Source organism: Hippopotamus amphibius, chromosome 7, assembly GCF_030028045.1.
Source record: "Hippopotamus amphibius kiboko isolate mHipAmp2 chromosome 7, mHipAmp2.hap2, whole genome shotgun sequence".
Classification (NCBI taxonomy): Eukaryota; Metazoa; Chordata; class Mammalia; order Artiodactyla; family Hippopotamidae; genus Hippopotamus; species Hippopotamus amphibius.
Genome location: NC_080192.1, coordinates 127,903,635 through 128,179,771, shown reverse-complemented (window position 1 = coordinate 128,179,771; position 276,137 = coordinate 127,903,635). Strand labels below are relative to the sequence as shown.

General features: G+C 48.3%; 13 protein-coding genes and 3 non-coding genes across 36 annotated transcripts; 10 read left to right on the top strand and 6 right to left on the bottom strand.

Annotated features, from left to right (window-relative positions):
* Positions 1-2,115: 2,115 nt before the first annotated feature.
* On the top strand, positions 2,116-9,345 carry CENPA (centromere protein A). 4 transcript variants are annotated; one of them, XM_057742167.1, is made up of 5 exons: positions 2,116-2,334; positions 6,588-6,697; positions 7,221-7,298; positions 7,584-7,734; positions 8,108-9,345. In XM_057742167.1, the coding sequence occupies exons 1-4, from the start codon at positions 2,241-2,243 to the stop codon at positions 7,716-7,718; spliced, it is 417 nt and encodes a 138-aa protein (XP_057598150.1). In that variant the 5' UTR covers positions 2,116-2,240; the 3' UTR covers positions 7,719-7,734; positions 8,108-9,345. The 4 variants fall into 4 exon arrangements, with proteins under 4 accessions (XP_057598150.1, XP_057598151.1, XP_057598148.1 ...); XM_057742168.1 differs by lacking the exon at positions 7,221-7,298; XM_057742165.1 differs by having other exon boundaries at positions 7,221-7,734.
* Positions 9,346-19,656: 10,311 nt separating this feature from the next.
* Positions 19,657-20,693, bottom strand: LOC130857149 (proline-rich protein 13-like). Its single transcript, XM_057742529.1, has one exon. The coding sequence runs from the start codon at positions 20,540-20,542 to the stop codon at positions 20,114-20,116; it is 429 nt and encodes a 142-aa protein (XP_057598512.1). The 5' UTR covers positions 20,543-20,693; the 3' UTR covers positions 19,657-20,113.
* A 7,347-nt stretch (positions 20,694-28,040) lies between these two features.
* DPYSL5 (dihydropyrimidinase like 5) lies at positions 28,041-116,538 on the top strand. Its single transcript, XM_057742628.1, has 13 exons — positions 28,041-28,187; positions 67,040-67,304; positions 90,836-90,994; positions 92,994-93,173; positions 93,976-94,044; positions 95,769-95,813; positions 97,649-97,724; positions 98,801-98,957; positions 103,828-103,969; positions 105,150-105,292; positions 107,031-107,238; positions 111,377-111,545; positions 113,580-116,538. Exons 2-13 carry the CDS (start codon positions 67,044-67,046, stop codon positions 113,663-113,665), a joined length of 1,695 nt encoding a protein of 564 aa, XP_057598611.1. The 5' UTR covers positions 28,041-28,187; positions 67,040-67,043; the 3' UTR covers positions 113,666-116,538.
* Positions 77,717-77,820, bottom strand: LOC130857887 (U6 spliceosomal RNA). The gene has a single exon (XR_009054889.1). It is a non-coding gene; the product is annotated as a U6 spliceosomal RNA (small nuclear RNA).
* A 14,841-nt stretch (positions 116,539-131,379) lies between the features above and the next one.
* Positions 131,380-178,718, top strand: MAPRE3 (microtubule associated protein RP/EB family member 3). 2 transcript variants are annotated; one of them, XM_057742630.1, is made up of 7 exons: positions 131,380-131,544; positions 174,052-174,179; positions 174,839-174,984; positions 175,592-175,748; positions 177,110-177,264; positions 177,391-177,543; positions 177,786-178,718. In XM_057742630.1, exons 2-7 carry the CDS (start codon positions 174,059-174,061, stop codon positions 177,852-177,854), a joined length of 801 nt encoding a protein of 266 aa, XP_057598613.1. In that variant the 5' UTR covers positions 131,380-131,544; positions 174,052-174,058; the 3' UTR covers positions 177,855-178,718. The 2 variants fall into 2 exon arrangements, with proteins under 2 accessions (XP_057598613.1, XP_057598612.1); XM_057742629.1 differs by having other exon boundaries at positions 175,592-175,793.
* A 3,835-nt stretch (positions 178,719-182,553) lies between these two features.
* TMEM214 (transmembrane protein 214) lies at positions 182,554-190,981 on the top strand. 3 transcript variants are annotated; one of them, XM_057742832.1, is made up of 17 exons: positions 182,555-182,760; positions 183,762-183,961; positions 184,527-184,677; positions 184,962-185,096; positions 185,332-185,414; positions 185,866-185,971; positions 186,082-186,163; positions 186,441-186,542; positions 186,908-187,049; positions 187,482-187,573; positions 187,870-187,918; positions 188,084-188,197; positions 188,432-188,549; positions 189,072-189,168; positions 189,357-189,525; positions 189,657-189,802; positions 190,022-190,981. In XM_057742832.1, exons 1-17 carry the CDS (start codon positions 182,616-182,618, stop codon positions 190,146-190,148), a joined length of 2,058 nt encoding a protein of 685 aa, XP_057598815.1. In that variant the 5' UTR covers positions 182,555-182,615; the 3' UTR covers positions 190,149-190,981. The 3 variants fall into 3 exon arrangements, with proteins under 3 accessions (XP_057598816.1, XP_057598815.1, XP_057598817.1); XM_057742833.1 differs by lacking the exon at positions 184,962-185,096 and having other exon boundaries at positions 182,554-182,760; XM_057742834.1 differs by lacking the exon at positions 182,555-182,760 and having other exon boundaries at positions 183,826-183,961; positions 184,453-184,677.
* Positions 190,982-195,625: 4,644 nt separating this feature from the next.
* AGBL5 (AGBL carboxypeptidase 5) lies at positions 195,626-214,878 on the top strand. Of its 7 annotated transcripts, none has more exons than XR_009054690.1 (17): positions 195,908-196,088; positions 196,838-196,920; positions 198,309-198,570; positions 198,832-199,003; positions 199,324-199,487; positions 200,051-200,228; positions 200,493-200,671; positions 201,087-201,543; positions 202,031-202,200; positions 202,516-202,651; positions 203,333-203,535; positions 204,128-204,369; positions 211,630-211,782; positions 212,901-213,013; positions 213,320-213,366; positions 213,865-213,995; positions 214,370-214,502. XR_009054690.1 is itself a non-coding variant. In XM_057741734.1 (16 exons), exons 3-16 carry the CDS (start codon positions 198,356-198,358, stop codon positions 214,539-214,541), a joined length of 2,685 nt encoding a protein of 894 aa, XP_057597717.1. In that variant the 5' UTR covers positions 195,626-195,750; positions 196,838-196,920; positions 198,309-198,355; the 3' UTR covers positions 214,542-214,878. The 7 variants fall into 7 exon arrangements, 5 of the variants coding, with proteins under 5 accessions (XP_057597717.1, XP_057597714.1, XP_057597718.1 ...); XR_009054691.1 differs by having other exon boundaries at positions 195,909-196,088; positions 204,155-204,369; XM_057741734.1 differs by lacking the exons at positions 195,908-196,088; positions 213,320-213,366 and adding an exon at positions 195,626-195,750 and having other exon boundaries at positions 214,370-214,878.
* TRNAY-GUA (transfer RNA tyrosine (anticodon GUA)) lies at positions 196,132-196,220 on the top strand. The gene is given in 2 exon segments: positions 196,132-196,168; positions 196,185-196,220. It is a non-coding gene; the product is annotated as a tRNA-Tyr (tRNA).
* On the top strand, positions 196,580-196,652 carry TRNAA-AGC (transfer RNA alanine (anticodon AGC)). Its single transcript has one exon. It is a non-coding gene; the product is annotated as a tRNA-Ala (tRNA).
* OST4 (oligosaccharyltransferase complex subunit 4, non-catalytic) lies at positions 214,753-216,071 on the bottom strand. The gene is made up of 3 exons (XM_057741737.1): positions 215,932-216,071; positions 215,670-215,807; positions 214,753-215,007 (listed from the first exon to the last, which is right to left on the bottom strand). Exon 2 carries the CDS (start codon positions 215,804-215,806, stop codon positions 215,693-215,695), a length of 114 nt encoding a protein of 37 aa, XP_057597720.1. The 5' UTR covers position 215,807; positions 215,932-216,071; the 3' UTR covers positions 214,753-215,007; positions 215,670-215,692.
* Positions 216,072-221,455: 5,384 nt separating this feature from the next.
* Positions 221,456-229,289, top strand: EMILIN1 (elastin microfibril interfacer 1). Its single transcript, XM_057743306.1, has 8 exons — positions 221,456-222,094; positions 223,038-223,163; positions 223,637-223,857; positions 225,035-226,963; positions 227,333-227,449; positions 227,842-227,859; positions 228,020-228,157; positions 228,574-229,289. Exons 1-8 carry the CDS (start codon positions 221,925-221,927, stop codon positions 228,909-228,911), a joined length of 3,057 nt encoding a protein of 1,018 aa, XP_057599289.1. The 5' UTR covers positions 221,456-221,924; the 3' UTR covers positions 228,912-229,289.
* A 177-nt stretch (positions 229,290-229,466) lies between these two features.
* KHK (ketohexokinase) lies at positions 229,467-240,856 on the top strand. 5 transcript variants are annotated; one of them, XM_057743240.1, is made up of 9 exons: positions 229,467-230,282; positions 233,601-233,717; positions 235,747-235,881; positions 236,055-236,189; positions 238,038-238,110; positions 238,787-238,933; positions 239,991-240,079; positions 240,216-240,373; positions 240,459-240,773. In XM_057743240.1, the coding sequence occupies exons 1-9, from the start codon at positions 230,191-230,193 to the stop codon at positions 240,542-240,544; spliced, it is 1,032 nt and encodes a 343-aa protein (XP_057599223.1). In that variant the 5' UTR covers positions 229,467-230,190; the 3' UTR covers positions 240,545-240,773. The 5 variants fall into 5 exon arrangements, with proteins under 5 accessions (XP_057599223.1, XP_057599226.1, XP_057599227.1 ...); XM_057743243.1 differs by lacking the exon at positions 236,055-236,189 and having other exon boundaries at positions 240,459-240,856; XM_057743242.1 differs by lacking the exon at positions 235,747-235,881 and having other exon boundaries at positions 229,469-230,282.
* A 120-nt stretch (positions 240,857-240,976) lies between these two features.
* Positions 240,977-256,327, bottom strand: CGREF1 (cell growth regulator with EF-hand domain 1). 4 transcript variants are annotated; one of them, XM_057740411.1, is made up of 6 exons: positions 256,226-256,324; positions 244,227-244,314; positions 243,185-243,250; positions 243,027-243,097; positions 242,763-242,887; positions 240,977-242,565 (listed from the first exon to the last, which is right to left on the bottom strand). In XM_057740411.1, exons 1-6 carry the CDS (start codon positions 256,302-256,304, stop codon positions 242,119-242,121), a joined length of 876 nt encoding a protein of 291 aa, XP_057596394.1. In that variant the 5' UTR covers positions 256,305-256,324; the 3' UTR covers positions 240,977-242,118. The 4 variants fall into 4 exon arrangements, with proteins under 4 accessions (XP_057596394.1, XP_057596396.1, XP_057596397.1 ...); XM_057740413.1 differs by lacking the exon at positions 256,226-256,324 and adding an exon at positions 255,598-255,671; XM_057740414.1 differs by lacking the exon at positions 256,226-256,324 and adding an exon at positions 255,598-255,622 and having other exon boundaries at positions 244,227-244,308.
* Positions 256,328-259,132: 2,805 nt separating this feature from the next.
* On the top strand, positions 259,133-268,766 carry ABHD1 (abhydrolase domain containing 1). Its single transcript, XM_057743398.1, is given in 10 exon segments — positions 259,133-259,430; positions 259,477-259,643; positions 263,847-264,007; positions 266,911-267,093; positions 267,318-267,363; positions 267,524-267,636; positions 267,770-267,943; positions 268,120-268,168; positions 268,268-268,433; positions 268,555-268,766. Coding segments are annotated over 10 exon segments (1,569 nt in total).
* A 24-nt stretch (positions 268,767-268,790) lies between these two features.
* Positions 268,791-272,673, bottom strand: PREB (prolactin regulatory element binding). 2 transcript variants are annotated; one of them, XM_057742134.1, is made up of 9 exons: positions 272,313-272,673; positions 271,547-271,739; positions 271,136-271,356; positions 270,866-270,946; positions 270,642-270,766; positions 270,268-270,441; positions 270,061-270,133; positions 269,708-269,867; positions 268,791-269,533 (listed from the first exon to the last, which is right to left on the bottom strand). In XM_057742134.1, exons 1-9 carry the CDS (start codon positions 272,445-272,447, stop codon positions 269,439-269,441), a joined length of 1,257 nt encoding a protein of 418 aa, XP_057598117.1. In that variant the 5' UTR covers positions 272,448-272,673; the 3' UTR covers positions 268,791-269,438. The 2 variants fall into 2 exon arrangements, with proteins under 2 accessions (XP_057598117.1, XP_057598118.1); XM_057742135.1 differs by lacking the exon at positions 269,708-269,867 and having other exon boundaries at positions 272,313-272,640.
* A 1,299-nt stretch (positions 272,674-273,972) lies between these two features.
* PRR30 (proline rich 30) lies at positions 273,973-275,157 on the bottom strand. The gene has a single exon (XM_057740699.1). It carries the CDS (start codon positions 275,155-275,157, stop codon positions 273,973-273,975), a length of 1,185 nt encoding a protein of 394 aa, XP_057596682.1.
* Between the last annotated feature and the right edge of the window lie 980 nt (positions 275,158-276,137).

Sequence of the window (276,137 nt, the reverse complement as noted above, 5' to 3'; positions counted from 1 at the left end):
TTCTACCTTTGTTTTCTATTTAACTTCTTTTCTTTCTTTCTTTAGTTATTTCTTTATTGGCTGCATTGGGTCTTCTTTGCTGCACGCGGGCTCTCTCCAGTTGCAGCGAGCGGCGCTATTCCTCGTGGTGCGCAGGCTTCTCAGTGCCATGGCTTCTCTTGTTGAGGAGCACACGTTCCAGGCACACAGACTTCAGCAGCCTAGGCACGTGGGCTCAGCAGCTGTGGCTCCAGGGCCCAGTTGCTCCGTGGGATGTGGGATCCTCCTGGACCAGGGCTCGAACCTGCTTCCCCTGCATTGGCAGGCAGATTCCCAACCACTGCACCACCAGGGAAGTCCCTACTTACTTCTAATAGAACAAAGAAGACACCCTAGGTCTAAAGCAGAATTAATGAGTGAAGATTTGTTTTGTCTGATTAACGGGTCTTGAGTACTGGTGTAGTAGGACTTCTTGCCTGTCACTGAAAAGCTACCATCCTTCTGTGATTTGACTGCATCTCACTGGGTTCAACCAAACATTCCTTTGCTTTCCTTCCCATCCCCCACTCCCCAACCCTTTCTTTCTCTCTTTCTTTTCTTTCTTTCTTTCTTTCTTTCTTTCTTTCTTTCTTTCTTTCTTTCTTTCTTTCTCTCTCTCTCTCTCTCTCTCTCTCTCTCTCTCTCTCTTTCTTTCTTTCTTTCTTATTGTGGTAGAATATACACAACATAAAACTTACCATATTGACCATTATTAAGTGCACAATTCAGTGGCATTAAGTACATTCACATTTGATGTGCAATCATCACCAATCTCCACCTCCAGAACTTTTTCATCTTCCCAAACTGAAACTCTATATCCATTAAACAATGATTGCCCTTTCTTCCTTTCCCCCAGCCCCTAGCAACCACCATCCTACTTTTCTGTCTCTATGACTCTGACTACTCTAGGCACCTCCTATAAGTGGAATCATACAATATTGGTCCTTTTGTGTCTGGTTTATTTTGCTTAACCTAATGTCTTCAAGATTCATCCATGTTGTAATATGTATCAAAATTCACTTTCTATGTAAGGCTGAATAATATTCCATTGTATGTATATACCACATTTTTTTAATCTATTCATTCACTTGGACATTTTTGGCTATTGTGAAGAACACTATGAGCCTTAGTGTACAAATACCTGTTCAAGCCCCTGCTTTTAATTCTTTTGAATATATATCCAGAAGTGGAATGGCTGGATCATATGGTATTCTATGTTTAATTTTTTGACCAACCATCATACTGTTTTCCACTCTGGCTGCACCATTGTGCATTCCCACCAGCCGTGAACAAGGATTCCATAAAATCACAGCTTTTGTAACATTTTTCCTGATTACAGTACATGTTATGTAAAAAAGCAAATTGTAGAATATAAAATCCCCTTTATTCTAACTACCGAGTTCTCCTTTTGACCTCAATGCATATTATCCCCAACAGGAAGGGAAGGGGTCATTTCCCCGGGATGATTCTATTGAAATGCTGGAGAGGGTGATTCAAGAATAGAGCTGAGGTCTGCCCTGCTTTACCTCCTGGTCAGAGCCCTCATCCTGGCTGTCCCACGACCCTGATCATCAGTAACGTTCATGCAGTTAGGCTGACTTCTGAGCCATATTCACCGGGTGTTCCTGGTCTCAGGCGAGACATTCTCCATAGGCATGTCTTCTCATCTTTAAAAGCCACCTCAGGATTGATAGAGCAAAATATAAAACGCTTGCGCAAATTCATTGGTCTAGCGAAACTCGTTCTACACGCACCAGATACATCTTCAGAATCGAGCTTTCCTTTTTCGACTAGAAGGCACCAGAGGACCAGGGTCTGAGGCATCAAAGATGGGGAGCTCCCAAGTGAGCAGAGGGCTCGAACAGTTCCCGCCTCCTTTCACTTCTCCAAGTCCCCATTGGTTGATTCCCCTACCGTCGATCCGCCTTGTCCGCCCTGTCTCCTCCTATCACCGCCGCCGTTGGCTTCCTGGCCTGTGCTCTCATTGGCCCTCCCCGCAGTCGCTCTGCGTCCGGAGCGTTCCTGAGTCAGCCACTGGGAGTCGCTGGATTCGGTTTTTAAAAAACGCAGGCAGTAAATCCGTGGTGATGCGGGAAATTTGAACGCCACCCAGCCGGGGCACGCGGCTGGAGCACTCCCGGCCCTTGCCTGCACGCCAGCCTCTGCCCCCGGACCCGGAAGGCCGAGAAGGAGCCTCGGGGCTGCAACCCTGCGCGCCCGCCATGGGCCCGCGCCGCCGGAGCCGCAAGCCCGAAGCCCCAAGGAGGCGCGCCGCGAGCCCGGCTCCCGCCGCCCCCCGGCCGCGCCCCTCCTTAGGTAACCCGCCGCGACCCCTTCCCCTCCGAGCCGGCCTCCCTGCGTCCTGTCTGTGAGATGGGTACGGCCGGATTCGCTTGCCCATTTCACAGACGGAAAAAACCGAGGCTCCCTTGCCGAGCCTGGGATCCAGCCCAGTCTCCTGACTCCCGGTTTGGTGGCCTTCCTTTGCAGGGGGGCAAAGCGGTTCTGCCGTCCAGCATCTGCTCCGGGACGGCCCAAGGTCCAAGACGGGGGTGGGACTGGGGAAGGCAGTTACCAGGCGGAGAAAGGACTGGCCCAGACATTCTTCTTGATACTACTAGCATGCATCGAGTGCTTACCACTAACTAGGCATTCATTAAACTATACGAAGTAACTCAACTTTCTATCATGCCCATTTTACAGATGAGACAACTGAGGCGCAGACAGCCCTTATAACTTGAACAAGGTCACCCAGTTTGTTCCCGCAGACACAGGATTTTTTTTAATCGGTGTTTGTGCTTTTTTTCCATTGCAAAATTATTGGCTGCTTTTTGTGACAATTTCAAACGGCAGTTCTACTGTTAGAAGGTGCCTTGCCAAGTTTTTTGTTTTGGTTCAGTTTTTTTCCTTCATTGAGTGAGTGTCTGTGTTGATCCCTAACCAAAGTGCTCTAACAAAACCGGTGCTCTCACCTTTTCCCTTCCAGAGGTAACATTCCTGGAAAGAAGGCTGGTCTGTGTCCTTAGTTTCTGTGCTGTGGTCTGGTGGATGGGACACCCACAAGCAAGAACTGTACATTGTGGCAGCAACTGCTTTACTTGTCTTCTGCTCCATGGCTACAAGCAGGGAGAAGAAAGTATTTCGGTTATTTGTAGATGTTGCTATTGTGAATGGGTTTTTTTTCTTTCTTTCTTTCTTTCCTAAACATAGATAACTTTTGCATCTAGCTAACTTGCTGAATTCTCTTGTTAATCCTAATAGTCTTTCAGTTGTTTTAATTGAAATTTTTAAGTGGGCTATTATACTGTCTGCAAATGACTTTTGAATCTTCTTTCCATGTTTACGCATTTTATTTCTTATTTTATTGTTAGTGAGGCCCTGAGACTAGTGTTGAAATAAGAGCAAGTTTCGGTCATTTGTAATTTTAACATTTGTAATTTTAACAGAAGTATTGTTACGTATGATGTTCTCTGTTGCTTCCGGATGTAGAAGCATCCTTACACCTCCAGTCCCCTGATTCACTCTCAGCTGATGATGACCTTGCCTCATGCGTCACTGAGGAAATAGAAGCCTCCAGGCTGGATTCCCCTTCCTCGTCTCACCACAGAGAACCCAGGTGTCCCCACTCCCTTCAAAAGCCACTCCTCCTCCTGTGTGAGCTCTTGCTCATATTCCTCTGTCACCTTCCGAGGGGCTTTCTCTTCTCCTCACCACCTGCACTTGGAATTGAATTCATATTCCTTACACTGGCATTCCGCAAGTGTGCCCTGCGATTTCTGATCTAAAGAAAAGGGCAAGGATATTTCCTTGTCCCCACATCCCTGTCTCCCTCACACTCCCCGTTTCTCTCTATTGCCCTTCATAGCTACCATTTTGAAAACAGCCAGACTTAAGTCTGCACATGTGCCTGTTTTCCCCTCTTCCCGGTCACCCTTCAACCCATTCCAGTCGGACTCCCCCCAACCACTACAACTACTGCTAGTGCACTTGAACAACTCTGGTCAAGGTCACCGGCTACTTTCGTGTTGCCAGCTTTATTAGACATGCCTGTGCCCTTCTCTCACCCTGTCTCTCAGAAGCATTCGACCCAGTGGGCCATTTCTTTCTCGAAACACTCCATCCGCTGGCTCCCTGATACACACTCTGCAGTTTCTGCTCAGCGGTTTTTACTGCCTGTGCCACCTCTCTTCAGCATGTTGATGTTGGACTTCCCTGGTCTCCTTTTCCTTTCTTTCTCTTCCCCAGGTGGGCTCATCCCTCGCCATGGCTCCAGTACCATTCATTCACTGACAGCTCTCACATTTACAGCTCCAGCCCAGATCTCTCCTCTGACCCCACATACCTACGTCCAGCTGCCTTTCTACCCAAGGACTCTTGGGTATGTCACACTAAACACATCTAAAAGCAAACCTTTGGTTACACCCCTCCTGCATCTTCATCACCAGTTTCCCCCATTTCAGTAAACGGCACAACCACCCACTGAGTTGTTTAAGCCAGAAACCTGGGAGAGATTTTTCATCTTACCCCTACGTCCATCCCATCCAAAGGTAAGCTCAGGCACTTCTACCTCCACATCGCATCCTATTCATCAAGCTTGTTGCCTTCCTCACTCCCACCAGCCTAGTCCAAGCCCCCAGCACTCTAACCCGGCTACGACCTCACTTCCGCTCTTGTCCCTTTTCTGTTCTTTTCCTTACACAGCAGCTGGAATGATCTTTAAATGTAAGTGGATCATCTCTCTGTCCTGCTTAACCCCTTCTGTGGCCTCCGACTACCTTAGGATTAAATCCCAACTCCGTATGTTGGCATTTTAAGACCCAACTATTGAAAGTTTAATCCCAGTTCTTTATTTTGTTTGTCGGGTTTGGCCCTTCCTTTCATGGTGTTGGCCTTCTTACATCGTTTGGTGATCTTTAGGTGTGTTCATCTTTACAGTCTGTGACCGCTGTGTCTGAGTATTAAAGGCTGCTTCCAGCGAATGGATTGGGAACTGGTGGTGAAGCAGGTGCCAGTAGCTCATCTCCTGTGTATAGGGCCTCCCTCTTTCTCCCAAAAAGACCCGTGTTTCTTTGGCCCCTGGGATAAAGTCTCTACTGCCAGTACATCTCCACATTGCCTCTCTGTCCCCATTTGCTCTTGCAGCTCTTCTAACACTTGGCAATTAGTTCACCTTGTTAAATCCCTTCTCTGCAGCTGCTTGGCGTGGATTCTCTTTTCTTGGCTGGACCATGAATCACATTTCTGAAGCAAATTTTATGGTTCAAAGTGTTAGTTTTTGTGTTTTTGTTGTTGTTGTTCAGCTTACCAGAGGTTCATTCGTTTTTATCATCCTTGGTTTAATTTATGGAGCATCTGTACTGTTTTTGTTTTACACTCTTTTTCATTAACTTAGTTTATTATCTTTAATATTTCTTTTGCTCCATCTTCTTTCGATTTATATTAATAATTCTTTTTCTAGTATGTGAGTTGAACATTTAGCGGAGTTATCTTTTAATGTTCCTGTTTTCTAGTAGATATTTCTTGAGGCTGTACGTTTTCCTCTAGTACTTTTTGGCTATATTGCTTAAGTTTTGAGGCACAGACTTAATTATTATTCATTTCTAAATAGTCTAATTTCACTGAATTTATTTTATTATTTATTTGGTTGCACTGGGTCTTAGTTGCAGCAGGTGGGCTTCTTAGTTGCAGCTCGCCTGCTCCTTGGTTGCAGCTTGCCTACTCCTTAGTTGTGCCTTGAGGTCTCCTCAGTTGTGGCATGAGGACTCTTAATTGTGGCATATATGTGGGATCTAGTTCCCTGACCGAGGATCATTGAACCCAGGCCCCCTACCTTGGGAGCATGGCGTCTTAACCACTGTGCCACTAGGGAAGCCCCTGAATTTACCTCTTTAGCGCAAGAGTTAGAAGAATTTTCACTTTTTATATTCTTGTGTTTTTAATTTCTAATCAGAGTTTGGTTTTTTGGATTTCTACTCTTAGGAATGCTTTTAAGGTTTTTTGTCTTTTTCTGTTGTTGAAACTAGGCTTTGAGCCAAAGGCTCTGACTTCTTAGCCCAAAGACCCGACCCTGGCACTGAGTTTTGCCACTTCTGAGCTCCCACCTTGGCTGCTAGTGACCTCTGGCCAACTGTCTTAACCTCTCTGGGCCTTAGGATAACAGACAAGGGACTTGTACTAGATAATCTCTCAGATTCCTTTTAGCTCTTAAAAAAATACCTTAAACAAAATAACTGGGTTTCCAGTCTAGGTGAGAAAGATAGAGGAGATGCACAAAGTACTTTGGGGCCCAGTGGAGGGAGGTTACCCATCGGTTTGCAAGGGATTGGGAGTCAGGAAAGGCTGCATGGAAGAGTTGGCATTTAACATAAGACCCTCAAAGGATCATTTATTCATTCATTTAACAAATATTTATTTAGCACCTATCCGCTGTTGTCCAGTTGCTAAAGATAACCTCAGTGACTGCAATAGACAAAAATCCCTGCTTTGGGGATCCTATTATTGATTTGGCAGTTTGAAAGCCAGGTTGCAATGCACCGCATGTTACTCTATGACCCGACTCTTTCGCTCAGGCACTTCCGCCCGTCCGCCTACTCGCCGGAGATACCGGGTTCTGAAGGAGATCCGAACTCTTCAGAAGAGCACACACCTGTTGTTAAGGAAGAGCCCCTTCTGCCGCCTGGTGAGCTCCAGGGAGCTTCCCACCAAACCCCGTGCCGCCTCCTTTCTTTAAATTTTCCAGCTCTTGGGGCCCTATCGTCTCTTGCCCAAATGGCAAGGAACCTCTTCTCTAACCTGGTTGGGGACTCTTCATCTTCTGAAAACATGAGCCCACCAAGGGCAGCTTCTTATGCTTTATGGAATTAGTTTCTAACCCCCACCACCTTTGAAATTGTGTTCTTTGATTATGTGAAAGGAACTCTCTCATCTGCCAGCCTTTCATCCCTCGTCTTGCCCTGAGAGGTTGTCTCCTTCTCTCCCCACCACCAGTAAGAGAAGAGACATGCCAATCTCTAAGCTCCCTGAAGTCAACACCAGCTACTAGTTAGGTCCCAAGAGTAAGGGCCTGGAAGGAATAATGGAAGTGAAGATTCACGGAGACTCTGGAGAGAGAGTCTGTCTTCCCTCGAAACTCCTTTCACTCTCTACTCCTCCCCTCTCCCCTTCTCCCTTGCTCCCCATCCCCACTCCATCCTCCTTCACAGGCAAGAGAAATATGTGTTACATTCACTCGTGGTGTGGACTTCAATTGGCAAGCTCAGGCCCTATTGGCCCTACAAGAGGTAAGAAGGGGGCCAAAGTGCAGTTGGGTGAGGGGTGAGTATGGGGGAAAGGTGAGGCTGAATGTCACCTCCTTGAAAAGAGCAACAAGGAACGCCCAGGGTTTGGAGGCTAGATTCTTGTTTGGTAGCAGTGGAATTCCCAGGCGAAGTTCAGACTTGTTCGGTGAACAGTCTTTCCCACAGTCCTTTGAGCCCTTAGAGACTGAGTTTAGCAGGTCTCACAGCAAAAAGCAGCCCATGCCCCCTCGTCTGTATCTGTCTTTCTGCTTCTCTTTCTGTCCACAGGCGGCAGAAGCATTTCTGGTTCATCTCTTTGAGGATGCCTATCTCCTCTCCTTACATGCCGGCCGCGTCACTCTCTTCCCAAAGGACGTGCAGCTGGCCAGGAGGATCCGGGGCATTCAGGAAGGGCTCGGCTGAGCTGCCGCCTGACTCTGTAAGCCTTTCCTGCTCACCAGAGAGTGAGTGCACTGTGGGGGGAAAACACCCAGCTTCTCATCACTGGGGAGGGAGTTTCTCTGAAGGAATCTGCCTTCTCCATCCTTAGTCTTTTGCTGCCTTGCCTTCCCTTTGTTCTCTAGGAAAGGTTTGACCTAGTTTTAACTTGAATGCTTGGGATTCTGTGGCTCATGCCCTTTTGTACAATGTTAAATAAAGATATTTTTCAATTAAGTGATGACCAGACAACCTGAATCTCTGACAGAGTTAATCCCTTCCATTTTATAAGGATCAGATGACCTCATTTTGATGAAAACAAAGTTCTTGTTTTTGAAAATGCTTTGTTAGTAAATGTGATTCCTAAATTTCAGGGATGATACCAGGGACTCTGCCTGTAGCAAGGACCAGATCTACGGAGTACAAGGTGCGGCCTGGACTTGCTGTCTCTGAGCAGAGTGTGCGTGTTGCTTTTGTAATTAGTTTTTTTAAGGAGAAGACTGCATGGCTTTCCTCTGTAACAGAGGTAATACATGAGAGAATCAACACATTCCAAAAGTCCTGAGAATAATTTTCAGATGAAGAGACTCCAATGTTGACTTCACTTTGCATATTATTCATATGACTATTTGATGATTTGGAAGACATCAGATTTTCTAAGTTATGGGAGAAGAGGATATTTACTGATTATTTTAGATCTTTCTGTACCATTTAAATTTTTTACCATATGTATACTTACTTTTATTTAAAACATAAGGGAAAATATAAGAGAGCACTTCAGTTAGTGGCATGGAAGAGCCTGGCATGTCCAACATACAAATCTCTGTCCTTCAGATTGACTTCATCATTAGTGGCAACAGCAAGCTCCTGTGTGGACTGTGCTTGTCAACAGATTATGTAGCTTTTCAAAAACTCAGTTGGGATGAAAGTAGAAAATTGTTAAGGTTTGATGTTCTGGCTCCTTCTGGTAAATTCCTATCAAAATCACTCAGAAATTCTAGCTTGTAGAATTTATTTCATTCTTACATGAAAATCTTAGAAGATGTATCATAATTTATACTTCAGAATTTTTCATTCCAGGATTTTAAAGAGCCTTTTCAATGTTTTTAGAGGTATATTTTATAACTTCCTTGTGGAGAGATAATAAAAATAAAAATAATTCTTTAATGAGAAAAATTTAAAGCGAAATGACTGTTATACAGAGATTATACTTTGTTCTTTGTGTGTTAGTGTCAAGTTCTTCATCTGGACACTGTTTGCCAACAGCCGCAATGTAAACAAGAGAACTGAAGGATGTGTTTTTGCCTCCAGTGGAGTAGAGTATGAGCAGATAAAAACCTTGGCTTTCTCTTGTAACTGAAAGCAGTTTAAGAGATTTCCAGAGAAATGGGAAGTGCCACCAAAGACTTGTAGATATTGTGTGTGGTGAGAATGATTAGTGAGGGTGGATACTAATAATGATGTGTCAGCCGACTGAATTCAGAGACAAAGTAAAGGGAGGGACCAAGTTCTGTTGTTTGATAAATTTTAACCCTTTGGAAAAACCTTTTCCTGCTCGACATCAGCTTATTTTTTTGTAGACATTGGAATAAAGCTTATCTATCTATGAATATATTTAAAGTTCTTGTCAGTGTGTTATTAATCAGAAGATTATACTCTTCCTCTAGGTTTCTTTAAATTGACACCTCTGCTCTCTTAAAATTGTACTAACCAGGACCCCATTGCAACACAGTCACTTGCCACATTCAAATGCCAAGCAGTATGTGTACTCAGCACCACAGTATTTATACAGTAACATGAGAATAAGTAATTTACACCATGATAATGTTGTGTGATATTGTTACAATTTACTGTAAACTTTGAGCACTTACATTGCTGATGTTGTTGCTGGAGTTGTGTTTTTGTTTTTCTCTACTTTCTGGGTGATTTCATCTACGTTATCTTCTTTCCGTTGAGTTTTTTATGTCTGCTTTCACATTTTTTAGTATTCAAGAACTCTCTTATTTTTTGAATGTTTCTTTTTTATAGCATCCCAATCAGTCAGTATTTGCTGAAAGAAAACAAAAACCAATCTAGATATTTCAAGCCAAGCAGACTTTAATGGAAGGGATTGGTTAAATTATGTCAGGAGGGCTGGAAGAGCTCAAGGGAAGAGAGGACACTACCCTGGGATCAGGAAGCTTCCAATGCCTGAAGCCCATACTCACTGCTGCTCGGCTGGAAGCATGGCCCCCACCACCACTGGCTTAGAACCACACCAATGTTACTGAGCAGGAATCAGGAGCCCCCACTCCAGCCGATGCTGCTGTGACCACCACTGACACCCAGGAAGCTCCAGTCATCCACTGCTGCTTCTGCTGCCAGAGGCGCTACCAAATCAACAGAGAAATGTCTCCTTTAACTCCCACCTTCTGGGCCCCACTAGCATTTTCCATTGGCAGAACCTAGCTAGAGTAGCTGCAAGGGAGTCTGGGAACCCAACTGTTGCCTTCTAACCCCCTCGTGTTATGGACAAGACCTTGAAAGGGTGAGAATGGAGCTTTGTGGGCCAGTAGACACAGCCTGCAGGACATGTGCTCTCAGTACCCAATCCCAATCTTGTTTCAGGATGCAATATCATTTTAAGGATATTTATTATAATTTTACTACTGGTTTTCATTTTCTTTTTGCTGCATTATCCTGTTTCCTCTAAGTTTTTGTTTTTCTTGTTTGTTCTAGTTTTCCTTTCACTTATAAGGTTTTCCTTTAGTGTTGAACAATCCTTACATTTAAGAGTGGGAGACAGAAGAGCTAATGGGTAGTTCTGAGCATGTTGATGGGACTTGTTGACTTGGAGCTTTACTGTAGAATGGTTAGGTGGGTCTTTTGTTCGGGACCTCTTGCTCTCTTAGGCCAGCCAGATCCCCAGGGGAGAATCATCCAGCCCTTACAGCTTGGATGGTTAAGGCCCAGCTGCGTCTAGGAGCTGAGTGGAGGAGCACTGAGGATAGCCATTATGCAAAGTTCACTGTGCATAAGCTTCCTTAACCTCTCTGGCTTTGGCCTCCTGAAGTCCAGAAACTTGATTTTTCTCTTCTATTGAGAATTAGCCTCTGAGTTTCAGCAGGAATGGGGGAAAGAGAGTCACCCAGGGACTGAGTGGTAGGAGAGGAGCATTTAGGGACTTGTTTCCTAAGTAGCATCTAAGCAATCCTCTTTTCGCCAACCCTCACTCGCACCCAGTTATGAAGTACTTGATGCTCTTTTGTTCCTGAGCCTTATAAAGATTTTGCCATGATGTGATATGTTGTCAGCTTTCCCTACTGCTAGTTTAGGATTCCACTCTCTTGGGTCCGTGAAGTCAGTTTCTACTTATCCATCTGCTTTCTAACTTTCAGGATTTTTGTTACTGTTTTTTCCTGTCTTCCCCATCCTTAAGAGTTTATGTTGAGTTTCCTACTGTCTATAGGATTGTAGGTTGGCAGTTATTTGCTCTCTTCACGTGAGAAAACTGTTCCACTATTTTTTGGGTTCTGTTCTTGCTGTTGAGAAATCAGCTGTCAGTCCAACAGATGTTCCTTTGAAGCTGTTATCTCTGACTTTCTCTTAAGAGATTTTTCTTTGTTTTGATGTTCTGCAGTGTCATTTTGATGTGTCTAAGTGTACATTTCATTTTACTTATCTTCATTGGCATTCATTGGGCTTCTTGGATATGGATTGATGTCTTTTTATCAATTTTGGAAAACTCCCTCTTCAAATGCTGCCTCTTTGCATTCTCTCTCCCCTCATTCTGGGATGCCAGTTATCTGTTTGCTGGGCCTTCTTACTGTATCCTTAATGTTTCTTCCCCTCTTCTATTTTCCATCTTTTTTCTATTGGTGCTACATACCTCCTTTCTTCTGTTCTACCCTGTAATTAATTGATTTTCTTTCAGTTATGTCTAATCTAGTTTTAAACCAGATCATTTTCTGAATTTCAATTATTATATTTTTCGTTCTAGAATTTTTGATTCTTTTCAAAATTGTCTTGTCACTTTTTATAGTTTCTACTTCCCTGCTTAAAATGTCAAGCTTGGATTTATATCCTTTAACACAGTAAGCATAGATGCTTTAGAGACTGTGTCTGATAACGCTCATATTTAGACTCTCTGGATCTGTTTGTATTTGTGGCTTCTGTTAATTCTCGCTCATGTTTTTTTCTCTTTGGTGTTGATTACATTTGATAGTATACCTGACACATCTATATGAGGAAATAATTTGAGGCCTAGAATGGTACCTTCCTCTAGAGAGGATTGGGGCTTTTTCTGCCAGGTGCCTGAAGACACTAAGCTTTCAGAACCACCTTAATATTTGTCCAGTTTTTTTAGTTGTCTTCAGTAGGCAAGTGGTCTGAATGACTACTGGCATAAAGACAGACAGACCAATGGAATGGAATGGAATGGAATAGAATAGAAGAGAATAGAATAGAATAATAGAATAGAGAATAGAAGAGAAGAGAAGAGAATAGAATAAAATAGAACAGAACAGAATAGGGAGCTTAGAAATAAACTCTTGCATATACGGTCAAATGATTTTTAACAAGGCTGCCAAGTCCATTCAATGGGGAAAAGACAGTCTTTCCATCAAATGTTTCTGGCAAAACCAGATATCCCCATGCAAAAGAATGAAGTTGGAACCTTACCTAACACCAAATAGAAAAAGCAACTCAAAATGGACCAAAAACCTAAACGTAGGTAAGAATGACAATTATAAAACTCTTAGAAGAAAACATAGGGTAAGTACTTCACAACATTGGATTTGGCAATGATTTCTTGGATACCAAATGACACCAAAAGCACAGGCAGTAAAAAAAAAAAAAAAAGACAAATTTGACTTCAAGAAAATTAAGACTTTTTGTGCATCAAAGAACACTACCCACAGAGTGAAAAGGCAGAATGAGACAAATATTTGTGATATATATACACAATGAGATATATAATGATGTATACATAACAATGATATATAATGAGATAATGAGACAAATACCACAGAATGGGGAAAATATTTGCATATCATATCTGATAAGGGATTAATATCAATATATAGAGAACTAAAAACAACAAGAACTTGATTCAAAAATGAGCAAAGGACTTGAATAGAGGAATATTTTGCAACAAGAATGTTAGTTTTGTAATTCTAAACATTCAATAACATTTTTTCAAATTTCATAATATTATATCTTCCCAATGGAAAATAAAATGAGACTCAGTCCTCAATGTTTATGTTTAAATCCCAGCTGATAATAGCTATTTTCATTATTGGCTAATGTTTGATGAGAATGTACAGTTGGTTCCAAATCCCCAGCCTGTAGAGGATTCCAAGAAATGGCACGCAGAGAGTATCAAATGCAGCTCCATCCAGGAGAGAAACAAGAGACTTGCATTTCAAAGTCTCTGTGCTGAAGAGAACTGGAAAAGTACCTCTCCCCAGGGAGAGTTCTAGATGGTCCCCACTCCTCCCCAGCCAACTGAGTCAGTGTGGGCACCCTTTCTGGTCTGTCATGGAAGCAGGGTCCTCAGAGTAGAAGGCAGAAGGCCAGATGCTGGATGCCAGCGAAGGTTGTGGAGAGAAAGGATTGGCATTCAGTTCAAATAATAGTAACCTGTCCCTTTACCTAACAAGTGTCCCCCTAAGCCTCTTCAGTCTTTAACATTTCCTTGGTTTACCAGCACGCACTCAGGGTCAGAGCTCACTCTACACCCTTTTATCAGATCACACTCAGACATCCAGAAATTGAAACCCCAACTCTGCTGTTGATAATAACATGACTCACCTGCAACTTTTCCACAGAAACAGCAGCAAAGAACAGGAGGCAACATCAGATTGGACCCAGATTCCACCACAAGGCACAAGAGACAGTGTAGTTCATACATTTGAGATAAAATTAGTTTTTTTCAAGCCCTTTCATGGAATCATACTCGTAGGTTTGGGAATAACGATAGCAACCAGCCAGTTTATACACACACCTGTGCCTAAATCTCCTCTCCAACAGCCTCCTCCCCACACCTCCCTCAAAGAGGCTGGCTGTTCTCTCCTTGGACTCCTCTAACTGATGGGGAGCTCATTACTTCCCCAGGCAGCCTCTTCCATACCCTGATACCTCTGACTCCAGAAAAATAAGTAATTTCCTCCTATTGTTTCCAATTCCCCCTCTTGGAGCTCATATAGGTCATACCTCACTCCTTCCCAACATGACGGGCTTTCCTGCAAGAAGACAGTCCAGTGACAGCTCCAAAGTCACCACTGGACTGACTGTCATGACTATTAGATCAGAGACTCCAGCTCCTTGGCTTGGAGGTTATTGAAACTTGGTTTTGCTATTCAAATCAAAGAGGAAAGAGAAGTTCCCAGGCCCAGATGAAGCCCCTCTCAGAGCACCTCCCCCTCCCCCAGGGAAGCCTCTTGTCCCCAGGCCTTTGTCGGTCACTCTCAGGGCTCCTGGGGGAGAAGGTAGGATGGAGGCATCACGGGGGTGGGGAGGGCTGGCTTTCCAGGACCATCCTGGGCTTTCTGATTCTCTAAGGGGCATTACATGCACCCATCTGTTCACAATCTGTGTCTAAAGCCAGGCTGCTTTCAGTCTTGAGGAAGAGGCATGGCCCCACCGAGACGCGGTACCTTCATTTCCTGCACTGTTGTGTCTTCAGCGCGTCTCTGACCCTCCCAATCTGGGCACCACAATGCTCGGGCCACCATCACAACTCTCCCCCTGCCCGATGTCCTCTTTTCTCCCCGAGACTGAACCAGTTTTCTTACAAAATTTTAAAAGTTGAGTAGATAAATTTATTCTGTAAACTACAGACTTGGTGGACTGAGCACAGAAAAACCATTCAACTGAAATGTACCAGGCACGTTAACATCGGAATGACAGTGAGGAGATGGGCTGCTAATTCAGTGTGGTGATCAGCAGGCCATACAAGCTAACTGATGGCCACTAGGACCAAGATCATGGCACACCAAATCCAAGGTCACCAACCCCCGAGGCTATGTTGGGGGAAAGAGGAGAAGCTCTGATGACAGGTTTGCACACTCAGCCCAAGGGGTTAGCGGTAACCAGGTGCCTCTCATTCCCTCCTGGAATCTAGAGATATCAGGACGGAACAGTCCTGCAATAAAGCCCCTGCAGGACTTTTAGGGGCTCACATAGGCCTGGGACTCCACGGGGCGCTCTCCCTGGAGTCCCTCCCAGCCTTCTTGTTCCACAGCCCAGGAAACAGAAGCCCAGAGAGAATGAGTGAATTCTTGAGCAAAGAAGCTCCCCTGACTGAGTCTGAGGGGACTTTGCAGGCGTGAGGTGGGGGGTGGTTCTTAGTCCTGCTGCAGAGATGGGGACAGACGACTCGCCAGGGAGACCATGGTGGGGAGAGAAGGGACAGAGAAGAGAGACACAGCGTTAGACTGTGACAAGAGTCAGCCCAGTCACCCTCAGGACCCCAGGCGGCCCCAGGATCTTTGTTCTCTCCAAAGCCATTCCTACAAAAAGCAGAGTCCAGCTCCTCTGGGACCCCTGGGAGCGCTCCAGTCCCCACCTTTCTGTGAGGAGAGAAAGGGCTGAATCCCTAATGACCCCCAGAGCCAGGTGTATGACAGACATGACAGGACGTCAAGGACCCTTCCTATCCCCCTCCCTCCCTGCTGCCACTGCCCTCACTGGTACAAGATGCCGACTTTGGAGACCCCTCTAATATAACCCCTTGGCCCTTGTTATGTTGTGTTCCCCACAAATTCCTTTGTTGAAGTCCTAACCCCCAGTACCTCAGAATGTGCCTGTACTTGGAGACACAATTGGAGAGGTAATTAGGGTAGAACAAGGTCATTACCATGGGCCCTAATCCAGTGTGACTGGTCTCCTTATAAGAAGAGGAAATTTGGACACAGATGTGTGTAAAGGGATGATCATGTGGAGAAACAGGGAGAAGATAGCCTTCTACGGATAGCCAAGCCACGGAGAGAGACCTCAGAAGAAACACCTTGAACTTGGACTTCCAGCTTCCAGAACTGTGAGAAAATAAGTGTGTGTTGTTTAAGCCCCCATGCCCCCACCTGTGGTGCTTTGTATGTCAGCAAATGAACATAGCCCTCATCTACCACGGGATCTCACTGTCGCAGTGGCATCCACAAGACAACGGGCTGTGTGACAATGGAAGTGGGCACTGGGCCCATCACAGAGAGCGGGTGTAGGGGGTGTGGGGAGAGGAGGTGAAACACCAGCATGGCAGACCCGGGGCATGGGCTGTTCAGGGCAGCAAGGCTGGGGTCCTTGCAAGTGCCTATGCCCAGTAGAAGGAATGGGTCCCTATGCACTTGGGAGGGAGTCCCAGCCTCCTGGTCTTTTTCACCGGCACCACTGGGGTAGAGGATGTGGAGTTGGAAGGAGAATTGCAGAACTCACGGTAGGAAGAGAGGCTCTGCAGGCCCCAGGCTCACCTCCCACCTCCAGGGGACAAGAACCATAGGCCACAGGCCCAGAGAGAAACCCAATTAGATAATAACATCTATGCAGGCATTTAAATTAGAAAATAACTGTAAAAAAAAAAGAGACGGAACACACTGGTAAAGAACCTTCCTATTCCAAGGGCTTTCACGTGGCTGAGACTCACCTGTCCTTCCTGACAGCTCTGAGGAGAGTGTTGGGATCCCCACCTTCCACGTGAGGTAGTGAAATAACCAGAGTAGGAAGGAACCCGGCCTGGCACGGGCAGCCCCAGCGGTGAAGCCTGACTCTGACTGCGGCACGCTGCTCACCCCCCCCGTCAGCCCCGTTGCGGGGTCTGGCGGCGCCGGCCTCCCCCATGAATGGCAGCCCTATTGTTATCACGATTCCAGAGCATCGCATTCAGGGAGGCTGAGCGGCCGCGGGACAGGAGCTCGAACACCGTCTGCGGACCCAAGTCACAGGCTTGCACACCCTGCTACCAAGCAAGCTGCACGGCCACATAAACCGGGTGTTGGCCCTCACATAGGCTTCTCGGGAGCCCTATTTCAGGATATTATGTGAGGAGGGCTCAGAGGGCAGCAGTCTCAGGGGCTAGGACGTGGGGCTTAGGTGGTTTAAGCAATTCTGAAAGGTTGTCACTAGCTATTGAATAAAATTGGTCACCCTCCGTTCCCAAGCAGAGGGACGAATGAACCATAACATCTCGAATTTATTTGCTGTCTTTCTGCCAAGGAGATCAAAGCACTTGAAAATAATTTCCTCTAAACTTTTCTGAGAAAGAGGCCAGTGCGGGAAAAACACATTTTACCTATGAGCTCCACTTGACATCAGTCAATCTCTGAGATTTATAATTCTGTATGTTCTAGCAAAAGGCTTTTGCACATATCCTTAGTGGCACTCTGGGAAGTCAACAGACAGGTGGGGTTGACCGCATTTTACAGATGGGTAAGTGGGACCCCAGGGAGCCCCATTGCCTTTCCCAAGTGAGGACTTTCCCATCATGCACTGCTGCATATCGGTACCTCCGTGCATGGTCATGTTTGCTATTTTCTCCTTCCCAGGGCTCCCCAAAATTCCTCCTAGGTTCTCAATCCCTCCCCGCCTCTCTTTGTCCCAGGACTCACCTTCTTCAATCCTTCTACACCTCTGTCTCCCCTTTGCCTTCCACTTCTTGCTCTTCGCGTGGCCATGTACTTGCAGCTGGAAAAACCTTCCCTGGTACCCTGCTGCCCCCTTCTTAGCCATCCCAACTCTGGCCCTTCCTCTCCCTGGCAAGTTTCCCCTGACTATCGACAGTGGTTGCTTCTATCTTTTCACCACATACTCCTGGGCCCACAGGCAGACTTTCACCTTCACCCTTTACATTGCAACTGCTCGCCAGGCACCATTCTCCATCTCCTGAATATTTCGAGGGTCTGGCTGCAGGTGCTGTGCCATCCCTCCTTAAATGACCTTGAGAGATGGGTACTGTTAGCCCAGGTTACAGACGCAGTAACTGAGGCTCACAGCATCTGGTTCGAGTTTACAACAGTCAGATTCTAAAGCCAGTGCCTCTCCTGCTTTGCCACAATCCCTCTCTCTGGTGCTGTCCTATGTGCCTGGTGCAGGGTAGGCCCTCACTGCCCACCCCCCTTCCCACAGCAGCTCCCCGTGTCCTGCCCTCCTGGCCACGAGTTTCCCAAGGTTCTTCCTCTGTCCCTCTGCACAGCACTGCTGCACTCTCCCCAGGCTTCATCTGGGACCTCTCTGCAGATGGCCCCCAAATCCACCCTCTGGCTCCAGCCCCCTCCCAGATTTGGGTTCTCTATTTCCAAATCCCCTTAGCTGCTCAACATTCTGGGGCCTTGCAACGTAAGTTTCTAAACCCAGACTCCACAGAGCAGCCTGCATCTTGCAGGGGCTGGGCTTCTGCGCAGGATGCTCCAATTGTCGGTCACCTTGGGCTTTTCTGTAAGCCTGGCCTTTCCACATTCCACGCCAATGCACAATTCTTTCTCCCTGGTTCTCTAAGACCATTGCTTCCTTCCTCACCTCATCCTTTACAACTGATTTACTGTCACCTTCCCATTGGCCTTTCCTGTCTCTGTAAGACCCCAACCCTGGGCCCCTCAAGTCTCCTGCAGGTGCCCTGGGATTGGCCTTCCTTGAGGTGGAGGGTCGTAAGGACTCCATTCTTGGTCCTGGCCTCCTGAAATAACTCCACTTCCCCAACCTGGACACCACACCCAGCCATTCCCCACTGAATCCCTCTGCGGTGGAGGCACAAGGTTCAAAGTCAGACAGACCTCAGCCTGAAACCTAGGTCTCCCACTCACTTGCTGTGTGACTTTAGGTTGGTAACTTAACCCCTCTGAGCTTCAGTTCCCTCATGTAAAATTTAATCAAGCTTTTGAAAAGATTAAAGGGGGTTATGTTTGTAAAGCACTTAGCATACCCCTGGCATCTTACTCAAGCCGTGGTGACTGAGGTGGGGGGTGTGGGCTGAACTGGGTAATTGGTATTGACACATTACACTAATATGCATAAAATAGATAACTAATGAGAACCTGCTGTATAGCACAAGGAACTCTACTTCACTTTGCTGTACAGTAGAAGCTAACACAACATTGTAAAACAACTATACCCCAATAAGAAATAGTTTAAAAATTAAAAAAAAAAAAAAAAAAAAAAACACAGCCCAGCTCTTACCTAGATTAACACAAAGCCTTACACTAAAAGTTTAATTACCTCAGTTTCTTTTACCCAGTGCATCATGTCTGGCTTTCAACAAATCTGCTAGATATGAATCCAACTATATCAATAATCACTTTAAGTGTGAATGTTCTAAGCACACCAGTTAAAAGACAGAAATTGTCAAAGTGAATTAAAAAAAAAGAGCCAACTATATGCTGTCTACATGTATTATATTTAAAGAAACCCCCTTTAAATATAAAGACACAGGTAGATTAAAAGTAGAAAGATGGAAAAACATATACCGTGGTAACATTAATCAAAATAAAGTGGCCGTGTTAATCTTAGACAGAGACTTCTGAACAAGGAAAATCATCAGAGATAAAGAGGTCCATTGCATACTGATCAAGGGGTAAATTAAAAAAAAAGGCATCATAAGACATGACAAACAATTGTAACAAATATGTAAAATGTTAATAATAAAGGAAACACTGTGGTATGTGTTTTTTGGTGTGTGTGTTGGGGGTATATGGAAACCACTGCCTGCTTAATTTTTCTGTACAACTAAAACTGTTCTGAAAATAAAGTCTATTGATTTTTTAAAAGGTAATACATGCTGATTTTTTTTTTTTTTTCCAGGAGAAACAGCTTTATTTTGAGAGTTGGAGAGTGAGAGGAAGACCTGAGATAGCATACTAAGCTAAGGAGCAGAGATTAGTTTCCAAAATGGCAGTCAGAGCTCATCAACCAAACGGACTCCATTTCCCAGCAGCCTTGCAGGGAGTGCAATCAATAAAAGGCCTGCTGGGAAATGTTTATTTGCCACTAAATCACCCAAGCGTGCCACAATTACAAGAAAGGTACAGGTCACTTTTTTCTTTCCATAACTAAATTTCCACAGCATCTCCCCAATCATAAGTATTAAAAAACAAAGTAAAAAATCACATGTTACAGATCTTAGACTTGTCTTCAGCATTTAGTTCAAATCTCCATCTTCAAAAAATAGTTCTCCTGCAAAACCCATCAGCTAAAAGTTCTATCCAAGCAGTGAAAAGACGGCCTTTGTTAGCTGATGGCAATTCTTTTCTCATTTTCCCTAGCCAGTTAGGGTTTATCAGCAGAGTGAGGCTTAGATTGCAGGGGTGGCGGCGGGAGAGGGACACGGGGGCTATATTTCCCCCAGTACAAGATGGCATCTGAAGCTTGATGGGAGAGCAGAACTGGAGAGACTTGAGGGAAGGGTCCAGGCCCTGTATTCAATCAGAGTCACTGCTGGAAGAGAAGGAGGAGGAGGAGGAATGCTTGCCATGCTTGTGGTGTTTCTGCTTCTTTTTATGAGCTTTCTTCATTTTCTTCTGCATCTTCTTGTCAATCACTATTCCTGGTCCTACCATGCCAGGAGTCAATGGATTTACAGGACGCATGCCAGGGGCAGGTGGTGGGTATGGAGGGGGGTAGGGACCTGAGGGTTGGCATCCTGGATACCCTGGTTGTGGCACAGGATAACAGGGCCCACAAGGGGGAAAGGCTGGATTCCCCTGGGATGCTCCTGGGGGAGTCGGAAAGGGGCCTGGAGGACAGACAGGGTTGGCCGGTGGTGGATGGGCAGGATTGCAACCTCCAGGGTACCCGACATTAGGTGGGTGTGGACATGGCCCTTGATGCCCGGCATTGGGATTCCACATGTTCGGGTGTTTCCTCCAGCCTGAGGAGAAAAAAAATGAAGGCAAAAAGCTGACGGCCCAGAAGTGAGTAGGGGATTTAGAGACCAAGTTCAATTCCAGCCTTCCCACTTCCGCAATGGTCTCTCAGAGAAATGCCACGACCTCCCAGAAGAAATGTTTCTTTCCATCCGGTTCTTCGCCCCCAGTACCTAATCTATTCCTAGTTCCCTAACCACAGGGGACCTAGCTAGGGCCCCTCCACCTTCCACTAGCTCTGGACGAGGCTGGAGGTTTCTAACTCCTCCGGAGAGGGCAGAATCCGTGAACCTCGCTACCCCCATCACTCATCTGTCTTTCCGTGACCAAGTCCAGAAGACTTTAGCCCTGATTTTTTTTAAACTTGGAAGAATCAGAAAAATAGAAAATAAAAATCCTGAAGACTTATCATCTGAAGACAACTGAAATTGATAATTTGTTATAGTTTTACCATACTTCTTCATGCAGCCTCTTACTAATAGAAAGTTCTTTACATCTATATGTATCCTGTAGCTGTCTGTCTCTCCTTATAGTTGCCTATGTTTTACACAAGGTCTTAAGTTTTCCGAGGGCAGGAACCACAACTTAATTTTTATATTTCATATGATTCTTGGCATAATACTTAGAACACAGTCGGACTTAAATTTTTATTTAATGGAATTGAATAGAGAAGAATCTTCCCCATATCAAATCTATACTTGCTGAAGAAAAAATTTACAGAATGATTAAGAAACTATATATATAGTTTATATATATATAAAATGAGAAACTCTTATTTTAGAGTTTACACCTTTAGATAGATGAAGATGGGCTAGAGACTCTAACACAATAGGACCAAGAAAAAAGAAGCATAAAATTTACCTTTGAAGACCTCAACACTGATACCTCTTGGTGGTCACACTGCTCAGAGGGCTAAATCTTTGGCCATGCTGGTCCAGGCTGGGAGACTTATACAGAGTATGTGGTTCTCTCATGTTGGATCTGCAGAGCCTACTGTGAATGCATTTCCTCATAAGAACAAGCAACTGATGGCATTTATACTGTGAATGCCACCTGTCCCTGCTGGCTGCTGGTCAGGGACTCTATTCTTCTTGGGGAACCTACCTAGATTTGAATAAGTGCACAAAAGTTGTTGGGTGGATAAAGCATTCCACACACAAGATCAAGTCTAGTCCTTAGGGCTTTTCCTCTTCATAGCATGACAAATTCTAATTTGATTTTCTCCCTTACATACTCAAGATAAAGGATTCTCAAACAAGTAAATGAACCTCCTTCTCCATCTTAAATCAGTTTGAAATTTTAATTTCCATTTCCAGATAAAGTGGTGCATTTGTCTGGAAGAATTTTCAATAAATTTCTTAATTCTTTAACTCATCTTGTCTGCACTTGGAGTCTAGTGAAATGACAGATTTTACAAATTACATACATCATATTTCTATCAATTCAGGTGATGTATAAGGGCTGCTGACCAATTCTCACACACACACCAAAAAGAGAACAAAACCAGGGGATTCTTTGGACCTCAGATCAAATCATAATGACAATAATAATTGGCATTGATATAGTGCTTTATATTCAATTCAACAAAATGTTGGGTAATTTCTTAAATGTTATCTCACTTGATCAGTGTCCTAAAGGTATTGTCTGAGCCTCAGGCACTTTGCCTGGATTCAAATGAGCCCCATTCTCAGCACAAACAAAGGTTTGCTGACATGTCTCAAAGAATACCTAAAGTATAGCCAGCCTGAGCACAGGCTCCTCCCTAAGAGAAAAGCTCTGGAGTGAGTTAAAGGGTATCATGTGTTTGTCCACCTCCTGGTTCTAGTACCTAAGCTGTGAAGCACCCACTGGTGGGTTGATGGGTACCATTCTAATCCTCCTATTTGGGGAGTGCCGGACTGAGGACAGTGGGGCACTGAATGTCAGGCCCAGCAGTCTTGGTACATGGTGTCTTTGCCAGAAAAGGATGGGAGAGGGAGGCGGGTAGGGGCCTGTTTGGACAATTCACAGAACAAAACCCTCAAATCTCACTTGAGGGACTTTGATCCAAATACAACTCCTAGGCAGGTACTTGGATCCTGTTAGAAATTAGGCTAAACAGCTGGCTGGAGGGTTTGAACAGTTTGGTGAGGCAAGATTCCCAGGAAGGGAGTGGCAAGGACCTTAAAGACCATTTCTATCCCGTGTAAGAGAAAACTGAGTAGTGCTTTTCTTTCTGCCAGGACTATGATCTGTCTACTGTAGTTTCACGCTTATGGCATTTGTTTCACTGAACATATGGTAATAAGGATGATAACTGCTAATAATTTGTGAGCACTTACTAGAGCACATTTGACTTATTAAATCCTCATAACTCCTACAAAAGTAGGTTATCTGCTATAATAGTACATTTCAATTGTATGGTGCTTTACACTGCTAAGTTTTAACCTGTTAACTACAAGCCACCGAATGAACACTGAACACGTGCGTAGCCCACAGCACCTCGTACATCACCTCACTCTCTCCCCACCAGCACACTGCGGCTAGGCCCTGAACTGTCCTCCTTGTGCAGCAGAGGATACTGAAATTTGGAGATGCAGCATCACTTGATCCCATGGCTAAATGAACGATTCAAACAAGCATCCAAAATTTGCCCCACCCTTCCAAAGGCTGGGCCTTTATGCAGCCTCTTTTGATCCTCACAGTAGCAGGGCAGATGATCTACAGTTGGGAAGCAGAGTCTCCACAGAGGGAAGGGACTCATCTTGGGTCACCCAGGCACTTGACCTACTGGCCACACAGGCCAAATCCTTCTTCTTCGTGTTCCAGGACACTGTAAGGTTGAACAGCAGGACACATGGCTCCCTGGTACCTTACAGAGTCCCCATCAGGGGCTTCTCCCAAAAGTGGGAGGCAAACGAATCAAATTCAATAAAACCTCCAAGCTGGATTGGATGGCCGCCACCCTGAAAATTACAATATGAATTCCAAATAACCATTACAGGTTTGAGTAAAGGGCAAATGTGAACAGAATAATGTTCAATTACAGGCGGTGTGGTCTAAAGGAACAAACAGGGATTCTGGAGTCAGACTTGGGTCTTGATCTTGGCTCTGCCCTTTTGAGTTGTTTGACCTTTTGAGTTACTTGCCTTTGAGATCCTGTTTTCCTCTTCCATGAAGTGGATGTCATGATATCTTTCTCACATGTCTGCTGTGGAGATGAAGGGAATAACATACATAAAATATGCAGGAAATGCTCAGTAAATATTTGCTTTAATTCCTGTTGAAATAGGTGCTGATTAATGCAACTACAGAGGAAATAACAGCTCAACAGTAGGGCTGGTTTCATAAAAAAGTAGCAGAAAAAAATCAGGTAAAGGCAGTAATGGGTATTTTTTTACTGCTGTATTTCTTTGGGTTCATTTTATAAATGAAAACCCAACTTGGCGGCCGGAGTGAGGGGATTCTTTCCAATATTCTCAGCTCCTCTGCCCTGATCAAGGGTTCAATAAAGCCATTGTGTTGTGGAGGGTGACAAGTGGGGAACAAAAAGATGATTAAAGATCTGGCTCTTAGAGTAACTCTTTTGTCCTCTGAAGGTGATTGTGTATATTTGAGCTGTGTTTCTTGTCGTATTATTCTTGCTAATACCCAGATGAATTTTATTTGTTAAGGGAGAAAATGGCTTAAAACGAAGCCTCCTTATCCTTATCTGTATAATGTTGGCATTGCGAGACTATGCAATTTCTAGGTTCCTTTAGGCTGGAGGAATCTCTATATGTGTGTGAAATAAATGCAAATTTAAAATTGTAGATTTCCACAATGGGGCAGCTGGAATCATCCAATGATTCTTTCTTAATGTTGGTTTACAACCATCCTGGTTCCAAGAAGAGACAAACTTTTATTTCTAAACTAAACTTTGAGATTTAAAAATAAGAGCAGGGGAAAAAAAAGTTTCCAAGGCCAGAGGAAAGGTTTAAATTTTTGAAGAGCTCATCGGCATTTCAAGGGTAGTGATAAGCCACTGGAATTTACTTTCCTGTTTTCAGCTCAAGCACCCCCACCCCCCAGCCTTCCCAGGTCTCCTCTCCTGTGTCTCTGTGTCAGGCTTGGTGGCCATAGCTCTGGGGTCTGAAACTCCCAGTCTTATTCCTCTCTGTCCCTGTTTGCGTATCTGATAGTCTTCATGCTTCTTCTGTCATGTCCCCCATCCCCCACCGCCAATGTCCATTTGTCCATCTTCCTATCTTCCTGACTCCTTTTTGGCCTCTGCCCCATAGCACTGACCGGAATATAGAGGTTTGACTGCTGGCTCACAATTTTTTTTAGTGGCTAAGTAGACTTCACAACATGTTCTCCAGAGTACGCTAGTTATGGAGAAGTATGAAGGGGAAAAGGAGTGAAAAGAGAAGGCCGAGGAAGAAATTTAACACAAAGGTCCTAAGGAATACTGGAGAACTCCCCTCCTCAGAGGGCACCTTGAGGAGGAATAGGTTGAAACTGCAGGAGGAACACCTGGGTGCCAATGACTTGGCTTGGCTCCCCTTGAGAGTCACTCATTCATGGTCACCACAGTCTGTCACCTTCTGGTGACTTGTAGGGGAGGGTGCACTGGAGCAGGAAGAGCTCAGCGTTGCATCAGGCGAATGGGATTGGGAACTGTGGTTCCGCTACTTAGAGCAGCATGAATCTCTGGACTCGGATCTCCTCATCTGCAAGGAATGGGCAGTGCCACCTGCCATGTGCAGGGGGAAAGGGTCCAATGCGTTCTAAAAGCACCGACTTCTCTTTCCTCCTTCCGCTTTTATGGTAGCCCTTCACTTGCCCATTATTCAGAAGCTTGCTGTTAAGGCAATTTGTAACCCCAAACACATTTTCTCATAAAAATCAGTAGCCCTGAGCTTTGTGAAACCTGGCCCCAACTCCAGCCTACCTTGCTATCCCCCTTCTCAACCCACCACCCCCATTCATGGACTTGACTTTCAAGCCATGGTGGGATCTTCAGCTGCCTTCCAAACACCCCTCAGCTTCCCTATCCACAAACTTTTACTCCTTCATCCTGAAATCTCCGACCACTGCTTAGAACCCTCCAGCAAATCAATATCCAGCTGAAATCCAAGTCCAGTGCATCTGTTCTCTGACGATCGGTTCAGAGCTGATTTTTCTCTTGTCCGAATTGACATTCCCCTTCACTTAAGCTGGTCATAGGAACTTTACGATAAAAGTCACAACATATTGCCTTTGGTGGCTGCTATAATGGGACTGTCATATTCTTATATCCCTCACATTCTTTAATAACCATTTATTGCTGAATAAATAAATAATAATAGCTACATTTGTTGAGTGCATGCTATATGTCAGGTAGTGTGCTGTGCCTTTTATATGCATTTCCTCATGTAATTATCACAGCAAAGTTAAAAGAATGTATTATGGTCCCCACGCTCTGTGGGGAGCTAAGGCTCAGATGGACTAACTTTCCCAATGTCAAGGATCCAGAAAGAAGAGCCAGGATTCCAACCTAGGGATGGATGTGTGATCCCCAAGCCCTGTGTTCCTTCTACTTCCTGAGAGAGAGCCTAAATTAAACATAAATAAATACAGCTAAAATCAACTACTGGGGCCATTTATAACCTCAGGTTTGGGTGCGACTTTCAGCAATGTCCCAGGCTGACGAAAAATCTCTAGGCAGCTCTTTTCTGACCAGGGGAGGTAGGCCCAAAATAGCAAAGAAGAGAGAGTCCAAACATGAGGTCCACTAAATGCTGCAGAAAAAGCTTACTACCACAAGAGGGCTCCCTCCCCCTTTAGGCAAAAAGTACAGCCTGGAACTTGCCAGCGGACAAGCTCTGGGCTCCACTCCACCTCCCTCAAGCTCAGCCCATTTTACCTAAATCCCTGGGACAGCGAAGAAGTTGGCCAGCCTGGGGGAATCCCTAGGGCAGTGCCCCAAGCTGGAGAAGTGGGGGAAGGAGGAGCCACTCCCCTGTAGTTTTCACAGCCACTGGCTGTGCTCCTCTGGGTTGGGGATGCTTTGAGGTAATTCCTAGGCTCATTTGGGGGCTCCCTGCATAAACTCACATTGTGAGAAGGGGCAAAGAAGTAAACCTTCCTCCCAGGGGAAGTGGAGACTCTGTGGTGGTAATCCAGAAGCGAGGCCCAAATGCCAGCCTGGCCTGCTCCAGGCTCTGAGCCCACGGCAAAGGACTACAGAGCAAGTGGCTGAAGGCGATCTCACTTCGACAGGCTCTGCAGGGCCCTAGCGCCCTAGTAGATTTTGCTGAGACAGGGAGGGGGGACCCTCCAGAGTAGTGAAGCACCATTTTGTTTGAAAATACCCTTCAGTGAGAAACATCTCTTGGGGCCATGGTTGTGCGGCTAGAGCCAGGGAACTCCCTCATCTTCGCCCCTTCCCTGGAGTCCAGCAGGGGAGGGGCTTCTGCAGCAGCCCCTTGGGGTTCCCCCAGGGACCCCGGTATGGGGTTGAATAAGGACTTAATGCTTCATTTTAACACCATATCAATAGCAACGCTTTTGGAGTGACATGAAGTGAAAAGAGGCAAATTACTAAACCGTATCTAAGCTATGATTACAGCTGCATGAAATAACAGATAAACGGTAAAGGCTTGAGAGGGGATCACGGAGGTGGTAAAGGCGTGGTGATCCTCTCTCTCCTTTTTTAGACTTGTTGATTTTGTTAAATTCTGTATGTATTCAAAATGTGAAGAAAAAAGGTGAAGCGAATGTAAATTGAGTTATAAAACATATCCAGAGGCTTCACCACGTCCTGAAAGGAAGTGTCAGAAATAGGACAGGCAGCTGGACCTGAGAGCTCTGGATGGAGAAGCTCTAGCCGAGAGAATGAACTCCGGGTTCGAGGTCCCGGAGGGGACTGATGCGAACTTAGATGGCCCCGAGTGGCCGTCCACGTTGTACGTGAGAACATTTTCCTATAACTACACCCCCGCCCTATCCATCCTGCAATTCAGCCGGGCGCCCATTTCCAAGGCGCCCGACTGGGTCTTAGCGGGAACCAGGCGGCCTTGGCCCGGCCTGCAGGGAACGGCAGGCCCGGCAGCAGCCCGGGGAAGCGACCGGGGCATTGTTTCAGCCCCTCGGGTGGGGTCCTGCAGGGGGAGGGGACGCGGTAGCCCTCCCAGGGGACCCGTGCATCAGCGCGTCCAAGCGCCCGGGCTTTGTGAAGTGTCTTGAGTCTCCATGGAAATCCAAAGGAACGCGGAGAAGGGGGCCAAGGGGTCGGCGGGTTCTCGGGCCGCGCCCTCCGTCCCCTCTCGGACCCTGGCCCTGCGGCAGCGCCTCTCGGGAATTGTAGTCCCAAGGCGGCGGCCGCGCGCGGCACCGAGGATGCAGGGCGCCGGCGGTCCCCGCCTCCCCCTAACCTGCTAGCGCGAGGTGGGGCGCGCTGGGGAGGAGCCGACGCTTCCGTGATTGGCGGAGGCCGCCTCCAGCCCCCACCCAAGACCCCTCCCCTGCTCGGGGCTTCAGACTTCAGCTCCTGGCGCGCCAAGGCGGCGATCGAGCGAGCGCGCGTGCAGCCGCCGCCGCCCCGAGCACCCGCAGCTCCGGCGCAGCGGCGAGACCGGAGGAGAACCCAGCCACCGACGGACCCTCGCAGCCGCGGCATCCCGGAGGAGTGGGTGATGGCGGGGCGGGCGGTGGGCTTATTCTCCCCGGGCTGGGACATCCGTCTCACACAGTCTCTGTTTCTCTGGGAGGCGCACAATAGGGCAGGGGTCGGGCTGCGCCTAGGGGCCCGGCTGCCGGGGACGCGGCGGGAGGTGTGGTTTGGGATTGGGAGCAGCCTTCCCGGGCTAAACTGGGGCCCGAATCGGTTCCTCTTTGTAAGCCCACAGAGCTCCCAGAGCGCCGAGCGGTGCCTTGCTCGTAGTAGGCGTTTAATAGGTGCTCGTGGGGTTGCAAAGAACTGGGGTGAGGAGGCGGCTTGGTGGAAGGGGTAGACGCCCCTAGCACAGAGTAGACGCCCAGCCTCACTCGTCGAGGTGCAGTGAATGGCTGGAAGGCTGGGTGGGGGCTTCTCTGGCTGTGGGCCCGTCCTGCCCGAGTCCTAGATCGGCGCCGTCCTCTGCCCCCACCCACCACCCACACACACTCTCTATCCCTCTCGCCTCCGGGTTTGGGTTTGCCCAGCCTGGACCGGACCGGGCGGCCAGTTCACCCGTCCGGCTAACGGAGCCGACGCAGGAGGACGGTACGCCTGCCGCCTGCGAGGCACCTGTCTGAACCACAAAGGCCGCCTTTCGCTGCCCGGCCCAGAGCGGGCGCCAAGCCGGGTCCATTTGCTTGAGCCCAGCGCGGGAGCCCTCCCGGCTGCACCGGTCTTGGCGGGCGAGAGACGTCGACGCCCCAGGCCCAGGGAGGAGGCAGAAGTCAAGGGCTGGAGGGAAGCTGGGATGGAGAGAGGCGGAGGCGGAGGCGAGGCCTCCGTTTGAGCAAAGATGGGGAAAGATGGGAGATGGGAAAGGTGGGTGGATCTGGGAAGAGGGGGAACTGAGGACTAGGGTTTGAGGAGGAAAGAGAAGGGTCTGAGGAGGGAGGGACTGAGCTTGGAGCAGGTGGCGCGAGGCGAGGCTGGGCTGACGAAGAATGTGGAGGGGAGGAGGGATGCAGGAGGGAGGAGACTGCCTGGGTTTGAGTGAAGACGCTGGGGAGGAGGAGATCCGCGCGGTGAGGGGGAGGGGTCTCCCCAGGGAGGGCGGTCTCCCGGGAAGGAAGGGGCAGGCTGTTGGGGTGGGGGGCGCGGGTCTCCGGCCTGAAGACCCTCAGCTCTGGAGAGGGGCCTGGCGGTCCTGTGGCTGGCTGGGTGTGGCTCTTGGACCGGGCGACAGACCCAGGATGGCGGAGCCGGGTCCGAGCTGGCTGTCCCCGCGAGGAGCTTTGTCTCCCGGCTTGACATCAGCCCTTAGGGACTCGTTTAGGGTTTCGGGATAATCCGCTGCGCCACAGGCACACCCTTTTCTTCGCAGAGCTCAAAGGCTTGGTCCAGAGGCAGATGCTGCCAGGGAGGCGGAATGGGGGACGCCTCCCGCCCGGGAGACACGGAGAACAATAGCCGGCTCTGGTATCCGCCCGACAGCGAGCTAGGGCCCCAGAACTCAAGTGTGCAGTTTTCTGATGCAGAAAATGCTCCCGCAGAAATCACAGGGCACGTGTTGGTCTCTTGGGGTTTGCGTTCGGGCACCAAACCCCGCCGTTAATTCCCTGGTGTGAGTCGTACGTCCCCCCAGACTGTGGCACCGGCAGACAGACGTCGCCCCTGGCTTTGGTACCTTCTGGCTGCGGCGCCGCCCCCTGCCCTTTGCTGTTGATCAACAACCGAGACGGTCGGCGGCGACCTGTGGAGGTCGCCTCGGTGCTGAGCGGACTCCCTGAGTAGCCGGCTTTGTCTGGCGCGGCGGCCCGCATGGAAGGTCTGCTGTGTGTTCTTAGAGGGAGCAGTCAGGGCTGGTGCAGACTGTGGTAAATGGGGAGAAGCGGTCGTGGAGATTACCTGCCACGGGTGCCGCTCCTGGCCTTAGAGCCGGCAGCCAGGGGGCCAGTGCTGCCCTTTCTCAGTGACCACACCCAAGCCAGTGTATCCATTCTTTGCAGATTTCGCTCGAATTGTCTGCTGACCTAAGACAAGGACGGCTCTGTGATAGGGGGCGTCTCTTTGCCCATGGGAAAGCAGATGGACAGAAATGGAAACACAAAAAGGGGTTCAACAGAGGTTTCCATGCACGCATGCACTTGTTTGCTGTCTAAGCATCTTTCATGCCACGCCGCAGCATCTTTACATGCGGAATGACAGCTAGAAACCAGCATTCTGCTTTACTGGTTTTCTTTGGTAATTGTTAGCTGATATTAAAGGTGACTCTTTAGCATAGATTTATACTTTTAAATGTCATTCACTGAAAAACAAACAAATGGAAGCAAGGCAGAAACATTTGTATTCCAAGAGTGGAGGAAGCTTGGCTAAATGACAGAGCATCGTGGGACTAATCGGTGTGACATGTTTGGCATGAAGTTGACTAATGAGCCCTTTGGATCTCTTAACTTAGCCTTAAAACCTCAGGGTTTTACCTGGTTGATGCATAAGGTGAGGGGCTGTAATGTGACTGTTGGCTCTTGCCCAGAACGTATGGTAGCTGCCAACGTGAAGTCCTTCTATCTGGGTTGTACCCAGTGGCAGCAGCAGTAGGCTATATCCTGCTGCTTTTAAAGGATGGTGCTTTGAGGAGGTGCCTCTCAGAATTTACAAAAGACTAGCTGGAATGCTGTTCACTGGATGTGTTTAGCTAAATTAATAGACCTGCCTATCTCCAGAGTAAGTGAAAACCAGAAATCTCAGTATTAGAACACCCAAAATCTGATGCTGAAGGTTTCTTCTTAAGAAAAAACTCCAATGGGAAATGTGTTTGCGTGTCATTTCTCAAGGGAAAAGTTTCAGGAGGGAATGTTTTGTTGGTTTACTCTTCCTGAAAGAATTTTATGGATTTGTTTAAGGGTGTAATCCTATTAAAGTACTGTGTGAATATCCAACTCAATTTTTTCCTCATGGGGAGTCAGTTCATAGGTGAGGGATGCCAGGATGACCAGCCCATTTCTATCAGGAAGATAGAAAACAGCACCCCCCCCCCCACCTCCTGTGAAACTGCCTGGGAGACAGAGGGGAAAGGCAAGTGACTCCAGAGAAGGACTTTATGTCCCCAGAATTCCAGGATGCCCTTGGGGACCTCAGCTAGGTATACAAAATGTGTTCACGGGACATGAACACCTGGCTGTTTTCAGCATAGCCTCTCCAAGATGCAGATATAAACCAGAGTAGTTTCAGTATTCTCAGTGCACTGCATGTTTCCACCTCTGGAAACAGTTACCCAGCAAGGCAAGTCTACGCAGTTGGCCAAAATTTGGTTTGAGGGCTTGTTTTGTCTTCATCTTTAGTACTTTCACCTCTCCTTGTCCTGCCGTGGATATCTGAGAATTCTCCCTACTTAATAATAATAGCTCCTCTGACACAGAATTCAGCTCCAGGGAACTATAGGCCAAAGACCATCACAAGTGTGGACAAATCTCTGGGGTAAATTAGGATTTAGATAAATATTGAGAGCCAGAGAAGTTGATATTATTAGAAAAGAGTATGTAATCTGTCTTTCTGGTGTCAAGACTAACCAAATTGTGATAGAATCTGATCCTGTTCATACTTTTTTGTTTTCTGAGCTATAAGAAAATTTTTTTCAGAAAAGTCTTCTAAGACTTCGATGACAGGAGCTTGTAGAATATAGGAAATCTTTATCAATGTGAGAACCTGTAGGGAGAAATTGGTGTAAAATAAGATCAAATGAGAATAACAAAGTGTTTGATTTTCTTGCACTGCTAGCGAATAAATAAATAATTTCAAGATCATTTTTTTCTTAAACTTTTTATATGAAGAAAGGTTCAAATACTGTGGTATGAATCTTTAATGAACTTTGATATTTAGGTATAAAAGCAGACACATCATATACTTTAACAAAAGAAATTCATGAAAGAATATTGTATATGATTTGTTCTATTTCAGTCTTTGAAATTTCTTCCATTTAAAATAAACGTATTTAACCATAGCATCCCCCAACCCTCTCACACTCTTCCATCAATCACAGCCCAGGTTTGTGCTCGTTTTCTTGCCTCCTGCCACCTCGGCGCCCTCCTCACAATCCAGACTCAGGGACAATGTACCCAGGAGGCAGATCCTAGGTCTGAGCCAGAAAACCTGGGGTCAGATCCCTGCCCTGCCTGCCACTTTCTGTTCGTCTGTCCCTAGATGAGTGATTTTTCTCTCAGGGACTCAGTTTCTTTGTACAATGAGGTTTATATGAGTTAATATGTGTATAGCACTGAGAGCAGAGTGTGGCACCTAGTAAGTGCTCAATAAATGTTATCACCATCAGCACCATCATCATCATACCCTCATCCCAGAATGTGTGCCCATAAAAACATTCTGATTCTCCATCTAATCTTTCATTCCCAGGGGCCGGGGCAAGCTGCTGTAGGGTATCGACAGTGGGAACAGAAAGGATGATTAGGACCCTGTAAATAGTAGGAATAGCTCTGGGCTGAGTCTGACCCTCTTTAAGCACAGCTGTTTTGAGCAGCTGAGAACTTGCAGAATTAAGAATGTTCCAGAAGTGCTCCAACCCCAGCTTTGCCAAATTGTCCCCATGTATAGAGTTGGCCTGGCAACGCACCCTGCTCCTACACCATCTAAAGAACAATCAGGCATCCATAACGGGTGAGATGCTGTTGTTCCGAGGCTGTCCTGCTCTGGGTGTGGGAAAGTACAATCATGTTTGGTCGATGGCAATTTTCCAGCTGAGAAATAAACTTGGCAACACAGAATTACTTATTTAATTTAAAAAACACTGTGAAACACTTAATCTGTGCTAGGGGTTGTTCTAGTTCCTATGAGTTAAGTACAGTACTGTTATAATCCCCATTTTACAGATGAAGCAACAGAGGTACAGAAACCAGGCAGGTAGGGAAGTGGCAGAGCTAAGCTTCGAACCCAAGGAGTCTGCTTAGAATTAGAACCAATAAGGATTGGCTTATGTAATTGTGGGGGCTGGCGAATCTGATGTGTGTAGAGCTGGAAGCTTTCATGTGGGAGCTGATGTTGCACGGACCCCGTGATGGTGATGTGATGGTGACGGGGACTTCCCTGCGCTACCAGGGAAGTCCCCCAACTGAATGATTGAGATGGTATTTTCCAGGATTTTCCAGTCAACAAGACCTCTGGCTCCCCATTTAAATTTAAAATCATTTGGCCCACGTGAGGTTGAGGTTTTATGAGTGACTAGGTCCTCTTGAATCAACACAGGAGCGAGCGGTACTTCCCTGGCAGTCCAGTGGATAAGACTCTGATCTTCCACAGCAGGGGGCACAGGTTCGATCCTTGGTCTGGAGCTAAGATCCTGCATGCAGTGGGGCCAGCCAAAAGAAAGAAAGAAAAACAGGAGAACATCTGCATTCTGAATTGGGCATTGTGTTACCCCCCACTTCCCAACATCTCTCCATTTTCACTGGCTCAGCAAAGGTTTTTGGGCCCGTCACTGCCTCAACTTCTTGTGAATATGTCCTGTACACAGTAGCAGTGCCCAGAACTCAGTCACGCCACTTTGTGTCCCTTCATTGTCCATTGACAGGCATTCCCTTTGTTGATTTCAAATCCGCCATGGTCTTCCTCTAATTTCTCAGGCCTTCGGTCTTTATTCCCCCTGCTTTTGTCCGGTCCTGTCCTTCCCTTCGTCCTTCCCCAGAGCATGAGCCCCTATTGATGGAGAAGTCACCTCCTTTCTCATTTTTAGCACTTCAACCAGATTTATGTCTTTGTGGATCGATCAGTTCATTCTGTTATAAAATTCAAATGTAACCCCCAATTTTTCATTTAATGCCTTTTTGCTCCTGTTTCTAACAGATGTGAAACTCAACTTTAAGGAAGTTACTCAGAATGTTTTAAGTTTGGCATTTTGCCAAATATTTGGGGCACACACATATATAAAACAGCAACATTGGGGTTGAGGGTGTATTTTTTAAAAAATATTTATTTATTTATGGCTGCATTGGGTCTTCATTGCTGCGTGCAGGCTTTCTCTAGTTGTGGTGAGTGGGGGCTACTCTTGGTTGCAGTGCACGGGCTTCTCATTGTGGTGGCTTCTGTTGCGGAGCACAGGCTCTAGGCGTGCGGGCTTCAGTAGTTGTGGCATATGGGCTCAATAGTTGTGGCTCACGGGCTCTAGAGTGCAAGCTCAGTAGTTGTGACACACAGGCTTAGTTGCTTCACAGTGTGTGGGATCTTCCTGGCCCAGGGCTTGAACTCGTGTCCCCTGCATTGGCAGGCGGATGCCTAACCACTGCACCATCAAGGAAGTCCTGAGGGTGTATTTTTAAAATACTTTTATTTTTTAAACTTCTAAGTAAAGTATAACAGATACAGAAAAGTATACAAATCGTGAGTGTATAGCTTACTGAATTTTCACAAACTAAACATGTCCATGTAATCAGCACCTGATCAAGAAACAGATTACCAGTACCCAAAACCCCTGTTTAAATCCCCTCCCAGTCACTACTCTTCCTCTAGGGTCTCTAACCACTATCAGCATAGATCAGCTTTGCCTATTTTTGAACTTTTTACAGATGGAATTATATAGTGGGCACGCTTTCAAAAAGTGGCTTTTTTTGCTCAGTGTTATGTTTGTTGCATTTTACATGCTCATTTTCATTGCTATATAGCATTCCATTGTATAACTGTACCACAATTTATTTATCCATCATGTTGTTAACAGGTATTTAGCTAGTTTCTATTTAGTGCTATCATGAATACTGCTATTTTGGCCATTCTAGTATGTGTCTTTTGGTGAACAAATGTGTGTTTCTCATGGGTGTATGTTGAGGGGTAGAATTCGGGTCAAGGATATACATATGTTGTGTTTCAGTAGATCATGCCAAACAGTAGGATTTTTTTTTTAACTCTTTATTGGGATATATTTGCTTTACACTCTTGTACCCATCTCTGAGGTGCACCAAAGTGAATCAGCTGCATCTACACACATATCCCCATATCTCCTCCCTCCCGCGACTCCCCCCCACCCTCCCCGTCCTGGCCCTCCAAGGCATCTCCCATGAAGTTGATCTCCTTTTGTTATACAGCAACTTCCCACTAGCTATCTATTTTCAGCTGGGGAACAGTAAAATTAATGGGGAAATTTTTTTAAAAAAGTCAATCCCAAGGCATGCAATGCTGTGATTAAACTGTTTTTAGAAGCCCTAAATGCTGGCATAATTTTGTGGCTTGATCAAAGGTTGGTTTTAAACTCTTATTCTTCATCAAAAAATAGAACCTTAGCTGTGTCTGACTCCACAGTAGCTAAAATGAACATTTTAAACCTAAAGACCAAAGATGTGCTTCAGCCTTGGTCTTTTTTCTTTTTTTTTTTAAGATATATTTTTTGGTTTATTTATTTTTGGCTGTGTTGGGTCTTCGTTGCTCTGCAGGGCTTTCTTTAGTTGTGGCGGGCTGGGGCTACTCTTTGTTGCTGTGTGCAGGCTTCTCATTGCAGTGGATTCTCTTGTTGCCTAGAGCACTGGCTCTAGGCTCAGTGGTTAAGAATCTGCCTGCCAATGCAGGGGACACAGGTTTGAGCCCTGGTCCAGGAAGATCCCATATGCCGCAGAGCAACTAAGCCCATGTGCCGCAACTACTGAAGCCCTCACCCTTCAGGGAAATCCCATAGGGGGTGAGGGGGGTTAATCTTATTTATTTTTTCTTTTTTTCTCTCTTTTTCTAATTGAAATATAGTTGATTTACAATGTTGTGTTAGTTTCAAGTGTACAGCAAAGTGATTCAGATATATATATACATCTAAATATATATATATATATCTGTATATATACATTTTTTCAGATTCTTTCCCCTGGGACTTCCCTGACAGTCCAGTGGTTAAGACTCCACACTGCCACTGCAGGAGGCACGGGTTGGATCCCTGGTCAGGGAACTAAGAGCCCACGTGCCTCTCAGTGCAGCCAAAAAACAAAACAAAACAAAAAACAGATTCTTTCCCCTTATAGGTTATTACAAAATATTGAGTATAGTTCCCATTACAATGGGATTATAATGGAAAGAGCCCTGCAACTACTGAAAAACAATAGAGATGAGGCACAAAGATATGAACAGTACCCTCCAGACTGTGAACACAGGCAAAGCCATCTCCTCTCCATAGCTGGTCTTCATTGTTGGCCCAGGAGAGATGGCAGTGATGAACATGGCCAGTGTAGATCAAGGGCAGCAATTTAGGTACAATTATAGGATGATGGTAATGAAACCTTTGCCACCAAAGGAGCGTGACAAGGCAGTCATGAATTCCTAACTTGGCTGGTATTTCCTTATGAGAACCAGTCACAGCCCAAGTTGTTCCCAAGAAGGAATTTCTTCCTGTCATGTGGCCTGTCATGTTTGGTATTGGTCCTCATATAAGCAAGTGAATGAGATCGGATTTATCATTGCTTTAAAACCTAGATTTACTGCTTGAATTCTGAGTCCCTTAAGCATTTAGATATTTCATATCTCTTTTAATATAGGATTTAATTTTGTACTTTAAAATGTATATTCCAATATTTAATCAATTATGAAACCACTTATAGACCATTTTGCTAATGCAGCTAATGTAATGTTTGCTTATTTCATCAAACCCTTGTCCATGTACTCAATGTAATTTTTACAGAGTTGTAACCACAACATGGATACTATTTTGTATTTTGTTCTCTCATCTGGCATTAGAAAAAACTTTTCTGTGTTTCTACCTAATTTAAAAATGTCAACTTTTAAATTGCTACCTATCATTTCATTGGAATGTACTATATGTGAACATTTACTTACTGGTGAACATTTAGATTATGTTCAATTTTTAAAATTTTAGATAGTGTTGACATCTTTGTGCACATCACTTGCATGATTTTATTACCCAGCTGATAATATGTTTTTGAGAATTGAGATTCCCTTAAAAAAAGATTTTGGTGTGGGGGATGCAGTTTTACTCATACTACCTGATAGTTTTCACATAAGGAGAAATGCATAAATACGTGTTAACTCCTTGAAATGTATAATACATATCACAAAGTTCCCTGATCAGAGAATGCCTTCTAATCAGTCTTAGCTGGCAGGTTGTTTATCAAAGGACGTGTGTAAATTTAGGAATAAAATTATCTGGAATAATCAATTATTTTACCAACAGGACCTGTAATAATCATTTGGAGTGCAAAGACTCCAAGTCAAGCCAATTTTACCAATAAATTCTATAAAACTGTGTTGTCTCTTAAGAGCAGATAGCACCAAAAGTTCCCTTTGTGAAAGAAATTAAATGGTCTCCAAGTTGCGAAGAGATGAAACAGCTATGAGTTAAGTTCTAAATACCTGCCAGTATGCAAATAGCCAGGACTCAGAAATGACTGTTGAAGTAGCCTGGCAAGTGAGAAAGGTGTACTAACCATGCAGTAACTGGACTTGAGTTGCACTGCGCTGTTATTTGAGATGGGCTGAAACCTCCTCTCACATGTTTCCCTAGTGCCTGCAAGGTACAGTGCAATTTCCAGGAAGAGAGATGGGGTTTGAATCCTGACTCTGCTACTTTCTAGACGTGAGAGACCTTGGACAAAGTCACCTAATCTTCCCAAGCCTCGGCTTCCTTGTGATTTAAAGGGATGCTCGTATCTTTCTCATAGGTTCATAAGGAGGACACAAGGGAAAACATGCAGGGAGCCTGGTGGGTATGTCGTAAGCACTCAGTAAGTGGAGCTAATGGTATTCTCTTGGTGTTAAAGTTAGGTGCTTTGATGTACATAAATGTATATAACAGTATGGTCAAAGTACATGATTGTCAAAGGAGCAGGCTGGACGATACGATAGCTGGTGCAGAGGGAATAGAGAGCACCTGAGATCACTCACAATGGCTCAGTTCTCTCCTCTGCACAGTGAGGAGGAGATGGAGACTAGATTGTATCGGCAGCTCTGATGTTCTGTGACAGCAATGCTGTGTTGCTGCTGAGACTGTCATGATTCCTTCCCAGCTCAAACCAGCAGACTTGCAGTTTGGCACTATCTATCAAAACGAAACTGCACACACCTTTTAAGCCAGCAATACCACTTCTGGGAATTTATCCTGAAGATGTACAAGGATACATGCACAATGAAAGATAGGAAGGGGTATTATTGCAGCATTATTTGTACTAGCAAAAAAACTAGACCCAGCCTAAATCCTCAGCATTAGAGAGCTAGTTAAATACATTATCCATCCTTACAAAGAAATATTATGCAGCCATTAAAAAAAATAAAGTAGATAATTTCTGATCTGATAAAGAACCTCCAATATATATCACTGAACAGGAAGAAAGCACTCAGACCAATATTTAATGCATGTTTGCTATTTATGTGATTTAAAATATATACATATATGCTTAAATATGCACAGACTGTCTTTGGAAAGAAACATGAGAAAAATCCATGATGGTGCTTGTCTCTGGAGGAGGACCTGGGGAATATTTCACTATGTCTGTGGTTTTAAATGTTTATCAGGTGTATATTTTACCTGTTTAAACAATAATAATAACTTGGCAGCCTTGGTTGGTTCTGGCGCATCTCTTAGAGACTCAAGAGAATGGAGAAGGGTGCAGTTCTGGGCCCCATGCTCATGGCTTATGTTCTCAAATGGACCACCAGATGGAGGACCCCTAAATAAGCCTGCAGAGTAGGGCTTTCAAGCCGACTGAAGGGACAGAATGTGTAGCCCATTCAAAACAGAAAGGCTTTGGGGCCAGGAAGTGAGGATGACCCACTACTGCTGATTCAAATAGCATTTCTAATATTTTCCCTCTTATTTTTAAAAAATTTATTTATTTATTTATTTATTTATTTATTGGCTGCGTTGGGGCTTCGTTGCTGCACATGGGCTTTCTCTAGTTGCAGCGAGCGGGGCTACTTTTCATTGTGGTGAGCAGGCTCCTCGTTGCTGTGGCTTCTCTTGTTGCAGAGCACGGGCTCTGGGCACATGGGCTTCAGTAGTTGCAGCACATGGGCTCAATAGTTGTGGCTCACAGGCTCTAAAGTGCAGGCTCAATAGTTGTGGCACGTGGGCTTAGTTGCTCCTTGGCATGTGGTACCCTCCTGAGGCAGGGATTGAACCCGTGTGCCCTGCATTGGCGGGTATACTCAACCACTACGCCACCTAGGAAGCACCCCACTTATTTATTTTTATTCAGGGAAATTTGATTTAAATCTTAGGATGCAGAAGATGAGAAGCACTGATGAGGCATCTTGAACCTCCCACAGTGCTGTGTGCATGTGCTCACTCCTTCATCCTTTCCTTCATGGAACAGGTGCTTACTGAACACCTACAGTGGGCCAGGTGTCAGCACAGGACAGGGGCTAAAAAGAACCTTAGACAACATTTAATCATTTCACAGAGGAGGAATCTCCAGGCAATTTAACTTCCAGTGAGCTGTATCAGTGCAGACAGTTTTTGATACACTTTTTCTCCAGTGACGGGTTAAGAGACCTCTGGATCCTCCTGCAGAATTAGTTCCCTCCTGTAGCCTGTTCTTTCCGTTCTGCTTTGCATTCTGGTTACTTGTGGGCATGTTTTCTCTGTAAGGACTGTGAAGACAGACTCCTGGGTTCACACCTGTGTGTGATCTCCTCCTGTGACTTGCTTTTAACCAATAGAAGAAGGCAAAGATGGTGGGGATGTCAGTCCCATGACTGTATTGTGATATAAGACCCCCTCTTGCTGGCAACCTTGCTTTAGAGATGCGGCTTGATGAGTAAGTGGCTGTGCTGGGAAAGCCCATGTGGCAAGAAATGGGGTGGCCTCCAGGAGCTGGGTGGCCTCTCACTGGAAGCCTAAGACCGTGAGGAAATGGATTCTGTCAACAACCTGAGTGAGTTTGGAAGTGGGTTCCTCCCAGATGAGAACACAGGCTGTCCAACACCTTGACTGCAGCTGTGAGGCTCTGAAGCAGAGCACTTAGGACTCCTGGTCCACAGAAAGTGAGGTAACAAATAGGCGCTGTTTTAAGCCACTAAGTTTGTGGTAATTTGTTAAACAGCATAGAAAACTAATTCACAGCTCTCCTGCGTCACTGTTTCTAGTCCATGTTTGCTTCACCCATTTCACCCCATGAACCCAGTGCTTCGTTTGTTTATGGTCCTCTTTGAGTCTTTGCTCACCCTACCCCCCCCCCCACCTACTCCTGGCTTCCAGGGGGTAGAGGTGGAGAGCAGCTGTGCTCAACCCTGACAAGGCTGATGGAAGTCAGCAGGACAGTGGGCACCTCTGGCCCCTGTGGTGGAGGTCCAGCAGAGTGGGGGAGGGGGACAGCCTGAGGGTGGTTCCAGGCAACTGAGCATGTCCCCGCCCCCTCGCTTCCATCCCTTCCTGGCTCTTCTCCCACCCGGGTCTGTGTGCTCAGGCGAGTAACAAGGAGGGGGCCAGGAAGGTGGAAAATGAGGGGACCTTTCTTTATCTGCATGAATTGACAGGCTCACGCGTTCCTCTGGTCCTCCAGACCACGCTCAGCAATTTTCTTTCCTAATGAAAATCAATGACAATAGAATAGTGTTTCAAAATATATTTAGTTTACTGTGTGTATGTTTAAGAAAATCGTGTACGTAAATGCAATGTGCTTTTTATCCTTCTAAGCTTGAATTAAAATAATGTCTCTTGTTTCTTTCTTCGAGAACCTTTGTTCACGTCCTTCGTGTTCTGATAGCCAATACATAGCACAGAAAATGCAGTCTTTCCTCCTAGGATTATAGAATCCTCTGTTCTCAGTTAGGATGTGTGGATAGGTTTTGCTTTTTAGTTTTTAGGTTTATCATGAGCGTGGAGTAATCAGAGCATTTTCTTTCTGTTTTTTTTTGGTATAAGACTTTATCGTAACGGGTATGGCGCATGAGAAAGACCCCACAGGTGAAGAAATAGTCAAGAGCCTCAGAAGCATAGCTCAGGGCTTCTCTCTTTGTGTTTTTCCACTTCTAAGTAGTAGCCAACAAATTGAACATTTACAGGGCCCTGTGCCAAGTATGACACAGAGGTGAACGCAAAGATATTTATCATGCACAGTCCTCGCCCCTCTGGCGATCACACGCAGACTGCAATGCTAGCAGAGCAGGAGAGGCTTGAGAATGTTAAAGGCAGGGATTCTGTGGTGCTCATTTTGAAGCCCACCATCCGGGACAGTGAGGGGCACCTGGTGGGTGCCTGTCTGCCTGGTGGGTGAAGGACACGTAGGCTGGCCAGACAGAAGGTAAATGCTGTGACCAGCATAGTCCACAAAGTGAGTGCCGTGCAGCGGCGGGAAAGAGAATGTCTAGGAGTTAAACCTGGGTTTGCATCTTATTTTTCCACACTCACTAATAATCTATGTGATGCCAAGCAAGTCACATAAGCTTTCTGAACCTCACTGCCCTCGTTCACTGCAGTGTTGCTGTAAGGATTTGGACTAAAGCACATCTGGTACCATGCATGGCACATATAGGGGCTCAGTAAATTTGACTGGCCTTAAAAGGATAGAGAGTTTTTATGATTTTTAAAATGCTAATGATTTTACTACTTCTCCGACCTCTGGTTTTATCAATAATACATGTTCACTGTGAAAAATTTAAATTACTTAAATGTACAAGAAAGAAAGTAAAAGTCACCTGAAATCCCACAACCCTAATGTAAGCCACCATTCTCATTTCGGTGACCTTCTTTGATGTACCTCATTGCGTAGGCACACATCTATTCCATTTTAATTGTTGACATTTTTTCTTTCTTTATTAAAAATTAGACTCTCCCCTTCCCCATTTCCTCTCTTTTCCACTCCTCTTCTCCAACTAAATACCACCTCCTCACCCTCAGGTAACCAGTGTAAACCAACAGGAGTGTTTTCACTCATATTTTACTCCTTATACATTATTGTGTATAAATATATATACATAGCTATTTTTTGCCTTTGTTCATTTTACCAGAATATGATCCTATTTATGTCTGTGTCTATGTGTAGATATCATGTATTAGATTCCCACTGGTAAAATATATCATCTATACAACTTGTCTTTCTTATTACATCTTAGAAGAAGCTTTAAGCCAATTGGTATAGATCTAACTTTTTAAAAATCGCATGATATTCTATGGCATGGATAATGTGATATCGTGATATAATAAGAAATATATATTTGGTCATCATTCCCAGTTCCTGGCACAGAGCTCCTAATACTCTTAATTTTTTAAGTAATTGGGGTGAGAGGAGTGTCTTGTTATTCACAATAAGCCCCTTTCAACCTTACCTGAGTTTATGCTAATAAGGTTTCTCTGAGGATGGGAGCTGGTTGTCAAGGGAACCAAGTAGGTGATTGAAGTTTGGGACTTTCAGCCCCACCCCCTCACCCCTCACCCCACTGCTAGGGAGAGAAAAGGAGCTGGAGATTGAGTTAATCACCAATGCCCAATGATTTAATCACGTATGCCTATATAATGGAACCGTCATAAAAACCCGGAGTTTAGAGAGCCTCCACATTGATGAACACATCAAGGTGCGGGGAGGGTGGTGCACCAGAGAGCGTAGGGGAAGCTTCAGGTCCCCTCCCCATACCTTGCCTTGTGCATGTCTTCCATTTGGCCCTTCCTGAGTTGTATCCAGTGATAGCAAAGTGTTTCTCTGAGGTTTGTGAGCTGTTCCAGCAAATTGGCAAACATGAGGAGGGCATTGTAGGAACCCCGATTAATGATTGGATGGTCAGAAGTACAGGTGACAACCGTGGACAGGTGACTGACATCTGCAGTTGGGGGCAGTCTTGTGGGACTCCGCCCTTAGCCTGGGGAGTTTGCACTAACTTCCAGTGGTTAGTGTCAGACGTATTGTGAATAGAGAAACAGTTTTCCTTTGGATAGTACCACAGGTTTTTCAACAGTTCCCCACTGATGGGCATTCAATTTGTTTCCAGTTTTATGTTTTTTTGCCCTACCAGCAGTGCTGCAGCGGACACGAGTACATGTCTCCTTATGTTCTCCTGCTTTTATTTCTATGGATGGAGCCCTACGAGTGGAGTTGCTGAGTCAGAGATCTTTTTAAATATTTAATAGAAGCTTTCAGACCGTTTGCCAAAAGTGTGTAATAATTTACATTTCCATCAGCCATGCCTGCGCAACCTTTCCCAACCTGCACCCCTCCTCCCCCAAGTCCTACCATCAGGTATCACTGGAATTTTTGCCAATTCTGATGAATATGAAGTGACACCTCATTGTGGCTTTTATTTGCATATCCTTGATTATCGGTGAGGTTGGACATTTTTTAATATGTTGTTGGTCATTTAGATTTACTCTTTTCCATATCACTTATCCATATCCTGTGCCTGTCTTTCTCTTGTATTTTCTTATCAATTTGTAAGAGTTCATAGCTGTCATATGCACTGCACATATTTTCTCAGGCTATTTATTGCTTATTGACTTTATCTCCATGATATCATTTTTTATATCAAATGATATTATTTTCTGTAATATCACATGTAAAACTTCTTATAAAGTCAGTAGCATGACTTTTCTTTTATGGCTGCTGGGTTTCTAGACTCTTCGTAAAAACTCTCCCCTGCCTCGAGGTTGTACATGTATTTTCCTTGGCTTTCTTCTAATATTTTTAATTGTTTTATGTTTTACATTTAAATAAATTCCAGAAGGATTACAGATTTGGGCATATGCTGTAACGTAGGGGGCCAGCTTAATTTTCTTCCAGACAAATAGCCAGTGATGCCAACTCCATCTATTATTAAGTAAATCATTTTTCCCCCTGCTGAACTGAAATATCTCTTTTGTTGGATTTAATTGAAATCTGCTACCAAGCACCTTACTCTGTTCCACTTATCTGTCTAATCAAATGCTGATACCATACAGCTTTAATTACAGTAATTTCATATAGTATCTTTTGTTATCTCTAAGGAAGTCCTTTACCTACTCCACAGTATTCCTTTTCATAATTTTCTTGACTCTTCTCAATTCCATTATTATCCATTTCAAAATAAACCCTGAGGAATTCTAATAGGAATTTCATTACATTTATCTATTAATTTTGAGAGGACTGACATTTTGATATTAGCTTTTCCTGTCTGCATATATATTTGTTTAATTTTGTTTAGATCCTATTTTATGTACTTCTATAGCAGTCTGTGACTGTCTTAGTGTTTTGGTTTTGGTCTCTTTTTGTGTGAAGTTGTATTGAGATATAACTTATATACAATAAAATCCACCCATTTTAAGTACACAATTCACTGATTATTAGTATATTTAAAGAGTTGTGCCACCATCATGCAATTTAATTTTAGAATATTTCTATCATCTCCCAAAAGAAAACTCAAGCCCATTTGTATTTACTTCCATTTCCACCCCCAATCCTGGGCAGCCTCTAAACAAAACAGAGCCAAATAGAGAAAATACTTTAGATTTGCCTTTTTTGGACTATTCTTAGTGGTTTGTTTTTTTTTTAATGCTTGTGTTTTCCAGTGTTTTTCATAATATTTTTCACCGTGAACACAATATTTTTTCCTGTTTCTATTTCTAGCTGGCTGGCTGCTAGTACAGAAAAAAAAATTTTGATTTTATTTATCTTATAATCTGCTGTCTTACCAATATTCTTAGGTTTTCTAGGTATTCAATCATAACACAGTTTATCTCTTTTTTTCCCATGTTTATCTTGAGGATTTAATTTTCTTATTGCATTTTTAATCAAATTGCAAACATCATTTAATAATCGTGGTCAGAGAAGGCATCCCTGCTTTATTCCTGATTGTAATTACTATGACTTGCCATCAAAATGTAATTTATTGACAACTCGATGAACTGTGGGGAAAGTCAAAAGAAGGTTCAGAGGGAGTTACCTTTTCATTGCCATTTCTTTTAAGGCTGGTATGAAATAGTTATATGTTTCCTTAATCATTAGCTGCACTGCATAGTGCTTTAGCCACTTAAAAATAAATACGATTAGAATTTCAGCTCCTCCGTTTCAAGTGCCTCCGTTTCAAGTTCCACCATTTCAAGTGCTCAGTAACCACACATGCCTAGTGGCTACCTCATTGGATAGCACATCTCCTGGCCCCTGGGTGGGCAAACCACCACCAGGAGAGATTCTGTCCAGCCTGGTGAGCTTAGAGTGGTGTTTACCATTTTAAGGGATTACTTAAAAGAAAATAGAATATGTGACAGAACCCAAATGTGATCCAAAGCACCTGAAATATTTACTCTCTGGCCTTTTACAGAAAAAGTTTGGAGACCCCTGGTCAAGAGTATTGTCTCTCCAACTGAGTTATTTTCATATACCTTCTATTTTTCTTACTATAATATCTATAAGGTAGATGCTTAATGTTTTTCTTTACATAAGTTTGTCTTTTTAAAAAGAAACATTATATCAATACCATAAATGGAAATATTTGCCATAAATAACTAGAAAAATAAGTAGAATGAAAGCCAACAAGTGTTATTAAATTCCAATAACAAACTGGACTTTGCTCTTTCTTTTGTTAAAAAAGAGAAATTAGGTATTAGAAGAGACACACCCACCACCTGAGAGGTGTTCCGTGATATAATCAGAAGCAGAAAAAGAGAACTGAAAAAGAAACCACCTCCTCACTCGTGATTCAAGGTCATTTATGTGTGGGGACGTGTACAGGCGTTTCCCGCTTTGAATGCTGATTTTACAGCTGCCTCAGTTTTACCTGCATGAGTACCTGTTTTCGCTAACCGACAGAAAGAGGATTTCTGCTTTTATTTTTCGCAAAAAGCAAAAAGAGTGTTCAGCTTTTATTTTGCTGAAACCCTTTATAGAGGCAACACGCACCTCAGGATGGGGCGTGGCGCCGTCAGGCTCCTTCCCCGGTAACTACGCTCAGCATCTCAGCATCAGGCCGCCGTAGCTTTGAACTGTGTGTCTGTGAGCACCTATGCTTTATCTTGGTTTATTTTGTGCATCCATTAGCAAGGTGTGTCCTGAGGAAATGGCTTCTTTGCTTTAGGCCATTTTGCTTAGAAAGGTTTCATAGGAATGCTCTACTTTCCAGTGGGAGAGGGAGGAACATGTACCTTCACCTGTAGTGTTCCTCAATTTTGGGACACTAGACTGAGGGGAGAGGAGGTGGGGAGCATGAAGTTGGCTTAGGTGATGGCTGGGGTTGGGGTGGCCTAACTAGGCAAGCAATATTTAGACCCCTTCCTTACCATTACCAGTTGAACGGTGTACAAGATATATTTGTATTCTCTTTTTAGTGTAGGTTAGTGCAGCAGATGTAAATTTATAATTGGAGCATATCACTTTAACTTCCACAGAAATGTCATTGCTGAGTTAAAATTTAATGATATTTCCTCAGCCTTTTATTGATGTTTGCTCTATATTAAAAATGACCACTGGGAAACTATTTCTGCACCTTCTGCAAAACTGCAATAAAATGTATCTATTTCTTATTTTCCTTAAAGAGTAATCCAATAAATTCCTTCTAGAATTACCTACATAGAGAGCAGAGCTGCTTTTTCTAAAACATTCTGACTGAAACATTTTGAATGTTTGGTTAGATAGAGGGGAGCAAGGAATTATTTGGGATTCAAAATGCCTTTCCTGGTGGGTGAATCAGAGCCTCCCTTTTATCCAATAATAAGAAGAGTTTTCCCCTACCCTCCCAAACCATTTCCTCCTTTGCTTGAAGTGCCAGGAAGCTTGGCATTAAATATAATTCCTCCTAAATCATATCTCTTCTGATTTCCCTTTAGTGTTCCTCTTTTTAATGTGTTTTTGTTGCTTTTAGGAGAACTTTGCTGAGTTGTAATTTGCATGTAATAGACGTAACCATGGTCAATGTTCATTTAGGAGTTTTGACATATTTATATACCCGAGTAATCACCACCACAATTGAAATATGGAATATTTCTATCACCACCCAAAGTTCCCTTGTGCCTCTGTCTGTTCAATCCCCTTCCCCGTCCCCTCCCAGCCAGCGATCTGCTATCACTGTAGATCAGTGTTTCTCTGCCAGGGGACAGTTTGCCCCTTAGGGGCCATATGTCTGGAGACATTTTTGTTGTCACAACTGTGCAGGTGCTCCTGGCATTAGTGGGTCAAGGCCAAGTATACTGCTCAATATCCTACAATGCACAGGATAGTCCCCACAACAAAGAATTAACTGGCCCCAAATTTCAGTTGTGCCAAGACTAAGAAACCCTACTATTGCTATAGACTGGGCAAGCAAATGATGGACCACAGCTCAAATCCAGCCTCACTGCCTGTGTTTATATAGCCCATAAGTTAGAAATGGTTTCAATACGTACTCCAGCATGACTGGCTTCTTTCACTTAGCATGGTGTTTTCAAGGTTCACCCATATTTTCCAGGCTGTAGCATGAATCAATACCTCTTCTCTTTTTATTGCTGAATAATAGTCCATTGCATGGATTTGCCACATTTGTTTATCTGTTCACCAGTTGATGGGCGTTTGTATTGTTTCCACTTTTTGGCTATTACAAATAATGCTGCTGTGAACATTCTTTTGTAAGTTTTTGTGTGGACATATGTTTTCATTTCTTTGGGGTATACAGTATACTTAAGAGTGGAATTTCTGGGTCATACAGTGATTCTGTAATTTTTGAGGAATTGCCAGACTGTTTTCTTTCTTTCTTTTTCTTTTTTTTTTTTAAGAACTTTTATTGAGATACAATAAACATACAATAAACTGCATATATTTAGAGCGTACTATTTGGTATCCCAGTCTCCCAATTCATTCCCCCCCAACCCTCCCCGCTTTCCCCACTTGGTGTCCATATGTTTGTTCTCTACATCTGTGTCTCTATTTCCACCTTGCAAACTGGTTGATTTGTACCATTTTTCTATATCCCACATATATGTGTTAATATACGGTATTTGTTTTTCTCTTTCAGACTCACTTCACTCTGTAAGTCAGTCTCCAGGTCCATCCATGTCTCTACAAATGTCCCAGTTTCACTGCTTTTTACAGCTGAGTAATATTCCATTGTATATATGCACCACATCTTTTTTAGCCATTCATCTGTTGATGGACATTTAGGTTGCTTCCATGTCCTGGCTATTGTAAATAGTGCTGCAATGAACATTGGAGTGCATGTGTCTTTTTGAATTATGGTGTTCTCTGGGTATTTGTCCAGCAGTGAGATTGCTGGGTCATATGGTAGTTCTATTTTTAGTTTTGCAAGGAACCTCCATACTGTTCTCCATAGTGGCTGTGTCAATTTACATTCCCACCAGCAGTGCAAGAGCGTTCCCTTTTCTCCACATCCTCTTCAGCATTTACTGTTTGCAGATTTTCTGATGATGTCCATTCTAATCGGTGTGAGGTGATACCTCATTGTAGTTTTGATTTGCATTTCTCTAATAATGAGTGATGTTCAGCAGTTTTTCATGTGCCTCTTGGCCATCCGTATGTTGCCTTTGGAGAAATGCCTATTTAGGTCTTCTGCCCATTTTTTGATTGGGTTGCTTATTTTTTTGATATTGAGCTGGATGAACTGTTTATATATTTTGGAGATTAGTCCTTTGTTAATTCGTTTGCAAATATTTTCTCCCATTCTGAGGATTGTCTTTTCGTCTTGCTTATAGTTTCCTTTGCTGTGCAGAAGCTTTGAAGTTTCATTTGGTCCCACTTATTTATTTTTGTTTTTATTTCCATTACTCTAGAGGGTGGATCAAAAAAGATCTTGCTGTTATTTATGTGCCAGACTTTTCTAAAGCAGCTGCATCATTTTACATTTCTACTGCAGTATATGAGGGTTCCAGTTTCTCTCCACATCCTCGCCAACACTTGTTATTGTCTGTCTTTTTTATTATAACCAACCTAGTGAGTGTGAAGTGGTGTCTCATTGTGGTTTTGATTTCCATCCCTCTGATTATTAAATGAGCATCTTTTCATGTGTTTATTGGTCATTCATATGTCTTCTTCGGAGAGATGTCAATCCTTTGCCCATTTTTAAATTGGGTTATGTCTTTTTATTACAGAGTTGTAGTAGAAATTCTTTATATATTCTAGATATAAGTCCCTTGTCAGATATATGATTTGCAAATCTTTCTCCCATTCTCTGGGAGTTAGTTCCTTTTTATTAATGAGTATTATTCCCTCATTTATCTGGAATTAGTACTGTGCTCACAATTTGTTTATTCATTCACTTGCTGGTAGATGCTAGCGTTGTTTCCAGTTTGGGGTTATTATGAAAAAAGTTATCGCAAGGATAAGTCTTTGTGTGCACATATCTTTGCATTACTCTGGCAAATATCTATAGAGTGGGACTCCTGAGTAGTATGGTAAGCATACGTCCAACTGTATGAGAAATTGCCAAAATACTTTCAAAAATGTTTGCACCATTTTACATTCCTACCAGTGATGCACAAGAGTTCCAGCTGTTCCACATCCATTCTCACCTTGATATTAGTGATTTTTAAGTTTTGCCATTCTAATGGGCAATGATATTTCGTTATGGCTTTAATTTGCATTTCCCTGATAATCAATGATGGTGACATCTTTTCATGTGCTTATTTGCCATTTATATCTTTTTTGTGAAGTGTCTTTTCAAATCTTTTGCTCATTTTTTATTGCATTGTTTGTCTTCTTATTGAGTAAAGAAATTCTCTGCATATTCTGGATATAAGTCCTTTGTCAGATATATATTTTGCAAATAGTTTGTCCCAGTCTATGAATTTTCATTCTCTTAACAGTATCTTTTGAAGAGCGAAAGTTTTAAATTTTGATCAAATTCCATTTATCAGTTTCATCTTTTGCGGTTCATGCTTTTTTTGTCCTAACCCAAGATCCTAAAGACTTCCTCCTGTGTTTTCTTTTAGAGGTTTGTAGTTTAGCATTTATGATTAGGTCTATTATCCATTTTGAATTCATTTTTTCCCCACATGGAAGGACACGCGCTTAGCATCATTTATTGAAAGGACTACCTTTTCCTCCCTTGAATTACTTTGGTAACTTTGTCAAAAATCAATTGACCATACACATATGTAGACCTATTTTTGGACTCCTCATTCTGCACTATCCATATATTTGTCTATTCTTAAACCAGTACCACACTGTCTTGATTACTATAGCTTTATAGTAAGTCTTGAAATTAGGTAATGTAAGCCTTCCAGTTTTGTTCTTTTTCAAAATTAGTTTGCCTATTCTAGGTTGTACACATTTTTATATAACTTTAGCATCAGCTTATCAATATCTACAAAAAGGTTTATTAGGATTTTGACTGTGGTTGTTTGAATCTCTAAATCAAATTGGGGACAATTGTCATCCTAACAACGCTGAGTCTTCCAATCCACAAACAAAAAAGTAAATATTTCATTTACTTAATTCTTCTCTAGTTTCTGTTAACAATGTGTAGTTTTTGTTGTATAAGTTTTGCACACCTTTTGTCAAATTCATCATGTTTTTGGTGCTATTTTAAATGAGACAAATGTTTTAATCATGTGAGCTGCCTCATTCTGCCAGTTCTCAGAAAAGCCATGGATTACTCGATGACCTTCAACAGAAGCAGGCAGATTGGAAATGACTAGAACTGGAATGGGTGGGGGTGGGGGCACAACTAGCCACAGACACTGGAGCACCTTCATTCCACTGGGCAACATACCCGTGATGGTGGAGGCCACAGCTGGTAGGAACCCCGGCATGTGGCAGAAAATAGCAGGTAGAGCACAGTGACAGGAATGTGGGCACAGGTGGTGAGAGGAGTCAGTGGTCAGGAGAGTGTGCCAACAGGTGGAAGGGCTGCAGACACAGATGGGCAGGCCTGGACTCCCAGAGAAGGCAATAGGCAACAAGAAGGAAGAGCATGCCAGCCAATCAGGAATGAGATGGGGGCCCTTTACCAAGCAAGGCTTGGGCGCAGGGCATCGGTTACCTGATGTGGAATCTGGGGTCTGACGCTCAGCAGCAGAAGAGGTGGAGCACACAGGGCTTGTCCAGAGCCAGGTGTCCTAACTGGGTGTCTTAGCATGTCGGACTCTAGTCTTTAGGCTTGCCTTCAGGGATTGGTCCTTGGCCTGGGTTGGGGCTGGAGAGGAGGCTACCAGGGACTAGGAACCTAGGGAATCCAGCCAGCCCTTCTGGGAAGGAGAGGGGAATAAATTGTGTTAGTAGAGGTAATTGGGTGTCTGTCATCAGTTCCAACCCCTCCTCTTTTCTAGTAGGAGCAGGTGAACAAAAAAAAGAGGAAATGCTGGCATTCAGGATGAATTAGATGGGCAGACAACCAGACTTCCCATTACTCCCATTTACTTGCTTTCAAGAGATGTAGACTTATTCATCCCTTTCATTGGCAGTTACTCAGCAGGTGCTCCACAGCCCAGCAAGGGCTGAAGGAAAGGCTCATTACCTCTTTTTGTTTAAGTGAATGAAGGTATCTCTATTTTTTCAGACTCAACCACCAGGAAAATCTTTTGAACCCCAAACAATCCATTGCCCCCTCTCTCCAACTGTACATTCAAGGAAGGCAGCAGCCAGATGGGCCGGGTTAGAGAGGGTGTTCAGCTCCTATTTTGCAGCCATTTGAAAAGACACTCTCTTGTCTGGGGCCCCAGTGAGCGGAGTGGAGGAAGGGGGCCATTCACTAGTGCCTGTGGGTGTGGCCCACGTGTGCTCTCTTCACTGAAGCTGATGCCCCTGGTGCTGGCTCTGTCCCAAGGTGGAAGGTGGGGTGTCTTTCACTGAGATAGGGGACATTGGAAGGGGAGCCAGATGGAGACAGAGTGTGATGAGCTTAGATTTAGATACAATGAGTTTGAAGGGCCAGTGAGACATCAGAGCAGAACGATCCCAATGGCCATGAGATGTACAAATGAATGGTAGTTGAATAAATGTACAAGAGATGTTAACTTGCTAGTGGATTGCCTGACCTGGCACAGACTTCCTCAGCGTGTACTCTGGTGCTACTGCCCCCTTGACCAGAGCTATTGTCGATTCCCCAGCTAGTTTCTTACAAAAATATTTTTATAATCAAATAGTACAGAGAGATTGAGTCCTGCTGCAATTCCCTTTCTCTGGGACAACGGCAGATAGTCGTGTTTTATGCAAAAAGCTCATTATTACATATATATGAATATTTATAAGATACATATAAATGAGATTTCATATTCATATATATATATATATGAAACTCACTTATATGTAAATACACAAGTAGATACACATAGCATGGGTCCTGTTCTGTAACCTACTTTTCTTCACTTAGCACTGGATCATAGATAACCTCCCACGTCAGTACTTAGAGACCTACACAATCCTTTTCAATGGTTGTATAGCCTTCTATTGTGTGACTATGCCATTATTTATTTAAACAGTCCTCATACTGACAGACCACCTGCTTGTTCTCAAAATATTTGCTATTATAAACAACAATGCAACAAAATACTCACATAAGTACATTTTTGTGCAATGATCCAATTATTTTCTTAGAAGGAGTTTTTAGATGTAGAATGCACATTTTAAGTTTTCATATAGATGTTCAGATTTCATTCTGGTAAGACTGTACCAGTTTGAACTAATAACAGTGTCTGAGAATAAGTACATGCTTTTCTCACTTGCTCTGGGCATTGTTCTCTTCTATCTGTGCCTTTATGATAAGTGAAAAATGTACTTTCATTGTTTTCATTCACATTTCTTTGATTATTAATAAAGATGAATATCATTTCATTTGCTTCTTAGCTGTCTGTGTTCCCCCCATCCCTGTGGGTTACCTGTTTGAAATCCTTTGCCTATTTTTTTGTCCTGGAGTATTTGTCTTTCTCTTTAAGATTCATAAGTGCTCTTACATATTGCAGGTATCCTTGGTTATATGTTGCAAGCATGTCATAACCAGTTTTTATTTGTCTTTATTAAAAGTAGTTTGTGGTATCTTTGGCTGCATCACAGTTTTTCGTTGTTATTTTAGTCATATCTACATCAATCTTCTGTTTTATACTTGCTGGCTTTGGATTATGCTAGGAAAATCTTAAACCATCCAAAATTTATAGAAGTATCTTTGTTTTCTTCTAGTACTTTATGCTTTTATTTTTTATGTAAAAAAAAAATACAAATCTAAGGGTATCATTTCTTAGCTTGCCATACCAGCAAGGCTTCCTGCTGCACTTGGATGGTCTGGGCTCTGCCTCTTCTCCATCGTCATACATCAAATGTATCAACCGTCCCAAATGCACTGCTCTGCTTCTGTTTGGAACGCCCATGCTTGTCTTCTCCCCCAAGGTCTGGTGAACTCCTAAGCAACTATTAAGACTCACCTCAAGGGCACTTCCTCTGAGAAGCAGTCCTTTATCCCAGTCAATGTTAAGTGCTTCCTGCCCCTCCTGGGACTGACACAGCTATCCTCTTAATTCATATGGAAATTTCTGTTTATGCATTTCTTTCCACTACAAACTTGTGAGCTCCTGGGCGGGGCGGGGCGGGGGACAGCATCTGGCACTTAGTACAGTACCGTTTAGCAGGTGCTTAGCCTGCCCCTGTGATGTGATTTGCATCTTAGCAAGCTCAATGCGCTAGCAGTGTGGAGGTGGGGAGACCAATTAGAAGTATCAGGTAGTAGTGACATCCTCGTCCAGGTAGCTGACAAGGGCCTGGACTGAGGCAGTGTGTTTGGAGAAAAGAGGATAAGAAACAGATTTAGTGGGTAGAATGGACAGTGCTTGAGTGGAGTGTTTTTTTTAGAAGTGTCTCCTAAATGTTCAACACCCAAGTAAATCAAAGTATTAGCCCATTAGCACAGTCCAGACCTTTTGATTCTGCTATCATTTGGTGCTTAGAATTACCCCACCCCCATTCCTTTCCATGAAGCTGTGTGACCTTGGCTAGTCATTACCTCCAGTCATCATCTGTCGCGTGGAAATAGCCCATCACCTCCAAGGGCAATTCTGAGGTTGTTTCAATTAAATGCGGTGTTAAGAGTCTTCACAACCCCTGACATAGCATTCAGTAGATGTTAACTAACTCTCTGGCCTCCTCCACCTCCTTACCTTGGGTGACTGGGTCAGTTACCATCTTCTGACCGATCTAAGGGATTCCTAGAGAGAGAAGCTGAAATCAGCGTTTATTAGTGCGTTTCCACAAAGCACAGGCGTGCCCTGACAGCTGGTCTCCATCTGTCCACAGCTCTCTGCTTGCTCTGTTTGCCCATGCTGCCATTCTTCCTATCGTCCCCAGTCTGTTTTCCTTTTCCTCCAGAGACCTGCCCAGCAATTCAGTCCTTTCTGAGCTCTTCCTTTTCTATTCGGTGAGCACCGTGTAATTAACCTACTGCATCCTCATGCCGAGATCACCGCAGTCACTGCTCTCTCTACCTCCTTTCAAACTGTGCCAGGTAAAGAAGCGGGAAGACCAGCCCCCAAATCATGGTTCTGTCCCCTGACCATACTCAGCAGCCTGCTCTGAATGCTCCAGGGCTTCCCGGGCCCCGTGGATCTCATTCAGAAGCCTGAGCCTCCTGCTCTGCGCACCTTGGCTCTCCAGGACCCTTCCTCATCCCAGCCTAAGCTCTCTGCCCCAAGGCAGTTAGTCGGCTTGCCATTCCCAGCCCATCCTTGCTTACTTCTGCCTCTTGCCTTTTTTTCATCCCAAAGAATGCCTGCTTTGTTCCCTTGCCACAGGCCTGCACCAAACACCCTCCCAACTAGCACAGAACTCTTTTGAGACCCTTCCTTGCCATCGCTAACAGCCCATTACTGTGGCTACCAGTTTGTAGACGTAAAATGCTTTCCCATCGCTATCTCAAATGATCAATCCTCCTGCTTTCCTTCAACTGGCATTTAATGAGTCCGCTCTGCATGCCAAGCCCTGGGAAGGATAAAATAAGGCATAACCTTTGCTCTCTAGGAGCTCCAGTCTAGTAAGTATGAATTCCAACCCCCAGTTTCCATGGCCATAAAATAGGGATGATAATGTTTAATGACCTCATAGGGTTGTTGTAAGATTTATATGAAATTGTGTGTGAGCCTGACACAAAAAGAGCTCAATAGCAGTGGTGTAGTGTGGGTGGTGCCGTTGGCCACTTTACAGCTGTGAGGACGGGCTTGGAGCAGTTAAGGATGTGCCCGCATTCACATGGCTAGAGGGACGAAGCCAAATTTGGTGCTTGTGGCACTGCCCTACCTGGTCGCCCACTCCATCTCCTCCTCATACCCCTCCCTTTCCTCCTCTGTGTCCCGCCCACTCCCAGTCGCTGCTCCCTTAAACAGGTCTCTGAAAAGCGAACACAATCAGGCTAATGGCATCACTGCCCCAGTCAAGGGGAAGTTGGTCATTTTCACCGCTAGTCCTTTCTTTACGCCTCCTAAGCATGCCCACCTGGCCTGCCACTCCAGGTGCTTCCCGCACGTGCCCGGCTGTCTCACCCTTGTGAGTTTGTCTCCAGCAGGGAGTTGATAAGCTCACAGTGACTCATCCGCCTTGCTGCCCATCTCCGCAAAGTTGGGTTCCATTAGTCACGTATGTCCACAAGCACTGATGAGATTTGCTTCTCGGGCTCCAGGAGTTCTGGATTGGGGTAAAAATATCTGTCTGCTTCAGTGATGGAGGTGAGTCAGGGCCATGAGAAGGCAGCTGGCAGAAGCAGGCACTGGAGGGGTCATCGATTGAGCGGAAGCGCTAGTGGTATAAAGTCAATGGCAGGTAAAAGCATTGTGTTTGGGAGAGAGGGCTGAAAGCACATTTTAAGCACAGGATGAAATATCTGGTACCTTTTTAAAGGAGTCTTATATCACAGAGAAAAAAAGTTTGTGTCCTTCTGAAATCTACTTAAGAGTCAAAATAAGGAAGCAGATTGGTTTGTCCTAAAGCCCAGTCCTTTTAGGACATCTTCCAGAAGGTGGCAGGGTGATGGCAAGACTTCCTGAAAAGTAGAGAGAACTTTTTTCACCTTATGTCAATTTTTTTCAAATAATATAAAAGTATTTATGCCGTTTTAAATGACCATATTTACTTTTCATTACAAAATTAATATGTAGAAAATTTGAAAAATTAGAAGGGGAAATCATCTACAATCCCATAAAAAACCTTCTTTATTTTCATCTGGTCTATTTTTAAAAAATATTTATTTGTTTATTTATTTGGCTGTGTCAGGTTTTAGTTGCAGCTCGCGGGATCTTTGTTGAGGTATGCGGGATCTTTCGTTGTGGCACACGGGCTTCTCTCTAGTTGTGGCACCCAGGCTCCAAAGCTAGTGGTCCCTGTAGTTTGTGGCACATGGGCTTAGTTGCCCTGCACCATGTAGGATTTTATTTCCCCGAGCAGGGATCGAACCCACCTCCCCTGCATTGGAAGGCGGATTCTTTACCACTGGACCACCAGGGAAGTCCCTGGTCTATTTTTTGTATGCATATTTTCACATGGTTGTAATAGTACTTGACATACCATTTTTGTATACTGGCATGCAGTTCTGGTTTTGTTTTGTTTTGTTTTTAATTTTTTAATGTTTTATGAAATACATCCAGAAGAGCACAGAAAATATATGGACAGTTTAATAAATTATTTTAATTCCCACCCAGGTAAAAGACTAGAATATTTGCAGCTCTCAAGAAGCTGTGGCCCTCCCCAAACACAGCCCCTCTCCCCCAGAGATTAACCTCCAACCTGACTTTTCTGAAAGTCTTTTCCTTTGGCCTTTTCTTCATAGTTCTACCACTATATGCTTATAACTCACTTTTGCCTGTTTTTGAATGTTATAGAGATGGAATCATACCTTGCTTACGTTTTGTGTCTTGCTTCTTTCCTGCAATTATTGTTTTCAAGACATTATATACGGCTGTGGTTAGTTCATACTCATTTTCAGTTTAAAAGAGAAGAAAACAGTTTTATTTTCCTGCTCTGTTTCTATCCCAAATCTAGACTATCAGGTAGTCCAGGTTTGCGGTGCTTTTGTAGCTGGGAAAACTCATTCCTTTCTCCTGCTTGTGACTTTCCCCCACCCCCTGCCTGAGAATGTCGGTCTCGGTGAGAAGAGAACGTCTCCCTTTTCTGGCCATAGCTCTGGCCCTCTCTGCCATTTGGCTGACGTTCTCGGAAGCAGCTACTCTGTGGGCCACTGGAGACCCTTGAGCTGCAGCTGCTGTCCTTCCAAGGGAGTTGATGGAATTATTTCTGGGGCCTGGAGACAGCTGGCAAGAGCATGGAAAGCACAGCAGGGCTGAGGAATCTGCCAGAGGGTTGGCCAGAATCAGGAGGGTTGCAGAGGTGGTGGTGACACTACTGGTCACAAAAAGCCAGGTGTTTTCTGGCTAAAGCCTCAGTCAGGAGTCATGAAGCCGTACCTCCGATGTGTGCACACTGTCCTCTGCCCTTCTTCCAAGGCCCTGGAGCAGCTGGGCTCTTGGAGGGGGATTTAACTCATACTTACTGGTGTTTGCCGGGGCTCAGCCTCCCCGGGTCTCAAATGAACCTCCTGACCTCAGTGAATAAGCGGGTGCCTAAAAGGAGCCTGGTTGTTACCCAAATGCCAGACACTGGGCACGCCAGGCCAGGATGCCCACACAGGTGCATGCGTGTGTCAGCACACGGAGAGGCCTGTGCCAGGTCAGCAACACACACGCTCACACGCACGCTCAGCTTTGCCTTGTAACAACTGCCCGATTTCTCTCACAGCTAATCTTGTGGAGCAAGTGACCTGCGGCTCCATTTCTTACCACCCTCTCACGGCTAATCCTTTGGAATTTCGTTTTTGCCCTCTTGTGCACTGATGGTGCTTGCTCGGTCAGCCCAACCCCGCTGGGCCAGGCCAGGCCAGATGAGCCCGTGGGATTAAAACCACTTACTTGATCTTAGCCTGTTAAGGACTCACCCTCGTTGGATTTATATACACCTTCCCAGAAGCCAGGCCCACCCCTTGGGCTTCACTTGTAGCAGCTCCCTGGTCCTAAGCTAGTATTATACACTTTCTCAGGAGCAAGCCCTTCCTTGGTCACCACATTCATATCCATCACATTGATAGACTGCGGTTGTCCCCTTTCCTCTTACTGCCTGAAGAGGCTGTCCTGGTGCTGGGCTCTTACCTGCAGTCTTGCCCTTTCCTGTCCTACCTGGTCCTGTTCCACCTTCTCTACCATGTGATGACAAAGGTGGTGGCAGTATTTCAGATGCAGATGCTTCATGGTCTTGTACAGATGGTCCCCAATTACAAACACCCTGGGCCAGCCCTTACCTGCCATCCATAGCCTGGATCCTGCCCAGCCCCTGGGTTAATGGAAACAGGGCGCCTGGGACGTTAGAGGCTTCCTGGCTGGCCAGTTAGATGCAGAAATAGTGTGTTGCTACCAGATGAAGGATCCAGTGTGCCTCAGTGTGGGTGTAACATCAGCCACAGCCTCTCTAGCTTCTGCCCTCCCTGTGCTACCCCTTGGCCTGACCAGCCTTTCTTCCTGTGTAGGTCCCTGGCCTCCAGGTCCCCGCCAGTCCTTGGAGAGCCCCAGATGAGAGATGGAGGATCTGCCCTTTTACCTCCCCCAGTCCCTCTTCCCGTGGTTGGCTTTTACTTTCAGAATCCTCAAAACATTTTGCACAAAACTCCCAGGTGCATGCCAGCCCTCCTGGACACTGATACTGGCCTGAGTTGGAGAGGAATCGAGGAATAGTCCCGGATATCTGGGTGGAGGATGGGGACAGCACAGTTGGTTTTGGACCAGTTGAGTTGTGCTGCCTGTGGGACATCTCAGTGGAATGATCCAGCAGGCATTTGGATGATGTTAAAATGCCCCCATTCCTTCATTTTTAGCATCATGGAGGTTCCCAGATTCCTTCTTACCTTGGCAAGCAGAGAACTATGTGGTGAAGAAATCAGTCATATAGCAGGTGAAGTGTGACTGTGGGATGTGGGGAGAGGTGGTCGTGGGGCAGGAACAGCTGTGATCTTGTCCTTTTTTATTTTCTTACTGGTCACCTAATTGTTATTAGTTGTTAGTTCATACAAATTGACTAGGGGAGAGGTTACCTCTGAGTGGGGGGATGTGGGTTGGGATGAAAGAGGTGCCGGCCCTTGAACAGTAATCACGATGCTGAGTTCACAGGTGTTTGTGTCATTATTCTTTACACCTTCCACAGGATAAAGGTTATAAACGTTATTTAAAATCTATTCAAGAGTTGATAAGGCCAATTAAGAATTAGTTATAAAATTATACTGTGTTTTAATATTAGTTAGGAATTGTTTAGTGCTTTACTGTTTAGAAAGTAACTTACTTTTTTAAAAAATTAAATTTATTAAACTTAAATGCTGTTTCCCAATCACCTCAAACTTCCCTTTTTGGTTTTTTGTGTTCTATTGAACCTTTAATTTGTTTTCATTTCTCAGCTCCAAGAGAATCCCTTTCCGGAATCATCCCAGGGTGCTCTAAGCACAAACACTTCTCCAGGGATGGCTCTCTCATCGTTCTGTTTCTTTTCCATAAGTGCTGATCAGAAGAAGAAAAACAGCTACATGGTTTTGTTTTGTTTTCCAAACCGGTGATATATATTGCCCTTTGACCCTTTAGCAAATGGGAGCAAGGGAGAACCCATGTCATTCATTCAGCATGTCCCCTGTGACCTGAGCAGCTTCACCTCCCCTCCAGCTTCTACCCCAGGTTGACATTAGGGTCGGCTTAAATGCCCCAGGCCCTTCATGTTACGGGGCAGTTGTGTAGCTCTTACATATTCCTGGCTATCACAGGAACCAACTGTGTGTAAAATCACACATTTTCCTGTGGATTCTACTGAAAGAGGAAATGTGAGTCTTAAACTGATGCCTGTTAAGAGGAAATATACATCTTAAGCCAATGCCTGTCAAGTTAGTTTTAAGGTCTTTCTATAAGAAGTGTCCCTTTGCAGTATTCTGGCTCGTGTGTCTGTGCCAAGCGCTGAGGCCTCCCGGCGTCCACCAGCTGAGCTGCTGGCAGGAGGCAGCTGTGCCGGACAGACTGTGCCAGTTCCAGTCTCACACCTCCCAGCAGACTTGGGGAACTGTGGAAGGTGATGACAGAAGCAGGCAATTCCAGACACAGTGTTGGGGTTGGCATTTCCTTGGCAGAATGAACGCTGTGCACCTTCTAGGAGAGCGGGGTGTGTGCATTTCATGAATGAGAAGCAGAGCTGCTGTAGCCTGGACGGTCCACTCGGCAAGATGCACCCTCCTGCCCATGCGATTCTGTACTGGAACTGCTCAACAGCAGTAAAAAGGGCAGGAGTGTGGGTGGTGCAGGAAACTTACGATCATCCAGCAAGACAGTTGTTGGAGAGCAGATAGCAATCATTGTTTCTATTTTAAATACGAAGAGGCCTTCTCATGAAAGATTGCGCACCCAGCTTACAGTGTTGTCCCTCCCCCCTGGAAGTCCCTCTTTCCCCAGCCTGCACATCACCTTAGCTCTGACCCACCACTGGTTTAGGAACACAAGGACCAGGAAATTGGGGGATCCAAGCTGTGTACAGTTGGATAAATCTTTGCATATCAGAGATATCCATCATCCTACTGTGGAAAGCATCATGGCTTCCCTTAATAAACTGTAATGTTCTTAAGATCCCTAATATTTGTAACATAACACCACTCCATTAGTCCTGGACTTGTTCAAGGTCACTTTTGGTAAAGTCCAGGACTGGAGGAAAAGTCAGGGTGGACTTGATGAATCTATGCAGCTCTAGAATTCCGTACCTCTGCTTTAGTTTTTCTAATCGCATTTAACTATCTGGCGTTTTTTTCCCATTTCTTCCTGGGAGGATAGATATATGGTTTGAATTCTTTAGTTCAAATAGACAAAAGAGCTGGATAATCAGAGTTTTTGGGTAAATGAATGGGAGTGTGGAATATAGCCAGCAGTCTTTAAAGGAGGTGTCTTTATTTTAAGGCCAAGTTTTTACTTAATGACGATTTGATTATAATGTTTATTTCTGTCTAATGTGGTATCTTAGCTTGAGCTGCTACAATAAAAATACCATAGACTGGGTGGCTTAAACAACAGAAGCTCATTCCACACAGCTCTGAAGGCTGGGAGGTCCAAGATCAAGGTGCCAGCCAATTCCACTCCTGATGCGAACTTGCTTGCTTGCAGACAGTTGACATATCTCTGTGTCTTCATATGGCAGAGAGAGAGAGAGGTCTCTTGTGTCACTTTTTATAAGGGCATTATGTGACCCACGTGACCTAAATATCTCCCAAAGATCCCATCTCCAAATATCATCACGTTGGGATTAAGGCTTCAACAAATGAATCTGGGGGACGGGGAGCCCAAACATTCAATCCATAGCATGGAGTAAGCCAGTGGGCCGGATATCGTGCTGTCTATACAGTTATGATGTTTTGGAATAAACTCAGTGACTCGAAGCATCATAAATTGGTAAAACTGATCCTGACCTTCTTGACCATGACCATTGACAAGGATGTTCTCTGAATATGCTGCCCCAACCAGAGCAGAGGGAAAGACTGTCATAGCACATGACATCTGCACTGCTTAAGCACATCTGTTTCAACAGCTGTGCTCAACTCCTTTCCCTTTTGGGGGACTTTCCTAAGAGGCCCAAGGTATCTCCCCACTCACCCACCCCCTCACTCTGTTATGCTCAAAAAAGTACATGCACAGACAGCAGGCACACTGTGAGGAAAGTTGCCAGTGTGTCTTTCCTTTCTTTCCTTTAGCAAAGACTAGCAGGGAAAGCTGTAGGAATGAGGTGCTAATGAGGTTACTGAGGGAGGTGAGAAGCATAATGAATGTCAACTGTCACACAAGTCAACAGCGAGGGGGGACCAGGAAGGATTAGACATCTTGGTGATGTAGACAATTTGGAAATGTAGAAATGTGTGGGAGGATACTGGTTTAGCAAAACATCCCTCCCTTTACCAACCTGCTGGTCTCACCCAGTCACAGCTCTATCTGGTAGCTGGTGAGAGACACCTAGTTTAAATCAAGTTAGATTTAAGGTACACTTCTTAGGAAAGAAGTGTCCCCTTGACACTTTAGTCCCTTAGTAATTCTATTATGTGTGTCTCTTTCACCCACTAGACTGAGTTTCTTGAAAGCATGGAGTGTGTCTCTTCAGAGTTGTCTCCAGTGCTTGACACTGGGAAGAAGTGATGTTATAGAATATTTTCATGCATGCACATATTCATTTTAAAAAGATATTCTCCAAAAGCACCTTCCATGGAGGGTTAAGCAATCGTGCTATGATGTTATCTAAACACACCAGTCCAGGCCTGGAGTGTTCCAAGGCCTTGGTAACACCAAAAGACTGAAGACCTGCAGGTAGTTGTGATGACGACACCCCCCAACCTGAAGCTAGAAGTCTGCCAGAGGGTTGGAGGGAGCTGATAGTATTGGGCTGAATCAGACCTATTGGCTGGGCCACTGTTTACATTGAAGCCATTATTTACAGGGTTGGCATCCAGTGAGGACTCTTTTCCTGGCTGGTAGCTGGCTACCTTCTCACTGTGTCCTCACATGGCCTTTCTTCTGCGCATAAGCATGGTGCACAGGGGTGGGAGGGGGTAGGGGAGAGAGGGAGTGCTCTCTGATATCTCATCTTATGTGACACTAATCCTATTTGATCAGGGCCCCACCCTTATGACCTCATTTAACCTTTAAAACTTCATTAGAGGCCCCATCTTCAAATATAGCCATTCTGGAGGTTAGAACTTCAGCATACAGATTTTGAGAGGACACAAATATTCAGTTCATAACTGCTCTAAAAACAACTGTCTAGCTTTCAATCCCTGTTTTGTTACAAACTAGCTTTGTGACCTTAGGGAAGTTCCTTTAACTTTTCTAAACATCAGTTTCCTTATGGTAAAACTGGGGGCAATAATGATACCTATCTCAGGGCATTGTAAAGATCAAATAAGTTAATGTATCAGGGGCTTAGAGAGGGGCCTGGTATACAGTAGGTGTTTGCTAATTGTTAAGATCATTAACAGCATCCTCTAAGTTCTGAGAATGAGTTCTCTCTAAGGTAGTCCTAGGACTCCAGTCCAGCCTGGATTTCAAGGACTAGGGCAGGCTTATGTGAATGGGATCTCCAGACCAGAGAGGTTGCAGGACTCCCCAGTATTGCTGAGGGAGCCCCATCTCTTCAGAACCTGGTTAGCCTTTAGGGATTTCCACCAAGGAAGTTGAAAAGACAGAATGAGTCTTGGTGGCAGCCCAAGGGTTCTAGAGAAGGATTCAGTGTTATGGTTGGTGGTAGCAGGTCTTTTTTTATCTCCTCAAATAGAGGATGGCAGAGGGAGGGACTGAGCCCATTGGACATGAATGAAGGGTCACACTGAATTATTTCTGGCTTCTTTGTAGCTTAAAAAAAAACTTTTAACACAACTTTTCATATTCTAAAAAACAATACAAGTTTATTGCATAAAATTTGAAAAACATAGAAAATCACCTGAAAGTCTTCTACTCAGAATTAACTCTGATAATTTCCCTTTAAGTCACAGACCTAGGTATGAAGCCCATCCTTCTACTTTAATGGGCTACCTGTTATTTTCAAAACCTCTGTTTCCTCCTCTTAAAATGTGCCTAATACTTCCTGCCTTATTTCTACTTCTTGGGGTTGCCATGTGAATTAAATTTCAGGCACAGGGTGTTAGCTTACTAACAGCTGTTGCTCTTATTTCTATTGAAGAAAACACCCTTGGCTTATGATTCTAGCATCAAAGCTCAGATAAGATTCCCCCGTAAATCGTTATTACATCACCCTTTCAGGGTCTCCACCCTCCAGGTGTGTGCTATGAGCTTGTGTTCTGGATTAATAAGCAAATCAATATTCTAATTTACCACATTGATATAATGACTATGCAGCAATTTTCCAGCATAAATATTCCTATTTTTCCTCTCACTTAAAGCTGCTTTAAAAGGTGAGGATTATACATTTGCCCAGAGGAGTAGGTGTGTGTCTTACCGTCACCATCGTTTCCCTCTAAGAACTAGCATCCCTCCTTTTTTGGTCACACCTGGCCTTGGCTTTGAAGAGAGAGAGAGAGGCTGCATGTCTGAGGATTTCTGAGTGTCTTTTGGCCAGAATGGTTTTGTCCATCACCTAAGAACCAAACTCATTTCCTGATTATTGTGTATTAAGTTAAAACTCCAGTTTTCAAATTTTAGGGCAAAAATTCTCCTGAAATATGTCAGCTTCATTCTAGCTTCAGACAATGGGCTTATGGCTGTGACTGTCCCTGTCTTCCCCATCCCTCTGCCTTCCCTAACTCCTCCCCACTGCTGTTCTGCCCATGCCTTCCACACTAGGGGAGGGACCCCTTTTCCCCAAAGGTCAGAATGATACCTGGCAGGGACCAGATGTTCATGGGGGACAGTGTTGCTGTGTATGGGAACAGGGCTTACTCCCAGACACCTGTCTTGTTTCCCAGCACCACCCCTAGCAGCAGCTCCCCCATGGACCAGCCTCTCCTAACAGCAGGTGGACCTGGCAGTTGAGGCTAAATAGGTAAATTTTCTTGGTGTGGAGATTCCATGCACTCCAGCCTGGTCAACTTGACAAAAACAAAATATAACTGCCTTACCAAGTGTGTCCAGGAGAGCAAGATAAGCTCTCCAGATAGCAGACTTATTTCCTTACAAGAGATATTCCTTCAACCTAATGTGAGACCTTTTCATCCTGGGACATGGGCTTCCTGTACCTTGCCTGGTGGCAGGCAAAATGAAATGACAAGGATGAGAGTATGTTGCTTCTTTTGTTCTGTTCACGGTGATGTGCTATATTGGAAAAGGAATGAAAATTGAGCATTATCCTGGACATAGAGTTGCCAAATGTCCCAGACAACAAATAGGGAATTGGCCTGCCACTCATTGCTTTAAACCATTTGATCGTTAGGATGCAGCAAGTAGATGTGGCCATTCATTCATTTGATCACAGTTTTGAGTTTCCTGTACTGGATGCTGGGGGTGAGGACCAGGCAGAAACGATATTTGCTGCTAAGCCTTTGACTTTGAGGACTTAGTCCAGAGGTGGAGATAGACTCCAGTGCCATCTGAATGTGCAGAGGGGAAGGCTTGTCAGAAGAGGGGACAATTGATTGGATCCTGAAGAATAAGTTTACTGAGTAGAAAGGTGGGCTTTATCTGAGCTCACAGAGACTCTGCAATGGTATAGTTTCCTTCCTCCAGTCAGATTGTGTCCTAGATTTTCTAAGCCGAAATAAAATTCATTTCTATTCAGATACAGAATGGTCAAGAGAGTTGCTGAATCAAACTGCATTAAATATGTATATCAATTAGGGGAGAATTGACATCTTTACTATGTTGAGTCTTCCAATCCATGAACATTGTATGTCTCCCCACTTATTTTCTTTGATTTCTTTCATCAGCATTTAGCAGTTTTCAGCATGCAAATCCTGTAGTTTTTCTTAGATTTATGCCTAAGTATTTCAATTTTCTTGAGTGTCCATGTGTTCATTGCTAGCGTATAGAAAAACAATAGCTTTTTGTATGTTGATCTTGTACCTTGTGACCTTGCTGAACTCACTCATGTGTTCTAGGAGATTTTTTGTAGATTCTTTGGGATTTTCTGCATAACCCCCATCATGTACCCTGCAAATAACAACCGTTTTATTTTTTCCTTTTTAATCTATATGCCTTTTATTCCATTTTCTCTTGTTATAGTGCTAGCTAGAACTCCCTTTGCTGAATAACAGTGGTGAGAATAGACATCCTTGCCGTATCCCCAGTTAAGGAGGAAAATATTCAGTCTTTCATCACTAATTCTGATATTAGCTGTAGGTTTTTTGGTGATGTTCTTTATCAACTTGAGGAAGTTAACTTCTGTTTCTACTTTCCTGAGAGTTTTTATCATGAATGAGCGTTGAATTTTGTCAAGTGCTTTTTCTGCATCAATTTATATGATTATATGATTGTTTTCTTCTTTAACCTGTTAATATGGTGGATTACACTGATTGATTTTCAAATATGGAGCAAGCTTTGCATCCCTGGAAGTAATCCCATTTACATGGTGGGATTCTTTCATTCTTTTACATATTGCTGAAATCTATTTGCTGATATTTTGTTAGAAATTTTTGTATCTACATTTATGAGGGATATTACTTTACTGTTTTTCTTTTTCTGTACTGTCTTTGTCTGTCTTTGGTATCAGGGTAATACTGACTTCATAAACTGACTTGTGAAGGTTTCCTTCTCTATTTTCTGGAAGAGATTGGCATTAATTTTTCTTTAAGTGTATGGTAGGGTTCTATGGCTTTTGAAAAATTAATTCTGGGGACCCAATCTGGACCAAATAAAGCTGAATCTTTGGGGGTGGGGCTTGAGCATAAGTGCTTTTCAAAAGCTCCTCAGATGAGCTTATCAACGTGCAGCCAGCTGTGGAGCTTCAGTGTGGCAGTGGACTTCTTGAGACAAACACAGGAGGGTGAACTGAAGCAGAATCCATCTGAAGAATGACATGAATTAAACAGCTGTGAGGCTTGGAGAATCTGGCTCTCTGAGATACACCCCAGGAGCCTCTGATATCTTCAGGACCATATGGTATAGAGGGGACATTGATCATACAAGATGTTTGGGTTTGACTTGGCCACTTAGTAGCCAAAAATTCCTTATTAGCAATTTCAGTTTTCTCATCTGTAAAATGCCACTTCTTGGGTTGTTTTGGGAATAAGATGAGACAAGAGATATGAAAATGCTTTAGAACCCCCACAACATTTTGAGAAGGTGAAAATTGATGTTTCTTTGGGCTCCAGCTTCACCCTTACTGCTACAATGTCATGATTCCCAATGAGTCCTGCTGTGAGGTCAGTGGGAGGCTTGTGACCCCAGCTGGCTATGGGGCCGGTGTCCTTAGGCTGTGGAGAAACTTCCTCCCCATCCCTGTTCACTTACTCTGCCCGTTGAGTTTGGGCTCTCACAGGAAGGGGTGGGACCTTGGTGACAGTGAAAAGGAACTTTTACCTTGACCAGTGCCCCCTCTCACCTTTGACAGGAACATGCTTGCCAATTCAGCCAGCGTGCGGATTCTCATCAAGGGAGGCAAGGTTGTGAATGATGACTGCACCCATGAGGCTGATGTCTACATTGAGAATGGCATCATCCAGCAGGTGGGCCGTGAGCTCATGATCCCCGGAGGGGCCAAGGTGATTGATGCCACTGGGAAACTGGTGATCCCTGGAGGCATTGACACCAGCACCCACTTCCACCAGACCTTCATGAACGCCACATGTGTGGATGACTTCTACCACGGGACCAAGGTAAATGCTTCTGTTTGCTGGAGGTGCCTTCCTTGGTGGCTTCCTCTGTTTCTGGGGCTGCTCCAGACCAGACCCATGTAAACAGGGTGCTCCCACTGCATTGCTAAAAAAAGGAGGGTGCTCTTGAAGGGACCACTGTAGCAACTAAAATAGGAAATTCCAGGCTACATATCATAGATTTCCATGATTATGGAAAAGGATGCATTTAGGCCTATTTTTTTTTATCACATCACTTACTGAGGTACCCAGGCTAGGAGCTGATTTTATTTTTGTATTTTTATGGCATGTAGTACAGACCTAGAGGAGGAGAATTAGCTGGTGTTTGGTACTGTGCACATATATGGGAGGTGGTGGAGGGGGGTTGATCTGCTGGACTCCTTTACGTATGATAAGCTAAATTAATTTCCCCAAAATTGTGAAAAACAGATATGCCTCTTCTAGGTGATTTTAATGGTAGAAATTATATAACAGACATAGTAAACTATCTTCTATTATCTTTCATAGCTCGTTATTTTTAAAAACAGCTTGAAAGATACCGGTGGTGGGCCCTCTTTTCAGAGTGAATTGTGGTGGACAATACTTAAGAATTACTGAGCTGAGCTACTTCGTGTCCCTAAATGCAAAATACAAAAATTCAGACCTGTGAAACAAATGAATCAGGAGGAAATTACATTTTGCCAAAAGAGTCACAAATAAGTTCTTTCACCCTTTCTCTGTGCTCCAGAATCCTATCATTGCTGTCATCTCTCTGCGTTGTAATTATCTGTCACAGGCAGGCCTCTCCCTGGACACAAGCCTATGGGCTCCTTAGGGCAAATCCTGACCATATTCTTCTGCTTTCCCAGAATCTGACCCTGACCTGGAATGAGAGTAGCTGGGCAGCAAATGTTTCTTGAATGAATTAGTGATTGATACTTATCCATGTGGGTCTCTACATCCAGCTGTGCATCAGATTCATCTATGAAGAATTTTTTCAAATGCCAAGTTGAATCAGAATCTCAAGGGCCAGAAGTCCCTGGCCTTGGCAGCAGCCCTTTGTACTATCTGATTTATAAAGTACTTGGCCTCTAATGCTCCCTGGATGAAAGGAGTCCACCAGTGGCTGCAGTCCTGTGTCCTACTTTGGCCACTGCCTCAAATTCCCAGTGGCCCTGTACCCTAAAATCTCACCTCTGTTCTACCTGGGGTTCTCAGGGAGCCCCCCCCCCATCTGGGATCCATCTTCCTGGGGTCTCCAGTGCTCCTGCTGCTACTGATAAGGCTCCCCAAACCCACCCTGAAGAGTCTGGCTGGGGCTGCCAGGCAGGCAGAGGCTGGCCCACCTCAGGCAGATGGCCGTTGAGGTCTCCCTGAGGATTTGCCTCCTTCCTAGTCCAGGAACAGCAGATCAGACCCCTGGAAGGCTGAGCTTTGAGGAGTCAGAGTAGCCATGGCCCAGCCTGTGCTGAGGCAAGGATGCTCCCAGGCCTATTACTCTGGCATCCCAGGCCACACCTGCCCATTGAGCCAAGCCCTGGGAAGAGAAGGGATTGGTGGACCCTCCCTACTTGCTCCTCTGAGAATTACTCTAGGACCCTGCGGGTGATGCTTCGCTAATGAAATGGGGAGCCCCGTCCTCATAGGCTGTTGCAGGGTCCTCTTGAGGGGACCCTGGGGCAGTCAGGGCCTTTCTGAAGTGAGTAAGCACATCCAGCTCACCATCCCCATGTACTTGAGCCCAGCCAGGCCAGGCCTGCTTTGTTTGTGGTTATTTTTATTGAAGTATAGCATACATACAGAGACGCGCACAGGTTCTAAGTCCACAGAATCGTCACAACTGAACACACCCTGGTAACCAGCGGCCAAATCGAGAAACCAGACATCGCCAGCCCCCAGAACCTCCCCTTGGGCCCCCTCCCAGTCACTACTCCTCACCAAGGATAACTAATACCTGACTTCTAATACCATAGGTTTTTAAAGAATAACAGCTTAATTGAGATATAATTCACTCCATACAATTCTCCTATTTAAAGGGCAGAAGTCGGCGGTATTCAGTATATTCACCATAGGTTGGTTTGACTGTTTGCTTTATGGAAATGAAGTCAGGCAGCCTGTACCCTTGTGCTGGCTTCCTTTGCTTAACATTCTTTTTGTGAAATTCACCCATGTGTTTGCATGCTGTACTTCATTCGCTTTCATTGCTTCATGGTATTGTACTGTATAAGAGCCCGCAGAGTACCTAGCCATTCTGCTATCAACAGGTATTTAGGTGGTTGCTCCTTTGGGGCTGTTACAAATACTGTTGCTGTGAATATTCTCATACATGTCTTTTAGTAAACGTGTGTACACATTTCTACTGGGCATAGTCCTGGGAGTGGGATTGCTGGGTCATAGAAGACACGCATGTTTGGCTCTAGGAGATACTGCCGAATTGTTTTCCAATTTGGTTGTAGAGGCCTCAGTATTTACCACGAACATAAGTCTGATTACCACACCTGTCTCTGCTGGGGCCCATTCTGCAGCGTGCGCCAAAAATTGTGTGCAGTGTGCACCCTTGCACCAAAAACGGTAGCTTGCTGGTTACCATCCCCACTTGGGAGATCTTCAGTCCAGGGTCGGATGCCACACTGTCCCTATGCTGCCTGCCAGCCTCTGGGAGGGCAGGCTGGCTTTCTTTGTCTTATTTTCCCCATTGTCATCTGCCGGGACCTCATTAGCCAGGAGTGATGAGTTTTCCCGAGTTTTCAGCTCTTTATAGCCAGTGAAGACCTTTGCACGTGCATCTTTGTACGAGGTGGTGGGTAATTTTGATCTTTTCCAGGCTTCCCATCCATGGAAGCAGCTGCCTCTGGAAGAACACATAAAAGCCCTTGTGTGACTAAGGTCCAACCTCTCCCAGTTCCTGCAGGTTCAGACACCCCCAATCCATGCCAGGCCCTAGTTATAGGACACTTAAGAGCCCATAGACCCCAAGCCACTCTGGCTGCTCGTGTCACCTAAACTGGCCCTTTGTTGTATCCACCCCCTAAGCAAGACTGGACCTTGTCCTTGGGCCCCAGTTCATACGGAGCATCTGTTTCATAACACAGCCCCTGATCCAGGCCTCTCCAGACTCCTTCAGGAGACCCTGCCGAGAGTCCTGCCTCAGCCCTCCCAGCCTCCCAAGAACTGGCTTCCTGCCTCGGTCCCCTCTCCCTCCTCTCCTGAATTGCCCCTCCCCATTAGTGCTCCTACAGCTGGATATTTTGGCTTCCTCTTACCTCTAATGCCTGACAATCTCCTGGGGAGAGAAAATGCTCTCCTGTTGCACTGCTGATCTCAGGGATGTGTGGATTTAATTATTCACACAGCCTGTAGCACTCAGGCTGAGGCTCTGCACCCTGATAGATTGCTGCTGACCTACTTTGTACCTTCTAAGAAAGGTAGCAGTGGATTCGCTGTAAGCATCTGGGTTTATGATAGAATAATAACCTCAAGGAAAAGCTCACCCGTGTGATTAGCCTACAGAGAAAGAGAGATCGAGTTGCATCTTTTTGTTCTTGTCCGACAGATCCTCAGGGACTTGAACTCTGCACCCCCTGAGCTATTGCCTGCCTGTCAATTTGGCGGCAGCAGCCAGGGCTGGGAAAACAAAACAGTTGAAAGCCTGGCTTTTCCCAGAGCATCTGGGTCTCCATTGTACTGGGTCTAAAGGGATTTCTCTAGCACTTCTTTAACAAATGTTTTGCCCGCCTCTGCTTCTGTTAGAGGCTGTGACAGGCTCTGCCTGGCTCCCCTGCCTCTGCCTCCCTTGCTCACAGCCCAGTCACTTGATCCTCCTCCCCGCCCCCTCCACATCCTCCCAACCTGCAGGCCCCACCCTCCCAGAGGCCCAGGACCTCCTGCTTGTTAAAAATGCCCACATTGAAGAAGGAGGTTATCTCCTGTGGGGCGGCAGGGGCAGGGGTGGGGGAGGAGAGACAGTGGCACCAACTGTGTTAATAAAGGTCTAGGATTTCACTTGGGTCACGAAGGTCTTTTATTATTATTCTGCTTAGCTTACTTAAAAGTGATATTTATTCTTTTCTGTGAATCTAATATTACATAATAAGAATGTTAACGCAGGCTGTTGGGCTCCACCTCACCAATGGCTCTCCGTGGCCCGGTGGGAATATCAGGATCAGGCTTTTTAAACTACAGGCACAGCCCCTTCACTAAGATGATGATAGAGAGGGTGGGCATGGACAACGGGAAAAAGCTTCCTAGATGTCTTTTCTGCCTCCCACTCCTCCAAGAACATATTAAGAAGCACTGTCTAGGCTCATGGTTTTCAGTCTTTGGAAGCAAATTACAACAAAACTACTTTTTAAACAATATGTGTCCAGTCTGCCAAAAAATTGCAGAGGAAGGAACACTCCCAAGCTCATTCTATGAGGCCACCATCACCCTGATACCAAAACCAGACAAAGATATCACCAAAAAAATAAAAAGAAAATTACAGGGCAATATCACTGATGAACATAGATGCAAAAATCCTCAACAAAATACTCTCAGACAGAATCCAACAACACTCTAAAAGGATCACACACCATGATCAAGTGGAATTTATCCCAGGCATGCAAAGATTCTTCAATACATGCAAATCAATCAATGTGCTATATTATATTTAGAAATACATGTCCAGGCCTCTCTTCTCCCCTGTCCCCCACCCTCCACCCCAGACTAATGAAATCAGTGTCTCTAGGTCTGCCTCTTCCCCCATCAGTATTTTTTTTTAGAGCCTCCTTGATGATTCTAACACTACCATGCAGATTATTAAGGAATTTTCTAACTATTTTGAATGGCATGTTGTCTTGGCTATAACTCATGTTGCCCATCTGACCCTCACCTTATATGCCAGGATGACATCTGAATCCCCTTTGAAAGTTTGGGCCTGCCTTTGCTTCACCCTTGCCAGTATTACTTATTTGTTTCTCTCCTTCTATTCATTTTATAGGGTCCCATTATTGGGCTCCCAAACTCCAGCCTGGGGCCTAGAACCCCTGTACTTGCTAAGTGTCCCTGGCGCTGTGCTCTGCCCTCCTGTCTGTACCACAGAGACATCATCAGTGAGCAGGGAATTGGCCATGGCCAAGGTATCATCAAATGGAAGTCCAGCTGGGTCTGTCCCTCCTCTTTGAGGACCCAGAGACTCCCTCTTGTCTGTGCCAGGGCCATCTGGTCACCGAGACTAACTCAAAATCTGGTCACCTCCCACTAACTCAAAATCATCAGCAGCAGGACATCTATTCTTGCAGTCAAACCACAAGGGGAGCCAATCCTAACTGGAAGAGTGCTTGGCCAGCACAGGATCAGCCTAGCGGATATTCAGTGGCATCGGCTAGGATGGCCTGCCACGTCTCGCCCCCAGTGGAGGTTCCTGACCCTCCCTCCTCCTCCTCCACTGCAGAGGACTAAACCTGTCTGAGTCCTGAGATATGACACACTCAGACATAAATTCCCTTTGGTGTCCAGCCTGCCAACATTCTTACCAAGGAGCCCATTTATCCATTGGGCAGGCTGTTTTTGCTATTTTGCCTTTGAAACTCGTTCTTTTGGAATTAAACCTTTAAATGCTGCCCCCTGCCTTGCTTCTTTTTTCTTGACTCCAGTATTCTGTCCGTTTCTGTTCAATTCTAGCCAAAATGTCTTTCAAGTCTTTATCGGGATCCAGGCTTATATGCTCTTGCTTATTAGTTAATGTTCCCAAGTTCACTTCATTCCTGTAAAAAATTGGAGAGACCTTACAAATCTAGCCCCACCCTCCCATTGTAGGGAAAGAGAGTGAATGCATTGCCCAAAGTCCCAGAGGTAGTTGAACCAGAATGTAAGTTTCTTAGTCTGAGGCCCTTTTCACCGTACCACTCAGGGGCTCCTGAAACCCCAGATCTGGACAGTCACCCCTTTCACACAGCCTATGACCTCTTGGTGGGCTGCATGCAAATCGTTAACTGAACACTGTATGGCTGCAAACTTGCCTGGACAGGAAAAAGGCGTCACAGAACTGATGCCTCAGGCAGACAGCAGAGTAAGCTCTCTGTGCCCCCAAGACTGCGGCTTTATGACACACCACTGTCCCTAGAGGAATAAGATTGATGTCAGTACCTTAGAGCTGACAGTTTTTACCATTTACAGATGGTCATTGTGAGAATTAAATGAGGTGATGCACAAAAAACGCTCCATCCAGTGCCTGGCACAGAGTACATGCACAATAATTGTTAGTCCCCAGGCTGTGACTACGGGCTTCCACTCTAGGCATGGCCTTGGCTCTGTCTGGTTTCTTGGGTTACTTGACCCACCCACTTTGGCTTTGCAATGAGATTGTTCTACTGTCCATCTAGCTCCCATGCTGCCTGTGTCCCGGCTTTCCCAGCAGGGTCATGTCCTGCTTGGAAACTTGCAGTGGCTCCCTATTGTCTAGTTTGGAATCCTGGAGCATCACCCTGGACAGCTCCGCGTCTGACTGTGCCCTCTCCATCCAGTCCTCACTCCCAATGTGTGCCCCTCCATCAGGAAGGGGCTTTTCTCAACCCCTTCCCCTATGCGTGTCCCATGCTCCCTCCTGCCATCCCTTCCTGCCCGTCCACAGAAGACCTTCACGACCTGCCAAGCTCGTGTCACATTCTTCTTGCAGCTAATTCAGCCCCAGGATCCACTTTCTTCTCCCCAACAGAAATGATGTGTCATCCTGGGGCTTTCAAACTGTTTCCTGTGTAAACTTTGTCTCTCAACTGGATTGAAAACTTTGAAGGGCAGAGAGACCACTTGTGTGTGTGTGTGTGTGTGTGTGTGGCTGCGTTGGGTCTTCATTGCTGGGCGTGGGCTTTCTCTAATTGCAGCGAGCGGCGGGTACTCTTCATTGCAGTGTGGGGGCTTCTCATTGCCATGGCTTCTCTTGTTGCAGAGCATTGTCTCTAGGCACGTGGGCTTCAGTAGTTGCAGTGCGTGGGCTCAGTAGTTGTGACTTGCGGGCTCTAGAGCACAGGCACAATGGTTATGGCACACGGGATTCGTTGCTCCACGTCATGTGGGATCTTCCCAGATCAGGAACCAAACCCATGTCCCTTGCATTGGCAGGCAAATTCTTAACCACTGCGCCCCCAGGGAAGTCTGAGACCACAATTTATATTTAACTCATGACTCACCACAGACTCACCTAGATTTAAACATGTAGTAGATGCTCAAGAAATTGATGAATGTCAGCATAAGGTGGCAGTCGTGAGCATAGACTGGGGCAGACAGCCAGCCAGAGTTTGAATTTCAGCTCCACATTTACTGGTTGTGTGATTTGGACACGTTAATCTCTCTGTCCCTTGTTTTCTTTCTCTGGAAAATAGAGATTATGATAATACTTTATGTGTGTTGAGTTACTACTTGTAGAGAACTTAAAATAGGACTTGGTAGTTCCCTGAGGGTCTAGTGGTTGGGACTCAGCACTTTCACTGGTCAGGGAACTGAGATCCCACAAGCTTCGTGGTCAAAAATAAAAAATGAATGAAAATTTAAAAATAAAAAATAAATTGAAAAAATAATACTTGGTGCTTATTAAGCACTATATGAGTGTTTGTTAAATCGATTGTGCTGATTGAGAACCAACCCCTGGAAAATCCATTTGTACAGTTTCCTCACAAGCATATGTATTAAAATGTTAGACATCAAATAGGAACTGAAAAATTGGTTTCTATCTTTACTGTCAGGGTTGACTGTGTGTGTTGTAGACTTCAAATGGAGCCTAAATAATACTGGTGATGAATTCTAGATAATTTTCTTTCTCCTTTCTTTCTCTTAAAAACAGAAATAACCAGTCATAAACTCAGCAGATAGCAGAAGCTATTTAAAGATGTCCCACTTCAAATCAGATATCTCGTATAACAAAACCTTGCTGGCAACTGTCATTGTACATCTACATTAATTGGCAGGCCAACATGTAGGCCAAGCTGACTTCTTAGAACAAATGTAAGAGAGGAGATCTATCATTTCTTACAAATTTTTACATCCAGTATTGGAAAAAATCTCCTATGGTGACCAAGCAGCTCCTCAACTCCTAGAATAAGAGAGTTTGCAAAGAATTGATCTATACAGAGAGATTATTGCTTTTTAAACTTTTTGTTCAAGAATAGAGATAAATGCACCCTTTGTGATTGAACCCGAGCATTTTGGAAACCTTTCATACCTCATACAAGTTCTACTTTTATAATCTCATCCTCTGGGGTTTAAAAAAAGAAAGAAGAAAAATGCATCATCATTGTATTATACTTCAGTGATGCATGTAGTATGTGAATGATGTCTTTTTCTTCTTTCTGTTTCTTTCTTGAAGCCTGAATATTTTTTAATGTTTCAAGAAATATTTGAATAAGGGCTTATGGAAGGCTTCAAAAATCTCAGTTGAAAATATCTCTTCTCCCAAATCTTGCTGAGGTTGCCTCTGACCTGAAGTTGCCATATTTCTGTATTGAATGTCAGGTGCACATCTTAGAATGGTTCACTGGCAGGTAGAAATGTGTTCAGATGCCGTATCTTCTTTCCTTGGTGGTTTCTGCCTCATTGTTCCCCCAGGGTATCCCTGTAGTCAACCATGTTTTCCTCTCCTTCTGATCCTTTATTTCTTGTTAATTAAAGGTTAGGAGCTATAAGGATCACTAATTAGTGACCATATGAGGATAAAGCTGTAGGTCAACTATAGTTAAGAACTTTCTCATTAACCACTGTTCCTCTCTCACACCACACACACACACACACTCACACACGTAGACACGTTCACATACTCACTCTCACACAGTCTCACACTCACATACTGATTCTCACATGCACACACGACTCACTCATGCACACTGTTTTAGAGCTGGAAGTGCCATTGGAGATTGATGAATCCAACCCCTCATCTATAAATAACTTTCCTCATTAGATTAAACTCTCCACAGTGTTCTCAATAGTTAAAAATAAAATTAAACTTGATGTATGTTGGTGAACTCTATTCTTGGGAAGAGTATTTATAGAATGAAGAAGACCATGATTGGGTAACCCAGGAAGTCACCTTTTTTTCTTAATCTTCGTGTTATACTTTTTTTTTTAAACAACTTGATTATGGTATAATTGACATACAATAAACCACGCATTATTTTTTTTATTTTTTATTTGTAAATAACAGAACATGTTAAAAATGAAAAAAATTGAAAGCATTCTTATTGAGCAACTCAGTAAACTGAAAGAGTAAAGTAAAAGAGGAAGAGAGTTTTAGAAAAAGTCCATTGTATAGTAAAGTTTCAAAGCTGGTTCAGTAATTAATTCCAAGAGTATTGAGCATCTGCTGAAGCCACACATTTTTAAAGTGTATAGTTTGATACGTTTGGTCATATGTATGTACTGTGAAGCCATCACCTTTAATATAATAAACATATGCATCACCCCCCAAAGTTTCTTTGTGTCCCTTTTAATCCTTCTCTGCCCCTGGCAACCACTGATCTGTTTTCTATCACTATAGATTAATTTGCATTTTCTTACATTTTATATAAGTGGAATAATACAGTATGTGTTTCTTTTTTGGTCTGGTTTCTTTGACTTAGCATTATTAAGTTTTTGGCTATTACAGATAAAGCTACTGTGAATATCTATGTACAAGTATTTGTGTGGATATATCCTTACATTTCCTTGTGTAATTACCTAGAAGTGAGACGCCTAGAATGCGCTGGGTGTACATTTAGCTTTTTAAGAAATTTCTGAAGTGGTTGTAACATTTTCTATTCCAATTTTTGCCATGAGTTGCTATGGTCAGTCTTTTTAATTTTAGCCATTCTAACAGATGAATCAGCGGTAGTTCACTGTGGTTTCGGTTGTGTGTGTGTTTTGTTTTTGTATTTTTTGTTTGGCTATGCTGCGTGGCTTGTGGGATCTTAGTTCCCCGATCAGGGATTGAACCCAGGCCCTCGGCAGTGAGAGCATGGAGTCCTAACCACTGGACCGCCAGGGAATTCCTGCTCACTGTGATTTTAACTTGCATTTCCTTAGTGTTGCATGTCTTTACATGCACATATTTGCCCTCTCAATATCTTTGGTGAAGAGTTCACATCTTTTGCCTATGTTTTGAGCCATTGGTCTTTTTTTTTTTCTTATGAAATGTAAATAATAGATAAATCTTTACTTCTTTCCTTCTAGCTTTATTGAAACTGCATAAGTTTAAGATGTACAGCATAATGATTTGACTTATATACATTATGAAATGATTGCCGTAATAAGTTTAGAGAACATCTCATTCTGTATAGATATAAAAGAAAAGAAAAAGAAAAAGCTGTTTTCCCTTATGATGAGAACTCTTAGGATTTACTCTCTTAACAACTTTCACATATAACATCCAGGAGTGTTAATTGTATTTATCATGCCGTACATTGCACCCCTCGTACTTATTTACCTTATAACTGAAAAATATGGAATGTTTCATTAATCTGTATGTCATCCCTTGCGGGGACCATGCTAATCTTCTCTGTATTGTTCCAAACTTAAATCTTCTCTGTATTGTTCCAAGTTTAATGTTGCCTAAGTGAGCACTGTTGGTCTTCTTTTTATTGGGTTGTCAGAGTTGTTTATATATTCTAGCTACAGTCATTTCTTGGGTATATGTTTTCTCCCAGGCTATGACTTCATTTTCTTAACAATGTCACTTAGAAGAGCAAAAGTTTTTCATTTTGAAGTTCAATTTATTGATTTTTTTCTATCAGTTTGTTTTTTGTGCTATAATTAAGAAATTATGAAATCCAAGGTCACTAAGATTTTCTCCTATGTTTTCTTTCAAAAGTTTTATAATCTCTGCTTTTACACTTAGGTCTATGATCCATTTCAAGTTAGCTTTTATATATGGTATCCAGTAAGGGTTGAGGTTCAGTTTTTTGTATATGGCTATCTCATTGTTCCAGCACCACTTGTTGAAAAGATTATCCCTTGTCAAAAATCAGTTGACTATATATGTGTGTGTCTATTTTTGTCTCTTTTTGGTTCTTTTGATCTGTTTATCTATCTTTACACCAGTACCACACTGTCTTGATTATTATAGCTTTACAGTAAGTCTTGAAAACCAGTAGTATAAGTCCTCCAAGTTTGTCCTTTTTGAAAGTTGTTTTGGCTATTCTATCTCTTTGGAAGCAAACTCTTTTAGTGCAGGCTGTAAACTAAAAACTTAAGAGAACTATAAACAGAGTGCATTAACCAAGCACGTGATAAACATTCTCAACCCTTAGCATGGTCCCTTTCTGTTAGCTAAAAGTTAAGAATTTTCTTTAAAATTTTCTCAAGTTTTTTGGAGAGAAAAAAAATCTGTGATGTTTGTGTGTATTGAAAGGAACTTTATTGGGTGCTGGGGGTTCAGGTGAGGTCCATGAGGATGTTGTCCTCCATGACACTTGGCTACATATTGACCTCGATACATTATCTTCACATGATCCATTTCCTTATGTACAATATTGTGATGATGTCATAGGGGAGCGTTCATTCTGCTCCCTCTTGTTCCCTCTTTGTCTTATAATACATTTAGAGTCGGTGGAGAACAGAAGCGGCCCGGGGAGTTCGGAGCGGACTAGATTAGGATAAACTTTCGTGAACTAAAATTCTAACCACTGAGCGGCTGCCACCCTCGCCCCTTCCCTCTGTCAGGTTTCCATTCTGTTTGGTACCCTTTGTTACCACCAGGCCTGGGCTGTAGCTCTTTCCTGGTCTGTTGCCCTGACTCTCATTTTGCCAGGCTGAAGATAAGAACTAGGACTCATATTTGGGAGAGCACTTTGGCTCTGAATCTCTAAGCCCAAGACTTAGTGGCCCATCAAAGAGTCTATTTTTCCTGCTGTGTGGAAACTACAGTGTTCAGAATGGAGCATGTGGAGCCTCTCACGGGCTCTGGGCTCCCAGACCCCAGGTAGAACCTGGCAGTGCGTGGCTCTCCACAGCACCTGCAGCTGGGCTTCCATCCCTGCCCCCTCTGGTAGGGCTGCACTGAGCTGTCAGGCCCAGCACGTCTGTATCCTTTATACATGTCTCGTGATCTTTAAATCCCCCTCAGGCAGGGCTTATTTTCCTTCCTTTCCAGGTGAGGAAGCTGAGTCTCAGGGGGTGAAATACCTTGCCAAGCTAGTAAGTACAGGCACAGGCCTCCCTGCCTCCCCACCTTGATTCCAGCCTGCATTCCCCAACATCAGTATCCCAGACGGCCTCAGGGCAGCCTTCCTCAGCAGTCTGATGGCACTGTTATCACTGAGCTTTGGGACCAAGATGAAGATGTGCCAACGCCGGAGTAGATGATGGAAGGAGAGCAGGTGGGGTTACATGTGGTTTATTTCTGGGTTGTTGATAAACCCTTCTCTCTGGCAGCTGTGGGCAGCCTAGACATTTAATAAAGTTGGTCATAGCCTGCTTGCCTGTAAACTTTTCTGCGTTGGGATTGGAAGGGGCTCTGCTAAGGAGGAGGATGATAAAGGGTGTCTCTGGGCTCTATTTTAGAACGGTTTCCCTAGGCCCCCGGCTTCTCAGAAGCTGGCAGCCATGTTCTCTCCGCCACATAACTCCCTCTGAGGATCATCTCCAGTCTCCATGGTAACTGCATGTCGGGAGACAGGCTGCTCTGTTCTGTGGCTTTGTATTAAACACAATGAATTTAAATTGGATGCTCAGCAGTGAAGATAATCATTCTGGATTAGAGAGACGCCTGGAGCTCCTCATTTCATAATTTTAGATGTTGGCACGATTCTCAGCTTTAGCCTTGTAATTCAAGTCCAAGACACACCTACCCCTCTGTTTCTAAACTGCAGTTAGATCCAGTTTCACGTGGGCTTTTCTGCATCCTTTGACAGAGGAATCTCAGAGCCAGGGAGCCGCAGTCAGGCCAGTCTATTCCGAGCTCTAGAAAGGGCTGCATAATGGAAAGGAGACCTGGGGCACTAGAGGCGGATGGACCCTCATTCAGTCTGACTGCGTGATTTCCTCTGAGCACCATTTTTCTTATCTGTGAAATAAAAGGAGTAACTTCTACCCTATAGAATCATATGTTTTTAATTTTATTGTGATGAAATATAATTTGATAACATAAAATGTATCATTTTAACCATTTTTAAGTGTACAGTTAAGTGACATTAAGTACGTTCACAATGTTTTCACCACAAAAATCCACCTCCAGAACTTTTTCATCTTCCCCAACTGAAACTCTGTACTCAGTAATGCTAACTTCCCCATCCCTCACTCCCCTCAGTCCCTGGCAACCACCACTACACTTTCCATCTCTATGAAGTTGACTACTCCAGGGACCTCATACAAGTGGAATCATGCAGGTTTTGTCCATTTGTGACTGGCTTATTTCACTGAGCATAACATCATCAAGTTTCAGCCATGTTTTAGCATATGTCATAATTTCTTTCCTTTTTAAGGTTGGATAACATCCATTTTATGTATGTACCACATTTTGTTTATCCATTCATCTGTCGATAGACACGTAGTTGCTTCCATATTTTGGCTATTATGAATAATGCTGCTATGAACATGGATATGCAAAATCTGTGTCCTTCTTCCCTGGCAGTCTGATGGTTAAGACTCCAAGCTCCCAACGCAAGGCGGGCACAGGTTTGATCCCTGGTCAGGGATCTTGCGGAACTAAAAACAAAATCTGAGTCCTTGCTTTAACTTACAGAGTCATTTTGAGAATCAAATAACATAATAAATATTAAGAACATTGTACAAAGCAGGCTGTCGATAAATGTTCATTTCTTTCCTGAAAGTGCATTTGGCCCAGGTGCTAACTGCCACAGTGGTCCAATGACTTCCGTGGGAGTGGTGTCACTTTTTGCTGGCTGGTTGCTTCTGTGTCCCTGGGACAGGCTAGTCTGTTGGGTCTGGGAATTAACACAACTCATTCCAAGATTTAAAGGAAATGTCTTAACCGTGGAAATGTGCTTTGTCTCATGATAAAAACCATGTATGCGTTTCCATTTCTCCCACCATTTGGTATTCATGTATTCCTAGTTCCAAAATGAGAAGATGTATATACTTCCTTATCTGTGGTCTATTTTAAGTATCCCGGCTGGGAGACCCTGAAACTGCGTGGGATTGCCCCAGGCTGTGAGGCTCTGTGCTTAGTTACTATTTGTCGGTATCAGATCGATTCTCAGTGTTACAGAAGAGTATGAGATTTGGAGTAAAAATACCTGGATCAAAATTTTGGCTCATCTCTCAAAAATTGAGATGGTGAAAACATCTGTCCAACCCAGTGGTCGTGAAGATTAGGTGAGGGCAGCACTTTGCTGTGCAGGTGACCCTCTCCTAGAGCACTTCGTGGGGACTCTATGTTGGTCTGCATCCCTCCAGGAGATTTTCTCTGGGTCTTATTTCATCCGAAAGTTTCTGTAGTGGGCGTTACACCCCTGCTGCCTTGGGTTCCTCCGAGGGGGTGAAAATCTGGAGCCAAGGAACCATCTTTCCCTGAGGGGTCCTCTGAAATTAGCCTTTCCAGGCTTAGCTGGCACTTCTGCCACCAGCCTGCTGCACAAGCAGCCCTGCAGAGAGCCAGCACCTCTTTGTCTTCAGGAATTTGCAACAGAAGGGAAGGGGGAGCAAGAGCTCTTGCATAGCCTCCTTCTGACCCCTGCCTGACCCAGCTTCTCCCTGCAGCTTGGCAATCAGTCTTGTTCTTTATTGATGGGGTTGAAGGGGGGAGGGGAGATGTGGACTTCACACCGAATCTCAGACCTTTCTCTCACTCTCAACAGTGCTTGCAGCTGGCTGTGTCCTGTGCACCCGGGGTCTACCTGTTGAGCAGGAGCCAGGCAGCCTTAAATCAAGGCTTCCTGAGCAGATGTGTTCACTGTCCCTGGGACCTGAAGGCTACCCTGGTCTGCTCACCTCTGGGAGGGGGAGCTTGGGTTTCCCGTGAGGGCATCTTAACGTCTAGGGCAGTTCACTTCTTCTTGAAGCCAGTGAGCCAGGGAGATTCTTGCGCTGGTGACAGGGTTTTCTTGGCTTCCATAATCCCATGCCAGCCTGCTCTTCCTCCTGCCTCTTGGCTCTCCTTCCCGGTCTCCTGCCCATGGTTTGTCTTCATCTTACTCCTCTCCTCTGTGGGTGCTTCTCAGGATCCTATTTCAGATTGCCTTCACCTCCTACCTACCCTCTCTCCCCAGGTGATCTGTTACTGATGACCCACGTTTGCAGCTATAGCCTATGCACCTCCACCCTCCTGCCCCAAACTCAGCACATCCGCCACAACCCCGCTCCTCTAATGGGGACCCCTCCTTCCGGGAGTGGCACCCCCATCCTCCTAAGCCAGAGTCACTTGCTCAAGACCACAAGACTCCTCAGAGATAAAGTCAAACCTCAGACCCAGAACTGCCAGGCTTGCAGGTTCAGGGCTCTCCCACCAGAGCATCCTACCTCTACACACCAGCAGAGAATTGAACTGTATTTCTTACAAACATAAAAATTCAGATGTCACTCTAAGCCCCAACCAAACTCTGCTCTGGGACCCCTCCCCATTTTTGGCTGTGCTGGACCTCCACTTGGACCCCTTTGTCGGCTGTCCCTGGCCCCTGGGCTCCCCACTCCCTCGGCCATCCCAGGCTTCACAGAACTGGCCCCTTCGCAGAACTGGCCCCTTACAGTGGCATGCTCACTTCAGCCTGCTCCTGTTGATTCTGTAGTGCATTTCCCATAGGATTTTCTTAAACCTCATCTTGGCTCAGACCAGCACTCCTAATCTTCCCAAAACTTTTCCTCTCTTTTGCTAAGAAGTCTCGGGCCAAGGGTCTGGGCACACTCAGCTCCCCTCCATGTCACCTCTAGGGTCATCCCCTCCTCTCTCCACCCCTCTCCTGAATGGATGGGAAGAGATGTCCTTCCCAGCCTAAAAGATATGAGTATCAACCCTCAGTTTCCTCATCTGAATCATGGGGGTAATAAGGCACATGTTTCACAGGACTGTTGGGAAAATGAAACAGCCACAGAGCACGTGTTCAATGGATGTTGGTTATAATTAGCGATTTTCATCTCTGCTCCAATATCCCTCAATCAGCTCTACCTTAAGTTGTCTAAAAACTCCCTTCCCTCCTAAATTTGGTTGTTCCTCTCCTGATACTATTTTTTCAGCCACACAGGCATAAAACCTCCCCCGTTATTTACATCCCCTCCTCTTCTGCCATGACTACAGACATGTCCAGGGATGAGGAAGACCAGAGTCCTCTGCAAATGTGCTCCTAAACCCCACACTCCCGAAGCCCCCTCATCCCCCGCACCTCCACAACCCACAAGCTGCTAAACTTTGCTGAGCCATGGACCCCAAGTTCATCAAGGTCCACACAGCTTGGTCATGATCAGATCTGCCGCAGCTAAAACCAAACAGGTCTGTTCTCTGTCCTCCAGCTGTGCCCTCGGCTCTGCCCACATCATTTCCTACCCCAGAGTGTCACATCCTGTCCCTTCCAGCCCTCAGCCTGCCCATCCTACTGCGTCCTTCCCCTCCTCTGCGCTGTTGAACTTGGTACTGCTGTCATCATTGAGGAATGTTATCTTGTGCTGCTTGGTGCTCTCGTCATTTTGAAGTCATTTCTATTAGAAATGAGCTTTTTTCTTGTCCTGTTTGCTAACTGGACTCTAAGCACCTTAAGGTACTTATGTTTCTGTCTTCTTCTGGAGCATCTGATACATATAACATGGTGTGCACATTCGTGCTACCTACAAAGTATGCTTATTTTTTATTAACTATAATAGTGATGCTGGTATAAATCACTAGTATTTATTGGGCTCCTGCTATGTGCAGGTACTATCCTAGGTGCTTTACACACATTATCTCATTTAATTCTCATTGTAACCCCACCAGGGGTGTATTATGACTCCATTTTACAAATGGGGAAAATGGAGCTCAAAGAGATTAAATAACTTGCCCAAGATCTAATAACCATAGTGATGGAGCTAGGATCTAAACCTAGATCTGCCTGCCTTAAAGTCTGGTTCTTGTCACTATACTATTTTGCCTCTAAATGTAGCATCAATGTGCTTTTAAATGGCAGGCAGATTAAGTGTGGGAAAATGTCCTTTTCCCAAAGTATATTGCAGATTGAATGTTGCCTGTCCTCTGCAGAAAATTCAAAGAACGAAGGGTGAGTTTCAGACATGGTAATGCTTAGAGTGAGAGCATTGCAAAGTCAGGAAGCGGGACCATGATGATGCAGTAGCGGCTGGGAACCATGAGGTAGGAGTGAAAAGTAAAAGGAAGTTGAGAAGCGCAGTTAATTATAAATGTACAATTTAGAGAAAACCAGTCAACTGCAGAACGAGCTCAACAGGTCCAGAAAAGGCTTGGGAGCTGTTGTAGCCAGAGGGACAGTGGGTGGCCCCAAGGAACACCATGCATCACTTGGTGTCCTGGAGAAAAGCTGGTTTCAGGGGAGAGTTTGTGTTGTTTATTTTTCGGAGAAGAAGAGCATTTGATAAAAGGTGTTGGGGAGACTCCAAAAGAGGATGGAGCAGTGGTGGCATTCAAGTGTCCTGGAAGGGAATTGTCAGGGACAGGGGCAAGGTCCTGAGCCCCCGGTGTGAGCTGGATGAATTGGCAGTGAAGCCAGCATAAGCCTGTTGAGTGCGATCTCCCTAGATCGAGTCAACGTAGCTGATAAAAATGTGGGGCTCCGTGTTTAAAAATTATTAAGAATTTCAAGACGACAGCAGAGATTAAAGCAGGACAGAGCCCTTCTGAATGTAGGGCACTGTGGGACTGCACAAGCCACATGCCCATGAAGCTGGCCTTGGCTGCTGGGCATGTGTTTCAGGATGAGAAAGTGTTTACTGAATGCCAGGCATGGTTCTAAGTACGTACATACATCACCTCACTTGATGAAATGCTCAGGCCCTTCTTTGGAGAGTCTCTCATATCCCTAGGAGTGGTGCTGCTCGAGAGCTGGCTTTCCAGAGGGCCGGTGAGCAGGCGACAAGGTCCCTGAGGGTGAAGGAAGTTACTCAGCACAAGAGAGAACCCATTGAGCTGGTTATTTTTTTTCTCGTGTACTTCGAGGGAGTATGAGTAAAAGATGGAAGATAATTCCAATGTGAAAGAAAAGGAAGTGGTTCAGCAATTCCAAGAGAAGTAGACCCATCTGAACAAGTGATGGCTTTCTCAATTGCATTAAGAAATGTCGAAATGTTTGCGTTGGACTTAGCTTACAAAGCACACCCAAACACTTATTATTTGATTCTCAGTGTAGGATTGTTCCTTCTGTGAAGACTGAGTTGTCCTTAATCTATACATCTAGATAGTAGCAGAGCCTGCTCTTCTGATTCCAATCACCTCCCCTGAAACACCCCCCTTTTCTTTTTTTAATTGATTAATTTATTGACTGCGTTGGGTCTTTGTTGCTGCACGCGAGCTTTCTCTAGTTGTGGCGAGTGGGGGCTCCTCTTCGTTGCAGTGCGCGGGCTTCTCGTTGCAGAACACTAGCTATAGGCTCGCAGGCTTCAGTAGTTGTGGCACGTGGGCTCAATAGTTGTGGCTCCTGGGGTCTAGAGTGCAGGCTCAATAGTTGTGGCTCATGGGCTTAGTTGCTCCGCTGCATGTGGGATCTTCCTGGAGCAGGGATCGAATCTGCCCAGGCAGATTCTTAACCACTGCGCCACCTAGGAAGTACCCCCCTTTTCTGAGCACCAGTATGAAAATATGCTCCAGGAATTCTCTCCTCCAACCGTAATGAAAAACCCCACAGATAAGCTCTGGCCCAAGTACCTTGTCAGCAGCAGAGTACAAAGTTTGTGCCTTGACCTGTTGGTCCTAGGCCTTGGAGCCAGAGAATCAAAACTTTTCCTTTGGGGGCATGGTGGAGGGTAGAGGAAAAAAAAAAAACAAAACACAAAACCGTTGCTACTGGGAAATCAGCAAAATGTGATTAGAGCCGCAGCAATGTAGAAGTTGGTAGAGAATGTCTCGAGATGTTTGTCCTGACGAAACCAGGAAGGGCCAATGCTCTATTCTTTCTAACGCTGTGATGTCAGCAAATAAATTATATCTGAAATTTCTTTCCAACTTGCTGAGCAGGTCCCTGGTCAATACAGAGACCCCGTGTGCCCACAGTGGTCTGATAACTTCTGAAGCATAAAGATGACATTTATAATAACAGGTTTAGTCTGAGTTCAGAACAAGTTCCTGCCAAGTGTATGCCTGGAAACTGTCATAAAATGGATTACCATTAAGTATACTGGCTTTTCTTAGGGAACACGTGGACGTGACACTACTGGGCATCAAATAAATCCAGATTTACCCGGCAGTATGTCATCAATATCAAAAACAAAATAATGGAAACCCTTTGAAACAGTAAAATTATGTTTCATATCCTGTCAAATGTGTGTAATGATGCTGTGTCTATTGGTTAAACAAATGGTCCTAAAGTCCGTATTAACTTAATAGTGAGAGATGTGAAGTCTACATTCACAACAGAAATGAATGCCACGTACACAGTGGGGAATGCTTGGCTGGATAGTAGTTTATGTCAAAAAAAATAAGCTCTTGGGTTGATAAATGGGCAGTTCTGGTCAGCTACCAGGCTCCAGGAGACCCTAGTGAGTGAGCTGTTCCATGGTCATGTCTGGCATAATTGGAGATGCACGTGTATCAAGAAGCAGCAATTCCAGTTCCTGGCACCGTATACCCTGAATGCGGGGGCCGCCCTGGTGTGCGTGAGAATGCTTAAGCACCACGTGTAGCAGTCAATGTCTATGAACTCAGAAATGAATACATACCTGGAGGAGTGTTCATACAATAAATTAAAGTGAATGAAATATCTCTACATAAATGAATCTCAAAGATGTTGAATAAAAGAAGCAAGTTGCAAAAGGACATGGAAGGTATAATACCATCTGTGTACCTTTTTTAAATTTGCAAAACAAATATAGTAAAAGCAAAAAAACATGGATGGGAGAAATTTATACCAACCTCAGGGTTGAGGGATGGGACTAGGATGGAGGACTCCAGTTGTATTGGAAATATTTTCTTTCATTTTTTTAAGTAAAAAACATGTAAGGTAAATACAGTGAAAAGTTAACATCTGTTAAATTTGAGTAGTGGGTTCATAGTGTGTGTTGTATTATGTTCTGTACTTTTACTGTATGGTTGAAATGCTTCATAACTTTAAAAGAAAGTATTTTAAATACACAAACATGGTTAACTAAATTTTAAATAGTTATAATTGCCTCCAAATTTATTTTTTTTGTTATATTTTGAAAGTAATAAACTTTATGAAATAAATTTCAGAAAATTAGCAAAAATAAATTACTCAGAATCTCATCATCCAAAAACAGTCATTGTTAATGTTTTGGTATATTTCCTTCTATTTGTTTTCTTTGTGTGGGTGTGTGTGTATTTAAACATACTTCTTAGCATCCTGGGTACACATATTGAATTCTGCCTTTTTCACTCATTATAGCATCACCCTGGCTCCATGTTAAGACTTAGCCTCCATGAACATCCTTTCTATTGATTTCTAAAGATCTTTCACGGCTTACTTTTCTTGCATAGAAACAGTTATGAACATTCAGCAGTCACACAGTCACATTTCCTTTTGATTATCGTAAACATAATCCTTTTGAAAGCCTCCGGAACAGGATTGGGTCACGCTCTGCTGTTGATTTCTGCAAGGCTGTTTTGTGTGGGATAACAGTAAAAAGGTCTGTCACATCTGTGATATCACATTCCTGCGAAGACTGAGCTTGTCGGCATTCATCCCGTGGGTGGGAACTGCGCATATTTTAGAAGCCAGCTCTGTGTATATCTTGCCTGGGAGGAAACAAGCACTCGTGCACCCAGCATCTGGTCTGGGCTCCCTCCGAACGCGCAGCCGGGGGAGTGTTTGCATGGGGGAGTGTTTACTGAGCCCGTTCAACTCTCGCTTTGAGGCCTGGGGTAGCAGCAGTAATGATTATTTCAGATATTTATATGCCTCTTCCCAGCTTATAGGTCTTCTCACATCCACTGCCACCCGATCGTCTTTAAACCCCCAGAGGTGAGGGGCACAGCAGAGCAGACACACAGGATCATTGCCAGTAGGTGGGAAAGTCAGGACCATTGCTGGATGCTTCTGACTCCTTCCAGAACACTTTTCAGTTACTAGCCTCAGACCCAGGCAAGAGGAGCCCCTGCTGTATGTTCTAGACTCCAGGCAACTTCCCCATGTCTGCCCAGAGCTCACTGTCCCAATCCTGGACCACACTCTGGGGCTCTGGAATCCCCTGACAAAGGTCCTGAACACTGCCGGAGCCTACATTAGCCTGCATCTGTCCTCCTGGGGGCCAGACCACTGCTCTGTGCCTGCCTAGGCCCCAGGGCAGCATCCTGCAAGGGAGAGCAGAGCTTGGCTCTGCAGGCTGCAGGATGTATCCAGAGTTGGAGAGTATGGGCTGGAGGCAGGCTCAGAGTCTGAAAGCCAACATCCCCTACAGTTTAGCTCAGAACTGCAAGGACTCTGAGAACTCTGAACTCAAGCCTGGCCTCTCAGTCATTATGAAGATATATCCATTAGAATAGAAGCATAGAATATATTCTGTGTAACAGTTTGTTAGCTTGATCTGTAACTTTTAGCTAGAGATTCAGCAGGTAGACCTCCTTTTCTACTCTCAGAAACCCACACATGCTAAGAACGGTCTGGGCTCTCTTATTCCAATATGCTGTCTCTGGGTTCCCTTTTTTTCTAAGCAAGGCTACAGACAGACGAGGGAGTGCAAAGGAAAACAATCTTGAGCCACAGAAGAATTTAGTGTGTGAAATCCCAATATACCAGACACCCCCGTGTCCACACGTAAAAGCAAGAAATGCTTTTCAGGACAAAATAGAGTACAACCACCTGCTACAAGGGTGATCAGCCTGGCACGATTTGGCAAAATCAGAAATAGAAGCCAGCTAGTAAAGCTACAATCTGCTGCTCTTCCCCTCCTCTCCATCTCTGCCTCCCACATCACCGTTCCTACATGTGAACAGCAGAACTAGCACCCTCTGTTGGTTGCTTTAAGCTACACGAGAAGTCAGGCCCCTGGGTTTCCCAGGACAACAAGGGGACTAGTCTCACCCGCCCAGCCAGGGTCAGCATGGAAAATCAGTGTTGCAAGAGCTTTCATTGTAATTGTTGCTTGGCCACCGAACTAATTTTTTTCAGTCCCTTATTCCCCAGCAATACTTCTGATTTGTGATCAAGGATTTAACTGAATAGGGAAGCCTGAAATCATTAAGACAGTTTCATTGTGCTGTTTTCCTCCCATAAAGAAAACAGAGATAAACAACTAAACTCTGAATAATTAAATACACGTATTAGGACAAAATTTTACAAAGCAATGATTCTCTTCACTTTCACAGCTATCCAGCAAGGAAGCTATTCCCATGGTAAAGACTCGGCATCAGAATATTTTTAAAATAAATTAAATTTTAAAAAAAAGAGAGAGAAAAGAGAAAAAACATACAAAAAGAATCTGCATCACAAAGGCCAAGTAACCAGGCTGAAGTTATCCAACTGAGAGGTGGCATAGCAGGGACTCGAACTTGGAGCTGATTCCAAATCACTGTGAAGATCCAAATAGAAGAGTAGGTTTTGTCCAAATTTTAATTAACTAGGAAAAGAGAGTCACCTTATATCAAAGCCCTCACAAAGTCTCCCATACTATAGGGGTCTGTCTCAATTATTTTTATTTTAATAAAGTTTTTTTGGAGAACAACGCATTAGCCTGGAATAGCCTTTGGTCAGTGCTAGTTTCAGAAGCACACGGAGGTCACCTGACCAAACAGCTTTTTAAAAAAGTATGTGGGGGCAGATCTTTAATACAGATTTAGTAATTATTCCTGGGGGTATTCTTTGTGATTGCAAATGAGACTTTTTAAAGATTTCTTTTTAAGTGGTGTGATGTGGAGATGGTGGATAGGATAACTTTTCACTGATAAATCATACAGGGACCTAAAACGCTCTGTCTCCAAGACAGCTGGCAAGGAAGTTCATGTTCTTGGAAAAACTGAAGACAAAGCCCCTGATGCGAAGATGCCCATAAAAACATTGAATAGAATTGTTTCGTGAAATGTGAGAGAATAAAACAATATGTTCAAATTAACATTTTATTCACCATGGTTTACATATATATGTGCAACGAAAACAATAAATATTATAAGTAGACATATATTATGGTAGACATTTGATTACATCATCTATATATTCACATTGGTCAGAAACTGTTTGGGGGGAATCTTCTAATTGGGATATAGAGGCTCTGGTAACACACTAAGTGGTTTTTCCAAAGCACCGAGCTGCAACCAAGATGAGGAAGAAGCAGGTTTGTATGCTGGACCACAGAAATGATGAAGGTTACACACTGGCTCTTGTGTCAACAGACAGCTCCTTGTACAGTTTCCCAAACACCGCTGCACTTGGGCCTCCCAGCCTCCTGTGCAGGAGAGTCTGTGATTGTCTTGAATGTCCACCTGGGGACCCAGTGTCCCCGCGTCAGCAACTTGGGTGCGGGTAGAGATGTGACGAGGTTGCCTTTCCCGTCTCCCTCAGGCAGCACTAGTTGGAGGTACCACCATGATCATCGGCCACGTCCTGCCTGACAAGGAGACCTCCCTTGTGGATGCCTACGAGAAGTGCCGGGGTCTGGCTGACCCCAAGGTCTGTTGTGACTACGCCCTCCACGTGGGGATCACCTGGTGGGCACCCAAGGTAACAGCCCTGGGTGGAACCCTGGAAAAAGAACCAGGGCTCATTTTGGCAGAGGGGCCATTTGGTGGAAGCCAGCTGGGGGGTGATGCTGTCCTGCGGTGTGGAACACACCTCCCGTCACCATCCTAACTCCCCCAAATGCCGAAAGAAAAAACACTAATGAGTCTATAAGTGGCGGGGGTGGGGGAGGCTGTCTTGCTTAATGTAAACGTCCAGTTTTCTAGCGCTCTGACCACAAGGCGCTCAGTGTGTCTTGATGCTTTACATAAGGTGCTACTGACACCTAACTGGTTGCTGCTGAGTAGCAGGCTCAGTGAGGGTCAGCCGTGAGGGTCATATCGTTTTGTGCTTGGAGCGACAGCACTGAAGTCTCGGAACCAAGGGTCCCGTCCTGGCTCAGTGCCGCCTGGTAGGAATGGATTGGGGTGCTTCCTTCCTGCTGGGCCCCAGCTCCTGCTCTGAGTGCCCTGAGGCTGCTCCTGGTGTGTGGCTCCCACTGGGCCCTTTCTCAGTTCAGCCTCTGTGCCCTGGCTTTCCTGGCCTCCCGCTGCCCCGGCCCCACAGCCAGAGTCCAGTCGCTGCTCCCCAGATTCCCACTCCTTGTTCTTCCTGAGGACAGATACAGGCATTTAGATTCTGCTTCACTGCTGGAGTTTTACTGCCATTACGCCAGGGAAGCAGCCTGGATATTCATTCTCTCCTCAAGTGTTCATTAATCACCATGGGCCAGTACTTGAGGGGGTGCCCCAGAATCGTAAAAATAAACAGGCATGAAGAGATTTCACAAAGTTCTCCAGCTGCGGACCCTGATCTAAAGGGCCTGACTCCCTTCTGAGATGGTACCTAAAAGCCTGGCTGTACGTCTGCCCTCAGGTACAATCCTTCAGCGTGGGGCTCACCAGTCTCTTCCATTATATCCAAACTGGTGCTCGTGAGAGGCCTTGGAATCCCCCAACCTCACACATGAAGACCTCCTTCCTGGTACCGGGCACCTGGTGCAGACCACACTGAATGTCAGCCATCTTTTATCTCAGGTGGAGGTTTTGTCTATTTCGGACACCCTCGTAGGTGGGTGACCCCTACCCTGAGCCTCTCGCCTTTCCCTCCCCCAGTAATGGCCTGGAATAGAGGATCCACTCAGATTCTCAGCAACATTGAGGCCAGGCCAGTCATCCCTAAGTCCCCAGAGGTTGGGGGCATTTTCATGCATCTAGAATTTTAAATTCTTTTTTATAATAGTCAAAATTTTTTTCTAATTACAGATTTTAAAAATAGAAAAGAAAATGCATAATCCAGTCGCCCCAGCACAATCACTATTGTTATTTTAGCTTATTTCCTTCTGATCTTTTTTCATACCTGCTTTTTACATAGTAACTCTTTCGCTTAAGTGTGAGCATTTTCCATCTGGCTGCATGGTCTTCATGACCACCGATGCCATGGCCACCTAATGTGCTGTCAAGTAGATGAATCACAATTTATGTTCCTATTGTCGGACCAATGTTTCTTCCATTTTTTCCTAGTATAAATACTGTTGGGATGAATCTCCTTATTCACGTAGCTTTGCTTCATGTTTGGCTTTATCCCTAAATTAGATTTTCCCCAGGTCTCTGGATTCCTAGCATCAGCGTGCCTTCTCTGTGGCACCCCTTCCACTATGGGGGCCGAGGGAACGGGCCGCAGGTGTAAAAGTCCTTAGGGCACTTACCAATAAGGCTGATTTGGAGACAGAAACAGGAACAAGCTTATGTGATTGGAGAAACACGCAGATACCATTTCTATATTTGTGTCATGCTGGACAATTTTCAAAGCACTTCCGTATGCGTTTGCTCACGTGACCTCACAGGAGCCTTTGGAGGGGGAGGAGAGTGAGATACTGCAAGGTTGCGGGTGGTCATGTGGCGACCCTGCCGACTGAGCCACCTCTCCTCCGCGCTGGGCCAGCGTCCGCCGCGTGGCTATCTGTACTCACGTGGCCTCGCCTTTGCATTTTGCTCTCCAGGTGAAAGCAGAAATGGAGACCCTGGTGAGGGAGAAGGGTGTCAACTCGTTCCAGATGTTCATGACCTACAAGGACTTGTATATGCTTCGCGACAGTGAGCTCTACCAAGTGTTCCACGCTTGCAAGGATATTGGGGCGATCGCCCGAGTCCACGCTGAAAATGGGGAGCTCGTGGCCGAGGCAAGCCAGTAGAGAATGTTGGGGGAAGTGGGCGGGCACCAGTAGACACAGTTCTCAGGCGGATGCCTGACCACCCATGACCCCCCCTACAGGGTTCAGATGAAACAAATTATGAAAGAAAATGTGAGATGTTAACAGTCCAGATGACAGATCTTTGTCCCCAGATCCAAACTTTTCTAGTATCTTTAAAAAACAAATCTCTCTTTATGGTTCAAAAGGGTTTCTAGGCCTTGGATGACAATGTCTTCATTCTAATATGATATTTAAATTCCATTATCACAAAGGAATTCGGAGCACCTCTAAGAAATATTTTTAATGAGGTGTGACATACAGAATAAATAAGGGGCAGCATTCCACTTTCCTGTACCTCCTCAGAGGAGCCAAGGTGTTACAGAGATCTTCTCACTGGTACCAAGACAGACACGTTCCTTTGTACCACTGGGTCTTAAGGAGGATACTTGGGCTGAAGGTTAATCTAGGCATTTCTGGAAGCTGGAGATTTAACTAGATTTCCAGTGAGGAAATTCTGATTTTCAGATCAATAAAGAGTGCTTGTCTTTAGCGTCCCAGGCCTGTTGGCTGGTGACCGAACTGTATTTTTAAGAGGAAAAGATATTTGCAATCATGTGAACGGTGTCCCTGTACTAATCCTGCCCTCGTTAGAAGATGAGTATTACAGAAGTGAGAGAAGCAGCAAGCCTATTGGAGTGGGCTGTGCCGAGCATATGTTACTGCCCCTTGGGTTCAGTATTTTTTGTATCTCTGTGATTCTCTCAATTTTCTTTCCTTTGCTATTATTCAGGGTGCTAAGGAGGCGCTAGATTTGGGTATCACGGGCCCAGAAGGAATTGAGATCAGCCGTCCAGAGGAGGTAAGGAAGACATCCATGTTCTTTGTCAACTTCTTTCCTGTAGATTCACAGAATTTTTAGGATATAAGAAACATCAGTAAATACAAGTTGTATGGTATCTCTTTCTTCATGGGTGAAATTCCCATCTGGAAGCTTCCCAGGGAACAGCCTCCTCCATGCTGCAGCCAACCTGGTCTTGAGCTTCCTTGGGAAAGGCATCTTTGGGGAAACAGACCCACCTCATTGGGTTCAGATTTTGAGGGTCTGAGGGAGGCCATTGAGCATGCCAGGGGTTGCTTTGGCCAAAATTAAATGGGAGATAAAAGACAGATTGAAAGGGCCTTTAGATATTAGAAGAAATTCCAGACTATAAGCCAGTGAATCAGCATTTTGGGGCTGAGATCCCTGTGAGATTCTGAGGAAAACTTTGGACCTTTCCCCCCAGAAACAAAAGGCACATGCGTGTCTATGCTCTTTCCCCCTTTTCGTATTCCTCGCTGAGATGGTAACTAAGCCCTGCTCTCCCTCTGCCCTCTGGTTTTATCCTTGTACGATTTTGCAGGCTGTCAACACAAATTCCCCCAAGGTCCCCCTTGCTGAAGAGTTCGGCTCTGGAGGATCGATCACATTAGATAAACAATGCCTTCTTGCTCTATGACCCTGTTTGCCCATCCCCGGCCATTGACGAGGGGAAAGCTGTCTTTCATTTCTTCAAAGCCTTAAATGCAGAGTGGTAGTAGGATGTCCGTGAGAGACTGATGGGGAGGCCTCGAGGGATGAGGAGCTGGAGACAGGATGTGATGCTTCTGCCATCAGACAGGAACCACGTCAGCCTGTCGTGGGTCAGCCTGGGTGGGGTGGGGGTCCCACTTTACTCCTGCCCTGGGTCTGTCCCTGTCTGTCAGAGCCCTTGGATGTAGCTCCTGTTTGGGCGCCTCAGAGTCAGTAGAGAAAGACTCACTGGATCCAACAAAGTCAAGGCACTGAGAGTGCCTGTGAGGACAGGGGCAGGGGGATGGGCACAGGACTGGACTTTGTGGAGTTTTATGACGGAAGGTGCGAGGCGCTGACTGTAGTGGAAGTAAGAGCAAGAATAACCACCATCATCAGCGACGGATTAAAGGGGAGAGTCCAGGGAGATGTTGATCCCCAGGGACATTTGGCAATGTCTACAGATATTTTGGGTGATCCCAAGCCCTGGGGCGGGAGGAGGATGTTACTGGCATCCAGTAGGTAGAGGTGAGGATGCTGCCAAAGAGCCTACAACGTCCATTCAGCCCCCACCACAGAGAATTATCTCACAGACATGTCAGTAGTGCCGAGGTTCAGAAATCCTGATCTAGGCTCATTTCCAGCTTGAAATCATTTAGTATTGCTCCTTTGCTGCAGTTCTGAGATGGCTGTGGAGAGAACGCACCAGAAACCAGGGAGAGATGTAACTGCGGGTTTTCGTTTGCTCTTGTTTTGTTGCCTTTTCATTAAGCCCTGAGTAGCATCCAGCAAAGGCATGCCTGGAACCCTAAGTCCTGGGATTCTCTCAGCGTGAGCAGAGGTGGTGGGAGCTCGGTGCCCCTGCCCACGCTTCCCCCCCACCCCGCGCCGAGGCAGCCCTGTGGGTGCAATTCATCCCTCGGGCTCTGAGTCAGACATTCCAGCACTTTCTACAAGGTGGGGTATCAGGCAGATGTAAACTTACTGGGGGAGATGGTGAAGCTTGTTTTCTTCCTGTCCTCTGTTTCTAACAGCTGGAAGCAGAAGCCACTCACCGAGTTATCACCATTGCAAATAGAGTAAGTAGACCCCAGCCCACCCTCAGCCCATTCTCAACGCTGGGGTCAAAACCCAGCCTGTTCAGCAGAGTCCCATTCTGCTCTGGGTGCCAGCCCCTTGCCTGGCTCACAGGACCCCAAATGAACACCGTGTGCTGAATGAACAGTGTTGTTCCCACAGACCTGGTAGGAGTCCTCCCTGCCCCCAGCTCTCCGTTCCACACCACTGAGCTTGCTGAGACCTGGTTCACCGCTCAAATGGAAATGGCTTCCCAGGGAGGCAGGACAAGGTGGGGACCACAGAACCTCACAGCAACTGGAATCTGTTCCTTGTAGAGGAGCAGAGAGACGTTTGCTTAGAGAACTGTGATTCAAACCTCTGCCTCTGGGCCATTCATAATTTTCTCTTGGCACAGTTCAGGATAAGGAGGCGCTGATGCAGTGTGGTGCTGGGAACGAACGAGAGATGTGGGGCCTTGACCGAAGACAAGCTTCCGGTCATATGCAAGTCGGTCAGCCACTCCAGTAGACTGTTTTATTACCTAAAATTGGAATGATATTGTCACCCACTCCTCACAGGATGGTTGTGAGGATCAAAGGAGTCATGGAAGAAAAAGCGCTTCATAAACAGTAGAACACTGTACCAAGGTCATTTCTCTTCTCAAACCATCATTAAAGGGTTTGAGGTAATCTGAACTACCTTCTCTAGCACACTAGTTTTCTAAGTGTGGTCTCTGGACCAGCTGTATCAGCATCATTTGTTAGAAATAGGAACTCAGAAATGCAAATGCTCAGGCCTTTCCAGACCCACTGAATCAGAAACTGGGGGTGACACCCAGCAGTCTGTGTTTTAACAAGCCCCCTAACGATCTTACTACGTGCTAACACTTGAGAACTTCTCCTCTGGAAAGACCTGGGCTACCCTGAAGGCCGTGGGCAGAGGGTGTGATGTTAGGAGCACCAGGGGAACACAGAGGTTGAGGTCCATTTGGTCTCAGAATTAGTCAGGAAACTTGTGCCAAGCACATCAAATGTCAGGCCAGCCCCTAAATTCTCTGTTCTCCTAATTTGATAAACAAAGAAAGCATTGGAATAACGTTTGGGGCAACAGTCTCCCATCAGCCTTTAATAAGTCTAGGAACTGGACAAGGACATTGTTTTACTGTCATAACAATAGTCATGCTATCAATTACTTCCTGATGGAGACGTACCCCAGAATTAGGAAAGATCTAAACAACAGAAGGGCAGCTCGTCGTTTTCTTAGCCCAAACATATGCCCAGAGAAGCGAAGCCACAGACCATGGTCACACAGCTCGGTAGAGGAAAAGCTAATCAGTATGACAACCCAGGTGTCCATTTGCAAGACCGGTCCTGTCTGGTGTAGACTCTGAACCCTGAACCCCTTGTGTACTGCTTTTTCTCCAGGGTACATTCTGTCTACTGATAAAGCAGCCCTCAGTTGGCAGGTGTCATAATTTTAGGTATGGGATATAATACACAGCTGTCTATAAGTCATCATGTTCATGAACAGGAAATTAAAAGAGTCCCTGATTTTAAATTGTGAATAGTCTTGATGTTGGCTGGTATACAGTGTGAGGTTCACCACTTGACATCTTGCCCTGACATCCCTCTGCTGGGCTCTGGTGCCAGGCGCTACCTGTCCCTTGTTTCGTGGGGTTCCCCAGCCTGCAACAGCCAGCCCTGCATTCTAGGCAGAAGACCGCCACCCTGAGGGGGATGCTGAGCGACGCGGGGGGAGACACTGGGGCCAGGACCAAGCTGGTCTGGTCCTCTTGGTGCTCGTTTAGGTTACGGGGTTGATGCTCTCTCCTTCCCACCATGTTTCCCGTGTTTAGACTCACTGTCCCATCTACCTGGTCAACATATCCAGCATCCCGGCCGGTGATGTTATCGCAGCTGCTAAGATGCAAGGTGAGTCCGTGGGCTGGGCGAAGCAGTGCCCGTGTGTGGTGGGGCCCAGCAGCTCCCTGCACTTTTGGGCCTGGTCTCTGAGGCCAGGCCCTGAGCCTGCCCTTCCCTTTTCTCTCCTGCTGTCTTCCTCACAAGCACCCTGCACTGGCCTGGGCTCAGTCCATTAGAACCAGTGTTCTCCTCTGCACATTTGTATGCATAACAGCTTTACAGAAGTGGCTGTCACCTCTCCTGGGTCTGGTAAAATTTTCCAACTTTTCAATCAACTCATTAATTGGTATTTTTTTCAGTCTCTTAGGTTTTGCTAGTGGTTGCCTTGGTAACCAATATGAAATCCTGGACCCGTTCCAATGGACATTTCAGGGGATGCCTGGGAAGTCCCTGGAGAAATGACAGTGTGGGGGCCCAACATCCCTTTCAAGAACCCAGTATACGAGCCCCAGGGTACCTGTATATCTGAGCACCTGGCAACACCTGAAGGCTTTGTACGTGTTTGTATTCCCAGCCCAGCTCAGGGTGCCACTGAGGGCCTGGTAACAGGAGAAACAGGTCACAGTCACAAACCTGGGGATGTAAATCAGGAGCAACAGCTTCCAGCCTTCCTACCACGCTGCCCTCTGCATCCTGCCCCTTCTCTAGCAGGACCCCCTCGGGTGTCTCACCTGCATTGTTGTCCCACCTCCCACCTCCATCTCCCCGCCCTCCAGCCCCCTGCTGCGGTTCCCACCCCCAGCGTTCTCCTGAAGCTGCTCCCAGCACCCACCTGCTGAGAAAACAGCATTCACAGCCCTCCACCCTCCTGTCCGCCCCCTGCAGTACCGGTGCTCCGGCCGAAACGCCATCAGTGCTGCCCCGCCTCAGTGCCCTCACCACCCTTCTGTTCTTGCCTGGAGCCAGCACGGGGACAGGGATCACTCTGGCCTTGACCCCAGCTGTGCTCTCAAGCGCCTGAGTGAGCTTGGGCAGGTCCCTTCCTTTCTGACTTCAGCTCCTTCACCTGCCCAGTGAGAGGCTCAGACCAATGATCTCCCAGGTTCTCTGGCCCCTTGGTGATGGTTTGACCCCTCTTCTTACAGGGAAGGTCGTGCTGGCTGAGACCACCACCGCACACGCCACGCTGACGGGCTTACACTACTACCACCAGGACTGGTCCCATGCGGCTGCCTACGTCACAGTGCCTCCCCTGAGACTGGACACCAACACCTCAACCTACCTCATGAGCCTGCTGGCCAAGTAAGGTGTTTCAACAGGACCACGACAGGGCATTATCTCATAATGCGCACCATTCTGGGAAGTTGTAGATCTTTAGATGATATTGTAGAGGCCCCAAACCTGACCTCAGTTCGATTTCGTTCTGTCCAGAGGATGAATTTTGCTCTTGTTACCTTCTCCAAAGCCCATCAGACAACTGAGATCCCGTGGCGCTCCTATGACCACTTGATTGGGAGTGAGAGCTTCTGAGGTGTTGAGTAGAGAGCATATATAAAACCGTAAACAGCGGCTATTCAGAATGTCAAAGGACATTAGTACCTTACACTGAAGACCACGGGGGAGCTGTAGGATGTGGTCTCTGACTTATCCTAGAATTTGGGTGCATCTTTCTATCTCTGTTTTTTTTCTTCACCTCTCCCTCTTCTCATTGTTTCCCATGTGGTTTTCTCTCTTTGTGTGTGTCTCCCACTTTCTGTGTTTCTCTCTCTTTTCTTTCCTTTTCCCCTTTTTCTTCTGCACCTTCTCTCTCGTTCCCCTTACCCTCTTCCTCCAGGCCTCCCTTTCTCCAGCTTCTCTTTTTCTAACACTGCTTTTCCCTGTTCAATCCAGATCTCAATAAAATGCTTTAATGAATAGTCTGAATTTGGGAGGACACATATACAGAAAGATTCTGTTTTGTCCCAATACCTGCTTGCAAATTCTTTCTTGCCTCTAGTGACATTTTGGTAATGGTAAATGCCATTGCTTTCTCTTCTCTTTTGGTTATTGAAGTACAATTCAGTTTAAAAGTCGGTCTCCTCCCCTCCCCCACCTCCAGCTCAGGGAATTGGTGGGGGTTAGGATTAACGGGGTGGGGGATTCCGCCCCATACGCAAGCACGATCTGCTCCTGCACTAGTTGTTGCTTCTTCTCTGGTTGAAAGTGACTGGCCTTTGGGGCCCTCCTTGTGCAGGGCACGTGCCCAGATGTGGGCTCTCTTGAGCCACCCTGACGCAGTCCTCTGACACAGGAGATAGAGTCCAGCTTGACCTCTTCTACCTGCACCTTCCCAGCTTCCAGAATTAGCAATTCTCTGTGAACAAGAACCTGGCCAGGCAGCTTAAGCCCGGTCACCTTTTGCAGTGTCTGGGGCCCAGAGAAAGCTCACACAGATTTGCCCCTCCTTACCCCCAGATTTGCCCCCCACCCCAGCTCTCCTCACCTAGAGGCTCAGGCAGGCCCACCCGTCCACCGCCCAGGCAGGTGCCCCCTGCTGTCACCTCTATTCTCCACAGATGAACCTCTTGAAATGTCCCCTCTTGCCTTCGAGGTAGACTAGCTGGGGACGAGGAAAAAGAGGAAGAAGGGAAAGACTGCAGGACTCACCATTCTGCCAACACTGCAGTCACCCTCCCTGTCTTCTGCTTTTATAGACCTGGAGGTGGTGATACACTTCTGCTAGGGTGACGGTGGCAGGCGCTGAGGGAAGTGACCAGCCCCAGTTGGAGGTGGCTGTCATTAGATAATGGGGCATTTATTTCATCCATGTCCTTAGTTTTCAGTCCTGGTTGGCTAACAACTGGAAAATTTCCTCTCCACATCTTGCTATTTTAACAACCTAAAGAGCTGTGTGGGGCTTTCCAAATACAGCTGGAAGTAGGGTCCCAGGGCGAAGGTGGCCCCTGGAGGGGCAGGTGATGCAGTGGCACAGTGGCAGCAATGATAGTCTGTCCCATAGCTTTGCTGTGATTCTGAGCAGTGGCAGCTCTGACAGATTTAACCTGTTTGAGAGAGTAAAGGGAGAAATGCTAGATCAGCTCTTACTTTTCTTTTTAAATTAATTACTTACTTATTTATTGGCTGCGTTGGGTCTTCGTTGCTGCACACGGGCTTTCTCTAGTTGCAGCGAGCGGGGGCTACTCTTCACTGTGCTGCGCAGGCTCCTCATTGCGGGGCTTCTCTTGTTGCGGATCATGGGCTCTAGGCACGTGAGCTTCAGTAGTTGTGGCACACAGGCTCTATGGTTGTGGCTCATGGGCTCTAGAGCACAGGATCAATAGTTGTGGCTCACGGGCTTAGTTGCTCCGCGGCATGTGGGATCTTCCCCGAGCAGGGATCAAACTCGTGTCCCCTGCAGTGGCAGGCAGATTCTGAACCACTGCACCGCCTAGGAAGTCCCAGCTCTTATTTTTAAAAATGCTTGTTGGGAAAAACCAGCTTCCTTTTCATCATTGTCAACACAACAAAAACAAACAAGTATCAAGAATCCACTATAATAATTTGGGCTCAGTTCCAAGGTCAAAGAATCTTTTGAGATACCTCTGCTTGCCACCAACAAATTTACTGAAAGAACAAAATGATAGTAAAACCCCCAACCCACCCAAATTACAGTGCCCAAACCCACAGGAATTTAAATAGACAGGCGAAAAAAAGTATTATTAATCGAATAATTTAAGTTTTTATATCTAGCCTATTTTGTCAAATTTATTTAAATTATGTAACTAAATTCTTTTCATTTAAATAGAATTACAATTTCATGTGAACTATTATGAGAATAGTTTGAATTCCCTTTTTAATCAGTGCATACCGTAAATGCTTGCAATTGTATAGAATTTGGAGCATATTTTTTACATTTTTAGGAATTTGTGATTACTGTAATTTTGCTTTTATGACATTGTTGGTGATGATTCGTATTATGCAAAATACTTGATAGAAAACCCAGCTGCCAGTTATCATATTTCTATAAGAAAAATGAGCTGCTCCATAATGATCTACTTTAGGATGTGGTTTCCTCGAATATATCAGGGTAAAAAGTACAATCTATAGATATAGGGATTTGTCCTTTATTTAAAATCTGACTTCTCAAAGGGACCAGAAATTTTTTCATTTGAACATATATATTTTTAAAGTACTTGACAAAAGCCAGTGATGTTTCAGACTTTAAAGACTAGGGATGGGTATGTCATACCTCTCAGATTCAGGGCAGCACTGGGGGACCAAAAGAGCCCTTCTGGAATGTGTACCCCCACTTCATTCACTCCTGCTTAGTGAGCACTTCCTTGTGTAGGCGCCTTTTTAGAAAGGAGGGTGCTGAATAAGACTTGTCAGTTAAAGCATGGGGCCCTGGGGTCCCAGACCCTCAGCCCACGACTCTGATGGGCATCTTCCGATCTGAGCTCTGTCCCGGTGTCCGGGGAACCCCCAAGGAGAAAGTGAAAACCTAAAGATTCCGTTCCTCTCTGGTGGGTTCTGCAGGTCTGGAGAATGTGGGGAGCCTGGGGGACCCTAGAACAAACCCCCCGCTCTGTGGAAGAGCCCCTCCCACAGTCTCTGAGAGGGGCCAGAGCAGCACCTTCGGCGGAGGGCTGCCAGTCCATGCCGTGGAGGGGCTGTCATCTCGCTGGGGATCTGGCCAAGGATAGAGTCATTTAGCAGAAGCCCTGCCAGGCCCCCAGTGGGGACAGCCCCACACGCAGCCTGACCCCCAGTGTCTGAGAGCCTTAAGAATGTGCGTCCTCACCAAGCCAGATAACGCCTTCTGCTCTCAGAGTCCCCTTTGAAGTGGGCATCTTGCATGGCGCCTGCACTCACAAGGCTGTGGTACCTCCTACACGTTAAACTAGACTCTAGGGCCCCCGCTGTGCTGTCCCTCTCTCCCACACGGCCCCCATGTTCCAGCCAGGCCCCTCCCTGCCCTCCTAGGGTGTTTCCTCCCGAGGTTGTCCGGGCCCGGGCGACAGAGGCATCCCTCCCCGCTGCCCCTCACCACCTCTGGGGCCTACAGAGATCTCTGAACACGGGTGGGCTGCCCACCTCCCCCCTCAGGCAGAGGGCCTGCCGCCATACGCACCGTCACGATGTAAGTCTCCACCCCGAGTGCTGAGCTGGCCCGGGAGCCCCTCAAGAGCCCGGCAGTGCCTTAGCGACCGCAGCCTCAGCAGCCACCTGAGGGCCGTGGTCACGGAGGGCAGCAGCGATGAACCACGGGCGTGTCGTTGCCGGTTGGTCAAGGCAGACTTCTCTTCTGTCATGTCCTTCCTCTTCTCTGATGGGCCAGGAGAGCGCACACACCCAGGCGAAGCTAAACATGGAACTTGAGTGTTTCACCAACCACGTTCTTATTGCCAGCAGGGCCTGGTGGGGGTTGTGGCGGGAGATGAGAGGGAGTGGGCAATGGTTCCATGGAAGTAAGACTACCTCCACCCTCTCACTTTAGCTAAACTCTTAAGTTCAATTTTTTCCCCCTGTTTGTTCTCTTAACTCTTTTTTTAAATTAATTAATTTATTAATTAATTTACTTATTGGCCGCGTTGGGTCTTTGTTGCTGCACACGGGCTTTCTCTAGTTCTCTAGCTGCAGCGAGCGGGAGCTACTCTTCGTTGTGGTGCGCGGGCTCCTCATTGCCGTGGCTTCTCTTGTTGCAGAGCACGGGCTCTAGGCATGTGGGCTTCAATAGTTGCAGCACATGGGCTCAATAGTTGTGGCTCACAGGCTCTAGAGCGCAGGCTCAATAGTTGTGGTACACGGGCTTAGTTGCTCCGCAGCATGTGGGATCTTCCTGGAGCAGGGATTGAACCCATGTCCCCTGCACTGGCAGGCAGATTCTTAACCACTGCACCACCAAGGAAGTCCCTCTCTTAACTCTTAAAAGTCGACATCCCAAAGACTCTCCATGTCTCCCATGATGCTGGTACTCTGTGCCACGGTCGGCTCGTGTGCCCATTCTGCAGGTGCATAAACTGAGGTTCTCACAGATAACTCATTAGTGTCATACAGCTATGAAGTGGCAGAGTCGAGATTGAAACCAGCTTTGCCAGGTTCCCAAGCAAAGGCTTTTTCCCTGTCCCTGTTCCCACCCTCTGGGACCCTGGCCTCCCCTCCCCTTACTGGTCACGTCCTTCTTTCTACCCAGTGATACTCTGAACATTGTGGCATCAGATCACCGGCCTTTCACCACGAAGCAGAAAGCTATGGGCAAGGAGGACTTCACCAAGATCCCGCATGGCGTGAGCGGCGTGCAGGACCGCATGAGCGTCATCTGGGAGAGAGGAGTGGTATGTTCCCGGGACCCCACCCCCTGCTCTGGGCCTCGGAAGAATTTTCACCCTTAGGAGGCCTGGGTCAACCACAGCTCCGGTTTCACTCAAAAGCAAAACAGAAAAAGTCTTTTTTTTTTTCTGACTGGAAAGGTAATAAGTCCTAGCATAAAAATTTGGAAAATACACAAAAGTATTAGGAAAAACAACCCCATAATTCCATACTGAGAAATTACTAATATTTTGGTATATTTCTCTCCAGCTCTATGCATGTACTGTACATTATTTTAATACTGGGTTCATCTTTTTTTCATATAACAGTGTATTTTGAGTGTCTTCCTACATTAGTAAAAATTCTTTAAAAACATCTTTTTTAATGGCTACATAATATTTCCTCCAATGGAAGCATCATACTTCAGTTACTGCTTCCCTCATGTTTAGAACTCTCAGTTGTTTCAAATTTTTGCACTTACAAATAATGCTGCAGAGAATCTCTTTGTTCATGAGTGCGTGTCAGCGTTTCTAATTATTTCCTGAGGACAGATTCCTAGAAGTGAATTTCTGGGCCAACAGATATGAACATTTTTAAAGATCTTGATATCTTTTGTCCAATAATAAAGATAGAGACTAGGACTTCATTTGAATACCACCTGTTCTGCCCATGAAGAATAAATAGTTTTGGTCTTGACCTATCACAGATTAGATGCAGTATAGAGTATGAGCCCAAAGAGATTTGAAATCCTCAAGCCTCAGCTACCAGCTCAGGGAAGACCTATGAGGCAGCTCAGGAATCCCCTTTGAAGAGAATCCACAGTGCTCTCATGGGTGGGGCAATAAGATGCCTTTCCAGCACAGAATATATGTCCCTTCGTGGATGCAGGGAAGCTCCCGATTTATCCACAGTGAGCATGTGAGTAGATCTGGTTTTACAAACAGCAGGTAGATACGCACCAGGAAAGCAACCTTTTGGAACAAGGGCCCACCCACCCCCATTGCTGGGAGAAGGAGAGAGGAGTAAGCGAGTATATGGAACGAAGCCAGGCAGGTTGACTCATCTGAGGTGATGCCCGTGGCGTTGTCCTTCTCAGCACCACTGTTGTAACCAACTAAAAGCCCACAGGCCGGGGTCAAGCATGTCTGGGGGTTTGAAGCACATACACAGGGCCTCAGTTGACCTGATACTTTTGCAATGTTTCAGGTGGGAGGAAAGATGGATGAGAACCGTTTTGTGGCTGTTACCAGTTCCAATGCAGCGAAGATTCTCAACCTGTATCCCCGCAAGGGCCGCATCATCCCTGGAGCCGATGCTGACGTGGTGGTGTGGGACCCAGAAGCCACAAAGTAAAACCTGCTGCTAGTCTCCAGGGCTAGAGGGACTTGGGAGTTTAAGGACCTTGTATCACAGAACTCCAAAAGCACATCATCTCTGCACTACTTATAGCATAGAGCAGGGTGACCCTGAGGTGTGTTCAATTCCACAGACATTTGAGGGCTTGCCATGGTCCCAGCACTAGGAATGCAGCCGTGAACAAGAAGGGCTGAAGATCTGCTGTAGTGCAGCTCCACGTGCACAGCACTTCACAGTTTTTCAGAGCTGCATCCCCTCAGTTATCTCATTTGCTTTTCGCACAGCCCCAAGAAGCACTCAGGCCTAAATTTCTTATTTCCATTTTACTGTTGAAGAAACTAAGAACAGAGAGTAGAGGGACTCCCCACATCACCTAGCTGATAAGTGGCTGAAGCAGACAGACGTCTTAACACTCAGTTCCAGACTCTTCTACCAACACTGCTTCTCTCGCTGAGGGTATGGGTCCCCTTGCGCCCACAGCGCTAGACACCCATGGCATTAATGAACACAAGTTGTGTGAATAAATGAAGTGCATCAGGAGTTATCAAGCCACAGGATACAGAACATCACCTTTGCTCAGAGATTTGAGCAGGGGAGATGGGAATTGTTTTTTAATATTAAATTTCATTCAGTCACTCAACAAATATCTAAGTGCCACCGTTTGCCAAGCACTTTTCTACGTGCACACGCTAGCAGTGAACAAGATAGACAAAAAATGTGCTGGGATTTTGAAGATCAAAGTTGAATTGCAAAGAAAGTTCTTCCTGCACACCACTGCCCACCCCCTTGCCGGGGTCCCCGCACTGCTTCTCCATTAGGGCACTTGAGAAGCTGGGTTCTGCATCCAGCCTGGGTCTGGTCCCTGTTGCTGTTGCAGGCGTAGCTGTCGAGTGATTGCTATTGGCAGAGAGACTCCTAAAGTGTATTCCAGTGTATTAGTCAGCGAGGGCTCCTGTAACAAAATACCACAGATGGGAGGCTTCAACAGTAGAAATTTATTTTCTCACAGTTCTGGAGGCTAGAAGTCCAAGATCAAGGTGTCACCAGAGCTGATTTCATTCTGAGGCCTCTCTCCTGGGCCTGTGGATGACCATCTTCTCCCTTTGTCTTCAGATGGCACGTGTTCTGTGTGTGCACCTATGGTGTCTCGATTTTCTCTTCCTATGAGGACACCCATTTGATTGGATTAGAGTCCACCTATAAGACCTCATTTCACTTTAATTAGTTCTTTAAAGGCCCTATCTCCAAATACAGTCACATTCTGAGGTACTGGGGGCTAGGACTTCAACATATAAATTTGGGGGGACACAATTCATCCTAGCCTTTGGGGGTCAATCCTTCCCACCGAGAGCATCAACCCTCTCCACTGAGCATCTCCCCCCCCCCCCCACTGAGCATCATCCCTCCCTGCTGAGCATCTTCCCTCCCCACTGAGCATCTTCCTTTCCCACTGAGCACCTTCCCTTCCCACTGAGCACCGTCCCTTTCCATTGAGCATCATCTTTTCCCATTGAGCATCATCCCTCCCCACTGAGCATCATCCCACCCCGCTGAGCATTTGCCCTTCCCACTGAGCATCATCCCTCCCCACTGAGCATCATCTTTTCCCATTGAGCATCATCCCTTCCCACTGAGCATTATCCCTTTCCACTAAGCACCTTCCCTTCCGTTGAACTGTGACATCTTTACCTCCTCTCAGAGCATTCTCTCCTGCCACTGCCTTCCCCTCAGGACCATCTCAGCCAGCACCCAGGTACAGGGAGGAGACTTCAACCTGTACGAGAACATGCGCTGCCACGGTGTCCCGCTGGTCACCATCAGCCGGGGGCGGGTCGTGTACGAGAACGGCGTCTTCATGTGTGCCGAGGGCACCGGCAAGTTCTGTCCCCTGAGGTCCTTCCCAGACACTGTCTACAAGAAGCTGGTCCAGAGAGAAAAGGTGAGGTGAGGGAGGGGGAAGAAGACGTGTGGGAAGAGGCTGAAGCCACCTGTTGGCAACATCTCCTATGACGGTTTTAAATCTCAAAGATGTTCTCACTCTGTTTTTCCACCAAATCCTATAGCCTGACTAGTCACTTTGGGAACAATCAAAATAATAGAAAAGGAGCACCTGTGACAAAGTAAAATTTATTGGGAAGGGTCCCCAACTCCCTTGGAGCTGGGGGTGGGTGGTACTATGAGGCGCCCACAGCCATCCCTGACATCCAGGCCTCTTGTCTCCCCCTCAGGGCAGGGGCTCCTGGCTTGGCCTGGGTTATCACATTTGCCCTGGAGATGCTCTTTCCCCAAACTCCCCACAGCCGCCCCATGACTGCAGTAGGCTGGGTGGGCTTTGCCGAGGCTGGGCCCCCCTACACTGAAGGGGTCAGGCCAGGTCTAGAACAGCTCACTGCCATGTGGGGGTGGCCTGGGGTCTTGTGAGAGTTTCACCCAGTGCTTGGATTCCATAAGCACCCCAGGTGTTCACTGACACGTGGGGCTCCTCCTCACCCCTGGGGACACCAAACTCTGGGTAGAGTTTCACCCAAGAGAAGGCTGACGATTCCCTCGTTGCTCAGGGATCGGTTGCCCAGCCTTATCTTTGAGAGCTGTCCTGTCCTTCCTGACACTCTGGGTTCTGGGAACCAACTGCGGCCCCGGCCTCTGGGGGGAGGACCCAAACCATCAGAATACAGATCTGACAAGCTGACAGGCGGAAGCACCCTGCGGTTTCCCCTCCCCTTCCTCTGGCATAAAGCAATACTATTATGGCTCAAAATGCTCCTGTATGGCTATTTCCAGATTCTGTCTAGAAAGGGTGGGAGTTCTCAGAAATATCATGACCAAGGGCCTAGAAGCACCAGCCCACATCTAGGTCTTCTGCTGAGGAACAGACTTGGATTACTTTAAAAAAAAAAAAAAAAAAAAAAGCATGACTTTAGTTATCTAAGTGTTCAATCCAAAAGCAAACTCAGGATCTCTCAGGTAGGCGAATGGTCCCCTCCCCAATATGCCTCCCAGATGTGGACAATGGCAGGAGACCTCAGCCCCACCTCTGGAGGATGTGCCAGAAAGAGCTGTAAGAGCAATACATTCACACACAAGACTCCCTGACAAAGGGCGCCTGTGATTTAAAATAAGCAAACAGAAAATAGCAGTGAGGATGTGGAGAAATTGGAAGCTTCATTCATTGTAAAATGAATGTAAAAGGGAAAGTAAAATGGTGCGGCCACTTTGGAAAACAGTTTGGCAATTCCCAAAAAGTTAGATGCAGAGTTGCCAACATGACTTAGCAATTCCTCTCTTGGGTATATATATACTCAAGAGAAATGAAAATAAGCGTCTACACAAAACCTTACACGGGAATGTTCATGGCAGCATTGTTCATAAAGGCCAAAAGGTGGGAACAACCCAAATGTCCATCAACTATTGAACAAACAAAATGTGGTCTATCCAGACAATGGAATATTATTCCAAAGGGAATGGAGTGCTAATATATGATACATACAACATGCGTGACCCTTAAAAACATCATGCTAAGTGAAAGAATCCAGTCACAAAAGACCACATATTATATGATACCATTCTTATGAAATGTCCAGAAGAAGCAAATCCATAGATAGAAAAAAGATTAGTGGTTAGGGCTGGCCAGAGGGGAGAACAGGAGTGACTGCTCATAGGTATGGGGATTCTTTTGGGGGTGCTGAAAATATTTTGGAACTACACAGTGGTGATGGTGGCACAACTCTGTAAATTACACCACTGAATTGTGTGTGTGTGTGTGTATATATATATATTTGGCTACACTGGGTCTTCATTGCTGCGTGCAGGCTTTCTCTAGTTGTGGCGAGTGGGGGCTACTCTTCGTTGTGGTGCGTGGGCTTCTCAGCGTGGTGGCTTCTCTTGTGAAGCACGGGCTCTAGGAGTGTGGGCTTCATAAGATGCAGCATGCAGGCTCAGTAGTTGTGGCTCACGGGCTTAGCTGCTCCCGCGTGTGGGATCTTCCCGGACCAGGGATCAAATCTGTGTCCCCTGCATTGGCAGGCAGATTCTCAACCACTGTGTCTCTAGGGAAGTCCTCTGTATACTTTCAAAGGGTGACTTTTACAGTATGTGAATTGTATCTCAATTCGGAAAAAAAAAATCTGCCAACAGTTCTGTGGCTTTCCCAAAAAAGATATTTTACTCAGGAAATGGGGTCAAAAGAGGCAGAGAAAGTGTTTGATGCCCTTCTAAAGGCCAACCTCCCAAAAATGTCATATAGATACCAATTCACAGCACACTGCTCTTAGGGCCACAGTGGAAGGGTCTGGCTTCTAGGATTGATATAAATTCAACTCAGTCTCTTTATCCAAACACATATTATAATGACAACATAAGATCCTCAAGAAAAAGCCAATTCTATTCCCTATTCTCTGGTATAGCCCTTATGTAACAGAATGCAGGTATGCAGAAAACCTCATTTTCCCAAAATTATATATAAGCAGTCCCTACAGAGCAGGGTCCTCAGGGAAGAAAGCAGCTCTGGGATTGGGACCAGTGTATGAAGTCAAGGTCACTCACCCAGGATTCACCAGGTCTGTACTCCTACCCTTCACCACCAGGATCCCAAAGCACAGCCTGGTAAAGGCTAAAACACTTCAGACCAGCCTTGACAAACCGAGGACTGAGCTCACTTACAGGTCTGTTGGAGAATACAGAGGAAGATGTAAGCTGAAGAGCCTTCCAGAAATCACTCATATATATTGTTTCTCTCAACAAGGTTTTCAATAAGCATTGAGCAGCAAGGAGATTGAGGTTATGTCCCTGACAAGTGCCTGGGGTGTGGACTATTTATGCTGCTGCTTCAGACCTTGTGCACACACTCCAACACATTTCCTTCCCACAATAGCACTTTTTACCATGATTAAGCCCCATAAATGACCTCTGTAATAATAACAGCTGCTGGTACTTACATGTTACTCGCCATGTGCCAGAGCTTTACTTGTACTATTTCATTTGATCTCATAACAACTCTGTATTCTTATTGGCTTTTTTTTTTTTTTGGCACACGGGCTTAGTTGCTCCGTGGCATGTGGGATCTTCCTGGAGCTGGGATCGAACCCGTGACCTCTGCATTGGCAGGCAGATTCTTAACCACTGCGCCACCTAGGAAGCCCTGTATTCTTATTAATAAGAAAATAGGCACAGAGAGGTTATGTAACTTGCACAAGGTCACACAGCTTACAAGTAACAGAGCTGGGAGTGGAACCTAGGCAGTCTGGTTGCGGAATATAGGCTCTTAACTCTACTGCCTTTGTGAGTACAAAATTAACTACTAGGACTTCCTAGGTGGCGCAGTGGTAAAGAATCTGCCTGCCAATTCAGGGGACACGGGTTCGAGCCCTGCCCTGGGAAGATTCCACATGCCACGAGCAACTAAGCCCATGTGCCTCAACTATTGAAGCCCACGTGCCTAGGGCCCGTGATCCACAGCAAAAGAAGCCACTACAATGAGGAGCCTGTGCATCACAATGAAGAGTAGCCCCCGCTCACAGCAACTAGAGAAAGCCTGTGTGTAGCAATGAAGACCCAACGCAGCCGATAAATAAATTAAATAAATAAATTTATTTTTTTAAAAAATTAACTACTATTGCTACTGGGGGATTCTAACCTCCAAATCTGGGGTATTTAGCCTCTATTCCCACAGAGTTGTCAGATCACAGTAAAAGGCCTGGCCTCCTGAGAGCCTGGCAAGTGAGGGGATGCCATTGCTCCGTATGAGGGATGCTCTCTACAGCTGAATACCTCAGAAGTCTACCTGCTGCCTTGGAAAGCATTCCAGCAATGTCAAGGGGAGCCAGTGGGCATCTCCTCTATGCATACACACCCTCACACACATGTGCATATTTAGGAGGTACAAGAGGGTTCTCTATCCCTGAGTTCAAGATGTAGGAAGGCTTTGTCACATGCAGTAATTTGGGTCCTGAGAAGAGTGGCAGTGTCTAAAGTCATCAAAGAGGCTCTGGTGGTGGTGGTGTCTTGACCCTGATGGTTGATGGTGTCTGTGCTCTGATAATATCATCTTTTCCCCTTTTCTCTTTCTCCACCTTCACTAGACCTTAAAGGTGAAGGGAGTGGACCGTACTCCCTACCTGGGAGATGTAGCTGTCGTTGTGCATCCTGGGAAAAAAGAGATGGGAACGCCGCTCGCAGACACTCCTACCCGACCCGTTACCCGACATGGGGGCATGAGGGACCTTCACGAATCCAGCTTCAGCCTCTCTGGTAAGAGCAAGGGCCACTTGGCCTGGCACCTGCGTCTCCACCACAGTGGGGTGGTGGGAGGAGGGCAGAGGGCCCAGGAATCCCACCCCGGCAGTGGGACTCATGCTGCTTTCCTCTCCATCCTCTACCTCCCTCCCCACTCCCCTGCCCGGTGATGCGTGCTGGGTCCCGTGTCAGAGACACACAAATATTGGGGGCAGAGAAGGAGGGGTCTCCCGGTCCCTGGGCACCAGCCATTGTAACAGACCATGGCCTTTCTGGGCCTTTCCCCCATGGTTTTTAAGTTCAAATATTTTCATCCCTTGAAATACCTTGAGGGATCTGCACATAGGGATGCCCCAGAGGCAAGCTGAGCTCAAAAGCGTTAACTCTGCACCACATGGGTCTGCACCCCCATTTCCCCCACGGCTCCACACCAACCCCTCTGAAAGACATGGTATATCCCTTATATCCTTTCCTCCCTCGTCTTAGCCTCATGTTTGCTCCTCTGCCACATTCTTTTTTGCCAGGAATTGTACTGTATGTAATACAATATAGAATATATGGATAAAAGATTTTTTAAAAAAAGAATATATGGGGTGTGTCTACGCTTAGAGACTTTATTGTCGACGGCGTGCCTCCCACGTGCTCAGCGGCACTTAAAGGTGGGGGTCATTGTGGCATAAACTGCAAGCCTCATTGGAGAACAGGCAGAGGCTGTAAGATGCCCTGGTCCTGCAAGCAGCTTTGCTGGAAATCGTGCCCGCTGGGTCTCGCTGAACAGCCTTCAGGACTAGCCCCGGTGCAGACCAAGCCTCCGCTCTGCAAGAGCCCTGCTGGGGCTGGAAGGTGAGAGGAGCAAGATCCTGGGGGAGGTGAGACGCAGCCACAAACCTCCCCCCACCCCGCCGAGGCCAAGAGCTAAACCAGAGGGGGGCCAAGGGGCGTGGCTGCCCGCTGAGCTTCCTCTGTGCCCAGCCGTGTGCTGGGAGCAGCTCAGGTAGTTCCTGACTGAGGAGCTGACCGCCCGTGGGGAGGGGTCCTCTCCATCACCCTCCCCACTGTGTCAGAGCCAGTCTCTTTAAGGAGGTAACTTCTCCTCCACCCTGAGGGCCACTGCCACTCCCACCAGCGATGGGACTGAGCACAGGGTGTCAGAAAGGGACCTGTGGTGTGGAGTGTCGGTGGGCACCCCAGCCTTGCTAATCCAGGAGGGGTAGCTCCCCACAGCTACCTGGCCCTTCCTGCAGCCGCCAGCCCCAGGAGGAGCAGCAAGGCCCCCAGAGCCGTGAGCCCCTCTGGCCCCTGATTTCTGCTCCCACCCAAGTCTAGGGCAGAGACAGCTCTCAGGCAGAACCGCTCCCGGGTACAGCAGACATCAGGTAGCTCTCACCTTCCCTCCACCCCGAGCCTTGTCTGTTCTAAATGGGACAGGCTGAAGAATGTCCCACCACACTCCCTGGGGCACCAGGCTTTCTTTTCTTTTTTCATTTTTTTATTGTTTGTTTGTTTGTTTTTGGCTTGACCAGGAGGCACGTGGGAGTTCCCTGACCAGGGATTGAACCTGTGCCCCTTGCAGTGGAAGCAGAGTCCTAACCACTGGACCGTCAGGGAATTCCCCAGGCCTTCTTTTCTAAGTCTCTGGATTTCAAGACATGGGGGCTTTGGGGGTGTTGTTCTCTGATTTTCCAGAACAGTGGCACACCCTTCCTTCTCCCTCTCTTGCTCACTGAGGCACGTGTACAAACGCCCGCTTGCTATCAGGCGCCCCATGGTCTGTGTGCTTGACAAGAGACCTCCAGGGCTGAGAGCAGTGAAGGCAGCGTAGCAAGGCAGTTAATCATGGATTCCTGGATCAAGAAGACCTAGGATCAAGTCCAGGCTCTACCACTTATGTGGCTCTACACTGTGTAACAGCAAGTTAGCGTCCCAGAGCCTCAGTTTACCCACCTGTAAAATGGGGTGACGTTGTATTGAGGATTAAATCAGATCCTAAGCACAGAGGACCAAGTGTTATAACCCAGGGGCACTCACCCGCTGCTTCCTTCCCTGCAGGTTCTCAGATCGATGACCACGTTCCAAAGCGAGCCTCGGCTCGGATCCTTGCTCCCCCCGGAGGCAGGTCAAGCGGCATTTGGTAAAGGCACTGACCAGCCCCCCAAGGGAAGATGCACCGCTGCCACCAACCAGCCCGCACACCCTCCGGCCGCAGCTGCAGGGGCAGGAGAGGCTGGACTGGGCAGCACACCACCTGAGGGGGCCCCGGGACCCAGGGAGCCCGCCCCATGTCTGACACGTGATCCACTGTGCTTCGAGCCAACCCTAACAGGCACTTTGAGATGTGCTCCTCCTGCTGCAGTCCTTTCCTGCCTTGGCCTCGGCAGGCTTTCCTGGGGCCCAGGAAGCCCAATACTATGCACAGAGCCCAATGCATAGAGCCTGGCCCCGCCCCTCCTCTCATACCCGCCTCCAGCTGCCCTCGGGAAAGCCCGCCCTTAGTGCCCTGCCCCTGGCTGACCTGCCAGTTGTCCAGAGCACTTTAGCAGATGTGTTTTAAAAGAAAAGGACTCCCTCCCCCAACCCCTTTGGCCCAGTGGTCACTTTCCCCAAGTCAGACAGGTGTTAGCATCCCAGCCGTGCCCGGGACATCCCGTTTTTCCTGACTCACCTCCCACCCCTTTGTGGGTGTGGCTGGGACACTCTGCGCCCTTTGCCGGCTGCTTCCTCCCTGCCCCCCCGCCCCCCACCCCCCTGGGAGTCCCAGGCCCAGAAGGGCTGGCCGGGCGGGCGTGAGGCTGGTGCCAGGCGCGTGTATATGATTTTGTTTTGCACGTTTGGTTTGCGCAGTGGTTTGGTTTGACTTGTTTGTGCATCCTGTGAAAAATGACGGTGCTTTGTGTCACTAGCATAGCATAGAAACAGGAATAGATGTGGACCTTAGGAGATGCTGCATCGACACCAACCAGACAGCCTAGGGCACCGACGACAGGGGCGAGAGGGGGATCCTGGACTCGCGGGCCCTTCTTGTCCCTTCCTAGAGTCTTCCTGTCCCCTCCCCTCCCCTCCTGGTCTAGTTTCCTGCATTCTGAGAGGGTGCTCGGAGTGCTGGCCCTGGAGACCTTCAGGGAGCGGGGTGGCCTTTCCCATCTCTGGCCCTGGTCACTCCCAGCACTAACCCCACACACACCCAGCTGCCTGTAGGCGTCCGCCTGCTGGACAGAGGCCCAGCCCCTCCTCCTGTGTGACTGGCGAGAGGCCTCATGCCTGCTAGGAGGAGGGGCAGGACTAGGGAGAGCAGGGTCGCTAGATGCCAGGTAGGAGGCCAGGCCAGCAGGACCTAGTTGTAGCCTGCAGTGCTGCACAGGTGCTGTGGTCTCCTGTGGTCAGCGCCTGGCCCTCATCTGCCTCTGGCCTCCATCTCCTCCTGGTTGGGCCATCCCTGCCTCCAAAGCTCCAGGAGGTTTCCATAGAAACACCAGAGGCTGCCCTTGCCAGGCCTTGGTCCCCCCTCAGAGAGCGACTTCAGGTTGCACGTTTGGTTCGAGCACCCAGGCTGACATGCAGCTCCTGGGCTCCTGGGCCGGTGGTCATACCCTGCACATTTCTGTTGTGCTTTTCATGTTTTCAAAGCCCTTCCATGTATGACCTCTCAGTTGCTCCTCACAACAACAAAGCATGTATTATTCTCCCTGTTTCACAGATGTGGCCCAGAAAGCTTAGGCCTTCTGACTCCAGGAATGTCCAGGACTGCCCTTAAGAGCTTGGCCGTCTACCGCAGATGTGGACAGGAGGAGTGGGGTGACATCTCTTGCGGATCCCTCCTGAGGGTTTAACCAGCTAAAAGATTTACTCTCCCAGTAGGCATTCTGCTTTGTTTTGCACAGGTAGATAGATTATTCTTATAAACAAACTAATGCATATTCACTGTTTGAGCCAGAACTAGTTACGTGTTGGGGGCTTGCCGTGTGGTTTGAGCTGCCTTCGCATCCTCACCTCTCCCTTCGTGCTCTGCTTCCGCACTTAGGGGCCGAGAGGACTGAGACAGTAACCCAAGAAGCAGAGGCAGCAAAGGCACTCATGGAGGGTGGTAGCCTTGGGGACAGTCGGTAGGGATCTGAGCCTAGGAAACTGTGTGACACTGACCCCTTGGTCCAGTGAACATCACTTTCATCCCTTTCGGCCCTTGCTGGGTCATGGGCCTTGGGCAGATGCCAAAGAGCCAAGCAGTGGTGGTGGCCAGCGGGCAGAGCATCCCTGCTTGGGCTAGGAAAGCTTTACCTTCTCTGAGTGCCTCTGCCCGAGAGATGCATGGTCTGTGGCTCTGGGAGACCACATGTTGGTGTGGTCCATCAAAGGCCTTCCACTTCATCCCCCCCTACCCTTACATAGACCCCCTTGCCCAGGAGCTTCTAGACGAAAATCAGAAGGAAGTTCAAGGAAGCAAATGAAAGGTCAGCCCCCACCACCCATTCCCTGCCTCTGTGCCGAGCTCCAGCCAGCCCCATCACCAGCCCCACCGGCTCCTGGTTGGAATGAAAAGGGTCTCTGGTTGCACTGAATGCAGCTCTCAAACTGGTCTTGTACTTGCTGAATAAATACTGTTGTTCTTGCCTTAGCTGCTCTCTAGGTTTGTGGCGTTAAGTTACCAGAAAATTGTGCTACTGTGTGTGCGTGTGTGTGCGCGTGTGTGTAGTGCTAGGAGTCCACAGTAGGTCTTGGTCAAGCCAATGCCGTGATGAGGGCTTTTCCAATACAGACCCAGAAACCACAGAACTACTCGGAAACCCAAACCCCCTCCAGCTGCCCAGGTAGCAGGTACAGCCTGGGGTCGGGATGGAGCCTCCAGCACCCAAGTGACTTCCTCACTCCTCTGTAAATGTCATGGTGCTAAGATTGTGTCAACCCCAAGACGACACATGGTCCTGTGCTTTGGCCACCCAACTGAGGCAAAAACAAAACAGCCCGACTCGTTGTGTTCTGGTGCAGGTTTGTATTAAACTGTAGCTACTTCTCACTCAGTCTCACTTGTGTTTCTTCAAAGAAGAGGGAGTTTGGTAGGGGACCTCTTCTTCCACAGTGGCTGGGATGAGGCTTCGGTTGCTGAAAACATCAGCTTTGGTTCTTCGCTTGTGTTGGGGGGCAGGTGGCAGCTCACTGGGAGGTCGGAGCAGAGTCTGAAGATTAAAAAGTTAAGAGATGGGTGCCTTGGTGGCCCAACAGCTGGTAGTCAGTCCTCTCTCCTGGTGGGAACAAAACCAAGATTTTTGGTACCAAATTTCCCAGAACAAGTTTGGGCTGAGTTATCTAAAACAGGAATTAGGGGAAAACATTAGATACAAAAGGTGGGCTGGGGGGCGGGGACTAGGTTTTCCCCACTCATCCTTTGTCACCTATTCTCTTGGCTACCATTTTGGAAAACCACAGCCCCGTCTTCACACCGGAACCCTTGGCTATTGGAATCATGGTCTCACAAAATCACTTTTCAAAGGACTGTACAAGGCCAACAGGTCTTTGAAGAAACCTCAGGCTGCTCTCTGGCTCTCTGGAACCCCACCTTTTGGCTTGGCCCACTGGGCCTTCAAACCCTTCCATCTGCATCAAGACTAATTTAACTTCTCTTAGATCTCAGCCAGAGGTTGGGGGGGTTATCTGATCAAACACTTTCAGCCTAAAGAGTAAGTGAAATTATTGCTACCAGTAGTAAGGGGTCACTTGTTCTTACTCCTTAGCCCCCCCCCCCCCTTAATGAGAGAATTTTAGGTAGAATGGAGAAATAGTTGGCTCCAGGAGAACTTTCCCAGCTCTCACCAAATAAGCAACCCTCCTGCAAACAAGGCAGCCCAAGACCAAAAGAAATATCCAGAACACTGCAGTTAGGACAGACCTCTTCACTACAATGAAATGAGCTGTGTGTGTAAGTTCTACTGGGGTTTCTGAGCCAGATGGAAACACCATTATCTGGCTTGTGAATGATGCCAAGTCCCTGGGATGGTACTGGGCTAAAGCGTCTGTTACCCTTTTCCTCACAACATGGGAACACACCAGAATTTGATTAACTGCCAAAAATCCTGTGTAACTGAATGAAAAATGACATGGCCACACATTCGGCAGACCGTGTGCGGGGTATCAGATGGTGTATAGAAAAAAACAAAACAAAACAGGGAGACCCTGGTTGCCTTTGTACATATATCATTGTGGGAAAACAAAAGTCCACAGACTCAGACTTTAAAGCAACACTTGATCATTTATAAGAATCTGCATTTGGGGAAACCTGAACCAGCCAGCAGCTAGGCAACCAACACCCTCAATTTCTTCACTCCAACTACAGGTTGACTTTTATATAAAGGAACAACCTAACACTAAGAATTGCCCTGCAGTTGGTGGACGAAGAGTCTCATGACACCCAAGGTATAAAGAAGAAACCTCATGGGGACTTCCCTTGTGGCACAGTGGTTAAGAATCCGCCTGCCAATGCAGGGGACACGGGTTCGATCCCTGCCCCAGGAAGATACTACACGCCGCGGAGCAACTAAGCCCATGTGCCACAACTATTGAACCCATGAGCCACGACTACTGAAGTCCATGCACCTAGAGCCTGTGCTCCGCAGCAAGAGAGGCCACCACAGTGAGGAGCCCGTGCACCACAACAAAGAGGAGCCCCGGCTTGCTGCACCTAGACAAAGCCCTTGTGCAGCCACAAAGACCCAACATAGGGACTTCCCTGGTGGCGCAGTGGTTAAGAATCTGCCTGCCAATGCAGCGGACACAGGTTTGATCCCTGGTCCGGGAAGATACCACATGCTGTGGAGCAACTAAGCCCATGTGCCACAACTATTGATCCTGTGCTCTAGAGCCTTCGAGCCACAACTATTGAGCCCACATGCCACAGTTACTGAAGCCCATGTGCCTAGAGCCCACGCTCTGCAACAAGAGAAGCCACCACAATGAGAAGTCTGTTCACCACAACTAAGAGTAACCCCTGCTTGCCTCAACTAGAAAAAGCCTGTGCTCAGCAATGAAGACCCAACACAGCCAATAAATAAATAAATAAATTTATTATTAAAAAAAAGACCCAACATAGCCAATAAAATTAATTTTAAAAAAAGAAGAAGAAACCTCAAGATACACAGGGAGGGCAGACCTTATCGTCCTCAGTTAATAAAAGGCTATTTGACAGTGTTCCTGATAACACGTTTGAAAGGGCTGTTAGTAATTTTCCAGTAAAACATTAAAGGATCTAACATTTGTTGATACTTGATACCATCTCATAATGATGGAAGCTGAGTTCTTCACTTGCTTCCCCTCATATATTTACCAACCACACATTTATCCTAGAGGGACCTTGTCCGGCTTTGCCCAGACAATCCTGGTTTAAGTCTATTGTTCCCCAGAATGATCATTAATAGCACCCCCTTCACTTTCAAATATGTCTTGGTTTGGACAATAAATTATATGGTCATCTTATACGTGCCTACGTATTCATTAGTCTATTAATATGCTTGTCAAGCTTCAAAAGATTTTCCATCACTGAAAGATGGGGGGCAGGGCATGGTGAGAGGCAAGGAAAATGGGTCCTTTTTCATGGGTGGGGACGGGAGTTTCCTGTGACCCGCCCTGAGCCTCCACACAGCCCTCAGAGGCCTCTTGAGGTCTCGGTGGCTATGGATGTAGCAGAATGGTGAAGGCCTAGGGTCACTCTCCTAAGCATTTCTGTTCAGCTTATAGATCTTATTATTCCATTAAAAGTTGTAAGCCTACCAAATTTTATTATTTACTTTGAAGGGGGCTTTGATTCAATTTATAAACACCTTACATTTTTAACTATACTTAAAATTCTATTTTCTTTTTAAGTATCTTTCCCAAGTACTAAATAATTATTACCAATCTGATAAACTTAGAAATATAGGGAGCTTAGAGGTTTATTACATATTTCTCTGTTAAGCATAAATTTAGTAAGATTTCAACTTAAAAGTCATAAGGCTTAAGTTACACATTTTAAATTAGCTCTGGGGCGCTCGCTGCAATAGGCCAAAATTCCTTCTACAAGTATTACATAAACTACCAAATATGCTCAGCTCCTCTCTCTCTGTTGTTTTTTTTTTAATTGAAGTATAGTTGATTTACAATGGTGTTTTTGTTTCAGGTGTACCGCACAGTGATTCTGTATATACGAGTGTCCAGACATAATCAAGACATTTCTAATTAAGGGGAATAATGCTTCAAGAGCTAGCAAGAGAAAGGCACTAGCTGCATACAAAGAACAGGAAATTGAACGTCACCCGATTTGTCAAATAAAAAAAATACTAGAAGATGGAAGATCATGGAGTATGTTTTCCAAATTTTGAGGGAAAATAATTTCCAACCTACAATTCTATGCCCAATCTGTCAACCAAGTTCAGTGAAAAGTCATTTTCAGATATGCAAGATTGAAAAGTTTGACTTCCTTGTACCCTTTCTTAGCAATCCATTTGAAGGTGTGCCCCAACATATCAAACTGTAATAAAAAATAGAAAGACGTGGAATAAAGGGAATAGGAGATTCAGCGTAGGTAAGAGGATCTGGGATGGTGTAGAGGGAAACCCCTGGGAGGCAGCTGGGCAGCAGCCTAGAGAACAGTCTGTCCAGAAGGAGCAGCCCTGAGAAAACCCTGCCCCGGAGGCTAGAAAAGCCATTTGGTCTGGTATTTGCTCTTTTGTCACAATGTGCTGTAAGTACTCAGCTGAAAGAGGTTCTCAGAACAACCAGAAAGTATTGCCTTTCTCTTTTTTTTAAGAGTTTTGAAATTATTTCATTTTCTAAAAAACAAGGCTTTTAGCCAAGGAGCTTTGGTATATTAATACTTTTACATTAGCATTATGATAACAAGAGCTAAACAATCTAAAATAGTTCTTCCTAAAGGCAAACCAACTCAGCAATTCTTAACAACTAGGTGACCAAGCTGATATATCTGTAGAGAGATGAGATTCAAGGGATCTGTTATCAGTATTCAGAAAAGAAATTAAATATATTTTCAATGCTTCTAGAAAATATAAGAAGCCATGTAAAATAGCAATGTAACAATAAATAAAATAATGGTGAGTATATTTTATATTCGGTGTCATTCATCTAAAATTTTGCCAAGCACATATTATGTGTAAGGTAACCACAGATCCAAAAATGTCTGCTGAGCTCATACTTTGTTCAAAGTATTGCCCTACTCTTAGAACTGAAAAAGAAAAGATGATTTGCAAAAAGAATGAATTCTGGATTCTCTGAGTTTGGGGATTCCTTACACACACCTAATTTAACCTCTGCAGAAATTTCCACCACATCCCTGACAGATCGTCTAGCCCAGGATCCAGGACATTTAGTTCAATGACAGAGAAGTGCCTTCCCCAGGCGTGCTCTCCCACTCCCCCCGAGCTCTGTTCCGTATTACTTCCCTAAGTGAAACTGAATTCTGTCTCTGCAACTCACCCGTTTGCCCTAGCTCTTCCCTCTGGAGGTGCACAGAACAAATAACCACCCCATTCATGTAACAGCTCTTCCCATATGGGTCCTGCATCGTGGGCCCTGCCTGCCCCACTCATGTTTCCCCTAAGCCAGTAGTCCTCGAACTCTGGCTTTGCATCAGGATCACCCGGAGGGCTTATTTAACCAAAGCTCACTGGGCCCTACCCCCAGAGCTTCTGGCTCAGGAGGTCTGCTGTGGAGCCAAACATTTCTACAAGTTCTCGGGTGCGCTGAGAACCAAACTTTGGGAACCTCTGCTCTAAGCAAACAGCTCCCCTTCTGTCAGCTGTCGGTCTGTGGCCTTGTTTTCATGCCACTCATCTTCACCTTAAAATATGGCACCGAGCCTCCAGAATGTATGTTCTGATGCTTCTTATAAGACAGTGACTCCCTGGAGACTGCAAGGAACAGCCCAAGAGGCAGAGGGCCCTGAAAAAGTAAAGCCCTAAGCAATGACCTCCTTTGGAAAGTGAATGCCTTCAGTTCCCAGGCGGCCAGAGCAGCAGCTGCACACTGAAAATGCCAGGAAGGTATATATTCTCCTGCCCCTTTCCACTATGGGACTGGCCTCCTCTTCTATCCTGTCTCTGCCTTGTTTGGCCTTTCTCTGCTCCCCAAAGTCCTGGGTCGGTGAGATGGCCCCTGGCAGCAGTACTACCCATATAGGCCTCAAGGTGGCGCTTTAAGCTTACCAGTGGCTGCTTCTTCAGGTGCTAAAGCTGACCTAACCTAGATGAACTGGTAAGGCCCAAGAAAGGCCAATATGGCCAGGTCACCGTGGCCTCAATCCCAGCCCCCCCACCCCGAGCAGCTTGGGATCAGGTCAACCTTGAGTGTGAATGAGGGATCACAGTAGCCCTTCTGCTACTAGGAGAACCCCTGGGGAAGTTGTCCCTTTCAAGGCCAATCTCAAGGTTTAGGTTAAAGTTGCAAGACTTAACAAACAAAACTACAGGATGCTCAGTTAAATCTGAACTTCAGATAACAAATAATTTTTAGAGTTTTTAGTGTAGATATGTCTCAAATAATGTCTGTGGCACACTTATACTGAAAAATTACTTGTTGTTTATCTGAAATTTAAATTTAACTAGGCATCTTATATTCATCTGGCAACCCTAGGTTTACTTTTGTGAGTTTTACATCTTCCATGTAATGCCTGCTTATGGAATATCTGTCAGGCATGTGTTAGATACTACAAAAATGAATTAAGTGCAGCTTCTTCATTTAGAGATTAGTTTGGGTTTTAGTGTTGGCTTTAGCTTCAAACCGTGATTCACTAGCTGTGTGATCTTAGGCAAGTTAGCTAACTTCTCTGGGCCTCTATTGTTTATTGTGAAAATGGGAATGATATCAACCTCAGGAGGTGACCAGGCAGGTTATAGGAAATAGTATGCATTGCATGCCTGGCTATAATAGCAGCTAAATAAACGCTAGTTTCCCCTTTATAAACCAGAAATACTGTGAGAAAGAGACAAATAAAAGTATCAGGGCAGCAAAGAGCTTCACCTGCTTTGGGAAGGTCTCTACAAAGAATGTAACATTTCACTTTTTTTTTATTTATTTATTTATTATTTTTTTTGAGGTACACCAAGTTCAATCATCTGTATTTATACACATATTCCCATATTCCCTCCCTCCCTCGACTCCCCCCCCCCCCCACCCTCCCTGTCCCAGTCCTCTAAGGCATCATCCATCCTCGAGTTGAACTCCTTTTGTTATACAACTTCCCACTGGCTATCTATTTTACAGTTGGTAGTATATATATGTCTATGCTACTCTCCCACTTCGTCTCAGCTTCCCCTTCACCCCTCACCCCCCCCCCACCAAACCTCGAGTTCTCCAGTCCATTCTCTGCATCTGCATCCTTGTTCTTGTCTTGCCGCTGAGTTCATCAGTACCATTTTTAGATTCCGTATATATGAGTTAGCATACAATATTTGTCTTTCTCTTTCTGACTTACTTCACTCTGTATGACAGACTCTAGGTCTATCCACCTCATTACATATAGCTCCATCTCATCCCTTTTTATAGCTGAGTAATATTCCATTGTATATATATGCCACATCTTCTTTATCCATTCATTTGTTGATGGGCATTTAGGTTGCTTCCATGTCCTGGCTATTGTAAATAGTGCTGCAATAAACATGATGGTACAAGTTTCTTTTGGGATTATGGTTTTCTTTGTGTATATGCCCAGGAGTGGGATTACTGGATCATATGGTAGTTCTATTTGTAGTTTTTTAAGGAACCTCCACACTGTTTTCCATAGTGGCTGTACCAACTTACAGTCCCACCAACAGTGCAGGAGAGTTCCCTTTTCTCCACACCCTCTCCAACATTTGTTGTTTCCAGATTTTGTGATGATGGCCATTCTGATTGATGTGAGGTGATACCTCATTGTGGCTTTGACTAGCATTTCTCTGATGATTAGTGTTGTTGAGCATCTTTTCATGTGTTTGTTGGCCATCTGTATGTGTTCTTTGGAGAAATGTCTATTTAGGTCTTCCGCCCATTTGTGGATTGGGTTATTTGCTTTTTTGGTATTAAGCTGCATGAGCTGTTTATACATTTTGGAGGTTAATCCTTTGTCCGTTGTTTCGTTGGCAAGTATTTGCTCCCATTCTGAGGGTTGCCTTCTAGTCTTATGATTTCTTTTGCTGTGCAAAAGCTTTTAAGTTTCATGAGGTCCCATTTGTTTCTTCTTGATTTTATTTCCATGATTCTAGGAGGTGGGTCAAAAAGGATCTTGCTTTGATGGATGTCATAGAGTGTTCTGCCTATGTTTTCCTCTAGGAGTTTTATAGTGTCTGGCCTTACATGTAGGTCTTTAATCCATTTTGAGTTTATTTTTGTGTATGGTGTTAGGAAGTGTTCTCATTTCATTCTTTTACATGTAGCTGTCCAGTTTTCCCAGCACCATTTATTGAAGAGGCTGTCTTTTTTCCATTGTATATTCTTGCCTCCTTTGTCAAAGATAAGGTGCCCATATGTGTTTGGGCTTACCTCAACACTTCATTTTTTAAATAAAAATAACTGATACTGTTTACTGAATGCTCACAACATGCCAAGCATTGTCCTAAACATCTGATAAACATGATCCCATCTAATCCTTATGTTGTCTCTGAGCTTTTAATATTATTATCCCTACTTTACAGATGAAGAAACTGAGATAAATAGCTTGCTGTAAAGTTAGTGAGTGATAGATTTAGTATTTCAATTCAAATCCATGTAGCTCCCAAACCATGCCCTAACCTCTGTCTAATGCTGTCTTTGCATGAATTGGCCCTTGACTTTTGAGGTGGGAATCGCTACAAAGAGAAGCATGATTTGTGCCCACCAAGGAGCAGGAAGAGTAGATGCAGAAGCAAAAGCTGGGGCAGGTGAAAGAGAAGAGTCCTAGGAAATACATGCACTCCAATGTTCATTGCAGCACTATTTACAATAGCCAGGATGTGGAAACAACCTGAATGTCCATCAACAGAGGAATGGATAAAGAAGATGTGGTACACATATATACAATGGAATATTACTCAGCCATAAAAAAGAATGAAATAACGCCATTTGCAGCAACATGGATGGACCTAGAGATTGTCATACTGAGTGAAGTAAGTCAGACAAAGAAAGACAAATATATGATATCGCTTACAGGTGGAATCTAAATAAAGGGTACAAATGAACTTATCTACAAAACAGAAAGAAAGTAACAGATGTGGAAAACCAACTTATGGGGGTAAGAGGGGGAGGGATAAAATGAGAGATTGGGATTGACATATATACACTACTATATATAAAGTAGATAACTAATAAGGACCTACCATATAAAACAAGGAACTCTACTTAATACTCTGCAATGGCCTATGTGGAAAAAGAATCTAAGGAAGAGTGGATATATGTATATGTATAACCAATTCATTTTGCTGTACACCTGAAGCTAATATAACATTGTAAATCAACTATACTCCAAAAAAAAAATTTTTTTTTTAAAAGAAAAAGAGTCCTGGGGCCTGGAGGCCACCTCAAACTCATCCAGGTTAACCCAAGCCTTTATCACCTGCCTGATCATCATGGAGGGCATTTTCCACCAAAAGCATGGTAACGTCTTGCAATCTAAGCCACTGGTCTAAAGGTGCTATTCATTCTGGATACAGTAGGTCATTAATGTTCACAGGAGGTTCGTCTTAAGACCTTTGCAAATTCTAAATTTGCGTATTTGCTCCTGTATAATGTAACAGGCTATAACTGAGGGGGAGAATCAAGTGACCTCTTCACCTTAATCAGAGTTTGTTTACTATTGATAGTTACCATTTATTGGGTATTTACTGTGTATCAGGCGCTGCCAGGCATTTTTCATACATTATCTCATGTAACCATCACAACAGCGAATGAGAAAAACCAAGCCCAATGTCACATTAAAAAAAAAAGGAAGTATTGGACCCAAGGCTTGTGCAGCTCCAGTGGGGCAAGGGTGGGATGGAGTGGGGGGGGGGGGGGGGGCGTTAGATTCGCTCTCTAGATAAGGTCACCTGCTTCAAGTCTTGTGATTAAAATTCATTCTCAGCATAATTACATATTGCTTCCATGAGTCCCTTATAAATTTTAAAACCATGTTAAGCGTTCCTGTATGTGGGGATCCGTCCTATTTGAGGGTCCTAGTCCACTTTTAGCTAGTTTCCAATGAATAATGAACATCATTGGTAACTGACCAGCACGGCACCTCCTCCCTGCCCCCACCTCACAACCAGAGCAGCTCTGCAAGTGCCCATCTAAAATCTAGCCCCCCACCAGCTAGAGTTGATCCACTCTCTCAGGCTCCCTCCACCACTTAGCTTCCCCAGTCACCCTGAGCAAAGCATAAAAGGTCAAGTTGTTTTTAACTTGCTTGGCTATTTTCAGTCCCATGCGAGGTGCTAAGAATACAAAGGTAAATGAGATATGGTCTCTGAGAGTAAGGACCTCCAGTGGGGAGAGATGCGAACCAGCATGGTATTGTAACACAAGGCGATGTGAGGCTGTGTCAAGAATGTACCTGGTACCAAAGAGAACGGGTCAACTGTCTGGAGGAGGTCCCTGACAGCATCACAGAGGAGATGACACTAAAGCTGGTACTGGAGAATGAGTGGGGGTTTGCAGAACGAAGGGAAAGGGGGACTCCAAGCAAGGTGAACCCTGTAACACTGACTCGGCAGTGAAACAGAACTGCTTTCTTAGCCAACCACAAGTGCTTGCTGTTTGTGGCCAACATATATGGTGAGAAGGAATGAGGTTGGGGGCATAAAAGGAGTGGGAGGTGAAGCAGAAATGGTTACTAGGGGCCAGATTAGAACAGAGCTTGTCTACCATGTGAAGGAGTCCGAACCTTTATCCTTCAAGCCAGTGTTTCTCAAACTTTCCACTGAAGTACCCCAAAAGGCAGTGTGGAGAGTTTAGGCTTAGAGGTGTCTTGAGTTCAAACTCTCTTTAAACGTCTTGTCTTTAAAAGTATGTGATTCTTGGGACTTCCCTTGTGACGCAGTGGTTGAGAATCCACCTGCCAATGCAGGGGACACGGGTACGATCGCTGGTCCGGGAAGATCCCACATGCCCACACATGCCCTGGAGCAACTAAGCCTGTGCGCCACAACTGCTGAGCCTGAGCTCTAGAGCCCATGAGCCACAGCTATTGAGCCCACGTGCCACAACTACTGAAGCCCACACACCTAGAGTCCGTGCTTCGCAACAAGAGAAGCCACCTCAATGAAGAGCCCATGCACCACAACAAAGAGTAGCCCCCACTCACCGCAACTAGAGAAAGCCTGCACGGAGCAATGAAGGCCCAAAACAGCCAGTAAATAAATAAATAAATTTATTTATTTAATTTAAGAAAAAAAGCATGTGATTCTTACATTCTACTTCATCATGCATCTGTTGTTTTAAAAAATATTTTTAAATGTTTTCCTGAATCTCTACATAAAATTTAAGCTTGAGGAAGCTATAAGTATTCTATAGCTCCTCTCTCTGTTTCCTTACATGACTCCCCCACGCCCAGAAGTTGCTTCAGCCAGTTTGAGAAGGGCAGCCATGGGGATTTAGAAGAGGAATTATGTTGATAAGGTTTATCTTCTAGAAAGAGTCTTCTAGCAGTGTTGTTGAGGATGGGACAGATGTGGGAGTGACGAGAGGCAGAGAGACCAGGTGGGAAGCCCTGCAATAACCCAGGTAAGAGATGGTAAAGAGGATGGAGATGAAGGGGAACAGATCGGGGAGCTATTTAAAAATGGAATTGGTAGTGGTAGAAAACTGTTGTGACACAGGGAGTTGGGGAGATGTGGGTTAGGCTCACCCTCAGGTTTTTCTTGGATAGTGATGTCATTAATAATAATAGCGAATACAGGAAAATTAGGGTTTTGGGGGGGGAGGGTAAATAAGTTTAATTTAAGCCCACTGAGTTTGAGGTACCTGTGAACGTAGGGTTGAGGACATCTGGAGGGCATTACATATACAGGTCTGATATTTGGAAGAGCTGATTGGGATGGAGATACAGATTCAGAAGTCACAGGAATAGCTGAGGCCACTCAGGGAGTATGTATAGAGGGAAGAGAGAGGGAAATGAGATGGGAATCCAGGAGATGTTTAAGGGCAGATTTAGGAAGCAAGGGAGAATGGAAAAAGGAATGTCAAAAAGTCAGGAGGAACAAAGGGAGATCAACGCAGTGATGGGTGATGGCTTAGACAGCCGGGACAGGGAGGGTGGGAGGGAGTCGTGGGAGGGAGGGGATATGGGGATATATGTATAAACACAGCTGATTCACTTTGGTGTACCTCAAAAACTGGTACAAGAGTGTGAAGCAATTATATTCCAATAAAGAGCCTAAAATAAATAAAAATAAATAAACAAACAAACAGACAACTTTAAAAAAAAAAAAGTCAGGAGGATTCATCACTCCTTGGTGAATGGCCAATTCCAGGGCTGAGGCAGGGAAAGTACAAGATGAGCCTGGAACATCTTGTACCCGAAAGCAAGAAAATGTTCAAAGAGTGATGGGGAGAAATCCAAAGGACATGGGAGCCAACTTGATGTGTCTTCCACTGGCCAAATCTGTGACAAATTGAACATCAAAACAAATATAAGAAGAAGGATTATAACCCATTGGGGGAAAATTCCCCTTCAACACTGACATAAATAAATAACTGGGAGTGAGTCTGAACCCTAAACCAGGAAATGGCAATGTGCACCCGCTGGGTTTCAGAATCGCTATGAACTAGTAACTGCTGTGTGTGCCTTCTATTTTTCTCCTTTTTGAAATGTTAATGTCTGTAGCAATTATCCTATGCCTGTGCCACTAGCATATGCTGGGTACGTATAAGGTAGATGATGTGTCTCTTTACTTCACAGGTCTTCAGATCAAGAGGACTGGTACTCAAGGAGTTATAGCCAAGAAACTGGGTCTGAAGAGCCACATCCACACTGGGCCCTGAGTTAGATAATGAGCTCCTGGACTTCAGGTTGGTGCCGTCATGAAATGAGACGTGGGGGTCTCAAGGGAGGGGATGAGTGTATTTTACTTTGAGTGGCATGTGAATTCTTGTCTTCAGATGGTAGGGTGTGGCAGATTGCATTTTCCAAAGATGATTCAACAATATCTCTCATCTATATGCTCTTATTATGTGACTTGGACATTGTTCCCATTGAGAGGTGGAGCCTATGTTCCCTTTCTTTGATATTAGTAGACTTTTGTGGTTTTTTTCAACCAACAGGATATGGTAGAAGTGATGCCTGAGGCTAGGTTATAAAAAGGGATGCAGCTTTTCTCTTACTATTATAATCACCCCGGAAACCTTCAACTACCATTTAAGTAGTCCAACTGCCCCTAAGCCTCCATGCAGTGAGAAAGCTAGCTCTGAGACAACATGAAGAGAAAAGCTTGTCTAGCCAGCCCCCTGCTGTTTAAGCTCTAGCCACCATCTGACTGTAACCATATGAGAAACCCTGAGCTAGAACCACCCAGCTGAGCTCTTCCTGAATTCCCATCCCATAGAAACAGAGATAATGAAATGGTTGTTGTTTTAAACCACTAAATTGAAGTAATTTATTTTGCAGCAATCGATAACTGACACATGGTAAAATGTTAATGTGTGGAGAATCTGGATGGAGGGCATGCAGAAACTCTTTGGAGAATGGTCCTTTATCCCATGTCTGACAAATGGGTGGGGGTACACGGATCATAGTCTCTTCTCAGGATTACTCAGGGCCATCTATACCCCCCAAGTCCACACCTGCAACCATGGAGATGAGCTGGCACTTCAGAATGGAGAAGCAAAATAAGCTGAGCCTGAAAATGTCCCCTTGTCTTTGCGGCACCCAGACACTCTATAGATACAGTTAGGAACAGCTTCAGTTCTCGAAATCTGTAGCTAGGAAATAGTGTAGCCTGCATTTTCGCTGTCCTAACCCCTTGATTTCTCCTGGGAATTATCCCCTACAAGAAACCCTCTCCTTTCTGAGAATTGCCTTGGGTGGGCAGAGACGGTCTTGACTCAGCATATGCTGTGTCCCTCTCTTTTCCTACTCACTTTACTTGTAGTCAGCTGCCTTCTCCTTCTCCCCCTGAGAAAATGAGCTCAGTCAGAGTGCTTTGACACCCATAGTCCTGGGGTGGAGTCTCTGGGAGCTATACAGGGAGACTCAGAAAAGAATGCTAGCCTATGAATTCTTGCTTCTGAGTCATTCAAAGAGAATGCAGCATGTCAACAAGCCCAGCAGAATCCAGTGATGTTCACCAAGAGTGCTGGATCTGAGCTGGATTAATAGATGGTAGAAAAGTCAGGTGTGAAGAGCTTGCACTGATTATAGAGGGTGATGGGAATCACTGAGGAGGTCAGTACCTTACGAAGAAATTTATTTAGTGGAAACATTAGGGATAGTGTAGAAGGGAGATTAGCTATAGGTGAGGAGTCAGGAAATAGAGAATGCCAGAGTCTCAGTTAATAGATAACTAGAGTTTTGGCATTAAGATGGAGAGCTAAGGGAGTGAGAGAGGTGTAATAGTAGCAGTAGTACTTAAAGATTAAACATGTGTAAAGATCATAAGGAAAATGGTGGAGACTCTGAGGCAGTTATGTAAGAGAAAGTGAGGAAGAACAAAAAAAATTTTTTTAACCTTTTGGCTCCTTTCACTTATTTCTTTGGGGTCAAAGAAAATCTTTGAAGAATCTTCGAAGAAAATATTTGTCTTCACTTGATCCAATTCCATAAACTCTATGTTTCACATTTGGTGCTAGATGCTGAGGGAGCAGATGAATAAGACAGAATTCCTACTTACAAGGGACATAGAGTCTGATTGAAGAGACACATGCAAACCAAGGACAATACTGTAAGATGTGTGTAACGAAAAGAGGTACGTACAAGATGGGTACAGAGGTGACCTTAAGATATTCATGGGAGTCAAGGCAGGGCTAAGGGAAGGAGACCCAGAAGTAGTTTGCACAAAGAGAACCAAACTAATGAAATCATAGAGGGGTGAACATAGTGGAGCCCTGGGCAGAGCACTAGAGGACAAGGACAGGAGGTGTGAACATGAAGAAGAGGGATTTAGAAGAACTGGGGAGGTCCATAAAAGCTAACCTAGAACAGGGAATTCGGGAGCACCAATGAACATATCAAGGAGGGAGCTGGTTATGAGGGGGTAGAATTTAAACCAGCTAGTGGGCAAGATGAAGAAACAGGAATTGTTTACAAATGCATTGGGGGAGAGACAATAAAGTTGATTAAAAACTCGTGACGTGTATAGACGATTGTGTTAGCTCGATTTAGGGGTAAAGGTATAGACTTTCTGGTAGGAAACAAAAGGGAATGTTTAACACAGGTAGAGAAAAATTGAATTTGGGGATTGGAGTAACAGGCTGCAATTGAAAGCCATAAACCAGGAGAGGAGAGAAAACCCAGCCTTAGCTCTCTCGTGTTGCTGAAAGAAAAGAAATATTCTCCTCTTTCTCCTTTGCAGTAGCCGTTTGAGACAGATAAGAATCCGTCATTTGGCTACTATGGAATCAGGTGTAAATGGTGGTTCCCTCTATGATCAGTTAGGGTGGAGGAATTGTTACCCTGTTGCTAAGGAAAAAGGAAGGGGCTGTTCCCAGTTGCCATGGTGACAAGGTAAGAGCGTTCCCTCGATACCGGCATAAATTTATGAGGCGGTGTGCTCTCCTTGTTGCTATGGCAACTTAGAGGGACTGTTCTCGTCGCCCCTCTCCTCCCGTCGCCGTTGCTAACACAAGGTGGAGGTATGGGCTGTCCTTCCCTTGCCAACCAGTTGCCTTGGAGACGGCGGGTGCCCTGGCCCCGCCCCGCTCGGACTGACAGCGGTGGCCGCATCGCGCCTGCGCAGTGCTCTCTTCCCCCGCAGTCTCTGTGCGTTGAAGCCGGAGACCGCGGCGGCCTCTGCTAGGACCCTCCGCCCCGGAGCCGCCGGCCGGAGCCGCAGCCTCAGCCTCAGCGCCCCCGCCGCCTGTCCCCTCCCCCGCCGCCTGCGCCGGAGCCACCTCGCGCACTGTGAGTCCGGGCCGAGGCACCGACGCGGTGGGGCTGAGTCAGCGGGAGGCCCGGGCCCGGGCTGGGGGAGGGGAACCGAGCCGCCCCCCTCGCCTCCCGACCCGCGCCCCCGCCCCCCAACCGCGTCTCCCCCACGCGCGTCTCCCTTCCTCCATCCCTCTCTCCCGGGCTGCCTGCGGCCTCAGCAGTCAGGCCTCCCCGAGCCACTCCCCCTCCCCTTCTCTCCCTCCAGACCTACCTTGGGGGTTCTTCCCCGCTAGATGCGGCGCTACCGCACCTCCGCTCTGGACAGATTTTCCCCAAAAAACTGCCTCCCGTTCGCCCTTGTCCCTTCTCCTTACTCCTCTTGGGCCTGACATCTCCGGCCTCTCCGGTTTTCCCCAGTGATATGCCAGAAAAAGAGTGACAAGGGAGAGAGCGAGGGAGACTTGGGGGAGGGGGAACGTTGTGCCTGCCCAAACCTTGGGGCCTCAGGTTTTCTGCCCACACGCTGCTGCCCCGGCGGGCGTGGGGAGGCAGGTCTGGACAGTTCTAACTGGCTGCTGAGAGCTTGTGGGGCTTTCCGAATAGATTTGCTGGGAAGCATTCCGCCCCATCATCATGATCGGCTACTGTTTAGTGAACACCCGCTAGTGTATGGTGGCCTTCTAGTGGGCTGAGCTCTTGCTTTGGCGGGCGTTGTAGAGAGGGACTAGAGGGAGTGGAGGGAGGGGGAAAAAGGTTGCGTTTGGGAGCTGAAGTTCCTGCGCTTCCAGTGTGTTGTTGTAAATAAGCATCTTGCAGTACTCTTTAAAATGCTACCCCCCCCCCCACCCTCCCCGCCCAACCGCAGTACAACACGGACATAATGGGAGGTTTGGAAACAGGCCTGATATCCTGTTTGTATGTTGAAGGGTTGTGGCAGGACTTGAACTCTGGTACCCGTAAGTTCCAAGTGGTAACCAACTGGGCAACAGTGAATTTTAACATAACACGTGCGGAGCGAAGGAGGAGGAGAACTGAGGCTTCTCTCTGGTGTAGGTCTGAGGCTTGCACGCCCTGCTTCCTTGCAGCTGTGTCTCTGTGGGGGCTGTCACCTGATAGGGCTTCTGGCATATCTGAACAATTCCCTAGGTTATGTTTGCTACCCATCCACCTGCCTATTGTGCATTCCCCAATCTTGGAATAGAGGAGGATCCCAAACTGTTTTCTTTTTCCAGGAGAAATGGAGCTGAAGTCAGAGTTGGTGCCCACAGCTAGAAGCTCTCTTAATAAACGTGCCTCAACTCGAGGGCTCCTAACTAATGTGTGTACCTCGTTGCCAACTTCCTTTGATTCTTTTTTTTTTTTTTTTTGGCTTCCAGATTTCAGTGTACTGTTAGATGATATGTGTAAATATCAGCCAATTAAACTGTAGAAGAGGCTTTGGGTTTTTTGACTTCAGGCTGCAAAAGGAGTAGATGGTTCAGTTCTAAAAATCATGGTGAAGGACCCACAGATTTGGAGTTTCTGGCTTGCAGACAGTGAGAAATAACGATTTTGCTCCTTCACTTTGCTCAATCATGGCCTATTGGCAGCCTCCTCAGAGCCACTCCCCACCCCCATGCCCATCAGATTAGTTTACAGTAGCAAAGACGGCTGTCGCCCTAGTTTTAAACATAGAGATGAAGTTCAGGAAAACTACTGCCCCCATGCAGCAGTGCAGTTTCTTCTGTTTCGAATGCCAGTCTGGGGTTTGGCGGGATGCACCTGCCTGTGGGGCAATGGGAACTATGGGGCTGGAGAGTTACATTCCTTCTGTGTGGTCCTCTCTGTGTCGCATAGCTCACCGAAATACCGGAGCAGGGCAGGAGCAGACAGCTGTGCTGGAGAGCTGCTCCTCCTGGGTTGAGTGTATTTTGGGAATCAGCGATGTTACTGGGCTGGAGGGTTGTGCATTAAGAAGCAAGAAAATGTGTCAAGGCTAGATAGATCAGGAGGGTGTGAGTAAAATGTTCCCGTTGCAGTTTGCTGTGGGACAGGACATTTTCAGAGCATCACAGTGCATTTTATATGGGTTAATTTACCTTTGAAATCCATACCAGTATTTTATGAAATAATGACGGAATGCCTTTTAAACCACTGCTGTTGGAAAACAGGACTAATACCTGTGTCTTACATGCCGCCTATCCAGTTGTTACTGACTGTAATTGTTAAGGTCAGGGAGAGGGACATGGTTTGAACCAAATTAAAGCTAAATCTATGTGATCTATGTTGTAGTTTTGTAGCACTGTTATTTCCTTGATTCTAAGACATACCAGCAATTTACCAGCAGCTTTTAGGTAAACGCATTTAACACCGCCAGATCAAAATATAGATGTTGAATCCAAGGTGCATCCTCATTTCAAGAACATTAAAACAACCAGGAAGGGGCAAGACTCGAAGGAGGGCTTTGTGTGTCTTAGAACTGAGAATGATATTTCTAATATTCCTGGGTGTGTGATGATCCTGAGAGCGCATGCATTGTGAGGACGGATTTCCTTAAGTCCTTTTCCTAAGCCAGCCTGCTTTATGGGGCTGTGTATGTAAGATGGTTGCCTGGAGTTAGGCATGGCAGTTGGCTGTTGAACAGAGGAAAGTTCCTATGTGGGACTCCAACCCAAGGCCTTCATATGGTACCCTCCAGAGGCTGAGTCAACTAGCTGGCAGCAGACATCTTATGAGCTATACCTAAACTTAGCCAGGTAACATCTTTCAGAAGCTGAACAGAAAGTATAATTTTTCTGAATCAGAATGCATCGATTCGTTTACAGACACAATTGTAAGGAACCTAAGGCACATGTCCTCTCCCCGTAGGATGATAAAAGTGAGGAGGACTTCAGATGGTTCAGTGTTCTCACTTCCAGATTTTGACATGAGACACCAAGAGTTAGTGACTTGCCTGAGGTCACCCAACTAATATAGAAAGTGTGTGAAACCATTTTGAAAAGTGTGTACACCATGCAAATTAATGTTGGTAGTTATTAGTGGCTGAGTCAGAATTAGAACCCAGATTGCCAGTCTAGGGCTATTTATTCTACAGTACCACGTTACCTCATCCCTCATGTTTAATATTCCAGAGGGTTTTCATAAGAGTAATTTAGTAGTCTGTAATTAGCCCTGTAGACAAGGGCTTGTTTTATTGTCTGAGATGTTGCGAAGCCAGGTGAAATTGAGTGTCACACTGTCTAATTAAATATTTATTCTTGCCACCTTAAAAATAATAATTTTTCCTCATGCATTTCAGCTTCAAGGAAGTTTTTTTCCTTTCTTAAATTTGTATCATCTAACATAAAGCAAATGCTAAGGTGGATGTTTGAAGTCTTCTCAACTTCTTACCTGGGAGGCCACTGCTGTATTCCAGGAAGCAAGGTGGAGAAGGCTGAAAGGGGGTGGAGAAGGCTGAAAGGGGGCGGAGAGGAGGAGCAAACGGGATTCTCTTCCAGATCCCAGAATGTAACCTTCTGTGGTTCCTGGAAGCCATAGAGATTTCTAATCCCTATCCCCGAGAAAGGGAGGTGGTCTGGCCTCTGGAAGCAGACAAACCTGAGTTCAGATCCCAGTCCCACCACTTCCTGGCCGTGTGGCCTTGAGTGAGTTATGGAACCTGAGTGCCAGTTTTCTCACCTGCGAGTCTGAAATGATAACTATCTGTTTTACAGGGTGGTTGTGAGGATTACATGAAAGGAAATATATAGAGTACCTGCTTAATAAGCGATAGCAACCATTAATTTATATTAAAACATATTTTAAAAACATATATATATATATAAAGTATAAAATAAAAAATGTCTTCAAAATGTTATCGTGGCCTAAGTCCATCATGAACCCTCAATTCAGCAGCCCCCATCTCCCAGCAGCCCTCTCAGTGTGTTTGACATGCACAGAGGGATTTATCCTGTGAAGACCTGGCCCTTGCAGTGTTATTTCAACTGCCAAAATAGGAGTATATGAACTGCCCCTTTGTCTCCATGTATTCAGCTGACCTGGTTATCTGAAAGGCTGGCAGGGCGGGAGCAGTTGACTAGGAGAGCACAGACTTGGTGTGTTTGTGTGTTGTGGGGGCGGTTGGTCCTCCGTTAGGGAGGCCAGTCTGGGAGTGATCTTAATTTGAAATGGAAAAGCTGCTGAGCTCTCCCTGGTGAGTAAAGCTCGCAAGGGCCTTCATTCAGTTCCTCTACTATTAGAGGTGTAGTTTTCATGGGTGACTGTGCTCCGATCAGCTCTGCATCTGGGAGATCTGGAGGGCAAGGGAGAGGAGCTATCCATCTTAGGAGGGAAACCTCCTTGTTAGTGAGGAGAGGCAAAGGAAGGTCATTTGGGGTGGCAGCAGTTCCAGATGGAGTCAAGGCAGAGACTACCATGTAATTTGGGAGCTGGGGCCAGCCAATCAGGTGGAACACGAACTTAAAGTCCTAAAAATTTCATTGGAAAGAAAATACCCATATGTAGGCACCTAAGGACTGAAAAGATAAACACAGCAGTTTTTACCTCTGGGAAGTGGAATTTGAGTATGGAGGAGTGAAAAGGAGACTCAAAGGAGAACTTCTCATTTTTGTTCATGGATAATTCTGTATGTGAATTGTTATAAGAAGCAGGTATGCTTTTGTAATTTAATGAAGACCGATAGAGTTGATAGTGGTTGTTTTTCAGTAAGTACATTTTGGTGAGCAAGAAACAGTTGCCTTTACTTGGAGCCGTCAGTGCTTGGGGCAGATGAGGTTAGGCTGCTTCCTTTGAACAGGCCAAGCCAGTTTGCACCAAACCAGGCTTGTAGGTGAGGACAGGACCCTCCAAAGTGGCTGCCAGGAAGCAGTGTACTTCACTGACATCCTACCTCGCCACCTCTTCCTAGTCTTTTCATTCCCTTCTTGAGAATAGTCCCTTCCTTCTCTTGAACAGTTGACGTAACCATAGCTATTCTACTAAGTTAATATAATTTTCAACTCTTGATGAAAATGGCATCTGACCAGATGACCTTTATGAAAAAATCCATGCCCTTTACTTAGCATCAAGAGGGCTTGAAGTAAAAAGGCACCCAGCAGAAATGCTGACCTACTCTGTTATGGTAGCTGAGTTTTACATCAGATCTGGCTGAGAGCACAATTTTCCCACAGTGACTGATTAACTGCTTCTCCTAGGAATCACTGGTAAACTGACAAAATTATTAAGTATTATTGAGCTTTAATTTTCTCATAAGTTGGTCAGTTGTATTTCCTAGCCAGATGTCCTGTTTATTATAGAAAGATGACACACCAATTATCGGCCACGTGCTTTGACTGGCTTAACCAAGAGTTAGGATGGGTTATGATGAGTAATCCACATTCCATCACCCAGGCTTCCCTTTGGCCAAGAGTACAAATTTGTGTGACAGTTGGCCAAGGTTGGTGAGGCATCCTGTGGCCAGGGATGGTTCTTCCTCTGTGTAGAGTTGACTGGCCAGTGCCGGCCTCAGTCCAATATCTCATCCTCACAAGCATCCTGCCCTACCAACTTTGCTAAACAGGCATTAACATAACATTGGTGTTTTGAGCTCTGGACGTGTCATTTGCCTAAGTAAATAAAGATTTGGCTTATCTAAATGTTTTGACTCCATGTAAAATTATTTTTTTTCCTGAAACTATTTCCTACATATAGGAGATACATACTACTTGTGTGATATATTTAAAATAACTGAACAAGAAGCACAGCTTCAAATTTGCCCAGTAATTTTGACAGTATATATAAAAAACCTTAGAAGGAACATGTATTTAGGGACTTCCCTTGTGGTCCAGTGGTTAAGACTCTGCACTTCCACTGGAGGGGGTGCAGGTTCAATCCCTGGTTAGGAAACTCAGCACTACTTTTCTGGAGTATTATTGTGTGGGTGTGTGACTTAAAAACATAGCCTAGGAACTCCCAAGTCCAATCATCCCAATGAAGTAGTTTCTCTTGACTCAAATGAGATGTAAAAAAAATGAAAAGAAAGTATCTTACAATATAGTCTTTGCTGCTTAACTTTTGCTGTTTAAATTTATCAGGTTTCAGCAAAACCCTGTATACCACAGAGCTTCATTTCGGGTGGACTTTTTCTCTCCATGTCTTTGCAGATTCTCTGATGGACCAGTTCCCCCATGTCTCAGGGGCCTCATTTGAGGCTTTCTCTCTTGTTTTGGTGGTTGTGTACCTGTCTGAACTATCTGTTTAGAAAGACTGTGCCCAGGCCTACAGCAGCCTCCTTCCTCCCTTTGCCCCTGGCCACATTCTGTTCCGCCCTCAGCTCAGAGGCCCTTTTCCTTCCACGTGTGGAGAAAGTTGGGTGCCCCGCAGTGGCCACCTGCCGGCAGAAGCCCTCTGCGGGGACAGGCTGGGCAGTGAAGGGAGGGGCTGGCCTGGCAGCTGTCCTCTCTCTCATTTTCCCATCCACGCACACACTGTGCCTCACCTCGATGGCCTGTCCAGTGGGTTGATACCTGCCCTCTACCAGTGGTGGCGTCTGCCCACCTCTGAACACTGGGGAGCCAGGATGTAGAGTTGAGGAACCATGTAGCCTGTCACACAGCTTGGCCTGTGCTGCAATAAATGTTTTCTAAGCAGGATCTGCCTCTTCTTCCAAGTGGTTCTGACTCCCCAGACACCTGTCCCAGACGGGGTGGAGGCCTGCCCTGCCACCTGGGATGGTTAATGAACAAGTCTTTGGGTACGGCTCACTGGAGACGCTCCACCACCTGGAGAGAGCGATTGTGGGAGAAGCATTCATCCTCTCTTGAGGGTGTTGTTGACCTGGTCACCTTGTAATTTCAATGGTGTTTCCTGACTGGTAAGAAATGAAAATTAGCTGCTCTGAGTCAGCAGGATCATAGTTGAACGAATGTGTGTTGTGCCGTGTGAAAGGGGCAGGCCTTGGACCACTGGATGAAATTAAATATCCCTTCCCAAGTGAGGAGTGTCTCACTGAAGGCTTATCTCCAGTGGTGTAACATGTACTGCGTAGCTAGACTTTTCTGCAGCACCAGCCTCTTGGCAGACAGTCGTCAGCCCCCACTCCTGTCCCTGCAGATGATTGCCTCTTATCAAGGACTCTGATTTAGTCTCTGATCTGTTCTGATTTTAGATGGGTAGAGTTCACAGCTGAAAGCTCCCAGTTTGGGCATCCTATTAACACCTTTAAGTGACAGGACCACTGCTAAGTACAGAGATGTGTTATGCTGGCCCTAAAATAGCAAGGTACAACATTTGGAGACTTGATAAGACTTGTATTCCCCAGAAAGTATAGTTTCCAGGTTTATAGGTTATTCATACAGATTTGCATATTGTCTTCTCGAGGCCTATTCTAAGTGAACTCTCAACAAGTGCTCTCCAAGTCCTTTCTGTTTTGTATTCTGAGTCATTATGGGGTATAAAAGAAATGAGATTCAACCCCTGTCCATGAGAGACCGCAGTCTGCTTTGGAAGATAAGCTGGATGTGTGGAATGATTAGTGTGCGTGATGACACTGGATGTCAGTGATACATCTGTGCTGCTATGTTGTATAAGACACGGTCTTTGCCCTTAAGGAATGCAGCTAACATTCTTGTGAGAGAATTGGACACAAAATTACATAAATCGCTATAACACAAGAGGATGGGGATTCCAGCAGTGATGGGAAGGGGTGCTTTGGTCACACAGGCAGAAGACTGACCCTGAGTTTGTAAGAGCTGGGGAAGGCTTCAGAGAGGGAAGCATATCAGAGCTGGGTGTGCCGGGTGATGCGGGATCCCGCCCACCAGAGGACAGATGAATAAGAGAGTTCAGGCAAAAGAAATGAAAAGAACAGCTTATTGTGAGTCACTAGCACTATAGAGTCAAATTCAAACAGGACTCTGAGAGGAAAATAATCATCGTGAACTGGAGGAATCAGAAAAGACTTCACGAAGGAAGCAGAACCTGAGCTGGTCTTGAAAATGAGAAAGCTTTGAGTAGAAAGGACACCAGAGAGGGCTTTCCACGAGGCAAGGTGCCACGTCCTGGAAGGAATGACTGGCCAAGGATCATAAGTAAGTCACCCTTACCAGATTGAGGCTGTGAGAGTTTGGACAACATTGGTGACATTAATCAGAAATTAGGAAGTTGAAGAGACAGTTTGGAGATAAGTTTTAGACATGGAGGACTAAAGGTGACAAGTGGAGACGTCCAAGTAGAGTGATCACGAAAGTCCAGAAGCTGAGGATGAGGTTGGATGGAGCTATGGGTGTGAGAGTCAACAAAACAGGAGCAATGGCTTCCCTGAAAGGGGGTCTCTCTAAGGGTCTTGGGTACAGAGCACAAAGACCAGAGCTCCAAGTAGTAAGGTTTGAGAATTGTCCATAATTAGGGAAAAGAGTGAAGCGATGTCGGAAGCAGGCTTCGGCATCAAGGGAAGAGAGCTTCAGTGCTGCTGGCTTAGCTCGACTCAAGGGTTTATCCAGAAGAAAATCATGGCAAGGGTGTCAATCCAGTAAAACACTGGAGATGGAAGCCAGATTGGGTAGGGTTAAACGGGGAACTGGGGACAAAAAAAGTAGAGAACCTCAGAGATGGTCCTCAGAGAACCGCAACAGGGAAGGGGAGAAAAGTAGTAACCAGAAGAAGCAGCAGGACCAAAGTTTTTTGTTATCATTCTATTCTTTATCAGAAAACATATATAAAATTTTAGTAAGCGTGTACTTTTTGTTTATGTAGTCTTTGTGTATTAAAGTGTGCTTCATCTACAGATTTCTCTATATCAACACAGTCCATACATTTGTCACTACAAATATCCCATTCCCTCTGTAGTATTCTATTGTACTGATACCAAACGTGCCTAGCCATCAATCTATTATTGGGCAATTGGGGTGTTTCCAACATTTTGCAGGTATAAACATCTCTGCTCTGAACATCACTGTACAAATTACTTTTCTTTTGTGTGTTATTTCTTCAAGGGCGTAGCCTATAAAGTAGAGTTACTGAGGCAAAGAGTACAAACAGTGTTTGGGTTTTTTACTTATAATTGACTTATATTTGTTTCAGGTGTGCAAATAATGATTCAATATTTGTATATACTGCAAAAAGATCACCACGATAAGGCTAATTAACATCCATCACCACACAGTTACAAAAAATTTTTTTATTGTGACCTTTTAGGATCTGCTCTCTTAGCAACTTTCAAATATATAATACAGTATTATTAGCTATAGTCACCATGCTGTACCTATATTCCCCAGGACTTATTTATTTTATAACTGGAAGCTTGTACCTTTTGACCACCTTCACCCAGTTCCCCCACCCCCACCTCTGGCAACCACTGATCTGTTCCCTGTATCTATGGGTTCAGTGGTTTTAGATTTCACATATAAGCGAGATAATACAGTATTTGTCTTTCTTTGTCCAGCTTATTTCTTTTAGCATAATGCCCTCAAGGTCGATCCGTGTTGTAAATGGCAGGATTCCCTTCTTTTCTTTGGATGAATAATATTCCGTTCTGTATGTATACCACGTTTTCTTTATCCATTCATCCACTGATGGACACTTAGATTGTTTCCGTATTGTTGTTGTTGTTGTTTTCATTGTTTTATTTATTTATTTATTTTTATTTATTTATTGGCTGTGTTGGGTCTTTGTTGCTGTGCGTGGGCTTTCTATAGTTGTGGAGAATGGGCGCTACTCTTCATTGCAGTGCGCAGGCTTCGTATTGCGGTGGCTTCTCTCGTTGCAGAGCATGAGCTCTAGGTGTGCGGGCTTCAGTAGTTGTGGCACACGGGCTTAGTTGCTCCACGGCATGTGGGATCTTCCTGGACCAGGGCTTGAACCCACGTCCCCTGCATTGGCAGGCGGATTCTTAACCACTGTGCCACCAGGGAAGCCCTGTTTTTGTTTTAATAGCCTTATTATACATTGTTCTCCATGATCATCCGACCAATTTACAATCAGAGTGAGAGTTTAGCGTTGACTTAGAATGACTTGTGATAGCTGGGAGACCTGAGCATATTTGATGGTGGAAAGGAAAAGGAGTTATTTGAGAAAATTAATCCAGATGCAAGAGAGAAAGGGAGCCAATAGGAGTGATCTGGAGAATACCAGGAAAGGGATAACTTTGCAGGAGAAGGAAGGACTCCCTTCCTCTGAGACTGGTGGGAGGAGAGAGTGGCTCTTGCTCCCCCTGACTTGCAGGGTGAAGTCCAGGGGAGATGACTGGAGTTCCTACTAATAACAAGCCTTTTCCTTAGTGGGACAGAGCCAAGGCCACTTGCTGCGGTGGGGGGTGAGGTCCTGAAGGTCTGAATTAACCACTGTGAGAGACGAGCCTGGGCGTCTGAGAGAGGAGTGAAAGTCTCGGGCAGGGGTGAGGGCTGAGTCGAACCCGTGAGTTCCTAACGGGCCGAGTCTCTGAAGTTCTCTAGCCTGGAGGAGCAGCAGCAAGTGCGGCGACACGAAGACGGGGGGCGGCCGGGCGTGCTCGGGGCAAGGTTTCTGGGGAGGCAGGGTTTGAGATGGCAGTGAAGCAGCTGGCCTGAAGGTCAGAGGTGGAAGGAAGCACTGCAAATCTAAGACAGGCGCTGGTTGTCAGCGGAATGAGGGGGAAAGTAATTACAGGCTCCAGTGAGAACAGAAAGGGGGTTTGGAAGATGAGGGGTGAGCGGTGAGGAGGTTATTGACACAAGAAGATTTTAATTTTAAAATTTTAAGAGGCTGTTTTTACTTTTAATTATTCACCTTTGTAGAACGTTTGGGGTTTTTTCATCTGTTTGTTTTGTTGTTTTCCTTAACATGAGCACGTTTTACCAGCAACATTTTTTTTAACTAAAATCTCTGGAGTAGAGCTGTGCCTCCAAGATGTGGTGGGATCACCGCTGAGGTTGATGAAGGAGGAGTGAAGAGGAAGGAGCATCACGGAGTCCAGCTTGATGCGGGGCCTGCACTGTGAGGTGTCTCTACTTTCAGCTATTGCTCCTGGGGTCACAGCTTGTCACTACATAGCAGCACCCAACCACCAGCCCTTATCCACCCACACAGTTTTAGTGTTGAAAACCTGAGCAGGCCTAGGCTTGGCAGTCATAGTTTCAATGTACTGCTGTGTGGGTCTGGCTGTTTCCGACTCTGCCCAGGTGCCCTACCGAGCCATTCCTCTCTGGCCTCTGTCCATGAAGGTTCTTCCTGCAGGCAGGTACAGCCCCTTGCCAAGGAAGCAGTTTTGTGAGTGGACTGTGGGTGTCATTTCAGCCTTAGTCATCACCTCCCTGGGTGTTTTGTGCAGTGTACAAACTGTGCAACTGTATATAGCAGCCCTGTTTCTCTCTTGCCTGTTTTGAGACTTGGCCTAAAGCCCTTGCCTTCTGTGACCCCTTTCCTCCTCCTGTCCTCCTAGATCATCCACTTTGACCCTGACTCTGACTGACACCCTTGGTTGTGGCCTGTATTTCACTTGCCAGATTCACATGAACTTCATGCTGCACCACTAAAGCCGCTTACCCAGCTAACGATGCACAGCAGTGACAGGGGCCAAGCAGGGAACTGAGCAAGGTGGAGACACATGGAAAGCAAGCGCCAGCGTCAACACAGGGATGTGGAAAGCCAGGGCCAGTGCTCTGCATCCTTTCCAGGGCCTTCGGCTGAGTCTAAACCTTGCCCGGACATTTTGTAATTGGTGTCATTAAAGCCAGGACTAAGCAGGAGTATGGCTCCCAGCCAGTCCCTACCAGGAAGGAACAAACAGCTCGGCGGTGCAGGCCTCCAGCCAGGTGGGGTGGCACTCAGGTGCATTGTTTTGGGTGGAGAATTAAATGGGCCCTTTGTAAACATGACCCCCTGCCGATGCTCTTTTCTCTTGCCTCCTAGTCAGCCTAGGTCTGAACAGTTAACCCTTGGCCCATAGTTAGCAAAACGAAGAGGAAGACCACAACTGATAGGCTGCAGTACACTTAAGAACCGTGAGCTCGGAGTTAGGAGACTTGTTAGACGACCCTGAACAAGGCACATCTCTTCCTTGATTCCCCACTTTCCTTTTCTATTAAATGAGGGGTCTTTGCATATGCTGTTCCCTTTGTCTGGAGCATTCTTTCCTGGCCTTTTCAGGCCAAGTCTCTGTAACCTCGCCATGTCTTGACCTAAATGTGGGGAAGTGAAGTGTGACTCCCACCCCCGCTGCACTCCAGGTTGGGTTCCCCATGACAGGGTTTTTCAAACGGCGGATTACAAACACTAATTGGTTGTGAGACCAATTTATGCGGTTATAACCAGCATTTTGTAAATGAAGAGACCAGGGAATTCCCTGGTGGTCCAGTGGTTAGGACTCTGTGCCTCCACTGCAGGGGGAAGGGGTTCAGTTCTTGTCTGGGGACCCTGCAAGCCACGCGGTGTGGCCAAAAAAAATAATAAAAGACCAGAAAATATCAGAGGGCATCACTCATAGTAAGAGTGAGAATTGTTTAACGGATCTTTCGTTTTCTTATCTACGTCTGTGTGTGTGTTGTTTGTATAAATATTGGATTGGATGTGAAATGAGCCTTTAACTAAGAGGCAGAAAGCCATTGCTTTCAGAACACCCTAGTCGTATATGTTTCCTCTGCAGCGCTTAATGTGATTATAATTACGTAGTTGTTTGTATGGTTTTATTACTGCTTATCTATTCCTCTGGATGGCAGGCTCCATGAATCAAGGATCAAAACTGGCTGACTCATCCATAAATTGTTAAGGCGCAACAAATAATTGCTGAACGAGTGGGTTTCTGAGGGGTACTTTGTTGCTGCCAGTCCTCAGTTCTGTGAGGCAGTTCCTAGGAGTCGGTAGATAGAGGCTGCAGTGATAAACCAAAAGCCCTCACATTCCTCCCTGCTGGACAAGGGTAACAGAAAGAGCGGTTCTTGGACCTCTCGGTCTCCACATCGGGAGGGAGTAGCACCGGAATCCCAGAAGACCAAACCAGCTGCCCCAAGTGGGAGGAGGGAAGGAGGATAGATACCTCCACCCTGTTCAGTGAGGCCTCACTTGGGCAGAGGTACCTGTGCAGTAACACAGAGAAAGGACGTTCAGAGACTGAACCCACCACATAATCTGTGTTCATATAAAGACGAAGGCGACTTGCTTAGTATAAGCTCTCCCAAGGGCTCATTTCCTACTCTACTGGGTGTGGGAGACTAGCCCCTTGACCCAGGAGTCCCCTGGCTTCCAGGATAGACTCCTTTCCTCCCTACAGCACCCCCCACCCTGCCCACCAGCACTTCCAGAGAACAGATCTGCTTCTTGAGGCATCTTCCCGAACCTAGCCAGTCTCACAACAGGTAGAATGAGTACCCTGTGCCTTCCCAGATGTGACGAGCCTCTGATTGTAGCCCAGAGGACTCCCCATGACCTGGAAGCCTCCATTTGCAAGACCCAGCCAGGCACTGCTTCAGTCCAGAGCTGTTCCGGGATGTGCTAAAGGTCCTAACTCACAGGGACTTTGCTTGCGAGGCCCTCCTGAGGGCCATGGGAGCCCAGTGACGGCACAGGCCCTGTCAGGAGCCCTGGAGGAGGTCCGAGTTGCCGCCTTATCTTCCAAGTTCATCATTTGAACTCAGGTGGTTCTGGCAGCGTCTAGCAGGTGACCTCTTTGGGAGGGATGAGGGAATAATAATCAGTTGTTTTCGAGCTCCCAGAACGGTTTGGGTTTGTGGCATTGACAGCCCCTTGTAGCAGTCTCTCCGAAGAGGCTGCCTGTCGGCTTCTTTAGGAAGCTTTCTCGGGTACCTGAGCCACACGTGGTGGTTGAGGCAGGAGGCGAGCTAAGAGAAATAACCAGGAAGCCTTTGACTAGCCACCTCTCACTTCTGGTCCTTTCCCCTTGTTGGAGATTTAGGGTTTGGGAAAGTGTTCTTCAAAGAGCCGCCAAGTCCTGTTACTCCTCTGATGAACACTCTTGAGAATTTTTGTGTCACTTCTCATTCTCACCCTAAAAACACGTGCACCCTAATCTGTATCCATACATTAGCTTTCCCATGAATTAAAAAAAAAAATTATTCTCAGAAATCACTATTACCTAGCCCATATTTCAGAAAAATTTCTTAGAACAACGTGTGTTTAATGCCTTTAGTGTATAGTAGTCATCAAAAAAAACCTTTTTTGGATAGCAAATGTAAGTTGAAATTGCCTTTACAAAATTTTTAAATTAAAACATTATGGAAATGTATGAAGTAAAAAGTAGAAAGTAGAAGTCCTCCATAACTTTGTCCCCCAAGGAGAAATCAGTGCCACAATTTTGTTGAATATTCCAGTTTTTTTCTACACACATCCTCTAACATATTCTTTCTTTCTAAAAACATGGGATCCTACTTTTTTCATTTATAAAAAAAAATGGAAAAGATAGAAAATCTTTTAAACCACTGTAATTCCACCACTCAAACAGTAGTGGTATCAAGGGGTGGCCAAGGTGGGCTTTAGTACTGCCCCCTCATAGAGCTGCCCCAGCTGAACCTATAGTCCAAATACAAATGTGTACTAGTTCTGCAAATGCAGTTTCAAGACTCTCTTCTGTCTCCCTCTTCCCACCAGATTACCAGCCCCGAGCCCCTCCATTCATGAAACCTGTTGCCACCACGCAGTTTACTACAGTGAATATATTGCTACGTTTTCTTCCAGTTTTTCTACATTAAAATCCTATCTACTTAAATGTTTCCAGTAGTCATGTTCAAGAACCAGTGCACGGTACACGTGGAAAGCACTTTCCATTGTCCCAGGTAACATTATATTTGGTTTTATCCCTAGTAGCACTACTCACAAGACACTGAAATAACATCAAGGAACTTTGTTGTGAATTCACCCCGGGAGGTGCTTTCACTGCTAGTGAAGATGCTGAAATATGTGGCCAATGACTTGTTTAAGATCAGAATAAAACTCTGCCACAGCTGGACTTAGCTACAGATGTCTACGTGTGTCAGGATTACTGGCTGAATTGCCTAAATTCACTGAAACACTGGGAAAGGAGTAGAAGGGACATTCCCAGGTTCTGAATTCTTCCTTCGCCAGCATGGTTATCAGGTGCTTAGTACCGTTTAGATAGATGTGCTTCAGCCCTGAGAGAGGTTAAGATGTGTGCTGTTGAAACTCTTTTCTTCCCTTTGGGGAAGGATGTTGGCTCTTCTTCGGAGTCGGTCTGAATCCCACCTGGGCCATCCTCCCAGCTCATGAGATGTCTCACAGTATTCTAGTTCTAGGCTCTCTTCTGTGCATCTCATTTCTCCATGGTTCGACAGCGTGGATCTGAGTGGCTGAAGCCATCCTCATAGGAGCAACATGGCAGAAGTAGGCTCTGGAGGCCCTGCCACCCCCTCAGGTCTGGCCTAGGCCAGTGCCAAGGCCACAGAACAACCAGCAGAACCCAGAGCCATCCCCACAGGGTGGGAGAACAGAGAGGGACTCTTCAGCTCAGAGAGTCCAAGTGAGAGGAGATGTGATCAGTCTGTGTATTAATTTCCTATTGCTGCTCTAACAAGTTACCACGAACGTGGTTGCTTAGAACAATGTAAATCTATTATCTTACAGCTCTGGGGGTCTGAAGTCGGTATCATGTGGGTCGAATGGTGGCTCCTCAAAAGTCCTAATCCTCAGAACCTGTGACTATTACCTTGTATGACCAAAGGTGTGATTAAGAATCTTGGAAAGGGGTGCTTACCCTGGATTATCTGGGTGGGCCCTAAATGCAGTCACAGGTATCCTTACACGTGGGAGGTGGAGGGAGTTTTGAGAGGAAAGAGGAGGAGAAAATGTGACCACAGAGGCAGAGCTTGGAGTGATGTGGTCACAAGCCAGGGAATGCCTAGAGCCGCCAGGAACTCGAAAAGGCAAAGAACAGATTCCCCTCAGAACCTGCAGAGGGAGTGCAACCTTGCTGACACCTTGATTTTGGACTTCTGACTTCCAGGACAGTGAGAAAATAAGTTTCTGTTCTCTTAAGCTATCCAATGTGTGGCAGTTCTTTATAGTAGTCCTGGGAAACTCATGCAGGGGGTTAAAATCAAGGTGTTGGCAATGCTCTGTTCATTCTGGAGGCTCTAGGAGAAGATCCTTTCCTGGCCTTTGCCAGCTCCTGGAGGCTGCCTGCATTCCCTGGTTTGTGGCCCTGCATCGCTCGGACCTTGGCTGCCATCATCACATCTCTCTGACCCCTCCCCTCCCCCTTGGAAGGACCCCTGTGATTATGTTAGGGCCACCTGGATAATCCAGACTAATCTTCCCATCAGAAAATCCTAACTTAATCACATATGCAGAGCCCCTTTTGCCAGCTAAGGTAACATATTCACAGGTTCCAGGGATTAGGGCAAGAACATTTTGGTGGGGAGGGGCCTACCACAGTCTACAAATCCTAAGGAGTGTGGATAGGAATGACGGATCTGTTTACCACACCCCTGAGTGTTCAAATGAGATGCTACTCCCTGAAGTAAGCAAGGTTGTATCAAAGGAAACACTTCTTTTGCAGAGCTAGTAGACATGGAATGCATTACCTTCACAGGTTCTTCTAGGCAGAAAATGGTAATAATAAATAAATAATATCTTTAAAAGATGGTGTATGAATGTGAGCTGGGCAAAGTGAAGTTCTCCCTTTAAGCTTTTGAGGTGATGATGTATGGAAGGGGGGTGTCTCCTACGTCCTTCACCTTTGGTGCTTATCAAGCAGACTAGCTGAACTGGTCTGTAAGGGCATTCCATGCAGCCATCAGTCATAGAACTCTTGCCCCTGTGGAGACACAGCCTCTTGGAGATGAGCCAAAGGATGAGTTACAAGAAGTATACATGGTACTGGGATTAGAGGTAATGGGGCAAGTTCATTGTAGTGGCTTGGGGAGTTCAGTGTACAGGGCATGTGGGAAAGGTTATGGTTCCTGTCGTAAAAGATGGAAGTGGTTCGTGGGGGTGTTGGTCAGAAGGGAGAGTGAGAAACTGAAGAGCCACCATTTGAAACATATTTCCACCTAGAGGTGTCAGAACTCAAGAGAGAGCGACCCAGTAATTGTTGCTCTTGAAGGCAGGTGGAGTTACTTGAGGCAGCTTGAATCCACATCAAGACCATCAGGGCTTCCTAGGTGGTGCAGTGGTTGAGAATCCGCCTGCCAATGCAGGGGACACGGGTTCGATCCCTGCTCCAGGAAGATCCCACATGCCGCGGAGCAACTAAGCCCGTGCGCCACAACTACTGAGCCTGCGCTTTAGAGCCCGTGAGCCACAACTATTGACCCCACGTGCTGCAACTACTGAAGCCCACGCGCCTAGAGCCTGTGCTCCACAACAAGAGAAGCCACGGCAATGAGGAGCCCACGCACCACAACGAAGAGTAGCCCCCACTCACGGCAACTAAAGAAAGCCCGCGCACAGCAAAAAAGACCCAACATAGCTGATAAAATAAATTAAAAAAAAAAAAGACCATCAAAAGCAGAGTTCCTATTCTGCTCCTACCTGTCTCTATTCTGCTCCTACCTGTCTCTCTGACTCTGGGAAATAATTATTTCTTCCTCAGAAGTAAATAAAACTTCCTACTTGGAGAAGATGAGAAATCATTAATTATTAATATTTATTTTCATATTTACAGATGAAAGGCATGCTGACTTCAGAGGAGTAGAGTTAGGAAGGGGGGTGGGGAAGAGAATTAATTCTCAACATTAAAATTATCTGCTAGAAAACACTCAAGGCCTATTTTGAGAAAATTTTTCATTGTTGAATATAAAGTTGGAGAATCTTGAAAGGAGATTTGACAACCAGTAAGGCATCAGAGAAGAGTCTGTTAGGGCAGAAATGCTTGTGTTCCTAACCACTCAAACTCATTTCTAGGACAGGGCATTAGACAAAGGTGTTCTGCATGCTTGTGAAACATGACGAGAAGTTATGGTGAGTGCCTCGGAACCTCACCAAATAATTAATGGCTTCATTCTGCTTCAGCTCCTCTCTTCATAACACGGAGGTCTGAGACTCCAATTAATGAATTTTACTTTATAAAGAAGCAGCATGTTGGATACATGCTTTAGCTTAGGTCATGAAGCTCAAGGTAGGGGACGAAAAAGAACCCATCATACTAAGGCGACCTCTCTGTAGACCACACGACTCTCCCCTCCTAGGCAGGTGGACTGGCTGGAGGCCAGTTTCTAGCCTCCAGCAACATCGTTACGTGGTGTGTCTCTTGGCCCACTGGTTTCAGCAGCACATCAAGAAACACCCACTAAACTCCAGAGGCCCTGGGCAGCCGCTGTTCTGTTGATTCCAGGAGAGAAATGGCTTGTCTCTGCTGTGAGCTGGATACTGTGCAGGCTGCTTTCCACATATTGCCTTGATTAATGAGAAAAGTGACCCAAAGTCTGTAATTCAGGGGAAAGGACAATAATACCACAAACAGGATGAAAGGCAGGTTTGAATTCTGTTCTCTGCTTCAGTGTTGACTCACCAAGGTGGGAAAGTGAGGTCTCCAGTTCCTCTATTTATCCGTCTATAAAATGAGGTTATTACCTGTTCCCATTGCCCAACCATGAGGTCAACATTGGGAATGCTTTGAACTTCTCAGATGAAAGATGATATAAAACTGTAAAATGAAAAGCTGGTGTAGGAGAGGATGCCAGAAGACTGAGAATGAAACAGCCAAGTGAGAGCAAAATGTAAGGATGCCAGGACTTTCTGCTGTGCAGCCATGAGGACTTTCTGGGGCTTCATTTGCCTTTCTTGTCTTCTGAAGGATGGTGTGAATACACACTCTCATAGAAGGGGAGGCAGGCTAGTGTAGTGGTTAAGGGCAAAGGCTTTGGGGTCACCAACCTACTGAGTTAAAATCTCAAGGGAGGAGACAGCACAGCTACAGTTTTGAGAAATTCCCAAGGTGATTCTGATGCACACCAAAGTTCAAGGAACACCACATCCTCACCAGACTGCTGATGGTCCTCCAAGAGGCTGTGTACTTCCACACCTCTTATACGCGCTCAGGCTGTCCCCACTCCCTTCCTGCATCACAAGCGTTGTCTCTTGGCTTTTCTTACTACAAAATGAACTCCAACTCTTCTTTCAAGGCCAGATCACATAACACCTTTTGCCCAAAACTTTCCCTAACCTTTTCAGAGAAATTAATTATTCTTGGATACAAAAGACAACTCGACCATCAGAGAATGAGGTGAATCTGTATACACTGCATGGAAAAGTAACCATGATATTTTTAAAGGGAAAAAAAGTTACAGAATATTTATATTTTGATTCTGTTTTTCTTTAAATAATGGAACAAACGGTGTATACACAGTTGGGGTATCTAAATTAAAAGATCTGAAGAATACATGTACCTGATACCAGGAAACTTTACTTTTTATTTTATACACATCTGTATTATTTGAATTTCAATACCACTTTTTTAGTTTTTTAAATTCAGTAATAATTAACATGATTACCAAGAGAGTAATTGCTCAGATAATTACCAGGGAAGAATGGATCGATGTAAGAGCTCTTGTATATGTCATCATTCTGTGTGTCTCTCTGCACGGTTCAGCTGTGAGCTCCTTGATGGCAGGGACCTCGTCCTGTTCATCGCCTGTCGCCAGTGCCCTGCACTGTCCCTGACACATGGTGGATACACAGTGTGTACTCAGTGAATTTAAAATGTCTAAAACAGTCTGGGGAGGCTTGGTTGATCAGCCCTTAGGACCACATGTGTGAGAGTTGATTTCCCGTCCTTCACCACCACCACCAACCCACACACATCCTTCCTTTGTGCCAACTTCCTATGAAAAACTGGATGTGTATAATTGTTTAATCTCATGATTTGAAGAATTCAGAAACTGTCATTACTTCTATAATTAAGGGAGAAGAATAAATGAGATATGTTCATGTTTATTATATTTACATCTAAAAGCTACAGCAATATTTTTTGTCCAAAAGTGATTTTAAAGTCATATTTTATGGGAAGCAGGATACTTATTCTCACTGAGTAATGTTCTCAGATTACTAAAATTAATACTAACCTATTCTAGAAGTTGTGGATGGGTTGTTTGAGGAGAAGAGAAAACAGGTCATTCAACAAACATTAAGCACCTACGTTGGGCCATGCTTTAGAATTAAAAATACAAATATAAGACTTCCCTTGCCCTGAATTCATGTTGTAGTTTTAATACACTCTGCTGTAATAACTTGGTGCATATGGGTGTGACTCCCTGCCCAGTGAAATGATAGGTTGAGGACCAGCTACTGAGCCCTCGGCCCCTTCTCAGCCTTACCAACTCTGATGCTTGCTAAATTTAGGAAATAGGGCAATTTTGATGCTTTATCCTACTAGTGTAGGCCCAGCTTCATCTTGGCCACTGGTTGGGTTCATGCTTGGCAGAAAAGCCAGAACTATAATGAACATCTTAAGGACCATGTTCTCCTAAGTGGAGGGTGGGCTTCTCCCACAAGACAGACTTATTGAGAACATTGACTTTAAGGAATGCTTCCAGGATACCTCAGGATTTGGTTAGAGCCTTAATCTTTGTAGGTGGGAGCTGTCCAACATTTCAGCATACTTTTGCATCAACCCACTCTGAAAGAGGTGTATTGACAATCTGGCTGTTTTGACTGTTTTGTGCCATATTCTAAGGGAATCGACACAGTTCAGGATCTAGCCTCTTAGGTTTGTCTGTTGTTGTTTTTTTAAGATTTTTTTTATGTGAACCATTTTTAAAGTCTTTATTGAATTTGTTACAATATTGCTTCTTTTTTATATTTTGGTTTTTTGGCTGTGAGGCATGTGGGATCTTAGCTCCCCAACCAGGGATCAAACCCTCACCCCCTGCATTGGAAGGCGAAGTCCCAACCACTGGACCACCAGGGAAGTCTCTGGCCTCTCAGGTCTTTAGATCTGGTACTTTAATGATCAGCTCTCCTTAAGGTCACTGAGCCCTGAGAAAGCCAACTTATATTTATTTGCTCAGGCACATTTGTACCAGAAAATAAATTTAATATAGCAAGGGATATACTTATTCCCTATATAATCTTCCCTTGAAAATCAGAAAAATAATCAGTGCTTGCTCTGTGAGCACAAAATCAGAGCAAATAGAGTTGCAAGATGTTGAGAAATGATATATCCTCCACAAGCTTGATTAATTCTCCCCTCTCCACTAGAAGAGGCACTGTCCTAGTGACCAGAATACCAATGTCAACTACACAAAGTGCCACTCCTTGGATAGGGTTAAAATTGCACTAACATAGTTTTACTTTCCAGGCATCCTTTTTTCTAGATTCCACAATAACGACCCTCTGTTTATAATTACCTTTACAACCAGATTCTACATAATGATGTGACAGTTTTTGTAAGTTTGTAGCTTATTTTGCATTGATAAAGGTGCTGCCTTGTGACCTCGAGAGAGATGTATTAGTCTTATTTACAATATCTCCAAGTCACATTATTCTTCACGATAGGTAATCATGTCTATAACATTTAGATACTTATTAGCAGGGATCCGTAGACATTTTCTATATGGGTCAGAGAGTAAATATTTTACACTTTGCAAGCTGTACAGTCTGTCAAGACTATTCAGTTCTCCTGTTGTAATATGAAACCAGCCATAAACAATATGTAAGTGAGTGGGTGTGGTTGTCTTCCGATAAAACTTTGTTTACGAAAAAAGGGAGCTCTAGTTCGTAAGTGCTGACCCCTGCTTCTTAGTCATAATCACAGAGAGGGCTCTTTCTTGTCCTTTCCTGAGTTTACTTCAGTCCTCTTTTATCATAAATATTAATATGATGATTAAATCTTCATAAGAGATTTTTACTCTCTCCTAAGAGGACCAGGAATCTTTAGAGAAGTGGTTTGTTCCAAGATGAAGGCAGGGAAAGTGCAAGTTGAGCCTGGAGCATCTTTTTAACACCAGAAAGTAAGGAACTTCTCCAAGAGTGATGGGGTTGTGTCATAAAAGACATAGGAGTCAGCTGAAAGGAGCTCCCAATGGCCAATACTGGGATAGTTTGAGCATCAAAATAAATGATAGTAATATAGCCCATTGAATAAAATAATCTGTGAGTTTATTCTGATCTAAAGAGATAAGTGAAAAATAAATGGAGGAGGAATGATGGGGTTAATGATGATGTTAGGAGAAAAAAGTGGCTCTCAAACAGGTTGGAGGGCAAATAAGAACTGCTTGGGGAGCTATTTCATATACCTGCCTCTCTTTCTAGAGAGGGTGTGTGTGTGTGTGTGTGTGTGTGTGTGTGTGTGTGTGTGTGTGTGTTAGAAAAGCTATCTCTGGGAGACACTGCTGAGCCTTCTCTGTTTGGAGACCTCTGCTGTTTGGGCCATAGAGGACAATGGGAAGACAGCAGGTGGGAGTATTGTATCTTCACTCTTCCTGGTCCATTCATGTCTGCCCATCATGTTTATTCCTTCTGTTACCCTTATCAGAGTATTTGGTCTTCTTGGAAGCTGGTGGATCCAAAAAGTAGAGCTCTTGCCTCTGGGGTCCTTGGGCAGTCACAAGAAATAGATGAGACATTAGGAGACCCAAGTTTCCTTTACTAGCAGAGACCACTTCCTATAATGTTTCCTGTTTAAGCTCTTCATCTGAGGAATAGAAAATACCTGGAAGAAAAGTATCTAGTTAAGAATTAGTTCTTACTTTCCAGTGAATTTTCAGGAGAGAAAAGACGAGCCCATTAGCAGACAAACTGAAATTGTGAAGTGAGCATTTAAAATATTTTTATTCTCTTTTGAACAAGTATAGATATGTGGGGCCAAAGATGTATAATACATGATATGCGATCTCTGACTTCAAGGCATGTATCTGTTTGGGAAGATATTGGAGGAATATTAAATGACAATATAAAGGATAGATTGGTATCTTAAATGTTGTGTGGCAGGCCACATATATACTTAATCACCAAATGAACTATGTAAAATCATAAAATTCATTAAATATAAAGGGATAAGGGATTGCCAACGGCTAGAGAGGTCAGAGAAGACAGAGTAATACCATCAGCATCTTTGGAAGGGACCTTAAGAGGTCGCCCAAAAATAAAAGCTCACCTAGTCCAGCCTTCAATCTGGCTCTTGACCTCACCAGAACATCTCCGAAGAGTGTCATCCAGCTTCAAAATTTGCCATGATGGGACCCTACCCCTTTCTGGGATAGCCATGCTGCCTTTAACTAGCTCTGCTGGAAGAACTTTTCTTCAGTTGGTCAAAATCTGTCCTTTTGTACCTCCAACACTTTGGTCACAATTACATCCCTTGTGGCCTCAGAGAAGTCTAATTCTTACTCTTTCCCTGGGAGCTCTTCAAGTCATTCAAGATAGTTCTTGGGTCAGTTTTTCTTCCATCTCTGACCTAAACCCTCGGTTTCTCCATCAGATGCTTACATGACCTGGATTTGAGTATATTTACTGCATCCACTATCATGGTCACTCTCCTTCAAACACTCCTGCTCATGAATGTTATTCTAAATGTTTGCTTCCCAGAACTGAACTCAGTATTCCAGGTGTGGTCTGACAAGCCCAGAGCGGAGCAATATTATGACTTTTTTCTTCCTAGAAGAAGGACTTTATAATCAGATGTCTGGCTTCAAACCAGTTCTGTTCTTAAACCAGCTATGTTACCTCGAGCAAGTTATTTAAGCTCTGTGAGCCTCAGTGTAGTTCTACTACTACCTGAGAACCTACTATGTGCTGGGCACCATACTAGACAATAGGGATGCAGAGACTTAATCCCAGTCCTCAAGACGTTCATAGTGAAGTGGAAGAAAAAGATTGATAAATACTGTCTGTATTAGAGGTACACCCACAGGTATCACAGAAACACCTATCTCAGCTCAGCAAAAGGGGGTGAGAATCAGGGAATTGACACTTGAGATGAATCTGGAGGTTAGGCTGGCATTTTCCAGGTGAAGATCAGTGGCAAGGAAGGGAAGGCATTTCCAACAGAAGAAAAGTGTGAATGAAAAGCGCCAAAGTCTGACTCAGCCTGGTGCGATGCCTTAGAGATGGAACATGGAGTGGGAAAGGGGTGTGGCGGTGGGAGGGGAGGCTGGAGAGGTAGACAGGTGACCATCATGGGGAACGTGCTGGAGGGCAATGGTAGACATTGAATCCAGGGTCGCTTTAATGGTAGCTCACCAAGTAGTGAATATGAAGCCCAGAAAATGGAGCTGATAGTACCCTCAGCCCCGTTGTGAGGAGTCAGTGGGGTACGTAAAATGCACCGTAGGGTCAGAGCCATGACGGACTCAGTCAGTGGGGTCCTCTCCCCCAGCCTCTGCCACTGTTGCCTTTTGTCAGTCCCATCACAGAGGCAGCTCACACGGAGCTCCCATCAGTTCAAACCCCTTAGGTGTTTTCACAGTCCGTTACAGATCCCACGTCCCCTACCACATCGCTTCCTTCCGTTTGATTTTCAAGATCCAAATCCAGAACTTCATGTTGTATTTCTTTTGAATGATTTAGCTTCTTGCCATAGCCCGTCACAGCAATCTGGGATCCTGATTCTGACAGCCAGTGGTCAAGGAAGTGGCAGAACATGAGCCTTACCTTAAAAGGAAGAAGGCATTCAGGTACAAGTCAGGGCTGGCAGAGCTGCAGTATTAGGAAGACTGGCGGCAGGAGAGCACCAGTCTGAGGCTGAGGGTCTAAGGAATGAAGAAGCCAAAGAAAAGAACAGGAGGGAAGGAGTGGAGTGAAATTGTGAAAACTAGCCCAAGAAGTTTCATCTCTATCCTATATAGGTGTAAAGGGCCACTGGAGGTTTGGGGTGGGGGGAGGGGCGATTTAAAGCGGTATTTTGGAAAGTTTGTCCTGCAATGAGGGGTAAGAAATTTTAAAGGAGACTAGGAGACTAGAGGCAGAAATCCTGTCAAGTCACAAAGTGACAGCTTGGACAAGGATGATGTCAGTGAGGATGGAAGGGATGATGGAAGGGATGAGAAAAATCAATGACTTGACAGCTTGGCCAAAATGGGAGAGGCAGGATTAGGTTCCAGATATGTGCACTTTCACTGTGGCATTTTATGGACCCTTGCAGACTTTTTTATAGCATCTTGGGGTACAACACAGACTTAAAATATAAATTCTAATATTTTACCGTAAAACATTTGTTTCCACATTATCATTAATATTTTAATTTTGAATAAATTTATCAACATTTTAAAACTGCAGTTTGAAAGAAAATAGTTTTCCAAACTGCTACTCTTTCTGCCAGTTCTCAGTTGTTGGTTCTTAAAAACAAAGACTCTGGGGGACTTCCTAGGTGGCGCAGTGGTTAAGAATCCACCTGCCAGTGCAGGAGACACGGGTTTGAGCCCTGCTCTGGGAAGATTCCATGTGTCACGGAGCAACTAAGCTTGTGTGCCACAACTATTGAGCCTGTGCCCCAGAGCCCATGAGCCACAACTATTGAAGCCCGCGTGCCTAAAGCCTGTGCTCCACAACAAGAGAAGCCACTGCAGTGAGGAACCCATGCACCACAATGAAGACTAGCCCCCCGCTCTCTGCAACTAGAGAAAGCCCATGTGCAGGAACGAAGACCCAACGCAGCCAACAAATAAATTAAGTAAATAAATTTTTTAAAATAAAAATAAAAAAGACTCTGTAAGACCTTAATTTTTTAGATGAAACACATTTCTACTTAATTTACATGGATGACTGATTTCACACATAAATGTGAGTGTTTGTGCTTTGTCCAGATAATAAAACAATAAGAAATGTACTTCAGTGATGTCAAGCAGGCATTTGCCAGGAATGTACTGTGAGGCAGGTGTGAGAAGGCTCTTGGCAGTCGAAAGACATGGTTCCCGCTCCGGGAGTTCACTGCTGAGCAAGGGCAAGAAGCCTGTGAGCAGATACCTACAGGGCAGGGTCACGTGAACTATGACAGAAGTACAGATGCAGGGCTGTGCAGGCCCGTCGTGTCCTTGCTGTGCCATGGCCAGGTGAAACAGGAGGAGGGAATGGAGAAAGGAACAAAGGAAGAAGAGAGAGGACAAACGTGAAAGGCAAAAACAGGGAGGGAGGAGAGCAAGGAAGGACAGAGGTAAAGTATAAGAAAAATAAGTGTAAGTGTTCTTACACTTTATACTGTACAAAGTACTTTTAGGTAGATTATCTCATTTGATTCTGCCAGCAAGCTTAGGAGAGAGCAAGAATTGGACAGGGTTGGGGGATGGGAAGCAAGACCCACAGTGAAGAGGAGAGAGTTGCACTTGGAAGGGCTCAGAGCCCCTTGCAGCCTCCTGGGCCACCCCTGAGGACAGTGCCCTGCTGGTGGAGGTAGATCTCAGCGGGCCTGGTTAGAATCCCGTGGGGACCTTTCAAAATCAGAGGAACTAGTAAGGAAGGGCTGGAACCACCACTCCAGGGAAGTCTGAACCACCCAGACAATAAGCAATAGAAGCCTTAAAGTGGGTATTTTGGCAACTATTGTCAAAGACTTCTTGCCAGCTGACCACAAGCTTTCTTCCATTACTTCTCTGTCTCAACCCTTTTCTCTCTCTCTCTCTCTTTTTTTTTTTTTTTGCTGTGCTGGGTCTTCGTTGCTGCACATGGCTTTCTCTAGCTGTGGTGAGGGGGGCGCTACTCTTCATTACCGAACACAGATTCTATGTGCGCTGGCTTCAGTAGTTGCAGCACATGGACTCAGTAGTTGTGGCTCACAGGCTTAGCTGCTCTGCGGCATGTGAAATCTTCCTGGACCAGGGCTCGAACCCATGTCCCCTGCATTGGCAGGCAGATTCTTAACCCTTGCACCCTCTACCCTGTTTTCTTATTTTTTTTAATTTTTTTTTTATCTTTTTTCCCCTAGAATGTGTGGGTTTTATTTTGCCTCAGAGATATGCCTGCTGAGGAAGGGTTTGGGTGGTGTCCAGCTTTCCAGGCATCCTGGAAAACCACCCATCTTGGGGGCCCACCACCTGCCCCCAAACCTATAGAAGTTTGAGGCTGCAAGGAAGCTGAGGCCAGGCGGGTCCACAGCCAGGCCAGGCGAAGTGCCAGCAGCTAGCCGCCCGTGCTCCAGTTCCACGTGGCCCTCTCACGCATCCTTTTTTTGGAATCTTTTATCTTCTGTCTGTTCATCCACTGGCCTGAGGCTCGCTCTACGTGCCCCACAGCTCTGCCCACTGGTTTCACCCGCTGGCCTAAGATTCTCCTCGCCTCTGTGCCCGCGATCGAGACTCTGAAAGGAGGATTGCAGGTGGGAGCAGCAGGCTCTGGTGTTGTCTAGTCCGGAGCCCTGTCCCCCTCACCAAGTTGCTGTGTCCCCGAGGTGGAGGGGCTCTGGCCAAACGCGTCGGTTACGCGGGGCCCGCTCTGGGCACCGGGGAGCCCCGGGACCGCCCGGTCAGCTCTGCAGAGCTCAGCCAGGGTCCCTCCGAGGCTCCCGCCTGCAAGCCAGGGAGCGCACGGCTGCCGCCGCCGCAGCCTCCTACCCTGTTTTTTTTAAAAATGTATTTTATTGAGTCTTTTCCTTGTCATGAAAGTTATACATATTCATTGTAAAAAAATTTAGAAAATCCAGATAAACCCAAAGAAGAAAATCAAAATTCCCTGTAACCCCACTATCGTACAGAACCACAATTATTATTTTAGAATATACCCTCACAGTATTCTTCTATGCCTGTGGGTATGTTTCTGCTCTGTAACACTTTCCCCCAATTTAATATGTTGTAAATATCTTTCCATGTCTTTCAGTTGGGATTATGTTTTGGTACAGGTAACAGCAAACCCTAACCCAAACCAACAGTGGCTTAAACAAATAATAGGGGTATTTTCCTCACATGACAGGAGCCTGGAAATAGGAGGTACAGGCTGGGAGAACAGCTCAAGGACATCATCAAGGACAGGCCAGCTCCTTAGCCTGTTACCTCATGTCTCAAGGTGGCTCTTAGTTGTAAGAGAGACTGGGAGGCAAGTATTTCATTTTTCTGACCTTTCTAGTGGAGAAAGGCAAGGGGAAAGGGTGTTGGGAGTAGGTGCTGAGTCAACCAGCCAACAGTGCCAAAGAGTCGCTACGTATTCTTCTACAACATTGTTTTCTTAAGCAGCTTTATAGTTTAGAGGTACCATGATTTATTTAATAGTTCGTTGTTGATCATTTCACTTGTTTCCAGTTTTTCATTATTATAAATATGCTTCTATGTATTACAGCTTTATATATATATAATTATTATAATTATATATATATAATTATTGCTTTAGTATAAAATTCCTTAATTCTTTAATAGAATTAAGGTCCAAAAGTATATAAAAACATAAAGACTTTTAATATATTTTTTGGCCAAGTTGCCCTTCAAAAAGATTACATTGAATTACACTCTCATCAGCCATGTTTAAAAGAGCACGATTCCCTGCACCCTCAACAGCAGGTTTTTGTTTGTCGTGAAGCTATTATCCTGTGACCATCGTGTGGATTTAACTCTGCACTAGCCTTGACCAGACTGAAGTGCCCAGCAGCCTCTGGGAGCACAGAGCAGGGACCCTGAGAACCTCCGCCAGCCCCCACCCTTCCCCATCCCTGCCTGGAGGTGCATGCGGATCTGCAGGGCATCCTGTGCTTCCGGGTGGCGGGTGCCGGTCCCTGTCCCAACAGGCGCTGCAGAGGACGCATGATGTTTCTGGTGAATGTGTGCCTCACTCATCTACCTTTATTTTGAAAGTCCTTTTTGCCACCGTGAAGTCATCATCATTTGTCCCATCTTAGTCCCAAGTCAAGACCATCCTGGTTTGTCTAGGATTGAGGTGTTTCTAGCATCTGGCCTCTTTTGAAACAGCCCTCCCCGTACTCCCACATCCTGATGTACCTCAGGTAAGGTAGCCTAACAGGCCTACTTCTCTCTATAACAGAGAAGGCCAAGAAGACAGTATTGGTAGGTTCTTGGGGGGTATTTTAATCATATTAAGCTGCTTAGGGGACATGCTGCAGTTTCCTAGGGAGGCGGCCAGAAAAATAAATTATCCCTGCACATCCCTTGTAAATAGTTACTAACTAGTCAGCTGGTAGCCACTGTGCACAGTCCTTCTCCTCCAAAGAGGAGTCACCTAGGGGTGAGAGAAGGATTCCTCTGGCCAAGTCATCTCTGTGCACACAGTAGGTGCTTACTCGTACGTGTAGGCATAGATTCATGTGTGAGCAAATGAGTGACTGATGAACCCAAGAGAGTCTGTGCTTAGTGCAGGAGCAGAGGCCAGGCTCTAGCACCACACCGCCACCGTCCAAAATAGTCGAAAATAAAAGGAAAACGCCAGAATCATGATTCCAGGAAGGAAATGATAAGGATTCTGTTTAGGTGGTCACGTCACGAACTTACCCTGACCTCCAGAGAGGCGGCACGCAGAGTGCGAGCAGCACTACCCTAAGTAAACGGAGTGCTCTCGGAGCTTTCCTCTGAGGCCGCGCTTTGAGACTCCTGTCAGTTATGACCACCAGGAGGCAAGAGAAAGGAAGAGAACGTTCATGTACACGTGAGATCTGGAAGAACCTTTGGCATTACAGGAAAAGAAAGCAACCCAGGTTCCCCTTGAGTGACCAAGGTTTTGGTTCTTAAATCTAGACCCAGCTTTTCTCCTTCTTGAATTATCCAGCAATCTCTTTCCTAGAGCAGGAAATGACCTCACTGATAACAAGACATTTAAAAGGAGGGCAGCAAGATTCAAAGTATTACTACAGTGAACAGAAATATGTGGGAGAGAAAGTAATAGAATTTCACTGGGGGTAAGTATGCATGCTGAGAAATGTTGTGTATTTTCAGTGAGCTACAAACATTGTACAGCATGAATGACCATCAAATGTATTTTTTTTTAAGATTTTTTTGATGTGGACCATTTTTAAAGTCTTTATTGAATTTGTTACAATATTGCTTCTATTTTATGTTTTGGGGGCCGAGAGGCATGTGGGATCCTAGCTCCCTGACCAGGGATTGAACCCGCACCCGCTGCATTGGAAGGCAAATTCTCAACCAGTGGACCGCCAGGGAAGTCCCCATCAAGTTTAAAGGACATCCTAAATCGAAGTGGACAAAAGTTCCCACTAGCTTAGCCGCTAGAGCTAATTCCCTTAGGAGAGCAGAGTAGGCCTTGCTACAGGTCAAGAGAGACTGCGGTAGACTTGATGTCTGATGAGTTCCCATGAAATTGACTCATAACGTCAACACTTTGTCCAGATCTCACATACACAGCCAGAAATGTTTATGATAATTAGGTGAGCCCAGAGTGGGAGGTTGCTGAAGGGCTAATTTAACTCACAAAAGGCCTCTTCATGTTGAGAGTCCCAAGGAAGGGACTTGCATACCAAGGACTTGGTTAAGTAATAAGTGTGATATTTTCAGAAAAGTTGGAAAGTTTTGAATGGCCTATAATCAGTCAGTAAAGGATTTACTTCCTTAGGATAAATCATGCCTGGGTAATGAACTTTGCTTTGACAAAGTTGTAACTTCTCAAAAGGTTACTGTATGATTCCATTTCTATAACATTCCTAAAAGTACAAAATTATAGCGATAGAAAATGTATCTGTGGTTGCCAGGGATTAGAGTAGGGGGAGAGCATCGATATAAAGGGGTAGCTTGAGGGAGTTTCTTTGAGGTTATAGAACAGTCTTTGTCCTAGTAGGGTGGTGAATCTATACATATCGCATGAGTCTATACATGTGATAAAATTTCACAGACTGTACAACAACAACAACAACGAAATGAGTGCATGTAAAAACTGATGAATACCAAATAAGGTCTGTAGCTCAGTTAATAATGTACCAACGTCAATTTCCTGGCCTTAACAGTTGTTATGTAAGATGTTATTGCGGAAGCTGGATGAGGATATATGGGAATTCTTTGTCCTATTTTGCAATTGAGTCTAAAATTATTTCAAAATAAAGAGTTTACAAAAATTTGGAGGAAAAAAAATGTGGAGGGGCACTGACTTCTGCAAGCAGCACTTGGGAATCTCTTCAGTTTTTACCAGAAAAGATAGCACAGACTAAAGCCTCAAGAATTATAAATGTAATGCAGTGTCTAAGCACTATAATTTCATTTGCTGTATTTTTGATTTGGAAATTATGCTCAGCTATTTTAACTATAGTAGTGTTACAAATATTTTTGTATTGGTACAAATATATACACGGGGGAAAAATCCCTTGGTGAGTTTCTCCAGGATGGAATAACTCCCAGCCACCTTACCGAGCTCTTGGTTGTAGCTTCTGTCTAACTTTAACCACATCTCCTCCTGCCCCCAACATGCATTCTGGGGTGAACGACCTGTAATCCTCTCCATCCTCCCAGTCTGTTCCCCTATCATCTTGACTCAAACTGTGCTGCCTCCAGGAGCCTTCGCTGACCCAGGAAGCAGAGTGGCTCCAGCAGCATGCCCTTCCTGCATCTGGGGTTGTAGTGTAACATGTCACCCTTTGGTTATTTTTTTCACCTGTCTAGCTCCCACCTTAGTCCGCGAACTCCTCAAGGGTCCACACTGGGTCCCTTTGCTTTCTATAGGCCCCATGCCTGGCTCAGTGCCTGGAACATACACTCAGTAAACAGTGATCAGCACGTAAGTGAATCTGAGGCTCTGAATAGTCCTTAGAAACAAATTTTGTTTATTCTACCCTGCCTTGATAGAGTAATTGTCAACAAAACTAAATACCAAGCAGAACAGTATATTAATATCTAAAACATTCTCCAAACTCCTCTTATTATATTAAAAGTTTTTCCCATTCTTTCTTTTCATTCATGACACCGTGTTGTAAAAAGCTTTAGAAAGACCATGAGGCAGAAATACAGACACAGATGTAGAGAACAAACATGGACACCAAGGGGGGAAAGTGTGTGGGGGGGGGGGGGGGCGATGAATTGGGAGATTGGGATTGCCATATATACATTACAAATAAGAAAAAAAATCAAATTCTACACTTTAAATATATGCAGTTTATTGTATGTCAATTATATCTCAATAAAAGTTCTAGAAAGAAAGTAAAAGAAAGAAAGAGAGAGAGAGGGGGAAAGAAAGAAAGAAAGAAAAAAGAAAGAAAGAAAGAAAGAAAGAAAGAAAGAAAGAGGGAAAGAGGGAAGGAAGGAAGGAAGGAAGGAAGGAAGGAAGGAGGGAGGGAGGGAGGGAAGGAAGGAAGGAAGGAAGGAAGGAAGGAAGGAAGGAAGGAAGGAAGAAAGGAAGAAAGAGAGAAAAGAAAGACCATGAGGTTGCATTGGTGAGCCTCCTTAGACAGATACCGTCTAGAACTTAAGGAAAGGACCATGCATTTTCCAGATTTTACTGAAAGAAGCAAGGTGTTCTCTGGTTCACAATCTGTCCCTCTCTAGTCAGCCGGCAGTGCCGCAGCAGACCCAGTAGCCTTAGTGACGAATCCCTGATTTCGCCCCTCAGCATCCTCTTGGGCAAATGATCTGGGACTCCGTAATTGTCTGCAGGTCTAGCTTCTGTCCTCACACTCCAACAAAACGACTCAGAGTTTCATCATTTCTTCTTGCATAACCTAATGACCATTTCTCTATCCAAGGTCTGGTAACTTCATTAAACAGGGCAGGTAACCTCCTCCTTGAAACTGGTCCCTCCCTTGGCTCCTGGGACACCATTTACCTCTCCCATCTCCTCTGCTGATTGCATCCTCTGACATTCCTCTCGGATTTAATCATGGGTCTCACACTCATTTTTCAAATAAAAATAATAATAGATACGTTTCCCATGTCCCAAACTTTTCATTTTCTCTTCACTGCTTTTTGATGTCCTGTCATCTTTAAAGGCCTAAATTAGATGCCACCTACCCCCAGAAACTGTCCAACTACTGAGGCCCCGCTCATCCTTTACCCTGTCCCAGAGCAGTTAAAAGCCAGATGCACTTGTACAAGTTAGTACTTCATATATTCTGGCTTGTGGGCTCCCTTGTTGTTTTGTGAATTACTCTTATTTCTTCAACCAAACAAAGGCTCCTTAAGGAGAAGACCCATGACTTAAATCATCCCATGCCCTCGTGGTGCCCCTTGGGGTGCTTAGCACGTTATGGCAGTGGTCAGTACACACTTGCTGTGTGAGATTAGAGCGATGTTCCCGTAGCTTGGAAAGAGAAGTATATAAAGGAGAAAACCTTTGACGTTTCCTTTCCTTTCTCCTAATGCTCAGGGGCCTAAATCAGAGCAAGCCATCCTGTACTAGAGCTGCGCAGAATCAAGTCACTCTTCCTGCCACGGTGCCGCGGTGTGCGAGGAGCACAGGGTTTGGGCGCAGGTGACCTGGATTCGTGCTCTGGCTTTGCCAGTGCTTGATCTTGAGTCTGAACAAGTCACTGAACCCAGAGCCTTCATCTCCTCATATTTCAAATTGAGATAATAACTAAGGCTTTTTGGAGACAAATGCTGTAGTCCACAAGAGTGGCATTCGTGATGGGAACTTCAGGCACCATGGTAGAGTAGGAGAGAAGCTACTCGAAGGAGGGCAGGCCTGAAGGTACCCCTCCCACACACGTCCGCACTGAGGGGGACCGACCGTGTCGCCTGCAGGGGGGCAGGTAGAGTGTAGCCTTAGGGTTGTGAAGAATGAGAGTCTGCACGAGAAAGGACAGAGACTCAAATGTTGAATCTTGGCAGGTTTGTTCTAGACATCGCCAGGTAGACTTGCTGGTGGAAAGGTTGGAGGATTAAATGAGCAGTCTGTCAGAAAGGCAAGGAAATAAAACTGGTGGATTGGCTGTGGCGGGGGAGGGGCCCTGAGAGCAGAGAAGGGCTGGGCCTGGGGTGGAGGAAAGGTAGGCTGAACGGTTCATAGAATCCAGTTTCAGAGGAGGGGAGCACATGGGACACCTGTCAGCCACACAGTCTAAAGAAATATCGTTTGAAAGGAAGATAAAGTGGCGTGGTTTGAATGTGCCCCCAAGACCAGAGCTGCTTTTGAAGCATGGAAGATCAGTAAGGGGACACCAGACCCACTAGGGCTACAGACACAAATGTTCTCTTCCCCACATGTCCCACCAGCCACTGCAGCCTCGCTCCCTATGTTCAGGCCACCGATGGGCCAGCCACCCTCTCCCCAGAAATGTGCACGGAGCTGGACTTGAGAGCTGGTCCCAGCTGGGGTGTCTTCCCAGCAGGTACCAAGTTCTGTTCTCAGAACAATCCCAAAGCCCTCCTCTGAGGAGTCTGGCAGCTATATAACCATGTGATATAGTTTCTCTTTTCCTTGTATCAGAGGAAGAGATCTTTTTCGGTCTCTCGCTGAGTGTCCAGGAGCTTCATGCTGCATCTGGTTGTGTGTGGCCAGTGGGTGCAGCCAGGTTTCTACTCTTCTGTTCCTTGGGGTCAACAGATAGGAAATGTGGCCAGAAAACCATCCTTTCTGAGCCCACCTGAAACCCCACACTGCATTTCAACCTCTCCCATTCATTCATTCACTCATTCACTCAGCGATATTTACTGTGTCCAGAGCCCTGAGCTAGTACTAATTAAGGAAAGAAATGGCCACCAGAGCTCCAGCATAGCTGCCGGAGGGCCACAACCGAAAGCCACGCCTGCCCCTGCTCACCCCTGCTCAGGACCCTATCAGAGCTCTGTGGGGAGCTTTCCAGGGTGCTGGGAAGAAGAACGTGAGTCAAACACGTCAGTCATCCTCTGCCTGTCTCCTCTGCCTGTCGTAAAGCTTGTTCGGGCCCCAAAGTGGAGTGATGATGAACCTTTGGTTCCCACATACGGGGTCCCTCATTAACCCCAGAATAATCCCATGCTCGAGAGAATCATTCTGATTCTTCAGACGTGAAAACTGAGGCTCGGATACTTCAAACTACTTGCTCGAAGTCTCACAGGCAGTGAGTGGCAGAGCCCGCAGCCAAGCTGCATCTTCTACCATGAAATCTCGCTTCCCCACGCTGTGCAGCTCTAGGAGTCGATGGCTGGTAGCCTTGTTTAGATGGTGGCTCCCATCGTGGAAGTTTGCTGACTTAAGAAGAAGGGTTTGTGGAACTTAAAGATCTCCAGTAGAGAACCTTTGGGAAGAAAGGTTTACCTTTCTACCTGCCCACCGACGTGGACCCTACTAAAAATGGATTCATTTTAGCAAGTGAGGAGTTGTGTTTTCTCCCATCCTGGATTTCCATGAACGCTTTGAGTAATGACCAGGTAGAGCAATCTGGCCAGAACTCCCCGAAGGACTCCTTCCCCAGGACAGCAGCTACAAGGGGCACGGCAGCGTTATCCAGACCTGCCTCTTTAGAGTTCAGATCGTGTTCAGCGGGACAGGTTCAGGACTCCAGTGGCTGGAACCTCGGCAGGGTTCAGGATCTTAGGGGAGAGCTGCGTGACCTAAAAGCATTGTGAGAACAGAATCCTGGAGAAACTCCAGTCCCTACCAGAACCTATGCCATCCAGACCCCTGTCCTGGATCTGCTGGAGTGGGCCTGTACTGGTTCCAGCCTCGGAACTACTCCACCTGCCCTATCTCTACTTTTTAAATTCAGCTTTGGGAGGCTGAGCCTCCCTGTGAGTCAGGTCCTTGGTCAGCCAGGAGAAGAAGGTGATTGGCTGGGGCTGCCAGGGCTTTGTGACCCGCCAGCAGGGCTCCTCCAGTCCCTCAGAACCCTTCAACCCTGCCTCCACATATTGCCTCCGTGCAACCCCAGAATAACCTGGATGGTAACCCAGGGGGCAAGGGGTAACAATTTTGCAGATTTTTCCAAACAGGTGACTTCAGCCCCCCTGGGCCCAGGCAGGAAGGAGTAGCCCAGTGACCATGGGCATAGCCCCATGTCAGGAGTGGGAAAGGTTTTGGCAAGCTCCTCAGAGTTCTCTGTCCTCTGATCCCGCAACGTCTGTTCCAGTTTTCTTGGCCGGTAGGATGGCATCTACAAAGCAGAATGTATGGCAAATCTGGAGTTGGGGAGGGATCGTGGTTAGAGGCTCAGCTTCAGGAAGCCCAGATGGCTGTCCGCAGGTGAAGGGACAGAGAAAAGCATAGTTCTATAGTCTGTCTCCCTCCTAGACTGGCATTCCATGGTCTCGCAGGCCTGAAGCTGGATGTGTGTTGGGCGCTGCCTTCTCAAACAGGTGCCCTTGGATTCTCAGCGTCTACCCCAGTAATGCTGATAATACTGACTGAATACTTGCTGTGTGCCGGGCTCTGCTCAGCACTTTGTGTACGTGACTCACCTAGTCCTTGTAACAGCTCTATGAAGTGGGGACTGTTTTGTCCCCATTTTATAGATGAGGAAACTGAGGCCCAAAGTCAAGCAGCTAGAAAATGTTAGAGCCAGGATTTAAACCCAAGTTGTCTGACTGGAGATCTGGTATCCTTAAAGCAGCACCTTTTTTGGAGCCTGCTGGAGGCACGCCCAACACCTGCTGCAGGACCCAAAGACATGGTGTGTCCCTCATAGCCGTGGGGGGCAGAGGGTAGAGACCTGGGAACTGCAAGGAGTTCTTCTAGAGACCAAAGAATTAGAGAAGACTGAGGGTCCCTGAATTATCTTCAAGACATATTTGTGGAAGGTAGAGTTCCACTGAAGACTTAAAACCAAAAAGCCAAAATTAGATTTAGGCTGGTGATAAGGTTATTAAATATTAGAATGTGGGCTTTTAGAGTTATACAGACTTGTTTATGATTTAGGAATGTAAATGCCTAGCTCTAAGTGCAGTCCTAGGTATCTGGGGAGGAGCTGGATGGTCTCTAGAAACTCTTTTCCGGCCACGGGATGTTGAGATTTGGTCTTGATGACCATGTTCAAGGCCTTAGGCTGCAGATGACCAGCAGCTCTGCCTCTCCTGATGAGAGCTTTTCCCATTGCCAGTGACTGCACCGTGAACCTTATGGTCCTAGCATAGGAAATGATTTAGCAAAATCACCAGATTAAACCTCCTCAACTTTTCTTTCCCTTGACCCCAGACCTGGTAGCAGGAGTCAAGACCCTGCAGAGCAGGCTGTTCCCAAAGCCACATCCTCAGTCTGATCCTTGAGTTGGGTTTCAGGCTGACCTGGAGGGTGACATGCAATAACCCCATCAGGCTGTTTCTTCTGACACCGTGTGCCAAAGATCATGGTAGAAACACAAGGACAGGGTTAGAAGACCCTGCTGTTGTAGCCCTTAGAACAGAGCCTGCCCCCTCTGGGTGTTGCCTCCCGTTCTCTCAGGGGAGGGGCAGCAGCCCTTGGTTCCTGGTGTGTTAACTTTAAGAGTTGTCTTAGACAGTGTCCCTGCTGGAGGCAACTGGGCCTCTTCGGGCTAGGTGCTTGGGCAAATGCTTTATATACCTCCACCCCCAGAAGTTGGTCTGGTTTGAGTCTAGGCCTGAGTCAACCCCCAAATACAAAAAGTCATCGGAAGCTGTACCCTTTGGTGCGTTTAACTTATGGCTTTGGGGAATCAGGAGGTTGGTTTAGTTGAGTCCAGAATCTTGGAGCAGACCCAATGCCCCCGGCCACTCCAGCTGGTCCAGTTCTTAGGGGACACCTGGGATAGGATTAAGGACTCCAATCAAGCCCCTGCCCTGACACCACCAAACCAGGCTTTCTCTTTGGGGACAAGGTCAAAGTTAGGGGCTCTCCCTTTTCTAAACTGAGCTATGGAGAGGGGGATTTGGGGATGGGAGAAACTTTTAAAGGAGTCTTTGCCCAGGACCTGGGTGCCACCTGCTGGCCATAAATTAGTTTAGTTATAGGGCCAAATCTAGGAGAGAAAAATTAAAAGAAGGGCATCCTGCCCTTCCCGTCATGATGAGGAATAAGGAAACTAGGAGGCTGGTTTCTTAGTGCCCCCTAGCATGTGTGACTTGGAATCCTTGCAGAGACCCTTGAGTGTCTTGGATGGGTCCTCCTGAGCCAAAATAGACCCCAGCTGGGCTAGAGGGTAGTACCACCTGGAGGAACCAGAGCCAATCCCGAGTGGAGATAAGGCTCTGTTCCACGTATCAGCTGCCCACCCACCCCCTCTCCACCCTCCCACCCCTCTCCATGTGACACCCACCCACTTCCCCAAACGCCCCACAGGAGGTAAAAAGCATAATTAGTGATTGGGCCCTGAGAGGGGCCCTTATTTTCCAGCTTTCTCCTTACAGGCACTGTTGCCACCTTGGGGATCTGAGATACAGACTGATCAAAGGTGTGAAAAATTCCCTTCCCTCATCAGGCACAGACAGAGTTGGGAATTTCTGGCCAAGCTGAGAAGATTTGGGCATTCTTCTATTACCTATGTAGCTCTTGGTGACTCTTAGAGCCCTGATAGCAAGGCCTTTAGTTGTGTTCTGGAAGGGAGACTGGAGACTTTTCCTGTTTCCCAAGGAGGAAAATGGCTAACAGTGTCCCCCCAGGGAAGTGCCGAAACATCCCAGTATCCCAGCCTGTGCCACTGCAGTGCGGGCCAGGCAATCCCAGCCAAGCACGTGCATCAGATGAGGACTGTGGTTCTAATACCTGGTTGTGCACCAGGAGTAGTTTTTAAATTATATACATGTAAAATATATGTGTGTATAACTATATTATAGACAGAATACACCAAATATATTATACAGTCACCCGTCCATATTAGTGGATTCCATATCCACGGATTTGACCAACCACAGAAAATATTTGGAAAAAAAATTCCAGAAAGTTCCAAAAAAGTAAAACTTGAATTTGCCATGAACCAGCAACTACTTACATAGCATTTACATTGTATGAGGTATTATAAGTAATCTAGAGATGATTTAAAGTACACAGGAGGATGTGCTATTTGCAAGTACCATGCCATCTTACATGAGAGACATGAGCATCCACATATTTTGGTATCCACAGTGGTCCTGGAACAAATACCCTGTGGACACTGGAAGCCAGCTGTATTATATATTATATATAAATATATTGGTATATATCATATATAGTTATACATACTATACCTAAGAATGTACTACATTATATATAAATATGTATTAATATATAGTTATCTAGTGTAATATGTAATTGTATATATACTATGTAATAATATACATGATGTGGTTGTATATAATACTTAGAGGTGCTGGGGAACCGCAGGAAGGCTGCACTCAGGTTGGAGGACCCTTGAAGCTCAAATGATTTCAGTCAAAAACTGGAAGACTAATTTAGACTAGGACCAGTGCCTCTGCTTTTCTTCAGCAATCAGCACTCGAAACTCATACACAGTAAACAGGAAAAATAAATCCCTAAAGTGGCTCAGGAACTCCCAGGGCCAACATAAGACCACCCTACACCTCCCAGGACCCCTGACCAGCCCAGACTCTGTGCCCCAGGAGCCTAGGAACAGAACAGCCCCCAATGCCTCATGGAGAAATGAGTCCCCAAGCCTGTGAGAGGCCAGCATCCAGAATAGCTTGTCCCATCTGCACTTAGGTCCCACAGACCTCTGCAGACCCCCGAAGGCCTGGCAGGGACTGACCATTCATATCAGAGCTGTTCAAATCCATTCTCCAGTTCTGCCTGCTCTCTCCTTCCTGACTTTCTGTAGCACCTACTGTTTTCACCACACTTTGGGACATTTGGTTATTCTGTTCTGCTGTGTGTTGGTCTCCCCAGCAAGACTATAAACTGCTTGAGGACAGGGGCAAATCTTTCTGTTTCTCAGTGTCCCTAACTAAATACTCATCAAATACAATACACTTGGGATTTCCTTGGCAGTCCAGTGGTGAAGACTTCTTGCTTCCACTGCAGGGGGCACAGGTTGTCCCCTGTTTGGGAACTAAGATCCTTCATGCCACACAGCACGGTCAGAAGAAAAGAAAAGAAAATACAATGCACTTGCCTTGACCCTACCCACCTTCCTCTCTAATCAAGTCTGGTGTCCATGCACTCCTGCCATGCCTGCTGAGGTTACTTTAAGTGAGTTCCCTGCAAACTAAGAATCACTCTCCTGACTCCAGTCTCTGTGATTGCTGTTCACTGAGAATTGATCTAGAACCCAATAGTGAATCAAACAGCCTGGTCATTGAGGAGCTTACAGACAGGTGGGAGGGACAGACACACAAGTGATTTCAAGAGAATGTGATCAAGCCATGATTGAGTATGCTTAGGGTGACAGAGAGACACAGAGGAGGGCCATGTCTCCCTGCACAGGGGCTCAGAGAATATTTCCTGGAGGAGATGGAGCCCAAGCTGAGTCCTGAAGGCTGAGTGGAGGAGGGAAGGTCCAGGCCAGAAGGTGATAAAAGATGATTCAGAAAGTGGAGAGAAAGTGAGGAGGTGTCACTCAATCATTCAGCAAATCTGCTGAATACTTTGCCTGTTACAGGCCTGGAAGCACCACTCCTGACTTTGCGGTGTTTACCGATGAGGGAGGCAGGCATTTCAACAAGTCCAGTGGTTAGTGCAGGGGCAGATTACAGGGCAGTGGCTCCAAACCACTGTGTAAGAGGATACTCAAGTGCAGTCAGAATTACCCTCAGAAATCTCTGGAATTGTCAGCTCCTGAGTCCTTAGAGGCTCCCAAGTCAATAATTTTTGTTTCTCTTGGCTTTTTGGCTCTGTCTGGCTTCCCTTTCCCTGGGCAATGAAGGAGAGGATCTATTTTTAAAAGGAGGAATGACTAAGAATAAGACGGTTTCTTGATTTTTTTTCAGAAAATTTATTGAAGTTAAATGTGCATCTAGTGAGGTTCCATTATATATACTTTGGGTGGGGCCAGGGGAGCACAGCCTAGCAGATACCAACTGAGCCTCTTCTCTAAAGCAGCTTCTCTAATTTGACTGTGCCTGTAGAACTTCTTGGTCAAGTGCAGTTTCTGACTCAGTAGGTCTGGGACGAGGCTCAGGAATTAGAACTTATAACTTGGAATTTCTAACAAGCAGATGCCCATAGAGCACCAAAGCTGCTCCAGGGACCACAGTTTGAGAACCTTTAGAGCAGAGAATGAGTGGACTTTGGGGGTGGGAGCTGCGTTTCAAGCAGAGTGAGTAGAGCTACCCATGGCTTCCAACTGGGGGATCAAAGTAGAAGACAGGCTGGAGAGGCAGGGCCCACTGAAGAGCTTGATAAGTGGTGGGGAGGGGTCACATTATAAGAACAGATGCCGACAGGGGACGGGGAAGTGGGCGGGGTATAGTATCCCTTCAGGGAGATGCTTTGTGTATTAAACCTAAAGAAATAATCTTCACTCCAGAAATATGTACTCTCACAGTTCTTGAAATGCGCAGTCCTGTTTCCCCATTTCTGATAAAGACCTAGTTACAAGAAATATTTCCCTCTTCTCTTAACAGTGCAAGTCAGTAATAATAGCAGCTGACCCTTGACCTCTGTGGGGGGCTGGGGGGAGGGTAAGGAGGCACTTACACCCGCTGGCCGGAGGAGGGCGCCTCTGCCCAGCTGCAAATGTAGGTTGCTGTGCGGGAGCAGAGGCCCAGGGCTGCCAAAAGAAGCCAGAAATCCCAAATTGCTTGTGTCGCACATCCCACCTTTAACATATTGGGCACTGATTCAAAAACGTTCCCAACACTGTGAGTGCTGAACAGTTCAAGTCTGCAAGGCAAATCCAGCCGATGGGTATCTCGTTTCTGACTGCTGATTGAAAGTGCTGTAAGCTGGGGGGTGACGTGGCCAGGGCTGCTTGCACATACATTCTGAGCACAGCGGTGTCAGGGATGGACTGGGGGAGGGAGTGCCTGGGGGCCGGAAGGCCCTCTAGGAGGCTTCTGCGAGCTTGGCCGGAGAGAATGGATGCAGAAACCCCGAGGCAGCAGGAGGCGGGCAGAGGGCAGGGCACACTGGGGAGGCAGAGTCACCAGACTTGCTGAATGAACGGGCTTTGACGGTGAGGGGGAGTAAACTGTCCGGGACGACCCCGCAAGTCTCCAGCATGGGTGACGGGTGCCTGGTGGTGACATTCACTGGGACAACAGATACAGGAGCAGAAGCATGTATTAGGGGAAGTTTCTGGATGAGCGGAATTTAGGTGCCTGTGGGTCAGCCAGCAGGCCACACAGGGATATAGGGTCTGAAGTCAGAGCAGATGTGAAGATTAGTCAGCTGTCTAGAACCCAAATCTGGTCAAGTACTGTCTGCTTAAAATCCTCTAATGGCTTCCCTTATTTAAACAGAAAGGCCAGACTCCTTCTCATGGTAAACAAAGCCCTTTGCAGGCAGCCCCTTCCAGCCTCGTTGCACACAAACACCCGCACCCCAGGCCTGCTGGACAACTCAGAGGCCCGGAATAAGCCACACCTCTGTTCTTGCTAGTCCTGGGGCCCGCACTGCCCTTCTACTCCATCCCCTGTATGTTCAGAAAATTCCTACCCCTTTCAGGCCTCTCTGGAGTCTTTGCTGACCCTGCCAAGCAGAAGAGATCACTCCCTTCTTTGTGCCATCCTTGAACTTTGCATGTGCTGCTTTTCCTGCCTTGTCACTCCCTGCTGAGAGGATTTGCCTGTCTGTAAACTCCTCGGAGGCAGAGACCACGTCTGAGTTCACCACTTCTTAGCGCAGGTCTAGCATATAGTAGACACTCACCAGATGTTTCAGGAGTGAATAAGTACCCCTTCTCCAGGAGGTAAACTGCTAGTCTGGAGGAAGATGCTTTTCGTTTCCCCAGGGACCCTCCAGGTCCTTCTCTCCTTCAGGCTCAAGAACAACACAAGGCCCCCAGGGACTGACCTTGCCTTTCTTCTTTCTTTGCAGCTGGGGTATGGCCGTCAATGTGTACTCCACATCCGTGACCAGTGAGAATCTGAGTCGCCATGATATGCTTGCATGGGTCAATGACTCCCTACACCTCAATTATACCAAGATAGAACAGCTCTGCTCAGGTGGGAGGCTGGGAATGGGGGTGGGGGGGCGGGGGAGTGGGCTCTGCTGGGGGGCAAAGGAGGGGAGGCGGGAGGCAGAACAGCCACAGTGGACAACATAGCTTGTAATTAGGATTAAGGAGAGCTGCAGAGCCCTCAGCTAGCCAAAGTGTTTGGAGTTGAAGTAAGGAAATAGGGGTCTCTGTGGGATGGAAAGAGTAAAAACCAAAGTGCAGGAGAGGCACAGTGAAGGGCTGTAGAAAGGGCAGTGCACTGGGGACAGGCAGTGAAGCCAGAGGTCACCAGCACCAGGTCCAGCCTAGCCACTTGGGGGGGTCCAGATCTCAGCTCTTCCTGTAGTGCAACCCGGGGCAAGTCACCACACCTCTCTAGGTCTCATCCATGTCTTCCCATCCGTGAATGGAGACGACATCAGCTATCTAACCACGGTTGCTGTTAGGATTAAATTCTGTAACGCAGTGTGTGATACGGTGCTGGTACATAATTGCATCCCTGTATGGTAATTGCTCTCATTCTTGGAAGGTCTGGCCATGTCTATCCTGCAAGTAGGACTGGCCTGGCCCTGGGAATGAAGAGAGAGAAGAGGAGACAGGTTGGTTTGGGGAGTAGCCCCACTTGGCCTGGGGAAGTGAAAGTGAGCATCCCGTGTCTCTCCACAGGGGCAGCCTACTGCCAGTTCATGGACATGCTCTTCCCTGGCTGTGTGCACTTGAGGAAGGTGAAGTTCCAGGCCAAGCTAGAGCATGAATACATCCACAACTTCAAGGTGCTGCAAGCAGCTTTCAAGAAGATGGGTGTTGACAAAGTAGGTGCCTGTGCTCTGAGGGGCCCCGAGGAGCTGTGTGACCCCCCAGGGAAGAAGATGGCCCAGCAGCCAGGGCAGCAGGGGCTGCTGGGGTCAATCCAGCTCTCACGCCTCTCTCCACCCCCCGACTCTCCAGGGAGAATGTTCCCCCAGCTCAAGGCTCCGTGGAAAACCCCACCCCATCCTGACGACATCCCTGCCCCTTCCTCCTCTCTGGACCCTGCACCCCAGCCCCTGAGCCCCGGTATACTGCTCCTGTTAAGTTCCTCCTCTGTAGGGCCCAAGAAAAGCCTCTTGGCTCACGCTACTGCCTTGATGGCCCAGGCCCCCGGTGCCAGCAGCCCCCACGTGCAGGCGGCAGCACCAAGAGATGTCTCCCCACACACTTGCTCCTGTGCCAGGAGGAAAGGGCTGTCTCTGGACCCCGGGCCGGGGCCTGCAGCCTGCCCATCTGTTCGGGTGGCACGGGGAGGGGGGCCAGGTGGAGAAGGTGGAGGATGCCGCAGCCCAGGGGCTGGCTTTCCTGAGAGCAGTGGCCCTCTCACAGAGGAAGGCAGCCCTCCAGCAGCAGGAGGTTAACGTTCTCTGCTTATGTGGTCTATTTCAGATCATTCCTGTAGAGAAATTAGTGAAAGGAAAATTCCAAGATAATTTTGAGTTTATTCAGTGGTTTAAGAAATTCTTTGACGCAAACTATGATGGAAAGGATTACAACCCTCTGCTGGCGCGGCAGGGCCAGGACGTAGCACCACCTCCTAACCCAGGTGATCAGATCTTCAACAAATCCAAGAAACTCATTGGCACAGCAGGTAACGTGCCCGAGCTGGGGGAGGGAGTGTGGGGGGCCGGGCCGGCAGGGCTCTACAGCCAGGAGCGCCCCATGGGCCACCGGCCCGGCCCTGCCAGCCTCGAGGAGCCTGTTATCACGGAGTTCAGATGACGCCGCCTGCTGCCCCCTTAGACCAGGGGGAGTCACAGTAGGGAGGGGAGGGCTCCAGAGATTGCTACAAAAGGAGAGCCACTGGCACCAGATGGCAGTGGCAGCTGGTGGTGGGAGGCCCAGGGCACTTCTTTCTGTAGCCTGAGCTAACCCTCGAGATGACGGGGCAGCCCGTGGCATGGTTCCTCTGTCCAGGTCCATCCAGGCCAAGGGCCTGGTGCTGGCACTACAGACTCTTCTCGTCCTCTGCCCACTTGATTCCCCAGGGATGGGAGTTTGCCAATCTTGACCATATCTCCGCCCACCCCCCACCCCCACCCCTCCCCCATTTCCAGAATCCCACAGCCCTAAGTCCTCAAGAGATGAGTCTCTGAAAACGAGGCTTTGTCTGGGTTCTAGAGAAGAAGAGGAAAAAGCAACAGGGCCTTTGGGGGATGAGAGGGTTGGGAGAGAAGAGGAGCAGCCCCGCCCGCGTCTGAACCCGTCATAGCAGAGCGGCTCCTCCGTGTGCGCTGGCGCCCGCCTGGGCCTGCCCCCACTCACCTGCTTGCTTTGCATTAGAAGCTCTGTCCTGGGAGCTGCCGCGGCTGGAAAACAAGTGGCCACAGCATGCCGGGTGCAGGGGAGCAGCTGGGATCCCTGATCAGGCCCAGCAGAGGGTGCAGGGCCCAGAGGGGCAGGGGGGGGCTTCTGTTGTCTCCTCCCGCCTTGAGACTCTGAGGTTTCCCACCCGCACCCCCAGGGAGGGTGGCTGTGGGCTGGGCTTCTATTAGGAGAGACCAACGGGAGCCAGACTTGAGAGGCGTGCCAGCTGCTTTCCCTCAGGCCCCAGCTGTCCGCGCAAGAGGGCCCTGAGCTCTCCAGCCCCGCTCCCCCCACCCACCATCCCCGTGCCCTCCTCTCCCCCTCAGGCCAGCTCTCCTCCCTCCCCAAGCCTTACACTTTCTTTAGTTCCCCATAGTCCCCACCCCCCCGGGCTTGCCAGAGGGCTGCCTAGCTGCTGTGGTGTCACGTGTGGCCGTGGCTTGAGGCCTAGATGTAGATGCCGGTCCTGAGCAGGAGAGGAGGGGAGGGCGAGAGTGCCTGCCTTCCGCATGGGCCGACCCCGCAGTCACGCCAGCCTGTCTCGTGCCCCATGAGCTGTGGGCTCCCACGGCCCCCATCTGACTCTTCTCCTCTGGGCAGTTCCACAGAGGACGTCCCCCACAGGTCCCAAAAATATGCAGCCCTCCGGCCGGCTGAGCCACGTGGCTCCACCCTGCATCCTCCGGAAGAACCCTCCATCAGCCCGAAACGGTGGCCACGAGACCGATGCCCAGATTCTTGAACTCAACCAGCAGGTGAGCGGCGCGGACACAGGCAGCCAAGAAAGCACGGCCACAAAAGCCAGGCCCCCGGGGCGGCGGGGCGGGAAGGGAGTCTGAGGCAGGGGTCTCCGGCTTGACCACCACCTTCTCCCCACGCAGCTACTGGATTTGAAGCTGACCGTGGATGGGCTGGAGAAGGAGCGCGACTTCTACTTCAGCAAACTCCGGGACATTGAGCTCATCTGCCAGGAACACGAAAGTGAGAACAGCCCCGTCATCTCGGGCATCATCGGCATTCTCTACGCCACCGAGGTGCGTGCCGCCAGTGCCTGCTGGGCCCCCCCCCACTCCCGCCCGGCCCCCCCCACTCCCGCCCGGCCCGCAGACCAGAAGGGGCCTTGGAGCACGTGGGCCGATGAGGGCCGCGAGCTGAAGTCACACGGAGCCGGGGACGTCGGGTGAGGACCCGGGCCCCGGCTCCCGTGCTACCTCCGGGAGTCCACACGCTCAGCCCGCCTGCCTGGCTCACCCCCTCTCTCCCGTCCACCCTCCAGGAAGGATTCGCACCCCCTGAGGACGACGAGATCGAGGAACACCAACAGGAAGACCAGGACGAGTACTGAGGGCGGCTCCAGCCCTGGCCGACGGCACGGCTTCCGTGCCTCCCCACCCCGCCCCCACCCCCACATTATAATCCTTTCCTGACAGCCAGTCGGCCGGGTGCTCTGTGTCAGTGCCGCGGCATCGGGGAGCCTGGCGAGCAGGGCTGGGGGGGACGGGGCAGGGGAGCAGGCAGAGGCCCCCCCTTCCTGTGGCACAGGCCCAGTGGGCGGGGCCGCTGCCCACGCCCCGCCCCTATTTATTTCCGTTGTCTCTATGCTGCGCCGGCCAACACTCCCCAGGGAGCCGCTGCCACCCACCCCAGCCAGCCGCCTGCTCCCCTGACAGCCAGCAGCTGTATATTTGACAAAGTCATTGGTATATTTTTACTTACCGGATTTTCCTTGCACTTTACCTGTTCTTTTCCCAGGGCTGACAGCACGGGCTCCGGGGCAGCGTGCCTGGCTTGGCCTCCCTTCCCCGTTGCCAGGGCCGTGGCAGGACTCACTGATTCTTATTTATTTTGTCTTTTGACTTCCCATTAGCTGAGGGAAAGGCTGATGTCAGGAGAGGGACAGGGGGACTGAGGAGGGGGTGCCTTAGGCCCCGGTGGTCAGGGAGAGGGAGGGGCACGTGTGAGGGATGAAACTGACCTCCTGGCACCAGGCTCACCCACCCTTGGCCCCCTGCCCCCAGCACCGAAGCCCAACACTGCCCTGAGGCCCCCAGCCACGCCCCCTGCAGCTTGGTTCATACCACACAGACTCTGCCTGGACCCTCCTGTATGTCTGCCTCCTCTCTGCCCGCCTCCCCAACCCCTGCCCCTCGGGCCACCCAGCCTGCGTATGTGTTCACTTTTATTTAAATAAACTTGTGTGGTAAAAGTCCATACCATGTCTCCCTCAACTGAGCCACAGCCTGGGTCTCAACGCTTTTCTCCTGAGCAACACCCTCTCCAGCGGCGATGGCCACGGAGCACAGTACCCCTGCCGCCCTCCCTCGGGCCCAGAATCCACCACTAGCTCAGCCTCAGAGCCCAGCTCTGACCTAGCCCCATCTCCCGACGCTGGTGCCAGGGCTTTAGGGGAAGGCACGGAGGCCCCGACCCCCATTCCCTGAAGAGGAGCAAAGTTCGGGGCCATGGCTGAGCCGACAGGCAGCTCAGTAAAGCAGCTGTGGGGTAACGGGAGCCTGACTGAGAGGTGCTTTGTCTCAGTCCCCTGTGGGCCAGTATGCCTGCGTATTGTCCCCTGCTCCTGTCAAAGCTCACACACCACACAACAGTGATCCAGCTGCGGACAAGGGCTCACGGGACAGCTGAGTGGCTTACAAAGAGCAACTGCTCTAAGCATTGAAACCCAGAAGGAAGGCAATGTCCAAGGGGTTCCTTCCACAGAACAGGCTCTAATGGGAGCTGGAAGCCGGGAACTCTGTCACATCATCCACAGCCCTGCATTCCTGGTGTGTGCCGGCCAAGGGCCATGATAACCAGTGTCTTGGAGGTCCCCAACAGGGACCGAGGGTGCTAAAATACACGCGGGTGGCAGGTGCAAAGAGAGCCTTGGTTGGCACCTAGAACAGCCCTCCATTTACTGATGAAAGGACTGAGACCTACATGTGACACGACTTACTCAAGGTGGTAAAAACCTGGACTAGAATTGAGACCTCCTGGCTCATGTTTCAGTGCTCATCCCCAAAGACCACAGAGGTGTGACCTCCAGAACATTCCTCTAGCTTCAGACTAGCCCTGATAAATGTTTCCTCACCACATCCTGAGCGTGGCCCTGCTCCATGACCCTCCTTCCAGACCACCGCCATTTCTCACATGACTCTGGTTATAAGCCTGGAAAAAGCAAACCATGTGTGTTCATACCTCATTCACCTCACTTCTTCCATTTGACTCCCACCCCCACATACAAAGACTTCTGACCTTACTGTGTTTTTCTCCTCCAACAAGTTCTCTGCCTGAATTTATCTTTATGATTTTTAATTCCTGTGCCTAACTTTAAAAGGCTTTTCCTCCACTATTCCAGGTAGATGCAGTAAAAGGATGAGGCAGTGTCTCTGCGTTGGCCAATGTTCATCTTCAGGCTGAGAGCTCACCCTGCTGGCTAAGTGGGTGTGGTGGGCAGAATAACGCTTCCCCCCAAAGATGTTCACGTCATAATCCCCGGAATCTATGGATATGTTAGATTACATGGCAAAGGGAAAGAAGGTTTAGATGGAATTAAGGTGCTAATCAGTTGATCTTAAAATAGGGAAAGTATCCTGGATTATCCAGTTGGGCCGCGTGTAATTGCAAGGGTCCATACACCTGAGGCAGGGGGCAGGTCAGAGTGATGTGATCTGAGGAGGATGTTGACCTGCTGTTGCTGGCTTTGAAGATGGAAGGGATCTATGAGCGAAGGAATTCAGTCAGCCTCTACAGGTTGGGAAAGGCAAGGAAACAGGTTCTCCCCTGGAGCCTCCACAGGGGACCACTGCTCTGCAGACACCGTATTTTAGCCCAGTGAGACCCTGACAGACTTCCACTTTCCAGAACTGTAAGATAAGAAGTTTGTGTTGTTTTAAGCCAGTAAGTTTGTGGCAATTTGTTACAGCAGCAATAAGAAACTAATACAGTGGGTCAGACTGCTTCAGTGAGCTCACCCCTTCTTCTTGCCCCGACACTAGATGCCCACCTGTGCTCCTTGACTCAGTCTTTTGATTCTTCCCTTAAACCCCATGGGTACCTGCCAAAGCCCACCTCCATGGCTAGTGTCTAAGGCTGCTCTTTGAACACCCAGAGCTCAAGGATGTAAAGCCACTGCCTCCTCCCCAATCCCTGCAACATTTAAGATGGTGAAATATAATTTTCTGTTTATACATTTGTCTCCCACACAGCCTTCAAGTTCCTCTCAAACAAGTGAGGTGTGTCCTCTAGCTCCACCTAGCACTGTGCTAGGTGCTTACGTAGAGAAGGTGCTTAGAAAATGCTACTGGACAAGTAAGTGAATGACTTCTATCCCCCTAGATGCCAAGTTACAACAGATGACCTGCCAGACTATTCTAAGGAAAGATAGGAAATAAAGCCCCTCCCCTTCTATATATTTTCTCCGTGGAGCACCTCACCCCCCTTTGCCTCTATGCAAAGCCCATTCTGTTTCTTTTCCAAAAACAGTGTCTCTTCTGTGACCATATATGTGACACAGAATACGTAGAACAAAGAGAAGATAGTGTCTGAGTAGAGCTAAACCAATGATCTGAAAAAGATGAATTGATTAATGATCAGCTCAAATATGGTCCTTGGCAAAAGCACTCCATCTCAGAGCTTTTGACCTGAGGCAAAGGCAGCTATGGTCAGGACTGACAGGGCTGGAGGGCAGGCGGAAGGAGGCAGCAAGAGCTCGTTACCTCCTGCTTCCTGCCTTTCCCCCACCCCAACCCATTCTTCACATATCCCCATTTACCTTTCCTAAAGCAGATGCGCCACTTTCCTACTGGCTTCCCAGGGTCTGGAGGACAAAGTCCAAATTTGGCAGGCAAGGCCCATGGCATATGGGCTCAGGTCCCTTTCCAACCGCATCACCTCCAAAATCCATTAAGCACTTTCATATTGAACTACTTCCAGTCTCCCAGCCTTGCCATGCTGTGTCTCACCTGTAGGCCTTTGTTTAAATCAATAAATCCGTACAACTGGCCTGTTCTCTCCATTTGTCCTAACCTCCAACCAATGAAAATTTGCCCATTCCTTAGGACCCGTGTCAAGTGCCATCTCCTCCAGGAAGCCTGCTGTAATCTGCTTCCTAAAGGAATTCATCACTCCCTAAGCTATTTGTCCTGTGGGAAATTAGTTCTTACTGTACGGGCTTGCCTGTCTTGTTCCTCAGTATGGCAGGTGTGAATCTCATCCTCAAATGTAGGAGTGTACATAAAACAGCACATTTCCTTAATTGTGATAAATCACTTCCAGTTCACCTTCACTCACCCTCCCCTGCCGGGAGGCTTCAAGTTTGGAGGTCTCACACGATACTACAAGCATGGCAGAAGGCCCTGCAGAGACAGTGAATGTGTGAGGGGTAATCTGTTTGAGTGGTTCCTTGGGTCTGCAGCTCTTGATCCCTTCCCTGCCATGTCTGGGACGTGGGACTAACTCTTGTGGTTGGAGTCAGAGCCTTTTCTTTCCCATTGCCTGGAAGGGGAAACTCAGCGCTGGCTGTCCCCGGGCCGCAGACTTTTCTCTGCCTCCTATCATAAGGACTCTCTGCTCTCCACTTCCTGCCCTCCAAACACTGCCTCTTCCCTCAAGCTCCATCCTCTCCCTTGTTCCTTCATAACAGGTTTTTGTAATTAATTAAAGCCAAAGTGTAATCACTAATAACAGAAAAACTAGCAATTTCCTAGAAGGAAGGAAGCATTTAATCTTCAAACTCTCCCGGGTGGTGAGAACTATTTTCATTCCATCTTTCTTGCAAAACTAGAACGGAAAGAAAAACAGAAACAGTTAAATTTCCACCAAGTCACCCAATGCCTTCACATCGGGTGCTCAACAAAGGTTGTCTGAATGCAGCAGCCTCTCATCTCAACATCTCTGCCTGGCACCTTTTTGCTGCAAAAGGACCCCGACGCCAACCCGGCCCCCTAGCGTGAGAGAACCCGGCAAGCACGAAAGACTACAATTCCCAGGCTGCCTTGCGGGTGGCGTCACGCGGCGCGAGGCCCTGCGAGGAGACGTGGCAGAGCGCGGCGCGTCCGCCCCGGACCGGAAAGCCCAGGGAGGTGGCAGCGGCGGAAGGGTCGGAGCCATGGCGGCCAAGACGGCGGGTGGGGGGCGCTGGGAGGTGGTGAAGAAGGGGCGGCGGCCTGGAGCCGGCGGCAGTGGTAAAGGCGGCGGAGGGGACCGCCGGGCGCTCGGGGAGGCGAACGGAGTGTGGAAGTACGACCTGACCCGTGAGTACCCACCCGGCCCGCCGCCGCAGCCGGCCGGCCCCGGGCCTGCCCTCCCGCGTGGTAGCGAGCCGATACGAGCCCAGAGGCTCAGGACACCCCCAGGTTCCTGGAGGCGCGAGCTCTCCTGCCGGTCGGTACCTCCCTGTTCAGCCGGCGCTACCCCGGCGTTGCCTCTTCTGAGCCTTACAAGAGGTAGACAGCGCGAGGGAGGTCGCTGTGCTCGCCTCTCAGATGAGTAAACTGAGGCCCAGCGAAGTTAGATGCCTTGTTCAAGATCACACGTCAGAGGGGACCGGGATTCCGAGCTTCGGACGCTCAGCGGACTGCACACACGCCTTACCAGCTGCTCCCGGGCCCTGGCCTGGCCTCGCCTCTCCGGGCAGGTGTCCCAGAGCTGCGGAGAGGCATGCTGGCTCATCATACACGGGGCCGCCGCCTTAAGTAACCAGCAGGTCCGGGGGTGGGCGTGGGGACTCGGACGCACACGAGGCCCCGCAGTGGGAGAAATGACCCACCACACACTCTCCACACCCATCAAGTATTATTCTTAGTGGTGCCAGTTTCCTCAAAGTCTCCTGGAGGAGTGGAGAAAGCGTGCCACTTGTTGATGGATTATAGAGTTGTCACATCTGAACCGAGAGGAACTGGGGTGGAACCAGGATGGAGAAATCCTGACCTCCCAGACTGGTAGCCATTCCACAAAGAAGTCAGTCCTCTGTATCCGCCCCCCCACTTGCCCACCACCAATTCTTACATACTCTGATTTGCTAATTAAAAAAATGCCTCATCTCTGTGAAAGAGCCCATGAGCTCAAGAGCTGTAATGACTGAAAGAAGCAACCAGGAGGGCTCCCTGCCCTGCTCTTTAAGCAGGACAGCAAGAAGCAGGCAGCCTCCTCCCTGCAGATGAATTAGGTGACAGTGTGGGGGAAGGGACCACTGTTCCTGCCAGGCCCTCCTGACTCAGGGCTGCCCCCCTTTCTCTGCCTGTCATTACCCCAGCTCCAATCCAGACGACAAGCACCCTGTATGAGCGGGGCTTTGAGAAAATCATGAAGCGGCAGAATAAGGAGCAGGTTCCACCCCCTGCTGTGGAGCCTAAGAAACCGGGGAACAAGAAGCAGACTAAGAAGGTGGCCACCCTCACCAACCAGAACCAGAAGCAGGGCCGCTTTCGCAGCCTGGAGGAGGCACTGAAAGCTGTGAGTGTGCCTAGACTTTAGGCAGGGCAAGAATGAGGACTTGAAGAGTAGAGAAAATGAAAGGAGGGGGAGGGGGACCGGCCGCTGAGGGACCTGTGGAATGTGGGACACTGCTGGTTGAGAGGAGGTGTTCAGGAAAGGATGGAAACCCCCAAAACTACAATGTTTGCACTTAGGATAGAAAGGAAATAAGTTTATAGAGAAACATAGGTTAATGAGAGGAGAGCCTTGAAAATCCAGAGGTACAGGGAGGATTTAGAAAAACTGCTTGTGGTTCCTCCCCGCGAGGAAGGAGCAATCTTTCATTTTCCGTCTTGTCTTCTGTTTTTCTCCTTGAACATGTGAAGGGCCCAAGAGTATTAGTTGTTGAGATCAGCAGTTGCAGCTGTCTTGTTCTCTGTTTCCTAAAGATCTGGATTCAGTAAATGTGTGGCGTTCCACATACTTGCGTTTAAAAGCAGAAACCCTTTGTTCTTCCTACCACCACCTAGTTCAACCATTTTCCCACCTCTACCCCATTACTCTGCACCCACAACTCATCATGAGGGGCCTGTGTTCCTGGCAGCTGGACCTGGCAGCTTTGCAGAAGGAACTGGACAAAAGCCAGAGCGTGTTCTCTGGGAATCCATCCGTGTGGTTGAAGGACCTGGCCAGCTATCTCAACTACAAGCTCCAAGTACCTCCAAGTGAACCCACGCTAAGCCAGCATACTCACGGTTAGTCCTCCAGAGAAGTTCAAGAAAATTCTGAAAAGGCTGTGTGTAAGCACATTACTTAGTAACTGAGCCCAATGCCCCACACTGCGCTGATTTACATGAGTGTTTTGAGCTGTTTTCAAATCATCGTGGCTTAAAAGTTTCTGGGCCTCCCAATAGGGAGGATGCCAGCCACAGTGCAGTGACCTCTGCCTCCACTTGCCACTCTCAGGGAGCAAAGCAGAGCTCTCAGAGCTGGCAGAGGCTCCTGGTCCTAGCACTCATGTGAGGCCTTTCGGCCCCAGATTATCCTTACAGCCTGGTGAGCCGGGAGCTGCGTGCGGTCATCCGAGGGCTACTGGCAAAGGCAGCAGGGTCCCTGGAGCTCTTTTTTGACCACTGTCTATTCACCATGCTACAGGAGCTGGATAAGACGCCAGGTGAGAGGGCCCTGTGAGGAATAGCCCCATCCCATGTTGGGAGCCTACCCCCTTCCTGTTTCTAGAGTAGCTGGGTAGTTCTGTTTCAGCGGGAAACGTGCTGATTCCAACACTCTTGAAAAAGAAGGAGGATGTTAGGACTCGCTGGGTTCTGGGCTCTCAGCTGTCAAAAGAGCGGTTACAGATTTGAGTTGCTCATTAGTATATGTGGGTCCGAGAATGTGTATCTCTCCAGGGGAGTCACTACACGGTTACCGCATCTGTATCCAGGCCATTCTGCAGGACAAGCCCAAGATCGCCACCATGAACTTGAGCAAGGTGAGCTCAGGGTCCCTGGTGGGGACATTGGGAGGCTAGGACTGGGGAGGCTGGGTAGAATCTACACTGTTGGACCCACTTAAGGGATAGTGGGAGGTCTTGTAAGGCAAGGAATAATAGCCAACACTGTTAGCGCTTACTGTGTCTACTTTGTACATTATGTGAGGTAGGTACTGCTGTTATTCCCATTTTGTAGATGAGAAGATTGAGCCACAGAGGGGTTCAGTAACTTTCGTAGAGTTGGTCAACTAGTAAGTGGCAGGTATGGGTGAAGGCCACAGTCTGGTGCCAGAGCCTGTGCTCTGTATCACTCCACCACACTCCCATGCTGTTCCACAGTCCCTCAGCCTGTCCCTCCTCTCCCAGCTGACATCTCTCTTCCTCTCTGGCTTTGGGGGTGCTCTTGGTGCTTTGCCCTATCCCAACCTGCCTCCCCCACTGGTCTTCTCAGTTCCTGGAACTGCTGAGGTCCCACCAGAGCCGACCAGCGAAGTGTCTGACCATCATGTGGGCACTGGGTCAAGCAGGTTTCGCCAACCTCACCGAGGGACTGAGAGGTAATCAGGAAGTGGGGAAGAAAGAGGGAGGTTTGGGAGCCAGGAAGTTCGTCTTTAATGCCCCCGTGGGTCCAGTCCTGAGGCTTCCTCCCTAACCTTCGTCTCCACAGTGTGGCTGGGGATCATGCTGCCTGTGCTGGGCATCAAATCTCTGTCTCCCTTCGCCATCGCGTACCTGGATCGGCTGCTCCTGTGAGTAACGGGGGACAGCAGGTGCAAGGCCCAGGGTGTTTTCAAGGGGCTGTTTCAGCAAAATAGGGTGCTGTGATCCTGGTTTCCGTAGATGTGAAAAAATCAGGACCAGCTCCTCCCACCTCAGAATGTGATGGTGAAGAAGGAAAGGGAGGGGGCCATGAAGAGGTGGGGGATGGGGTGGAGTTTATGCCCTTTTTCTTAGATGTTGTTCTTAGCTGGGCCCGTGGCCCGGGCAGGTGGTCCCCAACAAACCTGTTTCTTTCTTCCCCTACAGGATGCACCCCAACCTCACCAAGGGCTTTGGCATGATTGGCCCCAAGGACTTATTCCCACTTCTGGACTTTGCCTATATGCCCAACAACTCCCTGACCCCCAGGTAGGGCTGCCCTGGGGCACAACCTGCTGTGAAGGATCCCAGCAGAGGGTTAGGAGCAGACAATATATCTGTCCCTTCCCCTCCAGCCACCTAGATCTGAGATTATCAACCTGCGACTTCAAGGGATCATTGAATCCCTGGAATTATATGGGCCCTCAGGTGTGATTGACATGTGGGCATTTTCCTGGGGAGGGGACCTATGACTCTGAGCAGATTTTCCAAGAAGTCTCAGAGTCTAGAAAGATGCAGAACCATTACAAGGCCTTCCATGACTGCCTGCCTTGGGCAGCGTGTGGACTCTGAGGCAGGCAGAAGGGGCACCGCGCACAAATCCATTTAGAGCCTATGCCTGGCTCTCCTCTCAGCCTGCAGGAGCAGCTGTGTCAGCTCTACCCACGACTGAAGGTGCTGGCATTTGGGGCGAAGCCAGAATCCACCCTGCATACCTACTTCCCCTCCTTCCTGTCCAGAGCCACCCCTGGTTGCCCTCCAGAGATGAAGAAAGAGGTGAGGAAATGGTGGGAGGCTCCTTTTTCATTCCCAGGGGTCTGCTACAGAGGTGCCTGTTTGCTGACAAAGACCCTGCTCCAGGGAGCCCGTTTCCTGGCCATCCCCTTAGCTCACTCCTGACAACCACTGGCCCGGCTCCACCATGCTCTGCCCTCAGAAGAATGGAGCTGAAAAGATCGCACATTCAGGTCTGGCTGGTCTCTGATGTCCTGCCCCTTGCAGACAAGTGAACTTTGAGCTCAGGAGCCCTGGCCTTCCCCTTTACGGCCTCTTGGAGATTTCTGGGGTATGGACATAATTTCTCCACCCTTTAAGGTGGATGTGTTGCCTGGGTAGCCTCACTTAGGAGAGGGGGATTACCTCCCAGCAGTCTTCCTGCCACCAGCCCTAGACCCCAGCAGTCTCTCCCTTCTCCTGTCCCCTGTGCAGCTCCTGAGCAGCCTGACTGAGTGCCTGAAGGTGGACCCCCTCAGCACCAGCGTCTGGAGGCAGCTGTACCCCAAGCACCTGTCACAGTCCAGGCAGGTGGGGGTGGGGGGGTCACCTGTCTCTGATCTGCACAGAGAAGCCGTAATTCCTGCTTCCTGGTGTGTCCCTGTGCTAGAAGTAGAGGGAGACGTTTGTCACTGTTGTTCAGGCTCATGCCTCTCAAGTTCGGTAGGAACATTGCTGGGAGGCCTCTAGGAAGCTGCTCCTCTCTGTTGGGAGGGGCGGGGGGCGGGAGTGTCTTTCAGCTTGAAGGAGCAGGGCCTCATGGAGGACAGGAGAGTAGAAGGGGTGGCCCTTCTGATTGGAAGGGGTTGTGCTTTCCCCACAGCCTGCTGCTGGAGCACTTGCTCAGGTCCTGGGAGCGGATTCCCAAGAAGGTGAGGAACTGGGAAGAGGTGGCAGGCTGAACCTCGTGTGGGTTCTGGGTTCGTACCCCTCAGCCACTGACCTCTCTTGCTGAGAAGGTGCTCTGTTAGCATATCTGGCACGGAAAATGAAGCAGAATGGAGGCACGATCTCAGCCTGGACTTCTTACCCTGTAGACGCAGAAGTCTTTGCAAGAAACCATTCAGTCCTTCAAGCTTACCAACCAGGACCTGCTACGGAAGGGCAGCTGCAGCAGTCAGGAGGCCATCGCCTGTGCCGCGGCCTGCAAGGTGCCGGCGCCCAGCCCTCCCTCCCACATACTGTTCTGCGTCCTTGTCTCGGCACACCCTGGGTTGGGCCTGTGTCACATTCCTGCCCCACCTGTCCCTGGAGCCCGCACTGCCTCTGGGGTAATGTGAGGGCCAGATCCTCTCCTTGGAAGGCCTTGCTTGAGGCCTGCCTTAGGAGGCAAGGATCAGCCCCTGTCCCTCCTGACCACTGCTCCCTACCCCTTCTCCTTCTAGAGTCTGTTGCAGCAGACACGGGGCTTCCGGCTGCCCTGGACACGGCTACTCGTTTTGGTGTTGGTCTTTGCCATAGGTTTCCTGTGCCACGACATCCGGTCACACAGCTCTTTCCAGGGTAAGCAGGGATTGGCAGGCAAGGGAGGTAGCCCGGGGCCCTCTATGGGGACGCAGAGCTGAGTGTAGCGCTCCACGCCCCCAGCACACACTCCGGAACAAACACTTTTCTGACAGATGTTTCTTTCCACACTTCAGATTGGGCTGGTGCTTTGCAGTATAGAAATGCTTGCATATTCATGGTCTCACTTAAGTCGATGTTATATTGTTTTTAACTTCTGAGGAAATCAAGGCTCAGAAAGATTTTCCAAGTAGCATAAAATACAGCTGTTAAGTAGAAGGGCTGGTGCTCAAACCCAAGGCTTCCTGACGCCTAAGCCCAGGGCTTCCTGCAGCCTTCTTGCTCCCCTGGCCTGCATCCCTCCCTCCGTGTGTGCTCCAGAGACTGGAGCTGGGTCTGTGGCCCTGTGAGCACACTGAGTTCTGCCCCATCCCTCACTGGGCCTGCTCTGGGGCTGTAGTGTCTGTCTCCCTGGTCCCTGCCCTGCTCACCTCCCAGCTCACCCGCGGTCCCCTTTACCAGCCTCCCTTTCTGGCCGGTTGCTTCAGTCATCTGGTGTCTTGCTTGCTGGCCAACAAGCGTGTATCAAGATCTACTCCTACAGCCTGAAAAGCTACAGGTGAGCACCTCCCAGGGAGGGGTGAGGGGGCAGAGAGAGGGCTTGCGTGTTCAGGGTGGTAATGGCATGTGACAATCAATGGAAGGTGGTGGTGGTTTTCCGAGGGCTCCCTTGCCTCAGCTGTTCTTGAACCAGACTGCCTGGGGAGACTCAGAGACCTCCTCCTTGTCCTGTGTCTTCTCCTGCAGCTGGCTGGAGGAGACATGGCCGGTCTGGGGCTCCCACCTGCTGACCGTGCTGAGACCCAGCGTGCAGCTGGCCTGGGCCCACACCAACGCCACAGTCAGCTTCCTTTCTGCCCACTGTGCCTCCCACCTTGCCTGGTTCAGTGACGGCCTCACCAGCCTCTCCCACAGGGTGAGCCAGAAAGAGGGAGGTCAGAGAAGGCTGTTCTCACTGGGGGCTGAGTTCTCGGAAAGGTGCAGCCCCACGTGGACGGCTTTCCCCAGCCACTCTAACCCCATCTGTTCTCCGTGGTCCGGCTACAGATCCAGCTCCCTGGTGCCCTGAACCAGCTGCTCCATTCTCTGAGGGGGCTGCTCCTGTCTCTTTACCAGAACGTCCTGCTGCCCACATGGCACTTGCTGCTTGAGGCCCTGGCCCGTGTCCAGGAGCGCTGCCACGAGGCATGCAGGTGAGACCCTTGCCCAGGCCTCCAGGAGGAGGCCTGCAGCCCCATACCCTTTCTCCAGGGACGAGGCTCCTCTGTTCAGTCTCTCGCCCTGCCCTGTCCCCTACTCATCCCTTGGCCACTTTGGGATGTGGGTTGTGAGTCTGAGCTACAGCCCCGTGACTTGACACAGCTGCACACCACTGCTTCCCAACCCCCACACATGTTCTGCTTTCCTCCCAGAGGTGAGGTGACCTGGGACTGCGTGAAGACACAGCTCGGTGAGGCCGTCCACTGGACCTGGCTCTGCCTACAGGACACCACAGTGGCTTTCTTGGACTGGGCACTTGCCATGATATCCCAGCAGTAGGCCCTGCGTCCCTGGCTACTGGGTTCCGTCTGGAGCAGACGTCTGAGACTGCTGGTGGGGAGAGGGTGGCAGTTCTGCATGGGAGTCTTCGTTACTTGGTGCCTAAGTTCCATCGCCTAGGCAAGTGGTTGGCTGCCTCTGCCTCAGTTCTTCCACTTTGGCGACAACTGAGCCCAGAGGTATTTCAGCCTCGTACCCATGATTCCCCTGACCACTGCTCTGCCCAACTGCACATAGCTCCCAGCCTCTGTCCTTGGGCTGGTAGCCTCTCTCACCTTCTCTCTTGTCCCCTGCTCTCCACTTCCTTCTCTTGCATTGCTGAAGCTTCAAACAGCTCATCTCCAAAAAAGGTGGGACTCCAGCAAGTGGCTTCTGCATTCTTCTGACAAATGATTCCTGCTCCCAGACTTTAGCCACAGCAGAAAAAAGAAAGGGACCTCCAGAAGAATCCAGAAGAATCTGCACCACAGTGGGCAGCAGCAGCTTCGCCTCTGCCCACAGCCTGGGCGTGGCTGTCAGTCGACATGGAGGCCTGGGTGGAAAGGCCCCTCACCTCAAAATGCTCAGCTTAGGTCCTTCAAGGCCCCTCGATGCCTCTTCTATCATGTTCCTACTTCCTCATTCTCCATTCACCTTCAGTGGTGGGGGGGTCTCTGCCTCAATGTTCAGCCTTTCTCCACTGCCCACCCCTACCATTTGTCTGGAGAGCAGAGCCCAGGTAGTCATGTGCCTCGGGCCCAGGAAACCTTCCAGAAGTCTGTTGAGACAAGATGCAGCATGTGGCTTGTGGGTATGCCTACTCGGTGGAATAAAGGACACTGATTTGATTTCTAGCTTTCGTCTGTGTCTCTTCATACAGGCATTCCTATAGTTGTGGGCAGGAGGACAACATTTGAGCACCTGCATGTTCTTTGGCCCTGTGCCCTCCTGAGGGTTGTAGCCGCTGGCTGTAATTGAGCTTCTGGCAAGGAAAGCCCACATCCATCATTCTAAAGTTTGGCTTTTCGAGGGTTCTAGACACACTCCTCTTGCTCACATGTCTCACTTGTCCCTGTGATTCATGTCCCAAGATTTGCCTTGGTAGCTTGAGTATTTTATGATTGGAAATGTGGAGGAGTCTCCTAAAGGAATTCTTCACCAGTGATCATAAGGTGTCTTCTTTGTTGCCAGGACCTTAATTTATCAATTGGTTCATTTTATAGGTAGTAAGTGAAAGATTTAGAACTCCAAGAGACACATGAGTCAAAGGTTTATCACCAATTTTAACTTTTGACTTGAGACTATAATAAATCAGCTGACTGCATGGGTTTTCAGTTCTCACCTCAAGTTTCTTTCCTTGAATTTTTGAAAGAACTGTAAGTAGTACTAGAGGTGCACTGCCCGCTCCAACTTCCATGGGCTGCTTTCTGCTTCCACTATAAAGACCCGAGATGTGACCAGCGGGGGTGATGGGCAGCTGCCACTTTCCCTTTCACTGGCTGCCCTGAGATGCTGCCTCCATTTCCAGCAGCAAGATTATAAAGTAGCAAGCATAGAAAAATCTTGACATCAATTGAGGTCGAGAAGACTATAGCATCTCACATTTTTGTTCCCTTTCCTAGTTAAGATGTAACTACATTACTGCATTGGACAGAACCCTGCTTTTCCAGTGGCGGTCAGCCATGACCATTTTTCCCCCCAAAAAGAAACTCTGCCTGGCAAAGGACCAGGGTTTAGGACTTCTAGGCAGGAACTGTCCAAGGGTCCCAAAACGTTCCATTGCCTCAGTTCCTCCTTACCAATCAGAAACAGATGGGTTCAGTTCTTAAGAGTAGTGAATCCTTGTAACTGGCCTGTATTTAAGGCAAATTGAAGAAAGGGGGCTGGTGTGAGCTTGGGTTGGCACCAACACAGGGCCAGTAAAAAGATGACACTGTGTCCTGCAATGACATTGAGTCCAACCAAGGCTGCAGGACTGGATTTTCAATCTAGCAACTCAGAGAATCCCACTTACAAGTGCTTCACTGGTTTCTAATGTATGTACTATTTTTACCTTGTTGGGTTCATTTAATCTCTGACATAAAATCCTGGGATGCAACATTTTCCTTTAACTCAGGTTAACTGGGGTCTCCACAGCTTCTCACAGGGACACTGACACCTTAATTGGCTTTATTTGATAGACGCAGTGGTTTGTCCTGATATTAGAATTGTCAGAATTTTTCCTCTGTCAGTAGTCCAACACTGCACCAGCCATCTGTTAAAGCTAGATCAGACATCCAGATGTTTCACTTTAGTAGAACTGTCAACAAACAGGAATCCAAGCTGAGCCAGTTAGTTGAACTAGTATGGACTGGTGGAGTACACGGATGCTGACAGGTGGGCAATCATACTGACCATTGGTGTCATTGGAAGTAAACTGACACCTTGAAGATCACTTCTAGACATTTTTAACTTTACTTTTCATACACGGCTAGAGTTTTACAGGTAACGTATAACTGAAGGGCAGTGTGAGTATTATCTCTTACTAACTAGTTATTACTAGTTCTTGTACAGAGTTCCAAATTATATCACATGACTCATTTAGAAATACTTCTTTCCATTTTTCTAAGTCTTGAAGCATGTTTTTGGTTTCCTCTGGTTATTTGTATGCCGTCTACAGCTTCAGCTTCAGAGCAGGGCAGCTTGATGGGGAGCCTGACTTACCGTGGATAGATAATATTGCTACCCTCGCACCTGTGGCATTGCCAGCCCATTCTCAAATGGCTCCACTCTTAGAATGGAGTGTTTCCCACAGAGACAGGCATGTCTGCCCTGCCTTATTCCAGAATGACCCAGTTGTCAATTATACAGAAATTTCAATGGTTGGATGACCTCTGAGCATTTTAATATGTCTTAATCTCTCCTGGAGGAGTTTAGATTCAAATGAACACTTAAAAGTGATTAATTCTTTTTCTACATAATCTTCCTGGTTCTGCTCCCAAGAGGACCTGAGGGGGCAAAGGACCTTGCTTTTCCCTATGTGGTGTTCCATTTTTACCTGGCAGTTTCACTGCCTTAACTTGAAGCATAAGAAAGAATTTGGGGGTGGGGGAGAGCTTTCCTCATTCAGGGTATGAGCAAATACTTATTGAATATTGAATATTCTACCTATTAATAGAAATGTTGAGTTCCGACATGTTGTTGGATGTGCCATGGTATAATTCTTTTACTATGTTAGTACATAAGTTATTAATTTTTAATAGACTTTATTTTTTACAGCAGTTTTAGATTCACATCAACACTGAGCAAAAAGTTCACTCCCTTTGCCCCTGCACTCCATAGCTCCCCCCACTGTCAACATCAGTGAATCTACACTGACAGGTGACTATCCCCTGAAGATGTAGTTTACATTAATCATACTTTGTATGATTTCAATCTCTATAAGTTTATTAAGACTTGTTTGCTAACATGTGGGCTATCTTGGAGAATATTCCATGTACGCTTGAGAAGAATGTGTATTCTGCTGTTGGGTGGAATGTTCTGTGTATGTCTGTTAGGTCTGGTTGGTATGCTGATCAAAGCCTCCACTTCCTTATTAAGCTTATCATAAACACATTCTTAATGTTAAAGAACTCTTACAAGTCAGTAAGAAAAGCACTAAACAACAATAAAAATATGGATGAAAGACATACTTCATAAAAGAAATGCAACTGAACAATAGACTTGGGGGTGGGGGGGAGTCCATTTCATTGGCCAAGAAGTGTAAATTTAGAATAAGATACCACTTACTTTTGCCTATCATATTAACAAAAGTTTTTTTAGGTGATAATATACTCAGTGAATGTTTGCTATGATAGAAATGGGTATAATGTTTCTGAAAGTAATTTGGTAACATTTATCAAAAGCCTTAAAAGTTTCATACTACTTTACCAATAATTCCACTCCTATATTTTAGAGAATAGGGAAGTAAACAGAAATATGGAAAAAGATTGATGTACAAGAACATTTATTGTAGCAGTGTTGATAGTAAAAATTTGGATAAAAACTGTGTCCAACAATAAGATGAATATTTCAATAAATTTTGGTAAAAAGCAAAAGATGAGAAATGGCTATTCAAATGGTGATTTCAAAAAATCTTTAATGACAGAAAATTGTTTATTATTAATTGAGCTCAATTTATTGAAACTGGCTACAATAAAAAATGCAGAAAATGTTGGCAAGATGTGGAAACTGGAACCCTTCTACACTGGTGGTGGGAATGTAAAATTGTTCCACTGCTGTGGAAAACAGTTTGGCAATTCCTCAAAGAGTTAAACATATAATTACCATAAAACTCAGCAATTCCATTTCTAACAGTATACCCAAGAGAGATGAATACATCCACACAGGAACTTGTACACGAATGTTTATAGCAATATTATTAATAAAAGCCAAAAGGTGGAAATAGCCTAAAGGTCCATCAACAGAAGAATGGACAAAGAAATGGAATATTATTTAGCCATAAAAAGGGACAAGTACTGATACATGCTACAATTTCGATGAGTCTCAAAACATTATAAGTGAAAGAAATCAAACACAGAAGGCCACATATGTTATATGAGATCTCCAGAATAGGTAAATCCGTAGAGACAGAAAGCATATTAGTCGTTGCCAGGGGCTGGGTGAAGTACGGATGGGAGTGATTCCTTTAAGGGCACAGGCTGTTCTTCCAGGGTGATTTAAAAAAAAAAGTTTTAAATTAGAGAGAGGTGATCGTTTGCGCAACATTGTGAAAGTCCTAAATGCCACTGAATTGTTCATACTTTAAAACAGGTAACTGTATGTTATGAGAATTTCGCTCAAAAACAAAACCGCCAAGCAATGCTCTGCTTTGCAGCCCCGCCTCCCCTCAAGAAAGAGAAAGAGACAGAGCGCTAAACACCGCTCCAAGAAAACTACTCCAAACTAACATTCTCGGACACGGCGGTAGCCCTTGCAGCTGCAGAAAGAAGTTACACCAATAAATCAGTGGGAAGATGTTAACCATCTGCTTTGTGGATGGGCACAGGCGTGAACCCCCCGTGCCGCGTTCAGTAACGACAGAAACCTGGGATTTAAAACATCCCGAGAGAACCCATAAAACGTCGGAGCTGCGAGGGGCTTGAAACCATCGCCCGACGTGGATCTGCCCGGGGCGACTGTGACTCGGGTAGCACAGGCGGTTGCCGCAGAGCTGGCAGTGGAGACCAGGTCTCCCCGCACACCCACCAAGCGAAGCTTCACACTTGAGTTGGGTTTTAGGTTTGTTTCTTTGTTTTAAAACCCCGGTGGGCAAAGGATTGCGGGCTGGCGTGCCGGGCCCTCTGGAAAGAGAAACGCAGGTGTGAGGCGGGCAGGGGCGGGGCCCGGGCAGCAGGCAGGCAGCCCGACCCCGCGCCCGGCTCGCCTCCAGCAGCTCCGTGGTGTGTGTGTGTCTTGCTTTTAGGAGGAAGAGATTCTGACCGACGTGGGCTAATGGACTGAATGAATGTCTTTCACATCAGGGGGGCAGTAGGATTTTACTGAAGTCCTCGGAGAAGCCGGAGGGAAACGAGGAGCGGAAGTCGCGAACGCTAAGCCGTGGGCTTTGCAGACCCCGCCGGCGCCTGGCGACGGTAGAGCACGTGTGCGTACCCGCCCCGCTGCAGAAACGCGGCGCGGAAGGCGGGGTCGTGGGCCGGGGGTCTAAGCGTCCGCAGTCCGGTCGAAGCCACCGCGGGCGGGGCTGGGGGGTGGGGGGATCCTTTGGTAAAAAGCAAGGAAACGGAAGGGAGCTCAGTCGCCCGTGTTTCTTTCGTCCAGGGTCGGAAAGCGGGTCCTTTGGCAGCGTCCTTTGCTGGCAGTTCTGTCTCCGGGTTCCTCTGTTCTGTGTAGTCTGAGGGAGCTCGGCCCGGGGGAGCGCCTTTAGAGGGTGGGGGCCAGGCCACCCTAAAGCTGCTGAAATTCTGGAGGAGTACGGCGAAGGTACGTATTAGAGGGACTACGGCAGACCCCCGTTCCAGCGGGGCCTTCGATAGCTCAGTTGGTAGAGCGGAGGACTGTAGTGAGTGAGCTGTGGCAATCCTTAGGTCGCTGGTTCGATTCCGGCTCGAAGGACTTCGTGCGCTCTTTTTAACCTCCGCTCATTCAGAGGAGAAATGCTTACCTCGAAGCCGACTGTGAGTCTGCATGCGCACTGCCGATGTTCCGTTTAAGATAAATGCATGCAGTAAATACCCAGGGTACAGGTACGCTCTCTGTGGGTCACATGCAAAGGGATGTTAACCTGTGCTTTTAAGTCAGGCCTATTATTGCTTATGTGTGATTACTATATGCCTGCTTTTAAAAATCTTGCCGGCGGTCCCACTGCACTCGAGAGCTAAGCTAAATGCATGTTCTGAATTGCGGTTGGGCCACTGGTTAGTGGACACCCCAGAAAAACCTGTGAGGCAAAAGGAAGAAACCCAACAGCAGCCGGGGGATTAGCTCAAGTGGTAGAGCGCTCGCTTAGCATGCGAGAGGTAGCGGGATCGATGCCCGCATCCTCCACTTCGCTTTTGCCCCATGCATTGGAGGATCCCTGAACCGCGGGAGTGGCTGGAGCCGGTGGGTGTTCTGTAATACACAGAGGAGTACGGTAGGCAATGGTTGGCTTCACACAGTCGTTTTATTTTGCAGCTGAGTCTTTTCCAGTGTCCTTGGTCACTTTGTCTTTTCCTCCTCCCGGTGAGCAGGCCGTTAACCGCCTTCTGAGACGACGCGGCTGGAACCCTCCGGCCCGGCCTGCAGGTCCAGCACGCAAATCGCACGGGCTCAGGTACCTGCTAAACGTGCGAGGGGACCCCGGCTGACCAATGGCAGCGAACCTTACTGGGCGGGTAGCCAGCTGTCCCCGCGGCCAATAGGCGTGAGACTTCTTGTTTCCTGGCAGAGCGGGGTCCCGGCACCGCGGCGCTCGGGTTTTGTTTGGGTCTTGGGTGGGGAGCCCGCGTGCCGGGGCCCAGGTGGCGCCTCGTTAGCGGGAGAGGGAGCGGGATCACCGGCCCGGAGAGAGGTGAGGGGCTCTGCGTGGAGTGCGGGCCCCGGCCCCGCCCCCTTCTCAGCCCCTGGAGGCCCGGAGCCCCTCTGGAATCCCACCCCGCCCCACCGCCTGCCCGGCTGGCCCACCACGCCCCTCGCCCGGCTGCGCCCCGGCCCCACCCCCACTCCTGCGGCCTCACCTCTGACCCCCTGTGCCCTGCCTTCCTATCTTCCTTCCTGTGTGAATCTGCCCCGACCCACCCCAGTCCAACAAACCCCATCCTGGCCGGGGCAAGCTAGGTCCTTGAGTGAGGGTCCTTCAGAGTCGTGGGTCGAGAAGCCATCCCCCTGTCCCCAAGGAGGTCTCTATCGGCCACTTTTTTTAAGGGATGTCCAGAACACCCATTACTAGCCCACAACTACCAGGGTAGCTTTTTCAGGGGCCTCAGTGCTTACAGGACAGGGGGGTGGGGGGGGAATAGACCCGTACCCTAACTGGGATTGAGCTGCAGTCTCCAGGTCAGCAGGTGGCTTCTGTCCAGTTTTCTTTGGCTTGGCAGAGGCCACACGTCTGGTCTTCTTCCATAATAGACATGGGGTAATAACAAAAGAGTAAGAACCAGCCCTTCCAGGGCTCAGGGGAGCAACAGAAGAATGCCCGGTCAGTACTTGTGAGGACCAAGGAGTGGAGAGAGGAAGCTGCCGATCTAAAGTTAGAAACTTGGTTCTCTCTGCTCTGCTCTTCTCCAGAGTGGGGAGCCAATCTAGGAACCAGAGATCCAGAATGGCCCATCTTTCAAGATGGCCGTGCGTTGTGATGGGTGTATCTTGGCTAGGTTTGGGCAATCTGACCTCTCTATCATATCTAATCTTTGGGCTGCAAAGAAGCTTAGAGTGTAGTGTTTCTCAACATACTTAAGCCAGTGAGTATTTCATTTTGGAATAGCCAAGCTGTGGTAAAATAGGGTCCTTTGAGGTCAGTTATAACCCTTCGTGTGGGGACAGAATATAGCTTATTCTTGGTCTTTGCTGGAAGGCCACGTCTGCCTATTTTAAGGGGGAGAGAGCCTCTTGCTTCTTAGGGCACCCCCTAAGAGTAGCTCTCATTTACCCAGAGATACCCAAAAAACGTGTTTTCATTTTTCTTCCCTCTCCTCCCAACCCCCCCCCCCAATTTTTCCTCAGCTCTCAGGGCCTGAGTGGGGGCAGGAGGATGCTTTCCCAGCCTCACCATGGAGCTGCGCTGTGGGGGATTGCTGTTCAGTTCTCGCTTTGATTCAGGGAACCTAGCCCACGTGGAGAAGGTGGAATCTGTGTCTGGTGATGGGGAAGGAGTAGCAGGTGGAGCATTAGGCTGCACCAGCAGCATTGCCTCTTCCCCTGACTATGAGTTCAACGTGTGGACCCGACCAGATTGTGCTGAAACAGAATTTGAGAATGGCAACAGGTAAGAGGAAAGTAATGGAGGGTGGAAGAAGGAAGAGAGGCTGGCCCTGCATCCCCGCTTCAGTTAGCCCTTTGACTGAAAGAGTGTGCCAGCAAACTGCCCTTCCCCTGCCACTCCCCCTTCCTCTCCCCCTTCCTCTCCCTCCCCCTCTCTGTCTCTCCCAAGTAGTCTTTTCGGAGCTTGGCTTGCCCCAGCCCTCCCACACAGCCCCTCTCCAACCCTCCCATGTAGAATGACCTGTCTCTCCTACTCTACCCTCAGGTCATGGTTCTACTTCAGTGTCCGGGGAGGAACTCCAGGGAAACTCATCAAGATCAACATCATGAACATGAACAAACAAAGCAAGCTGTATTCCCAGGGCATGGCCCCCTTTGTGCGCACACTGCCCACCCGGCCACGCTGGGAACGCATTCGAGACCGGCCCACCTTCGAGGTAAGTTCTCCATGAGGAGGAAAGACAGACTTGGGTGCTGCAGGCAGATGAGGGAAAGGAAGGAGGAGTCCCTTCAATACAGAGTGCTAGGCAGGCAGGATACCAGGTTTTGGTACCAGCATCCCTCTCGCACCAGCTGGAGTCCGATAAGCCCCTGCCTCCGGAAGCCTAGAAGGATCTGGTTGTCATGTGGAGTTTCAGAGGGAGGGATGTTGGTAAAAGTGACGAGGGTGTGAGGTCAGTTCCTGGCAGCCCCAGTAGGATCAGAGTTCTGATGCCAATGGCATGCTGCCCCTCCCTTTTCCTCCTCTGCTCCTCAGATGACGGAGACGCAGTTTGTGTTATCCTTTGTTCACCGTTTCGTGGAAGGCCGTGGGGCCACCACCTTCTTCGCCTTCTGCTACCCCTTCTCCTACAGTGACTGCCAGGATTTGCTAAACCAGCTCGACCAGCGCTTTCTGGAGAACCACTCTACCCACAGCAGGTGCCATTCCTACTCCTGTCACAAAGTCCTGGACCACACAGCACCTCTGCTCCTCCAGGAACTTGCCCTAAGAGCCCTGAACCAAAACCTCATCTGTTCTTTTCTCTGTATAGAATGTGGGACTTTGGGTACCTTTGACAAATGTTTCTGTGTGACCTTGATCTTGGCATACCACTGCTCCATTCATCCACCTGCCTACTTCAAGCTTCTTAATATCTCAGCTTCCATCAGTTACCCAGAATTTAGCCAGCACTGCCATTGCTCAGCACACATTTGTTTTTCTCCTGCCCCAACAGAGGCCAACTCTCTGTGTCTCTGCAAAGTAGTCTATCCTGGGGCATCATAAACTGGGGATAAAAACAAGTACATCCTGTCCTGTTCCCTGCATTCTGGCCATGGAGACCCACCCAAATCCTCAGCCTTATTTTACACTGTGCGGGTCTGTAAAGCTCCAAAGGTTAGGGTGAAGGACCAGATACTACAAATCCTGGGCTCGTGACAAGGCCCGCCTGTTGGCAGGACTTTAGGGATTTCTCCTGGCTTAATGACTTTTACCCCCACAGCCCCCTGGATACCATCTATTACCACCGAGAGACCCTATGCTATTCTCTGGATGGACTTCGTGTAGATCTGCTAACGATCAGTTCCTGCCATGGGCTTCGAGAAGATCGAGAGCCCCGTCTAGAGCAGCTATTTCCTGATGCCAGCACCCCCCGACCATTCTGTTTCACAGGCAAGAGGGTGAGTAGAAATAGCATAAAGGTAGTACCTTGGCCTTTGCCCAGCTCCAGACACTGTGGGTAGCTTAAGGCCATGTTATCCCTTGGCCGCGTGGACACAGCCTCAGCCTGCATTCTGAGGCAAGTGTGACAGTTCCTACTCCATTTGCAGCTCAGCCAGCTGGACATCCAGTGGCTATTTCCACCTTGTCCTACCACCGTCCCCACACGGTTACTGTGGAATATAGAGCAACTGACCTAATAACTGCTCTCTTCTCCACCTCAGATATTCTTCTTAAGCAGTAGGGTACACCCTGGGGAGACTCCGTCCAGCTTTGTCTTCAATGGCTTTCTGGACTTCATCCTTCGACCTGACGACCCCCGGGCCCAAACCCTACGTCGCCTCTTTGTCTTTAAGCTGATTCCCATGTTGAACCCCGATGGTGTAGTCCGGGGCCACTACCGGTAAGAAGCGTCCCCAGCCCGTCTGGATTGTTCCCAGTCCCCTCATGCCCTGGATCTTCAGTGGAAGACTGTCAGCCTCTCATCTAATGTCTGTGTTTCCAGTCCTCTTGCACCCTAACAAGGACAAGTCCATGTGATTGTCCAGTGACCTGAGAAGGAATGTGATCCCATCTAGTGGCACTCTCTAGAAGTAGAGCCAGAATACCCGCAGGTCCATGTGTGTAGAGGGGGCTATCTTTTTGGTTTCTAGGGGAGCGGTGACAGCTGACCACAGAGAGGGCCTGGCCTCAATTCTTTCTTTCCTAATGCAACTTCAGCCTCTTGTTTCATACGTCAGTCTCCTTTTCATCTACCCTAGTGTCTCCTTCGCTGGCCCAGCCTTCTAGACCCTGCTTCGGTCCTTGTTTCCTGACAGCACAGACTCGCGTGGAGTGAATCTGAACCGTCAGTACCTGAAGCCTGATGCAGTCCTGCACCCGGCCATCTATGGGGCTAAAGCTGTGCTTCTCTACCACCACGTGCACTCCCGTCTGAACTCCAAGAATCCCTCTGAGTACCAGCACAGTCCCCACCTCCCTCCTGATGCTCCCCTTTCTGAACTTGAGAAAGCCGACAATCTCCAAAATGAAGCTCACCTTGGGCACTTATCTGACGGGGCTAACCCTGAGGCCTGGACACAGACTGAGCCAGCAGCGCAGAAGCCCAACAGTGTCTGGGTTATGCCACAAAAGTCCGCTGAGGCTGAGCAGCCAGCCCCCGACACCATCCCCCCCAGAGAGAGTGGTGTTGCTTACTACGTGGACCTGCACGGACATGCTTCCAAAAGGGGCTGCTTCATGTATGGAAACAGCTTTAGTGACGAGAACACCCAGGTAGGAATCTGCAGAATGTCATGTGAGTGTGGGAAGTGTTGCAGGTTAGGGAAGAAAGGTTAGGCCATGAAAGGAGGGAAGGGGGCCTTCTGGAAGGAAGGCCTGGGGCTGCAAGGGGTAGACTATTTTGAGTGAGCTCCAGAGAGCCAAGAAAGGGCAGCACTGGGCTCCCTCATGTCTCAGTCATGACCTCTGAAAGAGGGTCAAGCTGTTGGCATCCTAGTCTTTTCTAGAGTTTGGGAAACCAAGGAAGGAGGAAGCTTTTGCATTATTGGAGAGAAGAAGGGCTTACAGAGGTCGAATTGTACCTTTCCAACACCTAAAAATACTATCAAACATTCAGTGAGAATTTAACACTGACTACTGCTGACGGTTCTGAAGGTGTCTCCTGTGTTAAGGCACACGGTCCCACGCTTGGCATCTCTTCTTTGTCCCATCCCTTCTTTCTGTCTCTCCTTCTGAGTTGCCTTTTTCCTCGCCCAAACAGGTGGAAAATATGCTGTATCCAAAGCTCATCTCCTTGAACTCAGCCCACTTTGACTTCCAGGGCTGCAATTTCTCAGAGAAGAACATGTATGCCCGAGACCGTAGAGATGGCCAGTCTAAAGAGGGAAGCGGCCGGGTTGCAATCTACAAAGCCTCAGGGATAATCCACAGGTTGGGTGGAAACTGAGACTCAGTTGATGAAATAGCTTCCCAAAGAAAACAATATCCAGTCTAGGGTGTCTGAGGGGCAGGGGATGGCTGAAGTCTTCTCAAAGGACAGTTAGTGTTATTGTCTTTAGTCTGGGACACTACCTTTTGGGGACCTTCTTAGGTATATGATAAAGTACCAAGGTCAGTTGCTAGTTGCTGGGGATTAGCACTTTCTATTTGTGTATACTTTCCCCCAAATGATTATCTTGTAGACCATCTAGTCTGTCCCCCATGGTTCTGTCCAGATTCTGTCTGATAAAGGTGTCTGTGTCTTAGCTACACACTTGAATGCAACTACAACACCGGACGCTCAGTGAACAGCATCCCTGCCGCCTGCCATGACAACGGGCGTGCCAGCCCCCCTCCCCTGCCGGCCTTCCCCTCCAGATACACTGTGGAACTGTTTGAGCAGGTATGAATGCAGGGGGTGAGTGGGGAAATGGGAAACCTCAAAGTCTGGAAAGGCCTTCACTCCTGCTGCCTGACTCTAAGGTCCTCTGAGGAGAGGTTCACCACTATGGCTGTCTCATCTCTGCACCACGGTGGTTGTTTTCCTCAGTGAATAGGCGCAGGCCTCAATGACTGTAATGGTACTGAGAGGATGAATAGGCACTATTCTGACCCACCCCCACCCCTCCATAGAGAATCCTCTAGCACATCTGAGTCAGATTCTTTGCCTCTGAGCCTGTCTTCCTCCTTCTATTGGATTTGTTTACTCCTGAGCCCAAAGCACCCCCTCTACAGAGGTTCCTGATGATCCTGGTGTCCTAGAGCACACAAGAGGAGTAGAAAGCACTGTGTGTTATAGGAGAGATCCCAGCGCCTTCTCCTGCTGGGAGAACTCCTGCCGGGAGCCAGCCAGAAAGCCCATATGCCCCTGCTCAGGATGCATGAGGGCCCCAAATGGGCAGCAGTTTAGGGAATAGCTCTAACTCCACTCGTGATAAACAGCCAGAGCACAGAAGTTGGGATATCCATTGAGCAAATGTGAGGCTGGCCTCTCCTTCCCTTCCGCTGTGCTGTGCACCGCAGGCCCACACAGCACCCTGGGCTCGAAGACCAAGGTGCTGAGCCACACTGGACTCCCCCACAGGTGGGACGAGCTATGGCCATTGCGGCTCTGGACATGGCAGAATGTAACCCGTGGCCCCGAATCGTGCTGTCAGAGCACAGCAGCCTCACAAACCTCCGGGCCTGGATGCTGAGACACGTGCGCAGCAGCCGAGGCCTGAGCACCGCGGTGAACATGGGGCTCAACCGGAAGAAAGGCTCTCGAGCTCCACCCAGAAGTAACACGTAAGACCAGCAGGGTGGAAGGGAGAAAGGCTGTGAAAGTGGAGCTGGGCTCTAGAGCAAGCAGTTGCAAGGAATTTGTGTGATTCCCAACTTCCAAAAGGACCACATGGTGAATATTTCCAGGGTAAATTTAAATTAGTAAGATTAGTGCATTTTTGTGGAGACTGGGATCCTCTTCCCTTTTACTTGGAGCCACATACTTCATAAATATCTGAAAAGCAGGCTGGGGGTTCCCTCCTCCAGAGCCCTGCACAAAGTCGGTTGTCATCAGGGTGGGGGTGCAGGCAGGTCTCAGCTTCCAGTGGTTGTGAATACTGAGGGGTCCCAGGGCAGCACCAAGGCATTAAGGGGGAATTCACTAGGAGTTCAAGCTGCCCAGGGACAGCCCTTATGGCTGTTCGCATATTGTCTTCAGGAGCGCACATGTGAGCACCAGGGCTCCCAGACATCCCTCAGGTTAGATACCTTATCCACGGACATGAATCCCTCCCTGCTCCCTTAGAATGAGCCCCTGTGCCTTTTCACTCCAGAGGTAACGCTTTACTGAGGATCAGACCATGGGGAAAGACTTGTGACAACGTCCCTGGCCCAGGGTTAACGGGCATCTGCTTCTTTGCAGTGGACTGCCTGTTTCCTGCTCTGAAAATACCTTGAGCCGAGCGCGAAGCTTTAGCACTGGCACAAGTGCTGGGGGTAGCAGCAGCAGTCAGCAAAATTCTCCACAGATGAAGAACTCCCCCAGCTTTCCTTTTCATGGCAGTCGGCCTGCAGGGCTGCCAGGCCTGGGCTCCAGCACCCAAAAGATCAGCCACCGGGTGCTGGGCCCCGTCAGAGGTAAGCTAGTCTGGGAGCCCCTGCAACAGGTGTTCAGTTGTCTGGGGCATTGCTGGGGGAAGTGAGAGCTTGAAGATACACACTTGGCCTGGGACCAAGGGGTGAATCAATAAAATTAGTTTATAGCAGAATCTGCAGCCTCTTCTGCGACCTTGGTGTTCCCTGCGGCACGAGCTCCAGACAGTACCATGTGTGGCACAGGCGGGAGTCCGAGGTATCTGGGTTTCAGCAATCGCTGGGAGGCAGGAAAATTTCCAAGGAAGAAACACTGGCTAGAGCAGGGTCATGCTGAGACATGGAATCTCCACGTCAAGGACAGGGTTGGCCTGTCTTGTTTGGAGTCATATAAGGTGTCCTCGCAATCCAAATCACAGCACCATACAAAGATGGAGAATCCTATCCAGGGTCTCTATGGACTGAAATTGCTCTTGGCTTCAGAGCCTGTTCAGAAAGTGTTATCAGAAGGATGCCAGCTCTTCCAAAGAAAAATGAAACTACAGACAACTACAGACAGCTTCTGTTCTAGGCTTATAAAGCAACAGTCTAGCTCCTTCTAACAGTGGTCACAGTTGCTCAACTGGGCCTCCGGGTTTGGCCACTGAGACCCTGCTTGATACAAGACAAGAGATTCTGGGTCAAAATGTATGCAGAAACAGGTGGGCCTTTAGGGAAAAAGAAGAGGAAGGGACTCCAGGGCTGTTCCTCGGGAGTGACCCGACTATAGTAGGGAGACTGTTGCGGTGCCACTTCCCGAAATAACACTAAATCAAAAGTCAATGTTGTATGTGGCTCCTGGGCTGCCGCAGTCTTGCCAGAGTATGGAGGCTTATGTGCTAGAACTAAGCTTTGCTGGTCTTCAGGCTGCAGTCGTCCTTGTTAGCACTGCCCTGCTACTTAGCTTGCAGCAGAGCTTTTGGTATAACACAGAAACGGGTACTGGGGTCAGTGGCTGTGTAAGTCTGACTGCTAGGTAGAGCAGCCACGGGAGAGAGAGCAGTGGGCCTTACCAGCTCTGCCCAGTAAGATGTTCTGTCCCCGACAGCCTCCATGTTTAACCTCTGCTTATGTTGCCAGCCCCACTCTTAGAGAGTCTGTCTGCATTGGGAAAGGACACTTTTGCACACTGTTTGACTGAAGGAGAGTATTAAAGCAATAGTAATGCCGTATATTTAAATAGCATTAAACAGTGAACAAAACAGTATTGCATATTTATTTATTTTAATCCCCACAAGGACCCTGTGGGGTAGGTGGTATTTCCATTTTCCTGATGAGGAAACTGAGGATATTTAAGGGTAACTTGTCCAAGACTGCACAGCTATTAAGTGGCAGTTATTCAAACTTATGTCTTTTCATGTCCCAGTATGCTTCAGTTTCCCATCTTACATCTGAATATTTTTTCTTCTTTTAATTTCTTTTCCTCTTAACTCATAGAAGGAATATCAGCGCCATAAATTCTCCTTCCCTGACTACAAAAGGGAAATAGTAAAGAGCCTTTTCTAGGTCCTCACTGGAGTATTCTAGGCAGTTTTTTAGTCAGTATTAACATCTTGTCTGTCCCTCACCCCAATGCAGAGTGCTGTATTAAGCTCCTTGAGTGAGAGCCACGTATTCTGTTTCTTTGTTACTTCCCCCAAATAACTAACAGAAAGTAGGGATAGTCAGTGCAGCGCAATTCCTGATTGACTGGCTTGAAACTTAGTAGACACAGGACAGTAAACAACATAAAAACACACATTCACCATAAACATACAGGGGACGTAGGGAGCCAGTGCTGTGGACAAACAAGAGTAATCACCCAAAGAATGATCAGTTGAGAAATGGCTTTGAAGTCTGGGTGGTGGTGGATGGCTTAACAAAAACATTCCAGAGATGACAGTGATAGCCGCGACCAGAGCTGCTGCGTAGACAGGACAACAAGCAGGCGCACTAGCGGGCTTGAAGGGCCAAGCCCTTCCCCATGGAAATCAGGAAGAGAGGTGGGAGGAAGAAGCTGAAATGTCTTGAAAACAAAGATGATGAGTTAACGAGACATATGGCAACGACTGTGTTCCTGAGAATGATGGGAACAAAAGATCTGCTTAAGAGAGCTATCTGTGAACTGTTTACACATAAATCAGGCAGAGGCAGGGAGGTGGGGTCCTGGCAGTAGTTTATATGTGAGATGACTAGTGCCTGTACCAGGGTCTGTGAATGTACATCCTAGAAATAGAAGTGGCAGGATTCAGTGGTGGTGAAAGAGAGACAGACTAAGAGAGCTTCAAGGCTACAAGCTAAAGGAAGACGTCATGATGACATTAAGACATTGTTGGAAGAAAAGTACTGACTTTATTTTAGACGTGCTTGGATGTCATGGGCTAGCTATATGGAGATGACCTACAGTCAGGAAAAGGGCCATACTAGAAAAGGTGACATCAGGATTGGATCTAAGAGTCATCCACGTACAGGTGCAGGTGAAACCAAGTGAGAAGCTATGTTCCCCTAGGTAAATGAGCTTAGAAGCAGAAAGAAAGTGGGTCTGAGTACCGAGACACCCTAGAGACTTGCATAAATATTTGTAAGAACTAAAAAACTATGTCTCTAAAGTCAAGGGCTCAAGAATGTTCCTAATAATACCAAACAGTTGAAAGATCAGATCCAGGAATCTTGACTCCTGTATGCTCCTGAGCATCTGCTGGTGCTACAGTTTCTGCCACTTCATCTCAGAATCCCTGATGAGACTCCAGGATGGGAGGCTGGCCCTAGCTTGGGACAGGGACCTGTGATGCAGACTGTAGTATGTGGACGTGGCATCTTCAACTAACCCTTGGAAAAACTTTATTTTGTTCGTGTGATTTGTCCTGTGCTATATATACCTTTGTGACATTTCCTGGTTCCACACATCTGGCTCCTGGGCCCTTACCACATCTAGGCACACTTTGTCTTCCCAGATAGGAAGAACACAACCCTCCTATCTCTGAGATCTAACTATAAAGCAACTATAAATACACTTTCCAAAGCCCCAAACTGGGATCGTGTTGACAGATTTTTTTTTTGATTTACGAACTTATCTATAAGAAAATTGCCACTAACGTATAAAAAGTATATTTAACCATACATTTAATTAATGACTATCCTTTATTGGCTAGAACAGAACATGAGATTGGACTATCCAGAAAATTTCAGAAAAGATCTAGGTAGCCCAGCCAGAAGCTTAAGGCAGAGGTTCAGGGAACTAGTCTGGCAGGGTCTGTCCTCAGAGGCCGGGGGATGACATTTTAGAAGCCAGAAAGTAGTCAACTTGGGGTGAACAGGAATGTTGCCGGGGCAGGAGGCTGGAAGAGCCTGAGTAAGCCTTGCCTCCCAGGGCCCCCCCGACCATAGTGCCAGGATCTTCTTTACCTCGTTCTTCCCCTGCAGCAAAACAGGTCCTGAGAACCGCCTTCCCAGACCCATGGTCATGGTCTTGACTGCTGGGCTCAGACTATCCGCAGCTGCCACTGAGGAGCAGGAGGAAGAGCACACAGGGGAATAGAATAGCTAATGTAATAGTGTGCGACTTCCTGGTGAGAAAGCAGATGCAGACAGCTCAGAGGAGGACATGCTGGGGAGGGGGCGGGTAGTAAACGAGCTCCTCCTTCTGTTGGCTATGTATTGGTGGAAACAGAGCTTGGACTAGAGTGAGGCCAGTGAGGTATCCAGGACACACAATTTAAGAAGGCACTTGCTCTCAGGGTCAGGCAAAGTCCTCCTTAAACTGTGCACCCTAGGCACCTCACTTGCTTCCTCCTAGTCCTGGCCCTGGATTCAAGCAAGTCTCACTCAATAACTTAAACTTATTCCCTAGCCCTCCACCCTGCCCAGCGGGACACTGGTGTGAAAGACAAGGGACTTAAGTGTAAAGCGGGGAGCCTTCAGCCTTCAGCCTGCCACGGCCACTCAAGTCCCTCCCAGCTCTGGCACTTAAAGCTGAGGTTACCAGAATTCTTTCCTGGCCTCTGTGATGCCTGTCTCAGCTGACCGGCAGCTTTTGGTAGAGCAGCTAAAGGCCAATGGTGAGTGCAAGTTCCTTTGAGAAGTGAGTCAAAGGACGTAGGAAGAGTGCCTCCAGCACCATCACCACTTTTACTTTTTCCCCTGCAAACAAAAGTTTTGAGTTAAATAGCAGATTAAAACCTATTTGATGGCAGGAAATGTCTCCTAATACATCTCTTTATTCCCTTAGCACCTAGCACCACGCCTGGCACTTATTAAATGATCTGCAAATATTTGTTGAACAAATAAAAGGCAAGAGCTGGGAGCTGAATGAAGGCTTATCTCGCCTGTCCACCCCTCAGAGGGCATAAATCAGGTCTGCAACCATCCTAGGTATCCACTGAGATCTAGGGTGTTACCTGTAGGGACAGTTCTAAAGATGTTTTGGGGGGATGACGCAGGACCTAGGCACAGGTTACACAACTCCTCCTCAAAATCGTGAGCCTTCAGGACGTCCATTCTGACTCATACAATGGTGAGGTCAGTCTGGCTCTATGTCTCAAGCCTCTGCCTCTCCCATATGGAACCTAGGGACTGATTATCATAAAACATCATCTCACAACTTCTAGATGCAGAGCTGGTCACATTATCACTTGCACTCAGCCTTAAGCCACTGTTTCTATAACTTAGAACCAAGGAAGAAGAGAATTGGGGCTCCTCCCCTTAATTCTTGTCACAATGGAGACCGGGTAGGCCTGGCTTATACTAGGGCTCAAAAGTCAAAACATGAGAAACTGGGCTGTGTGCTCACACTGCCAAATTGACAGGAAGGCCCCGCCAGATCTTAAGACAGTCTTTTGAGTGATGAAACGTTACCTTTAAATGCCTTCTACTTTCCAGATCAGGCCTCTCTCCTAAGCCAGCACTTGTCTCCTACCCTGAAACTCTCTTTAGGGGCAGGATTCCTGAGCTGTATCCTTAGTATCTTTCCCTTGATCCTGACATTTCACATTGGTAGTTTTTACATCATTTGCCTGTTTTGCTTTCTGTCTTCTTGAGTGTCACTCACTTCCTTACTAGAAGCTACAAATGTCCCAGAGGCCTTCACTCACTCTCTTGCTTGCTCTCCCTTGTCCTCTCTAGGGGTAGTGTGAGGCTTCATCCTTTAACATGGTTTCAACATCCTTCTGTGTACATGTATTTCTCAGATCATCTGTTTCCTGCTGTTTCCCCCCTTTGTCATAAAGTTCATTATTTCTGCCAGCTGTGCTCTATCACTTGACATCACCTTGACATCACTGTTTCAACCAAAGAATTACCCGTGTCTAGGTCCTACAGTATCTCTAAGTCATTCGTGGTGGGTAATGTTTGAAGTATTTGACTATGGCCATGAGTCTCTGACTTATGTTGTTTTGTTGGCATCACTGTGCCAGCTCTTACTAGCCCTCTAAGGTCTGGTTGTTTTTGACTCGTCTGTGGTCTTAGACTCTAATTGGTATCCAGCATCTTGGCCAACTCCTCAGAGCTATAGTAGCTTCCATCCTGAGATCTCTCCCTTTCTTCTTGTCCTTATTCATGCGAGTATCAGTTTTTTAAAATTTGGTTTGGGACCTTCCAGAAGTAGCCTTGTTACTGCTGGTGCAGCTAGACAAGATAAAGCTACTGTCACCTACTTCCTGCACTGGAGCCTTTTCACGTGTAACACATTTTGCTTTGTTAGAAGTCAACTGGCATCCTGGAACCACCATTGAATTCAGCTCCACAAAGGTTAATAGCTCATTTGGTTTGAGAGCATTTGGTACCTGCTGTCCCCCTGTGATGAGGAAGGACCTGCCAAGCCTGAGAACCTCCCTGCCCCACCGGGACCCTACCTTTCAGAAGCTGTAGCAGTGAGGCTCTAGCCACAAAGAAGGGACCAAGAGAGCTGCCCCATAGAGTATAACCATATGCCCTCAGACAGGGATTGTTGAGCCAGCTCATGGTCTACAGTGGGTATCTGCTATCTGGGTAAACAAAATGTTTATTAAGGTCTCTGGTTTTCCAGGCAGAACTTTACAGGCACTGAGATATACAGTATTGGAAAAGACAGGTCCCTACCCTCAAGAGACTCAGGTGCCAATTAGAATATTAGCTAACGTTTATTGAGCAGGCACTATTAAGTACTTTACATGTACTAACATTTAGTTAAGGAGACAAAAACCATAAACAGTTACTAGCCAAGTGAACAAAGGACAGTGAAAGAAAAGAGAACAATTCTACCATTAATGCTCAGGGAGGCTTCACAGAGGTGACATTTGAGATGGGCCATATAAGATGTCCAAAGTTTCACTAGAGGAGGAAACAGACTTTGTAGAGGAATCACATAGCTAGTAGCCCTAGAGGCTACAGCAGAGGGTGTGAAAGATCAAGTCAACATCCTCCTAAGGATGTGTAGCCTGGAACCACAGCGGGCGGGGCTTTGAATGCCACATTAAAAAGTTTAGACTTTATCCTTTAAAAGACCTTCAGTATCTCCCCGTTGCCTGAGCCAAAATGATTTTTGATCAAGTCTATATTTTAGAATAATTTCTGGCACCTGTGTGAAGGATGGATTGTAAAAGGGAAGAAACTCAAGCTAGGTAGGCCAGTGGGGAATTTTTTTCAAAAGACTGGATGAGAGATAAAAACCTGTATCTGGATACTGGCAATGGGAAGGGTGAATAAAGGAGGAATTCAAATGAGGGCAGAGGGAGAATTGTCCAGATGTGGGTTAAAAGCAAATCTAAATGTGAGGGAGGAGTCGAAAGATGAAACAAAAGGAAGGAGGGGAGAAAATAAGTTTTGTTTGGGTCATGAGAGACTGCCAGGTAGAAATGACCAGTAGACAATTAGAACTGCAGTTCAGGAAAAAAGGTCAAGAGGGAGACCTGGGAGTTTTGAGTAGGTAGAGCAGGAGAGAAGGAAGGATAAAATCCTGGGGGACAGTGACATTTAGGGGACAGGACAAGTAGTTGAAGAGGGGCAGTTAGAGGGACGAGAAGAACCTAGGAAAGCCAAGCTCAATAACTTCTTTGCCAGAAGAATGACCTGGTGGGTGAGTAGGCTGGTTAGCTCCAGAGGTGAAGTAGGATGAGGGCTGGATGAAAACTGGAGAGCTGGAATAAATTATTAGGGCTTTCTACCCATCTTAGATCTCCTTCAGAAGAGGGATACTGATGTGATGACTCGCTTGAAAACAGGCATCTGCTGCCAAGGGAGAGCCGGTGGGGCAGTAAAGTGACAGTGCCTCACTTACTTGCCCTTTTATCTGCTTGTGTCCCTTCCACTCAGAGCCCCGAAGCCAGGACAGGAGACGGCGTCAGCAGCCACTGACCCATCGCCCTACTTCAAGCAGCCTGGTCCCATCCCCAACTCCTGCTGGTTCTAACCCAGCCTCTTCACACATGGGCTCTTACCTACTGCCCGACTCACTCAGCATATCAGGTCTGTACCCACTGCCACTGAAATCTGGGTTGGCCAGCCTCCTTCCTTCCCTACCGCCCAGGGCGTAGACCAGACTCCTGAGTAGGCCTGAAGAAATCCCTCCAGCTCTGCTGCCACATGACCTGGACCTTCTTCTTGACCTGATGTAATGCAGGCCACTCCAGACCAGGGGCATCAGTTATCCTCTTGGATTATCCTAAATCCCTAACATCAGTGCCCTCGTACAGGAAGCTGGAATTTAATGAACATCTTTGTATAATAAAATAACAGTTACCATTTACTGAGCGTTTACTATGTGGCAGGCACTGCTCTAAGCACATTATCTCATTTAATCCTTATTTTTACAGTTGAGGAACCTGAGGACTTTTCCTACCTGCTTATTTATTCAAGCTCCCTGACTCCAGGAGCTGAGCAACATTAGACAAAACTGAAGAATGAAAAAAGCATAGGCCTTTCACCTGTCATCACCACAGATGTTATGTGACCATATCATCCACATAGAGTCTAGATTGTCTGCTCTCCTTTTAAGTTATAGACCCAGCCATGCAAAGGACTGGAAGGGAATGATTTCTAAGACTCCAGTCTAACAACTACCTCCCTCAGAGCCTGCTACTCCCAACCTGTTAACTCCCTTCGATGGGTAGCCCTGAATCCACCAGTGTTGGGTACTGTTGACTTGATCCTTAAATGCTTACACATATGATTGGGATAACTTTAACTTTAACTTACACATATGACTGGGATAACTTTAAATTCAGAGTAGTTCAGCTTAAGTGGGTTCTGATTCAAGCTCCAAGTTGCTGTTCCACCCTTTGGACCAGACTAGAGCATGCTGGGCTTCTGAACCTGGGGCGATTTTGCCAAACAGCAGACATCTGGCAATGTCTGGAGAGATTTTGGTTGTTACAGTAGGGAGGAGGCAGGGAAAGAAATGCCATCTGCTGGGTAGAGGCCAGAGATGCTGCTAAACAATCTGAAATACACAGGGCAGCCCCACCCCAGAACAAGGAATTATCCAGCCCAAAATGTCAATATTGCCAACACTGAGAAACCCTGATCTAAAGAAGTTACCTCTTCTCCCTGGCCCCGTCCTGATATCAGTTTCCTTTGTTCCCTAGGGAGCAACTGCTCATTCCTGTCCTCAGGGGACAAGCCCGAGGCTGTCATGGTGATTGGGAAAGGTCTGCTAGGGGCTGGACCTCGGATTCCCTGTATCAGGACCCGACTGCAGGTAACATTTTTGGGTCTTCCCCAGTCCCCGGCATAATAGCTCTGGCAGAGCCCAGCAAGGCGCTATTCACCTGGCTAGTGGGAGGGAAAATGCCCAGCACTGCTTTACACCCTCTCCACAACCACAGCAGAGAGCTGCTCTGATGCCTGAGTGCTTGTCTATCCAGTGCCCGCCTCCCCATCCCCTTCAGCCAGGTCTCTTGCTTGCTTCCAATCCCAGTATCCCTACCAGACACACCCTAACCTCAGCCTGCTAGCTTTGGCTTTGCCTGCCCCTGCCCTTAGCTTCTCCTCTCTTTCTGCCCAGACCTGCCCGAGGAGAGTTCCCGCCAGGAGGGGTCCCGGATTCCCCAGGTAACACTTCTGGTTGCTGCTCCTAGGAACAGCTGTGCCACCAATTCCGATTCAGTCCAGATCCCCATACCAGGTTGACTGAAGTTGGGTATAGGCAGAAGCTGACCGGATGGGTGAAACTTAAGCTGCTCTGGCAGGGGCTGAGGCGATGAAGGCTCTGAGGTGGACCTACTAATCCTCCAGCATCTTTCCACACCATGCTTCTCTACTCAGCCAGATCTAGGTTGTGGTATAGCCATGAAGGTTAAATGCTGGATCCTTTTGTCTCCAAAAAGGAGACAAAAGCTTGCAGTGTATAGTCACAGACTGAACCCAAGAGTTTTCTAGCTATTATCCTGCCTTACCCTCTCAGCTAGGAACAGTGCCCAGGAACTCAAGGTCCCAGTACCTGCGTAGACCCCTATACTACACTCATACACATGGAAATAAGGAGGAAACCTAGAAGCAAAAAAGTTCATGGAAGAATCCAGCCTCATAGCCTACCCCATGTCCACACAGGCTAGGCCCAGGTTGGGCCAGGGCTCACCGTCGACTCGCAGAGGGATGAGAGGCTCTTCAGGCCCCACCTCCCCTATGCCTCCGACCATGGAGAGCAGTGAGCTGGAGCCGGGACCCCACTCCACACCACGGTGAGCACCAGGGACCAGCGCGCCCCCCCCCCCCCACTTCTATCCCCTTATTCCCATTTGTGCCATTCAGGATCATTTTCTTCCTTCCCTTCTCCCTTTGACCCCCAGAAGACTAAATGTACCTTCATTAAGAATCTAGTCCCTGACTTTTTCCCCACCATGCTCTCAGTCTTCAACAGACAAGAGAACAGCTTCTAGTTAGGGCCAAAGGCCTAGAAGCAGATTGGTCAGATTACTCCTATCAGACCACTGTGCAGTGCTCAACCTGCCTGTCCTCACTCACCTTGCCTCTCTCATCTCCCAGCCCCTGGGTCAAAGATCAGAAGAAGGGCAGAATTTTCACAACTCCGATTCCTTTCTCTTCTCTGTTGCAGGCTGCCTCAAGCCAGGCCCCAACGGCCCCACTCCGCCCCTGCCTTTTCTCCTATTTCCTGTAGTCTGTCGGACTCCCAGTCCCGAATTTGTTATAGTGGGGGGCCCTTGGGCCAAACTGAGGTTTGTTTTGTCCCTAAGTCTCCCCCACTCACTGTTTCTCCCCGGGTCTGACACCTTGACCTTCATGCCCAGGATATGACCCCAAGATGGGGAAAACAGTGAGAAATGTGCTAGTTCCCTTTCTCAGCTGCTGGTTCCACATGACAACTATAACTCCTTGGATGGAATACCAGCCACACTGCTCTGAGACACTGCAGAGCATCACCTTGAGACAGGACAAAGCAGGGACCTGCCACCCCTTCCCTCCCTCCACAGCACAAGATTTTGGGACCACAAAAAAAAAAATCTATATTTTTATACTGGGGGGAGGGAGTAGAAAAGAAAGTAGCCCCTATACTGGGCCCTATTCAGTGGCAGCTTCTTGTTCCACAGGGTTAAGGAAGACTTTGAGGAAATAAAAGTTGTTTGGAAAAATCCAGGTGTAGTTGCTTTGTATGTTGTGATGGGTAGAAGGGATGAAGTGAAGTGTGAAGGCCCCTCACACCCTCCATCTTGCCTCAGACTATGTCCTGGAACCCTAGAAAAGAGGGGGAAAAGACCTGAGGTAAGGAAAATGCTGCAGCTTTCCTCTGGGGCAATCCTTCAGGAATCCACTCCCATTCAGCCTGTTCCCCCGTTACAATTCTCACCCACACTTACGGGTTGGTTTACAAGCCCTTCTAACAACCTCCCCTCCTCTCCCCCCGGCCAATCCCATTCTTCTCTGTGACTGGGGTCTACAGTAGCCAACCCCTAAATCAGTGCTCTGTGCTGCTGAAATAGAATTCTCTACCTTTACAACAAAAAAATTATGCCTAAATAAAAACCTAAACGACCTCGGAAAAGTGAGGACTATTTAAGCGAAGAGCCCAAATCCTCATACTTGGATGGCATCCTCAGTACCTTTATTCCTTCGGGGGTCAGTACCTCCTTGTACCCATACTATCAACTTGGGCATCTGGGGACCACATGAAGATGGGGACTGAGAGGGTTTAGGGAACCCATCCCGTTCTAGCCGGGAGCAGTTGAAGGGGGGAAAGGAGCAGGGCACTCGCTACTCTGTGCAGGTAAAGGGGCCAATTCTGGACTGTATCATGCTTGGCCCAACACGTTCTGATTTGAAGTTTCGAACCCTGCAGGCCCTGGCGCAGCCTCGCCACTCACTCTCCGGGGCTGGGCGCTACAGCCCCGAACCATTACCTGGGGCGGAGAAAGCGCCACTTTCATTCCTGCTTCTTGGGATTGTTGACGGCCACGTAGTGATAGAGAACGACAAGCAGGAAGAGCGACACGCCCAGCATGTTGGCGAAGATGGCGAGCTGCACGTCCGTGATCATGCTGCGGAGAAGAGGAGAGACTGAGCCTTGGACCGGCGCACTCCTCGCCCAGACCTGGACCCGTCCTCGCCCCCCTGGTCTATCCACCGCCGATGGGCCTCGGACGGCGCCTGCGTGCCTCTCACCTGATCAGCTGGGCTCGTCTCCGACACGGTCGGCCCACTAGCTCGAGGTAAGAGACCTGGACCGGAAGTTTGCGCGCTAGCCCAGGCCCAAACCAGCCACTTCCGGCCGTGAGGCTCGGCCGGTAAGGGCTCTCTAGCCCCTGCGTCTCGCCTGCTCCCGCTGCCCGTTCGCGAGGGGCGGGGTCTTGGGCGGGGCTGAGGAGGGACGGGCCACCGTAGGGGGCGGGCAGGCCGCGGACGCGCGCCTCGGACACGGCGCGGCGCAGCTGGGTGCAGCTGGCGCTGCTGGGGACACGTTTAGCGGCGCTGGGGCCGCCTCCCTGGAGCCGAGGAGCGAGCTAGAGCGAGGGTGCGGCGGCTGGGCCAGGCGGGAGGCTCGGCCTGACCCTAGACTCCGGCCCCCTATCTGCCCCGGGCCCCCGCGCTGCTGTCCACCCTTCGCTTCCCGGCCCGTCCAGGTGCTTCCTTTGCGCCCTGCCCTCAGAGTCCCCTCCCTGGCCCGAGCGGCGGGGAGAGGGATGAGAGGCGGTGCACAATGGGGACAGGGCAGGGGAGGCCGGGTACCTCTCCTCGGCGCCAGCCTTTCTGCCCCACATCCGCCAAATAAACGATCCTGCCTGTGATCTGATCAGTGCTTCCCATACCCTAACTCCCTCCTTCCATCCCACTCCCAGAGGTGGGCGTCGGAAATTGGGCGGACCCTCCCGGAATCAAAACCCAAACCATGGGACTTTGGCCAAGTGGGAAATCACCCCCCGGATGTGCGGGAGGGAGAAAGGAGGAAGGGCTGGGACCAGCAAGAGGGGTCGTGTGGGTTATAAGCAGAGTGGCCCACCGAGGAGAAGAAAGAAAGATGGCTGTGGGTAGATGTCCGAGGGTCTCTGGCGAGGGGAGAGGCAGCCTGGGGCTCTGCAACCCTCTGCCCAGCCAAAACCTACTCCCCCCTCACTCACTCATTGCTTTCCCTCAGCTTCACCATAAAAGGGAACGGCACTGAGCCAGGCTGGGGCCGGGGGCTGGGCTGTTTCTCTGGAGCTGTCAGGGGTAATGGAAGCCAGTTGCTTTGCGGTAGAGGGGGGCCAGGGCTCAGGGGACGCCTCTGCTTCTCTGAGCCAAAGAAAACTACAGGAGCTTCTATGGGGCTGGAACAGCTGGGTAAGGGGACCGACTCGCTGCCTGTGTGCACGGTGAGCTGAGGGTGCACTAGCCTGGAGTGGGCTTCCCTGGCCTGGGACCATCAGCAGTTTGTCCTCCATGCTCCAGTCCAGTGACTCCTAAGCTCAGTCTCTGCCTTTAGGATCCTATAGTTCCCCTGCCTTCCCTACCTCATCACCCAGCCCCCACCCAGTATTTCCCAGAAGTTTCCTATTTAGAATCCCAAGGCCATGTTCCCTCCACATAACAGTGAAACCCCAGCCGTGTACTCCCTCACGTGTCCCTCAGTGAGCAGTCTGTTCCCAGCTCTGCTCTGGGAGAATGAGGGTCTAGGTCTTAAAGGATTACGCATATTATGCTTTGCATCTCCTGGAAATTTGAAGCAGATCCAAGTGCAACCAAATATTTAAATCTACTGTTGAAACAGAACTAGATCCTGGAAAGTAGACTTTCTAGACTACAAATGACGTGAGGGAAGGCCTTAGAAGTGCTTTAGCTTTCCAAGGCTGTCCTGAAACCAGCTGACCCAGGCGCAAAGTAAACTAGACTCTCAGAGCTGAAGGGGGCCTTCAAGATCATTTTATAAAGAAGGAAACTGAGGCCCAGAAGGTAATTGATTTGACCAAGGTTCTATAAATGGTTATAGACAATGTCACCTGATCCTCCTTCCTCTGTTCCATACTCCGTGTGAGCCTGTGGACTCAATAGGTTGTCCTAGGGTCAGGGACAAGCGGAAAAGGATTTGTTTTAGAACCATCCAGAAATGTCCTTCACCTCCCAGAACTTCCTGTGCCTAGGTCAGCGAGTCTTTATCAGCCTTGAATGGGTCATTTGGCCTAGTGCCTGGAGGAACATTTTAACCAAGTTAAAAATGGTCTCCAGGACTAAACTAGACTCAGCTAAGAACTAACAGATCTTGAAAAAAAAAGTTTGGGTGGAAAAGTATGTGGGAAGTGAGACAGGCAAAGCCTTATCCTGGGGGAACTGGGGGAGCAAGAGGACTGGGGGGCACAGCGGGGGAGGGGGGAAAACGTGGAGCTTAATCTCTGTGACCAGTGTGACATTTTCAAGGAGAAGACATAGGATCAGGCTCAGGAGTGAAAAACCAACAAGACCTGGAAAAGGAGGACTGGGCGCTTCGTCTGGGGAGGTTGGCTCCTAAAGTATTGTACCCGTGGGAAGGATTAGGAGGAAAAAGAAAACGTGTGCATTTGTGCACGAGTGGACTTTTGCTCGAGAGTCCCCACAAGCTTGAATTCCTACCTGGGTTTACATGACCCAAGGCCCGGTTCATATTATTCCCCCTTTTCTCCTCCCACTATTCAGTCTTCTGACAAAGGGCAGGAGACATGAAATGCTCCTTACTGCTGGTGCCCCTGTCTGCCCTGGCCCCGGGCATAGGAGCTCATTGCTCAGTCAGTGACGGTTGACTGAATGAGTTAGTTGCCTGGTATGGCCAAGATTTCCCATTGGCATTAGGCCCTTGGAAATCTCCTATCTTGGAGAGGTTATGAAATAGATCTTGTCCTAGTGCCCCAGGGACTCTGCCTTTTTCGGTCTCAGGAATTCTCTTGCCAGTCTGTTTGGAAATCTGTGGCTGCCTATCACTACCACCGCCGCCGCCGCCGCCGCATTCCCTCTAGCCTTAGTCTCCACGGCAGCCTGCGTGCCCGACACCTCAGGCCTCCCCAGTGAACCCGGAGCCACCGATTTCTTTGAGATCTCTAAACATTCATGTCAGGCCCTGGGTCTTGGCTCCCAATTACAGGACTAAATAAAATGCAACCTCCTGCCATTATATGTTCAAAGCCAACATGTTTGACTCAACACGCTTAAAATACAACAGATTTTTTAACTTAAGGGGGCAGGCAAAGGAATGGGTGACAACTGGGTAGGAACGAGATGGCTGGGATGACTCTCAGGTTGCCAGAGGCCCCTGAAGAGAGAGAAGAAGGGGGACAGCAGAGAAAGCAAGCCCTCAGCAGCATCCAGAGCCCCCCGGAGGGGAAGTACGTTGGCTTCCTGCCACGGCCAGGGCCAGGGCCTGGGCCTGATGCGGAGACCAGGGCAAAGCTGCCGCCTCCCACGGACAGGGACTTTGAAGTCAGGACCTTCTAGGACCATCTCCTTCAAGTTTCCCTAGGTGCCCATCCCCTCACCTCTAAGGAACAGCCACAGATTTCCGTTTCTCATGGTTCCAGCGTTTCCTTTCACCATCCTGTCTCATAGCCAGCATTTCTCCCAGTCATCAGGATCACATTCTGGGCCATAGGGCCTCAGAGGCACATCACTCAGAGTCACATTGAAGATGTGGTGGCATCCACTCTCATAGTTTCCAACTGTTGCCCTGCACGTGACTCCGAGAATCAAGACCCACATTGCTAACCATCTCCTCTGGACTTTTATTTCCATTGAGATGTGTTATTCTCATCTTAAACTCAGGATGCCCAAACTAAGGTCATCTTTCTTTCCTTCAAACCTGCTCCTCTTCTCGACTTACTCATCCTGGCTCAAACCCTGGAAGCGTCTCTGGTATCTCCCTTCATCTGGTCCCTCATTACCCAGGCAGTCACAGCCTTCTCTTCCAAGTCTACATCACTTTGCAATGTAGAATTTGGAAGGGACCTGACATGACAGACACACAGCAGACCCCAGGTTGAAGTCAGGGGATTTGCTCAAAGCCATAACAATACTTAGAGGAGGAGCTGGAAGCAGCATCCTTGTGTCCGAACACCCTGCCCACTGCTCTCGCCGGAGAATATCTCGCCGGCATGTGTGTCGAATCCCTACTCACAAACTTGTAACCCAAGCTCTTAACCAGTCATCTCAGCCTCTCCCTGATTTTTCCACGGTTGAACTCTCTGACTTTCCGACACAAAGAAGAGCTAACACTTACGGAGCATTTACCACATGCCAGGCACTATTCTAAATGTTTTACGTGGATTAACTTAATCCACACAAACCTAGGAAGGAGGATACTACTATTATTCCCATGTTACAGATGAGGAAACTGAGACAGATCACTTTCGCCAACCTGAAATCTCTCCCCTCCCCTTGCCTCTGTTCTTCCCTTTTTCCCCCAACATTGATCAGGTTCTCTTTCCTCCAACTCCTCTCTGACTCCCCACAGCAGGCAGCTGTTTTTCCCCTCCTGTTACCTGGAGCACAGCATCCATCTGTCTGGCCCTTGGCCTTCTGTGTGTCCTGCCTTATGTTCACTCTCTGTCAGGTGCTTGTGTCCTTTTCCCCAACCAGCCGCCACTTACTGAGTCCTGCATGTGCCTTTGCTACCCAGGCGCCTCGTCAGTACTCACACACCGCACTCTTGCCTCCTTTCTGTCTAGTACTTCTGTCTCACTCTCCCAAGCAGCCCACCACAGAGGGAGACCTGTACAGAACACAAGGCTGGGGGCCAGATGGTGATGGGGGCCAGCTGACAGATTCAGACATCTCACGAGGAGCCTACCAGGCAGGCTGGTGGTTAAGTCAACTTCCTTGCCTGCCTCAGAGGCTATCAGACTTGGCTCCAAGCTAGGGAGTGACTTCCTTCGGGCTAAACAGATAGGGCCCAACTCACCTCCCTCCTTCTCTCCCCTCCCCAACTCATGGCTGACCTTCACCAAGACAAGTCTGAGACCCGTGTTCACTTGGCCTTTTGTTCAGTGGTCTTTCTCCTCTTGACAATGTCCTCTCCGTGCTTGACAGAAGGCTGCTCCCTATTTCCAGATTTCTTTCTTCTTCTGACTTCTCTGAATTTCCTGCCTGCCTCCATGGAGTCCTTCTCCTTTTCCTCCCTGGCCCAGTGGCCCTCACTCCTCTCCTCCTTTTTCCTCCCAAGCCACTGACTTGGGTACTATTTAGATTCTAATCTGAGCCCTGCTCTTGACTTGCTGTGTTACCTTGGACAAGTTACTTCGCCACTCTGGGCCTCAATTTTCACATCTATAAAAGGAAGCAGCTGGACTAGATGGAGAGAGACCACCCTGCTGAGCCCTGCAAGTTCATTCTCCCTTTTATAGCCCTCCTCTCCACCTCTCCCCTCTGGGCTCCTCTCTCAGGTCTTCTCTCCCAGGGGAGGCCTGCCCTGGCCCCAGGAGAGCTGTGGCTCCAGCTCCCGTTCCCTGTCTAAGCGACCAGCCCTGGGCCTCCTCCCCAGCTCTGGCCCCGGCTCCACTCCATGTGGCCCGTCAGAGAGGCTGGCCCCAAGCCCGGCGGCAACTCCACATTTCTCTGTTTTTCCTTTTTTTTCCTCTCTTTCCCGGAGTTAACAAGAAGCAGATGTGGCGCACGATGGTTGGAGAGGTGGGGGGAGGAAGGGGGAGGCTGGACCGCCAGCCAGACAGGGGGGAAGGGAGGGGAGTGAGGGAGAGAGGGAGGCGGGAGGCCAGGGCCCGCCCCGCAGCCACTCTTGCGCCTCTGAGCAGCCACAGGGGCAAAGCCCTGTCACCCCCAGGATCCGGTCATTGGGGAAAACCGCTAGAGAGACCAGAGGAGGGCCCGCGGGGGCAGAGGCGTGGAGGGCCAGGAAGCAGCATCTGAGAGGGCCAGGGACCAGCGCAGGAGGCCGGGGGGCACAGAGGACAAACCCCCCCCAGAAGTGGAGAAGAGGAGAGCGGAAGGAACCGAGGGAGGGACAGACAGGAGCCTGAGAAGGAAAGAGGAGGGGAGAGGGGTCAGGCCAGGCGGCCAAGGAGGAGGCGTGTGGCTGGGGGCTGCCAGCCGGAAGCTGGGGACAGGACCTGCTGTCCCTCGGAGCAGCGGCATCCCCGGCTCAAGGCAGAGGCGCCAGTGGTCAGGCCAGGATGTGCCTCTGAGGGCCGCCACGGAGCACCCCCACCATGGCCCCCGGAACCCTCTGGAGCTGCTACCTCTGCTGCCTGCTGACCACAGCCGTGGGGGCAGCTAGCTACCCTCCTCGCGGTTACAGCCTCTACACTGGGAGTGGCGGGGCCCTCAGCCCTGGGGGAGCCCAGGCCCAGAGTGCCCCCCGGCCTGCCAGCCGCCACAGGTAAGAGTCTGGGTCCCAGCCCAAGGCTGGAGGTAGGTGGGAGGGTGGGTGAGAAGGTGGGTATCCTGGCCCCCGCCTCGGGTACACTCTTCTGGGCCGTCCCCCCAGTGCAGGGAAGGGGGAAGAGGAAACCCATCCATCAGGTGGCTCTTCACATGCCCACCTTCCTTCGGGGCCCTTCCAGGGCCCCCTGAACAGATAGGCTTCCCGCCCTCCAAGCCCAGGGGGATCCGCTTCCATGATAGGTGCCCAGGGAAACTACCCTGAGGGGCGCTGGCCAGGCCTTCCTGCCAGCTGCCAGCTGCGTACCAGCCTGGGAATCTCGGCAGACCTTTCATCCCTTTCTAGGGCTCCCTGAGCCCCATCCAGTCATCCACGCTCCTGACACCGCTCCTCTGCTCCTTTCGGCTCTCCAGCCGACACGGACGGAAGGCTGGCGTGAATGGGGCCAAGAGTGTAGAACGCTGAGCCCCAAGGCAGGCAAGGCCCATCAATGGCTTATTCTCTCCTTAACCCTGAGCTGGACCCTTGCCTGCCCCGTCCTCTCCCCTGAGGGGCGGGTGGAAGCCAGCATCCAGGGGATCACCAGAGGACCCGGCCAGCTGGTTCACACAGGCCACGCCAAGCCGGGGGTTGAGACAGAGAGAGACACGAATGAATGCGTGAATTCACAAGCTCCCCAGGCGCCCCCAGCCATGAGGATCCATGTCTCAGAGTTGTGGCTTTGCATTCTGTGCCTCCTGTCCCCATCTTGAAAAGTCTTTATCCACTGCTGCTACACAGGAAGGCGTGGGGGGAGCGGCCCCTGCCAAAGCCCTGGCTCCCCCTGGTCCCCAGGGGCCCTTCACCTTTTGACCCTCCCTCAGCCCCTCTGGTAGCCCCTGGGCCTTCCCCGGGGGCGTGTGTCTCTGGCCCTTGGGCCCAGGTGGGGTTGTGCCTGCAGGAACTGGTGTGCCTATGTGGTGACCCGGACGGTGAGCTGTGTCCTTGAGGATGGAGTGGAGACCTTCGTCAAGCCTGACTACCAGCCCTGTGGCTGGGGCCAGCCCCAGTGTTCCCACAGCATCATGTGAGCGCCAACCCCACCCCCACCCCGAGCTGCGGATGGGTACTTGGTGGGGGCTGGGCTAGGTCAGCCAGCTCGGGGCATTTGTCCAAAGCAGGTGGCAAGGGGCAGGGCCAGGGGCTTCAGTCAGAGCTATCTGAGGAGATGCTGAGGCAGTAGTTGGGCTGGTGGAATACTGAGGGCAGACTCACCCGGACCACCCTCCCAGCCCCCGGAATGCCTTTCCTGGGCCGGGTCACACTGAAGGAGAGCAGTTCAACGTTCCAGCACAGGACAAGGGGAGGGAGAATAGGGATTTGGCCCTTGGCCAACAAGCTGACAACGGTCAACGGAGCAAGGCCACATACCCATCAGTACGGGGGACCCAGCCTGAGGGACAGGCCTCGTCCACCAGCAGCTGCCCACCTCTGAGGACAGAGGCCAGGATCGCTGGCAGTACAGGGAGGCGTCAAGAGGCCTCCCTCTGCCTCTCCCAGGTACCGCAGCTTCCTCCGCCCTCGCTACCGCGTGGCCTACAAAACAGTGACGGATATGGAGTGGAGGTGCTGCCAGGGGTATGGGGGCGACGACTGTGCGGAGGGCCCCGCCCCGGCCCTGGGCCCCGCACCCACCACACCGCGCCCCCGGCCCCGGCCCGCCCGCCCCAACCTCTCTGGCTCCAGTGCAGGCAGCCACCTGAGTGGACTGGGCGGGGAAGGTGAGTATGGCAGCCGCTGGGGAGAGGAGTGGGAGACAGCGCTGGGGGGGAGGCGTGGGGGGCCAGGCTTCTGTGGGAAAACCCCTGCTCCAGGTCAGAAGAGGGGACAAGAAGGGCGTTAATGAGATCCCTGAGCTCCCTTCCCGCACGTGAGAGCGAGAGCAAGAGAGAGAGAGAGAATGTGTGTGTGTGTGTGTGTGTGTGTGTGTGTGTGTGTGTGTGTGTGTGTGTGTGTGTGTGTGTGTGTGTGTGGTTGTCTGTGTGTGTGTGTGACAGAGAGAAGAGAGATTGAGTGAGACCCAGAGAAAAGGAAGGCAGAGAAAATGTGCTCGCTCACGCCCACGTGTGGCCAATATACTTCCTAGTTGGGAACAGCTGCAGGAGGAAGGGGGAATTCCTTGGAGAAGCTTGGGCCAAGGGGATAGACAGCGGAGACTACAAGTCCTAGCATGCACTTCAGCCGACTACAGGTCCCAGGCCCCTCGGTGGCCTCTGGAGACTGCAGGTCCCAGAATGCAGCAGTCCCCGTTGCCCAGCACTGCGGATGTGCTGTTTGCCTGCCAGGGAGATAGCCGTGCTGTAATTATGGAAACAGGAACTTCTGGCTGACTCTCCCACCATCCAGCCAGAACCCCTGCAGCTTGCCTCGGAGCCGCGTTTGTCCCTGTGGTGGTGTGGAGAGGTTCCTCCCCCACATTCGCATTTCACTCTCCCTGAGGGAGTGACATAATATCATTCCCTTTTTTCAGAAGTGGAAACAGTTTCCGTAAAGTTAAGAGGCATTCTAGACGGTGGAAAGGACCTAGGCTCGGTGGTCAGGTGGATGACCTGGGTTTGAAACTTGGCTCTGCCACTTATTAAGCTTGTAATCCATGGCCCAGTTAATTAACTAACCTCTCTGGTCCTCTGTTTCCCAGTCTATGAAATGGGAAGAGCTAATGGTATTTGTGCAATGGAGATGTCGTAAGGGGGAAGGAGCCATGGTAACATGTTTGGCTTAGAGGCACTCAGTGAATGGGGTTTCCTACATCTTTTCTTGCCCAAGTCACCCAGCTAAGGAATGGCTGAATCAGCTGGGACCTCTGCCCCCTTGTTGGAGCTGGGGAGAGCAGAACTTAGGAGGCAGGCTGAGCTCTGAGGTCTATGCCTCAACCTTATGCCTCCCCCTCTCTGCCAGGACCTGGAGAGTCACAGAAGGTGCAGCAGCTGGAGGAGCAGGTGCAGAGCCTGACCAAGGAGCTGCAGGGCCTGCGGGGTGTCCTGCAGGGACTGAGCGGGCGCCTGGCAGAAGACGTCCAGAGGGCTGTGGAGACGGCCTTTAACGGGAGGCAGCAGCCAGCAGACGCAGCTGCCCGCCCCGCTGTGCACGAAGCCCTCAGCGAGATCCAGCAGCGGCTGCAGCTCCTGGACAGCCGCGTCTCCACCCACGACCGGGAGCTGGGCCATCTCAACAACCAACACGGCGGTGGTGGCGGCGGCGGTGGCAGCAGGGCTCCGGGCCCGACCCCGGCCCCTCCCGGCCACAGCGAGGAGCTACTGCGGGAGCTGGAGCAGCGGCTGCAGGAGTCCTGCTCTGCGTGCCTGGCGGGGCTGGATGGCTTCCGCCGGCAGCAGCAGGAGGACCGGGAGCGGCTGCGAGCCCTGGAGAAGCTACTGGCCTCTGTGGAGGAGCGGCAGCGGCAGCCGGCGGGGCGGGCCCTGAGCCGCTTGCCCCCTCAGGAATGCTGCCCTCCAGAGCTGGGCCGGCGGCTGGCTGAGCTGGAGCGAAGGCTGGATGTGGTGGCCGGCTCGGTGACAGTGCTGAGCGGGCGGCGAGGTGCCCACCTGGGAGGAGCAGCTGGGCAGGGGGGCCACCCCCCAGGCTACACCAGCTTAGCGGCCCGCCTCTCTCGCCTGGAGGACCGATTCAACTCCACTCTGGGCCCCTCGGAGGAGCGGGAAGAGGGCTGGCTGGGGCGTCCTGGGGGGCTGGGCCACTGGCTGCCTGCTGCCCGGGGCCAGCTAGAGAGGCTGGAGGGGCTGCTGGCCAACGTGAGCGGGGAGCTGGGTGGGCGGCTGGATCTGCTGGAAGAGCAGGTGGCGGGGGCTCTGCAGGCGTGTGGGCAGCTCTGCTCCGGGGCACCAGGGGAGCAGGACTCCCGGGTCAGCGAGATCCTCAGTGCCTTGGAGCGCAGGGTGCTAGACAGTGAGGGGCAGCTGCGGCTGGTGGGCTCGGACCTGCACAAGCTGGGCACAGCTGGGGAGGCTCAGCAGGCCACGCTGGAGGGACTGCAAAGGGTCGTGGGCCTGCTCCAGGGTCGTGTCGATGCCCTGGATGAGACGGCTGCAGAGTTCACACTGCAGCTGAATCTCACAGCTGCACGGCTGGGCCAACTGGAGGGGCTGCTGCAGGCCCGCGGGGATGAGGGCTGTGGCGCCTGCGGTGGTGTCCAGGAGGAACTGGGCCGCCTTCGGGATGGTGTGGAGCGCTGCTCCTGCCCCCTCTTACCCCCGCGGGGCCCTGGGGCTGGCCCAGGGGTTGGGGGACCAAGCCGTGGGCCTCTGGATGGCTTCAGTGTGTTCGGGGGCAGCTCAGGCTCAGCCCTTCAGGCCCTGCAAGGAGAGCTCTCCGAGGTTATTCTCACCTTCAGCTCCTTCAATGACTCACTGCATGAGCTCCAGACCACTGTGGAGGGCCAGGGTGCTGATCTGGCCGACCTGGGAGCCACCAAGGACCGCATCATCTCTGAGATTAACAGGCTGCAGCAGGAGGCCACAGAGCACGCTACAGAGAGTGAGGAGCGCTTCCGAGGTCTGGAAGAGGGACAGGCACAGGCCGGCCAGTGCCCCAGCCTAGAGGGGCGATTGGGCCGCCTGGAGGGAGTCTGTGAGCGGTTGGACACGGTGGCCGGGGGACTGCAGGGCCTGCGCGAAGGCCTTTCCAGACATGTGGCTGGGCTCTGGGCCGGGCTACGGGAAACCAACAGCACCAGCCAGACACAGGCAGCCCTGCTGGAGAAGCTGCTGGGGGGACAGGCAGGCCTGGGCAGGCGGCTCGGTGCCCTTAACAGTTCCCTGCTGCTCCTGGAGGACCGGCTCCACCAGCTCAGTCTGAAGGACCTCACTGGTGAGGGGGCAAGAGGAGACATGGGGTGGGGGGGCCCCTTTCAAGTCCTGTCTTTCTGCTCCCCCAACCCCACAACAGCCCAGGCTTAACCTCGTCTACTTTCTCCTTGCCCTGCCGAGCATGAATTGCAGACCCACCAATGTCCCAGGGCTTGTTTTATCCACAAGAGATGAACCAAGGTCCCAGCTCCCCGCCCTCCCCTAACGGCTCAGACAGGCCTGTGGGTGGAGGTGAGGTGCTGCTCTGTGGGCTAGACTTCCAGCATGGGCAGAGAGGGGCCCCATCACCCTGTCCGTGGATCCACCAACTTCCTTGTCCTTTGGAAACTCCTTTTCATGGCTCTCCTTCAACTTAGTTTTGTCACTGTAGGGCCTGCAGGTGAGACTGGGCCGCCAGGGCCTCCTGGGGTGCAGGGACCCCCAGGCCCTGCTGGACCTCCAGGACCTCCAGGCAAGGATGGACAAAAGGGGCCCATTGGGCCACCAGGTATGTGGGCTGAGATCCTTGCTGCAGCCAGGGTTACCACCCCCCTGGGAAGCTCCGGCTTGACAGTCTACTCTGAACTGAACAGAGAAGGGGGGAAAGGGGCAAGGAACTGGGGCTCCTCCATGGCGGACAGTGACTAGGAAAGTGACCAGGAGCTAGGTTAGTCACTGTGTTGGCCAGTTGACTGTGGATGGCCTCACTGCTGTGTTGAGGACTATGGCCGAGTCTACAAGGTTGAACAGAAAGGACTCTATCTGTGTCTCCTTTTCTTGTTACCCTCATTTCTGCTTTGGCGTCTACATAGCACCTGGAACAGTGGGAATGCAGATGTTTGCTGAGCAACTTAGCGAGAGCTGCCCTACTTCTCACTGTTCCCTTTTCTCTTCCCACAGGTCCCCAAGGTGAACAGGGTACGTTCCTCTCATTCAGTGTTGGAGGGAGGGGAACTGAACTAGGATTTGGAGGATGAAAGGCCTGTGGCAGCCCTGGGGGTAGAGACCCAGGAGGGGAAGGGGGCTGGGCAGCTCTGCACTGAGCCTCAACTCTGACACCCTCCCCATCCCCACCCAGGAGCAGAGGGGGCACCAGCAGCCTCTGTGCCCCGGGTGGCCTTTTCGGCTGCCCTGAGTTTGCCCCGGTCTGAACCAGGCACAGTGCCCTTCGACAGAGTCCTGCTCAACGATGGGGGCTACTATGATCCAGAGACTGGTAAGCCTGGGAGTGGGCAGCTGGGCACTGGGAGGATGGGGGAGGCTATGCAGTGATATGCCCTTTAAGACAAGCTGAATCTGTTCATTCTCTGGTTTGGGGAGACCCCTATTCTCTCCTTCATTTATTCATTCTCAACACAGCTTGGGCTGAGGGGTGGGGTGGAGGGGAAGAGCCTATCATTCCACAGGTCTTTATGGGGGTCTACTCTTGTCCAGGCACTGTTTTAAGTGCTGGGCATGCGGAAATGAACATAACAGCGATTTCCCTGCAGTCCGTGGAGCTCGCGTTCTAGTAGAAGACAGGTGAAAAGACCCAGAGGGTCCGTCCGTAGTCCAGGAGTTCTGGAAGGGCTCCCGGACACCTTCCCGGCCCCTGCCGCCTGTCTCCTCCCTGACTGCCAGTCTTGTCCCCAGGCGTGTTCACGGCGCCACTAGCCGGACGCTACTTGCTGAGCGCGGTGCTGACTGGGCACCGGCACGAGAAAGTGGAGGCCGTGCTGTCCCGCTCCAACCTGGGCGTGGCCCGCATAGACTCCGGTGGTTACGAGCCTGAGGGCTTGGAGAATAAGCCGGTGGCCGAGAGCCAGCCCAGCCCGGGCGCGCTAGGCGTCTTCAGCCTCATCCTGCCGCTGCAGGCCGGGGACGCGGTCTGCATCGACCTGGTCATGGGGCAGCTGGCACACTCGGAGGAGCCGCTCACCATCTTCAGCGGAGCCCTGCTCTACGGGGACCTGGAGCTAGAACAGGCGTAGACAGGGGGCCGAGCCCAACCGGCCTACAGTGTCTACACCCGCCAAGCAGCCAGCCGGGGTGGGGGGCGGGCTTCCCGGGGGCTCCTCTGGGACGGGGCGCCCGCACCCGCCGCAGCAGAGGCGCCCAGAGCGGCGCCCTTCCCACGGTCGGAGTGCGCCGGGTCGGGGGCTCTGGGGTCCCCTCGTCTAGACTTTTGGCCTGATTGGCGTCCCTGCAAAACCCGGACTGCGGGGGGCTGGGGGTAGGAATCCTCGCACCCTCTGCTCCCCCAACTGGCCTCTAGGCCGAGTTCCTGGGCTCTGGGGCTCTCTCGAGGGGGCTCCGGCCCCCACCGCCATACTAAACTATTCAGGAATAAAGACACTTGGTTTTTCTAAAAAAACAAAACTAAACTAAACAAGTCGTCTGCTCCACTACGTGTTGGGGGTGGACAGGAGTACACAGGGGAAGGGGTGAGGGAGCCTTGGTTCCGGACGCTGCTCGCGCCCTCTGCTCTGCGCGGGGTTGCTCCGGACGCGCGGGAGACAAGCGCGCGCGCAGTTCAGAGCCCCAGCCCCGCCCACCTCCCGTGCGCGCCCTTCCCTCAGGGGTCCGCCAGAGGGCGCCGGGAGCCGAGGCTCCGGCCCCGCGGGGTGGGGTCTCTCGTCACGTGACCTCCGCCTCTCACCTTGCGTGCCCCTGCGGCTCCGCCGCGAAGGCGAGGCCTCGGGCTGGGATTGGCCGGGCCTCGGGGGCGGGGCGGGGCATCCGGGAGGGCGCGAGCCGCGGCTCGGGATGCTGGGGCCCAGGCCGCAGCGGCGAGGACCTGCTCAACCCCGCGGGCCTAGGGTCTGAAGAGGGAGCGGCCGGTGCAGGAGAGGGCGGGGCAAGAGATGCCTTTCTGCTCCACTTTCTCTTGGCATTCTTGAAGTTGCCTAGCTGCGCTTTAGAGAGATTTGCATTAGCTCCGAGTCCATCTGACAAGCGAGGAAACAGGGCGAGAAGCGGAAGGCGTAGCCATCTGCTGGACCTCGCAACCTGCTAAGGGGAAGCCGTGGACCAAGACCTCGGAGTCTGATCTCCCAGGCCCACTAGGGTCGGTGGGCGTGGGGAACAAGAGCCCGGCTCCATGCCCTGCACCCCTTGCCGCTGCAGGAGGCTCCCCGGAGGAGGAGCTGGGGACGCGGAGGAGGAGCCAGGGCAGACTGGCAGCGGGGACACGCTCCTCCGAGATAAGAGGCAGAGAGCCCGGGAGGAACCCCGTCAGCCGGACGGGCAGAAAGCTCCGGGACCAGCCTCATGGAAGAGAAACAGATTCTGTGCGTGGGGCTAGTGGTGCTGGACATCATCAATGTGATGGACAAATACCCGGAGGAGGACACGGACAGCAGGTAGGGGCGCCCGGGCCCCTCGGAGACCCCAGGGGCCGCTGCAGCCCCGCGTTGTACCAGGCGGTCAAGACTCCTGGGCTGCGGAGCCGGGGTTCCCCGCAGCGAGGCCATGAGAGTTGGGCCTTGGGAGCTGGTGCCCTGTGCCCTCTGCCCGGGACCTGGGGAAAGAATTGAGACCTTTAGTAGTAAGATCCAGGCTTTGGATAGCAATGTGTTCTCCAGTTCACATTTCAACCCTGGGACCGTGTCAGACATCATTATCCCCATTTTACCAGGTAAATGAAGCAGAAACCCTGAGAGACACCGTGACTTATGGAAGGGCATGCAGCTAGGAAGGTGCAGAACCAGTTTCTTCCTTTTTAACAAGGCAGAAACTGCCTGTCACCAGCATTTACTTCTAATTTATTTACCAAATATATATCTCATCTGTTTCTTCTTAAAAATGTTTTTGAGGTAGCTTACAATAAGAAGTACGTGCAGTTAGACTGTTCAAGAACATTTAAAACTATGGTGTTTGAGCTTCACTGTAGCTCAGGGTTTGCTGGCGCTGCAGGCAAATTTGGAGATGCTGTGAGTTATGGGTAGAGCTGGTTCAGGAGCCACACAGACTTTCCCCGGGTGCTGGATTCCAGAAGGAGTTTACCAGAAGTCCTTTACAATACTCAGTGAACAGCACAGTGGAAAACACCCTTCTTGGTTGTCTGGTAGAAGCTGAAGATCATTTGTTGGTTTCTGTATTTACTCTTGATAAGAACCACACGGTTACACTGTAATCCCAAGACACTCCTGGGCGGTGGAACTCGTGGCTTTCTCTTGGGGCAGTCTAGTGTCTAGAATACGGAGAAGAAGTGCTTCTTGGCTCTCACTTGTTTCAACCGAGAACTGGATAAAAGGCGAGTTCAAGACTGAGCTGAGGAAAGACACTACAGCACCGGTAGCCAGGAGGCTCATTGAGGGGAGAGTCCCCAGGCCTCTTCAAGACTTGGGTCCACACAGCACTGTCACAGGCATAATTACATACTTTCCTCACAGCAGCCCATGGGAAGCGTGTAAGGATCAGTCACATTCTCTCTTTATAGACGAGGAAGCTAAGGATTTGGAGAAATGAAACGATTTTTGGAAGGGGCCTCGTAGTTAATGAGTGGCAGAGCGGTAGTTACAACTCAAGCATCCTAATTCTAGCGCTCCAGCCCTCCGCCCTCTCTGGTGCTCCCCGTTCCTTTGCAGCTGCCCATCTCATGGATTTGACTCTTTTTGGGGGGCTGCTTTGTTTGCCAGATGTTAGAGACCCTGGCAAAGGGTGCAGGGACAGTGGGGGCAAGGCACAAGGGTGTGCTGCTATGTAGACCTAGCCCACCTGCCAAGGTCAAGCAAGACCCAGGACTTGGTGCACAGTGGGGAGTTAGGTTTACTCTCAGGAGAACAGTGCAGATTCTGGGGCTACAGGTTCTCCAAAAGAACTGTGGAGGACGTCGGGAGGACCCAGAGTACCTGTTCCACTAGAGCTGAGTCCCAGTCCCTTTGAGCTTTTCTGTGTTGGGAGGCTGGGACAAGAGCCTGCTAGTCCCGCCCTGACCGGGGGCTGGTTCCAGAGGTGAGCAATAAGCAGGCAGCTCTCTAAAGAGACCCTCGCTGCTCCCTGCCCTTCAGGGGGTACCTCCCCCGCACCCAGACCCATGGCTCCGCTCCTCTGTGGAGCAGGTTGGTTATCCACAGGGCCTGTCTTCTGTGCTCCCATCCCACCCAGCCAGCATCTCAGCCTCACCTGTCCCACACTCTCTCTGTAGGAAACTGAGGATGCTCAGGCGCTGCCGCCTGGATCTTGGGCAGACCCCTGAGGAATGGCCCTGCTTCCTAGAGCCCAGGCCAAGAAGGGCCTTCCAAAAAGCATCTTCATGCTCAGCAGAGCGTTTCCGCACAGAAAGTTGAGTGTCAGGGCGACTTTGAAGGGTTTCCATGGAGTAAAACTGTATACCTTTCCTCTGAAGCCTCATCAAGCTGGGACCCAACTTTCCATTCAGAAATACAGAGACTTTGCAGTGGTTAGGGATCAGGAAACCTGGGTTCTGGTATCAGCTTTGTCATTAACTGTTGGTGTGACGTTGAGCAAGTCCAGTCCCTCCAGGCTTCCCCCCTCTTCTCTGCATGAGAATTTCTCTAAAGCTCATAGCTTGAGAAATGCTTGACCCTTTCTTTACACGTTAGTATCCTTCTCTCTCATGAGATCATGGTCCCCTTTTCCCAAGGCTGAAGGGAACTTCAGGGTTAAGTGTTGTGTACAAATATAACTTAGCCTAAAAATTCTGCTTCATGTATTTCTCTTAATTAGTGGTTCTTCGGTGCTTGTCCCCCTTATTGTAAGCTGCCGTAGTTGTTATTATTATTCTTTTTGGAACTGGAAGAATAGAAATAACAGCCTGCACTGTTTGCCTTGCAGTATTGTTAGAGCACAAATGAGATATCATTCATGTGCTTTGGTTATGTATACACGAGTTATTTTTGTTGCTAATGATGACAAGCCCTTCAGGTGTATCTTGACTTAGTTTCCTTTTGTTAGCTTTTCAGTAAAGATGGAGAAAAACCAAGGGGAAAAAAGGTAACTATGTGCTGTGATGGATGTGTTAGCTAACTTAATCAGTTCACAGTATCTATGTACCTCAAATCATCACGCTGTGCACCTTAAACTTTCAGAATATTGTATGTCAATTACATCTCAATAAAGCTGAAAAAAAGGAGTAACAAAGATGGGGAAAAACTGGTCTTCACTCAATAATCTTTTTAACTTTTGACATCCTAAAAGTTACCACACAACCCCCCTGCCCTGCCTTCTTAAATGATCACTATGTCCAGATTCGCTTCCTGTCTTAATCATTTTTAATCTGAGTTATTACTGAAGTGGGCTCTCCTAAGACAGGAGCAGCAGTAGATTTGCAATCTTTGGGAAGAGACAGCTCTCAAGGAGGAAGCTTGCTGAGGGGAAGGCAGTGGGGGGAGCTGGGTCCCTGTAACTGAGGAGGAGGTAACCCAGAGTCAGTGGAATCCTCAAATTGTGATGGGCCTGAGTGAGTGCTTTCCTGCTGTCATTAGACTAGGTGGAAGATAGAAATTAATCACTGTGAACTTGAATTTAGCCTGGGCTGGGAAACAGACCTGGTCCTCAGCTGAGCCTTTTCCCTTTGCTGAGCCTAAGGCTGGCCTGGATGCTCTCTGAGGGGGATCTCCTGGCTTTTACATCCTGCAGGTCCTACCCAGGGCTCAGCCCTGTTTATTCGGGCACCAGCCTGCTGGAGCTGCAGGGAGCCTCCTTGTGTTTTGCAGGTGCTTGTCTCAGAGATGGCAGCGTGGAGGCAACGCATCCAACTCCTGCACTGTCCTCTCCCTGCTCGGAGCTCCCTGCGCTTTCATGGGCTCGCTGGCGCCGGGCCACGTAGCCAAGTGAGTGGAGGGAGCAGGGGAGGGCAGCCCACAGGGTGGGGAAGAAGAAGGAAGCCTTGGCCCTGTGCGGGCGGTCTCTGAGAAATAGTTTGTGGCCACCAGAAATGGGTGGAGGAGGGGCGTGGAGTTCCAGCATCCCAGACCCTCCCTGGGGCTTAGCTACTGCTCAGTTAATGCTGCTTCTGTTAAAAGTTTCGTTTCCACAGCCTGTTTCCTTGGCCACTCCCTGGAGCCCGCTTCAGCTTCCCACCTTCTCCTTCCTTGCTTCCAGCAGACCCTCTCCGGTGGATGTGACATGGCCCTTCTCAAGTCCCTTATCCTGCCTGTGCTTGTGGCAGAAGGCAGTTAGGATATGCTGTACCCACCCTCCCTCGGGGACGTCCTGCATCCATGGTCCCAGGGTCCAGGCCCGCAGTTTCTTTCCCAGCTGAGGGGGCAGGGCCAGGGTTTGTGTCCCTGTTGTTCACTGAAGCAGCGAGAGGTCCCTGCCTAAGGACACCCCGATGCCACGTGCTAAAGCTGGGCCCAGACCCACGCCTCCCCGCTCATCAGTTGGGAGGCTACAGCCCATCGTGGCCCACACACTTTCTCCATGGTGGCTGCTGCAGGGACCCAAGAGCCCTTTGATCCCTGGCACTGCCGACTCAGCAAGCGCTTATCAGGAAGTGAGGCCCACACTTTGCCCACTGTGGGCACAGAGGCAGGCTGCCAGGTTGCTGGCCTGTAAAGCACAGCCCTTTGAACCCTGGTTTGAGAGGGGCTGCTGCCAGAGCCCAGCCCCGAGCCGCAGCCAGATTCCCTTCCTTTTGAACTGGCTTGAAGCAAATAGTGGGGCAAGAGCCTGCCCTGTGAAGTGGGACAGAGGGACCCGGGGCCAACAGTTGCTCACTTGTCAGCCCTCTTCAGCAGCTGTCCTCCCTCCCCGCTAGAGCAAGACCGTGCCTCTTGCTTTGGGTGGACCCACCTTTGTGGAGCAATCACGCTGAGAGGTGGGCCATTCCAAATTCTCCCCATGAGTTCAACAAACACCAAGTGACCCCCTACCACGTGCCTGGCACTGCGGGTGCAGAAAGTTATTTGGCAAACCAACCCGTATTTTCCATGCTGTGGGGAAGCTACTGTTTAAAGGACCCTTGAGATGTAAGACAAGGAATGATGCCCTGACGTGGCACCTTTATACAATTCCGTATTGTCCAGCTTTGGTGTTGCCGAAAGTGGGGTCCGGCCATAGTGAGAAAGGCCAGGATGGTGGCTGGACTACTGGGCATTGTTACCAGAGCCTGGTGACCGGACACTGCATTTCCAAAGAGCTGGGAGGGGTGGAGTGACCTCCTTGTTCTGCTGGTGCCGTCTTCCTGAGGGGCCACCCCCCAGCTCACTCTGATTGGAGGGGATTCTGAGCAGGAGTCCTGGACCAGGTCCATGCTGAGGGGCCTCAGGCACTGGAGGGCTGGCCACGCTGTGGAAGGAGCGGGCAGTGAGCCGGCCCACGAGGCAGCACCACCTCCTGGCTGGGCGTCATGGAGGCAGGTGTAGAGGGAGAGGCATCAGCGTTAGGACGGAAGGACTTCAGAGAGAGGAATACCATGGGGAAGAGCAAGCAGAGGGCACCTGGGGACAAAGGATCCCCTTGGTAATTATTAATACTGCCTGGGCCTTGCCTGATACAGGCCACAGTGCCCTCACCTGCTTGATTCAAACAGGGTACATGTTCTCGGTGCCAAATCTACTCCATCTAGCTTTATGAACATGAGCAGATCCTTTCCAGCTTGAATCAGACTGTAGGCCAGGGTCAGGGTTGGAGTTTGCTTCAGTCAGGACCTAAAAGAATGTCCCTCAGGGTTTTTGTTGCCGAGCTTCAGCCGGGCTCTCCTGCCTCTCCTGCCCCCACACAGCCCGTGACGGTGAATCCCAGACCCTTCCTAGCCTCTCTGCTTGCACCCCAGAGTCCCCGGTGGCCCTGCCACCTCCCCTCCAGTCCCCAAACCCCCGTCGAACTGCACCTCCCCGGGTTACTCCGCCCCGGCAGTTTTGTCCTGGACGACCTCCGCCGCTATTCCGTGGACCTACGCTACACGGTCTTTCAGACCACGGGCTCCGTCCCCATCTCCACAGTCATCATCAGCGAGGCCAGTGGTAGCCGCACCATCCTACATGCCTACAGGTTTGTACACCTGTCTGTGCCTTGCCAGCCGCCGCTGCCATCCCTCAGCTCCCAGAGCGGGACCCTTCTCTCAGAGGCTCCAGCACCATCCCCCACCCACGGGAGGTCCGGGCCCCTGGGAGCCTCTAATGTGTGTCTCCTTGCCCTTCTCTCGGCTCGGGCTCCCCCCCAAGCTTCCTGGTGGCTGACTTCAGGCAGCGGGGCGTGGACGTGTCTCAGGTGGCCTGGCAGAGCGGCGGGGACACCCCATGCTCTTGCTGCATCGTCAACAACGGCAATGGTTCCCGTACCATTGTGCTCTACGACACGTAAGGCCCCCTGGCCTGCCCTGCCACAGCCCGCCAATCAGCTTCCTCACTTGCCACGTGGGCACCCCCGTTGCCCGCCCTCCGTGGCCTCTCTCTTTGTACCAGAAATTGTCCCTATACCAAACCATTCAGTGATTTGGGAATTGTTCTCAATTAGGGGAGAAGTGAGGTGGGAAGGGATGGGCTTTGCTCTGTCTGGCGACTTGGCCTTGGTCAACCCCAAGGATGGGCAGGCAGGCCTGTGCAACATGTAACTTATGATGTGATTCCTCCATAATTAGCCAATCAGCAGCCTGGCTCTGGGTGTGGGGCAATCGTTCTGAGGACAGAGGATGGAGATGTGATTCAGACCATCTTGAGCCCTGAAGGGGGCCCCCTGGGGTTTCCAGGGTCAGTCCCAGAGTTGCCAGCCTGCAGCATGGCACCAGGCGCTGGGGTTTGGGTGCTGGAGAAAGATGAACCACCCCCAAGGTCCCAGCATGAGGAAGCCAGACCAAATGCCACACACTATTCACAGCCATTGCTGTAGGAGGGAAGGGGAACATTGGGTCAGCAGAACAGGGCCATCTGTTGCTAACCTGGGGGCCGGGCAGGGGAATCCCTTTAGGGTCCCAAGCTCCCAGGGAGAGACCCTTCTTATTTCTCCCAGATTCCCTCCTGAAAAATCTCAGAGGTTTAGTTTACTGAGAACCTGGTGTGTACCAGGCACTCTGTTAAGACGGAGATGTCCCAAGCCCAGCTGCCCTGGGCTTTCAACTGTCCCTACTGCCCAGCATGGCCACTGGACTGGGAGAGGGGCAGTCATCCTTGGACAGGATTTATAACCAGTGGTCCTGGGCTCTTTGTGTCCCAATGAATGAGTGGGTAGGCATACAGGCTAGAGGCAATCTTCCCATTCATTGGGCAACCCGAGTCATCTGCCCATTAAGCAACAACTGTAGCAACTTTGATCAGGGAGGCAACACGGGTATTCACAGGAAGGGAGGGAGGGGGGCTCCAAGGAGAAATGTTTATTGCCCGCTGGCCGTGGTCCGGGCATATCCACACACATTACCTCCAGCTGCAGCAGGCCTGGGAGGCTGGGAGTTCCGCCCCATTTACCAATGGGGAAGCACCTCAGAAAAACCACGGTCACCCAGCTAGTTAAATCCAGGGAGGATTTGGTACAGAACACAGAGGGGAGGACACTGGCTGTGTGTAGGTCTCTGGCCAAGGATGGTCAAGGTGGACCCTTTCCAGATCTCCACAGCTAAGTCAGCCAAAAATAAACTTATCCTCAAGCACCAGCCTTGATCTCAGGCATAGCATGGAGCTGCCAAACTCAGGACAGTGGTGCTGACACCGCTGGGGCGTAAGAAGTGATTGGGACCAGACGCGAGCTCCGGGCAGGACCACCATGGCCTTTGTAGTTTCCCAGGGCACTGCATGCTGGGAGCTGTGTGTGCTGCTGGCAAGAGGAATTCTGGGGATTGTAGTCCCTGGTGTTTTTAGAGCATTTTGGGAGATGCGGCCTCCAAGGCACGCAGAACTGGCCCCTTGCTTGACACGTGCGGTGGTTGAGTTTACCGTTAAATAATTATCGCAGCCTCAACTACAGGAAGAGGCACCCTAGGAAACTGCCTCCAGTCCCCTGTCTGGATGGAGCTGAGTGGGGCAAGGAGTGGTCTTGAGTTTAGCCTGAGACAGGGTCTATCCTGGAGCTGAGCCTTAGAAGCGTGTGCTGTAGATCCAGCTTCCTGCCATGCTGCAGGCAGTGCCAGGCATAGGGGCCCCAGCAGCCAGTTGGAGATCCTGGCCCTGGCTGACCTCACCATGCCCATTCTCTGTCCTTTCTGTCCTGTGACTCAGGAACCTGCCAGATGTGTCTGCTAAAGACTTTGAGAAGGTTGATCTGAGCCGGTTCAAGTGGATCCACATCGAGGCAAGTCCTGCCCTACCTGTGTTTTGAGGGCCTCAACCTGCCAGTCCCTCCACATGTTCTACCTCCTTATTTTCTTTGAACCATGAAGTACCTTAGAGATAAATGAATCCAACCCTCCTCATCCCCTCTCCATCCTCCTTTATGTTTCCAGGTGGCCCTGAAAAATTGGGTGATTTACTCAAGGTCACATCGCAGGATGTAGGCTCCAGAAGCAGGATGCTGGCTCTAGGCAAAATCCCAGTGCTTTCTATGTTACTGGCTGTCTCACCTCCTCCAGACTTGGCTTCTGGCAGAAGCCTGGCTGCCAGAGGCCTGACCTGTTACCTCTGGGGAGGCAGGAATGAGAGGGCCTGACTTTTGGAGTCTAGGTGGGAGGAAGACTTGAGAAGTCCTGAGTTCTAGTCCTAGCCCTGTCATTTAATTTATTGTAGATCCTTAGGAAAGTCTCTCTTTTATTCTTTAGTCTTCTCACCTGAAATGGGAGGGCTGGTCAATAAGGTCTCCAAGGTCCCTAACAGCACTAGAATTTTGAGACTTAGGATGGGGTTCCAGCCCAGGCTCCGTGGCCCCTCTCTCCCCTCACCCATAGTTCCAGCAGGGAGGGAAGAAGGAGGCAGATGGGCTGGGCAGCACCCAGCTGGTCCTGAGTTGCCCACTCTGCTCTGCTCTGTCCCAGGGCCGGAACGCCTCAGAGCAGGTGAAGATGCTGCAGCGGATAGAACAGCACAATGCCAGGCAGCCTCCGGAGCAGAAGATACCGGTGTCTGTGGAGGTGGAGAAGCCGCGAGAGGAGCTGTACCAGCTGTTTGGCTACGGAGACGTGGTAAGCGTCCCCCGCAGCAACCCCCCTTGCCACATCCAGCTTAATTTGGTTCTTAAAGGGAGCCTGCGCGTTCCCCTGTCTTGCTTATCACACTTGGGATGGCAGTTTGTGGCTTGATAACGTTGGAAGGTGGGGGCAAAGCAAAGAGGCAGACCCCCAGCTCAGGGCTCCGGTGCAGTCCTCATCAGTAGCCAAGGAGTAGAATTTCTGCGCCCCAGTGGGCGCATAGGTATGAAGGCAGCCAGAGGGCTCGGTCACGGCCAAGACAGCCAGACACAGGGCCAGCCTGCATGGAAGCCTCTCCTCCCTGGGCCTCCTGTCTTCCTCTGTCAGAGGACAGGATGGGACGGTTCTGTGAGGTGCCCTCCAATTCTGGGGTGGGAGCCACTAGGGCGTGAGGGAGGATGGGAAGGGGGCTTGCCCATGGTACATGTGGAATGTGAGTGGAATCTGGGTGATAATCCTAGCATCATAGCGGAAGCTGGTTGGGCCTCTCCCTTGGCCGTTAAATGATGTGGCTGCCTGAGCCCCATCCTCATGTTTTTTGTTTTGTTTTTTAATTTGGTAGGTAGAGGTGAAGCCTGGGCTGAAGTATTTTTTAACAAAATCCTTGGCGACTCTAATGTATAGCTGGTGTTGAGGAAGCTCTAGAACTTCTACCCTTTGTTTTCAAGATGAAGAAATCATACCTAGAGGGCATAGCTGTATGAGGAGAGCCAAAGAAAACAAAAACCCTCCTGAGAGCTGCGGCTTAACCTGCTGGTGGAGGATTACCCCCCAAGATGGCGCTCAGGACTCTGGGTTTTCTATTATGAGGCAATTCGTTGATCTTAGAACACACAGACCAGGGCTTTTGTGTCACAATTTACATGGTTGTTGTCTAGCATATCTTGAGCACGTATGAAAACGTGTTCCTCGGGGACAGCGAGATGCTACTCGGGGGCTTAGGCGACCACGATGGCGGAGCAGCGTTCTAATGTCAGGGCCAGGCTGCTGGTGGTGAGGACAGCTGGGGTAGAGCTCAGGTGACTGTCAGCCTCTCTTCCCCTGCCCGCAGGTGTTTGTCAGCAAAGACGTGGCCAAGCACTTTGGGTTCCGGTCGGCAGAGGAGGCCCTGAGGGGCCTGTACGGTCGCGTGAGGAAGGGGTGAGCTGGCGGACGCCAGGCAGTGGCCCTGGTGCAGGGAGTGAGGGGGCCTGGCCTCCGTGCTCTGCCCCGGGGAGGGGGACTGAGGCTGGGGCCAGGGTTGGGCTGACAAGCAGCTGAGCGGAGGGTGTTGCAGGGCTACCCTGGTCTGTGCCTGGGCTGAGGAGGGTGCTGACGCCCTGGGCCCCGATGGACGGCTGCTCCACTCCGACGCTTTCCCACCGCCCCGGGTGGTAGACACTCTGGGGGCTGGAGACACTTTCAACGCGTCAGTCATCTTCAGCCTGTCCCAGGGTGAGTACCCCAGCGGGAGGCGCGGGGCTGGGGCCTGCCCCCACCCAGAAGACAGGCTGATCTGGCCGCTGGTCCCTCCCTCCAGGGAAGAGCATGCAGGAGGCGCTGAGGTTTGGCTGCCAGGTGGCCGGCAGGAAGTGCGGCCTGCAGGGCTTTGACGGCATCGTGTGAGTGTCCTGTGGCAGGAGGCACTGGTTCACACCCCGCCCCAGGCCAGCATCACTGGCTGCCGTTGCCCCCTCCTCTCTGGCCAGCCTGGCATTGGGCTGCCTTGCTCTCTGGGTGGACGCAGGCTGCGGGAGGGCTCCCCGTGTGACCTGGCGTCTCACCTGGCAGAGCTGCAGAGCGAATAAATCTTCCCCAGAGCCGGCTTCCTTCTGGCAGTCTGTCCATCTTTGATGTCCTAGCTGCTCTGGCTGGGGATTCCGGAGGCTTTGATCCGACAGTCCTTTGCCCTCTTTTTCTCTATTCCCCACGTTCACCTCTCACCCAGGCCCAGAGGAAGGGCTGCCGAGACCAGAGCAGCTTGCCACCAGCTGTGCCCTTGCTGGGGGCTCAGCTCTTCCTGGTGAAGAGCAGGTGCGGGTGGTGGGGCAGGGGAGGCATGGGCAGAGGGCCAGACTCCTAGCCTTCCTGGTAGGGGAGGAAACGTAACCCATTGCACCCCAGGGAACCTTCCAGATAACCAGAAGCCATGAGAAAAGCTCCTCTGCGCCCCAGCGCTGTCACAAGACTCCAGTGGCCACAAGAGTGCCCACATGGCTGAGCCAACCTGACAGGCCAGCGGGCAGGGCGCCTACTCTGTGGTCTGGTGGAGCCTCTGCCGTCCAAAAATATGTCCCCAGTGACTGCCCCCGAGCCTGACCGCCCCGCCCTCGGAGCCGCCTTGCAGTGAAGGCGGTGCCTCAGCCACACATGTGACCCGGGATGCACAGTGCTGCTTTCCCTGGGGGAGACCCAGTCTGAGTGTGTGTGGGAATTAGCGAATTTTCCTATGGGAGTTGGGACAGGGGGGTTAGGCCATAGAATGTGATAAAAGGTATGGGCTTTAGGGTCAGACAGACCTGAATTCAAATCTGCCACTTAATTAGCTGTCACCATGGGTACATTACTGAACTCCATCTTCCCCAACTTCCTCATCCTTCAAATAGAGCTAATTCTGCCTGGTCATAGAATTACCATGAGGATAAAATCACAGTATATAAAATGTCCAGCATGATATATACTAGGCTCTCAATAAATGGTAGTTATTATTAATATTTTCAGGGGTGGGGAGCAGATACAGGGTGATGGAGAAGATTTGCCCTGAACTGCAGGAGGGCGCTCTAGCAGCTGGGCCCCAGGGAAAGGCTGAGCTCGCTTCCCTGGGGTGCCAGCAGCTGGCTGTGGCCTAGTGCTGTACTCTGCTGTATCTCAGCACCATCTGGGAACACTGGGTAAACGGAGTTCCTGCCCTCCCAAGAGGACCACCCAGTCCCGACCCCCTGCAGCCTGAGGTCAGGGCGGGCTGGACCAGTGGATCAATGGTCCAGGGGATGGGTTCATTCGGTTCTTTATTGGTTGTCTGGGCCCTAAAGCTGCCCTTCAACTTTGGGTCTCCCTGAGCTGCACAGAAAGACCTGACACCTACTGAGGCCAAGAAGGGGGCACAGAGGTGGTTGTTGTCCTAAAATACACACCCTACCCTTTGGGGCTTATGTTCCAGCACTGAGACTTCTAGGGGTGCAAACCCGTATCCGCAAGGTTTATATCTCATCATTCTCCAGCTGAATTGCATGAACCTCAAGCTCATTGGGGGTTTTCTTAGACTCCAGTGTTTCCCCTGGAAGCTCTTCTGCTCTCTCTCCAGGGTCTCTGGCTTCTACCTGTCCCCCAACCTCCGCTTCTGGGCCTGGGGCTTCTCTTGCAGCCTCTACCTGTACCTCAGCCTCCTGTACAGGCTCCAAGGACTCCCTTCTGGCCTCCACCTCTCCCCCAGCTTCTTCTCTGGGACCCGGGGCTTCGTGTGCTTCTTGTCTTGATAGGCTTTTAGCCAACAGAGGCTGCCTCCCAACATCTTGTGGCTCCAGGGGGTCTCTGGGCTCTGCGAGCCTCGGGGCCTCTCCAGGGAAATTGACGAGCTCTGCAGGGGTCATGAGCCCATCCCCATTCAGGTCCTGAGTCTCCAGCACCGCGTCCACTACCAGGATCACCTGTGGAAGGGTCTATAGTGACTGGAGATACTCCCAGGAACCCTGACCCTCCCAATACCCCCCTGCATCCCTGCCATGAGAGCTTTGAGCCCTCCTTTTACAGGGGATTCACCAAAAAAGTCATGATGAAAAAAACCAAAGCCTCAAAGAGCTGGGTCTTCTTCACAGGAGAAGGGCCCCCACCCAGCAGGGCTTACCGGGTTGGTGGTGGGAGAATCAGAAGCTCCAGGGGCCAGAGCTGCTGTCAACATGGACAACAGCTCCAGGCCATCCAGATGTCCACTCTGGTCGTAGTCGTGGAGGGCAAAGAGGTAGAGGAGAACTAAGGAAGAGAGGCTGGATCAGAAGAGGCATCAGGGGACAGCTGGACCAGACAGGAGTGCTGGGATGGCCCGAGGTCAGTCCCAGCTCTGGCTGCCCTGAGCCCTCCGTCCACTGGCCCCATCAGCCCAGCCCCTTACCCTGCTCCCGGCTCATGTGCTCTGGCTCCTCTTCCATCCTCTCTAGTCCCTTTAGGTAGCTCTGCAGAAGTCTGGCAGAAAAGCAGAAAATCAGCCCACGAGAGGCCGGTCTACAGCCCCAGGCCTGGCCCTCAGACCCTCCACCTGCACCTACTCACCGAAGTTGCTCCTGGCCTGGCTGGAAGGGGTTGGGCAGAGGCAGATGCTGCCCTTCAGGGTCCAGCCTGGAGGAGGGAGGGAAGGACTGGCCTTGCAAAGACCCTTCTCCAAGGGCCCAGCCTCACAGCCTTCCACCCCCAAGCTCCTGGTAGAGTTCTCCCCCCAGATCCAAAGGGAGCTGCTTCTCCAGGTCCCCAAAAACCTTGTGGGGAGGTTCCTCAGAAGCAGAACCTTACTCCCCAGACTCTGCCTCTGCAGATTCCTAGTTTAGATGTTCAGTGAAAAGCCCAATAAAACATCCGGTTTGGTGGAGGCCAGAGGAGGCCACGCCTGGTAGACACAAGTTGGAGACCCAAGAAAACAGCATAGTGGGCGGCAGGACAGTGTGGATCGTGGCCCCTCTCCTACTGTGATGCTGGGAGCCAAGGGACAGGTCTCTGGCTGAGCCCAGTGGCACTGCCCAGTTCTACACAGACCCCATTTGCTCCATGACACAAAACGGACTCTTTTTTACCCCAAGTTGAGAGCATATTTGTTGGTTTTGGAGTTTCAGTCTGCTCAGGGGCTCTTTGTCAGTCTTTAAAGCTTAAGATTTGCTCACAGTTCTGGACAGGGATCCCTGTTTGCCCAAGTCAGTCCAGACGTGGGATGCCAGTATTCATACTGCATGGTATTCGTACACAGAACCTCGAGAAAGATATTCAAATAAAATAGAAATGATACGCTAATAATCTCTATTTCTTTAGAGCTTCCACTATAAGGTGGAAGAGGTGAGAGGACTGCAGCCCCTTCCCAAGCTCTTAGCGTCACACTTCATTGGAAATGAGTTCCCAGTTTCCAAGTGGGTCCAGCAAACGTATTGATGCCCACTTGGCATAGATCACTCCAGCAGGCACAAGGCAGAGGCTGAGGTGGTGGGGATGATACAGAAGCCAGGGAGTGTACACCCAGTCTCCCGCCTCCCAGAGGGGCCCACACCCCCCGATTCTCCAGAGAACCCTCTGCTCCCAGCCCATGGCCCTTCCCTCTGAATCCCATTACCTCATGGTACCATCCTTGGGAGCAGCCTGACCCAGAGGCAGCAGCAGGACTAGCATTCTCATCATTACAGGTAACATCCTTCCTGTAACTGGAAGTAGGAACAGGGTTAGGGAATTAGAGGGAAGGAGTGTCTGCCACAGAGGGGGGGATCGGTGGGTTAGACAGGAATGCCTCTCTCCCTGCCCTTAGCTGCCGCTCAGGTGACAGGACTCCTACCCAGGGAGGAGCCACACACAGACATCAGTGATCCCCCATGGAACTTTGCTCAAAATAAATCTTATCCTGGATCCACCGTGTAAAGTGGATAATGCAAACTTGTGTTGGGGGAAGCCACGCTGCGGGCAGGAGCCTCTCCCCACACCCCACTCCTCTTGCCCTGCCAGCCCCCCAGGCACTCAGAGAAGTGCAGTTTAAGCATATCTGATGTAGTTCAGTCCACTTATTTTACAGGTAGAAACTAGTTCAGAGAGGTTAAGAAAAAGGTGAAATTAGAAATGCAGAGAGTCAGGGGACTTCCCTGGTGGCACAGTGGTTAAGAATCTGCCTGCCAAAGATTAAAAAAAAAAAAAAAAAAGAATCCGCCTGCCAATGCATGGGACACGCGTTTGATACCTGGTCGGGGCGGATCCCACATGCCACGGAGCAACTAAGCCCATGTGCCACAACTACTGAGCCTGCACTCTAGAGCCCGCAAGCCACAACTACTGAGCCCACATGCCACAACTACTGAAGCCCACACACCTAGAGCCCGTGCTCCGCAATGAGAAGCCCGGACACAGCAACGAAGAGTAACCCCCACTCTCTGCAACTAGAGAAAGCCCATGTGCAGCAACAAAGATCCAATGCAGCCAAAAATAAATAAATAAAATTTTTAAAAATGCAGAGTCACAAAAAGACCAAACCTTAAACAGGGAGGGAAACAGATTGTTGGTTTGTATTTGTTAAAAACTCACTGAAGAACAAATCAAAAGAGAATCAGGGCTTCCTAGGTGGTGCAGTGGTTGGGAATCCGCCTGCCAATGCAGGCGACACGGGTTTGATCCCTGCCCCAGGAGGATCCCACATGTCGCGGAGCAACTGAGCCCGTGAGCCACAACTGTTGAGCACATGTGCCATAAATGCTGAGGCCCACGCGCCTAGGGCCTGTGCTCCACAACAGGGGAAGCCACAGCAGTGAGGAGCCCCGCACACCACAAAGAAGAGTGGCCCCCACTTGCCACAACTAGAGAAAGCTTGTGTGTAGCAACGAAGACCCAATACAGCCAATAAATAAGTAAATAAGTAAATAAATAAATTTATTAAAAAAAAAGAGAGAATCAGACTCCTTAAAATAGGTCTACACTCAGGTAGGGCTTGAAAACCCAGCAAATCAGGATCAATCCAACAGTGGTCCCAAGAATTGCTATTTACTAAATGCAGTTAGGAAAACCAGATCCCAATAGAAAGGAAAAAACAAAAACTTTCCTTTAGACCTACACTGTGTAGGCTCATTGGCAGCACAATCACTTGATTAAATGAAAATAGTCAAAATAGAGGATCGATCAAGTGCTTTCGATTAGGCATGAAGCTTTCAATTAGTCCCAGGATTGTGTACATATCAGGTGAGTTTCTGAGGAAGCAGAAGCCCTCCAGAGCTGAGGCCTGAGACCTCAAACTCACCTCTGGGAAGACAAATCATCAGATGCTTGGTGGTCTGGAGCAGAGGATCAGGAACCCTCTGAAATAGTACCCTACACTTTGGCTGGCACTGAATTTTCCTGGAGAAAGGAGCATAGCTTTCAACAGATTCTTGAAGAGTTCCATGACCCTGACAAGGTTCAGAACAACTGCAGGGGAGGACATCGGCTTCCTAAGAGCTCTTCCTACAGCCAGTGAGCATCTGGCCAACAGGTAGATACATGTATACCTAGCTGTGCAAGTAGAGCTGCCTTGAAGAAGAAGCCACAAAACATGGAAGTCCACAAGAAGGTGAAGCTACTGAGAGTTATAGAAACTGTCTCCGTTTTTCTGTGCATATGTTTTTCTATGCATATGTTGGCCCTAATAGCTATAGTGAGTCTATGTAGTTTGCAGGTGTAGCCAAATAGGTGCACAGCTGCCTTAAAGGTGTTCATGAACTTCAGCTGGCAACATAGATCCTTGGGCTTTAGCTGTAGCCAGGAGACAAGACAGGTCTTGTACCCATCCAAGGGAGGCAGTTAGAACTGAGCTTTCCATACCACTTGGGGACACTTAGAGGTCCCCCCACAGTGAACACACCTCAGTGAAGGGATGGACTAGAAAAACATCCAGACTTTCATGTCCGGGAGTATGAAAATAAATGTCCCAATGAAAGCAACTACAAAGCTGGATAAAAATAGAAAGTATATTTTTAACTGCATTTAGTTGGCAAGAAAGTAAGAAATACCCAGAGTATAAAAGCACAATGAAAACAGTAATCCCTGGGGGAAAACTGTGCTTTAAGTCAACTTTTGCCTGAAGAGTATTGGCTAAACCAAACCAACTGCACTTGAATTATCAGCTGAGTGCTTTGTGCAATAGAAGAGACCAGAGATAAAGCCTGGGCCCACTCAGTGTGAAGAGACTAATAAGAGACTCCCCACATAAAGCTGGGATTCAAACAACTATTCTCTCAAAATGTAACTTATACAAATAAAAAGAAAAGAATGATTTTTAAATTTTTGTTTATTGGGCTTCCTAGGTGGTGCAGTGGTTAATCCGCCTGCCAATGCAGGGGACACAGGTTCAATCCCTGCTTCAGAAAGATCCCACAGGCCAAGAAGCAACTAAGCCCGTGTGCCACAACTATCGAGCCTGCACTTTAGAGCCCGTGAGCCACAACTGTTGAGCCCATGTGCCACAACTGCTGAAGCCCATGCTCTGCAACAAGAGAAGCCACAGCAATGAGGAGCCTGCACAACACAACAAAGAGTAGCCCCCACTTGCCGCAACTAGAGAAAGCCCAACCACGTGCAGCAACAAAGACCCAACACCACCAATAAATAAATGAATGAATAAATAAATAAATAAATAAATAGTTTTTATTTATTTTGGCTGCACCTTGCTGCTTGTGGGATATATTTCCCCAACCAGGGACTGAACCCGGACCCTTGGCAGTGAAAGTGTAGAGTCCTAACCACTGGACCACCAGGGAATTCTCAAGGTTAATTTTTTTAAAATGCAATGAGTGAGTTAACTAGGTCAGACACAGACGATGTGAGAATTAGTGAACTGTAGAATAGAACTAAACAAATAAATGATCCAGAATGCAGGCAATTGAGTCAAAGACATAGAAAATATAAAAACAAAGCAGCATGGAGGAGATAATACAGAAAATTAGGTTTAAAACAATATTTGAAGAAATAATAGCTGAGATTCTTCCACTATGTTGCAAAACACTAATATTCCTATCCAGGAAGCCCAATAATCCCAGGCAGATTAAATAAACAGAAATACACATCTAGAGTTGTCACGCCAAGAAAAAGAGATCTCAAAAGCAGTCAGAGACAAATCACCTAAAAGGAAGAGTAATTAGACTGACGGCTGATTTCACAATGGCAACGGTGATGCCAGGACACAGTGGTATAGTATTTTAATATGTTGAGAAAGAGGGGGAGGGGGGAAATTGCCATTCTAGACTTTTATTATCAGCAAAAATACCTTTCAAGAATGACATTAAACAAAATTTTGATAAACTTTAGATAACAAATTAGAGAATTTACTACCAATGGTTCTCTATTAAAGGAAATTCTAAGAGATATAATTTAGGAAAAAGGAAAATGATCCTAGAAGGAATGTTTGGGATGCAAGGAAAAATGGTGGTGAACAAAGAAATCAGAAAGAATGTGGGAAAATCTAACAGGGATTGTTGAACAATGATAATTACGTTAATATATGGGGCAAAAAAGGTGGACTGAACTACATTATTGGACAACATTAAGATATAAAGTGAAGATGGTTGTTTGGGAAAAGAGTAGCCATACTGATCAACTGTTAAATATGTATGTAAAAAATTTTTAATAACCACTAAAAAAATAGAAATGGAATGCTTGACCTCAAGCCAGCAGAGAAAAAAATGAATGAAATTTTAAAAAAATCAATTCAAAAGAAGGCAGGAAAAATAAAAAAGAACCTAAAAGTTAAATAATTAAAAAGGAAGACAAATAGAAAGCATAAAATAAGATGGTAAAAATAGATCCAAGTATATCAGCAATCATAATAAAGATAATTGTATAAACTCATCAGTTAAGAAATAGAGATTATCAAAAGGTACATATAACAACATACAAGTTACATGCAATTTTCAAGAGACTAACCTAAAAAGTAAAGACACAGAAAGCAAAATGATGGAGGAAGGATATATAAAGTGATACTAGAGGAAAAAAAGGTGGCATAGCTTTATTGACATTAGGATAAATTGACTTTAAGGTGAAAAGCATTGTTATAGATAAAAGAGTATCATTACTAAATGCACAAAAGTTTAATCCCCGAGGAAATTATGATTCTGAACCTGTATGTACCTAATAACATAGCCTCAAAACACCTAAAATGAAAACTGGCATAACACTACACACCTGTTAGAATGGCCAAAATCCAGAACATTGACAATACCAAATGCTGACAAAGATGATAAGCAGCAGAAACTCTCATTCATTGCTGGTGGGAGTGCAAAATGGTACGGTCACTTTGCAAGACAGGTGATTTCATACCGGACTAAACATATTCTTACCATACAATCCAGCAATTAAACTCCTTGATATTTACCCAAAGGAGCTGAAAAACTTACGTCCACACAAAAACCTGCACACAGATGTTTATAGCAGCTATATTCATAATTGCCAAAACTTCGAAGCAACCAAGATGTCCTTCGATAGATGTATGGATAAACAAACTGTGGTATATCCAGACGAAGAATATTACTCAGTACTGAAAAGGGATGAACTATTCAGCCATGAAAAGACATGGAAGAATCTTAAACGCATATTACTAAGTGAAAGAAGCCAACCTGGGAAGGCTACACATTGTGTGATTCCAACTATATGATATTCTGGAAAAGGCAAAACTATGGAGACAATGAAAAGATCAGTGGTTGCCAGAGACTGGGGGTGAAAGGGATGAATAGGTGAAGCACAGAGGATTTTCAGGGCAGTGAAAATACTCTGTATGATATTATAAGGATAGGTACGTGTCCTTATACATTGGTTTAAACCCATAGAATGTATACCACCAAGAGTGAACCCTGCAGTAAACTGTGGACTTTGGGTGATTATGATGTGTCAGTAAAGGTTCATCAGTTCATTGTGTACCACTCTGGTGGGGCACATTGATAATGTGCATATGTGGGGTGGGAGGTATATGGGAAACCTCTCAATTTTGCTGTGAACCTAAAACTGTTCTAAAACAAAGTCTTTAAAAAAAACTGGCATAAACTCAATCAGAAAAATCTAATCTGCCATTATGGTGGGAGAAATTAACATAACTCATACAGCATTTGAAAGATTAAGCAGACTAAAAGTTAGTAAGAATGTAGATGATTGAATAAAACATTTACTAAGCCTGAGCTAATGAACAGAGAACCCAAATCCAGTCACTTACCAAATGCATATTCTTCTCAATACCTGTGGAATATTTATAAAAACTGACAAAAAGTAGGCCAAAGAATATGGCTCAATGAATATTACAGAATCTGTCTCATACTGTTATACAACTAAATGCAATTATATTCGGAATCAATAACAAAAATGATGTAAAAGATCTCATTTATATAAAAAATTTAAAAGGCACACTTAAATATGGATCAAAGAATAATATCATAATAGAAACCATTAAATACTTAGCATTGGATAATACTGGAAAAACATACATCAGAACAAGATATGTAGCTAAAGCAGTATTAGAGAGGAAATGGATAGAGGAAATGGATTGAGGAATTCCCTGGCGGTCAAGTGGTGAGGACTCGGAGCTTTCACTGCTGAGGGCCTGGGTTCAATCCTTGGTTGGGGAACTAAGATCCCACAAGCCATGCAGTGTGGCGAAAAACAAAAACAGAAACAAACAACAAAAAACCATATATGTGTTTATATAATATATATATGGAAATTGGATTGACTTAAAAATTTATATTAGAAGAAAGGCTAAAAGTTAATGAGTTAAGCTTCCAACTCAAGAAGCTAGTAAAAGAGAACAAAGAAATTAGAAGAAATGAAATAATAAAAGTTAGAAGAAATTTAAAATACAATAGAGAGGAGCAAAGAATGGTGTTTCTTTAAAAGGACTAAAGAACTAGAAAACCTCTGCCAATTTTCATGAAGAACAAAGAGAAAAGCCACAAATAAACAATATTAGGAATTAAAAGGGGACATACATACAGAAATAGAAGACATTTGTAAACTTAGCAGATATAGCCATTTTCCTAGAAAAACTTAACAGCAAAACTGACACCAAAATAAATAGTAAATTTTAATAGTCCTCTAACCATTGAAGAAATCGAATTAGTGATTATTAACCTATATTGTTTGAGGAACTACAGACCTAAACTATTTCTAGAGAGTAATCTGCAAATGTGTATTAATTGCCATAAAACCTCTACCCAACAGTGTCATCCTGGGGATTACAGAAGGAAGAAAACAAACAGAAAAGAAATTATAAAGAGATTTATAGCTGTGCTATTAATATTAGTCAAAGAACTACAAACAACTGTGACATTTAGACAGTGGCTACGCAAGTCATATTATTTAACAGAGCCATTAAAAATGATAAATATTTCAAATTCATGTTTTAAAGGAAAAAATGTACAGATTTGAGTAAATCAAAAGTTTAAACTTCTATATTATGAAAGACACCATGAATCAAGTTCAAGAAGACAAATGATGGAGGACTGGAGGGAACAGGGTTCAAGACTATTTGGATTTTCGGCAGGGTGGAGTTCAGCACCACCTCCAACAAGGGCTTGGAGACAGAAGTCTCCATAGAAACCCCATGGAGACTGAGTGGAAATCCAAGAACTGCAGAGCTATGTGCCTAACTCGTGAGGATTAGAGAGAAGGTCCTGCCCACAGAGTGCTGGGTGGTTAGGAAGCAATGGCTTAGAGAGGGTATAGGTGAGTGGACAGGAGGGCTGCCTCACCAAGTTCTTGGTATTCAGCGTGCTGTGGGCTTGAATAGAGCGGGCTGAGGCCTCTAGGCTCTAAGGTGGAAGGAGGAGCAGGAAATGGCTGAGAGGGCCAGCTGGCCAGGAGAGGCCAAGAGGAGAATGACAGAAGGTATGGACCCTGGACTGGATGCCACAGAGGACACCATGGAAGCAGCAGCCGAAGTCAAGACCTTTCGTGACAAGGACCAGAAAGGGCAGTGTTTGTAGGAAAGGCAAGTGTAAACATAAGTTTATAGAATGAGGGCAAATGGTATTCATTTCTTTAATATTTATTGAGCGCCTACTCTTATGTGAGGCACTATCTTATGTCAGATGATAATATTAGGTAAAATTACTTATTATTTTTCCTCCTTAAAGCTTACATATTTATGTAAGTAGGAAAAGCTACAAATGTTAAAACAATGATTAAGAGAAAGATAGAAAAACACAGAATTGCTAAGGAATAGGTGGCATAGCCCAAAGTTTAAGAGTATGGGCCCTAACCTCAGGCTGCCTAAGTTCAAATAACAGGCTCTGCAACTCACTAGCTGTGTGACTTCTGTGTTTCAGAACCTCAGCCTGTAACACGAGGCTGGTGAGAGCACTTCGGCTGTGGTGAGGGTTAAATGAGACAAGATATGCAAAGCACAGTGCCTAGTTATACAATCAGGCATTTTCCTCCCAGAAGTTTTTCTGGACTGCTCTGCAGTGGCTTCACACATACCCACCATCCTGATCTCCCCACCTGGGTACCCTCAAATTGCTTTCTCCTCCAATCTGTTTACTGCCAGGAGGTACGCCAACAGGAGGCACAGGGGTAATTTAAATCCCTCAGAGCCGCCAAAACCTATTATCTAGGCTTAATGTGTTACCATCCCTAGGAGTTGCCTGTTAAAAGAGGACATTTGGAAACTGCAAAGAATGACTCTGGTGATAGCAGCTGAGGCATAACGGGGCAGCACTCATCAGATCCCACCAAGCCAGCCACTCATTAGGCCAACTGTGCTGGTTTGTCTACCAATTCTTTCTTGTGGGAAATAATTGGAGTCAAATTTGCCTTTCCTTGTATATGATCTGGACTTCTAATGAACAGCAGAAAGGATGCTGTGTGACCTCCCAGTCTGAGTCATAAAAGGCAACACGGTTTATGCCTGGTTCTGGTTTCTCTCTCTCCCTCCCTTGACATGCAGATATGCTTCTCTGGAGCTCTGAACCACCGTGGAAGAAGTCTGCCATGATGAAAAGACCATGTGGAGAAAGCACATAACAAGGACTTCCCTGGTGGCGCAGTGGTTACGAATCCGCCTGCCAATACAGGGGACACAGGTTCGAGCCCTGGTCCAGAAGATCCCACATGCCGCAGAGCAACTAAGCCTGTGCACCACAACTACTGAAGCCCGCGCACCTAGAGCCTGTGCTCTAGAAGAGAAGCCACCGCAATGAGAAGCCAGTGCATCACAGCAAAGAGCAGCCCCCTCTCACAGCAGCTAGCGAAAGCCCATGTGCAGCAATGAAGACCCAATGCAGCCAATTAATTAGCCAGGCAGGGGAGCAAACCTGAAGATGATTCCAAGCCCCAGCCTTCAAGCTGCCTTAGCCAACACTGATGGAACAGAACTGAGCTTTCCTTCACGGCCCTGCCCAGAATGTACACTCACAGGCAAAGTCAGTGCTATTGTTTTCAGCCACTAAGTTTTGAGGTGATCTGTCAAGTTGTCTTACGGCTTCTTGGCAGTCACAAAGAGCCCTGCTCTCAGAAGGGCCCTGGGCTTAGTCTAATGCTCTGCTGTCTCTGTGTTGAAATTCTTAATCTTATTTTTGCACTAATTCCTGAATAGTAAGAACTGGTTCTGAACCCTGCCCACATGAACCACCCTTACTCTCCTCCTCTTGGTCCTATGTCACATGCATGCAACCATTCAGCATGTGCAGTGGACAGAGGACAGAGCTATGGAACCAGCCAGACCTAGGTTCAAATCCCAGCTCCACCACAGACTGTCCCCCTGACCTCGGCTAGGTTAATTACCCTCACTGAACTTATCTGCATAATGGAGATAACAACAGTACTTACCTCACACAGTTACAGGGAACACTGAGTGGATAATGAATTACTCCTTGCACAAGGAGTCTCTTGTTCTTGTCCCTGCCTCTACTATCTTCTTGATTTAAAGACTCCTCTATACGCAGAGTAATCTTCCTTTGCTGGAACTCCACTGCTCCAAAACCTTCAATGGCTCCCTATTTCTATTGCAGTCCAGAGTCTTCACCTGGACATTCAAGGCCTTCTACAATCAGATATCAAGTTACCATTTCGGCTCATCTTCCAGTGCTCCATTATACTAACATTCTGCTTCAAACAGAGGGGTTACTGGAGTCTGCAGAAATACTTTTCACTTTCTCTTTGAAGTGCTTTTGCCCAAGCTGTTCCACCCTTTACCTGGGATATCCTGGGCCCTCCTGACAACCTCAGCACTCAGGTTGCAGTCCACTTCAGAAACAAATACTTGCATATGGACTTCTAGTGTCATCTCAGTAATATTCTCCTAAGTCATGCTTCCAAACATGATGTTTTTAGTACAGGTGACTCACCTCTATTATTTAAAGGAAGTCAGGCTAGGGCTCACCCTGGTGGCGCAGTGGTTAAGAATCTGCCTGCCAATGCAGGGGACAAGGATTCAAGCCCTGGTCCAGGAAGTTCCCACATGCCATGGAGCAACTAAGCCCGTGTGCTACAACTACTGAGCCTGTACTCTAGAGCCTGCGAACCACAGCTACTGAGCCCACGTGCCACAACTACTGGAGGCCACGCACCTAGAGCCGGTGCTCTAGAAGAGAAGCCACCACAATGAGAAGCCAGCACACAGCGAAAAAGAGTAGCCCCCATGTAGCAACAAAGACCCAATGCAGCCAAAAATAAATAAATTTATAAAAAATAAAAAGGAAGTCAGGCTAAGGCACCTCAAGTAACATATAATAAGGTTGGTGTAATGTGATTTCTTCACACTTTCAGTATTTACAAAAGCTTTTGTAGGCAACAGAAATAAAGCAGCTATTGAACCACTGCCTGTCAAATAAAGATGTTCCTAATCATTGTCTGTACCTATAATGTGCATAAACATAATTTACCCTAATGACCACGGAAAAGTCACCACAACGGTTAGAGCTGTGATAGAATTCAATACAGTTATTCACATCACACACACACACACACTCACTCACAATGATCCTCCAGCCTCTTTCTTCAAGCCTTGCACTAGTACATGCGAGGAGAGCCTGGCCTTGGAGTTAGACCTCTGATCAAACCCAGCCTCTCACAGTCCTAACAGTGTGATCCCGGCAGATGTCTTAATGCCTCTGAGCCCTGGGACCTTCCCTTTAAAAACATGAGGATAGCAGTATCTATCTGGTAGGGGCTTGGGGAGGATGCAATGGAATAATGCAGGTTGAGTGCGTGGCAGTGAGTATATGCTCCCTGAGAATTTCAGAGACTCTAGGATGTGGCAGTGCCTTTTCACTTGCTTGACTTCCCATCTAGTGCAAAACTGTTTGCACAGCATCTCTGTCAATGGCCATCAGCCTCCACTGGACTTTCCAGGACAGAAGCCTACCACCTCACAGGGCATCCATTCCATTTCTGCCTAATTCAAACTATGGGAAATTATTTTGAATTCAGTCCTCTCCCTTAACTTATCCCTCCAGTGCCGCCTGTGATTCCCAGTACCACACCCCCATCCCCTCCCAAGAGAGGAGGCAGTGGCTATACAGCCAAATGGGTCCCACACCTGAGAGCTGGGCTGCCCCTGCCGCTTCTAGCTGGGTGATAACCCGGTGCCTCCCCAATCCCCCTTTTCTTCCGCTGCCAAATGAGGATGAAACTCCCGCCAGCCTCCCCGACCCCCCGGGAGTGTCAGAGCAACGAATGAGACACCGGAGGGAAAAGCCCTTGGGGGACTGTGAACCCCCCTCATCACAGCGAGGGCGCTCAGGCCTCGCTTTCCAGGCCTTCCCTCTACCTGCTCTCAGGGGTAACCTCGGAGAGGCGCCCAGAGGCCAGAGCCAGCGCTCCGGCCACGTCTGAGGCGCAGGGGATGCGGAGGGACTGCGCCTTCAGCATCCAACCCCGAGGCCAGGAGGCCGCCCCCGCCCGCGGTCCCACCCCGCGTTGCGCCGCATCCCCGGCTGCCCGCGGCGGGGTCGCCGGCCCCCAGCCCGCCAGCCCCGGGCGGGGCTCGCACCCACCTGCGGCTGCGCGGCACGGGCCGGTCCGGCTGGGTCGTCGCTCGAGGCTGTGCGCCGCCGCCGCCGCGCCTCGGCTCCCGCCGCCCGGCCCTCCCCCGGGCCGCTCCACGTGGCCGCTCCACGTCGCCCTCCCGGCGGCAGCCGCCGCCCTGGCCGGGGCAGAGTCCGGAGCGCCAGCGCCGCGGGCACGGCCCCCGCCCCGCCCCGCCCGGCCCGCAGACCCCGGCCCTGGGCTGCCCACACACGGCGAGTGTGGTGCGTGCGTGTGTGTCTGTGTGTGACACGGACAACTAGGCAGACAGAGAGGCGACGAGACAGATGATGAAGCTGATGTGTATGAGAAGCAAGTTCAGCTGGGGGCTCACTCCCTGCTGGGACCCAGATGTGCGTGACAAGATGGGATGTAACTTACTGTTAGCCGGCGTGATTGTGACAGGTGTATGCGGCTGTGTCGGTGAGGGACTTGTGACACGGAAGGGAGTGTTTTGTGTGGCTGTGTATCCAGTATGGCAGTACTTGAGAGAGCATGGTCAATGTGTGACTGACTGTCCCGGTGTGTGACCGCACAGGATGTTAGCGGTGTCTGTTAGGGTATCTGGGTGAACTCTTCCTGAGTTGGGATACTCACGTGACACCCGTGACTGTCGGTTTCCGGTGAAGGTGTCACTGTGTGACTGTGACTGCATGTCACTGAGAAGTGGCTCCATATGAGCCACGGTGGGGGGGAGGGGGCCTGGGAAAGTATTATCTTGAGGGCGATGGAGCACTTGTTTGCCAGCACAGTGTTGCAGTGTGTGGCTGTAGCTTTGTGGTCAAAATGCAGTGTCACCAGTTTTCTCAAAGCGTCCAGTTCCTCCACCCAGGCCTCAGACTATTTCCTCACCCACTGGCTCAAAGACAGTTCTTTGAGCGAATGACTTCTCATCTCTCTGGAATCTTCAACTCCTCCCTCCCCATCAGCTCCTTCCCATCAGCATCCATCCACAACAACAAACTCACTCTCATCAAAGTCACCAGGTCTTCCTTCCTGTGGTGGACAGGAGAACACTACCTCTTTGGGTCATGGTATCGTTGGTTTCTGCAACACCATTCCTCTCTCTCTAGTCATTTCTTCTTAGTTTCTTCATGTGTTGGAGTTCCCCTGGGCTCTCTCTTCATTTTCCATCTGCTCATGTGTTCTTCCATTCAAGTAGCTTCCATCACTATCTCTTATGGGTTGAATTGTGTCCCTCAAAAATTCATATGTTGACGTCCTAACCCCAAATACCTCAGAGTGTGACTTTATTTGGAAATAGGGTAGTTGTAGTTATACTTAGTGAAGACGAGGTCATACAGGAGTAGGATAGGCCCCTAATCCAATATGACTGGTGTTCATATAAAAAGGGGAAATTTGGACACATACACACACACACACACACACACACACACACACACACACACACACACACAGAGAGAGAGAGAGAACAGCATGTGAAGATGCGGGCAGAGATTGGAGTGAAGCTTCTACATGCCAAGGAATGCTGAGCATTTCCAGCAAACCACCAGGAACAGAAGAGAGGTATGGAACAGATTCTTCCTCACTGCTCTCAGAAGGTACCAATCCTGCTGACACCTTGATCTTGGACTTCCAGTTTCCAGAACTGGGAGACAATAAATTTCTGTTGTTCAAGACACCAGTTTGCAGCACTTTGTTACGGCAACCCTGTAAGCTAATATATCATCTAACTACCATATCTCAAATTCCAATCTCTGAGCCCCAGACTACTTCAGAAACTGAACAGCCTACTGCTCTGTGCCAGATCTTAATTTTTAAAGGTGACTGAGTGACAACAGAGAGGTCAATGCCACTGAAAGAAAAGTTTAATGTTACAGTTCCCTTAGGAAGAAGAGGCACAGCTCACCACACAGCACCACAGAGGGAAGCACCAATGTAGGTCAGAGGCAGAAAGGAGCAAGGGGAAGGCACAGGCCACAGCCTTTATTAAGCTAGAAAAGCAAGACAGGGCAGGGTAAGCAGGTTTGGGTTGTAGTCTGAATAAATTTAGAGGGCTGTGGGGCATAGGGGCTGTCCCTAGCTGACTGGTCCCTAGTCCTGGGTTGATTTAGAAAAGGGAAAATATTGGTTTGGTGTGTGAGAGTTGGATGAAGGAAGCAGTCCAGAGTACGGCCTCTGGATTGCAGGGGAGATGTGATTAACTTTGGCTGTTAGTTTGTCCTTGTGATTAATGGATGCCAAATAGACAAATTCAGAATCTAAGAAAACACGATTAGAATGCCTACCAGCACCCCAGCCTCTACATGTCTGAGTCAGAATGCACCATCTTCCTCCCTCAAAACTTCCCCTCCCCCCATTTCCCTATCCCAGGGTCAAGTACCACCATGCATCCCTGAATCTATATGCAGTCAGAAAACTGGGGGTCATCTATGATTCCTCCTTCTTCCTCCACCTCCAACCTACTACCATGTCGTATCAATTCTGCCTTATATCTTAAAGATCTTCACTCCTCTCCCAAGCTTCCCCCAGTCCAGGAAGCCATGGTCCAGGCCCAAGTTCTGTTAACAGCCTCTTAATTGGCCTACTTCCATTCTCATCCTCCTCCAATCCATTCTCCAAGTAGCCTGAATGATTCTTCTAAAATATAACTCTGATCATATTGCCCACCCCATCTCAGAACTCTTTGATGGCTTTCTTCCACCCTTAGAATAAATTCTAACATCCTTCATGCAGCTGCCACAATCTGATTCCTGACCATCTCATATGCTCCAGAAAATTTCTTTTGTTTCCTTTAAGAAGTGTCTCACATCCAGGCTTTTAGCTTATGCTGTTTCCTCTCCTGGAACAATTACTCTCTCCCCTCCTCCACCTTGCTTTGGAAACTCCTACTTATTTTATTTCACTTTAAATGTACTGTTATTTCTCTCATCCAGGGCTCCCTCTGCAGCTAGTACCTCCCTTATCTAGCACCATGCTCTATAGCAGGGGTTCAACCCTGACTACACACTTGAATCTTCCGGAGAGCTTTTAAGTTATATTACTACTTAGGCTCCTCTCCAGACCAACCATATCAGGGGCTGGGACCTGGGCACTGCTAGCTTTAGAAACTCACACGCGGTTCCAACCTTCGCTCAAGGTTTAGAGTCACTGCTCTAGTAGATTCCTTGTTTCCATATCCCAGTGAAGACAGGAAGAGCATCCCAAGTGCCTGGTACAGAGTGGGTGACGAGTGAACACCTACCGTACTTGACAGGGATTCTATGAGACAGCCTAGAGTGACACTGTGGTGCCGCTCACTCAGTAGCTGAAACCTGACTATGTGACAGTGTGGGGGGGGGGGGGTCACAGTTGAACGACTGGGCCCAGTGCGTGAGGGCCACCGGTAGTGGCTGCACACTAGGGGACTGGACGGCTGTCACCACGTGAGTGGCTGTGCTCTGTGTGTGACTGACTGAGTGGCTGGGGGACTCTGGCCAGGTTGCCAGGCTAGCCGCGCCGGGGCAGCGTTTGAGGAAGAAGGAGCTGGAGCTGCCCCTCAAGATGGCGGCTGCGGGGGAGGCCGCTAGTCCTCACGAGAGGCTGCGGGGCCGGGGACCGCGAAGCGGAAGCAGGAGGCGCAGGGGCGCAAGACGGGCGCCGCGGGCGGGGAGGCCACCCGCAGGACACTCGGCTCAGCTCCGCGCAGAGTGCCGGCCGCAGCCCCCCCACGCCGTCGACGTCCCTGCACCTCCCCGCGCCGAGCCGGCCGCCGGCGCCGGCAGCAGCACGGTGGGCGGGGCCCGGATGGCCGAACCGCCGGGCAGCGCGAGCGGAACCCGCCCGGGCCGTCCAATGGCGTGTAACGGGCGGGGCCCAGCGCGCACCTGCCGGCCCACTCATCAAAGCTGAGGCTCCGGAGCCAGTCAAGAACTTGGGACTCGAGACTCAGCAGCGCAAGAGGCTGAGCTCCTCCCTGAGCCCCCAGAATGACACCAGGACAGAGCTCTTCTCTCTGCTTTTGGGACTTGGCGCTGCCCTCTACTTGGGCTACTACTGGGCATGGGTGCCCCAGGTGGGTGCGGGTCCAGATGTCTCGCCGGCGGGTTAAGGTTCCTCGAGTCTAAGGGGCAGCTTCTAGACGGGGCTCGAGTCCTTCGTGGGAGCTGGCCTGGTTGGGTTTCCTGCCCCCAGGTGAAATTTGATGCCACAGCCCCACCAGCACTCCTGCCCTGCGCTCTAGCCAGGCTCAGATTTGCTATTATCGCTTACTGGAGAGTGGGTTCTTTGCCTGCCTGGATTCTGTGCATCCTGCTTACTCCCCACGCCAGCCGAGCCTTTCAGGCATCGGAGAGGTGCTGCTGCCTATGATGTGGAGAAACACTTGCGGAAACGCGGGGCGGAAGGCATCCTGAGGTGTCAGGGAAATACACACACTATGCGTTTCTTTGGGGGCAGTCTAGCTGCGTTTTTCATTAGTTGCACTGAATGAAGGAACCAGTCTGTGGGGTGGTGGCTAACTCGCAACATCACCCCGTCAACTCAGTAGGACCTTGCTTCTCTTAAGGACTGGCAGAGGTTCCCCGTCTACCTCAGGACCAATGGATGACCCTAACAGTCATTGCTCATTCAGTCCTGTTTTAAGCTCTAGGCTCTCCAGGTACAGTGCAATGGAAAAATCTGAAAGAGGATGTTTTTAATGAACTTGGAAATTTTATTCTTACTGAAATTTACATAATTTACATATCCATAAAAATCTGAATCCTTTAATTATCATTAAACTCGGTTCCAAGTAGCTGAGTCTAACAAGAAAAAAGATCTATAGGGAAATTTAATGTTACCTAAACTTTTCTCTATTTTCAGAGCTTTATACATCCTATGTATTGTTTATAAAATATACCTGCCTTAATAAAACAATTTTAAAAATCCAAACCTCACAATACCCTATAAACCTTACCTTATATATCTGATTTGGAAAGTCAGTCATTTCAGAACAGAGCTGTCCTTTTTTTTTTTTTTTCCTGTAGAAGACCCACTCCTTTTCCCCTCCCTCAAACCTCATCCCTGTAGAGCCTAGACTCTGCTTGGCAGGAAAACCTTCCTACTCACTGCTCAGTTTTTTTGTTTGTTCTGTTTTTTAATTAATTATTTTTTGGCTGCACTGGTTCTTCGTTGCTGCACACAGGCTTTCTCTAGTTGTGGCAAGTGGGGGCTACTCTTCATTGTGGTGCACGGGCTCCTCATTGCAGTGGCTTCTCTTGTTGCAGAGCACGGGCTCTAGACGCGTGGGCTTCAGTAGTTGTGTCACATGGGCTCAGTAGTTGTGGCTCACGGGCTTAGCTGCTCCGCAGCATGTGGGATCTTCCTGGAGCAGGGATTGAACCTGTGCCCCCTGCATTGGCAGGTGGATTCTCAACCACTGCGCCACCTAGGAAGTCCAGAGAGCTGTCCTTAACTAAACATTTTCCTTTACTTGCAACCAGCCACAGGTAAGTCAGAGACCTCTGCCACTTTAATACTCCAAACCCTTCTTTGATTTCCAAATATTGGTTAAAATACAGGGAAAGTGTCATTCTGGACGCTCTGAGGACATGCAGTTTGGATTGTCCAGCATGGTAATGGATTGGTATCGATTCATCCACAGTGACTAATGGCATTTTACTAATTAATTCTCAGGGATAAGTCAAGAAACACTTCACTAGAGTTAAAATGAAACTAACCCACATATATCAAACCCGTGATTTAATTTATTACCACCTTGTTCTACACTACTGATAAACTGTTTGACCAAAGATTTAATAAATCGTTAAAATCTTGGCAACTAGGAGGTGATACGGTAAAATGACTAAGAGCACAAGTTCTAGAGTCAGACAGACTTGGGTTTCAATCCCAGCTCCACTGCTAACTAGCTTTGGCATATTTTGTGACCTTTGACAACTTACTCAATATTCGAACATGTTCCCACAGGGAGATCATAGTACCTATCTGAAAGAGCTATTGTGAAAGTTACAGATACAATGTTGTGTTAATTTCTGCTGTACAGCAAAGCGACAGTTATACAATATATATACTTTTTAATATTCTTTTCCATTATGGTTTATCATAGGATATTGAATATAGTTCTCTGAGCTATACAGTAGGACCTTGTTGTTTATCCATTCTATATATAATAGTTTACATCTGCTAACCCCAACCTCCCACTGCATCCCTCCCCCAGCCCCCTCCCTTCTGGCAACCACAAGTCTGTTCTCTATGTCCATGAGTCTGTTTCTGTTTCATAGATAGGTTTGTTTGTGGCATATTTTAGATTCTACATATAAGATATCATATGATACTTATCTTTCTCTTTATGACTTCACTTAGTATGATAATCTCTAGTTGTATCCATGTTGCTGCAAATGGCATTATTTCGTGGGGTTTTTTAATGGCTGAGTAGTATTCCATTGTATATATGTACCACATCTTCTTTATCCATTCATCTGTCAATGGACATTTAGGTTGTTTCCACATCTTGGCTATTATGAATAGTGCTGCTATGAACATTGGGGTGCACGTATCTTTTTGAATTAGAATTTTTATGGATATATGCCCAGGAATGGGATTGCTGGATGAATTCTATTTTTAGTTTTCTGAGGAACCTCCATCTGTTTTCCATAGTGGCTGCACCAACTTACATTCCCACCAACAGTGTAGGAGGGTTCCCTTTTCTCCACATCCTCTCCAGCATTTGTTATTTGTAGAGTTTTTAATGATGGCCATTCTGACCGGTGTGAGGTGTTACCTCACTATAGTTTTTATTTGCATTTCTCTGTTAGAGATGTTGAGCATCTTCTCATGTGCCTGTTAGCCATTTATATTTTTTCTTTGGAAAACTGTCTATTTATGTCTTCTGCCCATTTTTCTTTTTTTTCTGCCCATTTTTTGATTAGATTATTTTTGTTGTTATTGAGTTGTACGAACTGTTTGTATATTTTGGAAATTAAACCTTGTCGGTCACATTGTTTGCAAATATTTTCTCCCATTCATTGACTTTTCGTTTATGGTTTCCTTTGCTGTGCAAAAGCTTGTAAGCTTGATTAGGTCCCATTTGTTTATTTTTTGTTTTTATTTCTACTGCCTTGGGAGGCTGACCTAAGAAAATATTGGTATGATTTATGTCAGAGAATGTTTTGTCTAGTATCATAATTATTATTCATTCCACTTTGCCGTTTGCTTGCTGTGTGACTTTGGGCAAACAACTTAACCTCTGTCATAGTTTCTTATAATAAGGTTGGGTTTAGCCTAGTGCCAGCAAATAGCGTACAGTGAATCACAGGTGTTGTTATTCCAGGGCTTAAGAACCAGGGTATGAGTCACAACAGTCCCACTACCAACCTGGCCTCTCTAGTTCATAATTTACTTAGCCCCTTTTGACTGCAAGAAGAGATAGGACTCTGGTCCTCAGGTCCCTTTAGGCCTGCAACAAATGCAATTTCTATGTCTTGAGTCTGAGGCCTTCTTTGTACAGCATACTCCCCCTTCATAAGCCTTCTATGTGGCTAGGCCCTCTCATTCACTTGATGCGTATCCAGAAGAACCAAGCAGAGGGGTTGAAAGTCAGGGCTAAGCGCCCACTGACCTCATCTGCCCCATCATCCTGTCCCTGTTACCTTTCACCTGGTTGGCATGAAGGAAGAGAAAATCCATTCACATTGGAACTATTCCTCCTTTAGAGTATGGTCTAACAGCAGGGGCTAAGTAAGAAAAGAGGTGTCGTGGTAAAAAAGAAGCCCCCAGCAGTGAGCACATGCAGCAGGGAATGGGTATATGCAACAACGGAGTGCTAAAATCAGGATGAGCCAGCATGGCCAGAGCTAGCTTTGTGATGAGAGTGTGGATTATTCAACTGCAAGGCAAAAGTCGCAGACTGAATGGTGCTGCATTTCTTCAGCCTCTGTCCAGAATCCCAGCCTTTCCTGCAGGAGGTCACCTGGGCAACTTTTTTACATACCTGCTCTCTCCAAAATGGATTTGGGGCAATGGATAAGCTGAGTGTGGAAGTCAGTTCAGAGTCAGTTCTGGAGAGGTGACACTCTAGGACTGGAGTTCTTGGCGCTCTAGTGGGACTGTATTAACAGAGCTGACTTGACCATTCCAGATTGAGGTATGCTAGATTTCTCACCCCCAAAGTAGTGTCTTCCAGGCTGGCCTCTGGAAAGGGGTCACTCTGGTGTCAGGTATCTCACTGGCTTCATGCAAAAATCAGGGGAGTGAGGCAGATTGTGTTGTGTGGTTACAGAGGCCACAACTGGTGACTGGGTCGCAGTTTCTGGCCTTCCTGGAGCAACACTGTCCAGTCACTGTGGAGACTTTCTACCCTACACTCTGGTGTTTTGAGGGACAGCTACAAACCATCTTCAGAGTCTTACTGCAGTCTCGGCCTGTAGTCCCTTACTCAAGGTAAGAAGGGACAGATGGGGACGAACACGAAGCTGCAGGTATGGGGGAATCCTACTCGTGTACCTCTTTTTTTTTTTTTTTTTTGGAAACTAAATAAGATTTATTCACAATAATTATCACGAGTGCATTACCTGCCACTGCACTGTACATTTTCAAACGGTCAATTGTATGTTTTTGTGAATTTCACCTCAAAAGAGAAAACAGACCCCTGTGGAGAAGGTACTAGCTCTAGCTTTTTCTTTATTTCCCCTTCACCACGTGGGCAAGTGCAGCCCACCCTGATGTGACCCCCTTCCTCGGGTGGAGGATGAGGGAGGCTGCTGTGTCTGACTGTCCAGAGTCTTCCTGAGCTGAATCTATCCATCCTCCGCCTCCCCTTTCACTTCTGCAGGAAAGCCACCAGACACCTGTGCTCTACCCCACCCCATACCACCCCAACATCTCAAATGTGGCCCCTCTGGGGGAAGGGGGTTGGGGGCTTCCCTCTCCCAGGTTGAGCCCCTGTGAGCACAGACCCCACACCCTGGACGATCCGAGTCCCAATCACTCTAGTTGCTTGAACCTCGAATCCAGGAGTGGACTGAGAAGAGAGAGGATGGACATGGTCATGACAAAGACTGCCCCAAGGGTCTCTCCTGTGCTTTCCTCCCTTCCTAGTTTTCAGAGCATGATTCTATTATTTATTTATTTATTTATTTATATTTATTTACTTGGGCCCTGTTGCGAGGCATGTGGGGATCCTGGCTCCCTCCGCTAGGGATCAGACTGAGACCCCCTGCAGTGGAAGTGCAGAGTCTTAACCACTGGACTCCAGGGAAGTCCCCAGAGCATGATTCTAGAACCTGACTTGCCAGTACTAGTCCTCAGTCCAGTCTCCCAACCCCACCCCTTCCGGACTCCCTCCCCAAAACAGGTTCTTTTCAGTTCTAGAAAGTCTATGGGGGAAATAGGAACAGAGATGACATGACCCCTTCCCCCAAACCAAGACGCACTGGGCACTGGAAAGAGTGACAACGATGGTGGAACCTGGTGGGGAGGAGGGAGGCCCAAAGACAGAGAGGTCCATTGTCCATGGAGGAGAAGGAAGGCCATAGGCCCTGTCCTGTGACACTGACTGTGCCCAGCCACGGGACACGGGTGAGAGATGCTCGCCCCCTGAAAACAGCTGAGACCCAGAGGCCCTGCTAAGTTCCAGAAGGGCAGGGCAGACAAGAGACAAATAGAACTTGCAGAACCACAAGAGAAGGAAAAGCGGTTCAGTTCCTCCAGCCCCCTCACTCTAGACTACAAACAGGGCCACGGAAGAGAAGTGGCACGGATGGGAGGGGAGAGAGGCCCTTAACCAGATTCCTAAATGCCCTGCCCAGGTAGGCGTCACGTCTCGGCTAACACTTCCAGCAGAAAAGTAATAAAGGAAATGGCGAGACCCAGAGAGGACGCGTAGGAGTCTTACATAGCACCCTACAATGCTGTGAAGGTTTTGAATTTTCCATATGCCAAGACCTCCAGAAAACTCCTGTTCTTGAGGCCAGTGACAACGATGGAACAAGGGGAGATAAAGAAAGACAGGGAGTTTCTTTCTTCTCCAAATATAAGCTCTCCACCCCTCCAACAGCTAGGGCTTCCAATGGGAGAATCTCTCCCCGAGGGCGTCCTGGGGAGAAAAGAAATGGATGGGCCAAAGGCCAAATGAAAGGGCGAGAGGACCTCACGCACATGGGGATACTGAAAGGTCTTTATTGCCCACTGGCCACCGTCAGTTCCATCAGTTTCCCAGCCATGTGCTGGGCCCTCTGGGTCTCTCCACCCAGCTCTGAGGACCCCTGAAACACAGCCACCGTCCAGCTCTCTCCTTCCGGGGGACCAAGGTGCTCCCTGGGGCAGACAGGGGGCCTCAGAGCGGGGGGTGGGAGGACCGAGCAGCATTCCCTGTGGAGAAGGACAGGAGAGAGGGCCCCTCTTGGCACCCACTGTGGAAGGTTGCCCCCGAAGAAGAGGGCAGGGTGGGAGGGGTTCCCTAAGTCGGGATGGCACCCGTGGCAAAGAGCACGATGAAGAGGATGATAATGAAAACGATCACGCAGATCAGAACAATCATCTTCACGTTCCTCCACCAGAACTTCCGCGCCACCTTCTGCGACGTGGTCTTGAAGTGCTCGGACTGTTGGGGATAAGACAGGGTCACCCGGTGCCTCCTCCCGCTGGAACGAGCGTGCACACGGAGACCGCGCGCCTTACATCTAAACACTCCAGTGTGAAGTTGGGGTAACAGACTACGAAATAAAAAAGGTTCCGTCCTCCTACCTGGACAAATGTACCTTCACAAGCATCTGGTGAACCTATGCAAATTCAGAATTCTCGGGTCCCCTCTGGTCCCCTGCCTGCCCCCTTCTCTTCTCACCCCTGTACTGCCATGCACACTGAGGAGCCTCTGACACGTGCTCCCACCCAGGGCTGTGACACTGGCAGGACAACCTGCCCTTGGGAGGGCAGACACTGCGGCTGAGGGGTGCAGGCTCCGGGGGCGGGGGACACATCTCTCTGGTTCCGTGACTCCTGGCCCTATGAGGACTGCTGAAGCTGGAGGAGGGGCCAGGCCAGTACAACTCGTGTACCTCTTTTAAACTGGGGGTAACCTTTGCCCCATCGACCTCAGTGTGCTGAGGGTAACCAGAATGGCTATATAGAAGGGCTGTTTAATTGCACAACCATGAGGTAATAGTCAACCTTTTATGTCCTCATTATACCTTGTTATGGTCCTAATGTTTTGCATAATGCATGTCCTCAAATGATGCTGATGAGTTGTGGGAGTTCTTTGCGGAGGGAGAGGGGGGTGTAAAATCTTTTGAAGTACGTGGAGTTCCTAATAGTATCTTTGTGTGCCCTCTTCTCCAAAACCACAGTGAAGTTCTTGAAACCCCAGACGGAGGACAGCTCCTCTTAGACTGGGCCAGTCGGCATAGCAGCAGTCAATACCCTGACCCTCCCCCCCGGCCCATTGTATTACTGCTTCCTGGTATTACAGGCAGTAGTCAGGAGACCTATGTCTTGCACCTAGTTGACCAAGCTTTGAAGGATGGCTATAGGTAAGGATGGGCACAGCCCAGAGGAATTGGGTGGTGCCTGATAACTTGTAATTGTGTGTGTGTGTGTCTGGGGGTGGGGTTGGGGGAGTCAGTCAGACCCTGCCAGCTATGGAGAGAAGGTGCCATGTTAAGGGCACCTTTTGACTGAGGCCTTTCTGAAAGCTACCAAAAGGGGAGAGGAGCCTCTAGAGAGGGTCTGGCTAACATGTACCTGTGTGCCACAGGGCTGTCGTATTTAATAACCGGGGCTGCCGTGGGGAAGAACTGCTGGTGAGTATCCTCCTTCCTCATAGCAGCCCTTCACCCCACTCCTTTCAGAGATCCTGGGCCCTGGACCTCTACCTACCTGTCTTTCATTTCTTGAGCCCTTTCATTCTTCTGCCTTCTGGCCAGGGCCTCCTTCCCTACCCAATGATCTGGTTTGCCTCAGACCTACAGGGCCTTCTGTGCCAGCAACACTGAAGATCTCGAGATCGTTGTGAACCACATAAAGAGCCGCTACTCCCAAGCTCCACTGCTGGCTGTGGGCATCTCTCTCGGAGGGTAAAGGCTGCCTGCACTTAACCCAAACGCCCAGTTTTCCTTCTTCTCTTTCCTCCTCCATGTTCTCTCCCTCTCTCTGTCCCAACTCACCAATACAAACCCTTCTTTCGTGGCCCCTGGCCCAATCCTGCAGGATATTAGTGCTGAACTACCTGGCTCAAACATGACGGGCTGCGGGGTTGGTGGCAGCACTGACTCTATCTGCATGCTGGGATTCCTCTGAGACCATCCGCTCCCTGGAGACCCCACTGAACTCACTGCTCTTCAATCAGCACCTCGCAGCTGGGCTCTGCCAAGTTGTGAACCGGTAGGGTCTTGACAAGTGGGAAAGGGCAGCAGACAGAGTAGGATGGCAGCCATGCCAGGTTCTCCCAGCACTTGGGTCAGTTCCACATCTGGATTTTCTCACTCATGAGATAAGACAGAGGCTGGCTCTGGGTCAGGTCCAGGAGTAGAGCCAAAGCCCCATGTGTTCTTTTGCAGAAACAGAAAGGTGATGGAAAAGATGGTGAATGTAGACTTTGTGCTACAGGTATAGTCTTTCAACTATCCCCTCTGTGCCCAAAATTGTTCTTCCAACAGCTTATTCCCTATCCTCATCCTAGCCTATCCCACCCTCCACCACCTGCAGGCCCGCACAATCCGCCAGTTTGATGAGCGCTACACAGCTGTGGTCTTTGGCTATCAAGACTGTGCTGCCTATTACCGAGCATCGAGCCCAAGAACCAAGGTAGATGCCATCCAGATCCCTGTGCTCTGCCTCAATGCAGCCGACGACCCCTTCTCCCCAGCCCACGGTGAGCACCCAGGATCGGGATGCTTTAGGCCCCAGGGGAAATGGGCCATGCGGTGCAAGTGGAGAGAGCCTGGGCTCTCAGCAGAGGCCAGGGTTCCTGATCTCTCCAACCCCTCCCCTAGCCCTTCCCATACAGGCTGCCCAGCGTCCTCCCCACGTTGCACTGCTCATCACAGCCCAGGGCGGCCACATCGGCTTCCTGGAAGGGTTGCTTCCCTGGCAGCACTGCTACATGAGCCGCCTCTCACATCAGTACGCCAAAGCCATCTTCCAGCACCCAGAGGAGCTGCTCAGCCTCAGGGCACCCACTCCTTCTGCGGGAGGGAAGAGCTGACAAGAGTACCATTTGGAGCCTCAGTTCAGTCTTCCCTTGTTTATTAAATATCAACTTTGCCTGCCAAATGGGCTGAAGTTCATTTTCCTTTTTCTCAAGGCTAGGGTAGACTGTCCAGGAACTCACTGCATATTTAGCCTGGCTGGCTTGGAGCTACCCTGCTGAACCCAAAGGTTACTTCCTGGATCTTCCTTCTGCACCTTCCTTCCCTAATGGCAAGTCCCAGGCCAGTGCTTGGCCCAGCAAATGCCAGGGGCTCATGCGAAGAGCAACTGGCCACGAGGCTGTGAGGGGAGGAGGAGAAAACGACTGTTTCTGCAGGAAGGACAGCAGTGCCTCCAAGTTCTTGGGCATGTTCACATATTTCCAGAGAAAGGACAAGTTCAACTTTGGAGCCTCTGGTAGGCAGAGGGAAGAAGGCAGGTGGTGTGGCCTGGCCTTCAGACACCATTGTCCTGGGTGGATCCACAGACGATGAATGCAAGGTTCCCAGGGTTCAGGGTCGCACAGGGCCACAGCCAAGCTTTAACTGGGAAGGGCAGGCATTTCCCATAAGTCTCATCAGAGGCAACCTCAGCTGTGGACCCGTGAAGTGAGCAGTGGGGTCCAGGCCTCCACTCTGGTCTAGAAGGTGGCAGTGTCCAGGCCCTTGGCTCCCTGAGAGCAGGGAGGCTAGAGAAAACCTGGAAAGGCACTCTGGAGCAGCAGGATGGTCATAACAATAAGCCCGACACACAGCAGCAGCAGCAGCCACACAGGAACACTCCCTGCAGGAGGGGCAAGGGAAGAAGTCAGGAGGCAAAGGGGCATGACAGCCCAGAGAACAGAACCATTCAAGAAGGGGGTAAATGGCTACAGAGAAGCACCCCATTCTTCAGGGGGCAAGTTTTTGCTACAGCTAAAGATGGAGTGGTACCCCCCACTCCACCCCCATGACTCACGTCGTGAGGGCAGCAGGTGTAGCTGGCAACGACTGTCCACAGCCACAGAGAACAGAGCAGTTTCGTGGGACCCAAGGAGCTCTGGACCACGACCCTTCTCAGGTAGAAAGGCCACATCCGTCACCACAATGCCATGGACCTCCTTCACATAGTACAGGCACTGGGGACAGGAGGAAAACTAGTGAGGGAAGGCCCAGTTGGGAACGTTCCTCCAGGAAAACATGCTCTCTGCCCCCAGAAGGCTTTCCCTCTACTGGCTGGGCCAGACTCCTTCCTGCACACCCGGTGTAGAAGCAGGCCTGGAATCCCCACCCCAAAGAGCCCTCAGGGCTGTGCCCACCTCCTCCCATTACCTGGAGAGAGAAAGCTATGTAGATGGCAACAGAGCCAGTGACCGTGCCCAGGCCTAGGAAGGTGCCCGATTCACTGCAACAAACAATAAAATGCTCACTGTCCTGGAGGCCTGTGCAGCCACAGCAGCCCTCAGGGACTCAGGCAGCACGTCTCCCAGAGCTCCCCCAGGTGCCCCCACGCCCAGCCAAGCCACCCCTGTCTCACACCTGACACTAAGGCAGGAGATGACTTCATGGCCACAGGACTTGGTCCGAAGGGGCAAGAACGTGGAGCCATCCCAGGCTGTGAGGTAGCAGGGCGGGGGCTGGCGCAGACGCTTGTGGGGAATCTGCACCGTGAAGAGCCGCAGCCCAGCAGGCTGGTCTGGAACCTGCCCAAACCTGGGGTCCAGGCGAGAGGCTGTTCAGCTCCTGGGGCCTCCCCAGCCCTCCTCAGAGGTCTGTGCCCTCCTGCACCCTGGTCAGGCCTGGGGTAACACCCGACAAGGCTCCGATCCTCCCCAGCTTCCCCCCCATCTTTTCCCACTCCCCCACCACATCTAGGCTGTGCCTCTTTCAGCCACCCTCTGGGGTCTTCACACCTGCAGGCCTGGTAGCGGTAAGGCGTGTTAGAAAAGGTGGGTCCGTTCTCTTGCCAGTGCAGCTGTGTCACCAGCTGATCCTTCTGCCACACGGAGGCCTTAAGGTCCCAGCCCACAGTTACCAACTAGTCAGGAATCAAGATTCCAAGGATGGACAGTTAGGGGATCCACTTACTGGACACGCAGCATAATCACCTACTTTCTCCACCCTCCCAACTCCTCACCTTGCCATCAGGCCCCAAAGCCAGGTCCTCAATCTCCCCTTCGTGGGCTTTGAACTCCAGAACTTTCTCCAAGGTGGGTACCTGCAGCCAAACCACCACTACAGTTAACCTAGGTACCCAGCAAGAGCACAATGATACCCACCCCTCTTCTCTACTAATGGCCACTCAGTGCAGGCTTCACTCACATGTTTCCCAGAACCTATGTTCAGTTTCTCACAGTTCTGGCCTTGCTTCCACTGACACTCATCCTCTAACCTCCCAAAACCATACCTTCCAGACACGAATGTAGCCATCCGTCCCTCCAGTGGCAAGCAGGGTATTATCATAGTTGAAACACACAACTTTCTGCAGTGGATCAGGGCTGAAGTCTGTCTGCACCGCCTGCAAATTCTCTACGCTGAATTCTACCCCCTCCTGGTGGGTTTCTGCTCCAGGCTTTTTCTCTGCTGGGGCAGCCCCTTTCCTTTGTCGAGGCCCCTGCTCCTTGGAACCTGCAACACAAACAGCCTGCCAGGTTCCAGGCTTCTAAAGTAAGTAGTACTGGAACCCTCTCTAGTGGTGAACATCGAGCTTCTCACCTGCTACCATAACCCCACCTCCAGCCCCACTTCTTCAGAGACCAAAATAAGAGATATCTTACTGATTTAACCCTTTCCCCAAAGCTAGAGAGGGGTCTCTCACCTGCCTTCTCTGCCTTATTTTTGCTCTTCTGCTGATGGGTCTGGAAGCGAAGGAGCTGACAGTGGGCATCCTGCCCTGCAGCAAGGATGTTACCAGCCAGCGCCAAGTTCATGGTGGCCCGTGTCTCTGTGTCATGGGAGTGTAGCAAGGAGGCGCTCAGGCGCCCATTAATCTGCTCCAGCTGCAGAAAGTGCTGTGGGAGAGGGAACCAGGATGAACAAGGTTCAGAGAGCACCTCAAGGGCAAACTTACATCCTATAGTCTGATGCCGTACCCCTCTGCTAACTGCACTTCCTAATTTAAAAGATTTTTTCCAACCGTTTTTCTTTCTTGAGCCTCTGTACGGCGAGCAAGGGTGGGATTATCACCTCTGGTTTGCAGAAAAATATGACGACGCTCTGAAGAGTGAGGAAACCTAGCTTATATTTCACTCTCGCCGCTGCTAGTAGGCAGACAGACAAGTCTATGTGGCCTCCCGGGAAAAAGCCAGGATAAGACCCTAGCGCTAATCCTGAGGTCGAGTTGAAGCGTTCCTGCCTAGGCAGCGCTGTGTGCAGTTTTCACCTGACCCTAGGAGCCTCTCAACTGACCAGTGAGTGAGCTCTCGACTGAAATTCGCGCCGGGGCGCCAGGACGCCCGGCATGCCGGGGTTCTCACTCGGGAGGGGGCAGGGGCCCCATGCAGGGGTGCGGCCCGGCCCCAGACCCTCCCAGAATCGCCCTCAGGCCCTGGCGCGACCCGGCCCCAGCGGCCCTGTGCTCTCACCACGCCGTTCTTGATGCCGGTCTTAGCGGCGCCTCCCCCGCCCGCAGCGATGAGCAGCCCGGCGCTGGCGTCGACCTGCAGCGCGTACAACGGGAACGGGGCCCGGTACAGCTCTGGCGCCCGGCGCCGACCCATCCCGCTCGCCCCGCGCTTCACTGTCTGCGCCGAGGCACCCGGGACATGCCGCGCCTGGCCTTCGACTGCTGCCCCGGTCGCTGCCGACCTTGGTCCGGTCGCCGCCGGAGGACTCCACGGCCCTCTCCCACCCGCCGGGTTGCCGAAACTCTAACCTCACGCAAGGAGCCCTATCACTTCCCCGGGTCGTCTAACCCGGTTTCTCAGACGCGCAGTGCGCCGGCGCAGCGAGCCTGCCCTCTTCGCGCAGGCGCAGAGCCGCCAATACGCGTCAGCATCAGCCGGCGGCGCGCTGGCAGAACCCAGGCGCCAGCGTTCCGTTCTCCGCCCCTTTGTGACGACAGACTCCGCCATTTTTTTGCGGGGCGGTGGAGGCGCGAGGCCGCCTCACGGAAACGTCTGGTTCTGGAGGAGCGGGGCGGGGAAGTGGGCAGTGCTAATAAAGGCTAAGGGAGGTTCATAAGCCTGTAATAAAGAAATCCTTGCATTAGGACTGCGCACACTTCGGGACTGATACGCAGACTCGTCAAGTGCAGCTTTTACGTTCACCCCAGACACGAAGTGATTTATCCAAGGTCACCCTCCCGGAAGACACCTGTCTCTCTCACCTCTCAGCGGAGGCAGCGTGGACTTTAAAACAAACCTGGCGTCGAAGCCCGATTCCACCGCTTCCCAGTACGTGGAAGCCGCTGTTGACGTTAGCAGATAAAACCTGTCCTCCGTAGTTGGCAGGGGTGGGAGCTGGCCATTCCTGAAGGTCCACACCTGCTCCCGCACCTCAGGGTTTGTGGGTACGGACTGCTCCCCTCTGATACTCTGAGAGAGAGGCAGCTCCGTCCCCAGGCAGGACAGGGCTCTGCCCGGCTCCCCACTCTCCTGAGGGAACCCCTGGGTTTCTGATCTCCAGCATGAGGACCCCGTGTTTCTCTGCGAGGGAAAGCTAGGCCTGCTTTTCCCTGCAAGGAGGCGCCTCCAGCTGCTGCCCTGGCCGCATCAGCATGAGTCCTTGTTAGCCTAAGATGCAGCCAGAGGAAGGGGCCCAGTGGCTTCATCTCTGGGGATGCCATATCTGTCCCAGCAAATTGAATGAAATGTGTGAAGAGCCTGGCAGAGCCCTCTGTACATCTCAGGTGCTCGGGTACCTTGCCCTGCTCAGATATGTGGCACCCTCTCTCCTTGGACATTCTGTTTCCTTTGACTCTCCTCCACCCCTTGTTGCATTCTGGTCACCCTGAAGGTATAGCCACCCACAGTATCTGCTCAGCAAGACACAAACACGAGTTTTGCAGGGTCAGGCTTTATTGGAGACAGTGAAGGCTGAGTGGGGTCTCAGGTGCCCTTGATCCTCTTCAACCAGGCGAAAGCAAACTCCACAAGGGGCTCCCAGGGTTCAAGGCTGGAGAACACACCTGACCTCCAGCCAGCCAGCCCTTCAGAGTGTCACCAGGGCTCCCTGAGATCTGGGGCCGGGCAGGGATGGTGGGGTTCGGAGGAGGTGCTCCAGGGAGCCTCCGTGGCTCTGGAACTAGAGTGGTGACTTTTGGGGAATGGACTCTGGAGAGGCAGGCCTCTTTGGGACAGAGGAAGGCCTGGGCTTCAGGGAGACATTGGCCTGTTTTGGTGACCCTGAACAGCGTGTGGCGTTTGGTGACTGAGGGCCTGCAGACCTGAGGCTCCTGTTTTGGGAGGGGGTGCCTGGGCCTAGATCTGCCTGGGCCTGAGCTGCTGGGGCTTGAGATGCCTGGGCTTGACACCCACGGGCCTGAGCAGCCCCGCCCTGAGACCCTGCTTCCTCCGACCTTCTTTCTGGCAACAGATGCAAGGCCCTGGCCTGGCCCTGAGGCAGGCGGAGGCCAAAGCCAATGCCGATGCGGAGTGGTCTGGATTCTTGGCCCCGTGCACAGGGCAGCAGTTGGGGGAAAGCAAGTAGCCTGGGTCCAGTCCTGTACTTGGGGATGGGGCAAGAGGGGCTGCGGGGCCGGAGACACACCAGGCATACAGGATACTCCACGACCGGGGCCTTGCCGGCTTTGCCTAGCCACAGGCGCTGCAAAAGCAGTAGCCGCAGATCGTGGGCAATACGGCGGTGCCCCAGATGGACCACCAGGGCCTGGGCCAAGGCTCCTGGGTCCCTGAACTCTGCAGGGTCCCTCTCGCTTGCCACGCATCCCCCCTCCACCCCAGGGGACCTGGTGTTCCTGTACTGATGCGAGTGCCACGTCTGGCTGTTAGAGTGGACCCCACGAGAAGGTAGGCTGGGGCTTGGGGAGGTGAGAGTGGAGCTAGGTGGGTCTTCGGGGTGAGGAGGAGACTGGCAACGTGAGCCTGGGAGAGAGGAGTTCTGTGGCTGAGAGGGAGAGGAGTGAGTGAGCGTAGGAGACAGGTATCGCCAGTGGGAAGGTGAGGAAGAACGTGGCGGGGAGAGGGAGAGGCAATTCTGATGAAAGAAAGTGGGGGAACTTGGGAGAGAAGAAGAGTAGGGATGTAGGACAGAGTCTGAACTTGAGTCAGAAGAGTAGAAATGGGAGCCGGCAGAGTGGGACCGTGGGGGAGGGGAGCAAGGAGGGTGGGTGGGACGGAGTGATTGTTGGGGAGGCTGAGGTTGTAGGTTGCGGGGAAGAGAGTCCACAATTTGTGAGAGACCCTGAGGGGGGCGCCCAGGGGGCGCTGCGTTCTGTAGCAGCACCTGGTCCTTGTTTTGAGGCAACATTGCCTCGAATCCAGAAGGGACTGGGGCGTCAAGACCAGAGATTAGAGACCTGGCAGAGGCAGGACCAGTATCTCTGAGGCCAGAAGTGGCTGAGAAGTCAAAGCCTTCTGAGCACAGAATGTGGCTCCAGCCTGGTGTTGGTGTGGCTGTTGGTGGCAAGCCAAGGAAACACCCAGCCCTGGAGCACCAGGTTCTCTGGATGTTCAGGCAGGAGCTTGGCTCTAAACGTGGCCTCTCACTTCTTTGCAGCCAGCCATTGATGAGGGAGGTAGGAGATGGAGAATCTTGGGAGCTGAGGAGCAGCAGCAGTTATCTGGGTGGGCCAGGGAGGAAGACACAGCCCATAGGATCTGTAGAGAAAGAAACAGAGCCCAAGGTATTGGGACACTGGGTCCATTTCTGGCTCTAGCTTCGGTACCATGCAGGCTGCTTCACCAAGACCTTAAATCCATGTCACCATTGGGGTCAGAAGAGCTGGCAAAAAGCTCCAGAGAAGGTGAAAACTAAGGAGGAGAGGAATAGGGAAGGAGGGTACGATGGATAGGATGGAGTTAGAGGAGGGGGCTTGGGAGATGAGGACTGAGATGGGACTAGGAATTGAGGGTGTTCTGGTGCTTTGAGGTCTTACCAGTGAAGGTTCCTCTGGGCTTTCTCAAGGCACTTCAGTGATGAGGGACCTGGGAGAGAGAGGAATGGAGTCAACAAATGGTGGATATGCTCCTCTCTGTCCCCAGCATCTGTCACCAGACCCAGATTTCTGTCTGAGCCTTGCCCTCCGTCCTCCTTCAGCCAGACGGAGGTCTTCCGTTATAGGTTTTTGTTCTGCTACCTGAATCAGATATTCTGCAAGCATCCTGGTTTCCTGGCACTCTGGTTGCCTTAATCCCTGTCTTCCCTAACGCTGATGTCCTCTGGCTCGGCCTGGCCCGACCCGAGATAGCTTTTCACGCTCAGTAGCAGCAGTAGCAGTGGGGCCAGCT

What these genes read in the sequence shown, in the direction of transcription:
- PREB (XM_057742134.1), bottom strand. Translation starts at nt 272,447, where the DNA reads ATGGGTCGGCGCCGGGCGCCAGAGCTGTACCGGGCCCCGTTCCCGTTG. An exon ending in CCGGCATCAAGAACGGCGTG is followed by an intron (nt 271,740 to 272,312) that starts GTGAGAGCACAG and finishes CCTCTCCCACAG; the next exon opens with CACTTTCTGCAGCTGGAGCA. An exon ending in ATCTCCTGCCTTAGTGTCAG is followed by an intron (nt 270,134 to 270,267) that starts GTGTGAGACAGG and finishes TGTTTGTTGCAG; the next exon opens with TGAATCGGGCACCTTCCTAG.
- PRR30 (XM_057740699.1), bottom strand. Translation starts at nt 275,157, where the DNA reads ATGTTGCCTCAAAACAAGGACCAGGTGCTGCTACAGAACGCAGCGCCC.
- LOC130857149 (XM_057742529.1), bottom strand. Translation starts at nt 20,542, where the DNA reads ATGTGGAATCCCAATGCCGGGCATCAAGGGCCATGTCCACACCCACCT.
- MAPRE3 (XM_057742629.1), top strand. Translation starts at nt 174,059, where the DNA reads ATGGCCGTCAATGTGTACTCCACATCCGTGACCAGTGAGAATCTGAGT. An exon ending in GATAGAACAGCTCTGCTCAG is followed by an intron (nt 174,180 to 174,838) that starts GTGGGAGGCTGG and finishes GTCTCTCCACAG; the next exon opens with GGGCAGCCTACTGCCAGTTC. An exon ending in GCATTCTCTACGCCACCGAG is followed by an intron (nt 177,544 to 177,785) that starts GTGCGTGCCGCC and finishes TCCACCCTCCAG; the next exon opens with GAAGGATTCGCACCCCCTGA.
- OST4 (XM_057741737.1), bottom strand. Translation starts at nt 215,806, where the DNA reads ATGATCACGGACGTGCAGCTCGCCATCTTCGCCAACATGCTGGGCGTG.
- CENPA (XM_057742165.1), top strand. Translation starts at nt 2,241, where the DNA reads ATGGGCCCGCGCCGCCGGAGCCGCAAGCCCGAAGCCCCAAGGAGGCGC. An exon ending in CCGGCCGCGCCCCTCCTTAG is followed by an intron (nt 2,335 to 6,587) that starts GTAACCCGCCGC and finishes TCTTTCGCTCAG; the next exon opens with GCACTTCCGCCCGTCCGCCT. An exon ending in AGAGCCCCTTCTGCCGCCTG is followed by an intron (nt 6,698 to 7,220) that starts GTGAGCTCCAGG and finishes CCTCCTTCACAG; the next exon opens with GCAAGAGAAATATGTGTTAC.
- AGBL5 (XM_057741734.1), top strand. Translation starts at nt 198,356, where the DNA reads ATGGAGCTGCGCTGTGGGGGATTGCTGTTCAGTTCTCGCTTTGATTCA. An exon ending in TCTGTTTCACAGGCAAGAGG is followed by an intron (nt 200,229 to 200,492) that starts GTGAGTAGAAAT and finishes TCTCCACCTCAG; the next exon opens with ATATTCTTCTTAAGCAGTAG. An exon ending in GGACCCCACTCCACACCACG is followed by an intron (nt 213,996 to 214,369) that starts GTGAGCACCAGG and finishes TCTCTGTTGCAG; the next exon opens with GCTGCCTCAAGCCAGGCCCC.
- TMEM214 (XM_057742832.1), top strand. Translation starts at nt 182,616, where the DNA reads ATGGCGGCCAAGACGGCGGGTGGGGGGCGCTGGGAGGTGGTGAAGAAG. An exon ending in CCTCACCGAGGGACTGAGAG is followed by an intron (nt 185,972 to 186,081) that starts GTAATCAGGAAG and finishes TCGTCTCCACAG; the next exon opens with TGTGGCTGGGGATCATGCTG. An exon ending in GTCACACAGCTCTTTCCAGG is followed by an intron (nt 188,550 to 189,071) that starts GTAAGCAGGGAT and finishes CCCCTTTACCAG; the next exon opens with CCTCCCTTTCTGGCCGGTTG.
- KHK (XM_057743240.1), top strand. Translation starts at nt 230,191, where the DNA reads ATGGAAGAGAAACAGATTCTGTGCGTGGGGCTAGTGGTGCTGGACATC. An exon ending in ACCATTGTGCTCTACGACAC is followed by an intron (nt 236,190 to 238,037) that starts GTAAGGCCCCCT and finishes CCTGTGACTCAG; the next exon opens with GAACCTGCCAGATGTGTCTG. An exon ending in CATCTTCAGCCTGTCCCAGG is followed by an intron (nt 240,374 to 240,458) that starts GTGAGTACCCCA and finishes CCCTCCCTCCAG; the next exon opens with GGAAGAGCATGCAGGAGGCG.
- CGREF1 (XM_057740411.1), bottom strand. Translation starts at nt 256,304, where the DNA reads ATGGAGCCACTTCTCAGTGACATGCAGTCACAGTCACACAGTGACACC. An exon ending in CCAGGCCAGGAGCAACTTCG is followed by an intron (nt 243,098 to 243,184) that starts GTGAGTAGGTGC and finishes CTTTTCTGCCAG; the next exon opens with ACTTCTGCAGAGCTACCTAA. An exon ending in ATTCTCCCACCACCAACCCG is followed by an intron (nt 242,566 to 242,762) that starts GTAAGCCCTGCT and finishes ACCCTTCCACAG; the next exon opens with GTGATCCTGGTAGTGGACGC.
- DPYSL5 (XM_057742628.1), top strand. Translation starts at nt 67,044, where the DNA reads ATGCTTGCCAATTCAGCCAGCGTGCGGATTCTCATCAAGGGAGGCAAG. An exon ending in TCACCTGGTGGGCACCCAAG is followed by an intron (nt 90,995 to 92,993) that starts GTAACAGCCCTG and finishes TTTGCTCTCCAG; the next exon opens with GTGAAAGCAGAAATGGAGAC. An exon ending in AGCTGGTCCAGAGAGAAAAG is followed by an intron (nt 107,239 to 111,376) that starts GTGAGGTGAGGG and finishes CACCTTCACTAG; the next exon opens with ACCTTAAAGGTGAAGGGAGT.
- EMILIN1 (XM_057743306.1), top strand. Translation starts at nt 221,925, where the DNA reads ATGGCCCCCGGAACCCTCTGGAGCTGCTACCTCTGCTGCCTGCTGACC. An exon ending in GAGTGGACTGGGCGGGGAAG is followed by an intron (nt 223,858 to 225,034) that starts GTGAGTATGGCA and finishes CCTCTCTGCCAG; the next exon opens with GACCTGGAGAGTCACAGAAG. An exon ending in CTACTATGATCCAGAGACTG is followed by an intron (nt 228,158 to 228,573) that starts GTAAGCCTGGGA and finishes TCTTGTCCCCAG; the next exon opens with GCGTGTTCACGGCGCCACTA.